At 44.1% G+C, this 280,147-nt stretch overlaps 4 protein-coding genes, 1 non-coding gene and 1 pseudogene across 14 annotated transcripts; 3 read left to right on the top strand and 3 right to left on the bottom strand.

Annotated features, from left to right (window-relative positions):
- Nucleotides 1–50,794: 50,794 nt before the first annotated feature.
- On the bottom strand, nt 50,795–102,586 carry ATE1 (arginyltransferase 1). 5 transcript variants are annotated; one of them, XM_075257534.1, is made up of 13 exons: nt 102,014–102,139; nt 96,904–96,967; nt 95,934–95,996; nt 94,620–94,723; nt 93,093–93,338; nt 90,850–91,064; nt 88,187–88,315; nt 82,927–83,055; nt 64,496–64,528; nt 61,581–61,762; nt 59,941–60,040; nt 52,133–52,253; nt 50,795–51,801 (listed from the first exon to the last, which is right to left on the bottom strand). In XM_075257534.1, the coding sequence occupies exons 1-13, from the start codon at nt 102,117–102,119 to the stop codon at nt 51,623–51,625; spliced, it is 1,671 nt and encodes a 556-aa protein (XP_075113635.1). In that variant the 5' UTR covers nt 102,120–102,139; the 3' UTR covers nt 50,795–51,622. The 5 variants fall into 5 exon arrangements, with proteins under 5 accessions (XP_075113635.1, XP_075113634.1, XP_075113633.1 ...); XM_075257533.1 differs by lacking the exons at nt 82,927–83,055; nt 102,014–102,139 and adding an exon at nt 102,389–102,586; XM_075257532.1 differs by lacking the exons at nt 88,187–88,315; nt 102,014–102,139 and adding an exon at nt 102,389–102,586.
- A 2,615-nt stretch (nt 102,587–105,201) lies between these two features.
- Nucleotides 105,202–116,051, bottom strand: NSMCE4A (NSE4A component of SMC5/6 complex). The gene is made up of 11 exons (XM_075258687.1): nt 115,851–116,051; nt 114,312–114,392; nt 112,981–113,111; nt 112,231–112,382; nt 112,044–112,143; nt 110,784–110,874; nt 109,096–109,190; nt 107,933–107,981; nt 107,584–107,675; nt 106,804–106,875; nt 105,202–105,519 (listed from the first exon to the last, which is right to left on the bottom strand). Exons 1-10 carry the CDS (start codon nt 115,984–115,986, stop codon nt 106,825–106,827), a joined length of 978 nt encoding a protein of 325 aa, XP_075114788.1. The 5' UTR covers nt 115,987–116,051; the 3' UTR covers nt 105,202–105,519; nt 106,804–106,824.
- Nucleotides 116,052–120,565: 4,514 nt separating this feature from the next.
- On the top strand, nt 120,566–222,078 carry TACC2 (transforming acidic coiled-coil containing protein 2). Of its 4 annotated transcripts, none has more exons than XM_075257470.1 (23): nt 120,566–120,647; nt 134,218–134,378; nt 134,720–134,793; nt 137,167–137,235; nt 158,302–158,456; nt 159,880–160,014; nt 163,353–168,149; nt 200,390–200,553; nt 201,531–202,719; nt 204,996–205,056; nt 206,390–206,597; nt 207,703–207,764; nt 209,865–209,974; nt 210,141–210,297; nt 211,964–212,104; nt 212,416–212,496; nt 214,943–215,089; nt 215,467–215,543; nt 217,235–217,278; nt 219,335–219,495; nt 219,606–219,712; nt 221,195–221,315; nt 221,394–222,078. In XM_075257470.1, exons 3-23 carry the CDS (start codon nt 134,755–134,757, stop codon nt 221,457–221,459), a joined length of 8,091 nt encoding a protein of 2,696 aa, XP_075113571.1. In that variant the 5' UTR covers nt 120,566–120,647; nt 134,218–134,378; nt 134,720–134,754; the 3' UTR covers nt 221,460–222,078. The 4 variants fall into 4 exon arrangements, with proteins under 4 accessions (XP_075113571.1, XP_075113569.1, XP_075113572.1 ...); XM_075257468.1 differs by having other exon boundaries at nt 212,416–212,505; XM_075257469.1 differs by having other exon boundaries at nt 120,612–120,816; nt 212,416–212,505.
- LOC142183637 (small nucleolar RNA SNORA17) lies at nt 208,706–208,831 on the top strand. Its single transcript, XR_012711791.1, has one exon. It is a non-coding gene; the product is annotated as a small nucleolar RNA SNORA17 (small nucleolar RNA).
- Nucleotides 222,079–244,977: 22,899 nt separating the features above from the next.
- LOC142183634 (small nucleolar RNA SNORA17) lies at nt 244,978–245,161 on the bottom strand (annotated as a pseudogene).
- A 3,031-nt stretch (nt 245,162–248,192) lies between these two features.
- On the top strand, nt 248,193–279,947 carry PLEKHA1 (pleckstrin homology domain containing A1). 3 transcript variants are annotated; one of them, XM_075257551.1, is made up of 13 exons: nt 248,193–248,333; nt 262,622–262,782; nt 263,019–263,075; nt 263,162–263,207; nt 267,557–267,654; nt 269,064–269,195; nt 270,566–270,700; nt 271,099–271,167; nt 271,274–271,338; nt 271,689–271,752; nt 274,329–274,418; nt 278,091–278,131; nt 278,606–279,947. In XM_075257551.1, exons 2-13 carry the CDS (start codon nt 262,642–262,644, stop codon nt 278,799–278,801), a joined length of 1,134 nt encoding a protein of 377 aa, XP_075113652.1. In that variant the 5' UTR covers nt 248,193–248,333; nt 262,622–262,641; the 3' UTR covers nt 278,802–279,947. The 3 variants fall into 3 exon arrangements, with proteins under 3 accessions (XP_075113652.1, XP_075113653.1, XP_075113651.1); XM_075257552.1 differs by having other exon boundaries at nt 278,054–278,131; nt 278,606–279,931; XM_075257550.1 differs by lacking the exon at nt 278,091–278,131.
- Nucleotides 279,948–280,147: the final 200 nt, after the last annotated feature.

The following is a 280,147-nucleotide window of genomic DNA, read 5'->3' as shown; positions in this document are numbered from 1 at the left end:
TTTTTTTCACACGGACACAAAGTCCTGCATGGGCAGCTTTGTTCAAAATGTTGCATTTTTTCTGCTGCTTTTTTTTTTTTTTTTTTTATACAGCATTTTTAGGCTAAGGCCCCCACGTAGCGAGGCAGCAACTCATCCAGGCTCTTCACAGAAAGGCAAGCAGAGGTTTCCGCTGTGGATTTTCTGCTTTCATTATACCTATAGAGAATCCGACAACATTTCTGTAGGTATAACTGACATGCTGTGATTTCCAAAACCGCAACGGTTTTCCAAATTGCAGTGCGTCCTCTTTGTCTATTTTTCTGCAGTGTGTGGATGGGATTTGCAGGGACTGTAAAACTCTGTGGATTCTGGTTTACGCCACGTGGGGCCCCAGTCTCAAAGTGTGTTTCACTATGTATGGCCTTAGCCTAAAGGGGTTGTTCTGTCTCTAATGCATGTTTCTTCCTTATGACTTATTCACAAGATAGGCCATCAGCATCTGATCTGTGGGAGTCCAACACCCAGACCCCACACAGATCTGCACAGATCTATGTGGGTTCTGGGTGTTTTTACCCATTTCACAGATCCCCCCCCCATATGTTGCAATGTATGAGGGATGCGTGAAAATGGGCGCCCATCATGTGATAAATGGCTGTGATAAAATAGACACTGTTTTCACCTTCGTTTGTGTGAAATCATGCTGAAGAGACATGTAGTGAAACTTAGGAAAGAAAAAAAAAACACTGTTAGGGTCCATTCACACTGAGTTTTTTGGCAAGGATTTTGGCGCTGAATCCGTGTCAGAATCCATATGGAAAAACTGCCTCCACATAGAGTTCTATGGCTTCTTCAGACGGATTCTGCTTGCAAAAAGCAACCCAGTCAATGGGAGGCGGAAAATCCATGACGCAGATTTGGGCGTGGAATTGGTAAAAACCGTGTGGAAAAACCGTTAGCGGTTTTTTCAAGGTCCATACACAGTGCTGGAGGAAAAAAACATTTCCTAATTCCTAAAGCGGATTTTTTTCCCCGCCAAAATCCTCACCAATAAACTCCATGTGAATGGACCTTAAGGCTAAGGCCCCACCGGATGACCTGCAGTTATAAAGTGCTGCGGGAAAAACGGTGCATCGCGGTTCTTCAAGCAGCGTTTTAAACAGAAAGTTTACGCAGTTTTCCTCCGCGGACTTTATTTATTTACCTGGAGTTGTTTATGGAACAAGCACATGGATTTCTCTGCAAGTCCCATTCAGATGAATAGAAATGTCTGAAACAAATCATGCTATCCTAATGGAGGTCAAATGTTGCATCACCCAGCTTTTCCAGAAATAGACACAGGTATGGGACAGTTTATAGCAGAAGACAAATTCAGGACTCACTGCAAACTGTATGGTTGGATTCACACCTGCGTCGGACCCTCTGTAGGAGACTCTGCTGCAGATTGTGATTAAAATTGGCGGTGAGAAAAGTCCTGCAAGGGGGACCTTTCGCTCTGCTGGTTTCAGTAATCATTATAGTCTATGGGCTCCGCGAGTTTCTACAGGTAATTGCTTTTTAAGTGGACAGGGTCTCTGTCTTTCTGTTCTCAAACTACATTTCCCATGATTCATCTGCCTGCCCTCACTCTCTTGTGTACTCCTCCCTTCTCTGCTCTCCCCTACAATGAAATGACAAATTATAAAACACCCCCACATATGAGGTTACGTGCTGCTGTGATGTTTAATTTGCTAGCACACTGCCCCCACCCTGTCAGCAGCAAACACTGAGAGTGAGAGCAGGCGGATGAATGATGTGAAATGTAGTTTGTCCACAGATTCACTACACATAAATAACAGGGATACAAGGAGCAGCAAGTATAAGAAAGCCAAAATGGGGCGCACAAGAGGATTTAGCATTGCTGAGGATGTATTTTCCTTTGTCTAACTAGATAAAATTATTCTAGGACGGGGGTCGGCAACCTTTGGCACTCCAGCCGCTGTGAAACTACAACTCCCATCATGCTCCATTCACTTCCATGGGAGTTCCCAGAACAACAGAGCAAGTATGTATGCTGGGAGTTGTAGTTTGACAACAGCTGGAGTGCCGAAGGTTGCCGACTAGAGATGAGCGAGTACTATTCGAAACTCCCGGCCGCTTCCATTCATTCTTATGGGTGCGTGCTATTCGAAACGGCCATTTCGAATAGTACTCGCTCATCTCTATTGCCGACACCTGCCCTAGAATAATATTATCTAGTTACCCAAAGGAACCTCAGTCTGAACTATTTTAATCTCTGCTCATTCTGGGATTAGAAATCCAGGAACTCAGGAAGTTTTATATGAGTCTTTTGGATCCACAATCTTTCCTGTGTGAACAAGGCTTTATAACCCAGTCTTGTGTAATATACACAGAGTAATAATAAAATGCCATTTACCAGACTTTTGGTGCTTCCAGTGATGTGGAAATTGCTTATTTGGAAGACCTTCGAATTCCCAAGCAATCTGTGTAATAAATGCCATATCTGAAATTTTGCACAAATGATTTTAATATAGTAAAACAGGAACAACACATTTAATGCAATTGGAAATTATGCAACACGTTCTTGTGTAAGATCATTGTCCTTTCTTCTCCAGTTGGATGCACGGAGTAGAAAATAAATAAAAAGCAGTATTGTTCTCGCACAGCTTTACATGTACTTATGTTTAATATTCAGGGACAAATCTAGTAATAAGCAACAGGGCAGCTCCTCGCCTCCAGGTCCCCAATGACCTACTTATTATTACACAAGATTCATATCTAGTCCTCCAACTACTCATCAAGTGTTCATTGTCAGGCCATAAAATTATTCACTGGCCATCCTACAGAACTGCTGATACCTGCAGGCACCAGAGCAATGATCTCACAACTCAGGCTCTGCAATTGATGTGCAACTACAACTCCCAGTGCACCCTGACAGCTCAGGCTTCACAACTGCTGGAGAGTCAGTAGATGGAGATCACAGTCACCAGTGGTCACAGCATGCTGGGAGTTGTAGTTCAATAACAATAGGAAAGCCGAAAGGAGTTGTAGAGTTGGAATGGATGGAGAGCCACGGGTTGGAGATCACTGGTGCAGGTTATCGGACATACTAGGAGTTGTAGTTTGGATAGAAAATCACAAGTTGGAAACCACTACATGTCACGGGATGGCAATGCCACGACTTGCCTGCAGTGTTTTCGAAAAATCACGGTGTTTGCGGAGTCCGTGCCAGAATCAGCGCCAACTTCCTCAATGTGAATGCTGCCTTAAACATATGAACAGTGTTTGTCTTCATGAGACAACTTCTTTAAACTTATCACCTCTTCACAAGATAGGAGCCTGATCATTTGGGGGTTCCATTACTCCCCATTTACCAGATCACGTGGGTCCTGTGTTCTCAGTTTAAATAGAACAACACTCATGCACACTTCCTGACACTCAGTCAAAGTCTATAGGACTAAAGAAGATAGATAAATTCTATGCTTTGCTTTGCCCTTTAATCCCATAGAGATTGAAGCTGCCAGTGAGCACAGTTTTGGGCTGAATGTGAACATTCCCTTAAAGTCTTGTAAATCAGTTTATGCAGCAATATTGGAGCTTGGGATTTAACACTTCCTACCACAATTCCATTCATAAACGTGGAGAAAACGGTGACAACCGGGGGCGTAATTTGAGGGTGTGCAGAGAGTGCAGTCACTCCAGGGCCCAGGAGCCTTAGGGGGGCCCATAAGCACTGGCATCAGTACTGAGATTGCAGCTTCCATCTGGTCCATAAACCAAGGAGGCCCTGGATTACCCGAACCACACTAAGATGGATTAAACTCCTTATCACCCTTAACCATCACTATCAAGAATTCACTGTAAGGATGAGGTAGGGGGCCCCGGACAGAAGATTGCACCGGAGCCCACAAGACTTTAGTTATGTCACTGGTGACAACCCTGTGGAAGTTGTAACGGAGGCCATATTGGTCATCGCCAAGCTTTTCCAGGCATAGATATATCTAAGAATGGACTGAATAGTGTTTTTGGTAATAGACATGAGTGATTTATTTAGTGGTATTGTTGACTACAGGAAATGTAAATGTTCCCTAATTCACATTTGGCTGGATGGTTAGCAAAAATAAAATGACTAGACGCCTGGAATTGTCAGACCGAGAAACAGAAAACCCCTCAAGTTAGAAAGGACATGTCCTTATTACTGGAGAAAACAGAACATCCCGAATTACTGAGGAGCGAAGCAAGTCTCCTAATAGTAAACACAGTCAGGAAGGGAAACTGCGAGGAGACATTGGGGTCGCATTGAATACAAGAGCAATGGAGCCCAGAACAAGATCCCTCACCATTTATTTATCTTGGGATGAAACCAAGGTGGCTGGTAGACATAATATGAACTTTGCTCACCATATAGCGCTATTTGCATGTATAGAGTGACAGTAGACATCATTGTTGTAGCAGTGCTGACTATAAACATATGGAGAGGAGTCATACAAAAGCTCCCTTATTAGAAATCTCAGTTAAAAGCAGGTAAGTAATGTACACTGAAAAGCACAGTATATCAGCGTATAAAGATGGCCCTATACATACACATACATATTGTCCACATTTTGCAAGAGACATGTCTGTATTTTATCAGTATGTCATCTATTTTGCAATCTGCAAAAATAGTTGCATGATCTTATACACTTGTAAGGCCTGGTTCACATCTGCATTCGGTATTCCGTTCGGTAAGTCTGCTTAGGGACCTCCTGAACGGAATACCAAACGCATTAAAAAGCGGTGAGCAATGAAAGCACACGGACCCCATAGACTATAGTGGAGTTCGTATGTTTTCCGCACGGTGAACTGCTTTCTTCTCCGCTTGATTAGTGCAGACTTCGCATGGAAAACACACGGACCCCACATGGGCTGATTTTTTTCTGTATTACATGAGTCTATGTGCGGGGCTGCAAAACTCAGGACAGGTCCTATTCTTGTCCAGTTTTGCGACCATTCTTCCGTGGACCATAATCATTGAATGAATAGGGCCACGGACGCATGGCCGGTGTACGGACGATATATGATGATTCGTGTGCTGCCCGTATAACAGCCGTGCCTAAGGAAGACTAAAGGCAGCCATATACATGATACAGCATTTGGTCAGCAGTTATGCCGCCTGACTCCCCTTTACAAATGAATGCTCGGCTTGTGTACTGTATAGACAGCGACTTATATTTCTGTGAACAAAATTATGGGGCAGCTGAAATGGAACTTGATCCTTATTGCTCTGTGTCACCTGGGGAGTTTCGGAAGGATCCCATACACATTAGATGGTCAGGCAGGGTTGGCCAATATACATCCAATGTGTATGGGCTAGCTAAGATGTGTTTGCTCTGCCTTAGGCTCCATTTTTGAGGGGCCGTCACGTGGCTATTTTCAGAACAATGGCAGCCTATGGGGCTTTTATCTTGTCTGTCTTACTTGCTCCTAGCAACCAATCACAGCACTGCTTTCGTTTTTAAAAACGCAGAATACAAAATGAAAACTGCTGTGATTGGTTGCTAGGGGCAATTAAGACAAATTGAGTCAAATGCCCATAACAACAAAGAGTTACCCCCAAAAATATGCCCCAATGAGTAATCTGTAGCATCTGTGCAATTCATATTTTGGGTAACCGTTCTCCTAAAGCTCGGAGTAAGACTACTGTCTGTGTATTATGGACCTGCCTCACTGATCCATGATAGACCCCATGCGGGAAGTCTTGTTACTGTTACCAATGAACCAATTTTTGCCCTATTTTCTACTTGTATCTGTTCTATCCCAGCATGTAGAATACCGTCACGGAGGATAATAGTACTGTATAAATAAACCGTAACTGTAATGATAATTGCTCAATGACACGTTAGACAGATCTATCTTACTCTGCAAATAAATACTTCATTATAGAACTGTATATACATCCTGTACAATATGACATGGCGCCTTGTGATGTCATTGCTTCCAGTATATCTGTTGTACTGGAGTCTAAAGTCCGCATCTCTGCAATCAATTTCCCCAATTTTTTTACATTGGTATATATAAGGAAATTATTCCAATAGTCTGAAAAGACCCCAGAGTATAATAATTGTTCATGGGTGTCCACAAAGGGGCATAATATTATGTGAAGGGGCCACTATGGGGGATAATACTGTGTGCAGGGGCCACTATGGGGCATAATACTGAGTGCAGGGATTACTATGGGGGATAATACTGAGTGCAGGGACCACTATGGGGCATAATACTGTGTGCAGGGGCCACTATGGAGGATAATACTGAGTGCAGGGACCACTATGGGGCATAATACTGAGTTCAGGGGCCACTATGGGGCATCATACCGTGTGCAGGGGCCAATATGGGGCATAATAGTGCGTGCAGGAAGGAGGGGGTTGTCAGTTGGTCAGTCTCTTCAGCAGGGGGAGGGAAGGAGAAGAGGGACCATGTCAAAAGTTCGCCATGGGGCCCTGCCATTCCTAGCTACGTCACTTGGTGAAGCCCTATAAAACAATGCCTTATAGCCACACAATTATTCCTAGTTTTCTTCACTACACTCAGAGGCTACACCATCCCAGTTCATTTCATACTGTGTAAGATCCAGATCCCATCTGCACTGATAAGATTTACTTACAGTCAGGACATATTGTGAGATGAACATTTAGAAAGTGAAAATGTTGCTGGCCCCAAATCTGACACAGAACATATTGCCAAGAATCATTTTTGTGAAATTTTATTATTGTAAATCCAAAGAAGCTTCACTGGCATGGCAAAATACACTCCAGAGATGCCAAAGCATGCATGGGAAAAGAAAGGGGCTTCATTAGAAATGTGAGTGGGCTAAGGGGTCATTACTCGCTCACTCCAAGGCGCTGCAGCCATGATGTCTAATGGTTACGTGTAAAATAACTGATATATAGAAAGATAGTAACATATTGTATGCGTTATATTATGTTTGTATTGCTACGACCATAGCTCTGGCATACAGAGTAGACCAAAGCAAAGTTCAAATAATGATGGTCTTACCATTATGGTTCCCGATTTTGCCACCCAGGATAGTAAAGATTGCTGTTTGTATCCCCTTCCAGTATCTTCCATGACTACTGGGCCACATTCTCACCTCCTACCTCTATATAGAGGAGTCCAGTGAAGGTTCTCACCATGCACTCCCAAATGGGATGGCACCATGGATGGACCTCTTTTCTCATGGGAGCCACATGGTCTGCCTCTATGGTATGGTATATTATAAGCAAACTTCAGCTCTCAAAAGGTGGCCGTGTGGGTCCTGCCTGGTCTCAGTGGGAAGAAGAGATTGCACCACACTCAGATACCCCACATTCAGACACCCTCCTAGGGAAAACATGGGCATGGGAATTTTGAAATTCCTGCTACATTATCTGTTTGCGCCCAATTGGCATACAACCATATATAAGATAACTTACCATTTCTACCAAAAGTAGAGCTCAGTATGGCCATAGTAAGGCTGAATTCACACTTGCATTGGAGTCTCTGCCACAGAATCTGGCAGAGACCCGGCGAACCCCATTATAGTCTATGGCTCCTACGTGTAACCACTTGCAGACCCAAAGGACAGAAACACCAAACACTAGAGTGAACCCAGCTTAAAGGGATTTTCCAACACTATGAGATTGATGCGCTATCCTCGCAATAAGTCATCAATATCAGATCAGCTATTTGAAGAAGCCGCAGGGTTTGGCCAGCTCCTGTGGCCCTTTGTTGTGGTTATGCTCGGTATTGCAGTTCAGTCACGACCATAATGTTACAGGCCTAAGAAGCAGAGCAGTTGCTGCTCTGCAGGGGTGCCAGGGTTTGGACCTTCCCAAATCTGATATTGACCTAAGGATAGAGTCCAGAAAACCTAGATGACATTGAGCTAATATCCCGAAGGCTGATCATTATGTTACTGGTCTTTGCACAAGTCATATATTTTTATTAAAATGAACATCTATAATGTAATTGTCTTCGAAATATTAATTTACTGGATATCCTGAAGTTTCCACTTTAGTGGGGGGCACAAAATAGCACTTCAACGATATCTTCAAGGAAATTTACCATGGCAGATTATCATGTCCCCCCCTATCTTTATACCCAGCCTCCAAGAGAGCTAAGATCATTGATAAGAAGTGACTAACAAAGGGTGAGATAAGAAAGGGAGACTGGAAATACACATACTGGTTCATGGAGTTAAAGGGCTATGTAAATGCCATGTATTAGCATGCCAATTGTGTCCTCTTGTTGACTGGAGAATGGTTGCCCATGGGTTGGTCTCAGATACTTTCCAAACAAATGTAATTATCTGTGATAATGGGATCAGTTCATTAAGACACATTAGGGGTCCAGGCGGTTACTGAAGTCAATGCAACTTCTAAAGAAGTAATTAGAGTAGAATTAACCAATGTCCTGTACAAACAGGAGGTCAAGTCTATTTTATCTGGAGAACAAATAAATTCCGTGTTACAATGAAGTGACAAATGTATGTTGTGCGTCTAAATCATTTGGTAAGCCTAAATATACCATGAGCATGATATGTACCCTTGAGGCCGAGGCCAAATGTGACAAAGTCGGGTGGACTACGGCGAGCATCCCATAGCAGACCTGACCTGTGGCCTTAGATAGCTTTTGGACAATCACTTCTTTCCCCTAAAGCTATTGCTAAGCTCCCATAAACACGCACACTCCGTTCAGTAAACCATTCATGTCTTTTCCATAGGAGGAGGGGAGAAATTACTTAATGGGGACCTTTTACTACCTCCATCAACTCCAACACTGCATCCTTTAATAGGTGTCGCTCCACTGATTCCAGTGCAATTTCTCTTACCCCGCCATTCCTGAGCAATTGGTGCCGTTGGTATAAACATCCAATATGCTAGTAAGGTTCTTCACTGTCATGTGGGCAGTCTTAGACTAGATAAGACATGCATGGACTACCCACTTCACAGTAGAGAGCCAAGTTGGTATGATACATGGTGGAACTATCAGAAATTGCTTCTCAGGAAGACCTTGGGATAGAGAAAAAATTCCAACTGTGACCAAACCAGTGGAGTGAAAGAGTTTAAGTTGGTTGAGGTGGTGAAAGGTCCTCCTTAAAGTTGTTGTTCCAAAAGTAAGACTTAATACCTATCTACAGCATTGAAGAAAAGTGTCTGATCGCTGGTGGTCCAACCACTAGTACAGACACCGATCACGAGAACAAGTCTCATCTCCATTGGAATGCTGAGTATAGCGCTTGGCTATGTTTGACAGTCCCATATAGCTGAACAAAGTGCAGCACACATGCTTGCCCACCACTCAATTCAAAGAGACCCCCATTCTTGTGTTCAGTATAGATCCCAACTGACCCTAAATAATCAGACACTTATTCCCTATCCTGCGGATAGTTTATATGACTATTTGTGTTAGAAAACCTGTAAATGGTGCAAAGAATCAGGCATGCTAAAACAAAAAATACATTCCCGACACCCACCCTCTGCCTGGGATCTGCTATCGGAATGGAGACGCCTATTATATTTCCATCTGATCTTGCAGAAATCAGTAGGTTCAGTTAACATTTATCTTAACTTAAACTGGCCAGACCAGTTCTCCATTTTTCTCGCCCCAAAATATCTACTGGCAATGTCTGTGAGATCTTAGTGTTGCGTAAATGGGGAATTTTAGGAAAATCTTGGAGCAGTATGATGAATTGTTCATATTTCTCCCAATGTGAAGCGTAAGATGGTCCATGAGATCTGAGAATGAGCAGAAGCTTATCCAGGTCATCCTTGTATAAGCTGTTTATTGAATATACTGTATGTTTTTCCATACCGACCTACCATGTATACAGAGAGATGAGGTTAACCTTCACACTCCCAAAAGACCAATTCACACCCACCCAGGAGATCCAGTAAAACCTGTGCAGCATTATCCTGGATGGGGAAGCTAACATTACCACCACGTTTTTCCAGTCTTTCTCATATTTTGTTGTAGCCAGATGAGAATCATTAACCTGCCTAGTAACTGCCCGTCAGGGTCTCCACCATGGAAAAGTGTCAATGACTCTTAGATTTAGCTATTCATAGTCTCATACTATTTCTTCATGTTTGGGCCGGGTTCACTTTCACTCAATGCAAAGTAGAGTTAGAGTTTCCGATAACCATTGCAGGATATCTGTCTACCACTAAAGGTTCAGCGGAATTTTGACAATGAAGACTGGCAACCTACATATGCCTAAAAATAATGGCTCTCATTGGATTCCAATGGATCTATTGGATAAAGTGGCCTTATGTTGTGACCACATGGCCACTATATCGGAGCTGAGTTCTGTAGAATTTAGGGCTTTTAGTGTAGGTTTACTGTACAGATAGCAGTGGGAAACTTTCTAGCATCTCCAGGGGTGACTACAAAGGACCTCCATACACAAGTCATACATAGTAGTCCAATCATCAGGGATGGTCAGGAGTAACTGTGGTGATCTATGGGTTAAACACCCACCTGTAAGAGCAGGAGGTTGACGGCCATAGGAAACAGGACTCTAGAATAAGGTCCCTATGTGGCCCTACGACCATCTTAGTGGTGACATCTTATGTCTTGACCAATGAATACGACCATGAATGCAGGAACTTTCTATGGCCTGTCACTTGTCAAAAACCCAGTCATGTTTTCCTTATTGTGGACAAGTTATCAGACTGGGACACTACATGTATGAGAACATAACCCGCCACAATAAGGAAGTCATGGCTGAGTTTCTGAAACGTTTCAGACCATAGAAAGTTCCTGCATTCATGGTCATATCCACTGGTAACCGATCAAGACAAAAGATGTCACCAAGATGGTTAGAGGAAATCTTTAAACTTTGCAACATTGGTTTAACCCCTGTCATAGTATTATTCCTTCTCGTAATATGTGTGGCTATTTATGTACCAAATGAAATAAAGTAATGATAATATAATTGGTGATCAGACATCATCTACAATGGCAGCCAGAAGATAAGAGAGGTGAGTTTCTGCATCGCAGATCTATTGTCTTCGTTATATGGGTTTTTCAGGCTAAAAAGATTAATGGACATGCTAAAGATAGGTCATTAATACCAGATCTGTCAGCGTCTGACATCTGCCACGTCCATCGATCAGCAGGTGACACACAGAGAATGGAACAGGAAGCAGACATCGCTGTTCTTAGCGTAGTGGTGGAAAGTAGTCATTGCAGCTGGTCTGGCCACTACTCAGAGAACTAAACTGTTTGCACCTTGTTCCCTTCTCTGTGTATTGGCCGCCCCACCAATATTTAGCCTTTATTTTAAAGGGGTATTAGGGAGTCTGGTCAAATCCCATGGGGGGGGGGGTGTTAATATAAAAGGACACATGCCACTGCAAACAAAACTTTTTCGAATCTCTCTAAGGTCTCAAAAGTTGTTGAATATGAAGCCACCCGTAAGATCCAGGTGTACGAGAAGGCCTCCTACATTTCTTCCCATATTTCTTGGAAATGAATGATTTACTTATGAATGGAGTCTGTTTTTTTTTTTTCCCCCTTAACGTTACTGCAATTAAAGCATTAATTGATTTAACTAATTATAGTCATCGGTAGATTTGGGATTTTATAGAGATCCCCTTTGAAGACACCTACTGCGTGCCAAGAGGTGTTAAGTGGTGGATGAGCTTAATTCCCCCCTCCTGCCAGAGGGCCCAGAAATCGGTTGGATTTCTATTCACCTCGGAGCCCTCTGGCAGTGGAAGGGTGAATGAAACGGAGTGAAAAACAGCTTTTCATTGAGAATTGGTTAGTTATATTGTCTCTGAACGGATGTTCTCAGGGTTTCTGTGGCTCTGGCTCCAGCCTCACAGCACTGACATTTTGTGTGCCAAAGTGTTTTTCTTGATAGAGGGTTTAACGCAAAGCATCTCCCAGGGAGCGCTGAGAGGCTCCGAAACCGTCCCAACCATTCTTTTGTTCCAAGCCTATCCTACCGCCCCGTCCACACACACAAGATTACGCCATCAGCAGCAAGACAATACACAATTAATCCTCTCCCTCTCTCTCTGGGAACGGCAAAGATGTGACATGAAAAACAGGGGTCTTGCCAGGAAGGGACAGCTCAAGTCTGGGTGTGTTGTCTTGTGCTGGTGAGATACTTCTTGGGAGATTAGTGCGCTTGTGAAATCGACCACCCAATTATGGCAGGTCCAGGTGTCTCCTATCACTCTGGTATCACTTGGACAGAGAGGGTCAGTTACAGGTTACCAAATATATTGTGTGTTCCTTAGGGTGCGATCACTTGCGTGTTTTTTTTGTGTTCTACAAAAACAAAAATAACTGCAAATAAAATAAAATACTTAAAAATTCTCTAACCATCTTCTTCATGTCAGTCTTTTGTCTTGCTCAGTTGCCACTGGACACGACCATGAATGCAGGAACTTTCTAAGATCTGGGACGCGGCCATGTTTTCCTTATTGTGGACTGGTTATCATGCAGGGACACGACATGTAGAAGATAACCCGGCCGCAATAAGGAAGCTTTGGCTGGGTTTCTGACAAGTCCCGGACCATATAGAATTCTTGCATTCATGGTCATTTCCATTGGTAACCGATCAAGACAACAGATGTCACTACTAGGGATGAGTGAGTACTGTTCAGATCAGCCGATCCGAACAGCACGCTCCATAGAAATGAATGGATACACCTGGTACTTCCACTTTGATGGCGGCCGGCCGCTTAACCCCCCGCGTGCCGGCTACGTCCATTCATTTCTATGCGAGCGTGCTGTTCAGATCGGCTGATCCGAACAGTACTCGCTCATCTCTAGTCACTACTAAGATCTTGAAAAACTTGAAAAACTGAACATTTTTTATTGATTTATATATTGCATGCACTGAAGCATATGCCAGGTCATAGCTGATATTTCCAGCAGTTTGCCCACCCATGCCATCTTTCATGCTGGACCTTCTTTCATGAAATTGGCGAAGGCAGTGTAAGCCCAAGGCCCCATGTTACAGAAACGCAGCTTTTTTTTGAGCCAAAGCTAAGAATGACTAGAAAAGGAATGGGAAATATATGAAGTACTTATACTTCTACCTTCTGTTCAATCCACTCCTGGCTTTGGCTCATGAAACCGTAGCAAAATTTGCAACAAAAAAAAAGCTGTGTTTCTGCAACATGGGGCCTCAGCCGAAGGGTGGGTTCACCCATAGCAGAAATTTCTGCACCCGTCGCATTCCTCTAAATGAAACTTGCAGTAATCCCTGTGCTCAACACAGAAACTATGGATATTACTAAATCTTACCCATACATTGCTGATAAGGCTGCAGCAGAGAATGACCTGCGGTCCAGATTTTTGCATGCCAATTTTTGCTGCATTTTTTCATTTTGGATTTCAACTTTTGCAAAGCAGAGCTTTACTTTAAGAGTATAAAGTCACAAACCTCCTTATTCCAGAACCATTTCATAGTAGTCCCCTAGTCTTGTGAATTTTTCTCCAAAACCTGTAAAAACTTTAGAAAGTTGAATTAGACTCCTGTTTATGTAATCCTGAAAGAGGCTTCTGAAAATATCAGGGCTCTTACATCATACCCGCTGACATCATTACCTTCACAGTCTGATGCCTCTGACACTAAGACTATGGGATAATTATGAGCTCAGATATCACAGCTGCAGACTACGATCCTATACTGTCCACAATTCCCGTATTTACTTGTACCTGGCTAGACCGCCGCATGTTATTCTCCTACTCTGGATTCTATATTTACAGAAAGAATCATCTAGAAGACTCTGTTATTCCTTCTAGAAATGTACCTATGTTACTCAGCAGGATAGGTCCGTACACACACTTGAAGCACCAACTAAGTATCAATGTATAAATAACACTTAGGCTACGTTCACACATCAGAAAATGAAGAGGAATTCAGCCGCGCTATAGCAGTCCGCTGCCGATTCGGCACAGCTGAATGGGCCTCATCAAAAGGGAGCACCAAGCCACAGAATCCGTGGCAGGATCGAGAATTTTTTTCAGCATCCTGCTGTGATCTCTGCTTCCCATCCAAACTGCGGTAATATCCTATATCTGCAAGTATCCAATCATTGCTGCCAGAATCCGAATTTGTAAGGACACACCCAGTTGTCAAGTCAGGCTACATTCACATGATCGAGGTGCAAAACGTCCATGAAAAACGCCCATTTTTCAAGGACCCCCTTGCACCCAAGGGGCACCCGTTTTCATGAATCCCCCATACATTTGATACTAGGTTCACACTAGCGTTCAGGTTTCCATTCTTCAGATTTGCTTGGGGAAACCCAATCCGCTTAAAAAGCAGACCCCGTAGACTATAGTAGGGTCCACCGGGTTTCCACCTGTTATATAATATGGTATCTAAAATCATTTTTGCCTTGTCAAAGCTTTGGAATTCATAAAGGTATTATAACAAAAATTACATAAATTTGGGATGACGGCAATTGAACCGACGCACAGAATATACGCAACCTAATTCCACCACATTCTAAATTTATTACAGTACAGAACATTAAATGGAAATTACGAAGCGCAATTTGTCCTACAAAAAGTAAGCCCTCATACAGAAAAAAGTACTGAACGGAAAAAGTAAAAAAAAAAAAAAAAAGTCATGGCTTTTGCAGGGGAGACAATATAAACAAGGGTGTAAAAACAAAAACTAGGTGTGGCGGCAAGGGGTTAAATATCCTGGAGCGCATTTTAAATTTGACACCAGAATTGGTGGTAGTGACGTGTGCGACAATGACAAGCTGAACGTTTCCTCCTGATTCACTTAAGACATAAATGAGGTTGGATAATGGAGTATTTAAGGAGAAAATGTAAAAGTTACAATTACAGAAGGGAGCGGCCCCTCCTAAAGTGACACCGGGAAAAACGCTGAAGTGACAGCTTTACATTTTCCACCATGAAAATTTCCAGCTCATGCCTCAATCACAAGACGTAGGTGCGGAGTGACTTTCCAGGGGCGCAAACGGGCGAACGTAATTATGGGTTCTAATTATATGGGATCATATACAGCCCCCTGTACACGGGGGACAACTAGGATGAGGTCTGGACTGGTATATGTTTCGCTACGTGCGCTCCTTACGTCTTCTATTCACTTTCACCGGGTTCCATTTTTTGTCCAAATTCTGTCTCCACCATGTGTGTGGTAGTAAGAGGGGCCCAATTTAAATAAACACCATTTAACCCTTTACATTCCTCGTTCCTTACTTTTGAGTCACTGTTTCCATTACCCTCAATCTTACACATCGTCTTCTCTGTCTCATAATAATCAAGTAGATATTCCTGGAATTTCTTAAAGGAATATTATAATTCTGACAAACTTCATTTTCTTAAAGGGCTGTGTCACCATTTTTTGAAACTAGATATTGAATCTATCACTGTTATTTTCAGATTGTAAATTTTGAACTCTGTTTTCCGTATATGTTTATGGGGCTGCCATCTTGCCTAAGCTTCTCCTCTGCACCATTTACAGCACTTCGTGATATGCTTTACAGCCCGGTCATGGCCATAGGCAGCAACAATCTGGAGAAAACTCATTCAGGTCTATGGGGAGTAGATAAGCTGTGACACAAGGTTGGGTCAGTGGTGTTATCTATGGAGGTGTTATCTTTCATTGTAATCGTGTTTGTGATGTAAATGAGGCGGTTGCTGCAAAAAATTAGCAAGTGCCAGTATACCATTAGACTTAGTGGGCAGAATGGACATAAAATAGAATATAAATAGTGACAAGGAAATTGTAAAAAAAAAAAAAAATATGAAAAATCCCCAAAAATATGCACAACATAAAAACGTGGATTAATAAAAAAAAAATAGGTCTGGCACTGCAATCCCTTTAAAGAGAACTTGTTGGTTCTCCTGGCACTAAGTCCTGGAAGTAGCATTTTTCTCTCTGCATGTTTCGAGCGGAAACCACATGGACCCCATGTCATGGTCTGGGACATGTCAGCCATGATGTCCTTATTGTGGCCGATTTATGCAGCGGGGAGACTATATTCACAAGAAGATTGCCTGACCACAATAAGGACATCATGGCTGACATGTCTCAGACCATGACATAGGGTCCATGTGGTTTCCGCTCGGTTTCTTTCTGCATTCATGGTCTTATCCATTGGCAACCAATCACGGAAAAAGATTGTGAACCCTGTCAGAAACTCTGCAAATTTTTTAATTATTTATATTTGCAAAAATGTTTAAGTTTTTGCCTACAAATATAAATCTGATGCTATTCATGGGAAAACCCTTTAAAGCAACAGTCTATGGCATCAATGGGCACCGTAATGGTTCATACTGGTTATTTTTGGCTTGCGGTGGAGACGACGAATTGTCCACCTGCTGTGGCTCAGTCTCTCGCGATGGCTTGGTTGTCTGGAGACTGACACAGTCTAGACTCAGTAGAAGATCCCATGTCATTTCCTAACTGCAAATTTTTCAATTATAAGATATACTAAGGACTAGTTATAAAGTAAATGTCATCCGTCCATCTGTTTTCTAATTGGAAAAATGGTGCGGGGATGTATCAGTCATCGCGAATGGTCACAGATGTGGTGCACATGAATCCTCGACGCACAGATTTTTGCTGTCGCACATTTCTGACACTGTTATTGATCTAAAACTTAACTCATTACTATTAATAAACATGCTGCATGTGGCGCAGACCCCTAACCACACCCTTCCAGAACATCCTCGTTCGTGTTATAAACCAGGCCAACAATGGTGGGATTTCCATGAAATATTTCTGTGTTCCATCAGTTTGAAGTAAAAGTATCACATTTCAATCCCATAAGACCGTGATGTATATCAGTGACCAACTGGATTTCCATCCTGATGTAAAATTTCTATAGCGATAGCCTCAGATCTAACGATATATATATATATATATATATATATATATATATATATATACACTCACCGGCCACTTTATTAGGTACCCCATGCTAGTAACGGGTTGGACCCCCTTTTGCCTTCAGAACTGCCTCAATTCTTCGTGGCATAGATTCAACAAGGTGCTGGAAGCATTCCTCAGAGATTTTGGTCCATATTGACATGATGGCATCACACAGTTGCCGCAGATTTGTCGGCTGCACATCCATGATGCGAATCTCCCGTTCCACCACATCCCAAAGATGCTCTATTGGATTGAGATCTGGTGACTGTGGAGGCCATTGGAGTACAGTGAACTCATTGTCATGTTCAAGAAACCAGTCTGAGATGATTCCAGCTTTATGACATGGTGCATTATCCTGCTGAAAGTAGCCATCAGATGTTGGGTACATTGTGGTCATAAAGGGATGGACATGGTCAGCAACAATACTCAGGTAGGCTTTGGCGTTGCAACGATGCTCAATTGGTACCAAGGGGCCCAAAGAGTGCCAAGAAAATATTCCCCACATCATGACACCACCACCACCAGCCTGAACCGTTGATACAAGGCAGGATGGATCCATGCTTTCATGTTGTTGACGCCAAATTCTGACCCTACCATCCGAATGTCGCAGCAGAAATCGAGACTCATCAGACCAGGCAACGTTTTTCCAATCTTCAATTGTCCAATTTCGATGAGCATGTGCAAATTGTAGCCTCAGTTTCCTGTTCTTAGCTGAAAGGAGTGGCACCCGGTGTGGTCTTCTGCTGCTGTAGCCCATCTGCCTCAAAGTTCGACGTACTGTGCGTTCAGAGATGCTCTTCTGGCTACCTTGGTTGTAACGGGTGGCTATTTGAGTCACTGTTGCCTTTCTATCAGCTCGAACCAGTCTGGCCATTCTCCTCTGACCTCTGGCATCAACAACGCATTTACGCCCACAGAACTGCCGCTCACTGGATGTTTTTTCTTTTTCGGACCATTCTCAGTAAATCCTAGAGATGGTTGTGCGTGAAAATCCCAGTAGATCAGCAGTTTCTGAAATACTCAGACCAGCCCTTCTGGCACCAACAACCATGCCACGTTCAAAGGCACTCAAATCACCTTTCTTCCCCATACTGATGCTCGGTTTGAACTGCAGGAGATTGTCTTGACCATGTCTACATGCCTAAATGCACTGAGTTGCCGCCATCTGATTGGCTGATTAGAAATTAAGTGTTAACGAGCAGTTGGACAGGTGTACCTAATAAAGTGGCCGGTGAGTGTATATATATATATATATATATATATATAGTAAGAAGGTGACAGGCAGAGTGCTGTAATCACGGTGCATCTCCCCCAGGTTTCTGACATATGTGGTCCAGTGAAGGTCTTGAATAGGTCTTAGCCCAGATGTGGGCCCTGGGTTCGCTACTGGGTCATAAAAGGCTGCAGAGCCTGCACTTCAGGGTAGATCCTGGGAGAGAGAGGAGGTGCCTGGGTCTGTCCTGCAATACTGTGAGATTGCTGAGACCTAACTACATTATCTGTTGGTTGGTGTGCCTTGTAATAAGCCACAGGTATAGTTAGTTTTTGTCCTTTTTAGTTAGTGCTCAGACGAGCAGGTTTTTGTACCTGAAGTGAGGGTTTATTTCTTTTTGCTATTTTTTCAAATAAACCTGTTTGCACCAGATATTGTGTCTCTGTCTCTGACTGGTTGGGTCCGCACCATTGCTGCTACCGAAATACCTTCCCCACAATACGTAAAGCTGCCCATTCACACTTGTTGTCCAGCATACCCTTCCTCCAATTCTACCCCATGTGGACTCCCCAAACTGAATACCAAACACAGATGTGAACCGAGTCTTCCCAGACAGTTAAAGCAAACGATATTAATGCAATTTACCTTCTATCGTAATATGAAATTAAATGTTTTCCTCGTTCAATTGGATCCACATTTACTGAAGCAAAGTCTGTAAGACATTTCTCCCTATAAAGCAACAAATAAGTGAAAACACTTTCCTCCTTACTCTCTGTTCCTTCCATCTCATTATATGGCTCCACACTGTACCATTAATAAACCGCGCAAAATATCATTCCCAAAACTTCACGCCAACAGTTCATGCTGCACTTCATCTATTTCATGTATCTATATTATAAAATGGGATTAGGATTAATTTTCATGCCATTAGTAAATAAGACCATCTGTGGCACCATTTGTTAGGCATTGGAGACTGGATTTGGGATTTGGTATCCTGTTAAGTGCCAAAAGGTTTGCTGTAATAACTACTTTAGTGGCAAATGCAATTTCAGCACCACATATGTGAAGTATTTAGACATGGCATCCATTGTAAGTTTATTAGAGACACCCATCTAGTAGCATAGTGGACCTCCTTTGTCCTTCAGAGCTGTAGCAATCCATTGGGTCATATACAGGTATCGGAGGACCCAGGGTCCCTGCACCATTGCTCCACCTCTATCAACCTGAACTGTTGACAAGAAGGGTTAATAGATTCACACCTCCTGCACCCAATTCGGAGCCTCCCACCAGTATGGTGCCCCAGAAATCTGGATTCATTTGACAAGGCAATGTTTTTCCAATGCCCAGTGATACCATTTTTTTCCAATGAGCTCTTTGCTTCCACTTTCTTTGGATGTTTTTCCTCGATTGCACCATTCTCGGTATTCCTTCAACCCTGCCATGCAAGAACACCCCACACGTACATACCAGTCACAGCCTATGAACACGTATGGCACTGTTTTCAAAAGAAGAAGCCTCTTCCATTTCAATATACAGTACATACACATTGGAGACTGAGAAGGTCCAAAGGACTGTCCAGAGCATAAGAAGATACCAGTTTTCTAGATATCACATGGTAAGTGGGGCACCATTACAGATTTTGCCCCTGCATATGGACACTAGTTCAATGTTTTTTTTATGAGCTGCTAAAATATCCATAGCTAGGGCCTGGAAGAAGTCCACTACTCCCATGGATTATGTGAGGGGCAAATGATCAAGGGTCATGGTCGATGATCGCCAAACCTGCCTCAGATTGTCTAGACAAATTTAATAAAATTTGCAACCCATGGAAGTCCCTCCTCCCCGCTTAACCTGGCTTACATTCCATCTTGACAGGGGGAATGGAGTGGGGGGCAATGTTGAGACCCTTTTCTTTCCTCAAACCCCTTTCCTTCCTTTTTCTTCTTGTCTTCTACAGAACCTAATCTGTTGCGAGGCTGCGGTATTTTCCTACTATAAGACTCTATTCACATGGTTGAACAATTCTCAGCATTCACCTCTATAAGTCCATAAAAACAGACTCCCTAAAAAAGCAGAGTATGTTTTATTTTTTGTTACGGATCATGGACACCACATGGCTGAGACTCTCGGTCACGAGAATAAGCTTTAAGTCTCCCAATATCTTGATATATGACAATGTGTTGCTGACATATGTGCCATTTATGTTCTCTGTACTGGATTCTTCATGTCACCCTCCAGGCTGTTCTCTTGTTACTTTGTAAATGTCTTGTTTTGAGTCTGGAAGTCTAGTACAAACTGTGAAACACAAAATAAAGCAGCCATGCATTTTTAATACCCTTCAACCTATCTACAGTACTATGCAGAAGTTTTAGGCAGGTGTGGATAAAATGCTGCAAAGTAAAAATTCTTCCAAAAATAGAAGTGTTAATAACAATGAAGTGAATAAAGAAAAGGGAAATGTAAATTGGATCAATATTTAGTGTGACCTTTGCCCTTTGCAGGTGGAGTCCTGGAAGTGATGAACCGGCCCCCGCAGAGCCCTGATCTCAACATCATCCAGTTTGTCTGGGATTATATGAAGAGACAGAAGGATTGGAGCAAGCCTAGATCCACAGAATATCTGGGCTTAGTTCCCCAAGATGGCGGGAACAACCTCCCTGCCGAGTTCCTTCAAACACTGTCTGCAAGTACCAAGAAGAACTGATGGAAGGCAAAGGCCAAAGGCCACACCAAATATTGATGGGATTTAGATTTCTCTTTTGCTTATCGACTTCATTTTCTTAATGAACAAAAATAAACTATTGACACTTCTATTACTGAAAGCATTCCAACTTTGCAGAATCCCCACCACCACATCTACCTAAAACTTTTGCACAGTGCTGTAAATTAAGGTATATGCTTGTAGCTATGAATATACGCATGTGCATATGTGTTTATATCTGTATATCTAGTGTGAGAAGGTGACATGCTTTAGATTGTGGTGTCTATCCATTTTCCTAATACTAGCGCAGCTAAAGCTAAACCAAGCTACACCAGAGCAGACAATTCACTGGCAAAATAATACCTTAAGCAATATTTCCCCTTATTTAGTGCTGAAAGCTCAGGATTCAGTGCAGGGACACCACCCGACTAGGACTGATCAGTCTGACACTGCCTTGTTTTGTACCAGGCTGGCAAACGTTCCCTGCGCTTACATAAGAAACATTTCATACATGTCAGTCTATCAGTTTTTTCTCCATAAAAAGTCAGATTTTCAGAGGAGTTTGAGATTCCGAAGTGCGGGACTTGTGCCTGTGAGGTGGGGGCTGGAGATGATATCTTAGAATTGTTCTGCTAATTCTCCCACTGACTGCCACCCGCCACCCTCCGACTCCTTCTTCTCCGCTGCTCCCCACTGGGAGTGTTGCTAACTTTGGCATCTCTCTGAACAAAGTAATGGGAACAACATCTTATAAATACCAGTTTCCTAGAAGTTCAATGACAGATTTCTGCCACCACGATGACAGATGGGGACTGTCGGTATGGCACAGTTTGTTCTCATTTCAACGTGTTTCTAAATATTTGTATAGAACATTACACAAGGGAAGTGCAGTCTTTAGTACATTGCATAGATGATGGAACACATTGCACGTTTGCCCCATTGGCATAGGTTGAAGTCAAGTTCCATGTTTGGGAAAACTTTTGTTAGACAATGTGCACATTTCTGCAGTACAGAGTGTCATGTCAGGACAGAGGAGGATAACATATGGCGAGATAATGCTGCTCTTTAGGAGGTCATACATGTCACCCAACGTGTCTGCCTTACCCGCAGGTGTATAGCTTAACAGGTGGCACACCTGGGCACCCCGGAGAGCAGGTGCCGCAGGTTCCCAGGGCTAGAGATGTTTACAAATTTCTTCTTCACCTTTCCTACCAATATTATGCAATAAAATGACAAAAAAGGGGAAAAGGCAATGACTGTGACACCTTTACTTCTTTCTGCAGATGACAATGGGTACACTCAGCCCTAATAGAGAACGGCCATACAAGATATAATCAGCCCTAATAGAGAACGGCCATACAAGATACAATAAGTTATAATAGGGAACGGCCATACAAGATACAATAAGTTATAATAGAGAACGGCCATACAAGATACAATCAGCCCTAATAGGCAACGGCCAGACAAAACAAATATGCTGCAGATTTTTCACCACAAATCCACCATGACAAAAACTGTTTCAAATCTTGTGTGGTTTTGTGCAGATTTCATGAATTATTGCTGTGGATTCTCCATAGATTTAACAGTGTATTGCCAAGCACAAAATCTGCAGTAACAAGCCACCGCATACATGACATGCAGCAGGTTACCGTAATACTGTACACCGAGGGTCACGTTACAGTGAGGTTATTTTTTGTTTTTTTAAGAAACACAGTCCCTGTGAAGGCCACATTGCAAGGACAGACCGCTCCTCATCTGAACTGATCTCACAGTGCTTTATGATCTTTGGAGTTCCTGCACTACTGTTGGGTGACTGTCCCACACGCAGAGTGTCATTTGAGTATGGATAAGACACAAACTTTAAACAAATGTACACATATATACATATTAAATAGACAGATTTTACCAAAATAATATACTCACATTTTCCAAAAGAGTGAACCATCACAACAGACTGCTTCCAGTCTTCCCCACACGCTCCGATGTGAGAGACGACTCACAAGGAGGGGGAGGGAGGAAGTCCGGGCAGCACAGCAGGTCCTCACAGGAAAGGAGCCATAGCTGCAGCAGGTCAGTGAGAGGATTACAAGCAGCCATTATAGCTGATGCTGAAGCTGCACACGGTGTCCTCTGATATATACTTTCCCTATATATTGGGAGGACATTATGTACAGCTTCAGCATCAGCTAATGGGGGCCCGTGTGTGTTGAGGCAAATGCAGATGCATTGGTCAGGTGCTCGACTGGGGGCCCCTGACCAATGTATCTGCATTAGTACAATGAGGACTTAACAGTCGGGGCTCGTGGCCCACCGGGGGATTCACCGGTTCCCCGGCGGGCCAGTCCGACCCTGATTACAATAGCTTCCTTTATCCGCTATTAACCACAGATCATTTACTTATCAAAATCCCATTACAAATCCTATAATTTTCTTATAATGTGCTGCATTTTATGACTATTACCCATTACCCCTAGACTTTACATAATATGAACTACTAAAAATTGCAATGGAATGCGTCCTACTAATGATGTGATAATGATCAGGAACATATTACATGTCAGTAATAACAGTAGGAAGAATGTCATCTAACAAGATATCATCTGCATGGAAAATGTAGCAATGGTACTCATCGAGATATAATATTCCAGCTATAGCAGAGTCACAGCCTGCAGTATAGTGACACATAGGTTTGTATTACTGCCTCACAGCACTAGGGTCGGGTTCATACATAGTAGTATAGCTTGTATGCTTTACCACTGACTGCTGCAACTCTGCAATGCGGTTGCTGGCCCAGCAGTTTCTACAGGTGAAAAATGTTTGTTTTTTCTTCTTCTTCTAGTGTTTTACCTACAAGCACAGTTGCCAATAACTGCATTGCAAATCCGTGGCATTGTACAGAAATTTTACAGCAGTTTTGCAGCAGAGTAATTTGCTTTGTGGCACATGAGAGTACAGCCTAAAACCCCAAAAATCCATGATGCTAGGAGTCACTGCCTCGTCATGGCTCTACTATATATAGTGTGCAGGTACTGACTTGTTATTTTGGGGGCCCCAAGCAAAATTATGTCTGGGGGACCCCCTAATCTACATTTCTAGGCCACGCCCTCTCTCTTTACCGAAGCCCTCCATTTGCATAATAGAGTGCTACCCTACTAGGTGACTCCAACAGGTAGTGGAATATATTTTATTCACCCATCCCTGCCACTGTCAAGGCTTGACTCTGATTTGACCTTCAGGGGCATCGCCCACTATGTCTGGAGGTCGAACAACATGAGAGTAAAATGTAGTTATTTTTTTTTAAATAATCCAATAGGTAATAGACAATTTTATTTAAAAAAAATTCATAACACCATCCCAACATTTGGAGATCCCCTGATTTCTGGGGCCCCAGTTACATGGGTTGCATTCTGGACAATTCTGCCCTTGTCAGTACAGTAAAGCTGTTGGTAAGGGTGGGTTCACACCTGCACCCGGTCTCCGCTTTAGCCAATCTAACCGGACTTTGCGTCTGGTTAAAAAAAACGGTTTCGCCGGGGAGAGGCAGAAGACGCACACGGGCAGTTACTTTGCAAACCCATACAAGTGAATGGGTTTAAAAACAGACCGCCGGGTTTCCGTCTCCAGTCCAGTTTCTCGGGGCAGAAGACGGAAACCTGCAAAGCGGAGACCGGGTGCAGGTGTGAACCCGCCCTAAACAGGGACTCCTAACATCACAGATCACTATGATGTAAGGAGTCCTGCTCTTCTGTTTGGGTTCGGCGGAGAAATCCAGCAAATGTACAGATTTTCTTGCCTAGGTTTTCCCATGTGCATAATGCCTAAGAGGCCATGCACATAAAAAATATTACATTAATCTGTAGCAGGGCTCCCATCTATGTGACTTTAATACTATTGAGGCCAGTGGCGTAACTAGGAATGGCGGGGCCCCGTGGCGAACTTTTGACATGGGGCCCCCCCTCCCCAAACCGATGCCGAAGACCTCGACTGACCCCCTCCTCCGCACTCTATTATGTCCCTTAGTAAGCCCTGCACACAGTATTATCCCCAATAGTGTCCCCTGCACACACAGTATTAACCCCTATAGTGTCCCCTGCACACACAGTATTAACCCCTATAGTGTCCCCTGCACACACAGTATTAACCCCTATAGTGTCCCCTGCACACACAGTATTAACCCCTATAGTGTCCCCTGCACACACAGTATTATCCCCCATAGTGTCCCCATATGTCCCACTGTGGACACCTATAAACATTTATTATACTCTGGGGTCTGAAAAGACCCCAGAGTATAATAATCGGAGACCCGGGGGATTAAAACCATTAAAAGAACAGAGACAGTTGCTTACCTGTTCCTGTCGGCTGTCCTGTCCGCTCTTCTCCAGCTTTAATGACGTCAGACGTCACATGACCCGGGAAGCTGGCCTGGGTCATGTGACGTCAGAGACGTCAGACACGAATGACGGAGGCCTGGCAGGATCGTGGAGAGGTAAGTAACAGTGTTTTTTATGTTACCTTACCCCTCCCGGTGCGCCGATCATTATACTCGGGAGTCTGCAAAGACCCCCGAGTATAATGATAGCCTCTGTGGGCCCCGCGGTGTCACTTGCCGATCCCGGCCCAGCCAGGATCGGCAAGTGAATAGGGCCCGTAAAGGACTTTTAAAAAAAAACAAAACAAAAAAAACCGCAGCGGTAGCGGCTGTCACCGGGCCCCCTAATGGCCCGGGCCCTGTGGCAGCTGCAACTGCTGCTACCACGGTAGTTACGCCCCTGATTGAGGCCTTTGTGCTTCTTCTCAGACACCAGGTGCCATTATTACCTCTGCGGCCACTATAGCAATATCCTCTTATGGACCTCTGTTGTCCCTGTGGCCATCTTCAATGCTTATTGCCATACTGTGCCGGCTAATAGTAATCCTATAGAGAAATTGTTGATACCTCAAGTGTACATGAACAGAATAGTGATTTATGACCGTAAGTGATGTATCATAATGGTAATATAATTAGTATATCATGTCCAGGAAGGTAGGTGCTGTAGAACAAGTGCCAGTTGGGAGTAAACAGTACGTCTTCAGTTTAGCTTGTGGCAGTCAGTGCAGGGTTTCCTTTCTGCCAGTGTTACGGGACTAAGGGACTATTGTCTTGGCTCCATTGTCCTTTCAGTGGCAGATTGAGGCACTTTATGGCACACGTGAGGCCCCAACACACTCCCCATTGTATGGCTGTTTACTTCTAGCTCCGGAACACTGTCCTGTCCCTTTTACCCAATACCTTGAATGAATCATTCACACTATGTTCTGGGAAGTTACTACACACGCAGAGAATACAAGGTGCATGCCAAGAGGGTTGAATTTCAGAGATATATAAGGAAAATACACCAAACCACAAGTGTAAGGATCCAGAAGAATGACAGGTTTGTCCCCAGATTTAATTAAATATTCAACGTCAATGTCTTCATAGTGAAACCAGAAGGATTACACTCACCGGCCACTTTATTAGGTGCACCATGCTAGTAACGGGTTGGACCCCCTTTTGCCTTCAGACCTGCCTCAATTCTTCGTGGCATAGATTCAACAAGGTGCTGGAAGCATTCCTCAGAGATTTTGGTCCATATTGACATGATGGCATCACACAGTTGCCGCAGATTTGTCGGCTGCACATCCATGATGCGAATCTCCCGTTCCACCACATCCCAAAGATGCTCTATTGGATTGAGATCTGGTGACTGTGGAGGCCATTGGAGTACAGTGAACTCATTGTCATGTTCAAGAAACCAGTCTGAGATGATTCCAGCTTTATGACATGGCGCATTATCCTGCTGAAAGTAGCCATCAGATGTTGGGTACATTGTGGTCATAAAGGGATGGACATGGTCAGCAACAATACTCAGGTAGGCTTTGGCGTTGCAACAATGCTCAATTGGTACCAAGGGGCCCAAAGAGTGCCAAGAAAATATTCCCCACACCATGACACCACCACCACCAGCCTGAACCGTTGATACAAGGCAGGATGGATCCATGATTTCATGTTGTTGACGCCAAATTCTGACCCTACCATCCGAATGTCGCAGCAGAAATCGAGACTCATCAGACCAGGCAACGTTTTTCCAATCTTCAATTGTCCAATTTCGATGAGCTTGTGCAAATTGTAGCCTCAGTTTCCTGTTCTTAGCTGAAAGGAGTGGCACCCGGTGTGGTCTTCTGCTGCTGTAGCCCATCTGCCTCAAAGTTCGACGTACTGTGCGTTCAGAGATGCTCTTCTGGCTACCTTGGTTGTAACGGGTGGCTATTTGAGTCACTGTTGCCTTTCTATCAGCTCGAACCAGTCTGGCCATTCTCCTCTGACCTCTGGCATCAACAACGCATTTACGCCCACAGAACTGCCACTCACTGGATGTTTTTTCTTTTTCGGACCATTCTCAGTAAACCCTAGAGATGGTTCTGCGTGAAAATCCCAGTAGATCAGCAGTTTCTGAAATACTCAGACCAGCCCTTCTGGCACCAACAACCATGCCACGTTCAAAGGCACTCAAATCACCTTTCTTCCCCATACTGATGCTCGGTTTGAACTGCAGGAGATTGTCTTGACCATGACTACATGCCTAAATGCACTGAGTTGCCGCCATGTGATTGGCTGATTAGAAATTAAGTGTTAACGAGCGGTTGGACAGGTGTACCTAATAAAGTGGCCGGTGAGTGTATAAAGTCTACACACGGGGGGGGGGCGTGGCTAGGCATGCACGCGAGCGGACGCCTGTGATCCGAGCTCCGCTTCAGGCTCCGACACTTTGCGGTGCATTACCGGCAAACATGGGCAAAACTCGCTCCCAGAGGCATCGGGAGACTCCTCTTACCTCCGCGCATACGGAGAGCTCCATCCCGGACTTCTTCGCCCCCCGCGGCGAACGGCGTGGGACCCTGGACTCTGCGGCCTGTAGTGCTGGCGGGCCGCCATCTTCTTCCTCCTCCTCCCTCCCTGCGCGCCAAGGCCTGGAACATGGCGGCGGCTCTCTCCTCGCACCGGACCCTCGGCTGTCGGCTCCTGCATGCCTGGATCCCTCGGCTATGACGTCGGGACTCCCTCAGGTACAGCAGCATCATGCCTCTTCATCTAAGGGGAGTGCAGCCCTGGACGTGGCCATTTCCCCAACTGTCTCCCAGCAGGGAGCTGCATCCCTGGCAATGTCTCCATTACCCGCTCAGGGTGAGGTGGCTGCAGGCACCCCTGGGTCTCTACTACATACCCCCCCTCAATTGAGGCAGGTCACCCCCCCACATGCTGGCCCTCTGGACACTGCGGACTGGGGTGCTAGCCCCCCGCACAAAAAATCCTTCCTCCACACCCCACATCCTGCTCAACAGAGCCCTCAGTCACCCTCTGAGGATGCCTCCTCTGATGAAGATTTTTGGCCCCCTGAAACATGTAAGAGGCCCTCCCGCCCTGCTCCTACCACTGCGGCCTTGCGGGCGGATGCCCCCTCTTTTGTCTCACATCCCCCCCCCCTGATGAAGCCGCTCTTACTTTACAGAAACACCCTGAGCTGCAGGCTCTTCTAGCCCTAAGTAGGAGGGACATGGACAGCCTTGCTTCTGACCTTAAGCGCGCTTGGCGCCATGATCTGCGTGTTGTGAAATCTGACATTTCGGACCTGCAGCGGCGGGTACAAGCCCTAGAGGACTTTAAATCTACAGCTGCCTCCTCTATTGATAGTCTGCAACAGGACTCTGATGCTCATTCTTCCCAATTGCGCAACTTAATCTCCCATATGGATGACATTGAAAATCGTAATCGACGCAATAATATCCGTATACGCGGCCTCCCTGAGTCTGTTCAGCCTGCTGACCTGGCTGCCACGCTCACTGGATTATTTAATTCTCTTCTTGGGCGCCCGCTTGACTCTCACATTGAAATGGACCGTGCCCATCGGGCGCTACGCCCTCGCAGCTCTGATGACTCTAAACCCCGAGATGTGATATGCAGGATCCACTTCTATGCTGTCAAGGAGGAGATTATGCAGAAGGTCCGCAACAGCCGCACTGTGCCCTTTGAAGGCCACGATTTGTCTATTTTCCCGGATCTTTCTAGATTTACCCTTCGTCAACGCTCTGCCTTGAAGCCTCTTCTATCCGTCCTACAGGAACGTAAGATACCGTACCGCTGGGGCTTCCCGTTCGCTCTCCAGGTTCGCCATCGGGACCGTATCCTTTCTCTGGCTCACCCGGCTGATCTGCCGACCTTCCTTCGTGTCCTGAATCTTCCGCCTCTACAGTTGCCGGACTGGTCTTCACTTTTGGCTGATCCTAATCACACTGGTCCTCCTCGCTTGCAATGGGACGCGGCTGATCATCGCCCATTGGATCCACCCCGCTCCCAGACCTCTCAGCGCGGACGACGGTCCACTTCAACACGATTGTTGCCTCCGTGACCTATGCTTGCGGTCTTCCTCCTCTCTGACAGGACGCTTTTGCATTTCTGTTCCTTAGTTGTTCTGCAGTTATGTTGCGATTCTGATGTGACTGTTTTTGCCCATGTTCTTGTTTTTTCAGGTCTCTAGTAATGTTATTGCACCGTGTTTATTGTCGTATAGGCTCTGTTGCAAATTTCATGTGTCGGAGCCGGAGTACTTCTGCTCTGGATCGTTCTGTTTTTTCTTTTTCTCTTTTCTTTTTTCTTTTCTGATTCTTGTCTTTCTACCACTCCTTGGCTTGCGTCTTATCTTCTTCGTCCCCACATAGATTGGTCCCTGCCGAGCGGGGCCTGTTGGAGACCTGTGCTCCGGCCCATTTAGTTCCCTTTGAGGGCAACCCCACAGCCCTCTTCCTTTTCTTTTTGTTTATCTCCCTCCCCTCTTGTTTTATTTGTTGTTCTTCTTGACCTTTTCTAGTTGCTTTACTCTGTTGATCTGTCTCCCGTTCTTCCCCCCCTCTTCCCCTTAGGATGGCGGACATCTCTGTGTCGTCCTTTAATGTTAAAGGTCTTAATGTTCCGGAGAAACGCTCGCAAATTCTGTATGATGCCCATAAGCGCAAAGTACAGATTCTGTGCCTCCAGGAGACGCATTTTTTATCTGAACGTGTTCCGGTGATCAAGAATCGGTACTTTCCGCTTTGGTTCCACAGTAGTAGCCAACAAGGTAAGGTCAGGGGTGTAGCTGTCTTCTTTCATAAGAATTTACCAATCAAAGTCTTAGACTCTTTGTCTGATGTAAATGCCAGGTACTTATTTTTGATCTGTGAAATCTCTGGGGTGATGTACACTATTGCTAATATATATGCCCCTAATACTGATCAGGTCTCTTTTCTCTTGTCTACGCTAGCGGCCCTCCAAGATTTCGCTAAGGGTCATTTGATTGTGTGTGGGGACTTTAATCTTGCCCTCAACCCCTTATTGGATACTTCCTCGGGCAGGTCCCAGCTTTCGTACGGAGCTATTAATAGGGTTAGAAGATTTTTGAATTCTATGCTTTTGTGTGACGTCTGGCGCATCTTCCATCCTCTGGACAGGGACTATTCCTTTTTCTCTCCCCCGCATAACTCATATAGTAGGATTGATTATGTTTTCCTCTCTCATGATCTCCTCTCGTTGGTGACTGCTTCCGCAATCGACTTGACTTTCCTCTCTGACCATGCTCCTGTTTCTTGCTCTTTTCGCCCCCCGTCCTCGTGCCCTCGTTCTAATACCTGGAGACTGAACAAATCTCTGCTTCTTGATGTTCAATGCTTAGCTGATCTGAAACTCTCCACCTCTCACTTTCTTCAGGATCACGCGCACGATACCACCTCTCCCCCCATCCAATGGGAGGCCCTGAAGTGTGTGCTTCGTGGGGTCCTGATGAAACACGGGGCTCGCCTGAAGGGGGAGGCAGGTCTTAGACTTCGCTCGCTCTTGTCTGATTTGGCATCCTTGGAGACCCAGCACAAGCGATCTCTTCAGCAGTCGACGTTGGCCGCTCTAACGACCACGCGTCAGGAAATAAAAGCTTTGCTCGAGCACAGGCAGCAGAGATTGCGTCAATTGGGACAGCGTTCTTTTTATGAGTGGGGAAACAAGGCGGGGCGCCTTCTTGCGAGAGCTGTACGTGATCGCCGTGCTGCCTCCCACGTTTTGGCTGTTAAGAAACCGTCGGGCGCCATTACGCATATTACATCTGACATTGCCTCTGCTTTCTTGGACTATTATAGCTCCCTCTATCATCTCCCTCCTCCCGGCTCTTCTCCCTCTTCTTCGCCTTCCACTCCTACTTTAGCGCAATATGTGGCGGCAACTGCTTTGCCGTCCTTGTCACGTGATGACGCGGCTCTGCTTGAGGCCCCGTTTACGGCACAGGAATTGGAGGCGGGTATCTCAGCTCTCCCGGGAGGTAAGAGCCCCGGCCCTGACGGCTACACGGCTCGGTTTTATAAGGCTCTTACAGCTGAGCTGCTCCTGCCCCTTTTGCGCGCTTTCAACTCAGTCTCTTCTGATACGCCCTTCCCCTCCTCCTTTCTCCAAGCGCACATTACCGTTTTACCTAAGGAGGGTAAGGATCATACCCTCTGTTCCAGCTATAGACCCATCTCCCTTCTTAATACCGATGCAAAATTATATGCCAAACTGATAGCCAACCGACTCAGCCCACACATGGGGGATCTTATTCACCCAGATCAAGTAGGTTTTGTCCCCTGTAGGGAGGCTCGTGATAATACCTTGAAGGCCTTCTCCGCCATCCGTCATGCTCAGCGTTCAAGTACGCCTATGTTACTTTTATCCCTGGATGCAGAGAAGGCCTTCGACAGGGTGGACTGGAGATTCTTAGAGGCCACGCTTCTTCAACTAGGACTTGGCCCATCTATGCTCACCCGCATTCGAGCTCTTTATAATTTCCCTGTGGCTCGGGTTAGAGTTAATGGCTCTCTCTCCTCTCCTTTTGTTATCCATAATGGGACGCGTCAGGGCTGCCCCCTTTCCCCTTTATTATATGCCCTGGTCATGGAACATCTTTTGGTGGCGCTTAGGAAGAACCCTGATATTAATGGCCTGAGGGCAGGAGGCTTACACTTAAAGGTTTCCGCATTCGCTGATGATGTCCTCCTCTTTGTCACACAGCCCCTTACGTCTCTTCCTTCTATTCTCAAAGAGATTGAACTTTACAGTTCTTATAGCAATTATAAAATAAATCTCTCTAAAAGCTCTGCGCTTAATGTTTCCTTGCCTGCGGCGGATCTCAGCTCTCTGCGCGCCTCTTTCCCCTTCCAATGGTCTCACAAGTCGATACGATATCTGGGAGTTCAGCTTCCTAGTTTCCTTCCAGACACCTACTCACTGAACTTTCTTCCCCTTCTACGCATGCTGCGAACTGATCTCGATCGTTGGGACGTTAAGGGCCTCTCCTGGTTGGGGCGCATCAACATACTGAAAATGAACGTTCTCCCCCGTCTATTGTATCTCTTTCAAACGGTTCCCTGTATACTTCCGGCGTCTTTTTTCGCGACGGTCAAACAGGCTTTTTGTAAGTTTATTTGGTCTTCTAAACCCCCTCGCATTGCTCGGAGTACTTTATCCCGGTCTAAGAAGAAGGGAGGCCTGGCAGTGCCTGACTGCTCGAAGTATTACCTCGCAGCGGTCGCCTCGCGTATTCTTGATTGGCATCACTCATCTTGCTCCAAGCTCTGGGTTGCCTTGGAGGAGTCTTTGAGCCCTATACCGCTCATGGCGCTCCCTTGGCTCCATAAGAAATATTGGACAGACTGCAAACCATATCTGCTTCCGTTTGTTGCGAGTCAAACTATGGGGGTGTGTCGAATTTATAGTGGTATGCGGTTGCTTTTCCGGAATGATGGCCCTCTGACTCCGGTCTCGGGCAACCCCGACTTTCCAGCTGCGTTTAGCTCTTCTTTTTTGGGTCGCCCCCCTACCCACCCTCTCCTTCGACTCACGCATGTTACTTCTGCCTCCGCTCTCCTTCCCCGCTCAGACTTGTTGGCTTTAGCCTCCAGACCGGACTCAATGGCTGCCCAGTGGCACTGCTCCCAACTGTCCCATTTTTTACTTCTCCTTGAAGCGTTCACAAGATGTTCATAGGCCACTTCTGCCTTTGGAGCGCCTCTGTCTCTCTGCTTCTCGGCTGGAACACACGGTCTCTCTGCTATACAACTCCCTGTTGGAGAGTCCGGAGGATGGCTTACCACCCTTTGTCAGGGGGTGGGAAAGGGAGCTGGGGGTGGCATTCTCGCCGGGTGTGTGGTCGTCAGCCATCGAGATGTGTCATAAATTCTCTATCTCCTGTAAGGCTCAGGAGACCAACTATAAGATCCTCTCTAGGTGGTACAGGGTTCCGACTCTGCTCCACACCATCTTTCCGACCACCTCAGATAGGTGTTGGAGATGTCTCAACGACCGTGGCACGATGGCTCACATCTGGTGGGGGTGTCCCCTTCTTCGCCCTTATTGGGATGGCGTGCGAGGGGTTATTCGTCAAGTGACGGGTGTTGTCTTGGACGATGATCCTGCCCCTCTTCTTCTTTCCCTTTTCCCTCGAAAATTTCGAAAATCCATTCGCAAGTTATTGGGGTTTATGTTGGTAGCTGCTCGTTCAGTCATCCCGAGGCTGTGGAAGTCCCAGTCCCCCCCCCCCACACTCCTTTCCTGGCTAAAGGAGTTCCTCCATATCCGTACCATGGAGGATATGCTGGCGATGCTTCGCCCTGATGACCGTCTTCACCGTCAGACTTGGCTGCTGTGGAACATGTTCTATTACTCCTCAGATTTTCGTTCCCTTTTTCCCTCCTCACCCTTGTGAGCCTACCTACTTTATACATTTTTTTTCCTGTTATCTGCTTTTCTGGTTCTCGTATAGTTTTACCTAGTGCTCTAATATTGAAGATCACTGCTTTTTCTGTTTTGCTATTACAATTTGTTATGGCTTTTGTTACCCTCACTTCTTCAGTTACCTGATTAACTGTATTGCATTGTTCATTGTAACTCTGCTGCGTCAGAGTCCGCCTCCCCCTCTCCCTGTTCCTTTTCCCTGTTCCCCTATATACTTTTCCCTTTTTCCTTCCCATTGTTTCCCCGACTTTTCCCTCCCTTTCCTCCCTCCCCTTCCCTTTTGTTTGACCCTTGGAAAAATCTTTAATAAAAATTTAATGTTGAATAAAGTCTACACACAATGGACATGGAGCATCAAGATGGGGCTCTGATACATACAGGGTGGAGTAGTACCAGGGGGCAAGATGGAGCTTTGTCTGATACATGTAGGGTGGGGGTAAGGGTCCATGTGAGATGACGAGTTGTACCAGGGGTCTGGTGCACGAGGACGGGGCAAAGGCTCCTCTCCAATATAAGGAAACACAAGGACAAGTCACGTCAAGTGTTAAACCAAACACTTACATTAGGTTCACACTAGTGTTGGCCTGTCCGTTGTTCTGGTCCAAAACAGATAGGAAGGCCCTCTACAACAGCAGCCAGATACCATGGGGTGTCCATCCTTTTAAGCTGGAACTCCCGGACATAGAGGTCAGAGCTGCAGAACTTTTTTGTAAAGCGATTTTAGACCGTCTCCAAATTGGGACTCCAATGTAGATGAGAACATAGCCTAAGATAATCGGTGGCCAGACTGAGGGCATTGCTATGCAGGACCACTACCAATGTAATATAGTAGCCATCTGACCAGGTGTATATGAGTAAGCTGTCCACTCTTGGTGGTCTGCTCTCTGCTGTTGCTCCCCATTGACTATGACATCCATATGCCCCATTAGATTATATTGAAAGTGGTTGTCAATGTAGCATTCCTCGCCGAGCCCTACGTCAGTGATCTTACAAGGTGGTGCAATAAACATCCTGCTGTCCATAGTGGATTTCGACTGCCATCATAGTCCTTACAAAGCTAACATACATGGTGTCGCAGTTGTCTGGCACCGCCTATGCCCTACATGATAGAAATAACATGGAAAGACATAACAGACGCGTTATACGAAGGATTTTTCTTGTTGCTGTTTACAAAACTCCCTGAAAAGTTAAAAGGCAGGAAATTTACTGTTACGATGTTCTCCAAAGTGCCAGCGGTCGCAACGTCTATCTGCGGCTCTGTTTTTTCCTGCGGGGAGGGACGGAGAACTTTTTAGTTGGTTTTTAAGTCAGAAATTGTTTCTGTCATTTACAACTATTGTTGGTAAAATTCATCGAGATGAATCCTGAAAATGCATCAATTGTAGGGGCGGAGGAGAACCATAGCCAGATGTAGCAGAGTTATCCCGATCCTCTGCACTCGGGTAATATCTTATCACAGAAGGGAACAAAATCCAATGAAAATATCTTGGGAAAACATTTTTTCAAGGACTTTTCATTGTTTGTTGTTGTCTTCTGTGATAAGATATCTTCTATCTTGCTGCAGCAGATTAACTAAGTGCAGAAGTTAGGGTAAGTCTGCTATATCTGTACATGGCATCTGATATAAATACACAAGTAATATGAAAAAACCCTTTGTATAAAATCAGACATAAAGGTAGTGCTAGACTGGCCCGGCAGAGAACCAGACGGTGGGCCCAGGCTCAGCTCAATAATGACCCAAATTTGAAGAGTACTATGGTATATTTCCTAGGGGTTGTTGGAGAGTGGACCCCAGAACCATTTCATCTGGTGGGCCCAATTGACCGATAATATACAGTGCAGTAGAGACCCTATACATCTCTATAAAGGTGCTATTATGGCTATATATGTAAAACAGAACCCAGATAGAACTGTGTGCGTGAAGCAAATTCATAGTAGAAACCATATTACAGCTGTAGCACCAGGACCCCTGAAATTACCATAGTTCACCATTGAGCACTATAGTGATTTGTGTGGCACAGGCAGTGGCGTAACAAGTGTCTTGTGGGCCCCTGGCTAGTATCTATTGAAAGGGGGCTCGGCAACATGCTGGGGCCCCTTTTCATTTACAGTATGTATAGCAGTCGGTGAACCAGGCTTTTCCCCGACCACTGTCATAGTGGTATTGGGTATTGGGCGCGGGCCCTGTTCTTTGCTGGGCCGGGTCGCACTCCCTGCGACTACGATCATTACACCCCTGGGCCCAGCGCCGCACCTCCCATGAGGCGACCTGAAGCGACCACTTCAGGCGGCGCTATGCCAGGGCCCCGGGGAGGGCGGCATTTTTTCTGACCTAAGCCAGTCCAGGACAAGCTGTCCTGGACTGGCTTAGGGTCACGGTCACTGAGCAGTGGATTCGGAAGGCCGCTGGAGCAGCGCTGCTCCAGCGGCCGCTCCCATGCTCAGGCAGAGAGCAGGTCCTCTCCCTGCCTGCTCTCTACCTGCTAAAGACGCTCGCTCCACTTTGCCCCGCCCCTCCGCTCGGCCCCGCCCCCTTCCACTCGGCCCTGCCCCCTCTGCTCCGGGGGGGAGGGGGCTTTCTGACGTCCGCCACAGGTGGCAGAAACCCATGGTTCACCCCTGCCTGGGTCCAGGTGCTATGGCCATACTATGGACCATACAATGTGAGCCTTAGTTTATTATATAAATGCTGGGGCTTCTAGTTCAAGATCACAGCAAAAATCACATACTGTCTTAAAGGGAAAAAAAACTAAGTAAAATCAGCCTAGCTTAGCAGGTCCACCAGATTTACTAATCCAGTCTAATGATGAGCCAGTGTAAAGTTAGACTAGACAATTTATCAGAGTGACTACACCACCTATAGATGGCACAATTCTGGCACTTATCGGCATGTGTTGTGCAACGCCTTTTTCAACTTAGCCACATGTCTTTCATGCTAGGCCACACCCCCTTGTGTATAATACCACCATGTAGGGGCCTTTAATAGGAGTAGAAACATAACTTTGTGACTACAACCCAATGAGCAATTTGTTATAGATATGCAAATCAGCTTTAAGTGCACCAGGGCGTGGTCTGATGTGTCTCAGGCCCTGCCCCCTGTTTTGCCTCCCTTTAAGAAGGAGCAAAGCATGTATACCAGTTTTTTACTTTTTTTAGTTTGGTAAATTCCCCCTTTACCACCATGTAAAACATGTGACGTGGTTTATGGTGGAGTTACCCTATACAACCAAATCCTTCCATGTAAAGCACCAAAACTGATAAGTCAGAAAAAAAGGCCAAAGGGAAATTTTATGCAAAAAATGCAAGCGAAGGAAGCGGCCAGGACTATACTTAATAATGATACCATAATGTATCTCCAGGTTCTGTCATTTCTTAGAATATACAACCTAATTATACAGCCGAAGGCTTAGAAACATTCAACAGGCCGTCACCTGTAAGTAATTCAATATTTGCTCCACAGCTTCACATTAGATATTCCTCTCCCCACCCCCTCCAGCTAGGACTGAAAGGTGCTCGGCTTCTTCTACACATGACCTCATAAGTGTGGGGGCTGAGAGGGGGATCCTTCCTGTACGGGCACATCCCGATAACACCTCCTTTGTATCTGCCTGTCGGAGGGAAAGCTGCCTATACAAGCACAGGATCTATCTAGAGACAGAAAATCTACAGAAAAGTTTAATTATTACATTTTATCTTTCACCGGCCGGACACGCCCTCACTTCTAGAACTCGAGAGAAAGTCTTTGCTCAGTCTCCGGCGCCCATGTGGTGCCACCTCCAGATGTTCCCAGATTGTAGGTAGCACAATACGTTACAATTAGTAGTAGTATGTACCACGGGACATCAAGGGGTTATGCCATGAACAATATTTAGCCCCTATCCATCGAATAAAGGATAAATTGCTAATTGGTGTGGGGGGGCTGATCCCCAGTTCCCATTCACTTCAATGTAACAGTAAGGGATAGCCAAAGTACAGAAATCAGGGTGCATCTGTGTCCACCATGGGTTCTAAAGCTTTTCTTGCAGCTGCATTCACAATGGGGGTAAAAGACCCCCATTCGAAGGATTGGTGAAGGGTCTCCGTGATGTTTGTGGCATTATATCTATTGACAGTATGGCGCCTAATGGTGGCAAGAAATTACTAACTGAATCAAGTGGTGGCTCTAGCAGTGGTTGACATAATCTGATGATGTACCAGGGGAATAGAACGAAGATGAGTCTGCTCAGAAGGTTAGATTTGGGAATAGACCTGAATACTATCACTGGCACCATTAGTGGAGTACTTTAAGGGCCCCTATAGTCCAATTGGCTAGTCAGGTTAGACACACTATATATGCATTGCCCACCATTGTGCCGCTTCTCTTGTTAATGGTCAACTTTTTTGGTTGACAACTTGTGTCTGGGCACCTTAGATAGCCGTCAAGTGGACACAACTTTGGCCAACTGCATTACTTTCAAGGGTCTCTTCCCCCATACCCATTCTTTGACCATCTTTCAGAGATTCAGGATCCCACCATAAACCTCAGATGGTTGGTGGGTTTGACTGATGTTTATCCTACATGCATGGACACCTTTAGGCACGGATGCACATACATAATACATAAGGGCCTTCAACCCAGACACCACAACTCACCCACAGAACAGAGTAATCTTACAGATCTACAATCCGTCCTCACATTCCACTATTTGGAGAGAAGGGGCTCCATTTCACATCCCAGCATGAGGAAGAGTAGACAAACTGTGGATACATTCACGGACTATGTAGACCTCCCATCTACAAAGCTGTCTTATGGATGAGACGTGTAAAGAAAACACTGCCACCTCCTATTAGTGGTTCTGTGAACACCTCCATGTCACCTACAAGCCTGGAAACATAAACAATCAGATGCTCACCACAGAATGAAGCCTTCGAGAGGAAAGTCGCTCCACTCCATATAGAAACAGACGCTTTCTCCTGATGACATCACCACTATAATTTGCTCCAGGTGTTAGGCTACATATAGTCGGCTACTCAGTGACTGACTAGTGGTTTCCTTGTGCATGCAGAGATAGCTGAGTAGGCTCCGCCCACTGGACTCCTAATCTGAGATTAGACAGAGATGTAAATCAATAAATGCTGAATACTATATGGAATATTTCTAACTAAAATATATATATCAATATGCTCAGCTCCTCCTACTCTGTATTTTAACAAGATGGGTTCCCTTTAAAAGTATTATCTGCTTTTATAAAGGATATAACACATTGTACGGCTATAGCATAACTCAGTGGCCAGCTATATTCTGCAAAGCAACTTTTCAATGTTCTGATGGCGCCACCACTGGTGAAACCAAGCATTACACAGTGCCCACTGAAATCAATGTCCTTACCTAGTGTTGTGTGGACTTGCTGGGTCCTCCAAAGTGAAATACACTCATTTAACTAATTATTTTCCAGTAGGGTCTTCTGCCACCATTATCCACGAGTCCGTCTTGGATATAATGACGCATGATGGCATCTTGACTAATAACTAGAGATGAGCGAACAGTGAAATATTCAAGATTCGATATTCATTTCGAATAGCCCCTCTATATTTGACTACTTGAACGAATATAGAACCCCATTATAGTCTATGGGGAAAAATGCTTCGTTTCTGGGGAAACCACACTTTGACTCAGGAGAGTCACCAAGCCCACTATCACACCTCAGGAAATGATGCCAACACTCTGGAATGCAACTGGGACAGAAGGGGAAGCATGCCTGGGGGCATCTAACATGCCCAAGTATCTGTATTACGCCACTATCTCGTCGGGATCCCTGTCAGCTTGCGATATGCGGGAGCTGACTTTTTCTCGTAGGAATGCATTAAACAGCGTTGATTGGCCGAATGCCATATAGACAACAGCATTCGGCCAATCAACGCTGGTTCTGCTGGAGGAGGTGGAGTCTAAGATCGGTCCACAGCAGTCTCCATTCTGGTCCGATCTCAGATGTAGCAGTGTTGAGCGCACAGCTCTGCTACACCGGAGATGTAGCAGAGCTGGCCGTGCGCTGAGCTCTGCTACACCTCTGCTACACTCAGCTCTGCTACATCTCTGGCTGCAGTAGTGCTCAGTGCACACTCAGCTCTGCTACATCTCTGGATGTAGCAGGGCTCAGCGCATGGCAAGCTCTGCTACATCTCCGGTGTAGCAGAGCTGTGCGCTCAACACTGCTACATCTGAGATCGGACCAGAATGGAGACTGCTGTGGACCGATTTTAGACTCCGCCTCCTCCGGCAGAACCAGCATTGATTGGCCGAATGCTGTACTCTGTATGGCATTCGGCCAATCAACGCTGGTCAATGCATTCCTATGGGAAAAAGTCAGCTTGCGCATATCGCAAGCTGACAAGGATCCCGACAAGATAGAGCCCCAAAGAGCTGGGTGAGTAACATTCCCCCCTAAATAAAGGTAATCCCTAGCTAACCCTGCCTGTAGATCTGTCCCTGTTTCACAGTCACATAGTTCACATTCTTATATGAACCGGATATTAAACCCGCTATTCGTATAAATTGGAGGTCACCTGATTTAGCCGCCAATTACTTTTTCCGATTTTTTTTCAATGCCTCCATTGTCGTTCCTGTCCCTGGTGCAAATAAAGCGCCAGGGAAGGTGGGAGGGGATATAAATTTTTAGTGTGTTTGTCACCTGGTGTTCGACTCGAATCGAACATCTCGAACAGCCTGATATCCAATCGAACATGTACTTGATTGAACGCTGTTCGCTCATCTCTACTAATATAACGTGTTTGGCAGTGATGATCTAGCTCTATTTTCTTATATTATAGGGCTCTGATTTGGTAAAATCTTCAAGAATAAGCAATAACAAGCCCATAATATTATGGATTAATGTGCACATTGTACTGTATCCTTTCCTATCAGAAAGTTGCCCTTTACCATATATAGGGATGAGATAGCCCCTGTTATTTTTTTGGTAAAACACCTGGGAGCTATAATAGAAAGATTTCTAGAACGGTCGAAATGCCAACGCTATAATACGTGTGACTGTTACCACCCATGGCTGACATTTACATTGTAGGTGGAGCTCAGAGCAGAAAATGAACAGAGATTTATGGAGTGTGCAAAGTGCAGACAGGAGCTGGCAGAGGCCGCAGATTTGGTAACGCTGCATCTTCTCTAGCTGGCAACTTATGTGCACAACAGAAAACCTCCATTATGACATTTCTCCTGACATATCTTACAAGTTATCCTAAGCCTCGGTAATGAATAGGTGTGAATAAGAAAGAAAAACAATCCCTGAAACCTTGAAGGGATTGTCCAGAATTTTTTATATCAGGCTGGAGGAGGTAAAAAAATCAAAATAAAAGCCCATACTCACATCTCCGTTTGGTATTCTGTTCGGGGAATCCGCTTGAAGACCCCCAAACGGAATACAGAACACATTCAAAAGCAATTAGCTAAGAAACCACACAGACCCCATAGATTATAATGGGGTCCGTGTGGTTTCCACATGAATCATGTGGATAAACAGGCACTTTTCTCTCCGCATGATTAGTGCAGACACCACACGGACCCCATTATAGTCCCAAGCGGACTCCCCTAACAGAATACCGAACGCAGAAGTGAACCGGGCCTTACCTGTCCCCGATGCTCCGGTGCCTCCCAGTGAGGTTCGGTCTGATTGTTCCAATGTTTTCTTCCGGCAGACGTCCCCACCACACGTGATCTACTACTTGTGACATCCCCGGGTCTTTTCCTTAGGCCGTTGATTGGTCTTAAGAATCACGTAATTGCTTAAAACTTAATTTTGGGACCTAAAAACCGCATGATTGCGAAAGGTGGACATTTGCTTTAACCAGGGGTCTGTTGGGTGACAACTTCTATAGAGAGATGTAATGACAACCATATAGGTGACCCTTGAAGCAGCTATCACTAGGAAATGACTGATAAGGAGCTTACCAACTTATCAGTAAAGGACAACTCAGGGGTTACCTTTTATTTAAGGGACGGAGGTGCCCTTTAATTGAACACATTTAGCATAGGTAACTTCTTCGCAGTAACAAGCTTGTACCTCTCCGGATCACATTGCACATCATTTCACTGCTCTTATTTCTTGACTTCCCAGTGTTTTTACAGCGCTTGTATAAACTCTCGCCTTCCCCTCCCCATTCTCCAGGACTACATACACACAGATAGCTAACCGAAATCAGGATTACAAGGCTCACACATTCCATTTTTCTTGCAGTCTCCACAATCACAACTAACTTCATAGACAATGCTGAATGGCTGTAGTGTCCTCTGCTGCCAATACGCTGAACTGCAGGAGAATGACTGTATTACAAAACAATGTAGTCATGGGGGGGGGGGGGCAATTATAAATGATCACAACGATCGCCGCTCAGGAGATGGATAAAAAATGTATATATAAATCCATCATACATTATATCGCTTGGAGACAAAGTCCCGTTTTAGCTAAAAAGTGCAAGAGAAAAGAATTGCATCACAACTGGGAAGTGTGAACTGGTGCTTATTTATATAGGGCATTTATATAGGGCACACACACATATATATGTGTGTGTGTGTGTGTGTGTGTGTGTGTGTGTGTGTGTGTGTGTGTGTGTGTATTGATCTTGTGATTATACATAGCAGGTGAGTAAAAGTAAGGCTGCAGTGTAAAGCATGGTAAAATCAAAGAGTTTTTTAACACCGGTGGTAGATATAGCTATAAGGAGACATATACGTGCATTCTTTATGTTTCCTATTCCTTTTGAACCAGCTCTTGGCTTTGGCTCAAGAAAACTGCAGCAACATAAAATGCAGCATTTCTACAACATGCGACTTCAGGACATAAACAGCAGCTAAGCATTACCAATTTTACGCTGTGTGAACCTAGCCTAAGTGTTAGTTGCTCTGCGGTGCCACCATAGCCAAAATTAAGCATTACCGAGACCAAAAACAGTGTAGTTGACCACACCAAAATGGCCACTCGGACATGCTCAGTTGGCTGTGCCCAAGGAGGAATTGACAGAGCCGACTGCGCATGTCTGACTGGCCATTTTGGTGTGGTCAACTACACAAGTGTACTGTGCTTGCCACACCAAAATGGCCGCTCGGACATGCGCAGAGTGGGATTGACAGAGTCGATTGCGCATGTCCGACTGGACATTTTGGTGTGGTCAACTCCACATGCGTACTGTGCCTGCCACACCAAAATGGCCGCTCAGACATGCACAGTTGGCTATGCCCGAAGCTGAATTGACAGGGCCGACTGCGCATGTCCAAGTGGCCTTTTTGATGTTGTCAACTACATGAGTGTATTGTGCCTGCCACACCAAAATGACCGCTCAGACATGCGCAAAGCAGGATTGACAGAGCCAATTGCGAATGCCCGAGATTTTACCTTTAACAGCACAGCGCCAGAGGGCAATGCTCGGCTCAGTTTCTGGAAAGAAGGAGGGACGGAGCACAAGGCATGACGCGAGGGTGCTTGGTGCGCTGAGGGGAATGTCCTTGGTGCTCCGTGATGCTCATTTGCATAAGAAAAGAAAGCGGCTTCAGAAGAAACGGCAGGGAGAATACAAGAAGGAAAGGTAGGAGTCTAACGCGTTTCGAGCCCCTTGCTCATAGCATTACACGGCTCGCATCGCAATCCATATTCATCTTTATACCCAATGCTGAGAGATGCTTTCCATGCAATGGTGGTAGTTTAGGGGTTAATTCTACGACAGGGGCCAGGAGGGATTACCTTGAACTACATATCCCACAATTCAGTGCGGCATGCTTGAGGTTAGGCTTTTGGCTTCAGCGGTGATTGGGATCTGTAATAACGCCAGCAAAATCTCCTGAAGGGCACGAAAAGTTCAGAGCAGCAAATAAAAAAAAAAAAGGCCCCAACTCAAAAGGATCAGTGTTTGCCGCTGGCTACTTAATAGTTTCTGTAAAATAAACAGCCCGGTGGGAAAAATAAACCGTCTCCTGACACGAACGGACTGTCACATCGCCTGGGAGGGTAGGCGAGGAACAAGGGGTTCACTTTTCCAAGAGGAGTTGGAAAAAGTCATGTAAATTATGGTTGGGTAAGAAGAGGGAGGGGTGGACAGAATTGGACCCCTGTTGTCCAGACTGAAAAAAAACAACAAAAATTTTAAAAAATTCCTAGACTAGATCAAATTTATATAATCCAAAAATTTTCTGCGTTCAGAAGCAGATGACGCCAAGCAGTAAAAATCTGCCATGAGAACATACGATTATAGACGTAATCTCTCACCTAAACTGTCAAACATTCTCGTATCAAGGGTTCATGGTTGGTGGAATTATTAAAACTTGGCCAGGCCACGGCGGTGACATCAGTCCTGGCAGAGTGACATCATCATGGCACCCAGCCATATTGTATTCCACTGACTCCCAAGTACTAACAAAAACAAAGTCTAAAGCCGAGAAAATGACTGTAACGTGAAATACTAACCCCACAAAACACGTGGGTCGCGAGCAGAACCGCGGTTAGAAAAAAAGCCATGACTTTACCTCGGTCTCTGGCAGAGACGGCACGCATCGATGGCAAGTCAGTAGCATACCACACATTTAGAAATGAGATTTTCAGTCTATATTAATGAGGCAATTATTTCTTTCTGGAAGAAATTGCTCAAAAAAAGAAAAAAACGGCATGTGTCATGTCTGGCATCAAACTCCTAAATCAAATCTGAATTAATGGAAACTTTTTGTAATCCTTGAAGGGAATGTTATTTTTTAGGCCTCGTAGATCAGGCTTGATGTTTTAACAGTGACACTGCCACAGGGAGTAGATGTAGAGCGGACTCGTGAGGTGTCGCAGATGCTTCTGAGGTAAATGTTCTGCACACCGATCAGTCCCTCAGGACATCCGTCATTCTACTGATCAAGTGAGGTCAGAGATAGCCGAACTGGAGCGAATGGCAAACCCAACCCATGACTGGAAACAGACTTAAAAAACATGGGACACGTTTTGATATACCGGTTACTGAATTCTGACATAGTACAGGGTGATTTAAGGGCCCATGAACCAGTGGGCATTTGACTGCATATCATGATAAACTCGGCCCCCAACTTGGTCAAGTGCAAGGCTGGTGCAAATATAATGGCCTGTAGTAGTAACATCAGTGGCAAATATTATTATTTTTATTGTTTATTTATATAGCACAATTCCATGGTGCTGTACATTATTATATATATTCCATGGTGCTGTACACTATTATATATATTCCATGGTGATGTACATTATTATATATATTCCATGGTGCTGTACACTATTATATATATTCCATGGTGATGTACATTATTATATATATTCCATGGTGCTGTACACTATTATATATATTCCATGGTGATGTACATTATTATATTAATTCCAGGGTGCTGTACTTTATTATATTAATTCCATGGTGTTGTACTTAATTATATTACTTTCATGGTGCCGTACATTATGTTAATTCCATGGTGCTGTACATTATATTAATTCCATGGTGTTTTACATTATTATATTAATCCCATGGTGCCGTACATTATTATATTAATCCCATGGTGCTGTACATTATTATATTAATTCCATGGTGCTGTACATTATTATGTTAATTCCATGGTGCCGTACATTATTATATTAATCCCATGGTGCTGTACATTATTATATTAATTCCATGGTGCTGTACATTATTATGTTAATTCCATGGTGCCGTACATTATTATGTTAATCCCATGGTGCTGTACATTATTATATTAATTCTATGGTGCTGTACATTATTATGTTATTTCCATGGTGCTGTACATTATATTAATTCCATGGTGTTTTACATTATTATATTAATCCCATGGTGCTGTACATTATTATATTAATTCCATGGTGCTGTACATTATTATGTTAATTCCATGGTGCCGTACATTATTATGTTAATCCCATGGTGCTGTACATTATTATATTAATTCCATGGTGCTGTACACTATTATATTAATTCCACGGTGTTGTACATTTGAGGGCTTAAATACAGTACACAAAATATACAAATATAATACTACCAGTGACCAACTGGCAAAATCTGATAGAGGTCCCTGCCCACAAGAGCTTACAATCTATGAGGGAAGAGGGATAGAGACAGAAGGTGATGACCACTAGCTGAAAATCAAAGCTAAACAGGACGGTAAAATCAATATAAATAAGGATTCGCCGTAATCATAATGACTCGTCAGACGAAGCTGCCATGCATGTCATTTTCATAATGAGTGCCGTAAAAACGAAATGTAAAAAATTATGATAGAATTGTGTTTATTTTTTTTTGTAAAAAGCTGATAAAAATTGATCAAAACATTATATGTACCCCAAAATGGTGCCAAATAAAAGAACTTGACATACAGAGAATAAGCCCTCACTTAGCTATGTCAACAAAAAATAAAAAAAGTTATAAATTTTGGAAAGCAGGGAAGGAAAATATGAAACAATTTGCAGAGCTTAAATGTACAATGTACCCTGCGTCTATGAAGGGTTAACCCAATTTTGGCTGACGATGGAAAACGGTTACCAACTCTAGCTTCAGAATAAAATGATTATTATAATGACATTACACAATTATTAATATTATATAATTAGCTGTATAGCTTGCTGTCTAGTTACTTTCATAGGAATAGAATAACCGGCTTGACTGTCAGCCATTTGTGAAGGAGTCGGAGTCAGAGGAGGGGTCGGAGGTTTTCCCTACTTACTCCCCAGCCCTGCCTTCACCTCAACACATTGTTAGAATTTGGGGTTAAGAATAAACCATGTCCCTTTATTTATCACGAGGGGCTGACCCCCGACCACAATATCTGAACGACCTGAGACAATGAGTCACTGAAATAATGGAGTCTATATATTTGCGGATATGCTGGCTCGCGTCTGGACAGAACTGGACTATCGCCTAGACATCTGCCGTGACTCTAATGGAAATCACTTCGAGCATTTGCAGTGTATAGATATTTGGAGCTGGATAGATAGTGTATATTTTTGGGTTAATAAGTTTGTGTTATGAATACCAAAGCTATCTTTTTTTTTTTTTTTTTTTTAAGAGGCGTGAGGGTGGAGCGCCACTCCTGGTCCTGTGCGGTAATGACCTGTTGGCTCCTCTTCCTCATGTCACAGACGACCTTGTTCCGATTCTAAAAGAATCTCACATTTTGACCAATAATAAGTCCACCTTGAATAAAATTAGAAACAGGTCAGAACAAACAAACCATTATGCAAATATATCACCGGCGTTGGGTTCCCATGTGGCCCCCCCAACCCCGAAGGCTCTGTTGGCCTGACCATGTGTTTAGAGTCATAACCACTTAGTCAGATGTAAGGAGTTACAAAGAGTGTCTCCTGCTCTGGTGGTCCTGTCCTGTCCTCCATTACAAACAAAACCAATTGATTTCTATGGGCACCGTGTAATGCCTCATTTCCCCTATGGAGGTGCTGCAGGGAGACTTTACACTTACCGTCAGGGGTTAAAGAAATTGTAATAAAACTGTATTTTTGACTATTCACTGTTGTAATGATTACTCCGATAATAGTGTTTTACAGCAGTCATATGGACAACAGGCATTAGTAGTCTGGAGATGTAACTTGCAGTCTATGGTAAAGTAGTGGGCATGCTCTGTGAACTGTGCAGAGGTCACTGTAAACAGGGGAAGGAGGAGAACTATGACCATCACCTATTGTGAGAGGTGTAATATCATGCTATCTATATATAGGTTAGAACTTACATTGTAATCCTGCCTGTAATGCTAAGGAGATGGCTACAGAGAAGTGATCTCTACAGAACAGGAAGCCGACAACTATTTTAAGGCTCAGTGGCTAAATTCCTCCCTATAACCCTAAAATATACCCTAGTAAGATGTCTGTGTGCACACCAGTCCACAGGAACTCACCGAATTGTAGCTAGAACTCATCCTAATAGCTGTAAAGTCCTTGGTATACATTCTGGGTAACTTCCAACTGGGCCAGATAATAGTCCTTGTAATACAAGCAGAAGGAAAGATGGATCAGTTGTCTCCAATTGCGGAAGATCTTAGAGTAACATAATGACCAATTGTGTGCTACTAAACCAATGGAACATTGGATAACCACAAATGCTCCCACTGAGTTTCCCATCTTAGCTTCTTCATTGTCTATTATTCTGAGTTACATCATGCACATAAATAATCCGACCGACTATAAGTTATATGGACAGCAATATGGGGCTAGAGTACAATGAGTAAAATGTAGTAAAGAAAAAGATACGTCAGTAAAATATGATCTATCCAGCACTACTTATATGACATATGCAAAGCCGGATAGACTCGACGTATGTGATTCTAGATTCTCCTCTGAATACAATGCTTACAGTATGGAGGAACATATTGCTGAATGTATGGTGTTCGATGGAGTATGCCGGATTTTTTCCCCTCATATTCCAATGACACGGAGCAGAATAGGACCCATTCTATAATCATCGGAACAAAACATCTGATGCCAGTCAGTCATGAGGCCTCAACCTTTAAGAAAGGCCATCAAGTACAGCACCGAGCGGTATATGGTACAGTATTGTTAGGTGATGGAGTATTACGATAGGTGTCAAGTGGACTCTCACCTGGTGGAGTTGTGAAGAATTCACAACTCCCATTAGCGTCTTAGATCCGTTGCTCATGGGGTTCCTCCCTGGATGAGATGTAGCAGCTGAATCCTAATCACTAGTGGTGTCAATCGAAATGCCAGAGGACCAAAGTAAAGGAACCGGGCTTCACCAAATGGATATCAAACCTCTTTATTAAAGTTCAAGACAACACAACGCGTTTCGGGATTCAATTGCCCTTTCTCAACTTAGCGTTCCAGACAGAAGCTGCGCTATCCACGTTTTGCTTACCGGACTGCAGCGCTCGGCCCACTTGTTTGTCATTGAAGTGGTTGAGAGTACGTAACGGGACATTTTCTTCAAGTATTATCATAGTTCCTCTATTTACAAGGACGCCGGGATTCTTTGCCAAATCCAGATAAACCCTATTGACTTTAAAAGCTGTTCATCCCGGTTCCATAAGGATTTTACTCAGGACTACTGAACGGTAATCTGCTTTGGTATGACGTCATATTTTCCTATATTTCACTCTATTATACGGATCTATTTGCAGCTCAGCTTGGCGCTCTTATTTCAAACTAAACCATCAACACAATAACCATAAAGAAACCACTTAACTTGTGCAAACAGGATCCTATATGGAGAAGGTGACGACGAAACCCAAGCCAACGTGTATTTGTTTATACCCTACAAACTTAATTAAAAATAAAGCTAAATAAATAAGAACTCCGCTCGTGTGTTATCACGCAACGAATCAGGGCTCTGGTGGAATTCCATATGGATGGCGGTAAAATTAGGTAGAAGGCAGTGTTTGTATAGCCAATATCTCTGCGAATGTAAACGGTCCACTGTAATTCGCAAGGCCGGGTCGTGAAAAGTTCTGCGTGCTTCTCATTTCATTGCATTGATTGCCTTGGAACCTTAGCCTTCCTCCTGAACCACAGAGTAAAGGGTGAAATAACAAGAGCAAACGCCAGAGAGGATTAGAGCCTGCACGGAACACAAGGAGTAGAAAGGAGCCCAGAGGTTTCTGATGTAGGCTAAGCCCTCTAATTCTGGGCATATGGGTTTTATTAAGGCTTAGATTAGAGAAATGAACTCATGCAGACTATACAGGGAGGACACAACTTTGGACTCTTCTATCCCGAGAGCACAATAAGGCCACACATACTCTTCACGAAATGTACAATGTGTAGCGCCTCTGTCTGAAAGCACATTAAAGCCGAAAAGATAATTGAGTCCATGCACTGTAGACATGAAAACCAATCCGGTATAGGTTTCACATACCTGCCGCCGAATACAAGGGATGATGGATTTACAAGAACCTCTTACTCTCAGAGACACTCGAAAACATAAATGCCATATAAAAATGCATGGCCGAGGAGAGACAGCGTAGGAAACATAAGACAAGATGTTAACCAATGTGTATACGCAGGCATATGCTGTAGACAGTAAATTATAATGGCAGAGCTATTCGTCTTACTACTCTTAAAGGGAGCTTGTGACCAGAAGCCATCCCTGCACCTAGGATGATTCATTCCCCCCTTCAGAATCGGCACCTCCATGTCTGGGATGATATGTTGGGTTCTGGTGACAGCCGCTCCCTAAAATGGCCATATATGTTAGATTAATATTTGGAGATTCTGGTGGACCAGCCAATAATGGAATGTGCATTGGGGCCTTCATCTCTTACTTGATGATAGATGTCGGGAAGATTTGGGCAGTTGCCATTTCAACACATCCAGGTCTTTTGTTCTTGAGGAGATGAGCAGCCATCAAAAATGTCTGGCAGTAGTTTGCTTCACCCTACGTGACCTATTCTTATATTAGGGAGAATTTATTAAGACAGGCATTCTGTATGTCAGTCTTAATCCACTAAGAACTCAATATTGCAGTCTCGTTTCAGGTGCACACAGTTTGCCTGAATCACAAATGGTAAATCGGTGCCTCTATTACCAAAAAATGCAAATGAGCTCCTTGGAGCAATGAGGGCATTGGCGCTTACCTCAATGGAGCAACAGCAACGCATCATTGCTCCAAAAACCTCATTTGCCTACTACCTAAGCACGATATCCCAACAACAGAGTCACTGATTCACAAGGGGAAACCACCTTAACCTATCCCCATCCGCGGGGCTGGGCTCTGATGACAGACTCCTTTTAGACAAGAGTCTGTCATGTATATGGTGTAGCAAAGGTAGGTGTTGGTTAAAGGGAGTGTAAATGTCCTGCATTTGTAGAACTGTTTGTACTTTTATTGGAAGGAGGACGTGGATGACACGTGGATTGGCATCCGTGTGTCAACCATGGTTTTTAGTGACCCATACATTGAAATGAAATGGATTGAGCCGCAAATACAAAGAGCAGAGGACCTGCTCCATATTTAGATGCTCTTGCTACATCCCGGGCACACCAGCCGTGATGCTACGTCCCAGCCACACCAGCCATGACGCTCTCCATTGGGTTTTCTACAGGGTATAGGTAACCCTACGGACCACGGTTTGCTTCTTACATTCGCATTGGACTATACATTTTAATATAAAACTAAAACTCACCCTGCACTCAAATCCGGAACACAGCCCTACCACAAAATTACCATTAAAGCAGAAAATAAAGGAAGGACCTCATATAATTTTGTAAATTTTTTTTTTATTATTGTGGAATAAAGAAAACCATATCCGATGTCTCTCTAACCACATAACAGAAAAAAATTCAACAGAAGTTAACTCGACAGTAGGTAAACAGACTAAAAAGACATGAAATGTTTAGCCTGCTGATTTGTTATAGACGTCACCAAACCACCAAAGTATATTCTCCGTAAACAGGAATCGGTTACTTGATAGGGCGAATTTTCATGACGAGAGGAAAGTTAAGCTTTTGTGAGCGTTTATAGTGAGTGTAGAAAGTTTTGAGCGTACACAGTGAAGGTCAGGCATGGTGTGCCAGACATGGTTACAGTAAAGAGGCACGTAGGGTGACTAGGGACCTGTTCAAACTTTGTCGTCAGCGGTTAGGAGAACGCCTTTGAAGAAGTCATAGCTTGTGATATGTTAAACTGATCACATATCTGTTTAATGCCTTTCAGGCAGAAGATACTTGGACTATTATGAATCTACTTTTTATACGTGTGGCCACCAAAAATTGTGCCTAGAGACCTTCCACCAAGTTCTACAGAACTATACAAAAACCATACATAAAGTGCAATCTCATATGTCAACACACAATATATTCAGACCTTTCTCAGTGACGTACGTAAAGGGTTTTTATTTTTTACGGGCCAGTAGGCACAAGCGACCATCTTTTTCTTGTTGCCACCACCTGCATAGTAAAACTATCTTTCTTTGGGGACATAATATCATAGGAAACTCACACTTTATCCATCACACCAGTCGATCTTATTAAAAAAATATTGGCATGCAGTCTTCTTCTCCGGAGCTTTATTTTTGAGGGTCCAAACTCAACTACGGTATAGAAGCATGCGTTCTGCGCAGGTCTGACCCACCAAAGCGGCATACTGTTTAACAACGGTCTCATCGCTTGAGCCCTTGCGTCTCTTCTTGTATACGCTATAAGGCATGACGGTGCGTTTGTGTAGGACTCGGACACGGCTCAGCTCTGTCAAATGGTCTTTGTCCCCTGTGAAGAAGAGCAGAGGTGATATTCCACGAGAGAAGGAAAAAACAGAAATAAGTGATGAGAGTTTCCTCAAACATCTGTACAGAACAAAGAGCAGAAATGCAGTAGTGCCAGTTCAATATCTGATGGACAGGATGAGGAATGTATTTCTTCTGCTCAGGAACATCTGCGGCCCAGCTGGAAGAGAATACTGAAGACCTCTATAGAAAAAGAACACTATAGGCTCCTTCTGACCTTGTATGTGTAAAGGCTGTATAAAGGAAAATGGCTGCTGATCAGATAAAAAAAAGCAAAAAAAAGATTAAGAAAACGCAGGCCAAAAAGTGCATACCTTCTTTAGGATTACCATTAAACCGAGAGTATTTGGAGGACTCAAGCAGTGGTAGACATTTCTCGATAGGCACCCAGGAATAGCTCTCCGGACATAGAAGTTGTGATGGCTTATACTTTCCCTACAAAAGAGAAGAAACGAGAACTATAGTACAATAGGTAGATGGATTAAAAGGGAGTCTGTCACCAAAACCCAACATATCACAACAGCCCTGCAGATAGATAGGTTAGGGTCAGTAGATCCCAGTATATCAACCAAGCCGTGCAGATAGATAGGATAGTGTCATCAGAACCCAAAATATCACAACAGCCCTGCAGATAGATAGGTTAGGGTCACTAGAAACAGAATATCAATTCAGCCCTGCAGATAGATAGGTTAGGGTTGCCAGATCCCAGTATATCAACCCAGCTCTGCAGATAGGTTAGTGACACCAGATCCCAGTATATCACCCCAGCCCTGCAAATAGATAGGTTAAGGTCACTAAATCCCAGTATATCAACCCAGCTCTGCAGATAGGTTAAGGTCACTAGAAACAGCATATCAGTTCAGCCCTGCAGATAGTTTAGGGTCAACAGAGTCAACTGGTGTTTTCCCATTGTGAATTGATGCCTCCATTACCAAGAGATCTCCATTTTTGTCAACACAAAGGTGCCCAAGGGTGTTGCCGCTTACCTCTTTTGAACAAAGACAACGCGGCCAACCCAGAGTAACGTCACAGCAACAGAGGCACCGATTCAGAAGGCGATTTGTGAGGACTGTATGATAAAAGCTGAGACTGGGATATAATATTGTCAATCAGACACAGGTCAGGTCAACATTACATGACGCCTATATCCCTTTAAATACTGGCGATTTTCAGAAAGGATTGCCTATATAGAAATGGAAACTGAGGAAATACCTTCTAAGGATCTGCTCGTTGTTTCTGAAAGATTTAATGAAGCTGATAAAACACCTCTGGAAAAAGCAGCTTCGAGTATGGAGACCAATTTCTCCTAAATGTTTCCTGGCACGTGGCGTCTATTTACGGTTTTATTCCATACAAAAAGGGCACAAAAATAGCTTCAATAATTGCAGAGATTTTCTGCTATGGAAAGGAGCTACTGAAACACCAAGGTGATACTATCCCAAAGGAGACCACACACACACTTAGGCTACACTCACACGACTGTGGTCATTGTTGGCTGTGTCAGCACCACTATGGCATCCTTTTATTTTTCCCTACAAACCCTTTGACCTTTAAGGGGAGAGTTGGGTCAGAGGTAATGCAGCCGTATTTTCGTTCCGCCAAAAATTAGAGCGTACTTTAATTTTTCACGAACAGCACTCACTTGTGAACTTCAGTAGTGTGACTAGAGTCTCATTATTTTCAGACGATGGATTTGAGCTTCAGTGTCTAACTCAAATCCAACCCAAGACTAGCTCTACATGGAATGGACTTCAAAAACAGCTTATGTGGCTTTCTCTAAGGGGTACAAATTTTTGGGAGAACTGGCCAACCATCTCGTGTATTAGATGTTTGGAGGAGGTCGGGAAAGAGAAGGGTTGGTCATGTTGAACCTCGACAAGTCTGGTCCTAGTTCACGTGGCGGATGGGTGGCCACCAGGTATCTGGTAGTAGCCCACTCCCTTCTCCTCAATGAGAATAGCATGCTTGACCCAACCGAGTGTCCCGTGTATGGGGCCATTAAGAAGAATAGCTGTTGGATGAGCGAGCATTCAACCAACAACTACTGTAAATGCATGACCCATGAAAATGGAAATTGCCAATACAGAGACTTAAATGTGACACTTCCAAGGCCCCCCATAGATGTAAATGGAGTGCCAGTCAACTAAGCACTTAATTCACATGGAAGATGCAATGGATCCCCATTCTCCTGATCGCTTGGAGTCAGACCTCAGTGATCTGACACTTACCCCCTTAGGGGAGAAGTGCCTGAAAAGGACAAAACCCCTTTAAGATCTGGGACAAGGAACCAGTACAAGAACAAATTGCTTCTCTATAAATCAATATACAATACAATATTTTTCTGCGGTATAGTTATCTCTGTAGGATCAATCACTTCGTCATCTCGGGGCACGTGACCTGCACTAGTGAACTATCATGTACAGGAGAACATATACCGTTTTACCATACGGCTTTGCTTGCTTATATAAACATCCTTTGCAGCCGGGAGACCCTTCCAATAGGGTCCTTATGTGTGGCCAGTTTTCTTTTACAACTTTTAGGAAATCAAAAACAAGCGATATTCGTGGTCAGGAAATGACTATTCATCCTCCAAATTCATAGATCTGTACAGTATACATAAGATAACACTAGTGTCACCTACAAACCCTGGAACAAGAGGGAATCTCTATATATAGATGGTTTGTAAGGACCGGAAAGACCTAATTGCAAATGCGGCCAAGTTCTCGCCTGCTGTATACGCGTCCTGCCAATTATACAGCGTAATCCAGAGGACATTATACCCGTGATCAAAAGACGTATCAGCTTGTACTAAACAGAGGATGGCTAGGAGATATGCCTAATAATGTTTAGAGGATGTCCAAATAAAGAAGATGGATCCCGGATGTTTTACATCAACCGCAAGGACATCCAAATGTTTCCTCTGCTCCAATCTCTTCTTAAAAGAAATATCAGGCGGTACTATACATTGCAGATTGGGGGACGCAATGCCCCATAACAACGTATTGGACTTTATATATTTACCCCAGAGGTGTAACTATAGGGGATGTAGCAGTAACAGTCTCTACCGAGCGCTGGACCCCAAAAGTCCCTCCAAAATATACAACTATTTAAATGGAAGGGGTTATCTGGGTATTTGTATCCTATGGCCTATCCTTAGGACAGGTCATAAATATCTAAATGGCGGAAGGCCAACAGGTGGCCCTTGCACAACAACTATACGGGTCACTTCTGAAGCCTATACTACACACAACACGGGGCTGGAAACAGTTGCCTCTGATTCCGGTATAGTGGCCAGGTGCCGGTACTGCAGCTCAGTGGTAGATGAATTGCATTATCAGCACCTGGACATTATACAGAGCCAATCGCTTCATCGTACAGCTGATCCACGCAGGGACCACAGGTTAAATTCCTGGAAAACCCCTTTAAGGAGGGGACTGGAAAAAAAAAAAGTGTATGCGTTTGCTTAAAGATGAAGACTACGGCGCAAATTTCTCCTTGCTTAAACAAGGCTTAAATGTAATTTCCAGTGTTTCATATGAGTGATAAAACTATAATTCGGCACGGAAGGCAATGCATTAAACAACCGCCTGCTAACGTTCATATAGAATAAAATAAAATCCGCAGATTAGAATGAAAATTGATGGAATTTAAAGTTAGGGATTAACCGTTTCTTTCTTTATTCCAGCTCTTTGCGGACGAGGGTGACGTCTGTTAACAGCCGAGGCGAGCGCCACTTACCGATGATCTATGGCGATCCGTTAATACGGCGTTAAGAGGGGATAAAGTGAAAACATAAAATGCTGAAAAGAATGTGGGCTGGGTAATCTGATATAAAGACAGACTTGAGTTTCAGGCCTCGGCACCTAAATCGACAGAGAAAATGCCTGTCAACTAATTTCTGTTTGGTAAGCAAACAGTCTTTTTAAGTAGTGCCATATAACCCAAATATTGGCACGCACACAGCATGCCCCCGCACAACATCAGAAGCAGGCAGCAGCCCTGACCCCCGCCCCCACCCCCTCCCCTACCCTGCATTCTGGAGACATTTCAAAGGGAATACTGTAAGGGATTTGTTGAAGGGTCTGAAAATATTGTTTGTTTTGTCATATCCCATCTAGGAAAGGGTTGCAATGAGATCAGCTTTTAACAAAGAGGAGATTTAACTCAGCGGAGTCCACGCAGGCTGGTACAGGGAAGGTTAAGCATACGGCCATTCTAGCATTCACATCTGCAATCTGTTGCTGCACAATGACCCCTGTTGAGATTTTATTAAAAGGGTATTAGAGCAGCTTTGCAAGTTTTCGGAGATCCAGTCGCTGCACAAACAAACTTTCCACTAAACGGTCATCAGAAGAATATTAGTGACGGGGACACCTCGGGGGGACCGAGACAAAGGAGGGTTTTTTTTTTTGTTTTGGCTATGAGACGCGTATTAAAAATGTCAACGCCATTTATTGTTATACCTATCGTACGTTCCCAAACTGAAAACATTCTAAAAAGTTTTTCTGCCACATAGGTGCAATGCAGTTTGCAAGCCTCAGCTATTTATTCCGCTTACTTATATAGCGCCAACCTATTCCGCAGCGCTTTACAGACATTGCCAGTCAATGTCCCATATAGGGCTCACAATCTACATTCCTTATTGGTATGTCTTTGGAACAGGGAGGAGACAGGAATACCCAAAGGTAGCCCACACGAACACGGGGAGAACATACAAGCTTCATGCTGTTCAAATGTTGTCCTTGCTCATATGCAAAAATGTCTTGGACAGCTTGTATCAGCCTATCTAAGGATTCGTGCACACCACCGAAATTTCTATAGGTATAGGACCAACATTTCTATTGGCCCATACACACCGCCGTAGTTTTTGCAACTGTCCAGGCCACACTTAAGAGCCACAAAGTATGGAGCAGGTTCTGTACCTGTCCACATTTGTAGTTCAGTCCATTCAATAGAGAACCAGGGATGACACCCGGATACCAATTTAAGTTGGAGGTCCCACGTTGCGGAAATGCAGCTTTCTTTGTGGCAGATTTTGTTGCATTTTTTTTTTTTTTTTTAGCTAAATCCAGGAGTGGATTGAGCAAAAGGTAGAAATAAGAACTTCATATCTTTCTCCCATTCCTCTTGGCTTTGGGTCAAAAAACCGCAACTAAATCTGCAGCAAAAGAAAAAAAAAGTCTAGAACAGCCTAGAACAGATTTAGAATGGGTTAAAAATCTAAAAAAAAAAAAAAAAAAAAAAAAAAGATACTCCTCTTGCAATCTCTTTCTGGGCCCACTGGTCTCTATTGCCTCGTCCAGGGTACAAATACAACAAGGGTTTGTGTATACATCCACCTACTATGAACGTATGATGTCCATGTAAATCAGACAAATCACGACCCGACTTATTTTCAGGTAATGATTAGTCCATGATTGATTTGTAAAAAAAAACTGATCGTCTTATTAACCCCTTCCCTCCTCCAATTTTCTGACTCTGGGTTTGTGAAAAATGGACATGTGTGCCATCTGTGTTTTTCACAAACCCAATGACTTTAATGGAGCTCTGTGGTCCATAAAATGGGACACGAGAGCAGCTCTCCACTCTTTTTCTAGAAAAAAAGAAATGACACTTGCGTGCGCCCATTGAGGTCAATGGGTGTGCATGCAATTTGTGAATAATTCAGACATCACACAGCGATCAGGCTTTTCCTACATACAGAGATGGAACCAAGAAGTAGGGATCAATAAAGGGATTTTTTTTTTGTTTGTTTCCAACCCTTTCTGGGCTCCTTTCACATTTTTTTCCCTGCCAGGAAAAAAAAAAAAAGAAGTTGACTTCCTAGCAAGTTACTATACACAAGTCGCAAAGTCTTCAAGTTATTCCATATAAGGTACGAATGTGGACCAAATTCCATTATTAACCAATTATATAAATAGTAAAAAATAAATACAAAAATAAAGTTTTAATGCCAGGCACACTGGGCAGAGATGAACACATTTATATGTAACCTGCGCTGGTGCCATCACAACTGTGTGAGGTTTCCAACATGGCCAAGACACACATGAAGCCGCGAAAACTAATTCTTGTTTATAGTTCTGGATAGTTGTCAAATTTTCTCCAGGAAAAGGATCATCGTGTGTATATATTAGTGTGTACCTGATATACAGTATGTAGCTCTGCAGAGATCTTATGAACCCTGTGCATCACTCTACGGTGCTCCATATAGCAATGCTTCTAAGGCTATGTTCATATTTGGATTGCAATCACCACTTTGGAGACCCAGTCACAGTGTTCATTGAAAATTGGTGGACGAAAAAGTGCCGCAAGTCCATTCCATGATAGTAAATAGGGTCTGTTGGGCGCTGCTATTTTGGCAGTGCATGCCTCCGTTGTTCTGGTCCTCCGATGGACCACAATAATGGACGCAATGGCGTAGATGTGAACATAACATCAGGGAAACTAATTTGGTAATACAGCATCTGGAAAGCCTTGCCAAAACCTTACTAGAAAATCCAAAAGGTAAAAAAAAACAAAAAACTTCCATGTGAAATTAGAGACCTATAGTAGGAGCCCAGCAAAGCCTATAGGCACCATATAGTCTATTGGCAATGCCATCAATAACATCTCAGAAATGGAGGGACATGTGAGTATATAAGTCATCTAATCCAGTAGGGCTCCATTTACACAAGTGTGTGCTTTCTATTATTTTATATGGCCCCCTACACATGCCTATGTATTATCACGGGTTCATGAACCCAGGGGCAAAACTCAAGGCAAGTCCTATTCCTGTCCGAGTTGCCGGTCAGGCTCACTGTGGAAAATTGCCCAATCCTTTTGTTTTTGGATAGATAGGCCATCACCAGATCAGTCTTCTGACAACAGACAACACACTCAGGTATGTGTATCAACAGATTGTTGTCGGTCGCGGGCTATCTAATGTGTATGACCGGGCTAATAGGTGTACGAGCGGGCTACCTAATATGTGTACGACTGGGCTACCTAATATGTGTACGACCGGGCTACCTAATATGTGTACGACCGGGCTACCTAATAGATGTACGACCGGGCTACCTAATAGGTGTACGACCGGGCTACCTAATAGGTGTACGACCGGGTTATCTAATAGGTGTATGACCGAGGTAACTTCCAGTTTTATAGTTTTCTTACAATCTGAGAACATGGCCCTTGGTCCAGCAAGGACTGTCCACCCCAGGTTTCTATCGCCATCTACACGAGGCTTATATTTGCTTGTCTTCAGAGGCAGACGTAACACACTGAGCGATGGTGGCAGTAAGAGAAGAGGCGTACTAGGGAATGGGAGCCTTGGCTTGGCCGCTAACCAAAGCTCTGTAGGGCATTCAGCGCAAACACTGCACTTGTTAAGAATTTCTGGTATGTAACTATACTTCACCCTCTGTAAAAACAAATCCAAATAAAAAAAATTCAGAGCCCCAGAATGCTTTTATGTTCAGGGATACAAAACAGACATGAAACAGCTCGGGCCGTGCCGTGTTACACATCAGGTGGCCAGACATTCATGACGCGTCTATAGTGACAACACTGTCTGTCCTACCCGAAAAATTATTCCGTTACCAGTTATTATTAGACCTGGTCAGAAATGATGGCAACGACAACAGGAAAGTACAATGGGCTTTGTTACACAAACCGACACAGTATATTTGTATGCGGGGGTCTCATCGCTCAAGCACTACTTCTCCAAAATCAGGCACAGCCACCACTAGGCCGTGCGCCTGCTCTGACATTTCAGGAATCATTTATGCAAGTAAATTGGCGTAAATGATCTTAAGTAGCCTCGCCCATGCCATGGCTCCCTTGTGGGCAAGTGACGAGGGCAGTGCCGAACAGAAAAAAGTTGTGAAATTTTGCAACCTGAACAAGGCATGAAAAAAAGTCACTTTTTTTTTTTTTTTTACCAGAAAACTGGCATACTTGGCATGGTAACTGTAAACGAAAAAAACTATTATCCATAGCAACAAATCACAGCACAGCTTTGACTTCTGAAGAGCGGAACAAGAAATAAAAGCTGCCTTATGATAGGTTGCCATGAGCAATAAAGACAGCTCCCCCTTGTGGACAGTGTCATAAATCTGCCCCGTTATTAACACGCACGGCTCACCTTGTAACTCATCTTCGGACAGGAGTGAATATAAAAGCCCATGTAGTAGTAGGACAAGTCGGACGCCTTTTTTTGCAACTCGCGGGTGAAAGCAATCTCTCTAGTGGGAGGAAATAAAATAAAAACAACAAAAAAATTATGGAGAACTGCAAAATAATGTGATATCTCCTAATGTCATCTCCACAATCAGAAACAACCAATTATGTGACATCCTGAACAAACAATTCCGGAGAAACCCTTCTTAGACTTTTGGGTTGTGCTGTTCCTCTGTTATTCCTCCTGGAAATGTATGAAGAAATGAACAGCTGTAAAAAGGGTTTGATGGTCTCAGCACAATCTGACGTTGCTTGGACAGTGTGTAGGGATATGCCCCCCACTGACAAGGGGAATGTTAACATTCAGGTGTCCGCTTCTTTATACATATCCAGGAGGCGTAACAGGAGGAAAATAAAAAAAGAAGTCCCGTAATGTTTATTTTTTGGAATATACAACTATTTACTTAGACTGACATGTCAGGAGCGCTCACTTCTCCTCTATGGCATTCCATTCCCCTGGATTTTACAACAATTAAAGAGGACCTTTCACCATATCTGGGCACATGCAGTGTTATATACTGCCGGAAAGCTGACAGTGCGCTGAATTCAGCGCACTGTCGGCTTTCCAGATCCGTGCCCGGTGTAAAGCGCTATCGGTCCCGATACCGTAGCGCTTTACAGTCAGAAGGGTGTTTCTGACCATTAGCCAGAGACGTCCTTCTGCCTCGCGGCGCCAATCGCGCTGTGCTGTGGAGCGGGGAGGAACGCCCCCTCCCCTCCTGATAATGCTCGTCTACGGACAAGCTGTGTGAGCAGAGGGAGGGGGTGTTCCTCCCCGCTCCACAGTACAGTGCGATAGGCGCCGCGAGGCAGAAGGACGTTCCTGGCTAATGGTCAGAAACGCCCTTCTGACTGTAAAGCGCTACGGTATCGGGACCGATAGCGCTTTACACCGGGCACGGATCTGGAAAGCCGACAGTGCGCTGAATTCAGCGCACTGTCAGCTTTCCGGCAGTATATAACACTGCCTGTGCCCAGATATGGTGAAAGGTCCTCTTTAATGGGTCACATCTAATTCTTACTAGTTACAAGTCTTCTAACCACTCCTAACAGGGGCCTCTCTAGCAAAACGTATCCCTTAAGCACAAGACAGGGGATACAAGTGTCTTATTTCAGACGTAAATGATGGAGAGCCGTGAATACCCGCGAACACCAGAGGACTCCATAGACTAGAATGGGGTCCATTGGGTGTCCGGTGTTTTTAACATGAAACCAGTGGAGAGGTTTTTTTCTCCACCAATTTTTGGCGGTTTATCCAATAGAGATGTGAACTTAACCAAAGTTTTTCTGTGTGCCTAAGTTTTCTGTGTGACTGGAGCTGTAGTGCACAGGAGTGGCATCCATTCAATTCACTTTAATGGGATTGATGCTAGGGTTTACACTGGCACCGTGATCTCCATTGTTTGGGTTCACTATGGGACCCAAACAACGGAGAGCCGGATGACTTAAAAAGCAGTTACACTCGGAGCCCATTAGACCTCACTGACTATAAATCGGGTCCGTTGGGTGCCTGAAAAAAAAGTCCTCCTCGCTGTTAGTTCTTACCGTAGTGCAGAGTATACACCTAGAGACAGGTAGGAGTAGTCGGGGTCATAGTAGAGGTATACAGACGAGACACAGTACGGAAGGATGTCAATAACTCCCACTGCAATGATCTTCCCATCAAGCCAATACTGCTGGTGGAAGGAGCCATAACCACATGAGATGCCATCTGGCCGAGTCTCCGGCTGTTGAGGAAATTATTTTAATGTTAGTAAAATCGTAACCACATCTTCTAAAAGTGTAAATGTCCAATGTGCTAATGGCTAAAATACTAATACATGAAGTAAGGAAGACCTGGCCCATCTAGTCTGCCCTCATTACCACTTTATCTTCGGGTAGACATGCTTACATTCACTTATTGGGGATTTCTCAACTACATCTGCTGGAAGTTTGTTCCAAGGCTCAACTACTCATTCGATGAGAATATTTCCTCCTCACCAAACAATTTCAGATTGTGTCCGCTTGGCCAGGTCTCAAGAATGCGACACAATATCCCAGATGTGGTCTCACCAGTGGGATGACGATCTCTCTTGTCCTACTGGTTATATCTCTAGCTATACATCCGAGCAACCCTGCTGCATTGATTTCCCTCATAGCTGGTCGCCCATCCCATCCCAAACGCCACTTCCTAAAAACTCCCAAAGAATTGAATGGTAGCATACATGCCACAGGGCCCCTCCCGATGGCTTATGGCGGTATCATCTCGAGGAATGTAAACTGTCATTAAAGTATTCTATGTATTTCAACTAGACACAGCAAGGACAGGCCAGGAAGGTCTCAAATCTGTACAACCCCCTTCCTAAACTTCCAAAGCAAAAATTGCCCGGGGTCCTTATTTCTTTGCCAGCCAGATCGTGTATTCTGTCCGCCAGTCTCTACTGGATTATTGGGATAGTCTTAAGAAGAGAAATCTCCAGAACTAGTCCGATTTAGATCTCTCGGCTGTAAGTCGCTTTGTTGTTTTGACACTTCATAGGGCAGTGGGGAAAAAAAACTAAGTCCATAATAAGCTGGTGGTGGAGAGGGAGGCTGGTGAAGACAGCAGGAGGGAGGCTTCGCCGAAATCTGCAGTTAGACACTGTGATGTGATTTACTGCCACCGATTGTGAAACAGCATGAAATGTACTATGCAGGGAAATGAAAGGGACCAGCACGTGGAGAGGATTAGTACAATTTGCCGTTTCAATACGTATATTAAGCTTTGGGTTGCCATAGGTCTCTTTACAGCTGTACAATGAGATAGAAATCCAAGAGGCAGAGGAATTAAGGACAAGTCACTGGATTTACACATTGATATTTTCAATGTTACGGCGAACAAATAAGCGGCATCTGTAAATGGTCACGAAGATCAGAACTCTGAATCGCCACGAAAAGAGTTGTCTAATTCTAAAAAAAATAAATAAATAGATGAAGTGGCGCCCCTCTCGTTCACAGGCCGTGTCTGGAATTGCAGTTCAGGTAATATTCAATGCAAGGTAACAGACTACGAAGAATAATTTGCAGTCAGGTCATATAGACATGTAGATCTAGAAAGTGACTGTAGGGAATTTTGAGACGGATTGCAAAGTTGTGCATTGACACAATAGAAGGTTGGAAAAAAGGAGGATATTCAATAAATAAATACATGATGGCTATGAGCAAAGCTGCTGGATTTTCTTGCAATTTCCATTAGTGGCATGTTTGATAACTTTACAATGATAAGGCCTGGTTACAAGAGAGCAGACAAGAGCCGCGGCCTCGGTTATTTAATACGCAGCATCTCAGCGCTTGGATATGGTTCATGGAAGCGCTTATGTAAATAACAGACGCAAGGAGGTTGTCCGCATTCATACCTCCACAAAGAGAGCAATGTCCCGGGGTAAAAGGGGAGGAACCTGCAAAATGCAGGACACAAAATAACTACTGGACCCCTAAATAGAAATTTGTAGGCTGGAATATAGAGCAGCCATGTGTGACAAGCCACAGCAGGTCTACAGGAGACATCATTGTGAAGTGGGCCTTCCTGTGGAGGCCATGGACTTGGGATCGCTGAAGCTTGGGTTTCCTGGTATAGACTACTTTCCATTCTTCATTAAAGAGGTTTGGTTTAGAGGGACTCACGAATGTGTGAAACTTCAAACGTTCCAGCAGGAAGTCAACCAATGGCTAAAGTGTCCACAATCAGATGGGAGATGTATGAAGGACAGTAGCTGGAGGACAGCCATGAGGATACGGCAAAAAAAATGCCTAAAATGCATTAAAATATTCATGTCTACACTCGTTCTGTTTGTTTAACCCTGTTAAGCCCATCTTAGATAGCAGGATGGAGGGAGGGAACTTGAGACATCTAGCTAGGGTCAAGATAAGACAGAGGGGAAAGTCCTGCCTGGCATTGATGAAGTGCTAAAAAGTTTTTCCTGTTACCACTAATGAGCTGTAAAGACATATGTGAGCAGAGGACATTGGGCGATATGTTCAGGAACTGCGACAAAGCCAAATCAAGAATGTCGTGTCAGTAAATCAAAAGGCGTTGGGTGTTTATAAGATTGATTTCCTTACATGTTGTTAACACGTTCCGAACATTTCATCAAGAAAGTAGAAATTAAAAGAGGGGAAACAAAAAACCAAAAAACCACATATATATTATGCACAGCCTTGGTTGTGACCTACAATATGCACGAGAACACAAGTGTATATAATAAAGCACATAATCCATAGTTTTGATCAACTTTAGGTACCATGAAGTTCAAGTCTTTTCTATAAGAAAAAAATCGACAGTGTCTATGTGGCAGTATTCACACAGCGCTACACTACCTGAGCCTTACCCACTATTTACTATATATATGATAATCACAGTATTTGCATTGTGGTTAGATCTGACAATGAAAGCCACAAACCCAGGTCAACCAATCACCTTTAAGAAATGGACAAATCCTTACCTCCAATGGAGAATCACAGAGGAACCTCGTGAACTGTCCCGGGAATCGTCATGGAAGGAGAAACATGGAGGGAAAGAGAAAGAATAAAGTCACAAACCAAAAAAAACAACTGTACGGTGCCTACCTGCCGGAGGGTATCTAGTGGAACATTTTACTGCGGTGAACCTGTATACTTATCACCCTATGTATATGTATGTGTGTGACCAAGCCACACAACTGTCCTATCATATGGCTTGTGTATTTATACCCTTTGTATGGGACTGACGGACTGAATGGAGCGGTGAATACCTGACTGCCATCCCATTCACAGGACCTCCGCTCTCATGATTCAGCATCAAATAGCAATATTGGATTATTTGTTTTTTAAATAACCCTGCCTTGTGATGTTCCCATATTACTCTTCTTGGAGATCCGTGAATAAATGGACAACTGAGTTTTACCATTTCCATTGTCAAAGGGGTGTGTCCTTACATTCTGTCAACAATGATTGGACAATGACAGACAGTAGGTTTCCTTTTGACACGGGAAAAGGTTATGTCCATTCATTGTATTCATACATTTCCAAAAGAATAAATGGGGTTGTCCAGGATTTAGGGCAAAATGTCTTACCCATGCCCCACTCTCTATTGTCCAGTCCCCTTTCCCTCTCCTGCTGGGACTTGTTGTGCCAGAAGCGAAGAGGCTGACATGACTGCTGAGAACTACTGGAGGTCTAAGTACGTCTAAGTAGTCAATACTAAGGAACCATTGACCATCCACTTCCATTGGGTCACGTGATCCTCTCCACTTGCCCGGGCATAAGTGGGAAAATGGGTAGACACTAAAATAGAGTGGCTAAAAACAGGAGCTGTCTGGTATGCTTGTAGATTCAGTAGGTGGCGCTACTTCTTGTGACTGTTCATATGAGGCACCTGCGTCAAATCAGGCAAGTTAGGGGTGCCTATAGGAGAGGCATTATTAAACTCTACTTCAACACTTGAATATGCCAAGGCCCCAGGAGTGTTATCTGTGATGATCCAAGACCACAAAGCTAACCCTCCCCGAAGCCAAGGTAAGTGCCACCTATTGGAGCCACGACACACTTGATTTAAACCATGGAGAACGGGATCAAGACTGGACAATGGAGTTCCAGGGATAGGAGAACATGATTTTTTTTTTATTTTTTTTTTTTGACCCATTCCAGCAACCCGACTTTGCCGTACCTCCTGGAACATCACAATGAAAAATTCTAAGACCAGATGCTCCAATATTGTTATTTCACAGGGAATACAAAGTAGTTACCAAAACTACTAAAACCAAGTCGAGAGCGGCCGGTCCTCTAGGAGACGACGACCACTCATTCGGAAGTCGTGCGAGAGACAAATTAAGGAGGGCAAAAAAATAATCTCGCCCATTGTTAACGTTTCATCGCAAAGTCTCAACAGGAAATACATTATTTGTCTCTGTTTTGACACAACCCTCGGAGTAACCCTTTGTGCCAGGTTTTTATCTCATTAGCAATTAGCGCTGTGACTTTTCTCGCTTGCTCCGAGTGCCGAGCGCGGCCTCTCCGGCAGATTAAGAGCAGGAATGTACTCGCAAGGAACCAGAAAGAGATTAGTCATGTTCTGATAGAGAAGGCTCACAAATACAGTCTATATATGGTAAGCCAATGGTTTACTCCAAGTGTCACTTCTCTTAATGCGCTTCTGCTTTGCGTCCGTGTATGTTTATTTCTGGACAGTTCAGATGTAAATTTACCACTCGTGGAGCTGGATTTTTTTTTATCTAAACACTGAGAATTTATGCTCCTGGACATTCACTTAAAAGGTGATGCAGACCCCGGGGGTTCTTTTTTTTTTTTTTTTTTATACAAATACCCTACTATATCGGTCGCTATAAGACAGCTAGATATATAAACCAGCTGAATGAAAATTTTCCATCTTGGTTTTGTATAATGCTTCCCCATCAATCGAATGTACTGTCCTGGATGTAAGTGAGAAGATGTTCCCGTTTCCATGTGTTATGTCCCAAAGCTACCGCCACCATTGGTAAATTTTAGGGTCACCTATAGGGTTGTAGAGTTATACAGCACTATCCATGGACTCTAACACACAAGACCTTCAGAAGACAGGCTCGGAGAATCCTATTATGTTCATGGACTTTATGGATCTAATAAGAAGAATTGCAGCATGTGGGAAGTAAATTAGCAAACCACAATAAAAGACGCATAGCTAGGAACGAGCAGACATATTTCACCACATGCCGAATGAAGGAAATTAACGCTCAGATCTCAGATTATGGAGAGATTTCAAAGAGCTAAAAATTCCACCGCCTAAAATGTACTTGTACAATTGTCCCAGCAGCCGGATTGTGGCAATACGCAGAGAAGCTGTATAAACCATTCATGTAGATCTATATATAAGAGCCATCATGGAAGCAGTCGTAAGCACAGTGATGAAACGTAAAGGGCAACAAGCCACAAGAGATTTTTATAGTACGGGGTATTGCCAGGTCAAACCATCGACTCAATTTTTCCACAGCCTGACTACGACTACAACGCATTCAGAAATGGCTGACAGCCAGTGTCAGACAAGCAGAAAAACTTTTTTGGACTCCGAGTTCATAACTCTGGAATTGATTTTTCATGAAGAAAACCAGTCAGCGGGTATGGGAACACTAAACCACTAGTAAGTCCATGCGCACCAGCAGTGGCCCTAAATATGCCTATGCTACACCCGTCTCTCCAGGGTGCTAACGTGGACATATTAACACTGTGGCACGTGTACAGTACACCTAGCTTTCAACATACAGCGCATGTGCAGGTGCTGGGAACACTACAGAGGAGTATTATGGAAATCCAGGACTCATCTCTCTGTAACTATTAGGCCCAGTTCACAAGTTCCGCTTGGGGACCCCCTGAATGGAAACCTATGCGCATTAACAAATGACTAGCTAAGAAACCACACGGACCCCTCAAACGGAATACCAAACGCAGATGTGAACCGGGCCTTAGGCCAAGACCCCATGTTGTGGAAAGGCTGGGTTTTTTTTTTTCTTGTTGCAAAACAAAAACACCCCAGCATGTACACAACATGAGGCCTTAGCCTTAAAGGTTTTACTTAAAGAACCTCCAGGGCAGGAATACTTGATGTAGACAGATTTGGGACACCAAACCACCAGGGCTTTATATCCCCAAACCTGCTGACAGGTTCCCTTTTATGGATCTAAACCTCAATTCAGCGAATTAACCCTATAATTCCAAGTAAAGTTGGAAGCCTAATAATAGTACTTTCCTTCTAGACAAATTGTGTACGCTTCCACCACAACTTCTAGAAGGTTACTGCAACACTTCAACCTATAAAGCGCTGAAAACTGCTGCATAAGGAATTCCAATGCTCAGATTTTAAGTGACTACTATGACAACAAAAGCCAGAGAGGTAAAAAACGCCATATACTCTGACAGCCATATTAATAGTCTGCCCTGCAGGTGAACTTTCTACAAATGACTGGCGGTTCTCCAGTGATACATAAGGCTTTCATAAAGACTCCTGAGAGGCAAGGAAGCCTGTAGCAGGCTGAACAATAAAAGCAGACAGTAGGGGTACAATCGTACCGGTTCTTCAAAGCTTGGTACAGTCTGCCCTCTTTATAGGGCTGGCACTGGACGGGCGCTGTTTGCTCATTTACAGTTCCAGGAATAGACAACTTTAATCCCGCAGCTGCAGGAGGGCTTGGCATGGCCGGCCAAGGCATATCCTGCTGCCCTAGATTTTCCAGGTCTGTTAAAAAAGCAGAGGGTACAAGCCATTTCACACCAATGCAGGGGACCGGCGTACTGTGATGTCTGTAAATCTTTCAGCACGTCCGTCCGTGAGATGTTCATGGCAGCAGAATCCCTAAGAGGTCTGGATAACCTTACTCACTGCTACTAGTGCAAAGCAAACAAGACCATCACAGCCAAGGCTTCTCCCGAACAAGGGGGTGCTTCATTTATGGAAAATATCATACTTCAGTGTCGGAGCAGACTACACGGAGCAGACACAGGATCATAACATAGATCAGAATCTACATGTGACCTTCCAAGTTATTTACCAAGTGGATTCCCGAAAGAACACGTAGAAGAGTCCATCCTGACTGTAAACGTGACAAAAATAACTAACCAGGCTCTGGGATTATACCGAACCCTGCTGGGGAACCACTAATCCTAAATAAGGGCCCCTTCACAACAGAGCTCATTGATTTTAATGGGAAACGCGCGTATATCGGCATATCCGTGCGCTTCCCATTTAAATCAATGGGCTATGTTTTGAAGCACCGCGCTCAGACACATTTATAAATGAGCGGCGCGCTTACGCCGTGTGAAGCCTAATAGTGGATACGTAGACCAGAGAGCTTTAACTATTTCATGAGAGCGCTTTTTGGGGGGGATTTTTTGGCATATGCGGTTCTGAAGGCCATAAAAAATAAAAAAAAAATTAATTTGTTCAGGTCATTCAAATAGTTTTTGCATTCTTTTCCATGATACATAGCATGTGATTTTTATAGAATTTTTATTTTTGCATTTTTTTAAAAAAAGATTTCATAAAATATAAAAAAGGAGGTGGAAATAAGTTTACATTTTTCCTTTTAATTACCGTAGTTAATTATTAAATTTCTAGTCACAACCTCCAGTCGGCACCTGGCTCGCCACATTGTGCAAATGTGCGCAGAGTAGGACAGGCACGAATCAGATTTCTGACATGAGTTATAATGGAAAGCTACCCCCGTTTCCAACTGGCGTAGATTTCCATCTTGTGCATCGACGTCAAACTGATATATAAAGAGGCCGCAGCTTCTTAATACAGCTTCCGTTCACTGCGTCAGTCAAGACTTTAATTAAGAGCTGTTTCACATCTGCGTTCGGAGAGTCTGCTTGGGAACCCCCTGAATGGAACCTATCCACATAAAAAAGCAGGTTACCTAAGGAAACCTGCGGACCCCATTCTAGCAAATCCCATGCCCACTTCGCTGTAAAAACCGAGGTGTGAACATGCCGCGATTTCCAAAACCGGCCCGGTTTTGGAAGTTGCAGAATGTCAATTATATCTATGGAAAGACATAAATGTAACAAAGTCAGTGGAGGAAAACTCTGCAAACTTTCTGTTTAAAGGGGCTCTATCAGCAAAATTTTGCTGTAAGAGCCCCACATATGTGTGAATATTGAGAAAAATGGCGCCGGAGTGTGCGCAGTAGCTACAGAGGGAGCGCTAATGCACACACGCCGGATTTCAACCAATTGGATTTGAACCGCTGGAAGAAGATGAAGACGAAGCCGGGGAAGAGCCAGGACCGGAGGACGTCGCCGAAAGAAGAGGTAGGCGTGCCAGAAGGTGACGGTGCACGTTCGGGTATGATTTACCTATATGTTTTTATAGTTTTATTTTAAAACGGGACGGGGGTTTAAAATAGGATTAGCGGTGCCTGAATGGCCTTTTTAAAGGCTATTCACGCATATGTGGGGCTCATACAGCAAAATTTTGCTGATAGAGCCCCGCGGTGCAAGAAGAACCATGACGCATTGCTGCCACAATTTTTCCCGCAGCGCTTTTTGGCTGCGGGTCGTCCCGTGGGGCCTTAGCCTAAGTCGCACCCTTTTCCAGTATTCCATCTTCCATGAAGCCACACCCCCTTGTCAGACAAGGTATAAAAACACATAAGCATGGTAACAAAGCATGGATGCTAACTTTAAAAAAAAAAAAAAAAAAAAAAAAAACAACCATAATTCTGGCACATTTAGAAAATCTTCCACACTCCGTTCCTCCTATCACAAGTCCCATATTCCCTGTGTGTAATAAGCGTAGGTAAGGAATGCTCAGCGCCCATATAATATTTCTGCTTTTACCCCTCAATTGACGGGTAGCGACAAGAAACAAGAACAGTTCTCGTGACCTTGACATCTTGAAAGAAACAAGCACAAGCACAATACCTGCTCAGTCTTCATCTTGTTACAGTTATTGTGTCCCGTAGAAGGTAGAACAATCCACTGGCAATAGTCCTTAGAAACACAAGATTATAGGGCTAACAATTGCCAAGCCGGCAGAATAGGCCGTTATACGAGTACTCATTCTCCTTAAGTGGCTGTGAAATCTGGCGATTATAATTAGGAAATCACATGCAACTAGATACGCTGGTTAACCCCTAGTGTCACAGTTCAAGTCTTCCCCCAAGTCATTCCCACTAGGCTGCTAATCCTTCCCCAGCCGGGATAATCTCCGCAGTATAAGGTTCAGAAACACAGTAGGGTAACGGGGATCCCATCTTTGAGCTCACACCAAACCCATTAAAAAAGGGACAAACCCCCAAAAAGTCATGAGGAGACATAAGCGTAAATATCTCCACCACAACGCTGTGACTGGCCCTCAGTGGTTCCAGACGTCTTCAACAGGTCTGAAGAAGACCAGGAGTAGCACTAGAGCCCAGGAGAGGCAAGTATCACTTTTTTTTGTTTTTTTTTTAAATATTTGCTCACTTCCCATAAGCCTGAACAGACTGCAGAGCATATTAGCAGTTCCAGTTCGGAGGTTTTTGATCCAAATGAAACCGCTAGGCAAACCTTGCGAGACGAATCTCGCAAGGTTGACCCAACATCTACTTGAATAGGGGTGTGTTTTAAAGGGATAAGGGCTAAATAACCACCATTGATTGAGGCAAAATGCCCAAAAAGTTAGATCATAATGGCCTAGACTTACTTGAGGGGGTCTACAATGTATTGTGTAGTATCTAAAAAGTGGTCCGAGGAAAAACAACCCTTAAGGATCAGGGGTAGCAACTTACACGACTTATAGGATCTACTGTAAGAGCTTGAAGTCTGACACACACACGTACATACATGTACACACACACGTACATACATGTATACACTCATTTACCTTTTGGAATATTAAGAATTGCTGTCTCTGGACATCTTAAGTGCCTGCTTTTCAGCACCAAACATACATTTACACTTGAGACGAAGCACATCATGACATATAGCGATGTCACCTAAATGTACAAGTGCTTGGTGTAAGTGCCTTCACATCCCACTACACAGGGCTCCTTTCAGAACATCTGTTCCTCCTTAACCCAACACCCATTACTCCTATCTGAAGGGCTCTACAGTCTGCCTTACTAAAGTCTTAAGCTGGAAAAATTAAGATAAGTGATGAATAAGCGTGGGGAAAGTTCTGGCATGGTAAATGTAAGTGCAATTACTAGCCGCAGTTTTTGTACTCCAGACTAAGCTGTTAAGAGTATGATATACATTGTGCAGGGCCCGGCAAGGGTACTGCGTGACACAGGGATTTAAACATCCCCAAATACAGGGTCGCTGTGTCATACAACCCTCCCCCTTAGCTCCTGTGCTTACCATTTAAGAAACATACTCTATGCACAGTAGATTCATTATACAGCAAAAAAAAAAAAATTGACTGTTTTCAGTCCCAAGGATCCCATAATGATCGAAGGCCAAGACTGCAGAAGGAAAGGAAGTCCAGGCACTGCAGACATAATAGGGACACTGAAATTTGCCTGTATAACCGCCATCCATATAAACTAGGCAACACCTACGGATGGCAGTGTCTGCCAAAAACATCACTGACCCTGTAGACAGCCAAGTCTGTTCTCAGGTATTAAACATACCTAAGCTAGACTTAATAAAGTCCTCAACTGGCATAAAAGGACCCTTAATAAGGCTACGTTCACATTCGCCAAGGAGACTCCTTAGCTATGTCTGGCTGAAAAATCGGCAGAGGAAAAAGTGGACTCGTTTTAAAAATGGGTCTCTTGGCCAATGGATTCACCATTGTGTCACGTGGATTCCATGTGTTCCCGCTATTCACAGAAAGTTCCTGTCCCTCTGCCGATTCACAGCTTTCTCTCCATTATTATACATAGGGAGAAGTCTGTCAATCAGTGGTGTGAGGGATAGCCTGCAGCCCATAAATGTATATCATTGAGATGAATCTTGGCTCGCCGTACACCAGATAAACTGTGATTTTTGTGAAAACTACTACTGGGGTTGAGCCGATCTTGAGATTTCAGGATCGTTTTTAAAAACTGATTTTCGATCATTTTCCAGCCGATTCCGATCGTGAAATTTGCTCGATCGCCGATCAGGATCCCGATCGCTCAACCCCAAGGCTGCCTTCACACGGAGTAACGCCGGGCTTGTAAAAATCCTCATTCACAGCCGTACACGCGAGCGCTGCAGAAGGCTCCCGAATATTTCCCATTCACTTCAAAGCCGGCGTTACAAGCGCTCCCATTGAAGTAAATGGGGAGTGTTCGGGAGCCTTCCGCAGCGCTCGCGTGTACAGCTGTGAATGAGGATTTTTACAAGCCCGGCGTTACTCCGTATGAAGGCAGCCTAAATGCAATAAGTCATAGGTAGGGTTGAGCTGATCTTTAGATTTCAGGATCGTTTTTAAAATCCGATTTTCGATCATTTTCCAGCCAATCCCGATCATGAAATCGTCGATCGGGATCTGATTTTTCCCGATCCCTCAACCCTAACTACTACATATTATGAAGCGACCCGCACTATAATAAGAGTCTGCTGATCTATAAGCATATCCCTAGTGATAAATTCCATTTAAAGGGGCAATCACACACAACCCCTTTAATAGAAGAGCTGTGATGAAGGCAGCCAACACGTCTGAGTCTGCTCTTTGACTATGGGCCAGCTATACATCACCGGTAGCGGCCAAGACAAACAGAGAACGTTGTCCTGTAGCCTTAGTATAAAGTCCATAAAAGGTTAAAAAGTGTCACCGAAAAGCACTAAGTCACTTCAGGTTACATGTTAATAAAACTAATGCAATCTGTATTACTAAAATTAGCCCAAGCGAAACCAATACTTTAAAAACCATAAACCAATAAAAAAAATAAAATAAAAAAAATCTTTCCCTCCCGAAACTCTCCTCGAAAGCTGTGAGGGATTTGAGCAGCAGGTTTTTTGGCACATTTATGGAGCGAGGGGCTCAGCATGAGGCTGACACAGCATTTCACAGCTCCCTGGTTCTCTCCACAGCTTTCACTGCCAGATCACTAACCTCATCAGAATGAAGAGCTCGATATGGTTTACAAAGTGCACGAGGAACGTCTTCAGAACAGAAGGAAAGGTCAGGAACCCTTCCCAAGATATTTTCTTGTGAAAAATATTGAGCTCTGTATATGGGAAGTCAGAGGCGGTGAGAAATGCTTCTGTCTTCACGCCCGGGGTCCTCGGCAGTCTCTGCTAGATGTCTGATCACTTGGCTTAAAGGGGTTGTTCAGGATAATGATAACCCCTAAACTAAACTCCCACGCCCCCATCTAACTTCTAATTTACTTCAATTTTAAAAAAATTATAACTATTACCCATATCCCTGGAGCGGTCATGTGACCATCCCAGGGGCACTTTCTGATAACCCGGTGACGTTCAGTTTCACCGCTTCCGAAACAGAACGTCACCATTGCTCTTCCTCCTCCCCTATCCCTAGCAATACTTACCATGCCTTCTTGTATCCGGGGACATCTTCTAGCAGTGGGCGGAATAGCTTAGCTAGGGAGACGGGTGGGAGGGGCTAGTAATGGGCAAAATCTATAGTCAGTGAGAGTGGGAGGGGCTAGGCTTAGTAAGACAGTGAGGGTGGGAGGGGCTAGGCTTAGTAAGACAGTGAGGGTGGGAGGGGCTAGGCTTAGAGAGATGGAGCAAGAGAGGAGGGGGGCGAAGTGAGAGCGAACTAATGTAATAGCTACACAGGAAGCTGCAGAGCAGGAAGCTAACACCACATAAACAAAGGCAGAGGATTCCGCAGCAACCAGAGACTCCCAGAAATCACTCCAAACACTACTAAACGTATATGGGTGACCTTTCTTTAAAAAAAAAAAAAATTCTGATAACAGAGATGTAAAGGTCTGCATTGTGGCTGTATAAAAAAAACCGCAAGACATTTTTGTATGAAGACTTTATGAAGGGTGTCACAATTTTTTACATAATAGGCAATCCCACACAAACCTCCACTGCCTGTGTGTTTTCTGACCCATCATCAGAAAGCCACGGTGATGTGAGCGGGCAAAATAATTGTTCCCATCTGTCCACACTATACTTGTAGGATGGTCATTGTACATTTCAGAAGACTGCTCAGAGAATCCGAATCCGCAATACTAAAGAATGTGAAGACTCAAAGTTCTAGCAGAAATGGTGAAGTGAATTGACGTTTTCCGCTCCCCCTGGTTTCCTCTGTATTGAAGGACCACCTTGTGCAATAACCAATATTGCCATAAAGGGACCTCTATCCTTGTCGGACTGCCAATGCAAATACACTGCCCCACCGCAGCGCTTTAGTGGTTTCTATTTACAGCAGCCAAGGAAAATGGAGGATGCTCACGTTACACGACTTATACAAAAAGTGCCAGCAGCAGCGTATCATTCCTCCGACTTCATAGCACAAAACTTCTTTCTGGTCTATATATTAATCTGGCCTGCTGTCTCGTAAGGAACGCACTTGTAATAAACTGGATGACAAGGGGCTACAGAAGGCTGATGGTCTAGGTGGGTCAGAGGACACAAGAGACATAAAATGCGAAATATTAATACTCAGATCACTTGTAATAATCTACAAATACAGAAATTCAGATTACAAAAGGTATCGAAGCAAAAAAAAAAAAACCCTGAAAGGAGCCTAAAAACATTAGGCAACATTGGCTGAAGGGTCATCCGACAACCCTCTCTTCTCTCACAGTCCCATACATTTACAACATTCGGCCGAGGATGCATACTTTCGGAGAGAAAACTGGTGGTCTAGCTATCTGTGAAAACCAAAGGATTGGGCATGTTGAATTCCAACAGGTCCCACCTTTCTCTCCCTTGATATCTGCTGACTGCTAAAGACTAGAAAAACTGACAGACATTAGATGGCTGCCTAGTCTTGCCGAAATCCTGAGAAACTGTGAAAATGAAAACCGATGGAGAAGTCATACATCCATCCATCCGTCATCCATCTTTCCAAGGCACAGACAAATCTAAGAAAAAGCTAAATTTAACAACTTGGAGGGTATGCACAATTTTGCAATTATATTTTGTATTTGCGAATGTATATAAGACCTGACTGGTGTAAAAGAGGAATTTGAAACAGCACTGCAGCCTTGCAGCGATGGGTTCCTGGGTTCGAATCCTGCCAAGAACATCTGCAGGGGGTTTGTATGTTCTCCCTGTGTTTGCATGGATTTCCTCCCACACTCCAAAAGACATAGTGATAGTGAAAACAAAGGAATCTGCTCCTAGCGTCAGTGACTGGAAAGCAGCTCCCTATAGATTAATACCTGCTTAGGGCATAGTCTAGAAAAGAAAGCCAGTATAACTCCTCCAGAAAGACTTCTTGGTAAAATTGGTAGGTTACCAAGAAGTAACTGTAGATCAGACTACAGAGGTCATTTGTAGTCTGTTACCGTGGAGACATAATGGCAGTTGTAAATGTAGATTTGATCCTATCCTACTAATTGTGAAAGTTTGTGGGTTTGTGTGTTTAGAGGTTTGTTCCTCAATCACTCAAAAACGGCTGCAGGGATTTAGCTGAGATTTGGCACATACATACATTGGGACCTGGAAAGAAACATAGGCTACGTATTTAACCGGTACATGCCCACACCTCGCGACCGCAAGCCCCGAACTGCAAGGCTAACGGAGCTGAGATGATGTCGTCCATTCTGCTTCAGGCCCGCGGGATTAGGTGGGCGGCACTACGAATGTTGGACACGCTGGTGAACATGGCGCATACTCCATGCTCCCGAGTGCCCGGACCGCGCGCCGTCCTTTTCGGGAACCCGCACGTGCATCGCCTGTGCCGCTCTGACTCCATCGGTGGACTGGGGGGGGGGGGGGGGGGTAGCAGGACTGCTGACGTGAGTGAGCGCGCCGGTGGGTAGCGGGGCCGCAGACGAAGTCAAAGTGGGAATGTTGACGGGAGTAAGCGTGCCGGTGGATCGCGGGGGGTATGATTGGGGTTGCCGCGGGAAGTGCTAGTGTAAATATAATTTTTTTTTTTTATACAAGATGGATCGAAGCAATAAATTAAAATGAAAGTGATAAATGACCACTTACAAGGGAAGGACAAGCCAAGTAATTGGCACTTTTTTTTTTATTTTTTAGGGGAAATGCCCTAGTCTATTGCGGACTATGGCGATATACTTTAAAGTTATAGCAATGCCCTGCTGGATAAATGCTATTTTTTTCACGTTCCAAAAGCTTACAAGTCATTCAACAAACATGCAGAATAGGATGGAAGGAACCAAAGAATCAGGACGTGTTTTGACTCTAACCGATGCATACTTCTTCTTCCTATAAAGCCTTGTGCCACTTGGCAGTACACGCTGGAACTGCAGTAAAGTCAGAAAAACCCTCACTCACACCTACTCTGCCATTTTTACTGTTTGAAAAGTTAATAAACTTGTTACCTTATGAAACAAAGGCAGCTTTGCTTGAAATCGAGAGCGCCTACTATTACAGGACCTGACGTTCTTACGGTGCGGCAATGAGATTATAAAGAGGCTCAGAAGGCCGCGTACAGGAATCGCATAAAGTAAACTTTATCTAGAACATTACACAGTGAATATCTGCAAAGCACATTAGGGCAGAAGTCATTAACGCTAGGCAGACCAAAACCCCGAAGAAAAGGCGAACTGTGGTGCCGCCTAACACAGCCTGCAATTAATAAGAATTAGAGAGACAAAACAGAAGCCGCAGCGGTTCATGTCTACGCAAACGATCAATGCTTTTTGTGTACTTTGGATGTTGCTGTGTGCGAATGTGCCAAAGAATCCTCAGCAATACTTAATTGAAGAAAGGCATTTGTAAATTGTAGGTGTGGTGAGGGAAACGGAGCTATACAGAGGCTATATAGGTCAGACATTCAAATGTATAGCAGGCAGGAGTAGGATATAGAAGAAGGGTAAGGAATGGGATTAGACATGATATAAGGTAGCCTTCTATCTTCGTAAATATATACATTTGACAAATTCTCAAGCATTTTTTATATACCTTTGCAATGCAATGCTTTTCTTTTAATCATCCTGAAAATGTCTAAATTAATTGTCAACTGGGTGTTACCATGTTTCTGGTCAATAAGGATGTGCCCCTGCAGAGTCCATGATGTGCCCCTGCAGAGTCCATGATGTGCCCCTGCAGAGTCCATGAAGAGCCCTTGCAGAGTCCATGAAGAGCCCTTGCAGAGTCCATGAAGAGCCCTTGCAGAGTCCATGATGTGCCCCTGCAGAGACCATGAAGAGCCCTTGCAGAGTCCATGATGTGCCCCTGCAGAGTCCAAGGGTACAATTGCACACAAGAATTTTGCAGATTTGATTCCAGGTAGAGATGGAAGCAAAACTCTCAAAATGAAGAGCCCTGTTCGATCTTGATGCAGAGTCCGTTGTGCGAGACCCTCTGCCCATGAGCCCCAGTGAGTGGAAGCCATGGTGGAAGATCAGCTTCCCACCGCAGGTAGGCAGAAGACCAGAAAATCGGGAGGAATCGGAATCAGAAATCCACCTCAATCTCTCTAAATTTTCTGCTATGTGAATGAGCCCTAGTGGGGTCTTCTGCCTCAAATCTGTCTCCGAATACTGTCCCTATGGAGTGTCAGAGCCTCAGATACATGAGGGGTAACAAAGGGTGATCTTTACGCCTATATCAACTACAGAATATGCAGCTCTCCCCCCCCCCCATATGCCAAAATAAAACCCAGCAAACATCCAGTTCAATTATTTCCAGAAAGAACAACAAAGTGATGCATATTTCAAAGAGAAAAATGCTCTAAAATCGCTGTTTCATGGCGAATGCGAGTATTTACTAAAGATGGTGTGTCGGGGAGCTTTTGGACCACCTGTAGACATAATGCAATAAAAGCAATATTAATATCCAGTGAAATACTGTCCCAGCAAAGTAAAGGAGATTCCAACGTTATTCTACACGTTGCATTGAATTTTTTATTTTTTTTAATGTAGATTGTGAGCCCCACATAGAGCTCACAATGTACATTTTCCCCTATCGGTATGTCTTTGGAATATGGGATGGAAATCCATGCAAACACGGGGAGAACATACAAACTCCTTGCTGATGTTTTTTTGCCCTTGGCGGGATTTGAACACCAGGACTCCAGCGTTGCAAGGCTGCAGTGCTAACCACTGAGCCACCATGTAGCCCCCTCTGTTGCATTGAATTTCTGTGCAGATTTTCACTTCTTTCAATGTAGCAGCAAATCCATATATTCCATATGCAGATTTTACTGCCAATTCAGCCCCGGGATTTGCGGTGAAATAATCCACCTTGCATGCTGAGTCTATTAGGCAATAGTATATTTAGCAGTTCCCGAGTATGACGCAGAGCACAGGGGCATCTCTAATCCCCGGCCTCTGGCTCTTCAGGTGTTGCAAAAGTACAATGACAGCCACAAGCATGCTGGGAGTTATAGTTTTATACTAGCTGGAGATCCGGCACGGTCCGGCAGGCCTATAATTATAATAAAACAGTAGACTATATGCCCATGGGTCTAGAGGGCAAATGACGGGGACTGGGAATACTCACAGTAAGGCACGTGATGCAAATAAGAGCTTCTAGGTAAAACAATCATGCAGAACAAAACTAATAAGTGTGAAGTTCAATGACCTGCACCATAAAAAACCCCTCAGATCATGGATTTCTTATCCATAAAATATAACAAGCGGAGGCCACCATTTACACTTGTTTTCTAGCTGCAGCGAGCCTTGGGGTCTTGAGTAAAGGGTTAAATAGGAGTGTAGAGTGGGGAGGGGGGAGAGATGGAAAGAAGGCATTCCATCACTATGCTGGCCTGCTTCCTTGCACATGCTGTTACTGCACAATGTCAAAGCTGTGATTGTCCCTAAGAGCCGGATCGCGCGGGGCCCGGTGTGCTTGCCTCCTGCATTTCCGTTTCATTGGCCGGTGGCTGAGGTTTAGAAAGCACGCAAAGTGTACCCCCCTCTAAAAGGGGTTGGGGGGGGGGGGGTCGGATGGCTGAGCTAATGTAGTACAGGAGAACAGAGGAGCGCTTGTTCACCTTCTCCCAGTGCACTAAATGGAGGCACGGAAAGCAGGCTATATTTAAAGGTCTCGCCTGTCCGCAGATCTAGCATGGCGAACAGGGACCGGACTGTGTCTCAAAATAGCGTAGGGTGAAAAAATGCTCATTTGGTTGCGATAACAGCAGGTTTACAGCATGGCAACGGTTAAAAAAACGTCAGGACAAAATGTCCAGCGCCAGGCTCACCATGACTGACAACTAATACAGATTGGTTGGACTTACTCACCTGCATTATACACAACATTAAAACCTCCGTATAAACCATCCCTTGACCATTAGCCACCAGTCCGCCATACTTCCCAACAAGCCCACCATTCGTGATATCTTACTACCCCCACACGTAGCCCATACAGATAGATGTCAGCCACCTTGACCAGACCCTGACTGATAGGTGACAAGTGCAATATAGGCCTCAGCAATCACATATCGTAACACTGAGGCCAGTGATTGGCTGAGCAAGGACGTGACTGTCGGACAAGTCAACAGAACCAATGGGGATGGACGAAAAGCTAGGGTTTCATCCGGGTAATATATTTATTTATTTTAATCTCGGGCAATCTCTTCTTAAATCCTAGCCACAAAGGTAACCAGAAAGCAGAGACCAGATCCTAGCCATCATTTTTTGGATTCAGTAAAGGAACGGTAGGAGCAGAGCTATGTCTGACAGCAAACCTAAATTAGGACCCACTGACAACCAACTGGTCTGGAGGCTAAAACCTGGCAAAAATGGATTATTGGTGCCCATGAAATACTTGGAGGAGTTGTAACCGGCAGGGGAGGCGTCAATGGTTGCAGAAGCTCCCGCCAATGGGAAGTGGTCAACCGGACAATCCTATAAGTAGGCTGAAGACGCATCACAAGTAAAAATGGCGCTGACTAAGGTGACCGCTTAGATTTTACAAAGGACTAGAAGAGCTGGAATATTATTGGCTGCTATGAATAAATATTACTAGTCTTTGCAGGCACTCTTATGGATTACAGCTGCCAAAATCTCTCACGTACGGCCTTCCAAAGAAAACTTTAAGTAGGCACAAGAGACCCGCAGTTGGCATCCAAAAGAAAAAGATACACAAATAAAAAAAATCCCATCTTAAATCACCAAACTAAAGTGCAGCCAAGAAGAGGATATTGTGGCATTAGCAAAGTGTTCTAGGGTATGAGCTGGGAGATAAATCACATTTTGAAGGTTTTTTTCAGCTAAATTTCGTCAAATTTGATGCGCTAGAGCTTACCCCTACGTGTCCGGCTGAAAGGCTTGCCTTAGCGCTGAGGACCACAACGTAAAGTATTTACAAGCCCCGAACAGAACATTTCGCACACGACTAGATTAAGGGTCATCATCTGCTACGAGGTCAGCTCTTGGCACTTACGGCTGCGAGTGCCCACCGCAAGCACTTTTGGGGAGTTTTCTTGTGTGGACCATAACCACAGAGGTACAGAGACTATCTGTGCCCTGATCCGATGAGAGTAAGAGGTCTAAGTGCTACGCTGGGGAGGGGGACAGTGGTTTACCTACTGGCATATATAAATATACTCAGATTCCTTATTTTAACTTGAGATTTCTTGGAATGTGTCTCTGATTTACAGCAGAATATAAGGAAAGAATTGTAATCGTTCCCGGCATACAAACCAAGCTTTATCTACCTACTGCAAAAATATTATCTGTCTGCATTTTAAAGGGGTTGTAGACAGCATGGAGGTAATATGAAGGATCGGGATTAAGTAGATCCAATCTGTCTAAGGCTGGACTCACATGGCCATAATATGTCCATAATACAACTGCATAGGCCTTGAGTCCTGAAGCCATCTCATCACAGGGCTCTATGATGCAACTACATAGTTGTAAAGGCCTGCAATATCCAAATATACTCCCTACGGAGAGTAAAATATCCTTTACATTACTTGTTTTTAGTGAATTAAAGGGGTAATGGACACGGATGATCCCATACTGATGGGATGATTCGGCCATCTTAAGTAGATGTGAATTTGAGTTGTCTCACCACAGTTGGGATGCAATTTAGGGTTCTAATACGGTCTGTATGACGACATATCAAGAGCAACTACTTTTTGGCTGTATACCTTGTAAATGGCTTCAGTCGGCCGAATCGGCCCATCAGTACGGGGTCATCAGTATCCATTACCCTTGGTGTGTGGACAACCCCTTTAATTCTCTGATAACAGGTAATGTAAAGGATATTTTACTCTTCATAGTGAGTATATATAGGACAGCCCTTTAAAGGGGCTCTATCAGCAAAATCATGCTGATCGAGCCCCACATATGCGTGAATAGCCTTTAAAAAGGCTATTCAGGCACCGTAAAAGTTATACTAAACTACCCCACCCCCCCACCCCCGTTTTATAATAATAATAACCAGTTGGTTGCCCACCATGTTCCTCTTTAGGGTACACTATCCATTCTATCGCAGCTATGAAATCTATCACTTTTTCTAATCTGTTTTTAATTTGTCTATTTTCTGTTCATGAGGGCGGCCATCTTGTCTGACCTTATTCTATGCACTGTTAACAGCAACCAGTGATATGCTTTACAGCACAGTCTTGGCTATAGTCTATGGGAGTTATCTTGGCATGCTCTGTGAATGGAGGGGGAAGTAAGACGTAAGCTGTAACTATTGTAGTCAGTAGTGAATGTAATAATGGGTCAGTGACTCTGTCTTGTTTGTGGTGTAAAGGAGGCGACTGCTGCAATGAAAATCCCCACAGTATTGGAAAGTGTCAGTCTATTATTAGGCTCAGTGGCCAGAGTGAAAATTGCAAGACATAGTACTTTATTAAAATATAGAACGTGACATGAAAAAAATAAAATAAAATCAGAAAATCTTGTGTTTCACATAAAAACTTGGTTAGGTGATGCATACAGCCAAAAAGCAGGTTGTCCTTAGGGTGCACAGAAACACATAGACGCCAAGCTACAGATTAGGTGTAGACCACAGCAGGCTAGTGAGAGTTGTTATCTGTTTCATGGTGTATGTTGTCCATCAAGCCATTCACTGGACTGCGTCATATCTACACCTATGGACCTGTGGGGGCCTCCCTTCTATTTAACAAGCAGAAATGAGTCATGAGCGAGTGCGTAAAACCTGATCTGGACATCTTCAGGCCTTCAAAAAAAGGAGCCATAAAATATTGTGGAAAAGCAGAAGCAAATAGTCTTATACACCTTACAGGAAAGGTCTGACTCATTAGCCATGCTACACGGGAGCAAAAGACGACTGCTACAGCGTGAGGGAAAGGTCAGTCGTGTCTACACAGCTCCATGACGTATCATGGAGAAACTGAAAAGAAATAGGAAAAAAAAAGACACAAAAACATACAATTACAGCACACAGGCAATACCTCTCCGGGGCCGCATTCATATGGAAGGTCCTTGTGCACGCTCATCTGGTACTTGGCATAAAGAGCGGCTGAAGACTCGAAGGAAGCCACAAATTCAGGGTCCTCCATGGAGACCGGAACTAACTTGACCTTCAGGGGTAAGGGAAAGTCAAGCTTAGCTACTGAACAAACACAATCAGTGACAGTTTCTAAAGAGGTCCCGAAATATGGAGTCGTATCTGGTAGCTGGTCACCTGCTACAGTGGGAATAAAATATACATGAATACAGAGGAAAGTGATGGCGGCGTCTCCAGATGGTCCAAGTTTGCTAAGGATCGGTTACCTGTAGTCATTTGTTAGGTTGCAAACACACTAGGCCAAATACATAGGAGGACAAATCTCCATGATGTTACCGTATGCGCTCAGCGTAATACAAGGCCACAAGGGTAAGATAATGCAGGGACACATTTCCCAATAGAGAAGGTGGCCTAAGTACCACTCAAGAAGGAAAATTTGAGATTAGAAAAGGCCATCAATTGATATACGATAATATGCCAACATAGTCAAGGGCAACCCATTTAATGGGACCAAACATATCATTCCAGTCCCGCAGACAGATAGGTTTATGGTATCCTGAATCATACTGCGTTTTCCCCCCTTGTAAATCAATATTTCCGATGTCAAAAAATTACCGTCTTGGTCAAGGGTGGGCAATTAATTTTCCCATGGGGCCGCATAAGAAATTGAAACTATGCTAGAGGGCTGTGCCACGGCAAATTTAGCTCCACCCACTTCTACGTTGACTCCGCCCATTCCCAATCATCTTTCCATGTGCCCCCACAAAGTATAATCCTCCTACAGTCACCCATACATTATATGCCCCCACATTATAATGTTCCCTTCCAACTGCCCCACAGAATTAAGCCCCTCTCCTGGTGCCCCAGTATAAACTGGTGGTAACTGGAGGGGACACGAAACTGGAGCAGCTGGAGGGGGACATTAAACAATGGGGGTAGTTGGAGGGGGGCAATAAATTTACAGCGGGAGCGGGACATGAAACTGGGGGCAACTAGAGGGGGACATTAAAATTGGGAAGCAGACATTAAACCATAGGGGTAGCTGGAGGGTGACATTAAACTGGGGGCAACTAGAGGCAGACAGGTCCCCCTACAGCTACTGCCATGGTTTAATGTCCCCCCAGTCTGTGTCCTCTTCATCTACCCCCAGTTTCATGCCCCCCCCTCCATCTCTCCCCCAGTTTCATGTCCCCCCCCCCCTCCATCTGCCATCTCTGCCCCAGTATAACATTCCCCTTCCATTTTTTCCCCCAAGGTTGCTGAGACATAAACATACAGACACATATAGACAGACACATAGACAGACAGACATAGACAGACAGACACGCATATAGACAGACAGACACGCATATATAGACAGACACGCATATATAGACAGACACGCATATATAGACAGACACGCATATATAGACAGACACGCATATATAGACAGACACGCATATATAGACAGACACGCATATATAGACAGACACGCATATATAGACAGACACAGACACGCATACAGACAGACACAGACACGCATACAGACAGACACCGACACACATACAGACAGACAGACACACATACAGACAGACAGACACACATACAGACAGACAGACACACATACAGACAGACACAGACACACATACAGACACACATACAGACAGGCAGACACACATACAGACAGACAGACACACATACAGACAGACAGACACACATACAGACAGACACACATACAGACAGACACACATACAGACAGACACACATACAGACAGACACACATACAGACAGACACACATACAGACAGACACACACACATATATAGACACACACACATATAGACACACACACACATATAGACAGACAGACACACATACAGACAGACACACATACAGACAGACACACATACAGACAGACACACATACAGACAGACACACATACAGACAGACACACATACAGACAGACACACATACAGACAGACACACATACAGACACACATACAGACAGACACACACACATATAGACACACACACATATAGACACACACACACATAGACACACACACACACATAGACACACACACACACATAGACAGACACACACATATAGACAGACACACACATATAGACAGACACACACATATAGACAGACACACACATATAGACAGACACACACACATATAGACACACACACATATAGACAGACACACACACATATAGACAGACACACACACATATAGACAGACACACACACATATAGACAGACACACACACATATAGACAGACACACACACATATAGACAGACACACACACATATAGACAGACACACACACATATAGACAGACACACACACATATAGACAGACACACACACATATAGACAGACACACACACATATAGACAGACACACACACATATAGACAGACAGACACACATATAGACACACACACATATAGACACACACACATATAGACACACACACATATAGACACACACACATATAGACACACACACATATAGACACACACACTCTCTCTCCCCCCTGCAGCTCACCTTACATCTCTCAGTACTTTATGACACGCTCCACATCTCCATCTTCAGCCGGCACTAAGACACGCCCCTAGACACGCCCCCCCCCCTAGTCAAAGCTGTGCGGGCCGGACTGAATCAGTCAGAGGGCCGGATGTGGCCCGGGGGCCGGACTTTGCCCAGGTCTGGTCTTGGTCAATATACAAATGAGCTCTTTGGAGAAATGAAGGCGTTGTCATTGAGGCAAAGAGATAAGCAACAACACCCTCATTGCTTCAAAGAGTTAATTTGCATTGCATCTGAGACCCCCACAATGGAGGCAGCGATTCAGATGACCCTAACCAATGCTTTCCCTTTGCGAACGGGTGCATTAAAAGGGAAGGCTCATCCGCGATTTTGGCACAGATTTTGCACCCAAGGACTTTTGCCAGAGAGACTTTAAAGGGGTTTGCCCTCAGTCATGAACTCACAGAACTGCTATAGGTAAAGTATAGCTGGCGCTTCGTTCATTGAGATAGTTAGGTACAGTACTCTGGAAGTCCAATAGAAATTAATGGAGCAAGGATAGGATGGGGTGTCAGCATAGATTAGGGGATAAATTGCAAACCCTTTTAAGATGGCAAACGTTGTCCTGCAATTCGCAACCAAGGCTGGAGTCACATCTGTGCTGGAGAGTCCACTGACAAAGATCCTGCACGGAGGACTTTTCGCTCCACCAATTCCAATATAAAAACTGTCAGACACCCGGCGGACCACATTATAGTATATGGGGTCTGCAGGTAATTGTTTTAACTGTCCAGCTCTCTGTTGTTCAGGACCCCCGGTGGGCCTAAACAAGGGAGACCTGTGCACAAATGTGAATTTAGCCTAATGATAGTGAATGAAGTTGTGCTGAAATCCAGCAGGGTTGGATTACTGTTTATTGTCAGGTTGCGGTCCCTTGCAGGTCACAACTCATCCACATTGCAATGCTGCAGTGCAACGTTGTGAATGTGTTACTAGGAACTGAGCAATTGTATGAATCATTTTTATAAGGTGAACATATGTTTAACAAATTTTTGGTGAGGTTTTTAATTTTCCAAATGAATAGAATACAAAAAAAATCTAAAAATCTTGTATGAAAACTGTTAGCCAAGATGCAAATGGCTGTGTTGCAGGTCACATATAGGACACAAACACTATGAGCCCCATAATCTGATACACAACGACATCATATCCACAGCTATTTAAGGGGGGGGGGGGGGGAGCCTAAACATGCAACTTTGGATTCCTATTGTGGAAATACATAGTCGATTTTAATGTGAACATATCCATCAAAGTATACAATGTACCGTAATTACACTACATGGCCACTAGGAAACAGAAGGTGTGTGAAGGGGTCACGGTACATGCACAAGAGCTGTGGCCCCCTTCAAAAACAAAAAAACTGTTCAGCGGTTGTTTAGGGTGTGACACCCCCACTGAAATTTTATCGATGACCTGTTCTGAGGTTTGATCATCGATGAAATGGAACGGGAATGACCCTTTAACCCATCCCAGCACTATGCTGTACATTTGTGGCCTGCAAGGGTCAAGTTATAAGCTGAACTGGCAATATCAGCGGCAATTGTAACATATAGCCAACACTCAAGATTGATGTTAATGCTGATCCAGGACCTTTAACCCTTTAGATGCCACAACCAATAGTATTTACAACATCAAAGAGTTGCCTACAGCTAGTCCCCCACTCATTGGCTCCCTGCACCATGGACGCTTGCCTGAGCCAAACAAGAGGTCAGTGGCTCCCCAGCTATTGCAAAACTACAAGCCTCAGCTTGCCTTCAAAGCTGAAACAAGTCGAGGTTCACTGCTGCAAGTGAACAAGTAGGCGACGGCTATAGGAAACGCAATACTAAGTTATGCTTACCTCCCAGACGGAGCTAAGAGCAAAACTTGGAACGCGAGCGTGGCCGTTTCTGCAATACAGTCTGGCGTGGCGATACAGGAAAGCCTGAGAACGCACAAACATCACACACAAAGTCTCATATACTTCAACTGGCAGCGTCTGAGGACATTGCCCAACACAACTGGCCAAAAAACATACATTCTCCTACACAGCGGACAATACCGCCAAGGCAGCGCCTGAACACCCGAGCAGCACAGAGAGCAAATGTCAAAAATATTATAGGAAAGTCAATATCTCAATTGTGCCCATAAAACTGGAGGGGCCAGAGGTCCCCAGACAAGCAAATCACTGCCACAATGTAACAAGACTGAAAGCATTTGTCCTACTCTAGGTACGCTGCGATTAATATCGCCGGGCTGGCGCCCTGTAAAAAGAAGCAAAGAAGGTCACTGCCCATTTGAGCAGAACATCGAGATCCTGTTTAGATTTCTTTGCTTTTTAACTTGAACATTTGTGATTCTGGCTGGCACACTAGTAACCACAAGCTCCAGGAATAGCAGGCTTGTGGACGCCTAAGAACTGGACCAGAAACCAAATATGGTTTGTGGTGCGATCTCAGGCAGGTCACATTATGTACCTGCGTGGCTGGAGCAAGGGAAGACACAACGCAGTCTCGGCTGTCAAGGTCTTGTGAGGTGACTAAGTGCTGGATAACTCTAGACCCAATACAGAAGTGACAGGGTCAAGGAAAAGTGACCTGGATATGCCTAAACTCTGTGTAAGGTCCCACCGTGTGCATCTGCTCTTCTGACCTGGCTTACAGTCGGCTTGTCAGGTGGGTCCTGGTGAATGGTCGTCTGATAACGCTTATACACTTGGTAAGACTCTTGAAACGTTGCTTTGAACTGGTTGCTTGGAGGACAGGACCTCACAAGTTTTACCTTAAAATGGAGTAAAAAAAACACAGCTGTTACGGCACCTGTAGAATGAGAGAGATGTAGGCCTACCGAGGAGGAGGAGGAGGCACGCCATGCCAGGCTCAACTGTGAAGGTAGACCATGTCTATTCTTATTTTTATACATGCGTTATACTGCTTAAGAAATTATATTTTTCTTTGTGCAACGTTTATACATCAAGATGGCGCCTGTATCCAGTACCGCACCCAGATGCTGACGCACATGATCGTCATGTGGTTTACAAGAAAGACAGTATCATTTCCTGGGAACTCGAAAGCTAAAAGATGTTGAACTTTAAGAGCCAATGACTGATCGCCAGTGTATTCGGATACAAGACGTATATGCTTACAGCCTGCCGTTATCTTATCTTTCTTGCATTCCTGTATAAAAACTGTAACTTCCTCAATAAACCTCAGTTCTGTGTGAACAGGCATCACGCTCGTTGCATGGACTGGGATTAACCCTGACATATGTGTCAGAATTCATTCTAGTCAGCGCGCACATGCATGATTGATTTGGAGCAGGTGACTGACCACTGTAAGTGACCCGTACTCTGGCGGGGATTCTCCCTCAACACAACAACTTGGCTTAAAGAGGGTATCCGGGCCCCAACAGCATTTATTACATTGAAGTACACATGATAGGACATGATGTGCAAGGATCTGATCCCGCACCAAGATGCTGATCCGGCTGTCTATGGGCGCTGAAAGCAGCTCTAGCTCCTATTTAAGAAATAGGTACGAAGCTTCAGCCAAATCCACTGTATAGCAGCGACACTGGAGAACTGCCCATTCGCTAAATAGGAGCCGAGCTGCTTCCAGCCCCATCCTGAGCAGCCAGTAGCTTCCAGTATCTTGAGGCATCTGATCAGTGTGGGGACCACTGATCAGATACTGAGCCCTATGCTCAGTATAGGCCCATATATATATATATACATATACACAGACACACCACTGTTGGGGCTGGGAACCCCCTTTAAACAGGAAAGTGAATATTATAACACAGTGTGATGCGGAAAAAAAACATAACCGTGACATAGTATATTTGTAGAAGTCACCAGTCAGCAGAGGGCCAACCACTGGTCACCTGGGGATTGTTTGGCTGCATCTGTTATGTGCCAGATAATAATCTGTGGCCCAGTGGCAATGCTACATATTCACTGAAACAACAGTGCAGCTATGAGAGCCATGGCTCATGCATTAACTGCTAGTAAACAAACACTGGGTGAATATAGTTTTTTTACTGCAACTTTAATATATTTGATGCTGTTATTATATTATCATTTTTGGAAAAAGTCAGAGAGTCGGTCACCAGAACCCCCTACCCCTCCACAGATAGATCAGGGTCACCGGTTGTATTGGTGCCTCATGATGCCCTCATTTCTTTAAAGCGCTCATTTTCAATATCTCAACAATGGCAGCACCAATACACCAGGGTGCACGTAACATACCCGTGAGGCTGAGCTGATGTGGTAGGTTCTGGCGACAGGCTCCCTTTAATATCACAGCTGAATATAGGGAATAAGAAGCTCTTCCCATTCTCAGCTAGCAGCAATGTCAATCCAGCTTCCATATAAACAGTCAGCAGGGGTTAAAAAAAGTTTTACTTAAAAAAACCCTGCAAACATATAATATAGATAGATAGATAAATATTTATTTATGTAATGACTGATTTCTTCCAGAGACAGCGCCACTCTTGTACATGGGTGTTGTCCAGTATTGCAGTTTAGATACATATTAATGCAAACAGTAACACCTACAGCTGTCTATAAAGAACAGTAAGTATGGAGATGAAGCAGGAAAACGGACAGAACAAAACATAAAATACTTAAAATTTGGCAAATATTTTTTAGCAATACAGAAGAACAATTTACTGCACTCAATATAGTGATAGAACAGAGAAGTAACAACCTATTGCAGGAGGAGAGTTGAAAACAGTCAGTTATATATGCAAGTAAAAATAATAAACGATAATACATTGCCCCCTGGTGGCCAACACCGTATACAAGAAAATGGAATAACATAACTACGCTGCTATATACACCTCTCCGTACTCTCTTAAGACTATAAATGTATTGTCTTTGTTGTAGATTTTTGGTGCACCAAAAAAACTGCAAAAAATATAATACAATGCATGTGAACAGCATTTTACAAATCGTCAAATATACTGCTCCCCCCCCTCCCCCACACAGATATAGAAGTATATGGAGGGTTTTGTAACCTTCCGTATGCCTGGCTGCGAATTTCTTCTGGATTTGTTGCAGGAGTAGCTGATAAAAGCAGCCCACTAAGGCTATGTTCGCACTACCATTATAACGCTGATCCAGAATTATAAGGTAGGTCCTATCCTACACCGTGAAGTCGGATCGGAACCTCCCCCCCTCCCTTCCACATAGAAATGAACGAATCACGGAAATCAGCAGCTAGTCAGCCTGTGCACTCAGTCGTGTGCATGAGGCCGAATACTTTTTGCTGTAAGTAATCTAGAGTTACAAAATAAAGATTCAGATCATTTCTTACCTCAAGTCTATGAGCTACATTTTCACGGACTGGCACGTCAATGAAATCCTCTATAGATTTGACGCCACTTGCTTTGGGCTTTGATGCAGTTGGGGTGACAGTCGCTTGCTCTGTTGTCTGATCGCCCTTTTGAAGTAGCATTTTCTGCAAACGGCGCTCCTTACGGATGTCTTTGGCTTTCCGACAAGGTGGCCTAGTTGTATCAGCACCTTTACCTGATTAGTGAAAGAAACAAGTCACATTACAGTGCCAAAGACCATTAAATGCACTTGAGAAGTGGCCGAAATTCACAAAAAGCTATACATCTTTAATGGGGAGGTGAATACATTACCCCAATGTAGCCTGCCACCATCAAATGTACGATAGAAGATGGCCACCTACTGGTGCATGCTTATTATTGCACCCGAGCTCATGACCAAGTGTGCAGGCTGATTTTTTAATAGAATGCACTCACGTGACATCCAAAGGTTTATTGATCCATTCATTTTTATGGGAGCTCCCTTTAAAGAGGACCTTTTATGGATTTGGGCACAGGCAGTTCTATATACTGCACAGGCAGTTCTATATACTGCACAGGCAGTTCTATATACTGCACAGGCAGTTCTATATACTGCACAGGCACAGGCAGTTCTATATACTGCACAGGCACAGGCAGTTCTATATACTGCACAGGCACAGGCAGTTCTATATACTGCACAGGCACAGGCAGTTCTATATACTGCACAGGCACAGGCAGTTCTATATACTGCACAGGCACAGGCAGTTCTATATACTGCACAGGCACAGGCAGTTCTATATACTGCACAGGCACAGGCAGTTCTATATATTGCACAGGCACAAGCAGTTCTATATACTGCACAGGCAGTTCTATATACTGCACAGGCAGTTCTATATACTGCACAGGCACAGGCAGTTCTATATACTGCACAGGCACAGGCAGTTCTATATACTGCACAGGCACAGGCAGTTCTATATACTGCACAGGCAGTTCTATATACTGCACAGGCACAGGCAGTTCTATATACTGCACAGGCACAGGCAGTTCTATATACTGCACAGGCACAGGCAGTTCTATATATTGCACAGGCACAAGCAGTTCTATATATTGCACAGGCACAAGCAGTTCTATATATTGCACAGACAGTTCTATATACTGCTGGAAAGCCGACAGTGCGCTGAATTCAGCACACTGTCGGCTTTCCCAATCTGTGCCCCAGGTAAAGAGCTATCGGTCCCGGTACCGTAGCTCTTTACAGTCAGAAGGGCGTTCCTGACAAGTCAATCAAGTACGTCCTTCTCCACAGCAGCGCCTATCGCGCTGTACAGTGTGAGCGGGGAGAGGCGTTCCTCTCCGGTCTCACAGTACAGCGCAATAGGCGCTGCTGTGGAGAAGGACGTACCTGACTGACTGTCAGGAACGCCCTTCTGACTGTAAAGAGCTACGGTACCGGCACTGCTAGCTCTTCACCCGGGGCACAGATCGGGAAAGCCGACAATGTGCTGATTTCAGCACACTGTCGGCTTTCCAGGAGTATATAGAACTGCCTGTGCTCAAATCCATGAAAGGTCCTCTTTTTAAGTAATATTGCACCCAAAGGGTTAAAGGGATTACACATTATATTCTATGGGGTCTGCGGGTGCTTATAGTTAATCACTGTTTTGGTGGACTCAGTCATTTGGGTCCCGAGTGTGAACCTAGCCTTACAGAAGACTAAGTAAAGCTAATATAACACCAAAAGATCAGTCATGTTTCCTTCCAAATGTCACTCAATAATAACCAGATTACCTTGCTTAGGTCATTGGTACATACATAGGACATAGATTTTCCAAGAATCCCTTAATTTTCCTAAGCACTCACTGTACATCTAATAAATATGGAGGACTCACGACTTGTTAACATTCATGCTTGGCCAATTATAGAGAGTGTGAGCAGGGCCCAAAGCTAGGATAGCTGTAATGAATCATTGAGCTGACAGTCGACCTCTCCAACTTACTATCTGTATGTATATGGCCAGTGCAGGCCAATTTGATTTACGTCCATTTCACAAAAGCATTATAAGGGATCATTTCCACACCCGTATTTCAACTGCTAATCCCAGCCCCACTGCAGATCTAATGACTTCAGGGATCTTCATTGCTGTCAGATCCAGCTAATAGCCCTGCGACTGGGTGTCCCAACTTCCCCTTGAAGGCAGATGTACATATATTCAGAGCTATACTTTAGATACAGCACATCCACTAACCTGGTTTTGGCATTGAGTGAGCAGTTGTCTTTACTGTAACAGTTTCTATTGGGTCTCCATGTTCTTTGTGTATTTCGACCCCAGTGGTTTTCTCCATCACCTTCCCTCCATGTTGTTTTTCAGGTTCTTCTCCCACAGTGCTCAGAGGTTTCAGCTCATCCTCTGGGATTTCACTCCGGTCTTTGCAGGACACATTGCAGGACACAGGGATGTCTACCTGAGAGTCCATTGGTTCAACTGAAGTTCCTAGGAGAAGGAGAAAAACTTTAGGACTACTGTCTAGTACACGGCCTTATAGGCAAATGGTGCCAATGTTCTGTAATAAAATAGCAGGGAATATACACAAATAATAGGGGAGAATTCCCAATACTAATGCAAGGAACAAGTTATGGATTTCATTGACAGTTTTAGAAGTCTGCACTAATATTTTAGCATTGTAACTGCGGTGATATTTTATTACAACGAATTCTTTACTAGTAGGTGTGTACATGTATCACGTCTGTATGGCTAGGCAAAGCAGATAAAGTTGTTCAACGATCCAGTGTCCAAAGCAAGTCAAAGAAAGATTTGAGCAACTGCACAGGGTCAACCAACCAATGCAACAGAGAACACATGCCACTTACTAAAGGATGATTCGGTCAACTCTGCGGTCTTTTTAATGTATCAGACATGAGCCTCACCCTGATCAACCAGCCCCCATTATCTGGATGGTGGTCTCATCCAAAACATAATGACAGGTGAAGGCACGTGACCATACATGTCACTCAGCCTTCTCCTCTGATGCGGCACTAGTTTGTGTTACTATTATGGAGGTGTATGGTCACCATGTTACTGATGGGAGACAGGGGGTGGCTGAATGGTGTGTGTGTGTGTGGGGGGGGGGAGTAGATATGGTACCGAGTAATGAGCATTCAGTGAGTCACTGTATAGTGTATCCACATGATGTAGCATTACCAAGATACAACAGAAGAAACCTCAGTCTACATCCAGGATAGGACCCAGAAGCTTCTACAGGAGCGGTAATACAAGGGTGTATGGACATGAGCCATTATTCTGCAGAATTTACTGCATTCTCCTGAAATTATCAGTCAGGGTTTTTTTCTATCCATCAGAGGCTTGATCAGCAAGTCCATCAAATGTGACAGAAACAAAAGCACAATAGTAGAACCCGACAGTCCCCCTTATAAATCACTGTAGTCCAACAGGCGCTGAGGGTATTTTTAGTTTTCTTCTCCAATGATGGAACAGAAAGCACAAGTATTAAGTGTACACAGAGCCTTAGGATACATTCGCACTGTCGCTGCCTTCCTGTTGCTCTGAACCACTGAATGTGTCTATTCCCATTAAATGAGAAGAAACACATTCAATAACTACTATTCAGTGGTCACTTGTATTACTAAGTAAACACAAAACTATTATATAATATAAGATAAGCTGCAATTCTGGAAAGGGAAAGCAGTGCTCTTCTCTGAGGTTCGGACACCGTTCTTGGCTTCCTGTTTCTTATGCCTTCTACTGCTCGCTTACCATCATTGGTAGAATGGGACACTACTCCGTCCAGAAGAAACTTTTGCACTTTCTTGAGGACTTTCTTGTGAGACTTGTTGAGTTGGTAATTCACTGCAGATAACCTATGGTCAAAGATACAAAAAACACTGTGAAATACCTGCTCAGGATTCAACAATTTACTAACCAGAAAACCTACTACTTTCTGGATTGTCTGATCATAAAGATGAGGATCCTGAGCAACCACATTCCTCCGTATTGCACAATCACACTGAAGAGGAGCTGGAATGGAGCACAGGTCACCCGTGTCCTACTTCACTATTCAATATCTATGGGTCTGATAGAAACAGCTGAGTATAGCGTCCTAGAGGTAGGTGGAAGTCCTGGCAGCAGGACCCCCCATGATCAGACAGTTATTACCTGTGGATAGGTGATGAACCCCCCTTAAAAGCTTTAGTTTAAGGGGATTCTCCAACATTTCTGGAAAAATGCTCATTGCTAGACTGTTGCACATCCCTAAAGGTGGGATCTGCATCTAGCGTCCAATTTATACCTTGTAGATATGGTATAAATGTCCGAGATGGGAATACCTCTGTAAAGGTGTTTTCTCCCAAAAGATATTTATAACATATCCTTCATAGATGTGAATCCTAGAAGGGAGACCTGCAGCTATTTCTAAATTGAACCCCTACCCCAGTCTCCATGTTTCACTACTTACCTGGGCATAACCTGGCTGAGAAGACTTTCAGACATGGTCGGCTTTACAAAAACAAAGTAGCTCACTGTTCTACCCCCAATCAGTTTTATGGGAGTTTAAGGAAAGAGTGATGCTGTATCTGTAAAACCTGAACATAGCTGAAAATCTTCTCACGACTGGGTATGTAGCAGGGCACGAAGGCTGGAGGACTCATTTTACGTATAGGTGTGGGTCCCAGACATGAGGCCCACATCTACTAGGCATGTGTATACCATGAACATGCCATAAATGTGTTTCATGGCCAAGGCCCTTTTATAAATATATATATATATATATATATATATATATATATATATATATATATATATATATATATATATATAATATATATATAAGAAATCTAAACATAAATTAAATATTCCCATCCCATTGCAGAGCAGGTCTAAAATAATAGTAAAAGGGATTTTATTTTAATTTTTTTTTATAGGCCTGTTGCTCTTTGCCCACTCCAATTAAGAGGCCATGTATCCTAGAAATATCTATTTACACACAAGAGCAGTAGGTCAGTCTTGTGTTGTTTGGGCTGGGCACATTAATGTCTGTGATCTCTAAATGTTCTGACCATGCCGCAGTCTTACCGTATAGTGTATTGCGGGCAGCAGGTCTGGCTCATCAGGGGCTTGTATACATACTTCCCACTCCTGCAAACAAAAGGGAGAAACAATTTTGAAACCAAACTAAAAATAGTGCAAAAATAGGCAAACCGCACCCGTTATCCTGTAAACAGGGACATTGCACACAACGGTAAATGTCAATAGGAAAATCTTTGTTGATGTCAAGTGTCATCCTTGTTTATTGTTCATCGTGTCTACCTTTATATAGCGCCAACATATTCTGCAGTACTTAGAGTACAGGTATAGACAATACTTGACATCACAATCAACAAATAACCTAAACCTGGAAACACAGCCTAAGGGGTATTTCCATATTCAGGGCTTTGATCCAGTTTTTTGAAGCCAAAACCAGGGGTGGATCATAGAAGAGAAGTAACAGGAATCTTATCTCTGCCTTTATGATCCATATCCACACCAGATTTTGGGCTCAAAAACCAAACCTGTGCCACAAGCGCTGCCTACCACAGGACTGATTTATTATAACTTACGCTAGTTTACTGGCACGAGTCAGAAAGGAAATCAATGTCAATGGAGCCATTTATTAGGATGGGCGTGCAATGCAACAGTCTGAATAAACGTACCCCTCTGTATCTATCATTTCTTCCTATAACAGTAACCTAGCATACATTTAAAGACAACACATCTTGCTTTAGTGATTTCCAGGAAACTGGCGTCATCTTTTGATGTTTGTGCGATATTTCCAGTGCGCGGCCTCACAATGGGCATCAGTCACAGATAAATTACCCAGCGCTGGATGAGAAGGGAGAGGCCATGTGTCAGATCCTGAAGATTACCAAGTGCCCAGCACAGGAAGAGGGGCAGCTAGGAAGTACAGACTGCCTGAGACAAAGCGATAGCTACCGAAAACAAGCCAAACAGTACAATTATTAGACACGAGTAAGCAGCAGCAGCCCCAAACATGGCCCCCTCTTACCGTCTCCATCCTCGGTCTATTAGGTCTTGGTAATCTTGAACAGTCAGAGAGTGCGCCCACATGCCTACAAGTAATGGGAAAGGATCATGGTCAGAGAGTAGAGGACAATACCAATAGACGGCAATATATTTATCACAACATAGTGCGACACTTGAGTCCGACACCTGCTACTGCCATCGATCTGCTGATATTAGGGGCCTCAGTATAACAGTACAGCTCTATACACTGTGTAGTGACCATGCTGGGTTCAGGTGAATGCAGTAACTCAGTAGCCTCCATACACTGTGATACTTGCAGCGCTGAGGTCCCTTCCGTCAGCTGATCTTTTTTTCAGTTGGTAGACCTAGAAGTTCAGGCTGGTTCGGACTCTGGGTTACATGATTGAAATCAGCAGCCAGATCCCAAATTTGCCAGCCCTCATAGTAGTGGAAACTACCTGTGAATAAGAGGGAGAAGGTGGAGAGTTCGGGTCGGATACTGGTTCCAACCATGGGTCTCAGGGTCAAATGGGCCCCGAACAACTCCTTGGATAACCAATTTAAATTTGTCACCTCTCCTGAGAAGTCCATTATAATAAACAAACATAATTTGTAAGAACTCCACACTGTGTTGTTCCTCTGTTATTCCTCCTGGAAACTCATAAATAAATTCTACTGAGCATTACCAGTGGGGGGTTTATATTCCCTGTCCCAGTCAGGGCTGTATACAGACACAACCAGTTGATAAGAATGATCACACCAAGTTGCCAATTGTTACAGCTCCGACCCCACCATGTCAGGAGTGGGGACGGATTATTGATCATGGAGACAGATTTGATACTCTGTTAAACATTGGGTACGACCATCTATTTGGACAAGTCTGGGTAAGACTACAGAAGTAGGATAACGAAATCCAGTGTCAAACCGGAGTATCCGCTGGTGGGTCCAGACTGAACCCCAATACATAGTAAGTGTGGCTTTTTTTATCCCCTATACCCTATACTATTGAGACTTCTCTATTCCAGCGGATTATACACCTGCTGAAGCGACTCATTCCAATGCGACCTCCTCTCTTGTTGTTTTTAAATGTTTTTAGGTTTGTGTTTTCCTGATACCATCATGTTTAATAATAAAAACTGTGTAACAATAAACTATTTAGATTTAATACAGATTGTTTTGGTGTTATTCATACATTGATACTTAGTTGGAGCTTTGAGTTTGTGTTTTATCTAGTATTGAGATTGCTTTGGGTTTCAACCACAATAATGGACTAGCAAAAGACACACAAATTTGAAGGACACTACGGACTATTTCCTAGGGGTTGTTAGAGGGCGAGTCCTCAGAATTATTTTATCTGGTCAACCCAGAAGTCCTGTACTATAATCACTGTGGAGCAGAACGGGAGAACTAGAAGCATAGATAACCCTAACGATAGGAGACCGTGTCCCAGCATGGCATCCAGGCCGGTAAATACGGCTCATTCATGGACCGAGTTTCATAGAAGAAAGTTGGTGGTGTGAAAGCGGCCTGACACTACAGAAATATAATCTGTAACCAACACCACACAGATACAATATGAGAGTGCTGATATAACACTGACTACAAGCTGCATACACACTAAAGAGAGTCCTACACAATACATCCCCATAGTCTAGAGCAAGGATCAGCAACCTTTGGCACCTCAACTGGCGGCACTATAATTCCCAGCATGCCCAATTCACTTCTATGGAGAGCCCCAAGAAGACATGCTGGGAGTTGCAGTTCCACACCAGCCAGAATGCCTAAGCTCGCCTACCCCTAATGTGGACTCTCTCTTCCTGTTTCACTGTAGTTTACATCTCCCCCAGAACAGCTGTGTCCGCCTCTATTCCCATTAGACACGTCCTGCCAAATGTCCATGGATACGTTCACATGAGCACGTCGGCTTCATAATTCATAATCCTCTATTTCACATTCAATTAAACTTTGCTGTAATTTGCAAATAAACGGATATAAATAGCCCGCCACCTTCTGAAGATATAATCCACTTACTATATATCTAGCTGTGGAGATGGCCTGAGATTGATGAGGATTTTGCCATAGATTATAATGGCTCAAGAGAGGGAGGCAAAGAGAGCAGTCTATGTGACATAGAGGGCCATGGGAATATCTGTGTGAAGGGGTTTTCAGAGATATGAGGAGTGGTCTATGTAAGAAATACACTCACCGGCCACTTTATTAGGTACACCTGTCCAACTGCTCGTTAACACTTAATTTCTAATCAGCCAATCACATGGCGGCAACTCAGTGCATTTAGGCATGTAGACATGGTCAAGACAATCTCCTGCAGTTCAAACCGAGCATCAGTATGGGGAAGAAAGGTGATTTGAGTGCCTTTGAACGTGGCATGGTTGTTGGTGCCAGAAGGGCTGGTCTGAGTATTTCAGAAACTGCTGATCTACTGGGATTTTCACGCACAACCATCTCTAGGGTTTACAGAGAATGGTCCGAAAAAATAAAAAACATCCAGTGAGCGGCAGTTCTGTGGGCGGAAATGCGTTGTTGATGCCAGAGGTCAGAGGAGAATGGCCAGACTGGTTCGAGCTGATAGAAAGGCAACAGTGACTCAAATAGCCACCCGTTACAACCAAGGTAGCCAGAAGAGCATCTCTGAACGCACAGTACGTCGAACTTTGAGGCAGATGGGCTACAGCAGCAGAAGACCACACCGGGTACCACTCCTTTCAGCTAAGAACAGGAAACTGAGGCTACAATTTGCACAAGCTCATCGAAATTGGACAATTGAAGATTGGAAAAACGTTGCCTGGTCTGATGAGTCTCGATTTCTGCTGCGACATTCGGATGGTAGGGTCAGAATTTGGCGTCAACAACATGAAAGCATGGATCCATCCTGCCTTGTATCAACGGTTCAGGCTGGTGGTGGTGGTGTCATGGTGTGGGGAATATTTTCTTGGCACTCTTTGGGCCCCTTGGTACCAATTGAGCATCGTTGCAACGCCAAAGCCTACCTGAGTATTGTTGCTGACCATGTCCATCCCTTTATGACCACAATGTACCCAACATCTGATGGCTACTTTCAGCAGGATAATGCGCCATGTCATAAAGCTGGAATCATCTCAGACTGGTTTCTTGAACATGACAATGAGTTCACTGTACTCCAATGGCCTCCACAGTCACCAGATCTCAATCCAATAGAGCATCTTTGGGCTGTGGTGGAACGGGAGATTCGCATCATGGATGTGCAGCCGACAAATCTGCGGCAACTGTGTGATGCCATCATGTCAATATGGAGCAAAATCTCTGAGGAATGCTTCCAGCACCTTGTTGAATCTATGCCACGAAGAATTGAGGCAGTTCTGAAGGCAAAAGGGGGTCCAACCCGTTACTAGCATGGTGTACCTAATAAAGTGGCCGGTGAGTGTAGAATGCTCTACCCCGGACAATCACATTAACTCTCAATTTCTACAGCTTCAAGCGCAAACTAAAGACACAGACACTATTCCTAATGTAAACCCTTCCATACCGTAATGAGAATCCCCAAAACAAACCCTCCTCTGTTCCCGCTCCTACATTACCCCACATGATATGATGCCGTTTCAGGCTAAATTTATATGTCCAGGCACCATCTGCACATTAAAGGACACGACTGGTGACGGCTCATACAGTGTAATGACAGTCACCTCTATTACAAAATTGTCTGACCCTTGTATAAGCAATGCCGCCCCTACTACCTCATAGATTGTAAGCTCTTGCGAGCAGGGCCCTCAGTCCCATTGTGTGAAGTGACTATTTCTTTGTAATGTATCTTTTTGTCTGTACTTGAACCCTACAAATTGTACAGCGCTGCGGAATATGTTGGCGCTATATAAATAAAACGTATTATTATTAATATAAGTAGGGCTGCATGGGGTGGGGAGAGTGGTAGTAGTAACAGGAGGGGAGGGATAGGATGCAACCTGCGTGAGAAGAGAAAATCTGTCCATTGAAGTCTGAGCCTTCCTACTACTGGGACAATATTGGTGCCTGGGTCATTGAGTAACCATTGTACACCAGGTATGCAACATTAACCCTTCCTCTGCCCTGGACCACCATGGATGTAGATTATCCTCATCTCTGTCCTAGCCTACCAGGTACAGATAATAACCCTTTCACTGCCTTACACTACAAGGGTTGTATATAATGATTCATTTTCTATCCTTCACCCCTGTGATACTACGATAAGCCCAATAATCGCCCAGTCCAATTACAGTAAGTTACCTGGCACTGTCTTGGTGCACCTCTGTCCTTAAAGGGCTTATACAGCTTCCCAGCTTGTTTATGTACCCTTCAATGGACAGTTAGATAACCCCTTTAATGCCCTAGCTACCCCTGGCTTAGAAGGAGCAGCGCCCCCACTAAGGCTAGGGCTACACGGTGACTTTGGCCGCAACCAAATACTGCCAGGTTACCCTGCGATTCCGTCACTAAAGTTAGTGAATGGAGTCACATTACTACCGCTTATGTGCAGCGACTACAACTTCTAGTTGCAATGAGTTTATGACTAGAGGCCTCAGTGGCACACAAGGGGTTACAACGACTCCATTCACGAATATTAGAGTGACCTGGCGACGTTCTGTCATCACGAGACAGGCACCGTAGCCGAAGTGACCGTGACGCCCTCACACAGCATTGACTAGGGTGCCATTTCTGTATCCATCAATGACCTAGGATATGGATACATTAAACTAAAGGTTGCGACAGGTCAAGAAAGATGCAGTCAAGAAAAATGGGGTACGAAGAACTTTCGCCCCGGTTTATAGGATACATAACGCCACTGAGAAATGCGTTCATGGAGGGCGGTCATCACCCCGTGTCTGTATAACGCCAGCCCTAGTCGCTGACAGGATCAGAGGTGATAACACTCCATTAAAGTCAATGAAAACAGCAGGTATACAAATAAAGTTGCATATTTTGAATGTCACAAAGGCTGTATGAGGTGACCCACTTATACTAGGCCTCATACAGCCCAAGGAGCCCGGATCCCATGAAGATGCCCAGCAGCTGACATCCTATGGGAGCTCAGGGACTTCTGACAGGACACACCTATCTATCATGTCCACACACATAACCAGACGTGACACTCAGCTCCTCACCATGGGACACGTTCCCGGCCTCACTCTTACAATAACCACAGCGGTTTCCATCTTCGCCGCCGAAGTACTCCAGAATACTCAGCGCTCCTCCGCCGGCAGACGCCATCTTCCTCCCTTTTCCAGAGCCCAAACACAGCCGACAGTACGCATGCGCGCTGCCCTCACCATACGAGTGAAAGAAGCCATATTTACTACTGGCAAAAGGGTATTTCCCCTTCCACCATAACATTACGTCATCACTACGACTATAATTCAGAACGCCATGTTGGATAAGGGCAAGGAGCCTTGTTGACGTACGTTTTAAACTTGAAGACAAAAATGATCCAACCTGTGCGAATTGGACCGTAACGTTATGTGTGAGCTGACGGGACTTACCGTGAGATGCTTTGCCTCCTCGTGACCGGCAATACCCGCACGCACTGTCCGCCCGTAGCCCCCTGTACTCTAGTATGGAGTACATTACTGCACCTGTGGCGGACAATCCACAAGTCGGGGGGAACCGGGCTGTACCACTGTCCCTGGAGGGGTGTACAGGAGACAGCGACCACTGCCACCAATCACACTCTACCTGTTACTCCTCCAGGAAGAAATACAAGCATGCTATTGGCTGTCCCGGCTAGCTCCGCCCTTCTATCCCTGCACTGCTTATTTTATTCCATATTTATAGATATAGACTGTGTTATATTATATTACAACTAAAAATTACCATTCAGTCTCTGCACGTGTGTGACAACTTAGCCTCATATCCCCTATAGTGGTCACTGGCAGTCCCCTATACATAAGATAATGATCTACCATTGCATCAAGGAAAATACTGCTCCTTAGAGGGGTTCTCCAGGGAGTCTATCATCACCTACTTCCTATAGGTTTTGCATGCAATGCACCCAGGCTGGTCTCAACCTATAGTATGGTAGAATATTAAAGTCAGCCCCATGATGCAGGTAAATTCCAATGGAGAGGAGGCGGAGGGGGCAAGAGGAATGTGTGTTAAGATCTACTGCTTCTGTGATCACATCTCAGTATGAAAGGACCATCAAAACATCTGCAGATAAAATGGTCAGACATGAACTGCACTAAGATGACATCCATGGCTGTGCTGCAGTAGCCAAACCAAAGTCAAGCTTTGACTTTCGACCATAGCAGCCTTTGATGGTCTTTGCATAATGTGATGTGATCACAAAACACCCATGAACCTTGGTCAGATATCTGTAACAGACGTGCATCAACAATCATTCGCCTTCGGAACTGTGTAGAATCCTAACCTTAAAGGGGTTGTCCATGATTTAGGGCAAACTCAGGGAGGGGCCACAGTTGGTGTTAAAAAAAGAAAAAAAAAAGTTACAGTTACCTATTCCCAGTGCTCTGTTGTGCTTTACCTGTCCCCATACTGGTAGAGAGGAGGCTCACATTTCCGCTAAGACCAAATGACCTCAGATAGGTCTCAGCAGTCATGTGAGTCAAAGCACTTCTGCAGCAGCGACTTCTGGCAAGGGAGAAAAAAGGGACCAGGACAGATCGCCAGGGACTAATAGGTCGTCTTTGTTTTACAACCACTTCAGCCGCCCCTTAGTTTACTCATAAATCATGGATAAAGCCTTTAACCTAACACCAACACATCATCATGGCCACAATCCCCAATATGCAATACAGAGGAGATGACGGCACATCTGTCCTGAAGAGCCATATGACATCTAAAGATTGTGCTTTAGGCTGTGTCCACATTGCTTTGTCTAACACCTTACAGTACAAATTATTCTGTAGAAAGAACAGTCTTCCTCCTGCTAAGACGAGTACGTCTTGTTTGCAAAGAGATACAAGAATCATAGGAATGCACTGAAATAGCCCAAAATGCTTCAGACACCTTGTATGTCACTTGTACAGGAAATGACTGCAACTTCACCAAATAAGGGAGGTGTCACTCAGGTCTGCCAGCAGGAGTCAAGTACCAGGAAGTAACTTTTATTATATTGAACAGCTGGGTGATGGGAAGGGGAATCGCGGCCCTGTTTACAAGATCATTGGCCAGATGAAAAAGCCTTGAGGGTAGTTTCACACAAGGTTGTTTTTGGAAAAACGCCAGGTTTTGTGGAAGTTTTCCATTCAGTTTCTTGACACAAAGCCAGAAGATGATTTAAAAGGGATGATAAATATAGAGGAAGAACTTACATTTCTCCTCCCTGCTGCATTCACTTCTGGCTCAGAGAACTGCATCAGAAGCTGCAGCACTGTCCGACCCAGCGAGGCCCACAGCAAACTTTGGGAAACAATGCTTTACAATAATCATTTCCATTCCTTCGTAATACATCTAAAGACCACTAGGTGGCAGCTCATTGCGGTACCAAAATACAAGGGATGTGAAACATTACACAGTGCACCCGATTTGACTCTTTCCTGTTAATAGAGGGTTAATTCCCTATCAGGCAGTGCAGTAAATAAAAGGGTTAAAACACTTCTGTAACTCTGCTCAACCATTACAACACTCTTTACACACTTGTGGGTGGCCGGTTTATAGATTTCCTAAGAACAGACGCCAGGCCAAGCAGCTGGATCTCATGGAAGAATCGCCAGGGCGGCCAGCTGACATTGGCACAAGATAATCATGACCAATCTAAACAATGTAAGATGTGCAACGCCATCTTTAAAAAGTCTTAAAGGTGAATTGGCAGAAGGTTTCTTATATTCAATTTGCATTTGTGCAATCCTATGGTTGCACGGCCAGACGTTGCAGTGACCTCTTGGCTTATGCTTGACATGCACACCCTTAAAAAGCTGACTGATGCTATGTACATATGAATATCCTTAAGAAAACAGAATGGGGCAACACAGTGGCTCAGTGGTTAGCAATGCAGCCTTGCAATGCTGGAGTCCTGGGTTCGAATCCGGCCAGGAAAAACATCTGCAAGGAGTTTGTATGTTCTACTCGTGTTTGCATGGATGCACCGGCATCCAGTCGCAGCTACTGTTTTTTTTTGGTCCGGAATCTGAGGCGGCCTCTGCGATAAAGTACTCGGTCATGTGCACAGGGACTGAGCCCAGAAAGATATTTGATCAGAGCCAGGACTAGTAGTGAAGTGGTCATAACTTACTGCTGAACTCGGGTACGATGTCCAGTAAGTATACAGGAAAACTAACGACTGACAAGTACACTATAAGGAAAAAATTGACAAAACCAATAGGGCAGCTCAAAAGTACACACATTTATTTACATTCCAAAATATCAGAAAACACATACAATTTCTAGAATTTACAAATATTAAAATGAATTTTTTTTTTTTTTGCAGAGGATGCAAAATAAATAAATTAGTCTAAACCATGAAACATCCATGGTGTTCAGATAGCAGCCATTCCCTTAACCCTATAAAGACTATAGAATATATATGGTATAGTATATTTAAATATATGTACAAACTATATACATAATAAAACTGTATATTACATACATAAATATTGACAGGGGACTTGAAAAAAACGACAATGATATTTCGGCATATCAGACGTTTCTATACCTGAAAATGAAATAAAATACATTCAATTTAGGTCAAATTACTATGCAGAACTGTAAATCATAAAATACAGTAGATATGAACTTGTTTTTTGGGATTTGTTTTTCACAACCTGCCTAATTAAAAGGGTTTTCCACTTCTTTATTTTAACCCATAGGGAGGCCAAACATAAATAAATACTATATACTGACCGGTCCGTTAGGCTGGGGATCTAGCGGAGAGTCTGGTCCCTGGTCTTCCTGACTACAATGGAAATTTCTGTGTAAAGCAGATCCTATAGAGCAGGGGTAGGGAACCTTTGGCTCTCCAGCTGCTGTGAAACTACAACTCCCAGCATGCTCCATTCACTTCCATGGGAGTTCCCAGAACAGCAGAGCCAGTATGCATGCTGGGAGTTGTATTTTTGCAACAGCTGGAGAGCCGTAAGTTCCCTACCCCTGCTATAGAGGGACAGATGATGCTCCATGTACATATTACATCTGCTCATGGGAATGAATAGAGAAACTAACTTTCTGTCTACACATAACATGTCAGGCAGAGAGTCAGAGTTATCAGTCATGTGACACAGCTGAGGACCAGAAGGGAGCAGATAACCCAGAAATACAAACTATTTACATTATATAGTTTTATAATGATTAAAGGGGTTTTCTTCCACAGTTTTCTTTTATGTTGTACCTGGTGGTTCCGGGCTGACCCTTCGTTCACATCTGCGTTTGGTAATCTGTTCGGGGAGTCCGCACAAGGACCCCCCGAACGGAACACCAAATACATTTACAAGCGCTGTGCAGTGAAAGCACATGGACCCCATAGACTATAATGAGGTTCGTGTGCTTGCTGCGCACTGCCCACATGAATCATGCGGACACGAAAGTAGATTGTGAACTACTTTCCTGTCCGCATGTTCTGTGTGGAGATCTGGCGGCAAGCACACGGACCCCATTACCGGGATTTAGTTTATCTGTGTTGTTCCTCTGCTACTCCTCCCAGAAATGTATAAATGCATCAGGTGAATCAGGTGCCATTGGCCTTGACAAAAATGAGTGCCCCCACTGTCCGGCACAGACAGAGCAATGTCAGGCATTGAAGAGGGACATAATTTGTCAATTTTTTTAACAGTGAAATTTGAGGCATCCATTTCCCACACACACAAATTTCTTCTATATATCTAAAGCCAATTGCTGCATTGTAACTACTTTGTAACAAACACTTGCAAACTAAGAAAATAATAATAATGGCATCCTATATCTGCAGGGCATTACTAGCACACCACACTAGAAAAGTACTTACCATAAAGGGAACTTGCCTTGTTCACGGCGGAGGAATCATAGGTTGTGTAATTTCAAATGTGTCAACAATATCCTTGGGAAAGGAAATACAGATTTAATAACACAAAAAATGGAGGTCATTGGGTCAGACAGACATCATCTTGTGTGCAAAAACGTTTGAGCAAGGCAAAGTATGCACAATAGAATTCCACCTGGTATAAAGGTTGTGTTAGCCACACAATACCGACAATATCAGAACATTAAAGGCCTGTCACCAGGGTGATGTATACTAAACCAGCAATACATTTAGGTCAAGCTCACTTGGTTTATAATGCTTTCCCCCCCCCCCATGAGCAATCGCTATCATAGAGGACAGGGGGGAGGGGGGGGGGGGGAGGAGGTCACATCTTCATCACAGGAACACCAAACACGGACAGAGAGGATGGACGAGGAAAAAGAAAGCGAGTGATCTGGATCATTAGGGGAACTGTATTCTGATGCCTCTCCTGTCCTAAACAACTCAGTTTTTTGATGAAATACCCCTTCACAATTTAGAAACAAATTAAAATAAAAATATTCTGATTCAGTGTATTTTCTATAAGAGACACTTGAGAAATAACGTGTGTTCAACAGAAGACATAAAGAAAGGATAAAGATAACCCATATTCCTTTGATATAACATATAAAGTGTTACAGCAAGGCAAAGGATTAGGTGGCTAGTATTTCTCTCTGAGATTAAAGTTAGAGACCCCCCCCATTCTCCCATACACCATTTCAGTACAGGTAAAAATAATGGTCCTACCCTCCAGTCCTGATGGCTTAGACTTATGACACCTTGATATCTAGGTTGGTTGTCTTTGTCAACTTGAGACGCACTCTCTTGATCTACGGGTTCTGGTAAAAGAAAATAGAGAATATTAAATTGGTAAAAAAAATATATCGGCAAAGCTTACAGTGTGCTGAATTCAGCGCACTGTTAGAATTCTAGTAGTATATAAAACCGCCAATGACATACGCTGCAGGGGCAGACACCTTCATTGAAGCAAATTTGACCACTTTAAAAGTCAAAAGGCCAGGCTAAGAACTTCCATGGACATCAAGAAGAAAAAGTGTACTATACTTAGTTTTAGTTGTGTGCATTATTATCTTACCTATTACTGGTAATCGATCTTGATCAAGGTATATTCTTGCAAATCCATCCTTAAAAGAAAAAATAAAAGAAGAGATTTTAGCACTATTTATTGTAATCTTTGGAATATTTTAATCAACATTCAGATAATACAAAAAAAAAAAAAATTACAATAAAAAACCCCATCATTTTAAAGGTAACTGGTCAAATTGAAAATGCCATTCAATCTGCAATCCAATCAAAGTTCATTAGATGACCTTATTCAGTTCCTGACAGCTATCTCTGTATACACACAGCAATACAAGGAAGGCTGTCTACTAATCTACAATGAGCAGATACTTAAATTAATGTAAATTATACAGAATTTTTTTCTTACATAATTACATATCAATCTGCTCAGCCCCTACTGCTCTAAGGCCTGGTTCATATCTGAGTTCGGCATTCCGCTTGGGGAATCCCTGAACAAAATGCATTAAAAAGCGGTTAGCAAAGAAAGCACACAGACCCCATTATAGTCTATGGGGTCCTTCTCTCCGCATGATTCGTGCAGACACCGCACGGAAAACACACGGACCCTATTATAGTCTATGGGATCCGTGTGCTTTCTTTGATAATCACTTTTTAATGCATTTGGTATTCCATTCAGGGGGTTCCCCAAGCAGACTCCCAGAATGGAATACCGAACGCAGATGTGAACGGGGCCTAAAATATACTGCTTGCAGATAGGACTGCATATTAAAGGTGACTGGTTCTCCTTAAAGGGTAGTTCCCATTATAAAAGACACGGTTTCAGAAATGAATAGTACAAGTGAATACACTAAACTCTGTAATATACCTTAAGAAATTTGCTTGCCTCTCCATTTATCAAGCTGTTACTTTTTACATACTGGTCTATGGAAAGGGGAAGGGAGGAGGAAGCTACTGGAAAAGGCACATTAATTAGAGATGAGCGAGTACTGTTGGGATCAGCCGATCCGAACAGCACGCTCGCATAGAAATGAATGGACGTAGCCGGCACGCGGGGGGGTTAAGCGGCCGGCGTCAAAGCGGAAGTACCAGGTGCATCCATTCATTTCTATGGAGCGTGCTGTTCGGATCGGCTGATCCGAACAGTACTCGCTCATCTCTAACATTAATAGCTGTAAATGCTACACCCTGCTACAAAAAAACCCCCAAAAAACTTACCCGAATGATAAAGGAAACGTGAAAGATGTTCTCAACCGTACGGGCAAAAGAATTTGGATCAACTACAAAATCAAAAAAGGATATAGGAGTTTCCGCTATAAAAAAAAAAAAAAAAGTACAGATTAAGACAAGGACTTTAAGAACTTTAATGTAAATTTCAGTGGTTTTTCATAGCTAAACTATTGGATCCAAAAGGAGAAAGTTATTAATCAAAAAGTCTAAACCTTTGTAGAAGTTTTCCTTTTTTTTAGGATCTGGACGTGCTGAATGACAGGACGGGATATTATATAATGGTACCATAAAACCCACCCTGAAAACTGCAATGTTTGCTTATGGAACAAATGTTTTTATTGTTTTGGACATAGGGATTGTTTGTTCTTGCGCAATTATTATATATGTACGCAGACATTTTTTCTCGTAATGCTTCATTCACACTTGCGCCCCTGTTCAGTGTTGGCCATTCTGCCAGGTTTCCCCGCGGACAGGCCGCAGGCGGACAGGTGACTGCCAACCAAATATCTAGGTTTGAAGTTTCTACAACTGCCATGTCACAGCCATACAAGGTCACAACATGACCCTATTAACTAACAATTATTAGAAGCTGTGAGCGCAATCCGCTCTAAGTATCACCGTACTGAAGTCCAAATTAATAAAGTTGTCTTTTCCTTTTTATAAGCCAGGCTCAGAGAGACTCACTCCACAAACAGCTTGTGTGTGTAAAGTGGGTTCTGTCTTAATGGTAACAATACAAGTGGTATATAACACATTGCATAGACAAAACAGGTTGGATTGGCATAACATGATTGGTGGAGAAGTTGTAACAATAGTCCTGATGCATGTCTATTGGATAAGAAACTGGAGAGAGGTCACACCTCCCTGAGGGCTGAGGGGGGTGTGAGTTGTAAAAGACCACATGGACTCAAAATCTAAAATGTAATCTGTGAGCTCATGGTATGGTGATCGCATGGTCTCACAAAGTGGCAGCCTTCAGCACATGTCTCAAATGCAAAATGGAGGTTACACATGCTGACATCCTCCACAAAGCGAAACCGAAATCTTTAAGTCTCTTGCTAGAAATCACTGTGTCGCTCAGGCCAGGGCTGCACAGTAGCTTTTTGCAGTACTAGTAACTAAAATGGTCTTAGTTGCCCACAGCAACCAATCACAGCACAGATTTCATTTTTCAGGAGCAGAATACAAAATAAAAAGCGGTGCTGCGATGGGATGCTATCGGCAACTAAGAGTGTTAAAGATTTAGACCATTTTAACCCATTACCTGCCATATTCCCCAATTGGGGATCGAGCACCCGCCTGCAAGTGCCATCTGTCATTGAGGAATAGAAACAGGACATTCACGTGCTCCAGCCCGTGATAGGAAACCTAAACTGATCATGTGCATGCATTACCTTGTGCACACGAGGTCATTTCCACCGTGCAGTTCCCATATTATTGAAAAACAATTTTCGGCAGTTAATGGGTTAATGAATCTGACCCATTGAAATCAATGTGTTCTAAAAACGGTCATGTGACAGCTGTTGCAAAAACTCCCGTCACATGGCAGTATTTGACGTGCGTGTGAAGAAGGCCGTGTCTTTATTTTCATCAACATTAATACTGTTTATTACTATGTATTACTTTCTTTCTGCACTAAGGAATTAATGGTAGTCTGAAATAATAATAATACTTACGATCCTCTCTGAAATAAGTTTGAAGGAACCCTAAAATCCGCTCTACTTCCTTCTCTGTGGCTTCTTGGTGAGACTCTTCCATTTTTTTCAGCTACAAGAAAAATAAATATATGAATAAGTAAAAAAATAATGATATATATATAATAAAATAAATATATATATATATATATATATATATAAAATAAATATATATATATATATATATATATATAATAAATAATATATATATATATATATATAATAAATAATATATATATATATATATATATATATATATATATAATAAATAATATATATATATATATATATATATATATATATAATAAATAATATATATATATATATATATATATATATATATATATATATATATAATAAATAATATATATATATATATATATATATATATATATATATATATATATATATATATATATATATATATCCCTTACATGATCAGTGACCGATTTCCCTTACCCTGAGTGAGATCTATTATAAGAGTAATATCTGGGAGGCGTTCCTCAGAACCAAGTGATGATACAGAGATGTAAGGCCAGCCGTTCTGACGGTGCAGGGATATCGGTGCCGAGACTAGTGGCACCGATATCTCTGCAATTGGGGTACATGCCAACAGCAAATCTTTTCATATTCTAAGGCTCCCTAGTGGTTGATGAGGCTCAGCTTGGGAGGCAGGAGCAATAGTATGCTTAAGAGGTGTCTGATGTAAATGGAAGCAGAGAAGAAGTTCCCTGGTGTCACTGCTACAGTGTAAGGCTCCCTACACCATATACAAATGCCAGCTCCATACTCCAGAAACTGCAATTCTGCTGTCATTCACTTTAATGGAAACAGAGCTGCTTCTGACAGTCGAATCAGCTGAACAGCGAGGGGTACGAGTCACACCCCACTAAGACTGAAGGCCTATATTGAGTCTTGGGCAACCCCTTTAACACTTTGGATGTGGATGCTATTCCCAAGATGCAGACACCTGGTCCAGCGATATATTTACTTTTTTCTGTGCATCTTTTAAGGGTAAGGACACACATTCATATTTTGCTTAAGCTGTTTCTAAAGCCAAAACCAGGAGTGGATTAGAGGCCTGATGTACACTAACAAATCTTGCAGTCTTCTTTCATGTTTTAGCTAGTCATCCAAGGGGTTGCGATCTGTGTGAACTTGTGCACAGTAATGTAAACTGAAATCCTAATTCAGTAAGTATCCTTTTAACATATATGCAAAAAAAATTAAAATCCTACAAACCTGAGCTGGCATCACCGCCTTCTCCGCCACTTTACTAGTCCTCTTTTGACGGTCCGTCTTTTGACGTACAATTGGAGGTTCTGTCTTAAATGAGCCTAACCTGTTAGGAAATAACCATAAAAGCTTCAGTTTAACCCTTTAGGTAATGTAACGTATTATTAAAAATGTGCTGCAATCCAAAACTCACATGAAACTAAAGGTAGGGGTTCTTTTGAAGTATTTTTCTGCCTCAGTTCCCAGTTTTTTCCAGGCATCTGCGCCCAGATACCCCTTGGCACAACCCTCATCTTCACTGTCGCTATCTGGATTTTCCAGTCGATTTATGCCCATGAATGACAGCTGCGGGAAAAAAGAATATATACCGTATATAATATTGGTGTCGAAAAATATCACGAAACAGACAGAATCCGGGTAACTGGTGTGATCTTGTGCACCTCAGTTATTTCGGTTTGGTTATTACATCATTTGGGAGCCTTTGCCTTGCAGTTTTGTTTGGACTGAACACATCCTAACTAGAGATGAGCGAACACTATTCGGAACAGCCGTTTCGAATAGCACGCTCCCATAGAAATGAATGGATATAGCCGGCACGCAGACATTGCCGGCAGCCGGCCGCTCAACCCCCTGCGTGCCGGCTATATCCATTCATTTCTATGGGAGCATGCTATTCGAAACGGCTGTTTCGAATAGTGTTTGCTCATCTCTAATCCTAACCAAAACTGCTATTATTATACTATGGAGTCAATATATAATTCATTTGTATAATCCAGTTTTTCATAGGTTTTGCCAATATTATAGTGTGTAGGCACCAGTCGCATATAGCTCCTGGGATTTTTCATGACTCCAAGATTAATTGGCACTGGATGGGTTAAGAAGCCATTTCCATCATTTTCTCTATAGACATAAACTGTACATCAAGTGACTACAAAAAACATACCAGGTCCTCAGCAAATGAAGTTGGATCAAAAACCGTCATGTCTGCTTGGAGTTGATTGGCCTTTTCCTTCCCAAGGTTTGTAGCCAAGACGAGCAACTGAGCATCAAGCGCGGCTTCTCTGGGTTTGGAGACTAGGGAATAGAATGAAGAAAAAAAAAAACTTTTATATTTTTGAAGAGATTTTTGCAGCACTTAAAGGAGGTTTTATAATAATGATATATCTATAGGATGGGTCATCAGCATTGGATCCATATGGCGGACCCTGCAGCAATCCGCTGTTCAGACAGGCTCCAGAAGCTTTTGCTGTGGATGGGGGAACAGATACAGTTTGCAAATTTTCAAGTATAGTCTTTATAGTGGTAGCACCAGGGTACTGTACCTATTACTTGAATAGAGGCAGAGCTGCTTCCGCTCTATGTCCACTGCACAATTTCTGGCACCCGGGAAAGCTATCCTTTGGATAGATTATCAGTATGAAACCCACAATAGGGGTTATCAACCCATTCAACGTACATTTTCAATAAAATAACAGCCAGTCACTAGTCAGCAAGATCAATAACTTCCAATTTGGGCTAGGAAGCTACATGGCAATTTTGGTTGCGACTCCCGTGGAACAACCAAAGATTGCCAGATCACCAAGTGACATCTTCCTTAAAGTTGCAATGCGACCGTAAGAGTGGTGGGACTTCAAGACGCAACAATAGCAAGCAGCAAAGTAAAATCAGGCCTGTAGCCCCCTAGAAATCATACGGCAACTCCAATCACTAACATTAGTAAAAGAGTCACAAGACAACTAGCGATGAGCGAACACTGTTCGGATCAGCCGATCCAAACAGCACGCACCCATAGAAATGAATGGAAGCACCTGTGACGCTGACTGTGCCGGCGGCCGGCCAGTGTCACAGGTGCTTCCATTCATTTCTATGGGTGCGTGCTGTTCGGATCGGCTGATCCGAACAGTGTTCGCTCATCTGTAAAGACAACCCAATGATCTATGGTCGAATGACAGGAGTCGTAGCCCCAGCCTCAACAACTTTTGCTTGATGACAGTGGGCAATCTCAGGTTCTGTTCATATAGCAGAGACTTGCATTAAAGTGCAAAAACCTTTAGTTATTTTTTTTTTTTTTGCTTTTGTGCCGGTTTTTGGTGAACATTTTTGTAATATACTTTATTAACCAAACCTCCTTCTAGCAGTTCTACTTTAAATCTGCCATGGATTTTTGAGGAATCTGGGGCAGAGAATCAAATACACATGGGTTGGCTTCACTATAATCTAACGGAGCTGACAGAATCCGTAACGTGTGAACATGGTCAGCTTGTAGTCACTTACCTTCCGCAAAGAGCTGATTGGCTGCCTGAAGAGTATCTGTCAGCTTGTTACTCCTGGAGCTCAGCATGTCTTCTCTATTCTCTGCATGGACAGAATCATCACAAAGGTTAAACATACGTCTTGGTATAAGCCTGGATAGAATACGGAACCAACGGTTATATTATCAATAGAGAAAACTTCATTAGCTGTCCCTCCATGTAAGCAGCGGATCTTCCGATTTAATTATTGTCAGTAGCACATCCTTGTTTGCACTCTATACTGCCGGCAAACAGGGATTTTGATGTCTATGTAAAAGATGCAGTCAGCTAAGGGGATGTTCACAAAGGTGGAGGAAACTAGAGATGAGCGAGTACTGTTCGGATCAGCCGATCCGAACAGCACGCTCCATAGAAATGAGTGGATGCACCTGGTACTTCCGCTTTGACGTCGGCCAGCCGCTTAACCCCCCGCATGCCGGCTACGTCCATTCATTTCTATGCGAGCGTGCTGTTCGGATCGGCTGATCCAAAGAGTACTCGCTCATCTCTAGAGGAAACCTTTTCCGCCTTGTGAACATTCCTCGCGGCTAGCCGATGCAGCATCAGCATTCCGTCGCAGCATCCCGCTTCTGATTAGGCCCAAATGAATCAAGAGCGTGACTTGAGCCACGGACGCCACAGAATCTGCGTCAAGATAGGTCATGTCACTTTTTTTTCCCGCTAGTAGCTAGTGGAAAAAAAAAAAAAAAAGTGAGCGGCTCCCATTGAAGTGAATGGGAGCCATTTTTGCAGGCGGATTCCACGTCAAAATCTGCCTGCGAAAAACTCCCTGTGAACATACCGTAATACACCAACATTTGCTGGTCTGTCAGCTAGTTGAGGACATCTGAGTACGGTATGTCTTTGTTGTTATTACGGTACAGTACATTTATGTGTATGGTGATGGTTATATTTTGTGTTTCTTGTTTCAAGTTCTTTGAGGTTGTTCTGACTGTATACTGGAGTGTATGATAGGGGACAGAATACCTGAGCGGAGACTGAGTGCGAGTGTGAGCTAACGCTGGGTTCAGATCTGCGCTTGCCGCTCTGTACGGGGATTCCAGTCCCCTCGCTGCATGAAAAATACAGAGATAGAAGTGCTGCAGTGCTTTTGGGCGGAAACCACAAGACCCCATTATAGTCTATGGGGTCTACGGGTTTCTTAAGGTAACCACTTTATATACAGATTAGGTTTCCATTGGGGGGGGGGGGGGGTTAGGGGTCACCAAGCAGACCCCCCTAACAGAAACCTGTGCGCAGATGTGAACCAGGCCTTATATTGGTGATAGGTGAGCGCTAGTGGCCACTCGTGCGGACACCGGGATGGATATTCGGAAACATTTGGGTCACAATCACAAGATTTCACATAGAGACATCAGAGACATCTGAACCCCCAAAATTACTGTTCAGTTTCACTTTCAAAATGTAACGGTTGCTACCGGCAACAAAAGCTACACGTGACCATCTCTGCACCCCCCTCTACACACCCCCTGCAGGCTGCCAGCAGGCCCCGCACACTCACGCTGCATGCTCTGCATCAGCTCCCGGTACTGATGTCGGATCTGTCGCCGGTTTCCATCGTCTTGCTCAGCCTCCATCTCCCCAGATATGTCGTGCTCGTCATTCTCCTCGTCGTTAGTGGACCTCCTCCTAGACATCTCGTAGTGTGTCACTGCCCGGACTCTGCAGCTGGCGACTTCCAGGACGGGTCCGGTCCCGTATACAGAGTTCGCGGGTGGAATGATGACGTAGAGGTCACGTGCGCTCTAGAGGTCATGTGACTGGTTACGTCTGCGCGGACACGGCGGGCGGGAAGAAGCTGTGAGGGAGTAGACGGGCGCTGCTGGTTGTGGTGACCCGGAGTGGGGTGTGGAGGGCGGCTATAGGGCAGGTTAGGCTACAGTCACACCACACTCCTATGTATAGGCGACTCCTGGAAACGGCCGTGAAATGTGGACGTTTTTCAGAGCTTCAGTATGAATATAGCCTTACCTCTGCCCATGGCAGACAATGACTTTAACCCCTTATTTCCATTTTTTTTGGCTCCCCACGTTCCAAACCCCAGAACTTATTTATTTTCCACAGAGCCCTATGAGGGCTTAATGTTTGTGGGACAAATTGTTGTTTACGATGGGACCATTTATTATGGGGTAGAACTGGAGAAAAGGTGCGTTTGTGCGACTAAGTTACAGGCTTCCTTGTTACTGGGTTCAATGTCCTCTGTATACTATGTTTCAGTCCAAGGCCGGGGATGCCAAATTTATATTGTTTTATTTACATATTAACCCCTTAAAGGGATCCTATCATTCGGACGACATTTTTTCTAAGTATCACCTCGGAATAGCCTTAAGAAAGGCTATTCTTCTCCTACCTTTCAGCATCTTCTCCATGCCGCCGTTCGCCTACCAGCGCCGCACCTCCCATGAGGCGACCTGAAGCGACCGATTCAGGCGGCGCTATGTCAGGGCCCCAGGGAGGGCGGCATTTTTGATTACCTAAGCCAGTCCAGGACAAGCTGTCCTGGACTGGCTTAGCACCGAGCGGTGGATTAGGGAGGCTGCTGAAGCAGCACTGCTCCAGCAGCCTCCTCTCAGGCAGAGAGCAGGTCCTCTCCCTGCCTGCGAACGCCACCAAGCCTCGCCCTCTTTTTGTCGCCCCACCCCCTTCGTGCTCCACCATGCCCCCTCCTCCGAGGCGGCTTTCTGTAGTTCGCCTCTGGCGGCGAAAGGGCCAGGTTCACCCCTGTCGCCTACAATCCCGGTTTCTCTTGGTATGCAAATTAGCTGTCTCGCAGCACTGGGGGCGGCCCCAATGCTGCGAGAGAACTCTCTCCAGCACCGCCTCCATCTTCGTCAGGAACGGCTTCTTCATTCTCTTCTTCCAGTGGTGTCTTCTTACTTCTAGGCCTCGGGCAGAGCAGACTGCACATGCCCACAAGCCCCAAGAAAGTGGCCGCTTACAATACTATGCAAGTAGCCATTTTCTTGTGGCCTATGGACATGCGCAGTCTGCTCTGCCCAAGCCCGGAGGCCTTAGAAGTTACAAGCCAAAGCTGGAAGAAGAGGCCACTGCTGAAGAAGAGGAGGCGGCGCTGGAGGGAGTTCTCTCACAGCATTGGGGACGCCCCCAGTGCTGCAAGAGAGCTAATTTACATACCAACAAGAACCAGGATTGTAGGCGAACGGTGGCACGAAGAAGACAACGAAAGGTAGGAGAAGAATAGCCTTTCTTAAGACTATTCCGACGTGGTACTTAGAAAAAATGTCGTCTGAGTGATAGGATCCCTTTAACAAAAATCTAAAACTTTGTTAAAAAATTCAGTGTACAGTCATCTTAACTAGTATGCGCCCTAGTGATGGAGATATCGCTGCAGTTAGTGTTGGTTTGCTATCTCGCCACTGTGAGAAAGGTCGGCTATACATCTCAGCATCATCATTGGGCTGTGAGGAACGCCAACCCTGCTGAATTTAGCGCACCGTCAGCTTTCTAGCGGTGTATAATACCGCACATCAGGATATGAAAGGTCATCTTGAACGCTATATTCACACCTACGTTCAGGTTTCTGAGACACTTTCTAATGAAAACCCAATCCACTTAGAAAGTGGCTATCTGCAGACCCTGTAAACTACATAATATATACCCTGTATAATAAGGTCCGCCCCAAAAAATGCAGATTTGTTACAAAAGGTCTATTTGCCCCTTTTTAATACTGGAAATATAATGCAAGAAAACAAAGGCACTAATAATGAATTTCAAGAATGAGAGGCAAAAAAATATTGTCGACAAGACAGAAATCCACAAATAAATAATATTTATTGAAAAATTTGACAGAAATAATAATAAATAAATGCATATAACACATGTTACATATAAGAAAGGGGAACCAAAACAACCTGAAAAATCAATGTGGAAGGTCAATGGAAAGTAATACTGAGAGAGGGCATGAGTAATATGTTGACAACAAAAAAATGCTGTAATTATAAACTAATCAAGAGACAAAGTCTCAATATTTAAAAGACAGCATTGTTACATAAATATAAAGCACATGTCCAAAGCTGAGAAAGAATGTAATGGAGCTAATATGACGGCCTGAAGCTGCACAAATACATATAAGTAAGTAAGAATCAAACTTCTTAGAAGTATGATATCTTTATAAAAAGGTAACAAAATGTATCCGTGACATGCAGAGAAAACATTCTAATAATAAGGTATGAGGAAGAACTCAGACAAATACTGAGTATCAAAAAACAAGACCCTCATAAGAGCACCATGAAAACAATCATAAGACCTTACCACATGTGAACACATCCTGATGCTCGTTTCGCCGATATGGCTTCTATCTGCAGAGCTGAGTTGATATCCTGAGCTCTGGTGACAGTAACCTATCTATCTACAGAGCAGGGTTGATCTGCTGAGCTCTGGTGACACTAACCTATCTATCTGCAGAGTTGGGTTGATATACTGATTTCTGGTGACCCTAACCTATGTATCTGCAGAGCTGGGTTGATATGCTGAGCTCTGGTGACACTAACCTATCTATCTACAGAGCAGGGTTGATATACTGAGCTTTGGTGACCCTAACCTATCTATCTGCAGAGTTGGGTTGATATGCTGAGCTCTGGTGACACTAACCTATCTATCTGCAGATCTGGGTTGATATGCTGAGCTCTGGTGACCCTAACCTATCTATCTGCAGAGCAGGGTTGATATACTGAGCTTTGGTGACCCTAACCTATCTATCTGCAGAGTTGGGTTGATATGCTGAGCATTGGTGACCCTAACCTATGTATCTGCAGAGCTGGGTTGATATACTGAGCTCTGGGGACCCTAACCTATCTATCTGCAGATTTGGGTTGATATGCTGAGCTCTGGTGACCCTAACCTATCTATCTGCAGATTTGGGTTGATATGCTGAGCTCTGGTGACCCTAACCTATCTATCTACAGAGCAGGGTTGATATTCTGAGCTCTGGTGGCCCTAACCTATCTATCTACAAGGCTGGGTTGATATACTGAGCTCTGGTAACTGTAACCTATCAATCTGCAGAATTAGGTTGACATGCTGAGCTCTGGTGACCCTAATCTATCTATCTGCAAGGCTGGGTCGATATACTGAGCTCTGGTGACCCTAACCTATCTATCTGCAGATTTGGGTTGATATGCTGAGCTCTGGTGACCCTAATCTATCTATCTACAGAGCAGGGTTGATATGCTAAGCTCTGGTGGCCCTAACCTATCTATCTACAAGGCTGGGTTGATATACTGAGCTCTGGTAACTGTAACCTATCAATCTGCAGAATTAGGTTGACATGCTGAGCTCTGATGACCCTAATCTATCTATCTGCAAGGCTGGGTCGATATACTGAGCTCTGGTGACCCTAACCTATCTATCTGCAGAGTCGGGTTGATATGCTGCGCTCTGATAACTCTAACCTATCAATCTGCAGAGCTGGGTTGATATGCTGAGTCTGGTGACACTAACCTATCTATCTTCAGAGCATGGTTGATATGCTGAGTCTGGTGACACTAACCTATCTATCTGCAGATTTGAATTGATATACTGAGCTCTGGTGACCCTAATCTATCTATCTGCAGAGTTGAGTTGATATGCTGAGCTCTGGTGTTCCTAACCTATCTATCTGCAGAGTTAGGTTGATATGCCAGGCTCTGGAGATTGACTCCCCTTAAAGGGATTGTCTCAGTCATTTATCATCACTGTAGTAAAGGTGATGAGGGTCTGATAGCTGGGGGTCACACTAATGGATCCCTGACAGATCAAAATAATGCAGCCTGCATGGACAAAGCGGTGGTCTCGCATCGGCTGCCTCTTCTCTCTGACCCTCTGCCACTCTGAGGTGACAATGCTTGGCTGTCTTCTTCAGTACCATAGACACTGAATATCGCAGCAGTTTTCTTTTGATGGGTCTCCCGCTTTCTTAATCCGCTCTGATCACTAAGTACCTGAGTGGAGACGGACTGCAGCACCACCCTGCTAGTATATATCATAGACACAGGATGGAACATTTGTTACCTTTTTTATCCCACCTGTATTATCTGTTTCTTACTTGTTACATTTCCTCTTCCTAATGTTAGGAGTGACTTTACCTTTGGGCCAGTTCTGTCCCTGCCCCCCAACCTTAGCTGTACTGTGTGAGTCCTGCAGGCCCGTAATATAGCTCTAGGATCAGATTCCTCACACTTCACCAGAGTTTCAAATCCCATTTATAGAAGCTTGCTACATGTGACCTGCTCAGGAGAGAGGATCAACATTCAGTGCCAGCAGGGACAGGAGAGGAAGAGAAGGCTTCATAGGAGCCGCAGTAAGTAGAGAGTCGCCTGAATTATACTAGAAACCGCACAAGAGGCAGAGCACAGGCACTTGGGCAGATCTCCGATTCAGTCTGAACTGACTTTGAGACAAGGACAGAGATTATCAGGTGATTTACAGTACAAAGAAGGCTGCTCGGGTCCCTGGGATATATGAGAAGGGTAAGAGATGATGACTTGTATGTATAATCTCTCTGGATCCAACTCTTTTAAAGGAGCAGTAACCTAAATATGTCATGTTAGTTATTTTTTTGCTTTTAAAGTTATATTTAGTTTTATTTAGAGGAACTTTCCAGGCCTAACATGACAGATGACATAGGGCGGCAGAACTACATGGGAAGCTATTGGCGATATGAGAATGTTTATGTTTAGTAAGACTTATTGGAAGTTGGCCATATCTACACCAGTGTGTCACCATCATAGTCGTAGCTGTCAAAAAAGGATCCTTGAAATAACCCTAAAATGACAGGCGTTGTTATCAGAAGTCCTGAATATTTGCAGCTCCTTATATAGCCCAATGATCAGGCGAAATCCTAGTACTGGGCATAAAATGGGGCTTATGTGTCCAGCCTAACATGATTTTCAACTTTGATAGAAAATTGTATATAATGGATATGCAGCTTTTAGCCATAGTGAATACAGTCATGGGGAAACCCTCTGACTGCTCTTCCTGGCACAAGGAGCAAACGTCAATTATGTTGTTGTATATTGCAAATGGAAAGATAGTATATGATGATCAGAATGTGATGTTTTTTGTGATTTTTCCCCTGCTTTTTATCAAGGTAGTGACTCAGGTAATGTGTTAGGACATTGCTGTATTGTATATGCAATTCCTGTATTTTCATATAAAGCTTTAGCAGATGTGTATAAAGTTATCATATGGAATCATAAAATAAAAAAGAAACAACTATTTCAAGTAGATATTCAAAGGTTTTGTTGATGGTCTCAATAATGAACCTCAAAGGGTCGTCCTCTTTGAGATTTGAGCTTATCTGGAGCCCCTCACTTGACATCAAGGCCTAGTTCTTATGAGTGAGTTATACGACTTTTTTTTTTTTAGATCCTACTAATTTGATATGTCCCATGTGTGCAATGAGAGCAAAGGTTATGGTGTAGAGAAAAGTATACGTGTATGTGTTCTGTATAGATTGCAGGATCCCTGCTTTACCATCAATAGCTGTATTCTGCAGTGGATTATGTGCTTCTTATTCTATGACCTGAATCATATTTGTTAGTGAAAAGGCAACATAATCTGTATATAGTAAGAGAGTGCTGACAGAGCAAACTGCTTAGTCTTTATACATAAGGGGCTTCATTTCACACTTGGAGACTTCTACAATGACATGCAAGTTTTTACTGGGGCAGGAAGAAATCTTTTCTAGCAGGAAACATCTATCTGTCTGTCTGTCTGTCTGTCTGTCCAGCCATTTATCTATCTACATAACAAAGTACACCTTCCGTTTTGAGCTTTTTGATGAGTAATTATGGTGTGTAGGTATGATGATGGTGGTGGACATTGACCGTCTTTACTAGTGCTCTGTATTTACAAGGCATGAGATTCAGCTGAAAAGCCTACAGGAGACTTTGGGTTGGTTCACATCTGCTTTTGTATTCCATCCGGGGAGAGTTCGCATGGAGACCCCCCCGAACGGAATACGCAATTACAAGCACTGTGCTGTAAAAACACACGGCCCTCATAGACTATAATGGGGTCCGTGTGATGGCCGCCCGCTGCCCACACGAATCATGCGGACAGGGAACTACTTTCCTGTCCGTACAATCCCTGTGGAGATGTGGCGGCAAGCACTCGGACCCCATTATAGTCTATGGGGTCTGTGTGCTTTTACTGCATCAGCGCTTGCACTTGTGTTTGGTATTCCGTTCGGGGGTGGGGGTTCCCCTGCAGACTCCCCCATATGGAATCCGAACGCTGATGTGAACGAGGGCTTAGGCTGAAGCCCCACGTTGCGGAAACACAGCTTTTTTTGTTGCAGATTTTGCTGCATTTTTTTTTTTTTTTTCAGCCAATACCAAGAATGGCTACAAAAGGAATGGGGAATGTGTAGGAAGTTCTTATACTTCTCACTTCTGCTCAATCCACTCCTGGCTTTGTCTCAAAAAACCGCAGCAAAATATGTAACAAAAAAAGCTGCGTTTCCGCAACGTGGGGCCTTAGCCTTAAAGGGGTTTTCCAATTTCAGACCAATATGGGGAGACAAATGCCATTGTTTCTATCATGAAAAGTCGTTCAATTTTCCAATGTACTTTCTGTATCAATTCCTCATGGTTTCTAGATCTCTGCTTGCTGTTATTCTTTGTTTACTTCCAGTGGATAAAAATCAGTCTATGATCATGTGATATATAATCCATGGTCATGTGATGAACACACAGATGCACAATTCGTCACAGCAAAATAATTAGACACCTGCTTGGTAATGAGCTGTGCACCTATGTGACCATCACATGACCATGGGCCATATATCACATGACCATGCACCTTATATCACATGACCATGGACCATATATCACATGACCATGGGCCATATATCACATGACCATGGACCTTATATCACATGACCATGGACCATATATCACATGACCATGGACCTTATATCGCATGACCATGGACCTTATATCATATGACCTTGGACCTTATATCACATGACCATGGGCCATATATCACATGACCATGAACTCATTTTAACCCACAGGAAGTAAGAAGAATGAATGACAGCAAGCAGAGGTCTAGAAACCTGTGAGAAATTCATACAGAAAGTATATTGGAAAATTATCTGAATTTTCAGTATACAAACAACATTTGTCTCTTAGTATTGGTTTGAGACTGGACAACCCAACAATAGCGACCAGCTATCCACAGCTATATAGTAATGATTTCTCTGGATAGGATTCACATTATACAGTGAGGGATGGCGGTCTCCTTTCCCAGTGTGTAGTAGTCATTATTCTGCTGGTAAGATAACATGTACCTCTCTATGTATCATAACAATATAGACAGGATTTCTAAACAGATGACTCCCCTTAAATATACAGTACTTGTAACGTGATGATTTGTAGCCTGTAAATAGATGACTGCACCATGGAGATCTGCTCCAGATTCTTCACATAAGACAACTGTCTGTGGAGCGCATTATGTAAGCGCTCTATCAGCTCATATTCCAATGACAATCGCCTCCATTGAACAGTAGACAACTATGTGGTGCAGGCAAAGGCAAGTGATACCTGCATAGTAGTGCAATAGACCTTCACGTGCCCTACGGGCTGGGCGCTCCTGGAAGGCACTGCAGACTACGAGTAAATAACCATCTGGAACGTTGGGTAACTAACAATATATCCTTTGTTGTCTGGATTTATTGTATAATTCACATAAAGGGTATACCTGGAAACATCCTAGCGGTTTCTCAGTATGATATGTAAGTTATTATAATAGTTAATGCCGTGAACTTGACATTGAAAACCGAGTTCTTCAAGAATCCAAATTGTGCAAGATTCCTTGATGTGCAGGAACAGGATCTACTTTTCTTGTGACTTCCCCTTTTCCTGTGTTTTTGTTTAGGTTGTTGGTATTGGGGGGCTTCAGTGTGCGTGAGTTGTCCAATGGAAGACCGGATAAGCTAGTACAAGGTATATACCTCTATAACTGGCAGTACAAGAGCACTAGGGAAATTCAGATTTGCAGGACGCTTATAGTCACTGAATATGGATGGTGGTCAACCCAGTAACTGTGATAGTGAGAAGAGACAGGTTGCAGAGAGTCACCCCGTGAAACATCAAGGGGGTCTTCTTCATTGTCCAGCGATGACGCGGAGTTGTAAGGCTGGCTCCTCTGTCAGTGAAGTGTTATCGTACCGAAAATAACGACACCGATATCTCTGCAACCGGGGAAGATACTGTCACAGTGCGCTGAAATCACTGATATATAACATGGACAATGTTAAAGGGATTCTACCATTAAAAAACTTTTTTCTGTGGATAACACGTCGGAATAGCCTTTAGAAAGGCTATTCGTCTCCTACCTTTAGATGGGATCTCCGCCACACCGTTCCTTAGTAATACCGTTTTTTACCGGTATGTAAATTAGTTCTCTGGCAGCGATGGAGGCGGGCCCCAGCACTGAAAATGCAATGAGGGCGTTCTCACCGCTGCCCAAGAACAGGATCCTGCGCCGCCTCTGTCTTCTGCTGGATCCTCCCCTTCTTTCTTCAGCAGCGTCACCTCTGTCGGCTCTTACACGAGTAGAGCCGACTGCGCATGCGCGGCCATAGTTCCGAGGCCACAATTGCGAGCATGCGCAGTCGGCTCTACTAGTGTAAGAGCCGACAGAGGTGACGCTGCTGAAGAAAGAAGGGGAGGATCCAGCAGAAGACAGAGGCGGCGCAGGATCCTGTTCTCGGGCAGCGGTGGGGACGCCCTCATCGCATTTTCAGTGCTGGGGCCCGCCCCCATCGCTGCTAGAGAACTAATTTACATACCGATAAAAAACGGTATTACTAAGGAACGGCGTGGCGGAGATCCCATCTAAAGGTAAGAGACGAATAGCCTTTCTAAAGGCTATTCCGACGTGTTATCCACAGAAAAAAGTTTTTTAATGGTAGAATCCCTTTAAAGGACATGGAAGGTTCTCTTCAATATACAAAGATATTCTAGGTTGATACATGTAGAACCACTATAAAGATCTATAGGATTTGCGTACAGTAATCTCTGCCTGCCATTAGCAGCAGTATTGGCGCACAATAAAGCCTGACATCATCGCACCGGTCAGGACTTTGTGTCTGAAGTGCCTATTGTTTTTCAGTTTTGGCACTCATATTTGGCTCTCTGTCCATGTGGTCGGGTGAGGATTAGCTGTGGTGATCGTGTTACTCCTCTGTCGCTTAACTGGACGCTGATATATTTAGCTTAGAAAGACTCACATATTGTATTTAGCAGGACCTTAAACAATTACCTGGAAACCACAAACTATAAACTCTGGAGCGTTGGGCACTCGCTTTATTTCTGGTGCCAGTGTATGGAAGGTTTACTTTCTAATGAGATAGAATTGCCTGTTGTCCTCAGTTTCTAACCTAGTCCTGGATAGGATTTCCATGCAGATAAAATGTATATAGCAATACATATACAGCAATACCTGCAACCAGAGCGTGCATCATGAATCATGGGGTGGACACCCCCGAATTCACTGTGTGGGGAACTGGTCCACCATTATCTCCACTTGATTCCTCTGGCTAGCTTTCCAGGGCTCATTGGATTTCCACTCCCAAATGTGCAAGGCTACATGCACGCAACTGTAGTGGCTATTAAAGCGGCACATAATGGTCCGCAGTTCACAAAAAACACACCAACACCTGTATGTCAGCCACAATCACAGATCTGCAAAAAGACTTATATGATCCGCTAAGTTTATATTTGTGAGTCTGTCCACCAATACAGATAAGTGGTCCAGAAAAGTGACTGAATGTTGAAAAGGTATCCTAAGGCCATTGTAACTTGAGGGACCTCAGTACCGTGTCTGCGTTTATCATGAACTGCTGTGCTTTAAGGTAAGACGTGAGTAAAGTAATGGGACTTTTAGTATGGTGAGCTATGGTGCACTGATGGTTAGACACCTGTTCAGTAGCAAAGTGCATATTGATGTTATTCTACAAGCCATCAACTTGAGACACTCCTTAAGATAATCCACAGTAAATTGTAGCCTTCACACTAATAGTGCTTCTGAGCAATTTGTGAGTCAGACATTACACAAGTGACAAGATGATCCTGCGTGTAAGATGTCTTATGTCAGTCAGTGTTGCGTATGAGCAATAGTATTTACCAGCGCTATAGTTGCCTCCTTCCAATTTATTCTACTTTTGCATATTTGTCACATTTGTCCTCAAACTATTTTTAATATAAAACACAGAAAAGCACTAAGGCTGGGTTCACATCTGTGTTGGAGTCCCTGTTGGAGACTCTGTCAAAAATCTTTGAAAAAAAAAGTCCTGCACGAGGAACTGTCAGAACAATAGAAACCTGACAGACCCCATCCGCCTTCCATTGTTTGGGCCTCCTGATGGACCTGAGCAACGGTGAGCCAATGATATTGTAAACCTAGCGTAAGGGTGCTGCTAAACTGTGTGCCAATTGGATAAAGTATAATTAACTGATGGGTAGTGGTCTGAACGATCCAAAGAATGGGGAGAACCAGAGACAGCCAAGTGCTATACATCAGTAGGGACTTAAAGGGATTCTACCATTGAAATGAATTTTTTTGGCGATGACACGTCGGAATAGCCTTTCTACTTTACCTTTAGACGTGGTCTCCGCTGCGCCGTTCCTTAGAAATACCGTTTTTTACCGGTATGCACATTAGTTCTCTTGCAGCAATGGGGGAGGGCCCCAGCGCTGAAAATGCGATGGGGCGTCCCCACTGCTGCTTGAAAACCGGCTCCAGCGACGCCTCTATCTTCGGCTGGATCCTCCCCTTCCTTTGCGTCACCTCCGACGCCTGCGCAGTTGCCTCTGCCAGTGAGAGTCATGCAAGTGCACTGGCTCTCTATTCACAAGGAAGAGGCATGGGGCCTTTTGTTCCCCCATACTCCTCAAACGCTGTAGGTGCCAGTGGTCAAACCCACAAGGATCTGACGCTTATCCCCAACCTGTAGATAGTGGATAAATGTCCTTAAGGGCACAATCTCTTTAAAGAAGCAGTGCAATAAGTCCTTGATCACATTGTTTGGTCTTTAGCTTATAGTACTTCATTGATATACTGTGTAGCAGGTTTTAGAAAGAAGTCTTTCTAGGAAAATTCCAATGAACTGCTTCTAGTACATGTAGTGTACACCCTTAACTAGGTATTCTGTTGACAAGTATATAATCCTATAACTAGGATAGAGGATAATTTTCTGATCGGTGGTGATCTGACCACTGGGACCCCAACCAATCATGAGAGCTGGGGTGTTTTGCTCAGCTGACAGTACAAAGCTATGTTAGAGTACAGTCAGGGTGGAGTTCCTCACAGCCCAGCAATGAGGCAAGGCTGTAAGCTCCGCCCTTCTGACAGTGGGGAGATATCGGTGACGAAATTAATGGCACCCATATCTCCAGCACCCGGGTACATACTGGGAAAGCTGACAGTGTCTGAAATTCAGGGCACTGCCAGCTTTCTGGCAGTATATAATACCCCACATTGATGAGGACAAGAAAGGTCCTCTTTAAACTGAATCTTCACTTAGTATTATCAAATTTTTTGTCCAAACTACTGGTTAATTCTTAATATTAATATGTCTTTATAGAAGTTTTTGATACAGTGCTCCAAATTCTCTGCTGACTTGAAGATAACATGCCGCCATTAGTCACCACTAGAGGGAACCTGGGAGCTTAGTGCATACTTTTCTATTATATAATGAAATGTGAACAGGATGCATAAGCTCCTAAACCCTCTGCCCCAGGTAACGTTACCTTATAAATCGCTGCCTATCCTGAAGATCTGGATTTCTGTAGAAATAAATAAGCACAGAATTTGTAAACTATTTTGGTAAAAAAGAAGATAAGTCTTGTTTTACTCTGTAAGAGGGGAAGATTTGCCTTTCTTCTGACCAGAATTTTCTTGCATTCTCTTGAAATTGATGTTGCGCTTTGTAAACGTAAACCACCCCCGCATTCTCAAATGGTACAGGCCAAAACTACAAAATTATAGTTGACATCAGTCATATGTCATGCCATATGTATTGGGCAGTATTAAGATCTATCGGGCATGTTAGATTTTAAAGGTTTACTCCAGGACTGTGATAGTGATGACCTATCCTTAGTGAGGGTCTGACATCTGGCACCCTTGCTATTAAAGGGGTATTCCCACCTCACATACTCAGCAGTCTTCACTCTTGTAAAATCTTCTTTCTTCCTGGTTTCTTGCATCATTTGGTGGGCGGGGTTTCACAGGCAACCTGCCGTTTAGCTCCGCCCCCATATTCACGTGTAGCTCCGCCCACCCACATTGGACTATGAAGTACAGGCAGCAGCAACTCCATTCTGTGTTACATACAGAGACTGCCTGTCTCTGCCATAATGAACACAATTGAGTTAGCTAGCCTGATAACTGGGAGAACAGAAGAAATGAAAGCAGCTCCTCTCCTCTATCTGAGTGCAGGACCTAGGTCACATGGTGTAGACACAGGATTAGCTAGATACACAGGCTGGCTCCCTGCACTTAGCCCCTCCTCCCTCCCCCCTGAGAGCAGCAGATACATCATTTGACTCAGGAGCAGCTAGGTCAGGGCTGTGGTCACAAAAAATTGAATAAAGTAAGATAGTGGACAAACAAAGCAGTTTTGCTGAAGCAGTGTATTCAGGAAAAGTCTTACAACCACATTAACCAGCAGTATAGATAGGATCCTTGTGATGGGACAAGCTGTTATTTCAGGCGAGCACCGCTTCCTCTTCACAGATCTGTCACATCATGTTTATCTGTCACATGAATGGGACTGAGTTGCAATACCAAGTATGGCCACTATACAATGTATTGGACTGAGCTTGGTAAGCATTAAAGCTTAAGACAGCTGATTGTGAGGGTGCTGGGTTGTCAGACCCCCCAATCTGATGTTGATCACTATCCTAAGAATAGATTGCAAGTCCTGGAAAATCCCTTTAACCTACCCGATCATTTGGTGTCTGGTAGGATCTTTACTCTTCCCTTTGTGAAGTGGTCAGGAAGAATATCTGCCAAGCAAGTATTTGGCCCCCAGCTACTGAAGGTGTACGGGCAGCTACTGAAGGTGTACGGGCAGCTTCAGGGTTCACATTGGATTCCTGTTAAATTGGAATGTACATGAATGTGGATGTTACCATGTCAGCAAATTCCTGACTTAAAATGAAAATTCCTAGGAAGTAAATTTAACATCATTGACATTTCTATTCTTATATTGTGTCACCTTTCCCATAACACTCCCCCTTCTTCTGTGTTGCTATTAGAGGTAGATTTGGGTTGTCCTCATATTTTCACCCTTGTTCCAACTCTCTTAGGGACATGAGACATTTCGCCATGTGACATTTCTGACGTAGGTATAGAAGCAGCTGGAATCTCACTTACTGGAACTTGGTTGGTAGATACAGGGATACAACTTACACCCTGACTCATACTGGCTATGAAGTGACTGATGATGTGAGTGCTATCATCCAACATGGACTATAGATGTTGATATTTAACCTAGCTATTAAAGGAGATGTTCAGGATTATAATTTTCAATTTATGAAGCAGGGGAGGGTTAGAAAAAAAAAATGCATTTATTCTACCTGCACCCCCTCCATTACTGCTCAGAGTTGGCAGTGTCTCAGACCAGCGCAGAAATGAAGGGGTGGATGCAGATAAATATAAAGGCATGCAATAAAATGTATAATCCCTGACAATCCCCTTAAAAGAGGTCAAGAGGAAAGTTTTCCATACACATTAATATTGTCAGCTCCTGGTGATTATGGTGTGACCAACTGACTGTATAATAAGTATTGTTGTGTCCCAACCTTCCCTGATGGCAGTTGGGTTTCAACACTATTATCCCACTATTTTCAGGGAAAAAAGGTCTCTTCCAGAGCATTTAGAAAGCAGATCACTTCCTCTTCCTCATTCAGAAGACACACATGACTGATTGAAACAAGCATGGATGTGTTTGAGGGAGTTGTGGAATAGTTGTTCAGCTGACAAATATCTGACATCGGTGGTGTTGCTGTTGCTACCCATGTTGTTTTATTGTTAGTACAGTAGTAATACTTGCACAAGTGTTTCCTCCTCCCCCTCCTTTTGCCTGTCTCCTGCCCTTTTTTTTCCTACTATTTTAATTAGAATTAATTATAAAAGTGGTTGCCAACAATTCTGATATGATGTGTATGTTTTATTTTGTTAGTTTTTTGCAACAACAACAAAAAAAATTTAAAGAAAAATAGCAAAACACTTAAGGGGTGACCTGGTCAGTGAGTACTTGACTAGATCTACGTCAATCAGCTTTTCTTTTCTTTTCTTTTTTTTTTTTGCTGTTTGTTAGAGATGAGCGAACGGCATTCGATCAAATTGGTATTCGATCAAATATCAGGCTGCTCGAGATATTCGATTCCAATCGAATACCACGCAGCAAAGGCACTAAAATTCTTATCCCCTCCCACCTTCCCTGGCGCTTTTTTTACACCAATAACTGTGCAGGGGAGGTGGGACAGGAACTACGACAACAGAGGCATGGAAAAAAAATTGGAAAAAGTAATTGGCGGCTAATTCAGGTGACCTCCAATTTATACGAATGGTGGATTTCAGATTCGGTTCATATGAGGCTGTGAACTATGTGACTGTGAGACAGGGATAGATGTACTGGCAGGGTTAGCTAGGGATTACCTTTATTTAGGTAGGAATGTTACTCAAACAGATCTTTGGGGCTCTATCTCGTGGCAGCCCATTATATGCTAGTCGGGATCCCTGTCAGCTTGTGTTATGCGGGAGCTGACTTTTTCTCATAGTAATGCATTGACCAGCGTTGATTGGCCGAATGTCATACAGTGTACAGCATTCGGCCAATCAATGCTGGTTCTGCCGGAGGAGGCGGAGTCTAAGATCGGTCCACAGTCTCCATTGTGGTCCGATCTCAGGTATAGCAGAGTTGACCTGAGATGCAGCAGAGCTGGCCGTGCGCTGAACCAGCGTTGATTGGCCAGATGCTGTCCTCTGTATGGCATTTGGCCAATCAACGCTGGTCAATGCATTCCTATGGGAAAAAGTCGGCTCCCGCATTATTAGTGGCATAATACAGGGACTTGGGCATGTTAGATGCCCCCAGACATACTTCCCCTGCTGTCCCAGTTGCATTCCAGGGTGTTGGCATCATTTCCTGGGGTGTCATAGTGGACTTGGTGACTCTCTTGAGTCGAAGAGTGGGATCCCCTGAAACGAAGCATTTTTCCCTATAGACTATAATGGGGTTTGATAGTCGTTCGAATAGTCAAATATTGAGGGGCTATTCGAAACCAATATCGAATATTTCACTGTTCGCTCATCTCTACTGTTTGTATGTATATTGGGTAACCAAAAAAAATTAACAAAGACAGATTTTCAGATTAGAACAGGCGAATCACTGTTTATTAGATAACAAAAAAAACAACAACCCATAACTAACAAGTTGAGATTTTTCAGATTAGTACAGGCTGTGTCAGTGTTTATTGGATAACCAAAAAACCCAAACCTTAACAAATGGAGATTTTTCAGTTTAGCACAGACTGCATTGTTGTTTATTGATGCAAAAAGAAAAAAAAACCTTAACAAATGTGAATTTTTCAGATTAGCAGGCTGTGTTACACTGTTTATTGGGTAGGCAAAAAACCCCTTATGAAACAGAGATTTAGCAAATTAGCACAGGCGGAATGAGTGTTTGTATTACACAAAAAGATAATCTCTTGCCCCCCAAAAAGTCGTAAGAAAAGATATTTCACTTACAGGATATCCACTGAAGATGGCAGCCTCCGACTGTACTGTTGGTGGTTGTTGACATTCCCTTTGTAGTTTTAGAAAGAAAAAACATTGGGGGAATTTACTCTGTCTGCCAGTCTTAACTAAGTCTGTGGCTGGCGTGAAATGCGCCTAAATTATTTAGAGGCTCCAGCCTGTCAATAATTCAGCCACATATTCCTTTGCTCCAGGGTTGGCACCTATGCCAGTTAGGATTTGGCGTAGATTTCAGGTATAGTTCAGTTATAGTAAATTTGCCATTCCAAGTAGTCCCCACCCTGGCCCACATTGGTCTCTGCCCTGTTCCTCCCACTTTCATAAAAACGGAGAGAGGGGAGCACATAAGGGCTCGTTCACATCTGCGCCCGTACTCCGTTCTGCAGGTTTCCGTTTCCTGTACAAAACGGGCAGGAGACGGAAATCTGATGGCATGTTTCAAGCCTATTCATTTGAATGGGCTTGAAAAGTCTCCAGCTGTGTCCGCCGGTGAGCATTTTATGCGCTCCGTGGCGAAACCGTTTTTTTAAACCGGACACAGAGTCAGACATGCAGTACTCTGTGTCCGGTTTAAATAGGACCTTTCATGGTTTGGGGCACAGGTAGTTCTATATACTGCTGGAAAGCCAACAGTGCGTTGAGTTCAGCGCACTATCAGCTTTCCCGATCTGTGCCCCAGTCAGAAAGGCGTTCCTGACAGTCAGTCAGGTACGTCCTTCTTCCCAGCAGTGCCTATCGCGCTGTACAGTGTGAGCGGGGAGGAACGCCCCCTCCCTCTGCTCACAGTGCTCGTCCATAGACGGGTATTATCAGGAGAGGGAGGGGGCGTTCCTCCCCGCTCACACTGTACAGCGCGATAGGCGCTGCTGTGGAGAAGGACGGTCCTGACAGATTGTCAGGAACGCCCTTCTGACTGTAAAGAGCTATGGTACTGGGACTGATAGCGCTTTACCTGGGGCACAGATCGGGAAAGCCGACAGTGTGCTGAATTCAGCGTACTATCAGCTTTCCAGCAGTATATAGAACTGCCTGTGCCCAAATTGGTGAAAGGTCCTCTTTAAGAGGTCCGCCAGAATTTCGCCCTGTTTTCACCGATTTCATACTGAAACCAGTCAAGAGAAAAGTGCTTTTTGCAGGATTTTTTCTCTCTACTGAATTTAGGCAGATTCAGCGGCGGAGTATCCCACAGAGAATCCATCTTGTCAAGAATTCTGTTTTTCTGTTACATTATAGGAAGAGATCTATTATATGACGGAAGCAAACCGATCCTGATGACGCCGTTGGTTATATTCAAGATAAGTGTTTGCTGTCAGTGAATGAGGACACTTATTTTTTACATTCAGGGGCTGCAAATCTGCACATACTAAGGCTGGGTAACATCTGTGTCAGAGTCTCATGCTGGACGAAAAAGACGACTGAAAAAAGAATGGACACCTGATGGATCCCATGATAGTCAATAGGGTCCGCCATGCTCCGTGTCCGCTGTTTTAGTGGTCCGTTTGTCCATTGTTCTGGTTCTCCGACAGACTAGAACAATGAACATCCCTATGCTAGTGTTAACCTGGTGCAGGGGTAGGCAACCTTCAGCACACCAGCTGTTGGAAAACTACAACTCCCAGCATGCTGTTCTTGGAACCTGGCAGTGAGTGGAGCATGTTGGGAGTTGTAGTTCCACAGCAGCTGGAGGGCCGAAGGTTGCTGACCCCTGACCTAGGATAATTCTGCATCAGCTGAGACCGTATTTCAGCAGAGAGCAGGACTAGATATATACAGGATTGCAGCCTCTAAATGCAAATAAGAGTGTTCTCATTCACTAATCTCTTATTAGAAAGTTCTATAACTTTTTATTGTCATATACAAGGTGATTAAGCTTTATTTACATACATCTAGAAAAGCCCTTTAAGTGCCTTCTAAAGTGAAATCTGAACACAGTCCTGGCTCTGCAGCTGTATAGGTGACAGATGATCCTGGATTAATTGAGTCGCTTACTTCCTAGATTTCGTGCTAGGGGCGGGTGCTGGTAGTGTGTGTTTAGCAGGTTTGGTGTTATGACGGGCGGCTCCCAGATAATCGTTTTATTTTACCTATTTGTGCAGGAGGAAGAAAAAAACAACATTAATTCTGCATGTGCAGTCAAGAAGCGTATGCCATAGGACGGAGCTGAAGACACAGAACACGGGACGTGGATTCTCAAGTCAGTGAAGACTTTAACAATCTTACTACAAGAGACTGCAAACTGGACTATATGACAACTACTGTAAGTGTATGGGGATTCAGGTTTGGGATGGGGTGCACGGTGAAATACTGGCTTCAGGGACTTTGTCTAATTCTACCTATTAGCTGCTTTCTTATAACAACAGCACCACAGCTGTCTATAGGTTGCGTATGGTATTACAGCTTGACTATTCCCTATAGTGGAGCTGAGCTGCAATACCAGACACAACCCGTATATAGGTGGGGTGCTGTTTCTAGAAGAAAGTAGCTATAGTTTCCTATTACTGGACAATCCTTGTAATATGTGCTAGGTAGCTAACGTACAGAATACTGCTCCCCAATATTTGTGTTTCTGATGACAGCATTTATGTTGCTCCTTTTCAGATTCCGGAGTGGGATATTAAACCAGAGAGTACAGTATGGGGAATGACAACAGCCACAATAAAGAAGACCCTCAGGTGAGTGATCCTCAACAATGGCCTTTATCTTATAGTATACCTGCAGTGATCACCAGCCACATTGCATTGTAGGGAACATTATCCTGAGCACAACCATTTCTGGAGATAGTCCAATACATACAAGATTTCCTTGGAAAAGCAATTCTTCTAAATATACAAGTGAAAACCTGAACCCTGGAATGCTGCCTTGTATTTCAGCTTCTAAATACTGATTTTTTTTCAAGGAGATGGTGTATCTACTGGACTATCTAACAGTATGACAGTGCTCAGCATAACGTACCCTACTATATAGTGTGGCTGGTTTGATATAGAATTTTCTTTTGACAGACTTAAATAAGGCTGAAGCCCCACGTTGCAAAAACGCAGATTTTTCGTTGCAAATTTTGATGCACTTTTTTTGAGAGTAGAATCGACAGAAGGGAGAAGTATCAGTGCTTCCTATATGGCTTTGGCTCAAAAAATGCAGCAAAATCTGCAACAAAAAAATCTGCATTTCTGCAACCTAAGACTTATTAGTATATGCCCCTCACAAGTTTCTAATCTGAATTAGTATCTATCGTCTGTATAGTGTGTAAATTTCAATATTGACCAGAGTAGGGATGTGACTTAAATTACTGCGACCCTTTACTTCCTCCCTGCCGATTCAGAAAAAGGTAAGTAGAAGAGAGAAAGAGAATGGGCTACATAAAATGCAGGGAATAACAAGCAGTCTGTGTGTTTGTAGAAGAACCTTGCCCATAGTACTGTACTAAGAGCTGAGTGAGAAGAGTGACAGGTGTGAGATACATATGTGTAGAAACAAAGACCAGTCACCTGTTTGCAGCTATAGACTGTATATGTAACATGGCAGATGTTGCTGCTGTATAGAAAAGGGTTGTAGACACCCATTTTCTATTTAGTTTTTTAAAAAAAAAAAAGTATACCAACTTATACCAGCCTGATGGATGCCAGTCTTATGTCATCTGTTGGGTTGAATTGAGCCCTATAGATATTTAGAGTATGCACCAGGAACTTCCATATGTCAAACATGGGGCAAAAACAAAATATGAACATAGCCTAATACATGGTGTGGCCTGGCTGCAGCGATCACATGTGAATTACTGCAAATTGCTGGGCTGCATCTGTATTTGCAAGTTATAACACGGCAACTACAGGTGTAGCCCGGGAATTAATGTACAGGTATCTCTAAGAAGTCACATGGAAATAGCTAAACACGAAAAGTCCTGGTCTGGTGGGGAATGCTGATGGGCAAAAATATATGAGCACACCTTTTAGTTATTCATTCATGAAAGGGGTTTTTCATACTATGATATTGATGATCTGTCCTCAGAACAAGTCAGCAGCATCAGTTTGGTGGGGTCTGACACCCTACACCCCCCGATGATCAGCAGTTTGACAAGGCTGCAGTGTTGGGATGAGTGTCAGTGCATGTCAGACCGAGGGCCATTGTATAGCGGCTGTGCTTGGTATTGCAGCTCAGTCCTATTCACTTGAATGGGACTGAACCAACAAAGGCCATGTGACCAATTAGTGTGACCTCACATGGCCTGAGCAGAGGATGGGGTATTAACCATTCGTCACAACCACTTAGAAAAGCTGGTTGTTTGGGTGCCGGAGATCGGACACCTACTGATCTGATATTGAAGACCCGTCATCCTATCATTCATATACAGTAGATTATATATATATATATATATATATATATATATATATATATATATACAGTATATATAATGTGTGTGTGTGTGTGTATATATATATATATATATATATATATATATATATATATATATATATATATATATGTACAATGTGTGTGTGTATATATCTATACTGTATGTGAAATTGTGTATAAATAATAATACATTTATAAGAATAAATATTTCCCTTTACATACTCCGCAGCACTTTACAAATCATTGGGTTCATGTACAGACAAAATGAGACATTACAGAGTAAAGAATCAATTTACACAACAGGAATGACAGCCCTGTTCCCAAGAGCTTACAATCTACCAAACTCTACAGGCATCATATATTATTATTATTATCGTACATTTCCTTTAAATGAATATTGCAGGTTTTTAGTTGCTACGCGGCTTCTGTTACATCCTTAGAAAACTTTCCTTACAAAGTGTCAGTAGTTTTCCATATGTCTGTGTGTAATGTAATAGTCTGCAGCTGACCTCTCAATAATAACGAATAATGCATCTGTAGTCTAGCGCCCTCAGGTGGCAGACAGATGAATTACACTGACTTTTTTTATATGGCCAAATTTGATGTGAAGGGGATGTTATTACAGACAGTACTGAGGCAGTTGGATGTTTTTAGAAGGGGCATTAAATGAATATAACTAACACAATATGTCTTTACAGAATGAACGCACAGCTAGTCCAAGTAATAGAAGCACGCCACCGCCGCCGCCTTCTGAGGAAGTCCACGAGGTAAGTGTCATACCTAATTATTTTGTAAGCCTCAAACTATATTTACATTCAGCAGATTTATTGCATCTGAGTCTGTGCTTGCCGCCATATCAGTTGCAAAAATTTCTGCCAGTTGTGAACATGCCTTTAAATGCACCTGGTCTTAACTTGCTATGATCACTTATTATTTAACTGGTCTCAACCAAAACCATAATCAGAAATACATGGGACCCATATGAGAAAATGGTCAAAGTCCCTGAAGTTCCTATTGGTGTCCACCAACCTCCCTCTTGCACCCTATCACTTATATTTTGTGGGTACCTGTGGATGGTTACTGTATAATTTCTCATGCACAGTGACCACTTGTGTAAAATGAAGAAGAAGAATGTGCAACCTCTTAGACCTATTCAATATACGAAGGCTCAGGCCTGGTTCATATCTGTGTTCGGTATTCCGTTCTGGGAGTCCGCTTGGGGACCCCCGAGTGGAATACCGAATGCATTGAGTGCGGTGAGCTTATGAAAGCACATAGATTATAATGGGGTCCATGTGTTTTCTGCGTGGTGTCTGCACAGAACCCGTGGAGAAAAAAATACTTCCTCTCCGCATGGCTCGTGCGGACACCACGCAGAAAACACACGGCCCTCCATTAGTCTATAGGGCCTGTGTGCTTTCATTGGTCACCGCTTGTCAGTGTGTTCAGTATTCCATTCGTGGGGTCCCCAAGCGAGCTCCGAACGAAGATGTTTTAAAAAGGCACAAGTCATAAATACAGCGTGCAATGTATCTCCATTTAGGCCACAAAAAGGCGCAATTTATGTGAAAAAAAGAGGCAAATAGCTTAATAAATGTGCCCCAATGTCATTATTTTCTGCAGCGCCACAATACTAACCACTATATTAGCTTATTTACTAGTAAATATTTTTGCATGTTCTAATTGTAGAAACATTGAATTTATTATATAGTTTTATTAAAATAGTAACCTATAGATACACACATAATAGTAATAGTAAAAACCAAGGACCAGATTTTCAGGTTATACAACAGATCATAGAAACAGGGTTGGAACTGCGTGTGAATATAGCCGAAACGAAATGTTTTTACTTTATATAGATATTTATGATCCATTATTACATTCCTTCTTTTGGCTCCATGTTCCATAAAACGCTGCATTTTACATTCCCTGCAGAGTGGATGGGATTATAGCTAATCCCGTCCACACATTGCAGAAAATAATTCACAGCGGAAATGGTGCGATTTAAAAAAAAAATTGCGTTCCTGTAAATCGCAGCATGTCATTTATAACTATGGAAATGCTGGCATTTTCCATACTGGTATAAGAGGAAAACTCTGCGGACTTTTTATGACAAATGTTGCAGAAAAAAGGATCATGTTTTTGGTAGTGATTTGCTGTGTGTGGCCTTAGCCCAGTGGTGAACCTAGCCTTTCTGCCGCCTGAGGCCTTCGCCTCACCTCGCCTCATTAGAGGTGCAGCCCTGCAATACGGAAAATCTTTTGGTTCTAATAGAAATCCATAGGATGGATATAGAGTGTCTGAGCAAGAGTTGACACTAGGATCACATCTGCGCTGGGCTCTCCATCTCCGGGTCCGTTGGGGGAGCCAAATGATGGCGAGCCGGACCACTGAAACAGGGAGTACATGTGGTGTCCACAATTTTCATAGGGAAAGCATCGGAGAGAAAAGTCTTCTGTGCAAGACTTTTCTCTCCAATGATTTTTGGCAGTTTCTGCAGCGGAGTTTCTGTGAACTTAGCCATAGACAGCTGTCTGGTGAACACGTAATTGGTTGATCCCCTTATAGACTGGCACACTTGGCTCTAGGGGGAGGGGAATAAACTGTTGACAGACATCTATAGCAGTGACTTATCTCGATGATGTTGTTACCCAACTGATCTATTGTTCTGTCATCGGGGATCTTCAGAAAACGCTACACACATTAGATGGATGTACGAGCTATATATAGCCACCTTTAGTGCTTACAGATTACTATATAGGTATATGCCAGCATATACCACATTGCTATATCTGACATATAGGAAATTTCCAGCCCTTTCTGAACTCTTCTCACAGCTGATGATGCCGCCATAGCGTCCACACCTTCTATCATTCTGTATGTACAAAGCAGAAGTGAACACAAAGTATCATCATAATGTCGCTATTTGCACTTGATGTGTATTACATTAGTGACAGCATCTTTGCTCATGTTGGCTCTGTCGGACGATCCTGTTCTGTGCTATTTGTTTCCAACACAATTCGTGGATTCTGGAACATCCCTGACCTTTGACTGCTGTGAATACCAGGGTCCTGTCTGGGTGCTCTCTGCCTGACCCGTCACTGCCCATGTTTGGACAGACTCACAGTTGTTTTTTTGCAATTTGACTCCTTCGTCTCTAGGAATGACCTTAGTCCAATGCACAGAATTCATTGTGGAGTTGTGTTATCAGAAAGTAACTAATGTAGCACCGTGCGGGTTCCTATCATCCACGTCACATTGAGGTACTGTATGTTTCATGGCTCTTCCACGTTGTCATCACTTCAGTGCTTTGCATTTTTTATGTTACATTGCAAATATATTTAACTCTTTGTGACCTATTTGGGAATTTTTCATACTTTTGTTTTCATACTTTTGTGAAATAGATGTGCATTGGATGTTCGGTGCTCCTATTCTTGGAAGGACGGGCGGTCTAGCCTTCAGTAGGACTGTAGACACACAGTTTTGACTTAGGCTCCCTGGCTGACCCCCATTCTCAGGTTCCTTGGCTGGCCCTCCCTTGCTTAGGGATCCCACTTGTTATGATGGGGATTAGAAGTACATGTTGTGAGGGACATGTGCCAGAACTGCAGCTGAGCTGGAGACATGAGGAACGTCTTTCATACTTGTTGGCTTCAGATTTATTCTGTAAATGCATGGCGAATGGAATTGTTCATTTATAATTTTATATTGTTGTCATATGTATTATGATGTAGCAGGGTTAACCCAAACTTCAGAAATTGGTTAAACTGCTGCAGCGTGATATCTTATCACAGAAGATAACAAAAAAACTATGAAAAGTCATTGGAAATTAAAGAAAATATACAATGCGTCAGCTGTTTAAGAAATTGCAGACATGGCTGCCTCCTTACAGAAACAACCCCACACTTGTCCATTGCCTCTGCCTGCTATAATAGCAGAGACTGGAGTTGAACTGCAATACCATGCATAGCCTGTGGATAGGTGTGGCATTGTTTTTGCAAAAAGGCAGTCATGTTTTTCTAACCCCTTTAGGCCTCATGTTGCAGAAAAGCAGCTTTTTTTTGTTGCAGATGTCGCTGCATTTGTTTGAGCGAAACCCAGGAGTGGCTACAGAAGGAATGGGAAATATATAGGAATCTCTTATACGTCTTCCTGGCCATAATTCAAAAACCGCAGCAAAATCTGCAACAAAAAAAATCAGATTTTCCACAAAGTGGGGCCTCAGCTTTAAGTGTTTAAGAGTTTCATACGTCAACCATGGACTGTCCGTGGGCCGTATTTACCAGCTTGTACACTATGCTTGGAGAATACTCCTTGTATTATATCTATCTATGGTGCTAGGAATCCCTGCCACCTTGTCAAATACTGTTCTCTGCTATAACAACTACAGGGCATTATATCACTAGGAGGCAGGGACTCCGAGCATCATAGATAACTGTAATTTTAGGAGACTGTCTCCCGGTCTATGTTCAGGCCAGTAAACACATCTCACACAGAAACTGAGTTTCACAGATAAAACCCGTTTGTGTCAATGTAAGTTAACCCTATCAGTTTTGGATAAGAGAAGGTGCCAGTAAATAAGAATATTTAATAAGAATACTAATAGTTGTGTCCGGTCTAGGCAATTCTTTGTGAGCTAAGCAACCTGGACTGAAAATTGGGATACATTCATCCGAGAGAGCCCTACCCTCGGCAAGTGCACACTTGAGGGTAATCTGAATTCATGGATCCCTCATAGATATCCATGACTCTGCCCCCATTGACTCTGCCTGAGAAATAACTAACTCTTTTTCTTCTTGGATCGTTCACACGGATCATTAAAACAAAATGGTTGTGAATAGATCCTTTAAAGTCTATGGGGCTGTATGCTTTAATACAACACACAACACTAGCACACAACTGATGTACCCTGTTATGTGACTGAGCCCTAAGGCTTCATGCATACACGCTGACTACGTCCTATAGAGAAGTCTTTGGGAAAAGCAGCCATATCCGGAGCCTGCTATAGAAAACCGAGAACATTGTGGTAGAACTATTATACCGCCCTCCCTGCACTTACATACATAGAGAATAATGACATTTTTTACTTGTTGATTGTTTTATAAGGTTTTAAGCTACTTAGGAAGGTGGAAGGTGTCTTATAAAATGTCTGTGCCAGGGCGGGGAGGAGACATTGCTGCTTGCGCATGGAGAGCTGTCTGGAAAGGATTATCATTGGCATAGCTACTGGAAAATATTAGTACACAGCAGAAGTTATTTGATCCCTCTCGGTCAGCTGAAGAATGAAGGGTTTTGCTTTTTTTTGCTCAGGGTTTCTAACAACTGCACAGTGACTATGGGATGTGACAGGCAGATTTCAGTAGTTCTGGAGATGTATGTATTTTAGTATTACCAAGTGTTTGTAAATAGACTGCTATGTGATACTTATTGTTTATGTCGCTGTTTGATACAATGGTCCAGATTTACTAATACTGCTCATTTACACTATAGGATTCAACGGCCATGTGCTCGCATATCAGCTAGTTCTCCTCTCTCCTATGACTTCATGATAAATACTTTTCGTAGCATAACCCCTTTAGACAAAGGCCCCATGTTGGGGAAATGCAGCTTTATTTTATTTGCGTTTTTTTTTTTAGCCCAAGCCAGGAGTGGATTGAGCAGAAGGTAAACGTATAAGAGCTTCCTATATACTTCCCATCCAATATAAGGTCCTATTCCTGTCCTATTTTGTGGCCCTTGCTTCCATGGCTCTTATTCATTTAAAGCAGGGGTGCCCAATACGTTGATCGCGAAGGACGCATGGGTCGATCACGGGATGCAGCCAGGGATCCCCGGTGTCTGCTTGTTCACAGCGCAGGCTGAGAATCATCTCTGGACACTGGCAGGCCAGGGCCTTGCACTCGTTCGCAGTCAGGGCTGCAGCGGCCCTGCCTGCAAGTGTCCGGAGATGACTCTCAGCCTGCGCTGTGAACAAGCACTCCGGACACTTGCAGGCCGGGCAGCAGCAGCTCCGGGGGATGACGCGCTCCCTGCTCTTAGGGATGAAGGGAGCCGAGGTGCTGCTTGTTCACAGCGCAGGCTGAGAGTCATCTCCGGACACTTGTAGGCGGGGCCGCCGCAGCCTTGACTGCAAACGAGTGCAAGGCCCCGGTCTGCCAGTGTACAGAGATGATTCTCAGCCTGCGCTGTGAACAAACAGACACCGGAGAGCTGTCTCCTGCTCTCACGCTCTGCCCCGTCCACAGGCTTCGCCCACAGGCCCCGCTCACAATAAGTGGGTAGTAGATCTTATCCTTTGGTCAGTTTATAAAGTAGCTCACATGCTGAAAAAGTGTGAGCACCCCTGATTTAAAGGGATTCAATCATTAAAATGACATTTTTTCTCGATAACATGTAGGAATAGCCTTAAGAAAGGCTATTCTTTCTCCTACATTTAGATGTCTTCTTCGCGCCGCCGTTCGGTAGAAATCCCGGTTTTCTTCGGTATGTAAATGAGTTCTCTCGCAGTACTGAGGGCGGTCCTCAGCGCTCAAACATGCACAGTCGGCTCTACCAAGAAAATGGCCGCTTACACAGGAAAATTGCCACGGGCATGCACAGTCGGCTCTGCCCGAGGCCCGACAGCATATCCGGCTGCGCATGCCTAGAAGTTTGAAGCCAGCACCAGAAGAAGACGCAGGAGTGGCTGTTCCAGGCGAAGACAGAGGCGTCGCTGGAGAGTTCTCTCGCAGCATTGGGGACGCCCCCAGTGCTGCCAGAGATCTCATTTACATATCGACAAAAACTGGGATTTCTACAAGTTAAAGAAGAAAAGTGGGCGAAGAATAGCCTTTCTTAAGGCTATTCCTACGTGTTATTGAGAAAAAATGTCATTTTAATGATTCAATCCCTTTAATGAAAGGAGACGCAGAAGCATGGCCCATGCACAGGCAGCAAACGGTGGACATCCCTGTGTGCCAACCGTGCCTTTAATTCATGGCCAGCATCACACTGATGTGTGCAACCGGCCTAAGGCTGAGGCCCCATGTTGCGGAAAAAGTTTTTTTGTGGTATATTTTGCTGCAAACTGAGCAGGAGGTAGAAGTATACACACTTACTATATTGTAGCCTCTCTTGGCTTTGGCTCAAAATAACACAGCAAAAAAAAGCTGCGTTTCCACAGAGTCTAAATAGTCATCTTTAGGTTGCAAATATATTCACCGGACAGCTGTATTGAACATATTATACAGTATAAGCATATACAAGAGCACATCAGACTGTACGTACTGGGCTATCAAACATTTCATTCTGATTCAACATCTCTTCTATGCCATGATGGGCTTTTGCAAGTACTAATGGGCCTCCTGCAGTGGGTACAGCTGGTTAATTCCTCTCTTGAGAACCATAAGTAGACCTTTTCTAGTTGAGGTTGCCCACAGAAATGTGGCATTAACTGGCAAAAACAAATGGGCTGTTGTATTCCCTGTAGATGGCTAATTGATGCTTAGCAGTCTGCAATGTCTCCCTGCAATGCTCACTGAAGCCATGATCTGTGGATAATAAGTGCGTGCAGCGGGCCTATGGGAACCGCGGGCCATAACCTGATGTCAACTTTCTAATTAATCTCTATATCAGTAACAATATATCATCCACATCGTGAAGTAGTGGAGGGGAACGGGCAGATACATTACTTCCAGGGGCTTAGCTATAGAGGTATAAAGGGGGCAGCTGTACCCGGGCTCGGGTGTCTGAGAAGGCAGAAATAAGAACACACCAGTATTAGGATTGGCTCAAAGTGGGGCGGGGGCATTGCAGGTTTTGCTATATTGTTTACACTCTTGTATTACTAATGTGAATATTTTTATATTTGGCGGGGAGCTTTATAAATATAATGTGTAGTTCTCTGGGTTACTGATATTGTTGACCTATCATTAGGATAGGTAATCAATCCCAGATTGGCCGAGGATCCCACACCCATAAACCTCCTCGATTAGCATTTCGCGAACTAACTCAGCAAGCATAACCGGAGCGCAGCTCCATTCTCTGTGTAGTGGGCCAGATCGGGTTACTGCAGTTGAACTCCCATTTACTTTGAATAGCGCCCACCTTTGATCTAATATTGATATCTAGGGATAGGTTATCAATATCTGTAACCCAAACACCCCTTTAAATATAACAAACACAAAGCGACCCCCATACATTCTTGATGGTTGGCCAGTCATGTAGACATCTGCAGTTTTGGCCGACATCTTATGTATATGGCTGTAGCTGCCCTGCGGAGCATTGTCATTCTCTGGACAGTGACATGGAATGTGTTGGTGCTATATAAACAACATATAGTAATGTAATTGTCTATTATTAAGTATCATCATTTATTATACTAAACACAATGGTCAAGTGAAATACAGACATTCTTGTGGAATTTCTGCCTTACACTGAAATGATTTTTTCCCTGCCGTATGTTTTGACCGACTGGAAAATCTTGTGGTCTCTTTAATAATCAGGAAAAGACAGCAAATTTCCATAGTCCTGTTGTGGGTTTCAAGGCATGTCAAACCACTCTTACCAGAAGACACTGGTTCTTACATCAAACAAGATATCTGGACGTCTTATTAGGCGGGGGATTAGAAACCACAAATCCTCCTTGTTCAGACAGTAGTAGATGTAAAGAATTAGGAGAACCACACAGCTTGACCAACATCCTATCGAAGCATGCACATCAATATTAATGGGGCTGTGGTAACAAGTAGAGATGAGCGAACACTAAAATGTTCGAGGTTCGAAATTCGATTCGAACAGCCGCTCAATGTTCGTGTGTTCGAACGGGTTTCGAACCCCATTATAGTCTATGGGGAACAGATACTCGTTAAGGGGGAAACCCAAATCCGTGTCTGGAGGGTCACCAAGTCCACTATGACACCCCAGGAAATGATGCCAACACCTCTGGAATGACACTGGGACAGCAGGGGAAGCATGTCTGGGGGCATCTAACACACCAAAGACCCTCTATTACCCCAACATCACAGCCTAACAACTACACACTTTACACACTCAATACCACCTCTCTGACAGTAGGAAAACACCTTGAAACATGTGTATTTGGCACTTGCAGTGAGGAGAGCTTGTCACCAGCAGTGAATTTGGCCCTTGTAGTAAGTTGAGGTTGGCACCAACATTTGTTTTGAAAATCAGGGTGGATTGAGCCTCTAACCAGCAGAGTTTGGGCAAATTCATGGTGGAGGGAGCCTCTAAACACCCCAGTTTGGGCAAATTCATGGTGGAGGGAGCCTCTAAAAACCCCAGTTTGGACCAATTCATGGTGGAGGGAGCCTCTAACCAGCCCAGTGTGGGCAAATTCATGGTGGAGGGAGCCTCTAAAAAACCCAGTTTGGACCAATTCATGGTGGAGGGAGCCTCTAACCAGCCCAGTTTGGGCAAATTCATGGTGGAGGGAGCCTCTAAAAAACCCAGTTTGGACCAATTCATGGTGGAGGGAGCCTCTAACCAGCCCAGTTTGGGCAAATTCATGGTGGAGGGAGCCTCTAAAAAACCCAGTTTGGACCAATTCATGGTGGAGGGAGCCTCTAACCAGCCCAGTTTGGGCAAATTCATGGTGGAGGGAGCCTCTAAACAGCCCAGTTTGGGCAAATTCATGGTGGAGGGAGCCTCTAAACAGCCCAGTTTGGGCAAATTCATGGTGGAGGGAGCCTCTAACCAGCCCAGTTTGGACCAATTAATGGTGGAGGGAGCCTCTAACCAGCCCAGTTTGGGCAAATTCATGGTGGAGGGAGCCTCTAAACAGCCCAGTTTGGACCAATTCATGGTGGAGGGAGCCTCTAAAAAACCCAGTTTGGACCAATTCATGGTGGAGGGAGCCTCTAAACAGCCCAGTTTGGGCAAATTCATGGTGGAGGGAGCCTCTAACCAGCCCAGTTTGGACCAATTCATGGTGGAGGGAGCCTCTAACCAGCCCAGTTTGGGCAAATTCATGGTGGAGGGAGCCTCTAAACAGCCCAGTTTGGACCAATTCATGGTGGAGGGAGCCTCTAAAAAACCCAGTTTGGACCAATTCATGGTGGAGGGAGCCTCTAAACAGCCCAGTTTGGGCAAATTCATGGTGGAGGGAGCCTCTAACCAGCCCAGTTTGGACCAATTCATGGTGGAGGGAGCCTCTAAACAGCCAAGTTTTGGGAAATTCATGGTGGAGGGAGCCTCTAACCAGCCCAGTTTGGACCAATTCATGGTGGAGGGAGCCTCTAAACAGCCCAGTTTGGGCAAATTCATGGTGGAGGGAGCCTCTAAAAAACCCAGTTTGGACCAATTCATGGTGGAGGGAGCCTCTAACCAGCCCAGTTTGGACCAATTAATGGTGGAGGGAGCCTCTAAACAGCCAAGTTTGGACCAATTCATGGTGGAGGGAGCCTCTAAAAACCCCAGTTTGGACCAATTCATGGTGGAGGGAGCCTCTAACCAGCCCAGTTTGGGCAAATTCATGGTGGAGGGAGCCTCTAACCAGCCCAGTTTGGACCAATTAATGGTGGAGGGAGCCTCTAAACAGCCAAGTTTGGACCAATTCATGGTGGAGGGAGCCTCTAAAAACCCCAGTTTGGACCAATTCATGGTGGAGGGAGCCTCTAAAAAACCCAGTTTGGACCGATTCATGGTGGAGGGAGCCTCTAACCAGCCCAGTTTGGACCAATTAATGGTGGAGGGAGCCTCTAAACAGCCAAGTTTGGACCAATTCATGGTGGAGGGAGCCTCTAAAAACCCCAGTTTGGACCAATTCATGGTGGAGGGAGCCTCTAACCAGCCCAGTTTGGGCAAATTCATGGTGGAGGGAGCCTCTAAACAGCCCAGTTTGGACCAATTCATGGTGGAGGGAGCCTCTAACCAGCCCAGTTTGGGCAAATTCATGGTGGAGGGAGCCTCTAAAAAACCCAGTTTGGACCAATTCATGGTGGAGGGAGCCTCTAACCAGCCCAGTTTGGGCAAATTCATGGTGGAGGGAGCCTCTAAACAGCCCAGTTTGGGCAAATTCATGGTGGAGGGAGCCTCTAAACAGCCCAGTTTGGGCAAATTCATGGTGGAGGGAGCCTCTAACCAGCCCAGTTTGGACCAATTAATGGTGGAGGGAGCCTCTAACCAGCCCAGTTTGGGCAAATTCATGGTGGAGGGAGCCTCTAAACAGCCCAGTTTGGACCAATTAATGGTGGAGGGAGCCTCTAAACAGCCAAGTTTGGACCAATTAATGGTGGAGGGAGCCGCTAAACAGCCCAGTTTGGACCAATTCATGGTGGAGGGAGCCTCTAAAAACCCCAGTTTGGACCAATTCATGGTGGAGGGAGCCTCTAAACAGCCCAGTTTGGGCAAATTCATGGTGGAGGGAGCCTCTAACCAGCAGAGTTGGTGGAAATCAGGGTGGAGGGAGCCTCTAACCAGCAGAGTTGGGGGAAATCAGGGTGGAGGGAGCCTAGTATTAGCAGAATTGTGCAACGCTTATGGTGGATGAGTATGAGGATGCGGAGGAATTGGAGAGGTTGAGTACAGACATGGAGTTTCATGTTGGGGTGCTTTACACAGGTGGGCACAAAAATGACGGCTCTACCCAATGGTGGTTCATTTTTATCAAAGTGAGCCGGTCGGCACTCTCAGCTGACAGACGGGTGCGCTTGTCAGTGATGATGCCACCGGCTGCACTGAACACCCTCTCAGATAGGACGCTGGCGGCAGGACAGGACAGCACCTCCAAGGCATATAGGGCAAGTTCAAGCCACAAGTCCAACTTCGACACCCAATACGTGTAGGGCGCAGAGGGGTCGGAGAGGACAGGGCTGTGGTCGGAAAGGTATTCCCGCAACATGCGCCTATACTTCTCACGCCTGGTGACACTAGGACCCTCCGTGGCGGCACTTTGGCGAGGGGGTGCCATCAAGGTGTCCCAGACCTTAGACAGTGTGCCCCTCGTTTGTGTGGACCGGTGAGAACTTGGTTGCCTACTGGAGGAACTGCCCTCCCTGCCGCCAACGTCACATGCTGGAAACATCTCCATCATATTCTGCACCAATTGCCTGTGGCAAGCATTGATGCGATTGGCCCTCCCCTCTACCGGAATAAAAGACGAGATGTTGTTTTTATACCGGGGGTCAAGGATAGCAAAGATCCAGTACTGGTTGTCCTCCATGATTTTGACAATACGCTTGTCGGTTGTAAAGCACCCCAACATGAACTCAGCCATGTCTGCCACAGTGTTAGTTGGCATGACTCCTCTGGCCCCACCGGAAAGTTCAATCTCCATTTCCTCCTCATCCTCCATGTCTACCCATCCGCGCTGCAACAATGGGACGATTCGAAGTTGCCCGGAAGCCTCCTGTATCACCATCACATCATCGGACAACTCTTCTTCCTCCTCCTCCTCCTCCTCCTCCTCCTCCATTAAACGCAGTGAAGCGGACAGATGTGTGGACCTACTCTCCAGCTGTGACGGATCGGATGCTATCCCTAACTCCTCTGTGTGATCTGAGTTATCCCTGATGTCAATCAGGGATTCTCTCAGAACACACAAGAGCGGGATTGTAAGGCTCACCATCGCATCCTCAGAGCTCACCCTCCTTGTGGACTCCTCAAAGACCCGTAGGATGTCACAAAGGTCTCTCATCCATGGCCACTCATGGATGTGAAACTGAGGCAGCTGACTTTGTGGCACCCTAGGGTTTTGTAGCTGGTATTCCATCAAAGGTCTCTGCTGCTCAACCACTCTATTCAACATCTGAAACGTTGAGTTCCAGCGTGTGGGGACGTCGCACAAAAGCCGGTGTTGTGGCACATGCAGGCGTTGCTGGAGAGATTTTAAGCTAGCAGCGGCTACTGTCGACTTGCGAAAGTGGGCGCACATGCGCCGCACTTTCACCAGTAGCTCTGGAACATTGGGGTAGCTCTTTAGGAAACGTTGCACCACTAGGTTGAAGACGTGGGCCAGGCATGGAACATGTTGGAGTCCGGCAAGCTCCAGAGCTGCTACCAGGTTCCGGCCGTTATCACAAACGACCATGCCTGGGCCCAGGTGCAGCGGCTCAAACCATATTGCCGTCTCATCGAGGAGGGCATCCCTCACCTCGGAGGCAGTGTGCTGTCTGTCCCCCAAGCTGATCAGCTTCAGCACAGCCGGCTGACGTCTACCAACGCCAGTGCTGCAACGTTTCCAACTCGTAGCTGGGGTCAATCTAACAGCGGAGGAGGAGGCGGTGGCAGAGGAGGAGGAGGCGGTGGCGGAGGAGGAGGCGGTAGAGGAGGAGGAGGAGGGGGGTGTTCTTCTCGTGTCCCTGCCAGGAATGTTAGGCGGGGAGACGAGGTACACCGGGCCAGTTTGGGAAGCAGTCCCAGCCTCAACTACATTCACCCAGTGTGCCGTCAGTGAAATGTAGCGTCCCTGTCCGCATGCACTTGTCCACGCGTCGGTGGTCAAGTGGACCTTTGTGCAAAGCGCGGAACTAAGGGCCCGCCTGATGTTGAGTGACACGTGCTGGTGCAAGGCGGGACGGCACACCGGGAGAAGTAGTGACGGCTAGGGACGGCATAGCGAGGTGCCGCAGTTGCCATCAGGTCCAGGAAGGCGGGAGTTTCAACAAGCCGGAACGCCAACATCTCCTGGGCCAGCAGTTTAGCGATGTTGGCGTTCAAGGCTTGCGCGTGTGGGTGGTTAGCAGTGTATTTCTGCCGCCGCTCCAATGTCTGAGAGATGGTGGGTTGTTGTAAAGAAACGCCTGATGGTGCCTTTGATGGTGCAGGAGAAGGAGATAAGACAGGACCAGGGGAGGATGAGGTAGAAGTCAACAAAGTGGCGGAGGCAGATGAAGTGGTGTCCTGGCTCGTCCTCTGGAGTGCATCGCCAGCACAGTCAGCAGTGGCAGAGGCAGAGGCAGTGGCAGAGGCAGTGGCAGTGGCGTGAACGGCAGGCGGCCTTTGTCCTGCCGTTGCTGCCTGCCACTGATTCCAGTGCTTGGATTCCAAATGACGGCGCATTGAAGTGGTGGACAGGTTGCTCTTCTCAGAGCCCCTAATCAATTTCGAGAGGCAAATTGTGCAGACAACACTATATCTGTCCTCGGCGCATTCCTTGAAAAAACTCCACACCTTCGAGAAACGTGCCCTCGAGGTGGGAGTTTTTCGGGGCTGGGTACGAACTGGAACATCTTGGGAGATTCCGGGTGTGGCCTGGCTTCGCCTAAGCTGCTGACCTCTGCCTCTGCCTCTAGCTACCCTTTTTGGTGCTGCACCTGCCTCAACATCCACACTACTTTCCCCGCTTGACATCCCCCCTGTCCAGGTCGGGTCAGTGTCCTCATCATCCACCACTTCCTCTTCCAACTCCTGTCTCATCTCCTCCTCCCGCACAATGCGCCGGTCAACTGGATGCCCTGACGGCAACTGCGTCACATCATCGTCGATGAGGGTGGGTTGCTGGTCATCCACCACCAAATCGAACGGAGATGGAGGAGACTCTAGTGTTTGAGCATCTGGACACAGATGCTCCTCTGTTAGGTTCGTGGAATCGTGACGTGGAGAGGCAGGTTGAGGGACAATGAAAGGAGCGGAGAACAGCTCTGGGGAGCAGGGACAGTTTGGGTTATTGTTCTGTAAAGCTTCGGAATTTTGGGAGGAAGGAAGACAAGACTGTTGGGTAATAGGAGGAGAGGAGGCAGAGTCTGACTGGCTGCTGGACAATGTGCTGTAAGCGTTCTCTGACAGCCATTGCAAGACCTGTTCCTGGTTCTCGGGCCTACTAAGGTTTGTACCCTGCAGTTTAGTTAATGTGGCAAGCAACCCTGGCACTGTGGAGTGGCGCAATGCTTGCTGCCCCACAGGAGTAGGCACGGGACGCCCTGTGGCTTCACTGCTACCTTGCTCCCCAGAACCATTCCCCCGACCTCGCCCACGGCCTCGTCCACGTCCCTTTCCGGGAGCCTTGCGCATTTTGAATTCCTAGTTAGAAATTGGCACTGTATACCAGTAGTAAAAATTGTGGGTGCACGTAACCCCAATATATTCTTTGAATTCCCAGTCAGACACTGGCACTATATGGCAGTAGCAAGAAATGAGGGTATTTGTATTCCCAATATATTCTTTGAATTCCCAGTCAGACAATGGCACTGTATACCAGTAGTAAAAATTGTGGGTGCACGTAACCACAATATATTCTTTGAATTACCAGTCAGAAACTGGCACTATATGGCAGTAGCAAGAAATGAGGGTATTTGTATTCCCAATATATTCTTTGAATTCCCAGTCAGACAATGGCACTGTATACCAGTAGTAAAAATTGTGGGTGCACGTAACCCCAATATATTCTTTGAATTACCAGTCAGAAACTGGCACTATATGGCAGTAGCAAGAAATGAGGGTATTTATAACCCCAATATATTCTTTGAATTCCCAGTCAGACAATGGCACTGTATACCAGTAGTAAAAATTGTGGGTGTATATAGCCCCAATTCTATTGCTAGGGGACTTGCAGGGTATTTCTGGGGTGAAGGTGGGGGGGCACACCGTTGGAACGGGTATCGGGGTATATATCGGGTATACGGGAATACACTGACAGTGTATTCCATTCAGGATCCTGGGAAAGCTGGGTTGCGGCGATTGAGCCCGTCAGTGCCACGTTACACTGACAAGCTTCTCCCTGGAATTTAGCTCTTATAAGAGCTGTTGGTTGTCTTCTCCTTCCTATCCTAGCCTGTCCCTGCCTACCCAGAATCTAAGCCCTAGCTAGCTGGACGGAAACCTCCGTCCTCGGTGAATTGCAAGCTCAGAATGACGCGAACCTGGGCGGCGCTGTTCTTTTAAATTAGAGGTCACATGTTTTCGGCAGCCAATGGGTTTTGCCTACTTTTCTCAACGTCACCGGTGTCGTAGTTCCTGTCCCACCTACCCTGCGCTGTTATTGGAGCAAAAAAGGCGCCAGGGAAGGTGGGAGGGGAATCGAGTAATGGCGCACTTTACCACGCGGTGTTCGATTCGATTTGAACATGCCAAACAGCCTAATATCCGATCGAACATGAGTTCGATAGAACACTGTTCGCTCATCTCTAGTAACAAGACGTTTCCAACACATCATAATATTTCACGAAGCAACTAAGTGATGCAAAAGAGAAAGGCACAAAAGCTAGCAATTGTAAGGTTGCTCCATTGTGCGGCTTGTTACATGAGTGAGCTGTATACTGTCACAAGCTGTGTGTGGTCATCACATAACCAGGATAGGTTTTATACTCCTGTATGTAGAACACTCCAGAAAACTGGTGCAGCACGAGTGACAAATTCTGAGTCAAATTCCATGTTGATAGAAAAATTTCAGTGGGATTTCTCAATCCGAATCCAAATGAAGAACAAGCAGGACACGTATTTTTTTGCTAGCTAAAAAAAATCAGCTACTGCTGCCCATTGAAATGAATGGAAGGCAGATTCCGCCTCAAATTCAGTATCAAATTCCTACATGAGAACACCCCCTAATAGTGATTTGTAGATGGCGAACCCCAATAGTTTCAAGTTCTGGTCGAGCCTGAAAGATTTGGAAATCTTCCTGGTCGATCCAAACAATTTTTTTTTTTTTTTTATGTAGATTGTGAGCCCCATATAGGGATCCCAATGTACTTTTTTTTTTTCCTATCAGTATGTCTTTGTAGAATGGGAGGAAATCCACGCAAACACGGGGAGAACATGTGCAGATGTTGTTCCTGGCCGGATTCAAACCCAGGATTCCAGCGCTGCAAGGCTGCAGTGCTAACCACTGAGCCACCGTGTTGCCCCATGATCCAAACAAATTTGCTCACCTCTGTTTGAAGTTCATACATGTATCAAACAAACAATTATAGGAGAGCAGGTTGTGTCCTTCCTGTCAAGTGTGTTCATTATGCGGTGAAGATGGAAGTGTATCTTGGTGTTGGAACAATTACGCATGCAATGGCTCTAGTCCTGTGGGAGGAAGGATTATCATAGTGGGATTCAAGCTACGGTCTTTGAGTTGGGGCTGACAGCTGCTACACTTCATCCAGAGCGTTAGCAACAGATAGTTAAGTGTACAGTCTGTTTAGTCATAAATATTCATATTGCCGAGGCAACTTTAAAGGCTATGTCCATCTTTGCAACCCATTTTCTTTTTTTTTCTCCAATACATCTGTAACAAAAAATTGCAGCAATTCACTTTAAAATCATGTGTGCTTTTGGATTTGTTTCTTGACTGTACAATGTGAGAAGGTGCCAGGCAGAACACTGGAGTTCTGGTATATCTCCCCCTGGTTTATGACATATGCGGGTCTTGCATAGGTCTCAGCCCAGATGTGGGTCCCAGGCTTGTTACTGGGCCATAAAAGGCTGCAGAGCCTTCACTTCAGGGCAGATCCTGGGAGCAAGAGATGGCGCCTGGGTCTGTCCTGAAGATACTGAGAGTCTGGTGAGACCATACTGTGCTATTTTGTTTGTTCTTGAGGTTGGTAGTAAGCCACATGTATAGTTAGCGTTATACTGTTAGTGCTCCGACGAGCAGGGTTTTGTTTGACATTTTGCCCGAAGTTAAGGCTGCATGTTATTTTGCTTATTTTGTGCCTGATGTGAAAGTTTATTTATTTTGCTGTTTTTACAAATAAACCTGTTTGCACAAGATATTGTGTCCCTGCCTCTTACTGGTTGGGTCCACACCATTGCTGCTACCATGGTGCCTTCGCCAAAGAAGTAAAAAACCATCCAAGTAAGCATGCTCTACTTTTAGTGTGAGTAACTGCCTATCATCGCAGTCACTCTAGTGCAGGGGTCGGCAACCCCTGGCATGCCTGACAAGAGTGGCACTCCTGGCATATTTCACTGGCATGCCAGCAGCACAGGAACTGCAAGAATTCCATGAAGTTGGAGTGTCCCCTCAGAGCTCTGCTAAAGCTGAGGTATAAGGACACTCCCCTTCTCTCTCTGCCCTCCAATGAAAGAGGTGAAGGAAACCCAGGGGGTGGAGCTTAATCGCTGTGGTCTCTGCTATAGTGATAGCTCCTGCCATCTGCATCCTGCCAAGGCTCCTGAGGAGAGGAGATCTGCTAGCAAAGTGAAAGTGAAAAAAAACACAACAGATATATGCTGGCGTTACTATTCTTATTATTGTCAGACATTTGGGGTTATTAGTTTAGCGTTAGTAACTCCATGTGCCTCACATTAATAGTAATTAACCCCATCAAGTCCCTCACATTAACCCCTGTGTGCCCCACATAAGGGTTACTAATATGTCAGATATATGGAGGTAATAGTAAAAGACCTTAATAATGATGATGCTTAATTTTTACCTCCAAGTCTCATATATCAGTAACTCTTACACAGGGGTTAATGTGAGGGACATGATGGGGTTAATTGCTATTAATATGAGGCACATGGAGTTGCTAAACTGTAATGCACATGACCGTACTTTTATCCAGAATTGTGGATAAAACTATGGACCCGTACATTTCAATGGGCCCATACACATAGATCCTGTTTAATACAGAGCAGGTCCTATATTTGTCCTATATCTGTCCTATACCTGTCATATACCTGTCCGCATTTGCAGCCCTGTCAATTTATTTGTAATCTATAGGTCAGTGAAAATCATATCCGTGCCATTTGTGTCCAGGAGGCCTAAAGCTGAAGCCCCACATTACGGAAACAGCGTTTTTGTTGCAAATTTTGCTGCAGGTTTTTGAGCCAAAGTCAAGAATGGCTACAAAAGAAATGGGAAATATTTAGGAAGCTTCTTATATGTCTCCCTTGTTCTCAATACACTTGAGCTCAGAAAAACACAGCAAATTATGCAATAAAAATACCTGCATTTCCACAACGTGGTGCCTCAGCCTTAGCTAAGGTCCCATGTTGCGGAAATACAGCTTTTTTTTGTTGCAGATTTTGTTACGGTTTTATGAGCCAAAGTCAAGAGTGAATTGATCAGAAGAGAGAAGTATAATAACTTCTTGTATATTCCCTTTCCTTTTGTAGCCATTCATGACTTTGGATCAAAAAAACGCAGCAAAATCTGCAACAAAAAAACTGCGTTTCCACAACGTGGGGCCTTAGACTTAGGGTGTTTCTTTTTGGGTAGTGACACCATGTACCCAGGTGCTCCTAAAGCCAAACCCAGTTCCTGGGCACCAGCAATGTCATTTTGGTGTAAGTGTGACACCTATTAACTCCTGGATGTGGTTTAGCTGTTACCGCACCACCAGGAATTAAATGTGGCTAAAATGAATCCACATTTCACTTACAGATAAGCACAGGTACTGGCGACCGGAGATGTAGCATCCAGGTACATAGTGTGTCACCCATCTACAGCTGTTACTAATTGTAGGTTACATATGTATTTACATTGCTTCTAATGGAACAATACAGGTGTTTCAAGGCAAATAACAATAAACGCATGTGACTCGGAGCACAGTATGACAGCACCCCTATGTTACGGTTTGTTTTATATGACCAGCGCCGCACATCCCATGAGGCGACTGCTTCAGGCGGCGCTATGTCGGGGCCCCGGGGGAGGGCGGCATTTTTGCTGACCTAAGCCAGTCCAGGACAAGCTGTCCTGGACTGGCTTAGCGTCACTGTCACCGAGCGGTGGATTGGGGCGGCCCTGTGGACGCAGCGCTGCCCCTCATGCTCAGGCAGAGAGCAGGTCCTTTCCCTGCCTGCTAACGACGCTCGCTCGGCCCCGCCCCCTCTGCTCGGCCCTGCCCCCTCCGCTCAGCCCGCAGGCAGCAGAAACCCTAGGTTCACCCCTGTATATGACTTTAGTGTAGGTGCCATCAGCCTAAAAATGATTGCACGGCACTCGAGTACCTCTTCTTTGATTTTTTAAATTTAAACAAAAAAGGTTGCCTACCCCTGCTCTAGTGTTTGGGAACTCCATACCCCATTTTGTTTAAAATATGCATAGAGAATAGACCTGAAACCTGTGGACCCCATAGACTATAATGGCAACTGCTGTGCTTCCGCAGGTAACCACTTTTTAAGCGGATAAGGTTTCCATTTTTCGGGTCCCCAATGGACCCAAAAAATGGAAACCTGAACACTAGTGTCAACCTAGCGTTAGTTGGCAAAAAAGTACAGAAATGGTATCACTTATCCTCAGAAGAACATTGCCTGGTAGTGTAAATCCAGATTTTTGCCACACATATTGGCGGGAGGGTCCCTTGGTCCTCTGAATGATATTGGATCAATTACGGAAGTTCTATCAGCCAAAGAAGGTCCAGTGTGCTGTGACAGGGGTATACAATGGCCATTCAGTGTATATATATTTCTGCATTTCCCCAAATGTAATAAACTTATAAGCAGTAACAGATTAAGGTCATAGGTACTGAAGTAGCAATATTCAGGAAAGAGAAGAATAGAGTTTTCGCGTGTGCTTACAGATTGTTACATAGAGACGTCTTCTGGGATACAAGAGCGTGGGAAGGACAAACAATCCCACAATACTGCCTTTATCCCTGCTATCCACTCCATACATGAAGAGACATCTTTGCTTCCAGTAACTTTTGCTCTTGCGCTCCTCTTCTGTACTCTCGCTCGCCCGTTGACAGTGACATGAATCTTGTTTGCCTTATTAGGATAATCCAGTATTAGTTTATACAAGAACCTCACAGAGATCCCGCTGTCCTCAACATTGCTCAGATATTTTGTTATCAAGCCAAAAAGCAATCCTGACATTCAAGTGTTTAGTATATATAGTGAACAACTATTGTTCTTCCTCAAGATAAGCAGTGCCAATGTCTGTTAGCTGCTTATCTTGGTGTGGAGATAACCCTACATGCTTAGCTACCAGCTAAATAGGTATTCTTCTACTGCTCTGTGTATGGCCAACATTAATGGTGTGCTGGCTGTTGCTGCGGTGGACGTGGTCTATGTACCACATTGATAGCCATTCATACATAGAGTGACTGGAAGGGGTTTCCACCTGTATCAGTCATTCTATCACTGTTAAAGCCTGTATCTCTCATCATGTGACGGATGAGAGCAACGGAATGGTACAGTGACCCCAAACCTAAAGAGGACCTTTCACCGATTTGGGCACAGGCAGTTCTATATACTGCTGGAAAGCTAACAGTCTGCTGAATTCAGCACACTGTCGGCTTTCCGGATCTGTGCCTTGGGTAAAGAGCTATCGGTCCCGGTACCATAGCTCTTAACAGTCAGAAGGGCTTTCCTGACAGTCAGTCAGGTACGTCCTTCTCCACAGCAGCACCTATCGCGCTGTACAGTGTGAGCGGGTAGGAACGCCTCCCTCCCCTCCTGATAATACTCGTCAATGGACGAGCACTGTGAGCAGAGGGAGGGGGCGTTCCTCCCCGCTCATACTGTACAGCGCGATAGGCGCTGCTGTGGAGAAGGACGTACCTGACTGACTGTCAGGAAAGCCCTTCTGACTGTTAAGAGCTATGGTACCGGGACTGATAGCTCTTTAACTGGGGCACAGGTCGGGAAAGCCAACAGTACACTGAATTCAGCGCACTGTCAGCTTTCCAGCAGTATATAGAACTGCCTGTGTCCAAATCGGTGAAAGGTCCTCTTTAACCAGACACTTAGCTGCAGAGATACTAGAGCATATATAATATACAGGAGATCTAAATTGGGAACCTCCTGAAATGAGCAAATTTACCAATCAGCTATCAGGGAAGGCTGCCTGACTACTCTTGTGAATGGCAGCCGTCTAAATTCTTACGGACAGGCAATTCATACTCTTTGTTGTTCTTGGAACATACTGTTCTTTGACTTTTGAAGATATTGCTTTCTTTTGAGTAAATGACAAGTACATGATATAAAGGTGGATTTTACATTAACCTCTTAATTTTGTGCTCTTAAAGGAATTTCTTCCATCTCTAGAAGCCATTCCTGGGCTTTATCCCCAGTGGGATCCTAAGAGTTACCAAGAGGGACAACAGGTGGAAGAAGAGCAAGAAGAAGAGTCTTTTCCATCATTATTTTCGGAAAGCGCGAGTACATCTGCAACAAATCTAAAGTAAGAACTGAAAGAGTGGTTTTATTACAGAAGCCCTAGGTACCATATAGAATGCCTTATTATGTCTTAAAGTCTAAGACCACCATAGAACACCACTGTGCAACATATATATATATATATATATATGCATAGCTATTATACACTGTAGACATACATAGAAAGCTGAGTAGCTTTGTAAATACATTTATGCATTTATCTTGTATTGACCCTGAGTTACAGTCTCTATTATACAACAGAGCTGCATTCACAATTACACTAAGGATCACTGTTAAGACATTGTCTATGTGGCCCCCTGGTTTTCACCCTTTAATGTATACTTTGCTGTGGTGAGACAACCAGGTCAAAAGAATGGTCATCTTCTTGAGAAAGCTCAAGATAAGGCATGTCTGGGATTATGGTGCCGTGTACCAAGGGATCAGGCAAAAGCAGACCAAGGTCAGGGCTAGCAGCGCAGGTTCAATGTTCAAGAACAGACTAGGTCAATACCAAGCGAAGCAGGAGGTCAGGAGAATGGAGACAGTAGACAATGACATGGAACAAGCTAATGTCAAACACGGTAGAAATAGTCAGCATGTAGTTACATCTTTGCAGGGACCTAATTGCTCAGGCAGGGCATGGCAGGTGAACCAGATTTTTATACCTGCCGACTGACAGAGATAAGCTGGGAAAGATGTCCCAGTACCAGGAAGGGAACATGGGTCACTCTACAGACAGACCCAGCAACAGCAGCATCAAGAAGTGCATGTGTGCAGTGTTGTGAAGGCAATGGACAGCATGCGGAGAAGGTAACTTGTCAGCCATACTTGCTGAGAGAAGTAGTACACCCCACTGACATTACAATAGCAAATGCAACTCTGTCCCATACAGACTGTAACTCTGAAACAATATAAGTAATGCAAAGTATTTAGAAAGTTAAAAAAAACACATATGACGGTGACAAGTTCCCTTTAAGAAAGGGGTTTTACAAGTCAGATGTGAGGATCCCGGAGATCCTGGCAGACTCTGAAGAGGAAATTCCTCCTTACCAGTCAAGTAGCGTTATTATCGCCTAGCGACGACTCCCTCTCACTTTTGCAGATCTTGTCGTTGAAACCGATTTATACAACGGCATTATCAATGGTGATCTATGATCAATGGAATCAAACACATTGTCCTAAAAACCTGGCAATATAAATGTGCCTGAGATGGACAGTATAACATTAACACATTATATTTCCTTTAACACTTGGATCAGCTCACTCATTCTTTCCATATGAGTTGATGTTCTTACAAGTTGGAGGTCATGACTCTCTGTAGTTTGTCAACTTGTCAAGCACATGGAAACTTATGGGGGTAATGCTTAGAAACTTGGAAAAAAACAACGATTTGCTCATACTGTTATTTCAGCATGGATACCTATTTCCCTCTGCTTATATTTTCCCAGGAGCGGTGACGGTACATCGCAGAGTAGTGTTTGGGAGGAAGGACAGCTGCTTCCTGCCCTTCCGCAGACTGGTCTTTATATAGAGGGTCTGGAATATAAAGAATCTGGGCGGAGCTCCCGGCCTGGCACCATCAGGTATCATTATTATGTGCACAACTCCAGAGTCTTGTGTTTTGTATCTAACAGCTGTCAGCTTGGCGTGAACTATATAAAGGAAAAAATGCAATTATTCATTATGGGAAAATAGCCTGAGCTTGTCCTGTGCCTGTTGCATGCTGGGTATGCTTACAATGAATCTTTCACTGGGGGTTAAATAAGCTGTCCTGGTCTTGTACGGACCTGCTACATTCTTGCTGACCTTAATCTAGGAGAAGTATTAACAATGAACAAGAAAAAGATACTTCATAGAACAAGGATGTAGAAATTAATCCGTAGTATAAACAGAGCGGAGCTAAATAAACCCGCGCATTGATGCTATTCATTCTTCCTTTTACTTTGGCCTACAATGGAAATGAACATGATAACTGTTTACAGTTCTTATAAACCATGTTACCAGATTTGCTTCCATAGTAAATATAAAATTCTGTAGGGTTTAGGGGATTATGGGGGTTTTCTGGGACACTGATCTCTAGGATAAGTTGTCCATATGTGGTGGAGCCATTGCTGGGACCCCCTGCTATGAGCAAATTGAAAAATAGTGGTGCTCATTGGAACTGTGTAACCATTTTTACTGTAGCTCTGCTACTACAGCTCAACCTTTTTAAAGGGATTCTACCATTAAAACTTTTTTTTTGTGGAGAAGACGTCGGAATAGCCTTTAGAAAGGCTATTCGTCTCTTACCTTTATACGTGATCTCCGCTGTGCCGTTCCTTAGAGATACAGCTTTTTACCGGTATGCAAATGAGTTCTCTCGCAGCGATGGAGGCGGGCCCAGTGCTCAAACACCGATGGGGGCATCCCCACCGCTACCAGAGAAGCGTCTCCAGCACCGCCTCCTTCTGCGTCCGCAGCGTCATCTTCAATGTCTTCTTCCGGCGCAGGCTCGTAACTTCTAGGCCTCGGGCCTTGAGCAGAGCAGAATGCGCAGGCACACAAGCCACGGGAAAATGGCCGCTAACAATACTGTGCAAGCAGCCATTTTCCCGTGGCCTGTACGCCTGCGCAGTCTGCTCTGCCCAAGGCCCTTGGCCTAGAAGTTACAAGCCTGCGCCGGAAGAAGACATTGAAGATGACGCTGTGGACGTAGAAGGAGGTACTGGTGATGTTTCTCTGGCAGCGGTGGGGACGCCCCCATCGCTGTTTGAGCGCTGGGGCCCGCCCCCATTGCTGCGAGAGAACTCATTTGCATACCGGTAAAAAACGGTATTTCTAAGGAACGGCGCAGCAGAGATCACATCTAAAGGTAAGAGATGAATAGCCTTTCTAAAGACTATTCCGATGTCTTATCCACAAAAAAAGGTTTTAATGGTAGAATCCCTTTAAGGCTGAGATCCCACGTTGCGGAAACACAGCTTCTTTTGTTGCAGATTTTGCTGCAGTCTTTTGAGCCAAAGCCAAGAGTGGATTAAGTAGAAGGGAGAAGTATAAGAACTTCTTATATATTTCCCATTCCTTTTATAGTCATTCTTTGGCTTTGGCTCAAAAACACAGCAAAATCTGCAACAAAAAAGCTGCGTTTCTGCAATGTTTCGGTAAGTGCTTTGGTCTCTTAACTAAATACTAAGCACATCGTCATAGATTGTACAGTGGCTGCACTTAGAATTGCAGTTTAGCCCCATTTGCTTGAATGGGGCTGAGCTTTAGATGTCATTGGGACAGAGAAGAGGCCGCGGCACTCTTAGGTCATGGCCTCTTCCAACAGCTGATTGTGAAGGTCTCAGGTGTCGGACCCCCATTGATCTGATATTGATGACCTAATAAAGATAGACCATTGGTATTTTAGTTCAGGGTTCAGTATGACTGAGCTACAATACCACAAAGACAGTGCTATACCAAGGACTGCTGTGTACGGGGGTTCTCCTTTGTTTTGGTTATCAGTGGGGGTACTTGGAGTGACACTACCACCTATCATGACGTATCCTAAGAATAATGTAATATCCCAGAAAATCCCTCAAAGCAGAACATAAAATAAAACAAAAATAAAATTGGGTTAGGGACTATATAGCAAATCAACCAACCCCTTGTAAAATGTCCTATTTGGGTAAGGGTAAGTTCACACAGGGTTTTTTGCTCCGGAACCTGAGGCTGCCTGCTGAGTATTTGGGTGGCTGTGACTGGATGTCGGTGCAGTGCTCCGCTCCGGATTAGGCCCAAATGAATGGGCCTAGTAAGAAGGGACTGTCTTCAGGCGGATGTCGCGAGGTGAATCCGACTGAAAGAATGAGAGTCTCGGAGGCGGAACAAACGGCTCCTGGAAAAAAGAAGTGACCGGCTCCCATTGATTCCAATGGGAGCCGTCTTTTTGATCAGGATTTTGAGGCGGATACGGCCTCAAATGGGGCAAATTGCAACACAATTTTGGATCAAAAAATAGTCTAAAGAGAGCCAACCAAGAGGCGGTGTAAAGATAGACAGAAGCATCTAAGTCTAGCAAGATGTGCCAAATGTATCATACAGCATGAGACACTATGATAACTTTGGTGTATCTTCAGACTGCCTGGTCTAGGTAGTTTAAACATTATCTAGAATTAGTAAATCTACCCCTAAGTTTTTGTCTAGGCACATATAATTACCCTACATCGTATTAGCAACGGCTATGTTTCATTTTGCAACACATGTTGTCTTAACCTTGTGAGCTTGATAAGGATTCTTCATTCTTTGCATGCTGTAGTCGACTTGTGGTGTTCTTGGGAATATCCTTTTCTGTAATTGCACTTGCCTTGATTCCATCTGTTTGGCTTGAAACCAACAATGTTGGGCTATTATCCTATCTGCCAGTGTCCTCTTTCTGGGCACACAGAGCTCATTCATGTCTTTCGGGTAGCTAGATGGCATTTCAGACACACCATTCCTTCTGGGTAAATTACGGCATTGTGTTGTCTTGAGCTCAGTCAGATAATTTAATTCAGTAACTGCAAGGGAATCTGTTGCCAGAATCAGGAATATCAACACAGACCCCAGATAGATAGGTGAGGGTCACCTGAATCACACAATGTTTTCCTCCATTGCTGAGATTTCACCATTTTGACATATCGACAAAAATGGTGATCTAGTTGCAACTGAAGGAGTGAAAACACAATTTGATTTGGGTGACCCTAGCCAATCTTTCTGTTGGGCAGGGTTGATACGTTGAGTTCTAGTGACAGACCACCATTGAGCATGTATTGCATGGATTTGCATCTTCAGCTGGCTATACTTTTGCTTGGTGTTTGGTTTTCGACCTCTACCTGCATCCGCCTCCTTTCCTACAATCTGCTTTTCCTTATTATTTGGAGGACTGAATGATCTGAACCATTTACCTTGTTAACTGCAGCAACCTTACCAGTGAAGAAGAGTCAAGAGATGAAGAATTTTATGCAGCAGAAGATACAGGACTGATAGGGATACTCAGAGAATGGGGAGAGCAAGTATTGCCAGAGAAAATCTCTGAGATTGCAGAAGGAGAGAAAACTATCCTACAGCAGATGCCTCAAGCTGACCTATCTTCTGAAGAAACACCAGTGAGTAGCAAGGAGCTTGATTTGCGAGTGCAAGAAAAGTTGTTGGCAAGTGAAGATTTATTGGGAATGCCAGATACAGATCTAAAAGGTGGTATATCATCAATAGCTAAGAGCAGCAGTGCCGTCATTGACAATCCAAGTCTTCTTCCTCTGACTTCCACACCACAGCTGATTCCAGCATCCATGGAATTATTGTCAAGGAATGCAGTTGGAATGTTCCAGGAACCAGACGACACATGCAGCCAAGCAAAGAAAGATTGTATGGACAGTAAAACCAACCAGAGAGAACCGGAAGGATCACAGAATAGTAAAACATTAACTACAGATGGTCTAAATAGCCAGACATGGGGGCAGAGCCATGTAATCCCGCCTTTTACAACAGATGGGAGCTCAGACGATACAGATAAACTCACCACACCATATAGCCTTGAAAAGGAGAGCTGTCTCCATAGCGGAGAATCCCCTACAGTGGAGAACGTTGAGCACAATCTGGTGGTGTCAGAGCTCAATACTTTTTGTGATAATCTTCTTACATCATTACTTAACCAACAGTCTATTCTTGAGGTGACAGGACCACAAAGTCTTCAGACACAGATGGGTAAGATAACAGCTTATCACAGTTCTCCGCTCAACCTATCCAATAAATTTGAGGTGGAAACCAAGCAAGGCCTTGATGCCTCAGGAGATGTAAAAGAGACAACTTTAGCAGAAAGCCTTCAGCCTGATACAGCAAACCTTAAAAGTAGTGAAGACTATGGCTTGCAAAAAATGTCCACCACAGATGAAGGAGATTTTACTACTAAAGATGTGATAAACCATAAAGTAGAGACAAAGGGATTGAAAACTAGCACAGAAAATGACATTTCTACCAATTCTTTGACCCCTATGGGTATTCCGATTCCAGTAACATCTGAAAATACCATAAGTTTGCCTATTTACACGACTGAGGGTCTAAATGAAGACATAAATCAGGTTACCTTAGGTGTTGTGGATACACCACTGGTATCTACAAGACCTGCTGGTACATTACATGCGCCTACTTCAAGTGATTTAGGTCAAATAGTCAACCAGACTGAAACAAGTGAAGATATTAAATTCCAAAGCTCTGTGAACAACTTACTTTTAGAAGATGTGTCCACTTTTTGCCTAAATACTGCAGAACTACACCTGGCAGCACCAAGTCCTGATGTAATGGAAGACACTACAATTGTCCCCAAATCTAGTAAAGACCAGTCGCTCACATCACCATCCATTGGAGAGGGTGGACAATCTCCTATAAACCCAACGGAACTGACATCTCAGAAAAACATCCACTTTAGTCCACTGGGACTCACTGGGAATGACTTTACAACATTACATCCTAGTATAGACATGGAGACATTGACCACAGAAGAGAAGAATGATACTGATCATGGTGTCAATGATCTGAAGAGTAGCACTCCGGACGAAATTGTAACTGATGGACTACACGCAAATGCTCGTAATGAAAAGGTTTTCAAGCCTGATATGCCAAAGAATCATTTATCTATTTCAGCATGTCCTGATGTTACAGGACACTCCCCGGACACACAGGTTTTGCTAGATACACCGGCAGAATCTGTAAAATCAATGTCGAAAGAGGTTAATTTTCTCCCTCTACAGGAGCCTTTGGTATCTTTCCATAGTCACGAGAATGAGAGAGACGGTAGGAATTTATCAAGTCCGAAGGAAGAAAGTTCCCCAACTGAAAAGTCTGAGACGCGTTCAGTTCAAACCAATGCGAAGACCAGCCAAAACCAAAGTGGAAATGACATGTGTTTAAGTGCTACACATCAAAGACAAAGTCCTGATATTAATGCAAAGCTACAATCATCCATCCTGTCTGATGTGGAAAACCTGAACCACAGGCCAGATTGTACCATGGGGGAGTCATCCAAGGTTCAGCTGAAGCAAAATGTGTCTGTGATAACTCCAGAAGAGTCTAAAATAGTAGACATCAGCCCAAACCTGGAAAGCAGGTCTACAAAGCAGAAGGAGGTTCCCTTGAGTCAGCAAAAAATCGCGTCCTTAGAGAACACACCCTACGTTGACAATGCTGTGTGCCCTGGCAAAGCCCTGGAGGAGAAAGTACAAGATGAATCTAAAGCAGCGATATCAGATTCTCCAGTCGTGAGTGATGAAATGGACACCTCCATCTCTATAACTTGTGGAAACATTGGCACCATGGATGCTACAGATGCTTTGGGGCTTCAGAAGGACAAGATTTTACTGAACAGTCAACCAGATGAAGTCATAACTCCAAGGGAGGAGCAGTCTCTGAGTTCGACAACAGAAGGTCAGTGTTTTAAGCTTTCTTCCGAGGACAATTCTAATGAAGAAGTTTCTACTATCCAAGGTCAACTTGAGGTTTCTCCAGATGCTTCTACACAACTTCACATACTAGATGATAAATCAACCCAACTTCAAACAGTAAGTGACAACTTCAGCTCTATGGACATACCAAAGGATTGCTCTACAAAGATACCGATTATTGAAATAGATGTTGGCAATGTGGGTAATCTTACAGTAGACACAGTAGACTCTTGTCAAGATCTTCATACGACAGAGAAGGAAACTAATTTATCAAGTGTCGACCTTCCCTCTGAACATTCACAAATATCCACATCCTCAGCACCGGATGAGAACTTTCCATCTGAACATGACATTTTAGATGTTCCTCTTCACTCTAGTGATAGTAGACAAGATGGGAGCACTTTACTAGAAGGTGAGATCCAGGTATGTGATGATTTTGCAGTCAAGACTAAAACTTCTGATATTAAAGAAAGTATATCTAGTAAAGATGTATCTCCTCTGACTTCAGAAATTGATAAGGAGCATCAGGCTTTGTCTACTCAAAGTACTGACATGAAACCTCTTACTGACACCACAGAGGAGTCTGTTTTTGCTGACCTTAAGAAGTGTCTGGAAGAAATTGAGAATGCAGAACAGATGAATGTATGCTCCTCTACATTAATAGAGGAATCACAACCTCCCAAACAGGCTTATGTTCCTAGCATAATGGTAAGAGAACCTGATTCCAAGTCTTACCTTCTGTCTGGAATGGAGCCAACAGCAAAATCACAAGAGGATGCCAAAGAACAAGATGAGAAAAAATCTGAAGGTAACTCAGAAGAATCCATGCAAGTGACCACATCGTGCCCATCAGTTCCTAACAACACTTCACAAAGCATTGAAGCAAATGGATCTGGAGTCTTGTTAGGTGAGAGAGATTATTTAGATTCAGAGCCTTTCATTTCCAATCTCGATAACATGGAATGTACCCATGTACATAATGTTAGCACAGAAAAATCAGAGGAAGCCTTTAATATTTTGCCTCATAATACCCACAAGGAAGTACACCCTCAAGAGAAACATCCTGAAATGGCTTTTGAAGGAATGCATAACCTCAGTCCCAAGGGAGGAGAAGTAAAGACTCACAGTTCTCAGGAGCACTCAAACAATGCAATCGAGACAATTGTAGGCAGCGAAATTGTAATAGAGAAGAATGTAGCCGATATAATTAATACAGATCCAATCCAGACCCAAATTGGTTGCATGCAGACTTCAGGATCTGCTCCTGAGCAACATGCCTCTGCCAAGGAAGAGACTGAACTTCCTTCACCAGGACCAAGTCACATTGTTTTAGGAATGACAACTCCTGAACCTCAACTTGTCAAACCTTCTGAAGGAGCCGAAACACCCAAAGTCACTTCTGGAGCTTGTGATGGACAAAAAGTTCCTCCTGCATCCTTACAACTTCTTCCTAAAGAGAACTCTGAAGATTCAACGATGAAAACACCAATGATCGATAATGAGTTGATTTCTGATCATCCAAACCTTGTACCTGAAGAAAGGGAAATCAAATTATCTGAAGATGTCATGGTGAAGTCTGACTTACGTGCCGTAGAAAAAGATGTTGTACCTGAAGTGACAGAAGTTTTGGTGTCTGATCCACAAATTGAGAAAGAAACAGATATTCTTTTTGATACGTTAGGTTTCTCAGTGAAAGAAACAGCAATCCTATCTGATGAACCACATTTGCCTTCAGAGAAGGCGAACACTGTATCTACAGCTGTAAGCCCTCCTTCTGATGACTTGGCAACTTTACTGCAAACTGCAAATTATCGGGAGACAAGTATTATACAAGATACAGGTCACACAGAACTGATCAATACAAAATGTGATCCTTGCCCTACGGAACAGAAGATGGAAGAACCTGACCAAATGGTATTATCCACAAACCAAGAAAAAACATCCTTCGTCTCTGAGCCACCAGGGCTTGACCTCACGGAAGACAAGGAACATTCTGCTTCTACTTCAGCAATTGGAACTGATCTACAAGGTTCTGACCACGGTTCTTCAAGTCTTCAAGAAAAGTCACCTTCAACTTTAACTGAATCAGGACCTCCTCCTCCAGTTAGAAGCCCAACTTTTCCAACATCAGACTCTTATAGCTTTACCCAGAAACTGCGTAGTGTCCTCCATTCTGATAGGCCAATCGCGAAAAAGACTGTGAAGCCTACACCACCGCCTGAGCCACTGGTGCTCCCCACAAGTCCAACGATGCCTACAGCAGGGGCGACCAATGAAAGGTACGTTTCTTAAGTACATTTTTCAAATATAGTTGTGGTAGTAATGTATATATTGTGGATATTGCATTTATTAGGCTGATGAAAGTTGGTGGATTAACAAATCAGGTGTAGCTTTGTACCTATTGCAAAATGTTGGAAAGTACAGTTTGGAAATTTTGCAATAGTAGTAGATTACTCATAACTTTTCTACCCCTACAAAATAATTGAGGTCACATTGCTATTGTGATCTTACCATCAGAATTATTCTGTTACTTACTACACCAGAAGCTTGGCTTAATTGTACCTATCTGGCTTGACTCGAAGACTGTAGGTGCTCACCGTGAAATCAGTGAGACTATTACTTACAAGATATTCTAAGTTTTAGATATTGTACTTTAAAGGATGGGGAGAGTATTGGAAATGTTTATGGGGTCAGGACCATAGAGGTTGCATGAGCAGGAAAGAGTGTTTTAATGCCCCAAGTGCAATGATCACAGGTTTCCCCTTCTGCATCCCATATAATGTTGCTGGAGCCCCCTGGAGGGAAGAAGGGGAAGCAGAGGCGGCTGTGAGCAGGAGGTACGAACGGGCCTGCAAACCACAGCAAATACTGCTATTATTATATTCTGGGGTCTTTTCAGACTCCAGAGTATAATGATCAGAGACCCAGGGAAGGTGACAAACATAAAAAGACTGTGTTACTCACCTCTCCTGCGCTCCAGCTTGACTCCCTACAATCTTTGGACCTCTTTAGTGACGTCACACGGCCCAGGCCGGCCTCGTTATGTGTCGCTGGCGTGGCCCATGTGATGTCTGTGCCAACCCTGAAGAGGGCTAAAAAGTAGCAGAGAGTGCACCGGAGCCCAGGAGAAGTAACACTGGTTTTTATGTTTGTCACCTTCCCTGGTCCTCCAATCATTATATTCTGGAGTCTGAAAAGACCCATTATATTCTGGATAATACTGTGTGGAGGGGCCACTGTGGGGCATAATACTGTGTGCAAGACCACTGTGGGACATAATATTGTGTGCCAGACCACTGTGGGACAGTCTATGTGAGAAGAGGTAGCATGCTAATAGTGCATATGACCACATGTATGGAATGCAGCTTTAGCAGACTGGTTTAGGATTTTAGCACTTCTTCATCAAATCCTGAATGTGTGAACAAATCTAAAAATAATAAGTAATAAAGGTCTGACACCTCACATGAGGACAACTCAAGGTAAAATCTCTTCCGGGCTCATGTACACAGCAATTTTTTCAGCAATGCAAAAAATGGACTACAAGCCTGCTATACCTACCAAGCCTACAAGCTGCAGCATGAGCCTGCAATACGCACACCCATATACTGGACTACGAACCTGCAATACGCACACCCATATACTGGACTACGAACCTGCAATACGCACACCCATATACTGGACTACAAGCCTTCAATACGCACACCCATATACTGGACTACAAGCCTGTAATACGCACACCCATATACTGGACTACGAACCTGCAATACGCATACCCACATATTGGACTACGAACCTGCAATATACACACCCATATACTGGACTACGAGCCTGCAATACGCACACCCATATACTGGACTACAAGCCTGTAATACGCACACCCATATACTGGACTATGAACCTGCAATACGCACACCCATATACTGGACTACGAGCCTTCAATACGCACACCCATATACTGGACTACGAACCTGCAATACGCACACCCATATACTGGACTACGAGCCTGCAATGCGCACACCCATATACTGGACTACAAGCCTGCAATACGCACACCCACATACTGGACTATGAATCTGCAATTCACACACCCATATACTGGACTACGAGCCTGCAATACACACACCCGTATACTGGACTATGAGCCTGCAATACGCACACCCATATACTGGACTACGAACCTGCAATACGCACACCCATATACTGGACTACAAGCCTTCAATACGCACACCCATATACTGGACTACAAGCCTGTAATACGCACACCCATATACTGGACTACGAACCTGCAATACGCATACCCACATATTGGACTACGAACCTGCAATATACACACCCATATACTGGACTACGAGCCTGCAATACGCACACCCATATACTGGACTACAAGCCTGTAATACGCACACCCATATACTGGACTATGAACCTGCAATACGCACACCCATATACTGGACTACGAGCCTTCAATACGCACACCCATATACTGGACTACGAACCTGCAATACGCACACCCATATACTGGACTACGAGCCTGCAATGCGCACACCCATATACTGGACTACAAGCCTGCAATACGCACACCCACATACTGGACTATGAATCTGCAATTCACACACCCATATACTGGACTACGAGCCTGCAATACACACACCCGTATACTGGACTATGAGCCTGCAATACGCACACCCATATACTGGACTACGAGCCTGCAATACACACACCCGTATACTGGACTATGAGCCTGCAATACGCACACCCATATACTGGACTATGAGCCTGTAATACGCACACCCATATACTGGACTATGAGTCTACAATATGTACACCCACAATATTCACTATGAGCCTGCATTACACACACCTACATATTGGACTACGAGTCTGAAATATACACACCCACATACTGGACTACAAACTTTCAATAACTACACCCACAATCTGGACTACGAGCCTGCAATATGTACACACAGATACTTGACTATGAGCCTACAATACGCACACCCACATACTGCACTATGAGCCTACAATGCGCACACCCACATACTGGACTACGAGCCTGCTATACGTACACCCACATACTGCACTGCACTACAATATGCACACCCACATACGAACACATTCACACTTGCGTTGTTTTAATCCATTCTTCTGTTCTGTTGTTGGACTAAACGCATTCCCAGGGATCCCTTTGACAATAATAGGTCCATGAGTATCCCTTGATCCCTTCATTGTAACAATGTCAAGTAAGGCTAGGTTCACATCTGCACCGGAGTCTGCCTTGGAGACTCTACCGCAGACTTTTCCCTCTGCCAGTTACAATACAAAAGCAGTAAAAACCCGACGGACACCCAATCCACTGTAGTCTATGGGGTCTATAGGTGTCTGCGGGTAATCACTGTTTTAGCGGTTCGGATCGCCATTGTTTGGGAACCCGGTAGACCCCAATAACATAGAGCCCAGCGCAGGTGTGACCCTAACCTAAAAGGAGTTGGGCTTGTGAGCCTTTTCATCCACAATTTTACTATCTAGGCCGGATGCATCGGATAGAGCCTCAAATGCGGATGTGAATGTACACTAGTGTTAGTCGACAACTACCGATCAATAATCCTATTGTAATGAGTGTCACACTAGTCGCTTGAGGCAAGAACTTCATGTACTTTTACTGACTGGCGTCTGGTAAAATATCAACGCTTTAGTCTGTAACCTCCGAATTGCTGACAGTCCTCTAGTCCCTGATACAACCAGGTTATCGGGTGGCACCTACTTCATTGTGCTAGACGTTACAGTGCGTCCTCGGCATACTTTAGCTTCCTTGGCAACTTTTCTATGTTGACAAGCCATTACCGTGTACAGTCTCAGATTGCACTCAGGAGGTGGAGAGTATGAGTTCGGTGCAGGCGAGAGAAGGATTACAAGTATTATAACAGACTTCTGCTGGAAAATGTTCATTATTTTCCAATATTGCAAGGTAAGATGGGAAATGCATCTCCAGTCATAAGGTTTCGAGAAAACTTTGCCATATGTTTACACATTTCTCCTGCTCTTGAGTTTGTCCTAAGAATAGGACACATTAGGCACACCTCTTGAACTTGACAGGTTTTGGCCGTGTGTCTGGGTCCTACGATTTCCAAATCCGTTCCCTTGCCTGTGACACGCAGACTAAGGGCAGAGAGTACTACTTCCCCCCTCCCTCCATCTTTCCTCCAACGGATTGGAAGGTTGTCTATTCCTGCCCTTAGGGGTGGGAATGTTTTAGCAGTGCCCGGGCACGCTGCTTCAGTGTGTGTCACAGATTCCTCTGGCCCTGTGCAGGACCCCATGTCTGTCTGGGAGCTTTCACAGTGCCCTTCCCTAAGGAGGGGAGAAGGAGGCAGAGCCCCTCCCAGACACTGCATCATTCCATTCCCTGGCCTTTTGTTGTGTCTCAACTTTCACTAAGGAGAAGCAAAGTTTGCTGCCTCCTATCATTCCATTCCTTAGGACTGACAGACACAGGCATGGTATAACCCGGGTAATTCCTCAGCTGCTTGTTCCTTGGGATTTAGGACATAACAGGGAACGCCTTGGATCATTGAAGCTGAAGCAGATTTCTGGGCACGGGATCTCGGTGAGTAGGGATATATTTTGAGAAACGTTGAGCACCGTGCCAGGAACACCGGTGTATTATACACATAAGCTGGCTAAGCGGCTCATAGTGCAAGCTATACACTGTTACTCCTACTTACCCTACGCTTATAGACTACCTGTTCTACTAACCCTGCTGTCCAATATACATTGAAATGTATAATAAATTAGATTGTTAACTCATGTATTACCGAGAAAATAAACTGAGTTTAGCTAAAATCTTACGGAATTCAACAATTCGACACGGAAGCTACGAGTCATTGACTTCTAGGGGTGACGTACAGTTTGGCAATGGTGTTAAATGTTGTAATGGAACTTTTATGATGTAATGAATTATTGCAGAGAGTGGGTTGGATGTTATTGCTATAGTGATGTCATACGGGTCATTGACGATGATACTCAGTGATGAAATGAGTAATATGGCAAAGATTGCACTGGAATACTGAGATATAACTGTATGTTAGAAGTCGTATGGTAAATATTGTAGGAGAATGAGATATGACTGTATGCTAGAAGTAATATAGTAAATATTGCACTGGAATATTGAAATATGACTTAACATTCAGAGTAATAAGTCAAAGGTTGAACATATTGCAGTGATTTTTAGGATTGAGGGGCAAGGCCATGTTGCACCTGTTTGTGAGTATACAGCGGGCACAGAGCAGCAGTACTTATATACTAGCAAAGCTTATTTCCTATTAAAACCAGAAAGTTCAAGTGTAACCACAGTTGGCCCCAGAATTCCCCCATGGCCCCAAAGGAGAAGGAAGCTGAGCTATAGGATACTGTTTGTGGGTTCCTCACTGTTTTTTCACTGGATTGTAATGGCTATGGATATATGGATATGTTGTGAGAACTGGCGGTATATGGGGTAAAGTGGTGTTCATGGGGTCAGGCTGTGTGACATGGCTGATAACTGGGAGCAATAGATTGTATGCAAGGGTGACAGCATTCATGAAGAACATATATCTAATTATTTGCTTTGCTACTATCAGACTTATTTTAAGACATCTGTGGGTATCAGTTTAACAATTTTCTTAACATTATATAACAATATTATTAATGTTCATCTATTATTATTATTATTCATATATCAATATTATTACTTCAATCGCTGGCTTTCCACAGAGACTTGGACAATGTCTCTTCCTTTTTTAAGGGACAAATTCAGGGCAAAGTCCTAGACTTCGTATATCACTCATATCACAGTATCCAGGTGTGACCTGTAGATAGTACAAGACAAAAGCAGGTGAATGTTAACCCTTAAGTCATAACTTTCCCCCTAAATCTAGAACATTGTTTGCATTTTTATTATTATGATAATTAATGTATATGCGATATATATATATCTGTGAACTGCTGGGCACCGTAATGGGCACGGTAATGGCCGCCACTTGTTGCTATGTACCAGTTTTTCAACATGCAGAAGACCTACTTAACTCCTAAACGTCACCTTCCCACAAGAGAACAACCCCAGGACTCCTATTTCCATGTCTTTTATTATACAGGACAATCTCTTTAAACTTTCCCTATTGTTTATCATGTGGTCATCGCCTCTGGCTTGCTATATAAGACAACATGCACACTATAAATTTGGAGGTACAGAATGTCCTGACTTGCTTGACAACTACAGTCCCTGCGCTGCTAGAGAAGCCAAAGTCATTGTTGAACGGAACTATCTGTCTACTGACAGGATGCTGCGAGCTCCTACTACTGTCATCCTACCGATTCCCGCTCCTTATAGGGAGCGCTTAACTCTTAACATGCCCTTCTTGTGCCTAGCAAGGAAATGACTTTTACAAGTGACCATTCAAGAGACTAACCCATAGAACTGGAAAGATACAGACACATAGATGCGTAGGAATTACACTGTCGCGTCCCCGGAGTATCACAATATTACATTTCCCTTCACCTATTACATTACTATATGCTGTTTATTCAGCTATTTTGTGCCATTATTTGCAACCTAAGCTTCTAGAAGTGCATTGTATATAAGCAGCCAAATGGCCTCAATGACTATAAAGGGTTGTTGAGTTTCCATCATTGTGTCTGTCGGATAAAATGGCGCAGCATTCTACTCTACTGTGATCAGCTTTTTTGACAGGACCAGCAACAAAGACTCCTAATGGAGTCTCCAACACAGATGTGCCCATAGTTTATCACTATAAGGCTGAAAAAGACAGTCCAAAAAGCTGAGACTCATCTTACAGGGCCAATCCAGCGGAGGCCATTGCTAGTTCCTTCCCTACATCAGTTTGGCAGAACAAAGCCTTGAATTAATGATCTCTCTTCAGCATCTTAGTACCTGTAACATTGTCTAATTGTTAGGGATGTGCGGACAGCAGTTCCCCAGTGCGTAGATGAACCCTGGGGAGAAGGGGGCACAAGAGAAAGTGAGCCCTAAGCTGAAGCCCCCCACTGTCCCTTCCTCGTGCCTGGCCTTATCCTACGCAATAGACGGCAACTTGGAGACGATCCCTACCTATATAGGTGGCACACAAAACGCAGACAAGACAATAACAACAAAGGGAGGTCAGCTAGCCAGGGGTCAGTAACAGTCGAGCAATGCAGTGCCAAATCGTAATCCAAAAGAATAGTCAATAGGAAAAGCCAGAGGTCAAGAATCAGAATATAAGTAATAACAGCAAGAGAAAAAGCCAGCACGCACAAGGCAATAGCAAGCACCAGTGTGAATGTGAACCAAGACTAAATAGGGAGGAAGAACCCGCCCTGGACCTGACAGGAAGGCAGGCTGTCAATCACAGAGCAAGAATAAGTATAACTAATAGAGGAGCAGAGAGAAATGAAGGAGATGGGTGTGGTGGGAAATCAATTAACAAGGTGAAGGAATAAGACAGTGTTCAGACAATGCAAAACAAACCCAAAAGAAGAAATCACAGCCGAACATGCGACTGGATGATGACGCCAAAGCCCGGACGGGCAAAGATGTTACACTAATGCTAGGTTCACACTAGCGTTCATCTCTCCGTCCTTTGGGTCCGCATGAGCCCTTTCCACTTAGGTGAGGTTCACATCTGCGTTGGAGTTTCGGTAGGAGACTCAGCTGAAGATTCTGTCTAAAATTGCGGAGAGAAAAGTCCTACATGAAGAACTTTTCTGTCCACCAGTTTCAGTGTAAAACCTGCAGACGGTCACCCGTCAGACCCTGTTATAGCCTATGAGGTCCGTGGGTAACCGCTTTTTAGCGGACTGGCTCTTTGTCTTTTGGATCCACTTGTGGACCCAAGGGACAGAGTGATGAACGCTAGTATGAAAAAGCAGATATCAATGGATCTCATAGATTATGATAGAGTCTGACGGGTGTCCATCGGGCTTCTGCCAGTTCTATACTGAAACCAGCAGAAAGCAAAGTTCTCCATGCAGGACTACCCTTTGCAAATTTTAGGCGGAGTCTGCGATGAAATCTCCTAAGGAAACTCCAACGCAAATGTGAACCTAGCATTAGGCTATATATACACGTTCTCAATTATGACTGGGCTCACGGCTCCTAATAAATGAGGGGCATCCTCTGCAGGGCCATGCACCTGCTCTGAACTCTTCGCCAGCTTATAGCCATGGCTCCATCACACCCTCACTACGACTCCTTTTAGTGAAAGTGGCACTAGATGCAACAAAAATTGCGAGATTTGTTACTTTTTTCTGCCAGAAAACTGGTGAGGTATATACCGTATATATAAAAAATCTGCTTAACGTGTTTTAAAAAAGGCTGTTACGGTTTTTGATGTTCGTGTGTCTAAGTCCAACCATCAAAAAATCCTGCAGCAGAGATTTGCCCATCTCGCTGCTCTTACAGTAAAGAATCCCTGTCCGACAGATGGTGAAAGTGTCTTTCCTCTTAGTATAATGGATGTCTTTTTGTTATTGTCACTTGCACAGGTTAGAAATGTAATGGGTAGTCACATAGTGCCGCAAAATATATGCAGGGCATCAAGTCTATGAAATCTGACTGTGGGTGTGCACTCCTATATGTGCAATGGTTGCAGACATGTAATGGTCACATACAATGACACTGAATGTCCACTCTTTTCTCATGACCTTCTGCATTACATTTATGCAGTGTGTGGTCCTAGGAGAGGGATTTTAGAAGAACATTGCTGACAGCCATTGATATTGGCAAGGATGACTAACCAAGAGTGGCACAAAGTGCTTGAGTACAATTAGCGCCTTGCGGGATACTCCAGAGGGAAGCAATGGGTTGAATTCCCTAATAATGACATCACAGTAGTCCCCTTGCGCCTGCTTTCTACACGGGACGGCTAGACACAACAGCTGGTACCTCACTCAGCCATGACATCTACACCTAAATGTATCTCCGTCTTCTGACTCATTGTCATCTACAGAGGACATTTACCATTATGCCCATTAGTCTCAGAACATAGATCATCTGCAAAAACCGAGTGGCACATGGAACCATCATGACCAGTCACCCCAGAACCGTGCGTTAAGAAGGTCATATATGCTCCAAGGCATTGAAGTTTAACTTTTTCCATGACCATGAGACTGCATTGTCAGCTGGAGGGGAACTTCCAGGGTAGCAGCCGCAGCATTTGCTATAGTGCCTGACAGCTGACGGCCAGCCATTTCCACTGTCATTCCTCAAAGACAACAGGACCCTGCTGCATAAGGGTTTATGAGGGCCGGAGGAGGACCCCGCTGCCTATAAATGGCTCTGGTAAGGCTTCCGGTTGTGTTTGCTGAGTATCTGAAAGAAGGTGATGTCACTATACCTCCCTACTGACATCACTAGTCAGCCACGGTGTAAGATATTACCAGTGTGCACAATACTGTTATCTTTTCAAGGTGCTAATGTAATACAATAGTACTAATGGAGTGTGGAATATAGTATGTCAGTCTGGGGTCACTAGAGCCCCTCCAATGAAATTATTGCTAGGGGCCTATTATACAACTATGTGTACTTACCTCTCCAGAAGACCACCCCTTATCCAAACTAGATTTTGTGTGACTTATTTTCAGTTTCACCACATACTATGCATGCTGGCCATCTTCTGTGATAAGACCACCCCCCAGAAGACCACTTTTTTTATGCAATTTTGGGTGGTTGCCTCAAAAGGATTTAACTGCATTAACCCCTGTTCACAAATTTCTTAAACTGCACCAACCAAGGCTCTTGCCATGGACTACACTGCTTCCTCTGTGTGGCAGGGTTATGTGCTCACGCAGCAGCAACAGGAGCTGTGACTGGTGCCCATGCTACAGTGTCAAGAAGGTAGGTCTGGAGGACGGAGGATACTGGTCATCCTGGTCAGGTCAATAATGACCACGGCTTCTATGGGATTTGCACTATATCAATACATTTACTACTATACATCCCATTCTCACATAGTGCAGGGGTGGAAATCTGGTCTTTCAGCCTTTTCCAACTCTTGATCACATGGCCAATGGTCAGTCTCATAACCCAGGGTTGGAGCGTCACCCGAGGAGTCAGAGAGAGAATATTTCCTGTACCCCACAGCAAGATGGGTGACTGGGATGTATATTAGTAACATTACTGAAATTCTGCAGTAAATCCACTCCAAGTTATTATTCCCCACATAACCCTTTAAGATAGTCCTAGATATTAAATGAATGTAAGACGTTGGTGGAAAGAAGCCTTGGAGGGACATGAACATTCCTGATACTTTGTGCTGACAGGAGACAAGTCTCCGCCATAAGTGTCTGACAGCAGCTTACTCCACTATTCCCCATTCAGAACACATGCATGCTCCTCTGAGCTGAGCATACATGTATATAGAGCCATTGGGGAGAATAGCTGTCAAGTATATGGCCAGTTATACAGTTAACGGTTTCCCTGCTGATTTCCACCTCACCTAATGGCTCTGCAAAGTCACCCATAGAGCTGTACACATAAGCTAGAACAATACCGGGACCTGTTCATGTATTTACACGGCTTTAGTGAGTCATCATTTGTAATGCAGGAAGTTATATATAGTGATAGTGAAATCTTACGGTTGCTAATACAAATACAGCTCCACCTTACCGTATATGGTCCACCATAGCTGTAAGGATAAGGCTTCCTACAGGGAGGATAGGCTAGAGAAATCTCAGGCTCATACATGTTATAGATGTAATGTAAGGTGTTTTGTGGCGCTATAATAGGATGAACCCTTTATCGTACCTCCGTATTTCTAAAAAAAAGTGTTTTTTTCCATTGGATTCCACATAATGGCTTTAGCAGAGCAGATCAGGACTGGACGGGGAAGTGGAATTTTCTGTTTATGTGTTGCCAAAATTATAGTGTGTGTGTATAACACACAATACAGAACAATTCCGTCACCATGGGATTTATTCCAATAGTCATTATGTAAGGGTAGGTAAGAACATTAAAGGAACATCGACATGGAAATATTCTCTGCATGGACTCATAGAGATACGCTTACATAACAATGCCCCAAAGCTCTACTCTATCAATGTAGGACATGGACGGATAGGACCTCCGGTATCTGCTTATGGACTTCACATTATCCAGCCATCACCAATAGAAATCCAGCAATGTTCATGTTCACACCATGCTTTGTAGTGCACAACTGCTGTACATGTCCATGCATATGGGGGGGCGGGCATGTCAAAGGTTTACTACGGGGCCCCGTCATTCCTAGTTATGCCACCGTGCATGTGTATGGGGGATTTGGAAGAAATGAGCAAGCTTTCAGTGCACCGCTACCTAAAGTGCACGGCCAGGTTTATTAGTACTAGCCATCATGATGTAAGTGCACCCCGTGATGAGTGATCTTGGGATCTTCGCCTACACTCAGATCCCTTGCTGAGAGTATATCTCACCACTCTTAGCGCCATGCATTGTTTATATGCCCTATATGGAATTGTGTTTTATCACATTTTCAACGCTTACTTGCAAACGCTGAAGACTCTTCCAAACCACTTGGAAAGAAATGCTGATATTTGTTACTACCTGTCATCGCCTCCTACATTAATAACTGTTGTAGTGACATGTAGCACGAGCCTTACACCTACATATCCTCCTGTCAGTTGTATACCAGGAGGCTCCTATAGATCGCAGCCAAGGATCCCCACAGCTTACTGAGGATAGTCATATCACACTTTTCACTAAATTGTATATCAGGCTGAGGCCCCGCACAGCGAGACGGAGCACAAACCTTCTGCGGAGAAGGGTGTGGTGGAAACATATTGCGTTTTTTGCAGAAAGTCTGCAGAGTTTTCCTCTATACCTATATGGAAAATGCCAGCATTTCCGTAGGTAGCATTGACATGCTGCGATTTACAAAAACGGTGCTGTGTGGCATCCATTTATCCTCTAACCCAATTGCAATAAACTTATCATGTATCAGCACATGATTATTTCACTTGGTTTCAAAAGTGGTCTAAGCAATTGGCCTATACAGTCATGTGCCACAGATATATAGTCCCCTTTGTTATGGAAATGCAAGGGTTAATTCATTCTTGCACAAGACTTGCAACAACTAGCCTATTGTCTGGATCCACCTTTGCAGACTCCTCTGTGATTAGGTACAGAGTGGATGTGTAATATATGGCTTTAATGGGGCGGTGTGTATGGTATGATGTTTACCTGACAATCTGCCATATATTAGCCGTGAAGTTCATTCGTCTAGGCATTTATCCAGTATCTATGTGGATGGGCCCCCAGTCCTACTAGGCCCCTGTGCAGCTGCACCAATGCCATTGTACCCAAAGATACAAAGGAAACCTTCCCCCCTGAAAAGACTCCAACACATGTGTGAACATGGTGTAACTCCCACTATAGCTTCTATGGAGCCCATGACACTGCTGCAGGAACCCTGCTGTGTGCTGCTGCAGGAACCCTGCTGTGTGCTGCTGCTGGAACCCTGCTGTGTGCTGCTGCTGGAACCCTGCTGTGTGCTGCTGCAGGAACCCTGCTGTGTGCTGCTGCTGGAACCCTGCTGTGTGCTGCTGCAGGAACCCTGCTGTGTGCTGCTGCTGGAACCCTGCTGTGTGCTGCTGCAGGAACCCTGCTGTGTGCTGCTGCAGGAACCCTGCTGTGTGCTGCTGCTGGAACCCTGCTGTGTGCTGCTGCAGGAACCCTGCTGTGTGCTGCTGCTGGAACCCTGCTGTGTGCTGCTGCAGGAACTCTGCGTGTGCTGCTGCAGGAACCCTGCTGTGTGCTGCTGCAGGAACCCTGCTGTGTGCTGCTGCTGGAACCCTGCTGTGTGCTGCTGCAGGAAACCTGCTGTGTGCTGCTGCTAGAACCCTGCTGTGTGCTGCTGCTGGAACCCTGCTGTGCGCTGCTGTGCTTAACCCTGCTGTGTGCTGCTGCAGGAACCCTGCTGTGTGCTGCTGCTGGAACCCTGCTGTGTGCTGCTGCAGGAACTCTGCGTGTGCTGCTGCAGGAACCCTGCTGTGTGCTGCTGCAGGAACCCGGCTGTGTGCTGCTGCAGGAACCCTGCTGTGTGCTGCTTCAGGAACCCTGCTGTGTGCTGCTGCAGGAAACCTGCTGTGTGCTGCTGCTGGAACCCTGCTGTGTGCTGCTGCTGGAACCCTGCTGTGTGCTGCTGCTGGAACCCTGCTGTGTGCTGCTGCTGGAACCCTGCTGTGTGCTGCTGCAGGAACCCTGCTGTGTGCTGCTGCGGGACTGCGACCCCTACCCTGTCTGAAAGATCCATTGACTGTATTCTGCAAAATCTAGATTAAGCTGCTGTATCTTCTGTAATCTCTAAGAATAGCCATGAAAACCTGCTGAGCCTTAAGTAAAGTGCGCAATGATAGTGTGACCTTTGTGTGTAGGCACAATTATTCTGCACGACTTTAGAGCAACGAAGGCGTTGCCATTGTTCCAAAAAGGTAAGCAGTGACACTTTTATTGCCAAAAACTTACATCTTGACAATAAACGCACCGACCCCTTGTGTTTCAATAGTTAACAGACTGGAGAGCTGTGAGGTCCATGCTCTGTATGTGGATTGTGTTGCTTCCAGCTTGGATGTGTCATCAGCACACAATAGCAGCACAGTGTCCATGCACATAAAAGCACCGCAGCTGCCTGGGTTACACTGAACACTGCCTGCTCTGTTGTAAAGGTCACCAAGGATTGAGAGTAGTCACACTGTGACCTTCAAGGTATCTCATGCACGCTAAACCTTAGCACCTCAAGGTGTATAAAAGGGGCACAAAAACTGTATTATTGCAAATTTAAGCAGCTTGATACAGTTTGTCTCCTATTTGTACTGTACAGCTGTGACAGGTGCTTCTTAAAGGGGCTGTCCAGGATATACAGTTTTTGGCAAGGAGGCTGGAGAAGTTGAAAAAACAAAAAAACATACTCACCTGTCCCTGATGCTCCGGTGTCTCCCAATGGAGTCCGGTTTGTTTTAGCGGAAGTCCTCATCGTATGTGTCCGCTGAGATCACATGGAACGTCACAAGTGATGTATGCAAGTGAATCTGTGGTCACGCGAAGCAAGGACTCCCGTCAGAAGAAGCACCATGGACAGGTGGAAGGGACACCGGAGCATCCAGGACAGGTGAGTAGTTTGTTTTGATTTCTCACCTTCCCCAGCCTCCATGTCAAATCTGTTTATCCTGGACAACTACTTTAAAGGTGATGTTTATTTTGTTATTTGCTCACACCTGGCTCCCCCTAGAGGCAAACCAGATATGATGTCACCTTTGTCCACTGCAGATGGAAAACTATGTTTGTTTATTGCCACAGTTAAAGGGGTTATCCAGGGGTACAAAACATGGCTGCTCTCTTACAGAAAGAGTTCCACTTCCTCTTCTCAGGAAGTGACATCACATTTGTTAGTCACATGACCATAATAGAACATACCTAGGGCTGAACAAACAGGTTCTTGTTACAAATCTTCCAAAAATTACGGGTTTGACAAAATACTAATTTTTTAGTGTTTGCCACACATGAACTGTTATACTTTTGGGAATCTTCAGACCCCAGAGTATAATAAGTGGAGGCTCAGAGGGGGTGAGTAAACATAGCAAACTGTGTTACTCACCTCTCCTGGGCTCCATCCTCTTTGGACTTCTTCATTCTGGTGTTTCTTATGTTTACTCATCTTTCCTGGGTCTCCTCTCTTCGGACCCCAGAACATAGTAATGGCAATTCCGGTTTGGACGTATTCAGTCCAAATAAAACTGCCGGATGAATATTTGCAAGAGGAATCTCGCAAGGTTCACCCAACACATACTCACCTCCTGTAGACTCCTGTGTTCTGCCACAGTAATCTGCTGTATCATTGGAGAAAATTTATTGCAGGGTCGGATTATAATGGGAGCAAATGTGCAGTTACTTGCCCCTGGGCAGCCTCAGGCCCCAGTCAACCACATTTCACCATTAATATAATTCGCAGTCTTGGTTTTCTGCTCCTTCTTGCTGCAAGCAATTATTGGTTTTCATTGCAGCAAGTAGAAACTGTGGAGAACCTGGGAAACATTGCAACCAGAGTGGCAGATGTGATTGGCAGTCATTCTTGTTCATGAATAGAATGCCAGAACAGCAGTAAAGACTGACACACAGGTTAAGTTGTAGCAGAAAGCTAACAATAATAATGTGATTTACTTGAAATTCAAGGTCAGAGGACTATGTACTCTGATAATATAGTGGTCACATCATTTTCTATGGCAAACTTGTCCCTGGTGTCACTGTATAATAGACAATGTACTGATTTCTTACAAGGGACTGTGTGAAAAGAGGAGAATCATGGGAAGCTGAATGTCATATTCATAAATATAGTGTATTTTTTGTGATCTTGATGAGAACTTTTGGTTGCTGGTTTGCTCTCATTTTTCCTATGCTGCTTTCAATAAATCTAAATTATATGCCCCCTCCTCCATTCAGAAATACAATTATCATCAGACCATGTGCCACCTTTTAAAATGGTTAGGGGCATGCGATGACCCCATTATAGTGCCCATTATAGTCATTTTCTGGACAGATGGCTGTGTAATATGAGTATGATATGATGTCCCATCTGTGCCATCCCACCCTCATGTGTCACCCCCTCCTCTTGACCACCAGTCTAAGCTTAGAGCCCTTGCATTCATTGCTCCAGGCATACCAGCGGCAGGTTGCTGGCGGGTGCAATGTCACCAGATAAAATGGATTTTGACAGCTGGATTAAATTTAGGCATCCGGATGCAGCATAACTGGAAGAGAAAGGATTCCTGCTCCTCGGGGAGTCAGTGCTATGAGACGATGAGATATTACTGCCTAATTATTTGCACATTTAACTAAATAGACCCAAAAACATCTGGCAGAACATGAACATTACTGGATCCCTCACTAGTGTATGTGTTATTGTGTTATATGCTTATAGCAATGCCCAGTGCAATCTTATTTTTGATACCAGAGTAGCAAAGGCAACAGAGTTGCAAGACATTGGATAGATGGGACTAAGATTACCAGGTTTGGGCCCTGTACCCCTCTAGCATAAGGTCATGCTGGGGTTTATGGGTGATGGTTGCCCTTTAAAGAGGACCTATCACCAGGTGTTAATATCCCAAAGACATACACTATATGATAGGCGCTGCCACCCTGAGCACTATGGTGTTTTTTATCCAAGTTAGTTCAGCCATTCCAGAGATATTAGCCCTTTTAGTGTTGATTAAGGTCTACTAGCCAAGTGGGCGGTAACATTGTTGTTTCCAAGGGGGTGGGTCTCTGTGCTGTATATCATGCAATGTTATCACCCACCTGACTAGTATACCCTAATTTGCCTCAACACTTAAAGAGCTTATATCTTTGGAATGGCTAAACAGGTTTGGATACGCTACAATACAGATGATATATGTCAGGGGTGCTCACACTTTTTCAGCGTGTGAGCTACTTTATTAGCTGACCAAGGCAAAAGATCTACAACCCACCTTGTGGGCGGGGCTGGGGCGGGCCTTGGGCATGGGGTGGGGTGTGTCTGTGGGTGGGGCAGACATGTGGGCAGGGTCAGGCAGAGCGTGAGAGCAGGAGACAGCGGCGTTCTGTGGCCGCCCAGGGATCCCCGCTGTCTGCTTGTTCACAGCGCAGGCTGAGAGTTATCTCTGGACACTGTCAGGCTGGGGCTGCAGCAGCCTCGCCTTCCAGTGTCTGGAGATGACTCTCAGCCTGCGCTGTGAACAAGCCCCCTCCATCCCTAAGAGCGGGGAGCGCATCATCCCCCGGAGCTACTGCTGGCCTGCCTGGAAGTGTCCGGAGTGCTTGTTCACAGCGCAGGCTGAGAGTCGACTCTCAGCCTGCACTGTGAACAAGCAGACACCGGAGATCCCTGCATCCTGTGATCGACCCATACGTCCCTTACGATCGACCAGTAGATCGCGATCGACGTATTGGGCACCCCTGATATATGTCATTGCGCTTTTCAGACTTCTGATAGGTCCTTTTTAAGATATATATTCCTTGTGTGCAGCCTTGCTGTAAACATGAGCCCTAGGGTGCTACCTTTATACATACCACTATACTTGAGTTTGGCGCCACCACATGTTTTATTGTAGTCCAGGGATTTTTTATAGAATTCCATTCACACAATGCTGTGTGCAACTACAGTGTTTCCAGATCAAGTTTGGTGGTCTTTTGACATCTGAGCATACCCTAAAAAGTCACGTGTTTGTGCCAAATCCCAATAGTTCTAGGCCACTGACTTAAATGAGAAAACTGTAAGCAAGCAGCAGGGGAGGGTTAGAAGATAAAAATCCACTCATACTTACCTTCACATTTTATTCGTTCCCGCTCTGGACCGGCCGTCACCTCTGCCGCTTTGTGTGTATACGGAGCGGCTGCATCGGTGATATCACCTCACTGGGGCTGCTGCAGTCAATCACTGTTGTCAGCAGTATATAGCTGAGAGTGATTCTTGGCTGGAGCGGTCCATTGATGTGACGTCATCACTGCAGATACAGACAAACGGAAAAAGCGTCAGAAGTGACGGCTGGGCCAAGGCACGAATGCAGGGGAGTATATAGGTAAGTATTAATACAGTTAATATTTTCTATCCCTCCTATTATGTGTATTAACATGTATAAACCCAGGCAACCTCTTCAAAAAGAAGCTATTTCCACAATACTTGTACTTAGATGTGTGAGCGTGCCCAGTAGCGTCATTGCTGATATGTCCTTAATCCCTATATAACTTCAATGTGGGGTCACAACCAATCATAACTTCCCTTAAACAACATATACAGTCTCAGTGAATCCTATTACCATCTAGTATTACATGTACACTGGGGAATTCCATTCTGGACTGCAATGTTGCAGATTTTCATGTTTTACCTAAATAATACCAAACATATCAATTTACTGTAAGTCTCCACTTTCCATAAGATATGTTTTCCTGTAAAGTCCCCATGACTTCTATGTGACTAGCGCTGAGGGACATATGGCCCCGGGTCTGGAGCTTGGGGAATTAGAGATACTAATATCTCAGCGGGAGGGAGAAAGTGATATTGAGCCCTATTTACCAGGAAAGGGAAGAAGCCTCCATATTGTTCTCGGTTTTGTTTGTGCTGTTAATACTTTCATCAGACAAGATCAGATGTCATTGTAAACGTCATCTATAGCGGCCTGGAGATGGTATGTAGTTCTTAGTATGTGCACTGTATGTGAAAGAGACCAATGCAGATCTGCAGAGTCAGGACAGACAGTAGTAGTTGTCTAAAATATCAAGTTTCGGCAACTATTGGGTGAGATTGTAAGGAGAACCATATCTAGTTATACGTATCTAGGCTGCTATCTGCATATTGTTATGCCTTAGGCTCTGTTCACATCTATATTGTGGCTTCTGTTTAGAACATAAATCAATATTTGACTTATGGGATTCATTGGCATCTGCATATCGTACTGCTGGAAAAATCAATGCAATTATTTCCATCAGATGTGGTGGAGACAGGGGTGTACCTAGGATTTGGGTCAGAGCACTAGAACGTCAGGAGGGCAGCAGAGGGGTGGACCATAAATGGAGCCACACTCATCATTCAGGAGAATGGTGGCCAGCTGGAGTCAGCAAGGGGGTGGTTGTAACCGTCAGACCACCCCATTATGTACACCTCTGGTTGGAACCTCCAATGCAGATGTAAATACGTTGGGATGAGTCCTGGAAGACCCTGTCGACTTTATCTAGGTCTGTCATATATCCCTTATTTCCAGTGGTTGGACCCCTGGCGATAACAAGAACAGGGGGTCCCTTAATGCCATGGTGGTTATACCCTCAATCACATCTATTGACTTGAAGGAACAATATAGTCCATCAATCCCAGAGAAGTGAGGAGAGCAGTGACACCATTCGAAGACCTTTGACTATGTATGGAGAAGTTGGAGCACCATCCATGAATGGTCATCTAAGTATTGAGAGCTCCTGAACCCCAATGCAAAATCTGTAATGTGGACCCCACTCCTTCGGTGCTATCTATAACAATGATGTCTTCCTACATTGTAGAGGCTACAGTAGAGTTTTATTTCTGCAGCCCCTATAGTTAGGCCCATGTAGCAAAGCCACTCTTGTGGCCACCACTACGCACACCCATCTATAAGACGTCTATGACGTTACATTTTTTGGACCAAACCCTTCAGATATTGATGCTCTTGTACAACGTAATGATGACTGCAAAATCATAAATGTGGGTGTGCATGGCCCCTGTGTTTATCTGGTAGTCTTGATGTTGCGGCGGGTTATCCTGATATGTCAGGTGTAGTATACAATCACTATCAGGTTTCAGGGCTACGGAGCTTTTATTGGTGCTGAAGGAAAACATGTGATTTGTGTCTAAGAGCTTATTTGTGGGCATCAAATCTCTTATCCAATTCGAAAGCGAATGCTACAAAGTTCAGGCATGGAAGAGTTAAAGAGAAGCCATTACTCCCCCTCCTCTTCTGTTCCTTTCGCCTGCGTTGCTGATGCTGCTTTTGCTTTGCCCATCTCCAGTCCTGTATTTCAGATGCAGATTGACCGCTCATCCTGCTCCCTATATGGGAGATATTTTTCCATAAAAATCATATGTCTGTAGGGGATTTGGATTGACAATATTCCTTTTCACTGAGGAGCGTAACAATCCCGCTGTCTCCCCTCCCCCTATTCTTGCTTGCTTTTTCATTGTGCTGTCTGAGCAGACAAGCATCATCACCCGGTGTGCTACAGCCATTTGCATTCAGTCAGTGAATGTGCTGAGAGCTTGCCAGATTGACTGGACTTATCACGGTGACCGAGGTGAGGAGGGACGGACGACGCCAATGGATCCTGTCCTGCGAAGAGGATGACTATGACCGTTCGCATTGTGTGAGCAAACGTGCCATTCCTGCTTTTTCGTGTGGCATCAACATTGCGCTGCATGACACTGGATGGTGGATGGCAAAGGACTGACTGACGTTGATCTCTGCTGTCATTCCCGGGGCTGGATTTCAGGACTGGCAGCGGGTCTCTGCTTTGCTCCTCACTGCAGGGTCCTGTCTTGCTCTGGGCCAGGCGCTGCTGTTTGGGCAGTGCAGGAGGCTGGGAGCCGACCTGCAGCCTGCTGAGGATGGGAGGGACTGAGTCAGCACTGCAGCAGGGACAGGCCACAAGCCTGGCAAGTGAACCCTCCGAAAATATGTGAGTAGCTCTGCATTTCCTGAAATGGGGGTATTCCCTTGTGCCAGTCTTGTGCGGATCAGGATTCATATCCTACATGTGCATCCGACCTTACACCTCCTGAGTATGACATGACCCATAAATGCATTTTCATTCATTTGTGCATTCATTCATAAATCCCTGTTGCTTTGCATCCTTAAGCGTTGACATATCTGATCTTTAACAGAGCGGTGTTAATCCTCTTGGACTGAGACACCTTGTCCATTTCACCGTTAGCCCCCTGAATCTATAGTGAACTCACATCTCTATGGAAAACTAAAACGTACAAATAATAGAAACGTATTACAGATCAAAATGCAAATTCATGACAAGACCTTACGTGACAGCCGCTGTTCTGTATCATATTAATGGATATGTATTGGGTCAGATATTGTAGGGGGTGCTAATTCTTTTGGACTTAGACACCTTGTTGACTATTAGCCCCTTTTTGTATTGAATGGACATGTCTAGGAAAAAGTGTAAATTGCGCAAAAATGTAAAAATAATAGGAATGCATTAAAAATCATAATGGAAATTCAGGACAAGTCTGCTAATAGGTATCATATTATAGGATACATGATGGGTCCCCATATGTGGACAGATTCTTACAACCAATAATCACTTGCACAAGATTTCTCAAGAAACCTGTTTATTCCATCATCCTAGACATATACAAGGATATCCGTGATTGTGTCATACATTATAACTATTGCGCTCAGATCTAAGCACCTGTGCACGTATTTGTCCAAGGTGTCCGCAGCTGTATTATGTCAATCTCTTCCTTTCATAGAATTCATTTCCCCCAAAAATTCCCAGTCGTTCCCCCCGACGCTGACTGGCAACTGTCACCGTTTTTAATCCAGTGAATCTTAACCCAGTTACTTGTTTACGTCCATTGTCGAAATGATTTCTCGTCTCTGAAAACACCTATTCTGTTTTTGCGCAAGACTGCATGGAAAATGTCTCTAATAAGCGTCAGCAGCTGCCCGGGGTGGCGCGGTGCCAGAGAAGCTTTGCCGTGTCCTCATTTGTTTCCCTGCCTTCATTATGTGCCAGTACATCTCATTGCTACTCCGCAGCCCCCGCTGCTATTCTACCTCTCAATCCTTTCAACCAACATTAGCCTTTAGGAGACGCCACGCAGCGCTCCTGTCATGTTCAGGAATGTGTGTCACCCCTGCCTGGTAATGGCAGAGAATGGCAGCATACGCGTCCCGGCGTTTGGGGTGGGTAACAGGTTCAACCTCTCCAGAGGATGAGCTATTTTTTTTCCAGCGTCTGCCATTATATAGACAATTTATATCGGAGGTGGGAGACAAAAGACAACAAAAATACACGGACAAGGTAGTAAAACATGGCTCCCATACAGGCAGCAGTGTTTACCACAATGGCGTTACACCCATAGAAAAATCTGAAAAAATATTCATCATTTTAAATGAATTATTTTATTGAATTATCTGAATTTACGCATCTCTTTATCGTCGGAAAGACACCAGCAGGGTATTTTACCCCAGGCTTGGTACACTTTCATCTTTACATATGTGACATGATCCTTTAGGTTTACTTGGTACCATGAAGGCAGACATTTTGTAACGTGAAGCGAGATTCTTCTGAATGGCTTTTATATCAACGGTATATTTTTTCCATAAAAGTTGCATATGGCGTAAAAAATCCCAAATAGTTGCATACCAAATCCCTCGGTACTCTCATGACAATGATGATCTGATCTCTGTGATTTTTGCTTACTATGATGTATTCGATAGATGACTGTGACATCGATTTTTGGGCTACATCACTGAGAAATTGTAAGGGTACGTGCACCCGATCAGGATGACGTGCAAATTGTCTGCACAGATTTTAATGCAAAAAATCCATACAGGTAGCATTAAAGTCAATGAGAAATTGTACTTGTCATGCACATAACATGCAAATTTTGTATTAAAATCCACCGCAGTTGGTGCAAATTTACATGCGTGTACATGCAGATTTCGGTGTGGATTTTCTGCATGTACCCTAAATTCGGAGATGGGACATTACAAAATCATCACGTCTATAGTGGATGGAATTTTCTTATGTGCTTGATCCTGTCTCGATCTTTGGTGTCTCCAAGTTTTCCCGGTACTTGACTCCATGAAGTGGGTCCCCATTTCTAATGTCTAAAGCGGCAAGGGGAGACCAGCAGGGGTTATAATGGCCCCTCTCTAGAGTGTTTTTTTTTTTTTTAAAGGGAATCTATCACCTCCCCCAAGCATATTCACCAGCGACCACCAGGTTACAGTGCTAAACAATTCACCTGTCTTATGTATGTCACTTTTGTAGGTTTGTAGAAAAAACACTTTGAAGTCTCATGCAAATGAGCCACTGGGGGCGGGGCCTCAGCTCCATGAAGAACTGCTTTTGGCACTCAGAGCCCCTATTACTCCCTGTCTGCACCACCTTGTGCAGTCATTAATTTTCCCATGGTTATAACATCAACCATCCTAGTTGAGCATCAGTACAACTGCTCCCAGGGCTAAAGGCCCGCCCCCAGTGCACCAGCTGAAGGCCCGCCCCCAGTGCACCAGCTGACTAAGTTGCATAAGATTTCAATGTTATTTTTCTCCAAATCTACATTAGTGACATACATAGCAAAGGTACAATATTTATCACTACAATTTGCTCAGTGATATGGTGGTGACAATTAAATATGTTAAGAACTCTCTAAGGGAGCCTTCACACGATGTAACGCTGCACTCATTCTGATTGTAAAAACACTTTCAGAATGAGCGCGTAAAAAGCAGCTCCCATTGACTTGAATGGGAGCCGGCATACGTGCGCTCCCCATTGAAATCAATAGGAGGCTTTTTTCCCTATTGCTTTCAATGTATTACGTGCACATATGCCGGCTCCCATTCAAGTTAATGGGAGCTGCTTTTTACATGCACATTCTGAACGTGTTTTTACGATCAGAATGAGCGCAGCGTTACATCGTGTGAAGGCTCCCTAAGGCCTCAAGCACCCGACCGTACTTTCTATCCACAATTGCAGATAAAAGTACAGACCCATACGTGTCATTCGGACCATACACACAACCGTAGCTTTTGCAACTGTATGTCCAGGCGAAATTGAAGAGCCACAAAAGATGGAGCAGGTTCTACAATGTATGGGTCACCATGGATGATACATGGATACCATGTCATCCATGCTGTTTTTTACTGAACTGTACCCTGCGCACGGTCTTCCAGGACTGTATATTATTTATTATATCATAGTTATTCATATCTACTTCCCGCAAAACTTTTAGATTTCATTAGAAAAGCATTAGACAATGGAGAACATGTTAACGTCAGACAATTGTTCCCCGGGGCGAGAGATATTTACAGGGATGAGAGCTCTGCTTATCTGGCTCATATTGGAGATCTGTAACTCTGCAATTATGGGTTATATAAGTAGAGGCTCATTTCATATACACGTGGATGCGCAGCTTGTAAGTGCGTGGCCAGATACACGTGTTCAGTGTTGGCGATGTACATAGAAGAAGAAAGTTCATCAACAAGAATAAAGTTTTTGCTTCTAATTAAAAAAAAATACTTTTGTATGTGGGAAAAACTTCAAAACTGGCAAAGAGGATTCTGCAATATACATGGGCTGCATACTAGGAACAGAAACTACCCATCAGATTTAGAAATGGTATATACAGTCCTATGAAAAAGTTTGGGCACCCCTATTAATCTTAATCATTTTTAGTTCTAAATATTTTGGTGTTTGCAACAGCCATTTCAGTTTGATATATCTAATAACTGATGGACACAGTAATATTTCAGGATTGAAATGAGGTTTATTGTACTAACAGAAAATGCGCAATATGCATTAAACCAAAATTTGACTGGTGCAAAAATATGGGCACCTCAACAGAAAAGTGACATTAATATTTAGTACATCCTCCTTTTGCAAAGATAACAGCCTCTAGTTGCTTCCTGTAGCTTTTAATTAGTTCCTGGATCCTGGATGAAGGTATTTTGGACCATTTCTTTCTACAAAACAATTCAAGTTCAGTTAAGTTAGATGGTCACCGAACATGGACAGCCCGCTCTCAAATGATCTGAAAACAAAGATTGTTCAACATAGTTGTTCAGGGGAAGGATACAAAACGTTGTCTCAGAGATTTAACCTGTCAGTTTCCACTGTGAGGAACATAGTAAGGAAATGGAAGACCACAGGGACAGTTCTTGTTAAGCCCAGAAGTGGCAGGCCAAGAAAAATATCAGAAAGGCAGAGAAGGAGAATGGTGAGAACAGTCAAGGACAATCCATAGACCACCTCCAAAGAGCTGCAGCATCATCTTGCTGCAGATGGTGTCACTGTGCATCAGTCAGCAATACAGCGCACTTTGCACAAGGAGAAGCTGTATGGGAGAGTGATGAGAAAGAAGCCGTTTCTGCACGTACGCCACAAATAGAGTTGCCTGAGGTATGCAAAAGCACATTTGGAGAAGCCAACTTCATTTTGGAAACAAAGATTGAGTTGTTTGGTTATAAAAAAAGGCGTTATGCATGGCGTCCAAAAAGAAACAGCATTCCAAGAAAAACACTTGCTACCCACTGTAAAATTTGGTGGAGGTTCCATCATGCTTTGGGGCTGTGTGGCCAATGCCGGCATCGGGAATCTTGTTAAAGTTGAGGGTCGCATGGATTCCACTCAGTATCAGCAGATTCTTGAGAATAATGTTCAAGAATCAGTGACGAAGTTGAAGTTACGCCGGGGATGGATATTTCAGCAAGACAATGATCCAAAACACCGCTCCAAATCAACTCAGGCATTCATGCAGAGGAACAATGACAATGTTCTGGAATGGCCATCCCAGTCCCCAGACCTGAATATCATTGAACATCTGTGGGATGATTTGAAGCGGGCTGTCCATGCTCGGCGACCATCTAACTTAACTGAACTTGAATTGTTTGTCCAAAATACCTTTATCCAGGATCCAGGAACTGATTAAAAGCTACAGGAAGCGACTAGAGGCTGTTATCTTTGTAAAAGGAGGATCTACTAAATATTAATGTCACTTTTCTGTTGAGGTGCCCATACTTTTGCACCGGTCAAATTTTGGTTTAATGCATATTGCGCATTTTCTGTTAGTACAATAAACCTCATTTCAATCCTGAAATATTACTGTGTCCATCAGTTATTAGATATATCAAACTGAAATGGCTGCTGCAAATACCAAAATATTTAGAACTAAAAATGATTAAGATTAATAGGGGTGCCCAAACTTTTTCATAGGACTGTATTAGATATATGGTAGCTCCCAGTACTCACTATGTACTGCAGAGCCTGGTATATACTGGAGGTCCTGGTATATTTTTCACCTGTTTGCTGTAACCCCAAATTCTCACTTATTAAACTGGGGTCAGACCTACCTGGAATAGGTCACATTAATCCAGGGGCCCCATGGCAGACACACAGTTATAGTACATACGGTAACTTGTACAAGTGCCATGGCACTTGGTGTTATAGCCCACCTCTTAAATACAACTGAACCAACAAGGACATCCCAGTCAAGATGTTCATTGCAACCTGGCTTGAGGACATTAGGAGAATGTGATGTCAAAGGTAACCTAATTCTTAACAAATTTTTAATGTCAAATCTGTGATGGGTCTGACACCCAACACCGTCACTGATCAGCTGTTCTTGATAGCTGACACATAGAGAATGGAGCAGGAAGCAGACAGCTTTGTTCTCTGTGTACGGACTAAACAGAGTCAGTGAAGCTTAGCTCCCATTCAAATGAATAGAGCTGATCTGCAGTACCTGGTCTGGCCACTACACAGAGAACAGAGCTGTCTGCTTCCTGCTCCGTTCTCTGTGTATCTGCTGCTGAGAAAACAGCTGATCGCTGTGGTTTTCGGATGTTGAACCCTCACCAATCTGTGTGGATGTATGCTTTGGTTCGGTCATTAATATTTTGTAGCCTGGAACTTCCCGTTGTCTCCTATGTACACCACTGGGTATAAGTAATCTATAGTCCTCCATAAACAGGAGATGGGTAGATGTTAGGAATAACCCCCTCATTGCTGCTGTATTTTTTCTCATCCAGACAGTAAGCAGTTTCTTATATGATATTTTATTAGGGACAAGACTTTGGTCACTGTCTATGTTGTGCTGGCGTTGCTTGTAGTCTGTCTCTTTGGTTCATACTGTCTCTTGCTCTCTCGAACCTCCCCCACCTTCTGCCTGTTTGCTCTTGCTTTGATATCGCAGCTGCCTATTCAGCCATGCCTTTTATCATTTTCATACCCGACAAGGGTCTGCTTTATCTCTTCGGGCGTGTAATTGGACTCTGCTTAATTTAATTCTAAATGCATATTAATAATAATATTAGAATATATTTGTGTTATTATCCATGATGACCTCCTGTATGTCTGTGCTTATCTAACAGGTTTCTGTGTTCCCATCTAACAGGTCTCTTTTTCCTGTCTTCCGCTGCTTCGCCTGTGTGTATGTCCAAACTTCCTTATATTATATGCATCTTTAGGGTTATTTCTTAACTGTACTAGAAATATTCTCCCCCCCACCCAATGAAAAACACCTATAGATCTTGGTGTCCACTTGGTGCAGTAGTATCGGATCAATGGGGGTCCAACACCTTGATCCCACACCAATCAGGTATTTCGGTTGCTGAAAATTGTACATAAGGTATATGGCTGGAAATGACTGTGTTCCTATTGAAGTAGACAGGAGCAGATGTGCAGTTCCCCACCACTACCACTACAGTGTATAGAACTGGAAGCTGTATACAGTGCATGGAGACTTATACTGTAGTGGTGCCGCTGCAGCTCTACTCCTATTCACTTCAATATAGAGCAGAGCTGCTTCCATCCGTATACCTTGTATACTGAATCTGCTGATCAGTGCAGAGTCTGGGAGTTGGACTCTCACAGATCTGATACTGATGACATATCCATTTCTCTTTATTATTAGAAAACCCCTAAGGTGTTTCCATCCAGGATATTGATGACCTGTCCTTCTGACATCCTCCAGTCCCGCAACTATACAGTGAATAGATGTGACAGCCAGCTCCTTACAGTGTATGGAGACTTGGTCGGGAAAACGTTTGTAGCTTTAAAGGGATTTTCCCATCTCAGTGTTTCAACAGTTTGCCTGATATCTCTTTTTCTCACTTCCTATATTTCACCCCCCCCCCCCATCTTGCTGAACGGGACTCTATGAAGTATCACAATACTTATGCAGATCAGATAATATGCGTGTATAGAACGGACTCAGTGTTATCTGTGTTTTTACATAGAGAGATAACAGACTGGACTTTATCTGCAAACTGCAATTAGCTGACCTGATTGTCCTACCAGAAGAGCAGTGAGTGACGTCTCTTGTCCTATAGGTCTGTGGTTATAGAACCGCTGTGTAAACAATTGGAGGAATAAGTTCACAGAGTAGGCAAACAAAGCAGCATTTCTAAAGCAATATATTTAGGAAAAGTCTTCAGTTTGCAAAAGCTACCAGTATAGATAGGATCCTTGAGATGGGACAACCCCTTTAATGGTTCTGGAACTGTATCTCAGAATAGTTGCCAAAGCAAGCAATACTGAACATGTAGATCAGTTCTGACAGCTCCATTTATCTCATGCACTCTATGGATCAAGCCGAAACCAAACAACAGTTGTCAACAGAATCCATAGACGTCAATGTAACGTATATGGACAAGTATAGGCTGGTGAATATGACGCCACCATTAGGTTACTTTCCAACCACTGCTGTTATACATCTTTCCAGATATCTTCATGGCTTCTTATACTTGCACAGTAAAGTGTCATGTCTGTTTTGCTGTTTCTAGAAGTGTTATGTGGTGTAAACACAAACAGATGGAATTATACTTGTCTGTACTTTCCCTAAATGTAATACAGATTTTCTACAAACACATGGAAAAGACAATTGTGTGAACAGGCACAAAAGCAAACTTTCCAAAACATGAAGTATGGACTTAATTTATAATGTACCAAAACAAGAAAAATAACTCCAAAGTGTAAAAAATAAGAATAATAAAACCCTGTTTCTTAGTTACGCAGGAAAAACTGGATGGCCATCATTACTAGGTCTATGGGGGTTGCCAAAAGGTTTTTGATCTGCCTCTACCTTATAGGAGGACACCAGGATGGTCAATGACAGGTCATAGTTGGGGATTCCTCCTTCTATTAGATGGAGTAGAAGGTTGCCGTGCTGCACCTTACGGATGTACATACTGCAGGGATACCCTATAAACTTCAATGGGACAGCCCTGCAGTACCTACACCCTCCACTACAGTGTGTAGGGCAAGTAATGGTCATGGTATATAAACATTATCAAGAGCCATGCTTTCTTGGTACAGCTGATCTGCGGGGGTCCACACATGTCATATTGGTGGCCTATCCTAAGAATAGTTAAATTTTTTCATGGGTCCGTGCAGGCACACAGTTATGTGAATATACGTTTACTACTACTAATAGTGCCAGAAAAATACAAGTTACAGCTTACCAGATAGTATAGATGGGTGTCCTTAGGTCTTATCTATAGGATACATATTCTGTAAGCGATGACAGTGCACTACTGTGTAGTGTTATCTCTGCTACATTTACAATGAATGAAACACTGACAAATTCATATATATATATATATATATATATATACCCCCACTCATCTTTATACCTGTATTGTTTATTTCTAGCAAAATAGTCCAACTTCTACTTGTGTCTCGAAGACAGATAAGCATAGAAAAAAAACAGCCAAATTGGTAAATCCAAACTTTGACTTCCCTTTTCCTTGTGTTCTTAGAGGGTTTGTTTAGGGCATGGTTGGACACAAAGCAGAAACCCTTGTGTAAGAAGAGTACAGCATATGGGTCATTGCTCTGCCCCGGAGATCAAGATGCTATTCATAGAGGAAATCCCTGACTGATGTGCCAGTGTTCTGGTGAATAGCAATCCATCACGGGAATCACTTACATGCTACTGTAGAAAGACCTGCTGGCAGCTGCCCCCTCCCTGCAGGGCTCATATGTAGCAGTACAAGTGTGTTTTATGTTATCAGATAGGAACCAATTCGAGTACTTTATAATAATAATAATACTAATAATTAAAAGAAGAATGTGTATATATAGTACCAACATGCTTACAAGTCAGAGGGTGCATGTACACAAGAATTCATGACTTTCATTGACAATTCAGGCAGCAAAATAAGACGGCCTCGATCACGTGAGCTTGCAATCTATGAGGATATAGGGTAGCACAAATGGAAAACATATAAAGCAGTATCTGTGTATGTACTGGTTATAAATGTATGTACTCAGATATAAAGTGCATTAGGGTACGCCAGGTGGAGATACTATTACATGAAAGGGACAGGTTCTGAGGGATAAGTTAGAATAGGGGTAAAAAGAAAGGAGCCAGATTGGGGAATGTGATAGGCCGCAGAAAAAAGATGTTGCTTTAGGACACTTAAAGGAGCTATTCAGTTTCTAATACTAATGGCCAATCCTTAGGATAGATTATCAGTATTAGATTTGCGAGGGTCTGGCACCCAGGAACCCCAAATATCTGTTTGGGCACAGTGTGGTCCCAGAAACCATGCTAATATATACAATATGTAGCAGTGGGTTTAGGTTCTCAGCACTGTACCATTGACTTGAATATCAGGAGCCACACTGTTCCTGGTTATCAGAACTTTATAGATCTAATATTGGCCCGTTTTAAGGATAAACCATCAATATTACACTCTGGATAACACCTTTTAAAGCTGTGGGTGTTGGGATTTAATCTGTTTGTCCGATGAAACACATTCCAGAGAACTGCTGCATCTTGAGAAAAGTCTTGGAGAGAGAAGCAGTTGGTCCATAGGATGGAGTATGTTAATCTTAGATCAGAGGCCAAAATTACAGCACAGGTAGGGTAACAGTAAAAGCTATAGCTAAAGTAGGGCACGGCATGAGTTGCTAGAGGACCCCAGGACAATATTGACACAAGGATAGGATGGATGTCTGATAAAGATGCAGCAGAGCTGTGTAGAGGAAGGCAGCCATGACACCCCCTCCCTGGCTTGTATTGCACAATCCAGTGTCACATTATATCCTCCCCCGCTCCTTAGTTATGTGCTCACACCTTCTCACTTGCAGGCTCTTGTTTGTGCACCTGAGGATAATTCCTGTTATATGACTATTATGTCTGCTGACTCTTGTCGGGTCACCGCCGGGGTATGGTCATATAATTGGCCTTCCGTGCTGCTCTTTCTTTATTGCTGAGGCTTCTTACTTAGTATCTTCTTAGCTTCTTACCCGCTGGAGATTAATCTCCACTAACACATGAACATCCGCTTAACTTCACATTACAGCCAAGGAAACCTGGACTATAGACACATTCCGGATTGGGGACCTCACGCCCTCTATTCACGTAGTCATGTTGTCTCACCCTGTAAACTGTTTATTCGGTGCTGATGTCATCAGGTTTCCATCTATGTAAGCACATGGTAACCGTAAACAGCATAGCCATGCCTCAATGATGTCACCAAATACTATTGTGCATATACCATAGTCTGAATTTAGTCCAAGTAAATAATGGGCATGCTTTATGATGAAGTCAGTGTTGGCAGCTAATACTAGAAGGTAAGGGAGCGATAAGCCGCAGTAACGTTGCCGGCATGATGGGACATGTAGTCCAAATCACCGCTCTCATCCACATTGGTGGTATTATATTTAATCCAAACTAACTTCATGGCTGCACCTAAAATTCGGCAGCAACCTCTTATTCGTGACTACAATACATGGAGCTCCACTTTAAGGTAACGTATATGTTTGTTCACACCATTCTTAGTGTCCGTTCCATCAAAAAATTGATGGCCTGAAACTTGGTAGACCCATTATAGGGTAAGCGGGATTCATACGGCTACATTCACATGACCATTGTGAAATGATACGTTTTTATTATGAACGTTACGTTCCCATTTTCACATGTGAATAGCCCCAACAGCCTTGGGTTCCATTACAGAATAGATATTCCTTATCCACGTGGCTCCCGAAAGCTATGATACCCGTGTGAACAAAGCTTTAGTAAGTTTTGACTCTGCAGCCTATTTCTTTCCATATTGTTTTTGTGTACTGCCCTTGTAACCTTCTCCTGCAGTTGGATTACAATTCCCACGATGGATAGAAACATCTGAAACCGCTTTGGATTAGTCTATGACATACTGATGTCTTATTAGAAAATCTGCAAGCCTTGACATTTGTTTTTTCGTCTTTCTATACATGTGCTCTCTTGTTACACCCCTTGATGTTATTATTTAAGTTCTGGAATTTATTTGATGTATCAAAGTCAATATCAACCATGTGAAGCTTTTAGTTCAAGTAAGGTTGTCTGAATATCTACTCGATCCTATAATATCACCTATAAGCAATTTCTCTAATGTTTGTCTAGAAAAACAGATCAGTCTATTGATCTTATCCATCATATACACAATGTAATAAAAAATGATGTATGTAACTGGTGCTGGATTATCCTGAAACCTGTTGTGTATGTGGCCATATGGCGATTTCATATATAGATGTATTATTAATTCCGTAGATATTGATGATTTATCCTTAGGATTGGTCACCAATATCTGATCCATGGACATCCAATACCCAGGACATCCATAGGTCAGCTGCTCTATCTGTCATACTCCCATGTTTCTGATATTTATGGCCTATCCTATAGATCATCAATATTACAGCCCTGGAAAACCCCTTTAAATATGCATCAATATCATCCTTATAGTAAACTCAATTGCCCCAGTATTAGTTCACAGGTTTACCTGTCGACCAAATGTGGCCGTTCTCTGCCAGTTGCTGGGAGTAGCACTATAAAGGGAAAACGTAGAAGGGGCATAGACATAAACCGGCACTTTGTCTTCCATTCTTAGGTTCCCTGGTGGGTCCCAGCCCAGTCATTGGACCCCTACCAATCATTAATGGGGCTTTGAAGCAGAATAAAAAATACGTAAAACATTGGGCTGTAAGGATATGTTCACACACAGGAATATGGTGCTGAATTTGAGACAGATTCTGCCTTTCCTGCTTGTGTTGGACACCAGGGAGTGGTGGTGGATCGTGAAGAGGTATTATGTTATGTTAGTGCCATTTTTAGCAGTACTGAATCATTAGGACTTTTCTGGGAACAGAATATTGCATCAGACCATTATCCTCAGATACTTCGGAACGTTTTCTGTATTTTCTTCTCAGGCTGGTGTAGTCCACAATATAATGATAATGTTAATAATATATAATAATATTCTCTTTTATTCCATATAGGAGCTCCGATTCTGAAGAAGCTTTTGAGACCCCAGAATCAACAACCCCTGTAAAGTCCGTACCCCCCTTTCCTATTCCTGTCCTCCCAGAGGTTCAAGAGCAGCAACCACAGCAACGTCAAGAAGAAGAGACACCTTCCCTTCCAACCAAGCCGGAAGAACCAGGTAAACTTGAGACCAGATCCTGAAAGTAAACTAATATACTCTTCTTAATAATGATGTTAAAAATCTTCCACGTTGCAGAAACGCAGCTTTTTTTGTTGCAGTTTTTTTGAGCCAAAGCTTGGAATGGACTGAGCAGAAGCTAATAGTATAAGAGCTTCCTATATATTTGACGTTCCTTTTGTAGTCATTCTTGGCTTTGGCTCAAAAAACCGCAACAAAATTTGCTACACAAAAAGCTGCGTTTCTGCAACGTGGTGCCTCAGTCTTCAGGGATTTACACGTTAGGATAGGTCATCAGTATTTGGTTGGTAGTAGTCCTACACCTGCAGCCGCATCTGCTTCACATACTTGTGAAGTCACATTCATTTGTGACATGGCCTATTGCAGCTCAGTCCTATTCAAGGGAATGGAGCTGAGCTGCACTACTAAGCACATCCACTATGTACAGTACTGTACTTGTTATTCAGTGAAGAGCCTGTAGTACTGACCTGTACATGCCGGGTGACAGACCCCCACTGATTAGATATAGGTGGGTCAATATACCTTTAAGGTTTTATAAGGGAGTTAAATATAAAGGGGAGTTCACACGATGTAATGTGCCGCGTGATCTGGCACGTATACAGCGTGTGAGAGTTTGCGCGCCGTATACGCTCCCATTGATTTCAATGGGAGTTCGGATCGTATACGCCGCGTTATTTTGCGGCTGTGATTTTGCGTGTGCGTGTTACATCGTGTGAACTCCCCTGAAGGGTATTTTACCCTGCCTCCCCCTGAAGATTTAATAGAAAGTTACAAAGACCTTTAGGCCCTCATTATATCAACAGAGGTGGCAAAAGTATTCCCTATACTACTCCTGTGGGTGACCGCTGCCACTGTGCCTGATGGACTTAGAAGACTTACAATAATATTTCAGTTCCATAGGTCACATCTCAGGTTATGAAATTAAAATAATCAGTTCTCCGCCTTTTCCTTTTCAGCATCGGTTCCCAATTCTGAACGCACAGAAGCCCCTGATGAGACTGCGCCCGAGAACTTTACCGATTCTCCTTTTCGTCAGCCGTCTAGATCATTTTCTGTGGTATTTGATGAAGACAAACCCATAGCAAGTAGTGGAGCATACAACTTAGATTTAGCTGCTATTGAGTTTTCAGAAGTAGCATCTCCTTCTTCGGAAGCCTCCTCCAAGACTCGACGGAAATCCACAGACTCCGTTCCTCCCAGCCGCAATACTCTGTCCAGGTCTCTTAGTTTGCAAGCCGCAGACTTCCAACTTGATGATTTGCCTACCAGTCAAGGCGGCTCTGATAGTGCTTGTAGTACTTTGCGGAGGACAAAGAAGGCACGGCCAGCATCCCTGAAGAAGAAGGCTGGAAGTGTTAAGAAACAAGTAGACACTGTTAACACTAATGACTTGAAAGACCCCGCTCAAGCAATATCTGGAGAGTCACAGGAGGTAGAGGTGGATAAGAATTTGCCGGAGCAACTTGTTCCTTCTCCTCTTCCTCCTCCTCCTGAAACAGAAGTCAACTTACCAGTAGTTGGGAAAGAGGAAACTTCACCCCCACCAGAGTTGCCCCAGACTGATTCCCAGTTTGGTGTTGCCGAAAGTTCTCCTCCTGTTGAGATCTACCAAACGCAAGCAACAGGAAGGTTGTCCCCACCTATACCTACCCACCAAAAAATCGAAGTGGCCCCAAGTGGCCCTGAATTACCAGAAAACCCTGTGGTGATCGGGCAATCAGTGAGGCTGGAGTTCGATTATTCTGAGGAGGCACGGGAGGGTCAGCCTCCCACAAGGAAAGGCAAGAAACCCGTGGGCAAGATGCCACTGCGGAAACCAAAGCCCAAGAAGACTGTTGAAAAGCCTGACGCTCCTCCAGGATCCTCTAGTCCTATTCCAAACGATCCTGAAGACATTCCCATTGCCAAAGGATCTTACACCTACAATATGGATCAATGGGATGATCCAAATTTTAACCCCTTCTCTTCCAGCGGAAAAATACAAGACGTGCCCCCAACCACCCAAGAACCTCCCCCCGAACCAACTAAACCCATTGTTGAAAGATCAGAGTCCCCTGCTAAAGCACCAGCTTCTTTTGAAATAAGCGCTGAACAGAATGGGGAAAGCAATAAGCCGGCCAAGAAGAAGAAGACGCCGCTCAAAACGTAAGTGACAAAGTGTATTGCTAATGGAAAGAGTGGGCACAAAAGTAGGCATTTCTTCCAAGTAGCTAAAGAGACCTATGCCCTAAAGGTGGACTACTGCCTTCGTATGAATGGGTTCAACCGGTGCTGCATACAGTTTTCTTCAAGTACTATGAATGCGGTGTACGCAGTAGTATATTGTATTGTACAATCCATTAGGGATGCTGTGACCTATATAGAGGCATATGTCCTCTAGCCGTGTGCTTTTATGTGATCACCCAGAACTGGGGCATCTGCTCAATGGTAATTGTGGTTGTCCATTATTACTAGGCCTCCAGTTCAGTAGTCACATGGTCTTTTCCAATAATTCTCTTATTGTGAGTGAATCGGTCAGCTGGTGGATATGGGTAGTGTATATACAATACCGTGTCCTGTCCTACTAAGGGACAACTCACAAAGAGTAGTGCTGGGCCCTCAATTTAATGGTACATTTTGTAGGCCGCAAAATCACAGACGCAAAATAACGCGGCGTATACGATCCTAACTCCCATTGAAATCAATGGGAGCGTATACGGCGCGCAAACTCTCACACGCCGTATATGTGCCACATCACGTGGCACGTTACTCCGTGTGAACGCACCCTAACCCATCATAAAAAACACACATACACAGAGAACATACAGCATACACATTGTGCAGGGGGGCTGAGACCATCACCAATTGGGAATAATGATCGCCATGTTATCTAGATTATTGTAATCCACAACAGCAACTGTCCGACCATTATTAGGATTATTTGCCAGAATGAAAACTGCAGAATTTTAGGACTTTTTTTCATATATTGCAATTATTATTTAAAAAAAAAATAAGCAAAAATTAGAAATATGTTTAACAATAAACCGTGGTTTAAAAAGTCAGGGTGGACATTCCCTTTAAGAGTTTAACTGTTTACATTCCCATCCACAAACCAATAGAAAGTTCCTAGCAAATGAGTTACTATATAGCCCTTTACATGTTTATCTCTGTATATACAGTATATATGTATATGTCATTGAGTTAAATCTTATTGTTTAGGTTGGAGGGTTGTTTAGTGTTCTCTTAAGAAGTTCCTTCCTGGTGTATGTTAGTGTATGTGTGTACATAACTCTTGTGGCGCCGCGGACGGCATAGTTCAGTACACAGCCTCCTGTCTGTCTGTCTCTTTGTCTCTATGTCTATAGGATGGTTGAAGATGTCGTGTCTGTCTGTTCTCTCTTGTAAGTAACTCTAGTCATTTCTATATTCTTTACTTGGCTCCTTTGCCCAGCATGAATTTATCATTCGCTTTATTACCCCCATTGTCTTCCCCGTCCCTCCTGGCTTGTCGTATTGTGTCTCATCTACCACAAAGCCCCCGCTGTACACAATATCATGCTTGTGAATATGTATTTGTGTGCGGTCTACGTGTAGTTACGGGCAATGTAGTGCGAGACATGCCTCACTCTCTGTAGGATATCTTGGGAAAAAATTATTCAATTTTTGCACCATGGGAAATGCATTGGCGTTGGCAAATTATTTCCTTAGACTTTGCTGCTTTTCTATTATTTATGACTGGAGATATGAGACAAGACCACAGTGAATTCATCTGGAGGTGGCTCAGTGGTAACGTCTTATTAAAACTGAGTTATATCTGATTCTGAGAATCTAACAACCAATATGGCCGCCATATCAATTCTGGTAAAGCTTTCTCAAGGGGTATTTTTAGGCCGACAACCAAACAGCTGATTGTGGTAAGAAAAGTTGGCGTTGGCTAAACATCTCTCCATGTGTTACATCCATTCACACAATTGGCTGTATGCTTAGGATATGGTGGCCCGAAGGGCGAAAAAGGGGGTCTCATACAGGTGATTGACCCTTCTATGATATACAGGTCTGTACCTGAGATGTATCCTAGAAACACTGTGGGCGCCATAATGGGGACCAGTTTTCCCAGAAACAGATATATACAGTCAAACACCTCTTTGAGAAGACCACCACTTCTCCAGTCCTGATATCATGACAGATTATACCAAAATTTAGTCAAAAAACAAAAATTGTGGCAACACTTTCTATTATTAAAAAAATATCCCCAACAAATATTACTTCTAGGGGAGAATATGGTGCTCTATGAAGAAACGTGTGGTGCAGTCCATGGTGCCATACATACATGCCCACGTGATGTATGAGCCTTCATATGTATTTGCAATTTCATTTCTTTGCTGTAGTTTTGTGTCTTTATACTTTGGGTTGATTTTGTTTTATCACTTTTTGTGTTTCAGGGACACATTTAGGGTGAAGAAATCTCCAAAGCGTTCTCCAGTCACTGAAAATGGCTCAGAGGTATGAAGTCCTATATAGTATAATATTAAATGCTAATTAGAGATGGGCTAACCAACCTGTACCAAGCCGGGTTTGATCCGAAAATTCCAAATTGTTTGGATTCTTACAAATCCGAACAACTGGAGACTTGTCTCAGGCGAATTAAAATGGCCACTACAATATACTCTGGGGTCTCTTTAGATCCCAGAGTATAACAGGTAGAGGCCCAACTCACCTCCCCTTAGCTCTTTTGGGCCTTCTTGATGTGTCCAGGGATAACTTGGCAACATCAAGGGCCAGGGGTCACCTCTGAGGCCTGTGATTGGGCGTCAATGGTCACATGGGCATGCCTAGAATCATGGCGTCATGACGCTCGGCTTGCCGATGTTATCACTGAGGCCTGTGATTGTGGCTCATGATGTAGCAAAATCTGCTACATAAAATGCTGCATTAATGTGTTCTACACTATGTTTAACGCTGAGGCCTCACGTTGCGGAAACACAGCTTTTTTGTTGTTGCAGATTTTGCTGCGTTTTTTGAGCCAAAGACAAGAATGGCTACCAAAGGGATATATATAGGAATCTCTTATACTCCTTCCTTTTGCTCAATCCACTCTTGGCTTTGGCTCAAAAAACCACAGCAAAATCTGCAACAAAAAAAGCTGCATTTCCATAATGTGGGGCCTTAAGCTTAGATAAGATGTGGCTAGTAGCAAACATATTTGACCCAAAACAAATCTTGAACCCACTCGAACCCGAAATGAAAGGAATCTTGAAAGATTCCCCCATCTCTCAAAATAATTCTGGACAGTACCCATTCACACTTTCTTATGGTAAAGTCACTTGAAAATATATTCTGTTTATGATAGTGTGTCATTTAGTTAGTACTGCACATAATTTAGGTGCCCGGTTATTACTCGGAGTGTGAATTTGCTATGTTTTAGGGTTAGCTCACACGGGGCAAGAAGGGGCGGATTTTGACACAGAATCCACCTCAAAATCCGCCCCCTCCCATTAGAGGTCTATGTAGATCGCTAGTGTTCTTTTTTTCGATAGCGGTTTGTTCCCGCTCACGAAAAAAAGAAGTGAGTGCCCTATCTTTAGGCGGACAGCGCGGCACATCCACGTCATGACAATCCCTCCGGACTAGGCCCATTCATTTGGGCCTACTCCGGAGCAGGAAGCCACGACAGCCGCGGCTATCCGTGGCAGGCGCATTTTGAACCTGATTCTGATGTGGCTTCCTGCGTCAAGATCAGGACCATAATACGCGGTCACTTACCTGTGTGATCTAGGCCTTAGTGTTTGTGAATATATATGATAGTGAATAAATTCTAGTGATATCTTATTTTCAGGAGCTCAAAATACTTTGCAAGTCGGACACCCCTCCCGTAATAGCTTCAGAAGAACACGCTACGGATGAGGAAAAGCTGGCTTCTTCAGTCAGTAGTCAGAAATGGACTTGCATGGCAGTGGACCTAGAACAAGAGAAGCAAGACTACCCCCAACCGTCTGACCTGACCAGCTTTGTCAATGAGAACCAGTTCCACAGTTCTTCTAATGGTATGTCTCAGAGGATTCCCTGTTCTTAGTATTCCCCATATCACGTGTGTGTCAGATCCCTCACATCACTAAAAGCCTGGCCTGTAATAACTTATTTATAGCTATGTCTACCCTTGAGCGTGTCCTGCTGTAATATGTAATATTGATCAGCTACAAGCAATGATCCTCATATCCTGTGTCCTGGATGGAGATCTGTCTCTTTCTATGGAAGCATTCTTAGGCTGAGGATACACTTTGCAGAAAAGCTGCTTTTTTGTTGTTGAATGTTCTATTGGTTTTTAAGTCAAAGCCAAGAGTGGCTTCAAAATGAATGGGAGATACCAAAGGTAGCACTTCTGCTTCATGCACATGACTGTGGATCAAAGTACAGTCACATTCATTCCTATGGGCACAGACAGTCGTGGTTTTTGTGGCTGTAGTGAAGGGCCACAAAATATAGAGCATGTCCTATACCTGTCTGTATTTGCAGCTCGGTCAACTTGTTTAAACGTATGGGTCAGTGAAAATCACGGATGACACAATCTATGCGTCTTATATTCCTTTTTTACTGACCCATACACTGTTCCCCATCACGTGCACAGATCATTAAAAATCCACTTCTGGCTTTGGCTTCAAAAACCACAGCAAAATTTGCAAAAAAAAAAAGCATCTTTTCCACAACGTGAGGCCTTAGTCTTAAACCGGCGCCCCACATACCTGCAAAGTGGATACGATTCTGTCCTTAAAGCGTTTTCTCATCACAACTTTTTTTTTTGATGACATAGCCATATGAGGACTTGTTTTTTGTGGGCTTTGTTGATTTGTCGTGGCAGTAAGTTCCAGAGTATTGGGGGTGCATGGGAGAGGTATTGGAGGTGGTTGTGTGAAGAGTAGATAAGAGCAGAGCAAAGTAGGAGATCCTGAGAAAATTGGAGATTACGTGAAGGTAGCGGGAGATTAGGTCAGAGATAAATGGAGGGGACAGGATGGGGACGGCCTGCATTTTAAACTCTGTTTTCATACCTTCGTCCTTTTCAGTATGTCCTCTCCTACTACAGCACATGGAAAGCACTTTTTATAGCTTGCTGCTGTTGTAGAAATATTCTTTATTTTATATCTATTTCAGATCTAGATTATGGAAGCTCATACAGTATAGAATACATGGAGAAGACTGGAAAATGCTCTCCGGTAAGCTGTATTCCTGTGGTACGTGGGTTATCTCAGCCATTGTTAGCCTCAGGAGATTTATAGCTCCATTTTCCCTACATCAAAAGAAACTGGAAATTACAAGTCGACGGAAAAAGGGATCAGACCCCCCCCCAATACCGCTGACCACTATGATTAAAGTCAGTTGCTGAAAATCCATTAACATATGTGAGCCAAGGGTCCTTTCACACAGTCAGATTTTCTGCCTGTAATCGGCGATATATCATGGCAATTGGTATGGGTTACTGCAGTTTATTTGTGGCCGATTATTGTACTACTGCGGACCAGCAACCAAATTTCCTGCCATGAGCTTTCCCATGAATGTTTGGTCACATGATCATCTACCAAAGTAAAAAGGCTTCATGTCACCAGTATTACAAAACTGTTCAGGGGTCTATTATCTCCTCCCTACCACTCTTCAATAAAGGGTTTAGTCCAAGTTTTAAGTTTTCCCCTATACACAAGATGTGGGCTAACATGCTGATCAGTGGGGACCCTTCACTAGTATCTCCACCAATCACAAGAATTGGGGTCCTGTTCGCTTATCCAAAAAGAGCGGCATACCGAGCATGCGCACTGCTACCCCATTCAGTGACATTGATAACTGAGTGATAACAAGTGATGGTGCATGCAGTCAGGGCCGCCGATAGGCCAGTACTACTGCTACTGGCGTCAGGGGCCCGGCCAAATTTTAAAATGGGGGGGGCCCGGGCCCACTGGCGCCGGCAGCAGTCATTGTATGTCCTGTTTCAACTCAGATCTACGTCCAGAGGACGCAGATCTGAGTTGAGCACATACGCGGCTGAAGGAAGGAGCTGACACGGGACAGCTCCACGCTTCGCCGCTGGGTGTCTCTCTCGCTGACACATATGCGGCTGAAGCGAGGAGCTGACCTGTGTCAGCTCCTCACTTCGCCGCTGCCGCCTCTCTAGGTGACACATATGCGGCTGAGCCGGAACCCGGCTCAGCCGCATATGTGTCAGCGAGAGAGGCGGCAGCGGCAAAGTGAGGAGCTGACACAGGTCAGCTCCTCGCTTCAGCCGCATATGTGTCAGCGAGAGAGACACCCAGCGGCGAAGCGTGGAGCTGACCCGTGTCAGCTCCTTCCTTCAGCCGCATGTGTCAGCGAGAGAGACGCGCAGAGAGCGGCGAGGGAGCGGAGGAGAAGGTAAGTCAACGGAGTCAACACAAAAGTGGGCGGGGCTAAATTTGCTGCGGCGCGCTAAGCGCGCCACACATTTTGTCCCTCTTTTAGTTCTTCAAAAGTTGGGAGGTATGGAGATGGGGGGACATGAATCTGGGGGCAGAAATGTGGGGACATGAATCTGGGGGCAGAGATGGAGGGGACATGAATCTGGGGGCAGAGATGGAGGGGACATGAATCTGGGGGCAGATGAAGGGTGTATATGAAGCTAGGGGAGAGACGGAGGGGGACATATAATTTACGGGTGACTGTAGGAGGATTATACAGTGTGCGGGCAAATGGAAAATTAATGAGTAGGCGGAGTCAACATAACAGTGGGTGGGGCTAAATTTCCCGCGGCGCGCAAAGCAAAAATGGCAGGGGAGGGGGGGGGGGGGGGCCCAGACTCTTAGGCTGTATGGGGCCCCAAAATTCCTGATGGCGGCCCTGCATGCAGTCAGTGCTGACGTGGTCCGCATGTATAGGACAATGGTAGCACCCTGGTGGCCCAGGATTGTTATTACAAGTATTTACTAAAACAGACATGTATGACGGGTCCTCTTTAATGCTCTATATAGAAAAAGCCAGATGTATCTACCCCTCTCATACCACTATATGAGAAACAAGCTTGAACAATATGTCCTTGTAGAGATTAGACATAAAACAGGAAGTAACCAACCTGCTCGTCTACACGGTAAACCTGTCATCTCGCTCTATAAATTACAGCTCTTTGAAGTCCTTCTATATTGTTGACCTTACTGTATGTTGACTCCTGTATAATTATGAAATAATAGTCAAGCCGGCGGAGTGGTTTGAGGAGGATTCATATATTGGGTGTGGACAGTCGTCTACGATTTACCAAGCTTGTCTCGGTCTCACCTTGCTATTGATCTCTCTAGATCCATGACATTCCCCAGACGCAGTCCATGTACCTCATGTTTGAGGCATCCCAGGATAGCCCAGGAAAAACACCAGCCAAGTTTTCAGACCCTTGCTCTCCAGGAACAGAGTAAGTATGGCAAGAATGCCGAGAGCCATATAGCAGTTTCTGGAGGGCTGATATTTGTCTTGCAAATGAGTGGCCAAATATTCTGCTCCAAGGGACGGGTTTAGCTAAAAGTGGGATCAGTCATGCAGTACTGTTCATTTACATCTGGTCTATGGTTCCTTCTTAGCTCCAACTTTGAAGAAATGGATCCTAACCTGTGCTCAGGGCAGCTGCCCATCTCCAGATCTCCACCTATTATGCAAGACAACATACGCCAAACTGTGGAGAGATCGCTACAGAGGGAAGACGAGCCAGAAGTGCTTGGAAGTGGCAAAATGGAGCTGGTAAGAATCAATCTAATCCTGGAACATTGCCAAGGAACTTATAAGTAGCTCTATGGAAATGGTGGCCTTTGGAGACAAGAAGCCTGTCTCAGGTTTGCTCAGTTGTCCACTTCAGCTTCTTGTGTAGTATGCTGAACGTTTCCTCAGCTCATCTACCCTACAAGTAATAGAAGGTGGCAGGCAAACCAGTTCCTTGCCCTCTGGGTTTGAGTGCAGAGACAGGAGGAGCCTTGTTTTTAGGTTAAGTATTACATTCTGTTCTGTCTATATACGCCCAAGCAAATATCATGGAGGATATTAACGTTTTGCTTGATCCACTTGATGAAAACAAGACATCAACTCTTGGTTTTCTACTTGTTTCTTCTTGAATGTGTCTCAGGTAAGCCTTGCAGAAAGTCCAGGACATTTCATGACCACTTCGCTTGTCTTTGATGTGTACATGATGAAAATTCTCGAGGGCTTGTGGTTACATACTCAACGCAGTGAGGTTACAGAGCGTGCTCAGTAATTGTTGTTTAGCTTTGTACTCACTTATAAGCAACTAGAAGAAATCATGTTTTCCCCTGAAAAAAGGAGAAAATAAAATTACGTTAGCTTGACTGTGTACAGAACATACCCATGGGCCTATTGTAGACGTATAAGAACCAAGAACATACAATACTGAGCCAAAGGGTTAGGAAGGTGTTGCAAAAGTAAGAATGCTTTGTGTTTTATTATTGTCAAGAAACAAAAGTAGGTGAATAAACAAAATCCCATTAGTATTTAGTGTGGCCTTTGCCCTTTGGAGGAGGAGTCTTGGAAGTGATGATACGGCCCCCACAGAGCTTTGATGTGAACATCGCCCAGTCTGTCTGGGATGACATGAAGAGAGAGAAGGATTGGAGCGAGCCTACATCCACAGACGACCTGTGCTTAGTTCTCCAAGATGGAGGGAATAAACTCCCTCTAAAAACTGTCTGCAAGTGTATTTAGAAGAACTGATGGAAGGCAAAGGGCAAACGTCACACCAAATATTGATGGGATTTAGATTTCACTTTTCTTAACTCGCTAAATTAATATCAGAAATAATAATAACCGTTAAAATTGATCAAACCCAAGACCTAACCCTAAAATGAATTAGACTCAAGAGGCCCTGACGGTAGGCCCTGGTCCACCATACACTATTTCAACCCCGTGCAACGTCACTTGAAGCATAAAACACCTGGGGAGCGAGGAACATTGAGTCGCACAAGCAGCCATACTCACAGCTCTCTGATCCTCCTGTACTAAAGGGGAGCACGTAACTGTGTATAATGTACAAATACATGGCTCTGTGTTGTGAGCACCACTGCACATATGTGTAACCCAAAGCAACAATGCCTGGAGCAAAAAGGGGCTGGAGAGCAAGCAGAGGAGTTTAGTAGGCAGCCATGCTCACCACTTGATGGTCCATGGTACTAAGGGTACCCCTGCCACCATCCAGCATCGCCACACTTTATCCTGCTCTGTACCTATGCCTATGATTTTATACAGTGCAACACAGAGGTTTTATCTCTCTTTGATTCCATATGAATTTCGGAAGTATTCTCTCCTCTAAGCATTTCTTACAGGCACCATATGGCAGCACATGAAGTCCTTACAGTTACTATGAACTAATGTGCTTACATTTTGTATCATTTGATGGCAGGGCTCCCCGGAGGACGACTATGTGGCATCCGAGGCCTTAATATCACGGATTTCCCACCACACCGCACTCTGTGACCAACTTAGTTACCTAGAACCAGATTTAGCGGAGAAGAACCCACAAGCCTTTGCACAGAAACTACAGGTTGGTTTGCCAAAATCGTAATCCATAGTTCTCATACCAGCTGCGTCTGCCCTATACTTCCCATGATGTTGAGCGCTGCAGTTGCCGTTAGAACATCATGGTATATGTAGTGCAGACGTAAATCCCTATTGTTTTGCATAGTCTCTTGTCTTTCTCGTCTGCTATCCTTTTTAACCCCTTCTCCCTCACGTGTCGCTTTTTTCCCCTCTGCCCCCCATGTTTGGTTTACGCCACTATATTGTTCTTGTTTATTTCCAGTAAAAGATGAATATTAAATGCATTTCTCTCTGGCTTGTCGTTTCCCGGAGTAGGAGGAGTTAGAGTTTGCAGCCATGCGAATTGAGGCTTTGACGTTAGCCAGGCATATGTCCCAGTCCTCCCAGGGTACTGAGGTATCTGGGGTGCGTGTGCAGTGAATCCGACTCTGCATCCGTCTGCTAGTGTGTGTCCACTGATCTACCACACTTCTGTCTCTGCCCAGCCACATGCCACAACACTATTAACTGGTCCCTTTAAGGCTAAGGTTATCTGGTGACTATTGTCACACAACATGACAGTGTCGCATTGCCATATGAAACCAATTATTGTTCACAGGGTCTCTTTGCAACCTGTGACCATTTGCCCAAAAATTCAATCCTGCTAGAGTTTTGGTTGCAGATAACACACAACTTTATCACCAGAGACTTTGGTGGAAGTTACAGGCTATTGCGACTTGACAGCCAGATCACAGCTCTGAAAAAGTAGTAAGACAAGTGTTTGCGGTTGCACAACCTATCTGCGACTTACTTCACTGCCTAAGGCAGACGTCACATCTGTGTTATGAATTGCGTCCTTCACATACAGTACAGCACTCGGGCCCAATAGGCTCATTTTAATTTATAATAGGTTTCTTCGGATTTTGTCATACTGCTACATGCAAATATGATGGATTCTGAGAGGGAGGACCTCCAACATTCATGTGCAGGTTTTGTAGAAACTCAGCAGGAAGTGTTCAATATCTCTGCAGCTCCTCCGCAGGAATAATGAAGAATTACACAACTCTCCTTTGATACCAATGATCTTGCTTTACATATGCTGAGTTCTCCAGACCAAGGGACACTCTGCAGTAGTTCCCTGACATATTAATGTTTAGATCAGTGATGTTTGGTTTTCCAAGCCAACATAATGGAGTCTTCATCCTCTATTTTCTGTACCCCTCACTATTGAGTGTAGAATACCCATATAGTTCATGAATAGCGCCACCTGATGTTTCTTTTGAATATCTTTTCTGTGGCCATCTCAGTAAATGTGCAGAGGCGGATAGACATACCCAGTCTTGCTTTTCTCTCTGCTTCTTCAGGTAGCTGGTGTGCCATCTGCTTACGAAGCAGCGACTTCTTCTCTACCTGTCAGAGGAGATGCTGAGCAAGTGCATTTGCAGTAATGCTGCTTCATCCTTTGCTCAGTGTCTCCTGTGACAAGTAGAGAAGACACTGGATTAAAAGCAATCAATATTCTTAGTAGAGCCCCTTTAAATCTCTATTTAGTAATGTTCATTCATCAATTCACACTATAAGTTTTCCCACGCCCCAGGTAAAATAGTGCAGAGACAAAAAGTAGGTCAGGGGCAATTGAAGGAGATTGTACCAGGACCCATGGAGCCGTTGGAGCTATTATGGAGCCATATGCAGTCTGTGTGTCACCATGTGAGGGCGGGTTCACATCTGCACCCCGGTCTCCGCTTTCAGGTTTCCGTCTAATGCCCAAGAAACTGGACAGGAGACAGAAACCGGCAGTCAGTTTTCAGAGATATACCTCCATTAAAGCCATGCCCTGCAAATAATACCGTACTGTAGCTTCTGACACTAATGCACAGCCAAACCATACTGTACTTGGTAAAAGCACCATGAAATGTTCCCGTGCACCACTGCCTGACCTGTGTTAGTTATGTTATGTGCATGAACATTGCAGTCTGGTGCATGTGACTTTACATTATGCTTCAGATAGACTCACTAACAGTACAACCATGAGCCTTAGATAGCAGTAAGACTGGTCTCTCCTTACCGCTCTTACTATAAGTGTGGCATATACACTCCACTAGATCCCAGAGCCTCTTCAAACTGGTGATCAGTGGGGGTACTGTGTCAGACCCCACTGATGGGGTATTGACTTATCCTTTAGTACCGACCACTTTGGTACCCCACAGTATACAGAGCCAGCAGCAGACAGCGCCACACATTGTACAGTGGCCTCGCTGTGCCACTGCAGCTCAGCCCCCTATTCATGCATTTCAGGGATGTACTCAGTTATTTCTGCTGCCATCACTGCAGGACAGAGGGCAGTATATCCAATGCCTGTTTGTGGTTCACCTCTGCTACAAATATGCATTGGTCTTGACATAGATCAGAGAGATCTAAAGCAGTGGTCTCCATCTTGTGAAACTACAACTCCCAGCATGCCTAATGCCGAGAGTTATAACCTTGTGTGTGCTGTGATTTTTCTCTATTTTACCTATAAAATCCTAGCAGGAAGCATTGAGGAGGTAGATGACTGTATGACCGCCCGTCCTGCCCCAGAGCTGTACCTGGTTGTTCATTAACCAGTCACAGGGGGCAGTGTGACCTTTGGCTAAATCAGCTTTTGCAGAAATACATTATCTACCTGCAGAAATACAAGTTTACCGTTTACTGTAGACCAGTTTGCCGGAATCTCCTGTAACAATAAAAGGTGATAGATTTTTTTCTGCTGTGCCTTTGCTGCTGTCTAAACAGGGTTTGTGATTTTTTGCACGTAATGATGGGGTGTGCACCGAAATAACTCTGCAAATGGATTGTAACTACCTGTTCTTATCATCTACAGTCTGACGTGCTGGACTCGGCTGATATTGGCCTTTCCCATAAATCACTATTCTCCCGTTCCATGGCTATGGAGACAGCTGCAAGTGGCCTCTTACATACTTATAAGCAACCTGATCTTGACGCAGCACTTCAGCTTGCAAGGGAAGAGGTAGATGTTATTATACTTTCTTATCAGATCTCTTTCACTAGTTACCTTTCACACGATTACTACAATAATAATACATAAGATTATTAATGCATTTCATTTATATAGTACCAAAAATTGTGAAAGATGTGTAAAAATCATTGAATTAGGATATAGAAATCACATTTTAAGTTTAAGTTGTAATGGCTGTCTTCCACCACTAGGTGTCGCAACTGCAGCACTGTAATATATCTGCAGCGCTCTATAGCTAGCAGGCATTTAAAGGGGATGATTGTAATATTAGGGACATTTTACTTTATGCTTCATGTTAGCTGTAATTTGATATTCACGTAAAGATCAATGTACAAAACTTTATTAAAAGTTTTCTTTTTATCGATTAGATTGCTGACAAAGAGCGAGAGGCCATGGAGTGGAAGAAGAAATATGAAGAGAGCCGCTGTGAGGTGGTAGAGATGAGGTACAGTGGTTTGGAGATACGAGTTGCTTTTTAGGATACCTTCATATAGACCAGGGGTGAACATTATAGTGTCTGCAGTCTCTCAAGCCCACCAGAAATGATTTCAAGAGCCCATGAGGTCTAAGGGTGCATTCACACAATGTATTTTGGCTCGTAATCTGGCACGTAGACGCCGCGTGAGCTTTTGCGGGCCGTATACGCTCCCATTGATTTCAATGGGAGCCGGGATCGTATACGCGGCGCTATAGGGGCATAGCTATAGGGAGTAAAGAGGTAGCAATTGCTACCAAAACCTGGACCCTAAGTGATGCCCCAACGGTCTGCCACATCAAGTATACTACTAATATAATTGGCATGAGGTAGGTAGGGGCCCCAATGCAAAATCTGTAATTTAGGCCTAAACGCACCATCTGAACACACCCTTATAGGTTATTTGTGAATCAATCAATGGGTTTGTCTTTTGCAGGACATAGTAAGTCCCAGGATCAACATCCTATCTCAAAAATTTCTAGCTCCCATAACCTATGATATTTTTACTTTCAAGTCCAGGCCTATCTTGAACTGGTATAAGTTATCAGACATCACCACATCACCACAGTCTCACCGCCCTTACTGTAAAGAATCCCTGTCTATGGCTGTGGGAAAACCTTTAATCCTGTAGGCGTGGAGGATGCCCCTTGTCTTAAGAGATAAGATAATCCTTTAATTGTCCCACTATGGGGAAATGCAGAGTTAAATTCATAGTTACAGTCCTTGGTGTAAAGAGATCATAGGAAAGATCTCTATACTGTCTATTCATATATTTGTACATTGTCATTAGGTCCCCCTAAGACGTCTTTTCTCCAAACTGAACACCCCCTGTTTGACCTGCATTAGGGCTCCATTATTATGTCAAACATTGGGACCACCTGACGGTACCCTGGTGGGTGATTGTGACCGTAGTGCCCATCCTTATATGGTCTGAAGGATACAATAACATCTTGATATAACGTACTGTATATTCCACAATAGCTATGCTCCTGCACCCCATGACCCCAGCATGTTTCGGGGACGTTGCATGTGAATTTTTATACTGTGATCCTTACAATGCTCAGGTAGACAACTAGTGACATAAGTCTAGGATCTAGGTTTTAGTATTAATGGGTCTGTGAGTCTGAGCTGACTTGGGCAGAGCTGCCGATCTTCTTGTAGGATTCTGTAATCCTGCTTTTTATACCTTAGACGGCCTTACAAATCCTAAGCCCTAAACCTGTCTCCATATGGCAGTGGGATCAGAAAAACCATCTATTCTCTCCATTGTAAACAGGCTTTTTCATGAGAGTACATATATATATATATATATATATATATATATATATATATATATATATATATATATATATATATATATATACTGGGGTCTGGGGTCTTCCTATCTATTAATGATATAGCCTATGGCTATGGTTGGTGGGGCTTCAGAAAAGGAAAGGACCCAAGCTATACATGTGGCAGATTTGTTGCACAACAGTACCCTGTATCTGAAAGGAGCCTGCAGTAATCCATGCGGTTCCTGCCCATACAACTCCATTCCGATGAATGGGACTGATTTTCAGTCCCAGAATTTTCTGCAACAAATCTACTGCATGTGAATATAGCTGTATTGTTTTATAACATGTGCTGCTTTTTGACATTTTTCTACTTTCGTTTTATAGGAAAATTGTTGCTGAATATGAGCAGACGATTGCACAGATGATCGGTATGTGCCCTATGGGGAAATATGTTAACAGTAAAGCAATGCTTAAAGTGTTGCTTTAGGGTATTGATTTAGCAGCTAAAAATCTTGACGACCTATCCTAAGGATATATCACTAATATCAGATCGGTGGGGCTCTGACACCTGGCACTCACGCTGATCAGCTGTTCTCAGCAGCTGATACACAGAGAATGGAGCAGGAAGCAGATAGCTCCAGTCTGTGTGTAGTGGCCAGACCTGGTACTGCAGATCAATTCCCATTCACTAGAATAGGAGCTAATCTGCAGTGACTCAGTTCAGCCACTATACAGAGAACAGAGTTATCTGATTTCTTCTCCATTCTCTGTGTATCAGCTATTGAAAACAGCTATTTGGTTGGGGTGCCAGGAATCACAGCCCCACCAATATGATAATAGTGACCCACCCTTAGAATAGATCATCAGTGTTTATATCTTGTAAAACCCCTTGAAATTATTAATTTACCTTTCCCAACAATATTATTGATGAAAACACCTTGGTGCACATATAGATGAAAATGTAGCTAAAGGATTGATTTAAAGGAGGGAGGCTAAAAAGAGAATTACACATTGCCCATTGAAACTAATTATGTAATACAACCATGCTAGGTCTTGCAGAACAATTTAACTGGTTTTGGATCTTATTAATAGATTGAGGCTTTCTTTTAGCTCAGAACTGTCCACTAGGTTATTTGACAACCCCCTTCAAGTTATATTATGCCATCCGCTGTGAAGTATAATCTATAATAAGCTGTAAGTGTGAACTGTCCATCTTTAGTGCAGGGCTGGTGGTTTCAGTAAGTTCACTAAATTCTTGGCATGTGCAGAGTGTCAACCCATAGGGACTCCACATATCCTATTATTATAGGGCCCCCAGCTTTGAAATGTTACATATTTTAATGCTGTTCTTGTAAATGGCAAAGGGACTGCTTTGCTTCCTAAGACACAGGGCCAACATTCATGCGCATCCTCTGCAATCCTTATGGAGCAGGAAGCAGACAGCTCCGTTCTCTTTGTAGTGGCCAGACCAGGTACTGCAGATCAACTGCCATTCACTTGAATGGAAGCTAATCTGCAGTGACTCAGTTCGACCACTATACAGAGAACAGAGCTGTCCAATTTCTTCTCCGTTCTCTGTTGATTCTGGTTTGTCATTTTCTATATTCAGTTCTGTCCCGTTCTCATCCCACCCCTTCACCTTTCTCTATATCCTCAGCTCTGGTTCTAACACCCCTCTAAGTAATCTGATTTGCTTTGCATTATTTTATTTTTACCTCCTGCTTTCTGCTTTTATTTGCTTGCAAACATAAGGCAGTCCAGGTAAGAAATGAATGTGCCCTGTATGTCATGTATTTGTGAATCAATAACAAAATGTGTCACTCAGGTGTACAGCAGTGTACATATAGAGACAGTGTTGGTCAGTCATACATTATAACCCTGTAAGGTAGCAGTCAGAACACCGTTTGGCCACAGTCATAGCCGGTCGGAGAGGACACTTCAGGTCATCAGGAGTTGTGTGAAAAAATTGTGATTTTTTTAATTTATTTTTTGGAAATGCCTAGTCCGCCAGTATGGTGTGCAAAGCATAATAAATCTCTCCTAGTATGTTGGAAGCCAAAACAACGGTCTAGGAAGGTCTTGTGAGATATTCATAACTTATGGATATCTCACAAGATGGTGGCAGTGGGGACCTATAGAATATTAGGCAGGGGATTTAGGTTATATCGGAACAATAGTAAAACTCTTCTGGCAGCGACTTATCTCTACAACAATAAAAGGAGCGGGCAATTGAAATCCAGCTAATGGGGAAGACCCCATACGCATTATATAGTTGGCTGAACCTGGTGAAATTGGTGGGTTTGGCTGTGGATGGGGTTTAGAATATCCCGTAACGGGAGTCACGTGTCTGTAGTTGTATTAGTTGTTTAGTTACTGCACTTTGTCTAGACTTTTGTCTATATTGTTACCACAGTACAGGAAGCAATAAAGCTAAATTTAATACAAGCACAATGACGGTCATGTTTTTCTTTTTTTGGGGGACAGAGGATGAGCAGAGAGAGAAGTCTGTTTCCCATCACACCGTGCAGCAGCTGATCTTGGAGAAGGAACAAGCTCTTGCCGACCTCAATTCCGTTGAGAAATCCCTGGCTGATCTCTTCCGAAGATATGAGAAAATGAAGGATGTCTTGGAAGGCTTTAGAAAGGTGAGTGATCTTTAAGGAGCTACAGAGCCACATAGATCTGGCCCCGGATCTTCTGCAGCTTTACCATAATGAAGGATATACTGATGTCTAAATAACCTGTCCGTCTACAGAATGAGGAAGTGCTGAAGAAATGTGCTCAAGAATATCTGGCGCGTGTCAAGAAGGAAGAACAACGGTACCATGCTCTGAAGATCCATGCTGAGGAGAAGCTGGACAGGTAATGGATGATGATATTCTGATGGTTGATCGAGCATTTGCAAACAAGATTAAGGCTATGGCCCCACATAGGAAGCCGCAGCCAAAAAGGCGCTTTCGTGACTTGAAACAACTTTCTGCTTCTATTACACCTATACAGAAAATGAAAGCATTTCCGTACATAGAATTTTCATCCTGTGATTTACAAAAACGCATCAGTTCCGCTGCGGATATTTTTCTGCAATATGTGGATGGGATTAGCCAGAATCCTATCCACTTTGCAGGGACTGTATAACACCGCGGTTTATGCCACTGCATCCAAATCACAGCATTTTCTCAACATAAGTATAAAGTAACCTGCTATCCGACTTCTAGTGATGGAGGCAGGCAGCACATTCTTCTTTAAAGGGATGGAAAATTATGATTTTGGGCATCTTCATCTCAGCCTGCCTTGTTCTCTGCTCAGACTACTTTTGCAAAAAGCAAGAAAGGCACATGCAGCAAAGATGCGCCAAAATAACATCCATCTACATCAGAAAAGGGGCATACATGGGTTGATGAATTTCCATGACTGTGCTATGTCTAGTGCAGGGGTTGAGGGGTCATGTGCAACACAGCAATTTAAAGGATTTTTCCAGCTAAGGTCAGATTGATGGGTTTATCTCATTCACATGCTTCAGCCTCTTTATTTCATATTGAGCACAATACATTATATAGTGATGTTTCAAATCCGTCGCATTCATTCCAGCTGCCATCTCATATACCGGTATGTGACGTCATAGGGCGGGTTCACATCTGTACCCAGTCTCCGCTTTGTGGGTTTCCATCTTCTGGCCTGAGAAGCTGGACAGGAGACGAAAACCCAGCAGTCAGTGTCGCCAGTGAGCGTCTTCTGGCCTCCTTGGTGAAACCGTTTTTTTTTTTTTAACCAGACACAAAGTCCTGCAAAAACTGTTTCGCCGTGGAGAGGCACAGGACACTCACGGGCACTCACGGGTGGACACTTTGCAAACTCATTCAAATGAATGGGTTTGAAAACTGACTGCCGATTTCCGTCTCCTGTCCAGTTTCTCGGGCAGAAGACTGAAACCTGCAAAGTGGAGACTGGGCACAGATGTGAACCCGCCCATTGTCCCGTGAAGTAAAAGCTGCGGTTGCTTCAAACAGATGATCAGTGAGGTGCCAGGTGTCTCTCCCCTGCCAATCTGACATTGATAACCTATCCTAAAGATAGTGATCGATAATTGATCCCCTGAAAATCTGTTGAAGTCTAAAGCCCCACATTGCAGAGACGCATCTTTTTTGTTGCAGATTTTGCTGCAGTTTTTTTGCGCTAAAGTCGGGAGAGAACTGAGCAGGAGGGAAAAGTATAAGCACATCCTATATATTCCCCATTCCTTTTGTAGCCATTCTTGGCTTTGGCTCAAAAAAAAAAAAAAAAAACCTGACGCAAATTAAAACCTAACAATATATCATCAATATTGTATATGGTGTTGTCTTATAGGGCCAATTCGGAGATTGCCCAGGTACGTGGCAAATCCCAGCAGGAACAAGCAGCTTACCAAGCCAGCCTGAGGAAGGAACAACTCAGAGTAGACGCCTTGGAGAGAACATTGGAACAAAAGGTTAGTGCAGATATCTATGGATGGCGTCTTATCCTTGTCTCCTCTACTCGTTCTTATTCACTCTCTTTCCTTTTGCAGAATAAAGAGATAGAAGAACTCACCAAGATCTGCGATGAACTGATAGCTAAGATGGGGAAGAGTTAACCTGCTTCTTTTCCTACAAGATGCTTACTTTCCTTGCAGAGTGCAAGTGGGATGATGCGGAAAAGGGAGAGCCAGTCTTTTAGTTTGTACCTGAGATGTGGAGAGGAGGCAGCAGCGGTACAGGGAGGCACAGGAATTGTATGACGCAAGTTTCCCTCCCGCATGTCCTTCCTGTATCAGGGAGGCGAAAAACTGGCCCTGAATCCTCATGCGTATTGTCAAGTTTTATATGGCTTTCCTTTGAATCAAAACACAGAGCTTTGAGCTCACACTATGGTCCTGCCGGGCAAGACTACATGTTTCATACAGAATTTTGGGGGCGACCTCCTTACTGGACTTTATTTAAAATGGTTGTAAGAAAATAGCAAGCAAAGAGTCCTGAAGCTCATAACCGCATGAACAGTGTGCTGTAAATAAATCTGTATGCTGCAAACACTGGAGAACCGATCTTATCCTTGCTACCTTGTTACAATGTCTTTGTGGTTCTGGTTTTTTTGCTTTATATTACAGGAGAATGAGTTGTCTATTTAACAGTTGCACTGATGGCGACAGCTTCAGTATTTGCCCGAGGTGCATACATTGTGTGCCACTGGCAATTAAAGGGTTTACCCAAACTATATGTGGTGCATGTTGTCATGTGTTATTACTCCAGTGGCAGTGCCATGTATGTGGGTGTTATTAGTTTTGCGACTATATGTTTCGTCAGTCCTCCTCCCCAAGGGGGCTCACATTGTTGCTCACCAATTATGTACACAGTCTGGCCCAATTTTGTAGGACACCAATTAATCTAAGCAAGATATTGGTTGGTGCAGGCTATGAACAGGGATACGTTTGCATGCTACGTACAGTATAGATGACCTGCCCATTGAGAGATTAATGGTCCGATGCTTTTCATGTAGTGCAAGCTTCTGGTTCAGAGGTGTAACTTGAAGCTTCTGGGCCCCAATGCAAAATTTATAATGGGGTCCCTACCTACATTGTCCAATTAGAATAGGGGTACAGTCTATGTGGCAGAGGGCCCATCCTGGTAGTGTCTGCTACCACTGCCCCCCTGTAGCTACACCCCTGTGTCTGTTTCAGGCAGCACTGTTCAGCAGACTCTACTATATATTGCTAGCTGTACAGACAGACTACAGCAGTTTTCCCCCCTTGTCCTATCAGTGACAGGAGTGCTGTACACGAGGAATGGAAAACTGCTCCGAGGGTAAGTTCACACAGGGTTTTTTGGTCAGGATTTTGAGGCTGTATCTGCCTCAAAACCCTGACCAAAAAGACGGCTCCCATTGAAATCAATGGGAGCCAGTCAGTCAGTTTGTTCCGGCTCCTGGAAAAAAAGAAGCCACATGCTCATTCAGGTGGATTCGCCTTGTGACATCCGCGTGAAGACACAAATAGCGGCAAGTGGTTGACGTCAGCGTTCTCCAACCCACCAAGTAGAGTGTCTTTTGTTGAACCTTTGAGGCTGTAACTTGTGTTAGATCCTACAGGAAATTGGGGGTACATATTGTATTACCTGGTTAGAAATAGAGTAGGTCCCTATAAAAGGAAATAAATGGGCAGGTGAAAATTTGCAACGTAAAAGACAGCAAACCACATGGTCATTGCTATGTAGAAGATCAGAATGGAGAGTGGTTCTAAAATGCTAAGCAGGATCTTTTTACATTTCCAATTTTCGTGCATTTCGTGGTAATAGAGCGATGACCATGTCTATGAAAGAAAGAGAACTCAAGACTTGCAAGAAGTAATTCTCATTTTCGAGGACCAGGGACATCATTGGTAGGCCCAGTGAGTTCAGTGGGTGCCATGTAATGCTTCATTTCTGAGAAGATGGTTGCCTCACTGTTTCTTTCTTTCCTTATAGGGGTTGTCCTCCTACTGTATATGTCCTTAAGGTTAAACTCAACTTCCAAACCCCATTTCTTCCTGGACCTTTTATTGCCTCCAGAGATGATTTGTGACATGGTCATGTGTTGTCACCACTGAAGACACTACAGCAGCCATAATGTCACTCCTGGAGGCCAGGACAGACCCCAGGAAGCAGCAAGGATCAGGGAGAGTTATTTTCATCATTCTAGAGTTTTTGCCAAAGTAGTTTTAGAGGGTTGGACAACCTCCTTAATGTTTTCCTACGCAAATGACTTATGGCAGTCCCCCACAACTGACCTAAGGGGTTAATCATCTTTAGCACTCAGGAGGACAACCTGAACCTGGGATAGGAGGCTTAGGATGGTAAGATGGCCGTCTGTCGGAGAGATAATGTGGATGACAGGAGCTTTTAATTGGAATGAGTTGTTTCTGCCAGTATGTGCGGCCCCCTTCATCTGGAGATTTACAAAAGACGATAATCCTTGGAGGAGCAGAGGCCTTCTTCACTAGTCTGTAGGCAGGGCAGGCACGGGGACAGTTACCATGTGGCTGGTGCACACCCTTCTGCTCCTCTCTGTTCTCAGGATACAGGAAGGTAAGTGGTGACTTTGATCTTGTCTTGTAAATGTCTTCAGCAGGAAGTTCAAGTTACATAGACATTATAAAGCCTTTGTCTGCCGCCTACACTCATCTTACCGTCTATGCGCCAGCCATACTGGTCCCTCAAGTTACAATGGCCTCAGGATACAACATTTTCAGCATTTTCTGGACCATTGTATCTTAAAGCCAGACTCAACATACAATGCTTGGCTGCAGGATCCGGTCATTTCACTGGTAAAACCCCTGTATTAGTGAAGTGTATGCACTGACTGGCTGACTAGTAGCGCCTCCCTACAGTGTACTGCAGTATTACATGTCCTGTACTTCTCTTTTACCTGACCAGGATGAGTTGCTCCTTTGGACACCAGTTGAGAGTGGCTCCAAGAACCTGATAAAGCTCCTATCACCGTCATAGAAGGGGATTTACAACTTCCAGAACAGCTCTCTGACTTTTATATGTTATATCTATATTAGTTATCTGATGATTTTACTTTTATCTCCATTTTTATATATATTTCTGGTCTTTAGTACCAGTTATTAGTTTTCCAAAGAATTCTGGTCTCAAGTTACAATAGTTTCCATTTACAATAGTCATATCCCAAAACCAACTAATATTGTAACTTGAGGAACCGTTGTACCTACATATAATAGGGTCCACGTTGTACAAGAAAATAACTATATCTTATAAATATAAGACAACACATTGCCCTCACTACTTGTCAAGACACTGACCAATTGATCCACTCATAAAATGCAATATACAGTATATCATGTCTGGTAGTTATGTATCACGTCTGATAGCTATATATCACGTCTGGTAGTTGTATATCACGTCTGGTAGTTATATATCACGTCTAATAGCTATATATCACGTCTGATAGCTATATATCACGTCTAATAGCTATAGATCACGTCTGGTAGTTGTATATCACGTCTGGTAGTTATATATCAGGTCTGGTAGTTGTATATCACGTCTGGTAGTTATATATCAGGTCTGGTAGTTATATATCACGTCTGGTAGTTATATATCACGTCTGGTAGTTGTATATCACGTCTGGTAGTTATATATCACGTCTGGTAGTTGTATATCACGTCTGGTAGTTATATATCATGTCTGGTAGTTATATATCAGGTCTGGTAGTTGTATATCACGTCTGGTAGTTATATATCATGTCTGGTAGTTATATATCAGGTCTGGTAGTTATATATCACGTCTGGTAGTTATATATCAGGTCTGGTAGCTATATATCAGGTCTAGTAGTTATATATAGGTCTGGTAGTTATATATCACGTCTGGTAGTTGTATATCACGTCTGGTAGTTATATATCATGTCTGGTAGTTATATATCAGGTCTGGTAGTTATATATCACGTCTGGTAGTTATATATCAGGTCTGGTAGCTATATATCAGGTCTAGTAGTTATATATAGGTCTGGTAGTTATATATCAGGTCTGGTAGCTATATATCACGTCTGGTAGTTATATATCAGGTCTGGTAGCTATATATCACATCTGGTAGTTATATATCACATCTAGTAGTTATATAGCAGGTCTGGTAGTTATGTATCACATATGGTAGTTATATATCACGTCTGGTAGTTATATAGCAGGTCTGGTAGTTATATATCAGGTCTGGTAGTTATATATCACATATGGTAGTTATATATCACGTCTGGTAGTTATATATCATGTCTGGTAGTTATATATCAGGTCTGCTAGTTATATATCAGGTCTGGTAGTTATATATCAGGTCTAGTAGTAATATATCAGGTCTAGTAGTAATATATCAGGTCTAATAGTTATATATCAGGTCTGGTAGTAATATATCAGGTCTAATAGTTATATATCAGGTCTGGTAGTTATATATCAGGTCTAGTAGTAATATATCAGGTTTGGTAGTTATGTATCGCATCTGGTAGTTATATATTGTGTCTGGTAGTTATATATCAGGTCTGGTAGTCATATATCACGTCTGGTAGTTATATATCAGGTCTGGTAGTTGTATATCACGTCTGGTAGTTATATATCAGGTCTGGTAGTCATATATCACGTCTGGTAGTTCTATATCACGTCTAGTAGTCACATATAAGGTTTGGTAGTTATATATCAGGTCTGGTAGTTGTATATCAGGTCTGGTAGTTATATATCAGGTCTGGTAGTTATATATCAGGTCTGGTAGTTATATATCAGGTCTGGTAGTTATATATCAGGTCTGGTAGTTATATATCAGGTCTGGTAGTTGTATATCAGGTCTGTTAGTCACATATAAGGTCTGGTAGTTATATATCACGTCTGGTAGTTCTATATCTATATCTTATATATAGTCATATACAAGGTTTGGTAGTTATACATATATCATGTCTGTTAGTTATATATAAGTCTGGTAGTTATATATCAGGTCTGGTAGTCATATATAAGGTTTGGTAGTTATATATCAGGTATGGTGGTTATATAGCAGGTCTAGTAGTCATATATAAGGTCTGGTAGTTATATATCAGGTCTGGTAGTTAAATATCAGTTCTGATAGTTATATATCAGGTCTGGTAGTAATACAGTCCTATGAAAAAGTTTGGGCACCCCTATTAATCTTAATCATTTTTAGTTCTAAATATTTTGGTATTTGCAACAGCCATTTCAGTTTTATATATCTAATAACTGATGGACACAGTAATATTTCAGGATTGAAATGCGCAATATGCATTAAACCAAAATTTGACCGGTGCAAAAGTATGGGCACCTCAACAGAAAAGTGACATTAATATTTAGTAGATCCTCCTTTTGCAAAGATAACAGCCTCTAGTCGCTTCCTGTAGCTTTTAATCAGTTCCTGGATCCTGGATAAAGGTATTTTGGACAAACAATTCAAGTTCAGTTAAGTTAGATGGTCGCCGAGCATGGACAGCCCGCTTCAAATCATCCCACAGATGTTCAATGATATTCAGGTCTGGGGACTGGGATGGCCATTCCAGAACATTGTAATTGTTCCTCTGCATGAATGCCTGAGGATTTGGAGCGGTGTTTTGGATCATTGTCTTGCTGAAATATCCATCCCCGGCGTAACTTCAACTTCGTCACTGATTCTTGAACATTATTCTCAAGAATCTGCTGATACTGAGTGGAATCCATGCGACCCTCAACTTTAACAAGATTCCCGGTGCCGGCATTGGCCACACAGCCCCAAAGCATGATGGAACCTCCACCAAATTTTACAGTGGGTAGCATGTGTTTTTCTTGGAATGCTGTTTCTTTTTGGACGCCATGCATAACGCCTTTTTTTTATAACCAAACAACTCAATTTTTGTTTCCAAAATGAAGCTGCCTTGTCCAAATGTGCTTTTTCATACCTCAGGCAACTCTATTTGTGGCGTACGTGCAGAAACGGCTTCTTTCTCATCACTCTCCCATACAGCTTCTATTTGTGCAAAGTGCGCTGTATAGTTGACCGATGCACAGTGACACCATCTGCAGCAAGATGATGCTGCAGCTCTTTGGAGGTGGTCTATGGATTGTCCTTGACTGTTCTCACCATTCTTCTTCTCTGCCTTTCTGATATTTTTCTTGGCCTGCCACTTCTGGGCTTAACAAGAACTGTCCCTGTGGTCTTCCATTTCCTTACTATGTTCCTCACAGTGGAAACTGACAGGTTAAATCTCTGAGACAACTTTTTGTATCCTTCCCTTGAACAACTATGTTGAACAATCTTTGTTTTCAGATCATTTGAGAGCGGGCTGTCCATGTTCGGCGACCATCAAACTTAACTGAACTTGAATTGTTTTGTAGAAAGAAATGGTCCAAAATACCTTCATCCAGGGTCCAGGAACTGAGTAAAAGCTACAGGAAGCAACTAGAGGCTGTTATCTTTGCAAAAGGAGGATGTACTAAATATTAATGTCACTTTTCTGTTGAGGTGCCCATATTTTTGCACCGGTCAAATTTTGGTTTAATGCATATTGCGCATTTTCTGTTAGTACAATAAACCTCATTTCAATCCTGAAATATTACTGTGTCCATCAGTTATTAGATATATCAAACTGAAATGGCTGTTGCAAACACCAAAATATTTAGAACTAAAAATGATTAAGATTAATAGGGGTGCCCAAACTTTTTCATAGGACTGTATATCAGGTCTATTAGTCATATATAAGGTCTGGTAGTTATATATCAGGTATGGTGGTTATATAGCAGGCCTATTAGTCATATATATGGTTTGGTAGTTATATATCAGGTCTAGTAGTCATATATAAGGTTTGGTAATTATATACCGTGTCTGCCAGTTCTCTGCTCCTAAGGATTACCTGTCGCTTCTGTCATTAGTTCCCCTACTTATTTACAGACTCTGGTCCTCATCCATGACATCATGTTGGTTCATCTACTGTATTACTAGGTTGACTTTTCTAAAAGGCATTTACTAAATATGTTGCAGTTATTTGTCTTGTTACAGTAGTCTTTATTAGGAAGTTTTTCCACTACAATATAAACAGTTTACAACGTTCATTGAGAGACTCTAGTGGTTTGTGTTTTTGACTCATAGATTCAAGCAAAATACACTTTAATTGTATATATATATATATACACACATATATACACATGGACAGAGGTGGCACATGTGGTCCCTGGCATGCACTGTAATAACAGGTTGCATATATAATAATCTTTAGGCGCAGTTTAACACCACTTGCAAACTGGCTCCATGTTGGCACTCTGAGCACTGTTTGGGCTCAATACGGCCACATAATGGCAAATTATTATGCTCACTGGATAAATTTTGGTATAACATGGAATTATTTGAATACTGTGGGACCATGCTGACAAAATATATTACCCCCATAGCAAAATTTAACACTGTGGGGGTTCTATATTGTACCCTTTGAGCACAGCTTGGCACCATGAGCGGCACAAATTGTTTAATGTGGGTGTTATGTGCTTCCTCTTTTTAGCTTTATGTGGGTACTGTATGACACCATCTAGGAAAATAATATTACTCATAGCCCTAACAAAACATATCTGGCAAGTTTTAGCCCAAATTAGATGTGCCAATGATGAGCCAAATGTATGGCAGTATCTAGTAATGGCCACAATGGTATGTCTGTGCCTCCATAGGGAGCCTGTATAATGTGTATAGCATGGTGTTGTATTGTTTGGACAGGAGTGGATTTAGTAGAAGGGAGAAGTACAAGTGTCCCCTTTATATTTCCCATTCCTTATGTAGCCACTCTTGGCTTTGGCTCAGAGAAAAATCAACAAAATCTGCAACAAAAACTGCCGGACCTGTGCTGGTGGTTCTAGCCCTTGTGTTTCAGACTTCATGACTTGTCACGTTACAATGCCCGTCACTGAAGAGTTATAATGGTACACACGTCATTGACTTAAACATACTTTCCCATATATAACATGCTTCCTCTTTTAGGCAGCGGATTACAGTGTTTCTCCTGCGTAGGATCCAATGATGAGGACTGTAATAAACAAGGTTCTCAACAGTGCCCTAAAGACTCAGATGCCTGTGCCATAATCCGCGGCCAGTCTAGTAAGTATGCAGGGAATGGTGGCTGTAAATAGTATTGTAATTTACAGATAGATAGATACCAAGGAAAGAAAGATAGATGGATAGATAGATAGATAGATAGATAGATAGATAGAATTATTGATAGATAGATAGATAGATAGATAGATAGATAGATAGATAGATAGATAGATAGGAGATAGATAGATAGATAGATAGATAGATAGATAGATAGATAGATAGATAGGAGATAGATAGATAGATAGATAGATAGATAGGAGATAGATAGATAGATAGATAGATAGATAGATAGGAGATAGATAGATAGATAGATAGATAGATAGATAGATAGATAGATAGATAGATAGAATTATTGATAGATAGATAGATAGATAGATAGGAGATAGATAGATAGATAGATAGATAGATAGGAGATAGATAGATAGATAGATAGATAGATAGATAGGAGATAGATAGATAGATAGATAGATAGATAGATAGATAGATAGGAGATAGATAGATAGATAGATAGATAGATAGATAGGAGATAGATAGATAGATAGATAGATAGATAGAATTATTGATAGATAGAATTATTGATAGATAGATAGATAGATAGATAGATAGATAGATAGATAGATAGATAGGAGATAGATAGATAGATAGATAGATAGATAGATAGGAGATAGATAGATAGATAGATAGATAGATAGATAGATAGGAGATAGATAGATAGATAGATAGATAGGAGATAGATAGATAGATAGATAGATAGATAGATAGATAGGAGATAGATAGATAGATAGATAGATAGATAGGAGATAGATAGATAGATAGATAGATAGATAGATAGGAGATAGATAGATAGATAGATAGATAGGAGATAGATAGATAGATAGATAGATAGATAGATAGATAGATAGATAGAATTATTGATAGATAGAATTATTGATAGATAGATAGATAGATAGAATTATTGATAGATAGATAGATAGATAGATAGATAGATAGATAGATAGATAGATAGGAGATAGATAGATAGATAGATAGATAGGAGATAGATAGATAGATAGATAGATAGATAGATAGATAGATAGGAGATAGATAGATAGATAGATAGATAGATAGGAGATAGATAGATAGATAGATAGATAGATAGGAGATAGATAGATAGATAGATAGATAGGAGATAGATAGATAGATAGATAGGAGATAGATAGATAGATAGATAGATAGATAGGAGATAGATAGATAGATAGATAGATAGATAGGAGATAGATAGATAGATAGATAGATAGATAGATAGATAGATAGGAGATAGATAGATAGATAGATAGATAGATAGGAGATAGATAGAATTATTGATTAATAGATAGATAGATATGAGATAGATAGATAGATAGATGATATTAAATGATATATAGATGCACTTTCTGTAGCTCTCATGGCTAATACTAGTCGTCATTTGGCAGCCTCTAATCCCCCACATCCTAATCTTATTACAGTCATTCACTTTGATCTGTCTCGTCTTCTTCTCCAGGCGGAGTGATGAAGTCTTGCTCCTTCAAGTCCTTCTGTGATCGTGCTTTACGTGAAGGATCAAAAGCCTCTGGTGTTAATGTCCGATGCTGTTTCTCCAACAACTGCAACAGTCAAGGATCGAGCAGCCATCTGAGTGCCAGCTACATTCACATTTTGGTGGCTCTTACCTTGGGCGTCTGCCTCCTGATCAGCAGCTGAGTGGTTTCATGCTCGTGGTGTCCAGTCTTGGGACTGTTATCAAAGTTTTAGTCACTCGGTTACTATATGAAGGACATATTTCACCTGAAGAACACACATGTACATAGTCCACCTAATGGGGAGCATAGCTCAGAGAATCGGCTGTAGCCTTTGTGCTTAATAATTCTGGTGCAGAATTCAGTGGGTTTTGATATGGATGGCCTATTTTTGGTGGGGGTGTGATACCTGTCACCCCCACCGATTAGCTATTCCCAGCAGCCAATATAATATAATATACTGTAAGTATCACAAAAGAAGAGCCAAGACATAGGGAGATGACAAAAATGAGCAAACTAATCAGCACTTTCAGCGATTTTATGTCCGTTCCTATTACATATGTGCAGATGAATTTATATTACTAAAGAGTAAAGATATTTCATCTTTATTAAAATACAGAATTTGATCAAGAGAATTACAATGTATGGTCTGATCAATCCTTGAGGTTGTATGAACAATAAATCTATGGAATAGGCGGCAAATTGTCTCTGGGCCTCACACAGTGATACAGATAACGTAACAATGCAAAAGTGGGCAGAACAGGCCACCGCTTAGGGCGGCATTGTGGTCAGGCTGTCACCAGGCCAGTATATGACCGGCCCAGCCTGCAGTGTCATATTTTCCATAAGCAGAGAGTGTTCACAGTCAGGTTATTATGTCCTATGTAGACTGGATATAGAAGCACTAGGTCAAGTGTGGAACCGGTGCCAGCAGGAGAGCACAATTTATAGTGGAGAAGGAGGATATGGATTTACAGCAAGGCATTGCCTGGGTTAGGCCGAGACCTGATATATTGGTATACACAGCTAAAGACTGCTGAGAAAGAACGATTGTGGACCCTTTGTTTTCCAATGGCTTAAAGGGGTGGTCCAGGATAAAGTTATTTATTAATTCTAGGTACATTTGATATTTATATCTTCTTCCCCCATGCTAGTAATAAAGGTCTAGAACACCACAATACAAATGTTTCATATTTATAGGCCTCTTACCCTCGTAAAAGCTCTTCGCGTTTCCCCATTGCATGACTACTGTTCTTTGTGATCCATAATAAAATATAACAATGCATTGACTATTTCCCTGCAAAATGCAAAAGACATAAAAGTAAAACCAAAGTTTTATGCCTTTAACAGTTTATAGCAACGTGAAAGGGAAGCGATCCCAACCAGCGTGTTTAGCTGTGTCCATCTGTTCTTCTGTCCTCACATGCACACGACTTACAAGATGTTTTCACTACACTTCAGATTTTAAGACTCATCAGATGTTTCTCCAAGTTTATATTGGCCATCGAATACCATATAAAGCCCTGAAGAGGCAAGCGACTTCCTCTCCAGTCCGCATCTTCTATGGAGTCATTGAGTCACATCTGTAGTTTCAGCACTGTGGGAGGGTCGTGAGTCATTCCAGATGTATTGTAAGTGTAAGCATGTGTTCTGTCCCCTACATTGTCCTTTTCCATCACAACAAAGCAAGGACAGATGACAACTGTAAGACTGCTGGGCTACACTGGGTATGGAATTGGATCTAGTGTGTTGGTCCATGTAGTCGCCATTCATGGCTGCATAGCCTAGATGTAATACAAATGACTGCTATGAAGACATACATACAGAATTTCAAAGGGCAGAAAGAGCCCCAACCATGTCCGCTTTGACTCCTGCCATTCCCATTGTTTTCTTATGTGTACTCAGACAGAGTAACAGGGGGGTAACTTGAGTGGGTGCAGTCGCATTGGGGCCCACGAGCCTTAGGTGGCTCATAAGCACTGGCATCCGTATTGAGATTTCCGCTTCCATCTGGCCCATAAGCCAAGGAGACCCACAGATCACCCTTATCACACTAAGGTGGATAAAACTCCTTAGCACCCGTAACCATCACTATCAAGAATTCACTGTAGGGTTGCGGTAGTGGGCCCCGGACAAAAGATTTCAGCGGGGCCCATCCTGCTATCCTCAGTTTAATATCCACCTCCAATTGCTACCAGTTTAATGTCCTCCTCCAGCTGATCACTTTTTTTTTTTTTTTTTTGGTGGGGGAGACTGCATACCCTTGTAACTACGTTAGGGCAGGTACATTAGCCCCAGTTGCAGTAGGTATACAGCCTCCTGCACATGACAACAGAGCTGATCTCTGTCCTTTATGACAGGGGTCCCCAACTGCCGGTCCGCGGACCAGTATCGGCCCGCGGGGCATGTTGCACCAATCCGCATACCGGCGGCGAGGAGTCAGCAGCTGAGTGCCCGGTGTTGAGCCAGGACCCGCCAGCCGGCTCCACAACACTGACGCTTGGTTGTTGCTCATCAGGAAATGGTGAGCAAAGTGCAGGGTTGAGCCAGGACCCGCTGTATGTCCGGGATTCTAGTACTATGCAGGGTTTTCTGCAATGACAGCGACCAACATGAGATTACGGAATAGACTGAACATAAAGAACACACTTCGTATGTGACTGTCTCCCATCACTCCCAGATGGGACCATCTCGTTGCAGGGAAACAAACTCAGTGCTCCCACTGATTCTGCCTTATGGTAACTCGAGTCACATTAAATATAACAAAAATTATATACCATAGTTTGCACTTTCACTTGTGTTTTCATATGTACATGATTCTAATCTACACCCCCATGCTTAACCCCATTGTGTTTGTGCCATTGTGTATATAGTTTGTGTATATTCTTATGTTTTGTACATGTTTCCCCTTTAATTGTAGTTATTTTGCAGCTTCCCTTATGTTTAATGTTCCCTAGTGGAGCCTTCCACTGTGGTCTGGCTACCCCTCTAGTTTACAGGACTTGGTACATTCCTGGCCATTGGGAAGGGGGCAGACTGAAAGTAGTGCAAGGCCGCAGCCCTGAGGTAACAAACCTGTAGAGTGTTATACTATATACTGTACTATATACTATACTATATACTATATGCTATACTATACTGCACTATACTATATACTATATACTATACTGTACTATATACTATACATCAGCCCAGCATCCAGCTCCAGGCCTGGGACAGGGAAGAATTGCTGTCAGCGCCATAGAGGGGAAAAAAAGCCATTGTGGAGTATTTTATGGCTTACAGCAGCCACCAGGCAGGGACCCTTATCTCCAGGCACCTTCCTATAATTCAGCCCTATAGCCATAGTGGGAGAGACTGTATATTATTGGTGTGGAGAACCATATACCGCCATATATTAGTGTCCCTCATCCCAAGACTGGGACTAGTCACCACACCATAACTACAACCCCCATCAGGACGCCATTATCAGGTACCTCACAGGCCCCCCATTAGTTTCCAGCCTGGGGTTGGGCTGGAGGATTGGTGGAGTGTCTATGGCCTACCTGAGACATCACTGCCACAACTACTACTACTCCCATTCCCTCCATTGGGTTGCAGCAACTGTTTTTTAGGGGTTTTTTGCGTCACGAATAGAATCATCACCTCTGTGTCCTTCCATTATCACAGTGGGAAAAGATCACCCCTACAGCACCAAGTGGTGAGTAAAAACCTCCATTAACTTGTGTGAGAGACTATTACCTCATCCTAGTAAGTGTGCTCTAGTTGCTGCAAAAGCAGCCCCAATGATTTTGCATACTACTAAATTGCCAAAGTTTGAGTTGCCTATCTGCTGCTTGTGGAGTAAACTGGGGACTCTGTATATGTGCCATTGAACTGTATAGTCGGCAGCCATTTTGTGGATTATTGCCTATGTTCTGTGGATTATTGCATCTGTTTGCCAAGTTTATTTGCTACATTGCAAGTTCAGAGCCTGACAGCCATTACCGGAGCGTGTGTTTATTGCTGCGACATGTCTGTGCACCAGGGGTTAATGCTAGTAGGAGAATTGCTGTTGCATCATACAAGCAACACTCAGGCAAAAAAACGCCAAATCTGCCTAGCAACAGACAAGCTCCTCCCAGACGATATATACTGCAGCCACCTACATCAGTGGGACAGCCATCCTCAGCAGAGAACAGCCACATGTGGAACCTCATGGTCGCTGCCATCTTCGGTGAGATCATAATATACTGTAGATCCACATCCACTATATTGTCACTGCTGTAACTAAAATCTGAGATACATTGTTATTGCCAGTGGGCTTTGCTTTGTTTCTAAAGACTGCTTGATCGATGCCCCCAACCATGTTGGACAATGCAGGTCCCCTCAACAGTGTCTTGGCTCAGGAGGTGGGCTGGGAGAGTTGGCTTACTTTTGACATGACCACCACAGCCACTACTCCTGTCCTCCGGTTCTCTCCATTTGTGGTGCTATTCCCCATGGGTGTCATGATCTTAAGGCCGGGTTCACACAGGGTATTTTGGAATGGAATTTGATGCAGAGGCCGCTTCAGATTCCGGTCCACAAAACAAGTAGCCGCGACTGGATGCCGGTGCAGTGTACGGACATCCAGTCACGGCACTCTTCTCCGGATTAGGCCCAAATAAATGGACCTAGTCGGGAGAAGGGAGTGTTTTCAGGCAGATGTCGCAAGACAAATCCGCCTGAAGAATGAGCATCTCGCTTCTTTTTTTCCAGGAGGTTGTATGGTTGTAAACTGATAAATTACAAGAATGTAGATTTTAATTTGAATCCATCTTCCTTGTCATTGCCTTTGTGAACACTAGAGGTCAGTAGTGCAGTACTGTCACACTACATGTGAATGGCCATGTGTCTATGATCAGCAGCTCCTGCCATAAATCAGGCTAGGTTCACATCTGCCCAAAAATAGGTGGCCGGTTAAATGACGGACCCCAAATGGACCACATTATAATCAAAAGGATTCATCGGACTCCATATGTAACCACTTTGTTTGCAGTCTGTCTGTCCATTGTTCTGGTTCTCCTACTGGTTGGCTCCAGTCTACCACAATGGGATACGTTCTTACAGAAGAGGGTATAAAATGACGGACTGTCCTCTATGGCATTTATATGTCCTAATAGGACAGAGTTAAAACTCCATGGAAAGAATATTGTAAAATACATGTACCTTCAAGGGTAATTCAAGAATGTGTAAGGTACAAAACTTTCCAAAACAAGACTCCTGGGCAAATCTGTTTACACAGCAATGAATGTGCCGGCGGCTGAGAAGTCAATCAAGAGAGAAAAAAATGTTTCCTTCTTCCTGTCCATTGAGTAGAAATCTGCTGTATCAGAGCACACGATTCTGTATTACCTGTGACAACCCATGATACGTGTTTTAGTTTCATCTAAGTTAATCATTCTTAGAGACGTCTTATAAGATTATTGTGCGTCGTGCTGTGAGTCATGGTGCAGTCGATACGTACAGATGTAGCAGAGTTCACCCGAACTTCTGCCATTGGGTATACTGCTGCAGCGTCATGTCTTATCACACAAGACAATAAAAACTTATCAAAAGTTATTGAAAAAACAATATTGGTTTTTGTTGTGTTCTATTATATGATATCAAGCTGCAGCAGTATAACCAAAGGCAGAAGATCAGGTTAGCCCTGCTACATCTGTATAATATAATGAGATTTCACCAGGATGTCTCATGCAATGTCCAGCGACCCTGGAATAAGCCTGTTTATTATTCCAATGTAGATCGGTGCAGCGCTGGAGTCCTGGGTTCGAAACTGACCAAAGACAACATCTGCAAGGAGTTTGTATGTTCTCCCCGTGTTTGCGTGGGTTTCCTCTAGTTTCCTCCCACACACCAAAGACATACTGATGTACATTGTGAGCCCCATATGGGACAATGAGCGACAATGTCTGTAAAGTGCTGCGGAATATGATGGCGCTATATAAATAAAATTGTAAAACTTTGAAAGGTATATAAAAACAGCGCACACCACCGACTCTGCCGCGGTTAGAAGTGGGCACATTGCTCGCAAAGGTTTCCCCGACCGTGACCCCCGATCATAGCGATCAACTGTATCTGTAGGGAAACCAGAGAGAGAGTGTTCCTATATCCTGCAGCGCCATCCTAGGGGAAATGAAGCATTACATTGTGCTTATTATAATTCATCTGATGTTTGTGTAGGAAAGGATAAGTCCTCCAAAGCGAGAGATGGTCATTGTAATTGCCCGGATCCCGTACATGGACCCCCCTCAATCCCTACTAATGTAGATGAGAATGAAGTTTGTAAACGGTTTCCATTTTGACATTTCTCATATTCCTTTTATCATTCTGAAAGTCACACTTTATGCCAGCTCTTACTAAATTTGCTCCCCGTCATCTTTTCCTGGCTGGGGCTGGATTACGCGTAATACGCATTTGGTTTAGATTTACTTGTCACTGTATTCATGTCTGCTGAATAAGGTTCACACGGGCTATGAGGGTAATACGGGCAGTGATGTGGTCTAAATAGAATTAGGGGCTTGAGCTGCACCTTATAAGAGGGGGACATGACGTTTATCCTCGGGGCCACATCCGGCCCCAGATCCTGTGTTGGCCCCAACAATCTGGGCAGAGACATTCTTAACTGTATCTAATGGCTGTGGAGTAACAGGGAATAGTGACCACAAGATACAAATATGTTTAAAGGAATTCTCCAAGATAAAAAATACAGGTAACCTACCCTAAGAATAAGTCATCAATAACAGATCGGGGGGGATCTGACACCCAGCACTACCATAAATCAGTTGTTCTCAGCAGCTGATTCACAGAAAATGGAGCAGGAGGCAGACAGCTCCGTTCTCTGTGTAGTGGCCAGATCAGGTACTGCAGATCAGCTTCCATCAGCTGCAGTGATTCTATAACCCAAACTGCTTTGATACTGAAGAAAGTACAGATTTTTTAAAGGAAAAATATCTTTGTACCATGTTAGCCAGTGGATATGAAATCTAAAAAATTGAGAGTCTTCAGTAGTTGATACCTTTTTTAATGGATAACTTAAATGATGACAGATTGCAAGCTTTCGGGACTGCCAGGTCCCTTCATCAGCAGGGGCGGATCCAGGGCCGGGCAAGCTGGGCCCCGCGGAGCGGCCGGGACCTAACAAAATGGTCCCAGTCGGCATGTCCCGATTCCAACTGAGCTCAGCGTTAAAGCAGAGCTGACAGCTCCTGCTTTAAACGCCTATGTATTCGGCTCATCGGCAGTAGGACGCCGATGCGCTGAATACATAGGCGTTTAAAGCAGGAGCTGTCACAGCTCAGCTCCTGCTTTAATGCTGAGCTCCAGCATTTGTAGCCGCGATGTGATGACGTCATCACATTGCGGCTACAATATGTGTATGAGGGAGAGAGCTGCGGGGGAACGAGGAATGGTGTGTGTGTGTGAGAACGGCATGATACTGGGGCAGATGGAGGGGGAGAGAACAGCATGACACTGGGGCAGATGGAGGGGGGAGAACGGCATGACACTGGGGCAGATGGAGGGGGGGAGAACAGCATGACACTGGGGCAGATGGAGGGGGGGAGAACAGCATGACACTGGGGCAGATGGAGGGGGGAGAACGGCATGACACTGGGGCAGATGGAGGGGGGGAGAACAGCATGACACTGGGGCAGATGGAGGGGGGGAGAACAGCATGACACTGGGGCAGATGAAGGGGGGAGAACGGCATGACACTGGGGCAGATGAAGGGGGGAGAATGGCATGACACTGGGGCAGATGAAGGGGGGGAGAACGGCATGACACTGGGGCAGATGGAGGGGGGAGAACGGCATGACACTGGGGCAGATGGAGGGGGGAGAACGGCATGACACTGGGGCAGATGGAGGGGGGAGAACGGCATGACACTGGGGCAGATGGAGGGGGGAGAACGGCATGACACTGGGGCAGATGGAGGGGGGAGAACGGCATGACACTGGGGCAGATGGAGGGGGGAGAACGGCATGACACTGGGGCAGATGTAGGGGGAGAACGGCATGGCACTGTGACAGATAGAGTGGGAGAGAACAGCATGACACTGGGGCAGATGAAGGGGGGGAGAACGGCATGACACTAAAGCAGATGAAGGGGGAGAACGGCATGACACTAAAGCAGATGAAGGGGGAGAACGGCATGACACTAAAGCAGATGAAGGGGGGAAATGAAACTGTGGGCAGATAAAGGGGGAGAATGGCATGAAACTGGGGACAGATAGAGGGGGGGACATGAAACTAGGGGTAGATGAAGGGTGTATATGAAAATGGGGGAGAGATGGAGGGGGGGACATATAATTTACGGGTGACTGTAGGAGGATTATACTGTGTGGAATCACATGAAAATTGAATGAGAATGGGTGGAGTCAACATAAAAGTGGGCGGGCCCTAATGTGCTGCGGCGCGCTGCGCGCGCCGCACGTTTTGTTCCCTCTTTCTAGTCTTCAACAGTTGGGAAGTACAGGTTAGAAGTGCAAGACCCCCCAGTAAGTAGGGCCCCGCCAAAGTCAATTGCCCAGGGCCCCGCAAACCCTGGATCCGCCACTGTTCATCAGGCATGGTATAACACAATGTCTGAAGGCAAGCAGATTTATATGTGTCTTGTGAATCTTACACGTCCGGTTTCGCACATGATCAGACCAGTTCTCCATGACTATTTACATGGAAACATCCACTACATGATTGTGTCTACTTTATACAGTGAATGTGCTTGATCTTGACAGGTAACATTATATCTGACAGGTTTCCACACTGTTTATGCAACAGTTTTATATAGTCCTTATATACCCAGATCATTTCTAATCTTTAGAGGTGTCTTAAGAATATTGCTATCATCTTAAGTAATGTGTCCCAATACAGCTTCTAGACAGGGAAGTAGCTAATAGAGGTGCAGAGTTAGTCGTCCTTCTGGCCTTGGTGCCTGGGATGGTGCAAATGCCTTCTGCCACAAAGAATACCCAAACCATCCATGGCACATGGCAGGAGAGAGCCCTGTTATAGATTTTGCATTGGCAAAGAATTTGTTGTCCGGGTTTAGAAAAATATGTCTGCTTTCTACAAGAGAAAGTATCACACCTGGCCATGGCTCGTGTTAGGTATTGCACCTTAAGGGTGCATTCACACTGAGTAAACGCTAGCTTATTTTGTAGTGTAAAATTACACTTGTAAATTTTGCTATCCCATTGACTTCAATGACATTTTACAGGTGTATTTTTACAGGCGTATTTTTTACAGGCGTATTTTTTACAGGCGTATTTTTACACTTGTAAAAAAATATCATTGAAGTCAATGGGATAGCAAAATTTACAAGTGTAATTTTACACTACAAAATAAGCTAGCGTTTACTCAGTGTGAATGCACCCTTAGGCTGCATTCACACAGAGTAACGCCAGGCGTCATTTGTGTGTAATTTGTGTGTCTTTTACGGCCGTCATAAAACGTTTACATAGAGTTCTATAGGAAAAGACGGCCGTCATTTACGGCCGTCATTTACGGCCGTCATTACAATGACGGCCGTAAATGACGGCCGTAAATGACGGCCGTCTTTTCCTATAGAACTCTATGTAAACGTTTTATGACGGCCGTAAAAGACACACAAATTACACACAAATGACGCCTGGCGTTACTCTGTGTGAATGCAGCCTAACATTTTGCATAGGATGGCACTCAACTGCAATACCACGCACAACCAGTGGGAAGCTGTGGCGCAGTGTTGGGAACAAAGCAGCCATGCTTTTCTAATGCTGCGCAATCTGAAATCTAACCTGGCCCTGCCAGTCAATGAAGGACGGATAGAGGAGGATATAGGAGACCAGTGTGGGGTGTAGCAGTTTGGAGTAACGGAGATGCCCTCGGTGCTCCATGTTGCTCATTTGCATATTATGAAATAGCTGAATATCTCTGCAACAGAGACACGAATCTTCATGGGAAAAAAATCATTACATTCTGGTGCTGGTTTCATAGACTTCACCCTGGTTACACTGGCTCGTGTCAGATGTATCTAGACATTTGCCGATGAAAGTCTTAACAAATCACAATGTTTGGTCTTCTATTTTAATCCTCTTTATTAGCTGTAACCGCCTTCGTTTTTATGTCATTTGTGAATAAAGTCATATCACTTTGAATTGCGTAACAATCGGGAGTGCCATGAATTTCTTCCTTCCCTCTGGTGACAGACTCCCTATATAGTAATGAGAGCTGCTGTAACCCGGGGCGGTCACTACACAGAACATAGCGCTGTGTTTCCGACTGTTCTCTGTATTATTCCTGGCTGTGGTGGCTACTGGGAACAGCTGACTGGTGGTGCTGCTGGGTGTTGAACCCCCACCGATCTGATATGCATGACCTATCTTACGCGTAGGCCATCAATATGTCTCAGTCTATTGTGTGGGTTGTCATGTTCTCATGTCAGCGGGGTGACTGGTAACAAGCGGTATGATAGAACTTCCTGTATTCTGGAACAGGAAGTCTGTTTTGCATAGGAAAAATGTCTGTTAAATGAATACATATATACAGTATATTCAGCCTCCTGCTCTCATAACAGAGCAAATTATCAACACCCCCCAACTGTAAGCTGAGAATTTACTTATGATAAACCATGCCTCTAACCCCACTAATGCCCCAATACAGTAAGGGCCCGTGCACACGGAGTAAACGCGCACTCATTTTTGCATAATACACGTGTAAAGAATACACGTGTAAAAATCAGACTCCCATTGACTTCAATGACATTTTTTACACGTGTATTATGCAAAAATGAGCGCGCATTTACTCCGTGTGCACAGGCCCTAAGAGTGTCTTCCTTTGTGTAACACATAGTGATGAAGCCTCCAAAGTGCCTCCAAATAGTATAATGACCCCTTAGTGCCTCCACATAGTATAATGACCCCTTAATGCCTCCATATAGTATAATGACCCCTTAGTGCCTCCACATAGTATAATGACCCCTTAATGCCTCCATATAGTATAATGACCCCTTAGTGTCTCTACACAGTATAATGACCCCTTAGTGCCTCCACATAGTATAATGACCCCTTAGTGTCTCTACACAGTATAATGACCCCTTAGTGCCTCTACATAGTATAATGACCCCTTAGTTCCTCTACATAGTATAATGACCCCTTAGTGCCTCCATATAGTATAATGTCCCCTTAGTGTCTCTACACAGTATAATGACCCCTTAGTTCCTCTACATAGTATAATGACCCCTTAGTGCCTCCATATAGTATAATGACCCCTTAGTGTCTCTACACAGTATAATGACCCCTTAGTGCCTCCACATAGTATAATGACCCCTTAGTGTCTCTACACAGTATAATGACCCCTTAGTTCCTCCACATAGTATAATGACCCCTTAGTGTCTCTACACATTATAATGCCCCCTTTTGGCTTCCACACCGTATAATGTTTCTCTAGGGGCCCCCACACCATATAATGGCCCCTTGTGGCCCCCACACAGTATAATTTACCCTTGTGACCGCCACACATCATCATAGTATTCAATCTAATCTGCATCCTCATACTGCCCACCACCCAGGACGGCCTCCAGAATCTGAGACTGTCCAGCTGAATCTGGGACATAAGCATCAAAGTCTAATCAGAAAACCTATTATTTCCAGAAGCCTAAGAGAGGTGACAGGTTTTATCCGCATAAGGGCAGCGTCGCCATACATATTAGATGAATGTTGGTTGGGCCAGCCAAATATGGCAGTAGTTCCATCTAATGTGTATGATGTGTCCTGAGTGTCCCCTGACGGCAGATGAATATTGAATTGCACATTGCTGATCCTTTGTTCTCTAAGGAGATAAGCCTGGCAGAGAATTTTATTTAACCAATTAGCCTCTGCCCGCGACGTCGTCTGTGTGTGGCTTCGATGTTCCGCCTATATTCAGCAAATTGCTATCGTCAGTGGTTTACCTACTCCGGCGTTTCAGCAGTTCTCAAGCTGTCCTGCTGCTGAACTTGTTCTTCGTGCCTGTGATTGTTCTGGCATCTCAGCATTTCGCTGGAGCACTATATAATGAGCGTGTTGTTGGTGTCGATGATCCGCATGCGTCGGCGTTGCATTTGTCAAGCTGGCTGCCACTGAACTCGTTCCTCACACCATGCCCGTGATTGTTCCGATATCTCAGCAGCTTGCTGGGACGCCATATAATGAACTTGTTGTTGGCGTTGATGATCCGCCTACTCCTGTGTTTCGGCAGCTCTCAAGCTGGCCTGCCGCTGAACTTGTTCCTTGCACCAGCATCTAAGCAGCTCGCTGGGATGCCATATAATGAGCATGTTGTTGGTGTTGATGATCCGTCTGCTCTGGCGTTTCGGCTGCTCTAGGAGTTGCTTGATTCCTAGCTTGCTTAATCCTCCTGTGCTACACAATGGACTCAGTGTTTGCTTGGGTTTCCTTCCAGACTCCAAAGACATAGTGATAGGGAATTTAGATTGTGAGTCCTATATGTGCCACCCCAGGACAGTGAGGCCCACAATGTCATAATGGTTATGTGACATCACAAAAATCACTGAGGTTGATCACGTGACCCCATTGGGAACAGGATAAAGGGGGCCATTTTGGTAATGACAATATATTACAGATTTTTTTTCAGCTTTCACAAATATTTAATTGGTCTAGAAATTAGAAAATGTCTGGGTCTTGGACAATCCCTTTAAGCTAACCGTTGAACAATGAGCCACTGCTTCTATCAAGCTAGCCCCAGTCCTCCCCCCCCCACCCCAACACAGGAACAACCCTAAGGGTCCATTCACATGGAGGAATTTGGCGCTTAATTTTCTGCACATAAGAAAGTGAGGCATTTTTTTCTGTTTTTTTTTTTTTTTGTGCAACACCTTTTTTCAGCGCGGAAATTCAGCACCATTTTCCTCCTGTGAATGAACCCTATAACAACAGCTTAGACTAAGTGAAATTATGAGTGTGGTGTGAACAGCGGCTGAATCCTTCCCTTGGCTATCTACTTAACTATTTATACATACCAGGGTGGTGCACAGCCCACAAATTAATAATAATATAATAATACATTTTATTTATATAGCGCCAACATATTCCACAGTGCTGTACAATTTGTAGGGTTCAAATACAGACAGAAAGATACATTACAAAGAAAAGTCATTTCACACAATGGGACTGAGGGCCCTGCTCGCAAGATCTTACAATCTATGAGGTAGAGGGGGTGACACAAGAGGTAGCAGGGGCGGCATTGCTTATACAGGGGGTCAGATAATTCTGTAATAGAGGTGACTGTTATTACACAAACTTAAAAAAACTTTATGAGCCGTCACCAGTCGTGTCCTTTAACATGTGGATGGAGCTTGGACCTATAAAGTTATCCTGAGATGGCATCATATCATGTGGGGAAATGTGGGAGTGGGGACAGAGGAGGGTTAAGGGTTTACGTTAGACATTGTGATAGGCCTGTCTGAAAAGATGCGTCTTTAGTTTGCGTTTGAAACTGTGAAATTGGGAGTTAATCTGATTGTCCGGGGTAGAGCATTCCAGAGAAGTGATGCAGCTCGGGAGAAGTCTTGTATACGAGCGTGGGAGGTTCTGATAATAGAGGATGTCAGTGTTAGGTCATTGAGTGAGCGGAGAGCACGGGTTGGGCGGTAGACAGAGATGATGGAGGAAATGTATGGGGGTGCGGAATTATGGAGAGCCTTGTGGATGAGAGTGATAACTTTATATTTTATTCTATAATGAATAGGCAGCCAATGTAACGACTGGCACAGACCCGAGGCATCACTGTAGCGTCTAGCCTGATAGATGAGCCTGGACGCTGCATTCAGAATAGATTGTAGAGGGGTGAGTTTAGTGAGGGGAAGACCGATTAGTAAGGAGTTACAGTCAGGGCCGCCGATAGGCCAGTACTACTGCTACTGGCGTCAGGGGCCCGGCCAAATTTAAAAATGGGGGGGGGGGGCCGGGCAGATCTGAGTTGAACACATACGCGGCTGAAGCGAGGAGCTGACACAGGTCAGCTCCTCGCTTCGCCACTGCACGCCTCTCCCGCTGACACATATGCGGCAGAAGCCAGGAGCTGACCTGTGTCAGCTCCTCGCTTCGCCGCCTCTCTGGGTGACACATATGCGGCTGAGCCGGAACCCGGCTCAGCCGCATATGTGTCAGCGAGAGAGGCGGCAGCGGCGAAGCGAGGAGCTGACACAGGTCATCTCCTCGTTTCAGCCGCATATGTGTCAGCGGCAGCGAGAGAGGCAGCAGCGGCAAAGCGAGGAGCTGACACAGGTCAGCTCCTCGCTTCAGCCGCATATGTGTCAGCTGCAGCGAGAGAGGCGGCAGCGGCGAAGCGAGGAGCTGACACAGGTCAGCTCGCTTCAGCCGCTGAAGCGAGGAGCTGACCTGTGTCAGCTCCTCACTTCGCCGCTGCCGCCGGCTACCCAGCAGTGTAGACGCGATGTGATGACGTCACATCGCGTCTACAACTGTGCGCCAGTAAGAGAGAGAGGCGCGCAGAGAGCAGCGGGGGAACGAAGGAGAAGGTAAGTGTAATGTGGAACGTGAAACTGGGGGCAGATGAAGGAGAGGACGGCATGACACTGGGGGCAGAGATGGAGGGACAAGAATCTGGGGGCAGAGATGGAGGGGACATGAATCTGGGGGCAGAGATGTGAGGACATGAATCTGGAGGCAGAGATGTGAGGACATGAATCTGGGGGCAGAAATGGAGGGGACATGGATCTGTGGGCAGAAATGGAGGGGACATGGATCTGGGGGCAGAGATGGAGGGGACATGAATCTGGGGGCAGAGATGGGGGGACATGAATCTGGGGGCAGAGATGGAGGGGACATTAATCTGGGGGCAGAGATGGGGGGACATGAATCTGGGGGCAGAGATGTGAGGACATGAATCTGGGGGCAGAGATGGAGGGGACATGAATCTGGGGGCAGAGATGGAGGGGACATGAATCTGGGGGCAGAGATGGAGGGGACATGAATCTCGGGGCAGATGAAGGGTGTATATGAAGCTGGGGGAGAGACGGAGGGGGGACATATAATTTACGGGTGAATGTAGGAGGATTATACAGTGTGCGGGCATTTTGTCCCTCTTTTGGGTCTTCAAAAGTTGGGAGGCATAGGTACAGGGAGCAATGGAAAGATGTTAGAAGGTGGATGGGGGGGATTGTTGGGACATCGGGTGTGCGGCACTGCGGAGAGGGAACTGGGGCAATAATATATAATATATAAGTTTTTAGCTGGAGAATAATAATGATGTAGGCCGCTATGCTACTAGCATAGCAGCCTGTTTGGGGGTGGGACTTTCACTTTAAAGGAGTGTTCACATTGCGTTTTTGGCCTCCCTTGCTGGGATACGTTGGTAACCAGTCACAATCAGCTACCCACTTATCCCTGCATGGAGAACTGCAAGCCCCCCCTTTTTTTTAATGGCCAGTTCTTCGTGCAGGGATAAGTTGACAGCTGATTCTGACTGGTTACCAACGTATCCCGGCAAGGGAGGCCAAAAACGCAATGTGAATAAGCCCTGAGGATTTATTAAGAGGGCTCTTATAGATGGTGTGGGCTCTCTATAGGCGCTGTCACACGGAGCAGATTTTACCTGCAAATAGAATCTGATTAAGCCTCGTAATGCTGCTAAATAAAGGGAAATGTAATACAGAATTGGTATGTCGCAAAATAGGATAGTTTTAAAATGGCGGGGGGGGGGGGGGGGCAGACACTTAGGCTGTATGGGTCCCCAAAATTCCTGATGGCGGCCCTGGTTACAGTAGTCAAGGCGAGAATGAATCAGAGAGACAATAAGTGTCTTTAGTGTATCTCTGGTAAGGAAAGGACGTATTCTGGAGATGTCTTTGAGGTGGAGGTGTCATGAACGTGCGAGTGATTCAATATGAGGGGTGAAGGAAAGGTCTGCGTCAAACATGACCCTGAGGCAGCGGACATACTGCCTAGGAGTTATAGTAAGGCCTGAGACTGCAATGGATATATCAGGGACAGATCTATTAGATGGTGGAAACAGTAGTAGTTCAGTCTTGGAGAGATTTAGTTTCAGATAGAGTGAGGACATGATATTAGAGACAGCAGAGAGACAGTGTATTAAAGGGGTATTCCCACGTCGCATACTCACCAGTCTTCATTGTTGTAAAATCTTCTGTCTTCCTGCTTTGTTGCTTCATTGGTGGGCTGGGTTACATATGCAAAGCCAGCGGCGAGATGCTGCTGGCCCTGTGTGCACGCTCATAGACCAGTCTAGCCTTCACAATGCGAATACAGACCCGGCATCCACCTCTCTCTATTACAGCGGATGCTGGGTCTGTATTCGCATTGTGAAGGCTAGACTGGTCTCACTATCTATGAGCGTGCACGCATCTCGCCGCTGGCTTTGCATATGTGAATACAGACCCGGCATCCGCTGTAATAGAGAGGCGGATGCCGGGGACGATTAGACGCTGGCACAGATGCCTGCAACATCGCTATGCTCCTGCCCTGCATGAAGCCAGCAGCAGCAGGAGCGATGCTGTTATTCCGCTCCTCCCCCCTAAACTACCCCCCCCCCCCCCAAGGCTCGCTCCCCTGCACTTAGCCCCTCCTCCCCCTGAGAGCAGCAGATACATCTCTTGACTTATGACCAGATAAGTCAAGGGATGTGTAAAAAAAAAATGAATAAAGTAAGATAATGGACAAACAAAGCAGTTTTGCTGAAGCAGTGTATTTAGGAAAAGTCTTACATTCACATTAACAAGCAGTATAGATAGGATCCTTGTGATGGGACAACCCCTTTAAGGTGTATATCCATAGTACTGGCACTTGCTGCAAACTGATGACTGGTGGGGGTGTCGGTTGTCAGACCACCACCGATCTTATAGCTGTTCCAATATAGGACAGGAAAATGCTTAAAAAAAAAAATCCTGCAGGTAATAAAATGCTTAAAATTCCCGGCATTGGTTGTGTCAGTAGTGTAATATAAAGGCACCTGTGTTATATTATCAGCTCTGACACAGCTCACACGTAACTTTCTATAAATGCGCTGTATCTGGAGAGGTGTGAGGTCTGCCGGTGACGTCATCCACAGCTTTGTACTGGAGGCGGCGCACAGGGAAGGGGGCGGGTACGCGTCAGTGACGTCACGCATTCTTTGCCCTCTGATTGGCCCGTTGACTGTCAGCGGCGGCCATCTTTGAAGTGTCAGTGCGAGGCTTGGAAGGTGCAGGGAGGGAGCGGCTGAGAAGTGATGTCCGGAGTGCACTAGTGTAGTAGTGAGTGTGAGAAGTGAGTGTGAGCGCCGCCGCCTCCCGGGACACACACCGAGCGCACAGCTATGAGACGGCTCCGTACAGGTGAGACACCGCACACACACTGGGTCTTCCGTGTGGAGCCCCCTCTGCAGTCAGTGGGGGAGACCGCGGATATAACTGATAGAGAAGTGTCTGCAGTCAGGGAATGCTGGGAGTTGTAGTCCAGGCTGCAGGTGACTGGTCGGGAGAGGTGCTGGGGATTCTGCTCTGGGCTTCTTTGGCTATTGAGTTGCTGCTAGCACAGCTAAGGCGCTGTTCACATGTGTCTGGTTTTTATTTTTGTTTAGGGAACCTAAAACCAAATCTGAGCACATTAGGGGATATAGTGAGGGCTGGATGGCGGCTTTGGCCACACCGTTCACTTACATTAGTCACAGGTGACATGGCGGTCTCCGGTCATGCGTGGGAGTCGCAGTTTAGCGCTGGCCTACAGACCCCATGGCTATAAGCAGGTCCATTGGGTTCCCGACAAGGTGGCCGTCCTTTAACTTCTGCAAATCCTAATGTTGCCTCCAACACGTGTATTAGTATAGCCTTAAAGGAAGGGGGGGGCCCTGACCAGGGGCCCTGATCAGGAGGGTCCCAGGTTATCCTATGTGACTGGAGCACTGGTCACACATATGGCTTCTGCTCTGTTCACTCCTATAGCAGTGATGTAGAAGTTGCTTTTTGTTGGCTGTCCTTTGAATGGAGCTGCAGCGCACTGACCACCCTGAAGGGGGTGACTCAAGATTCCGTTCTTGACACCCCCACTGATCTGGTAGTCATCCGCTTTCCAATCTTGTTCATGCTGGAATCCCTGTATAGTGAACGTTGCGTTTCAGTTCTGCACCTCTGCTTGCTGTCACTGAAATGTATTCTAAATTGATCAAACGGGGGGGGAGGGGTCATGGCCTGTTTACGGGTCTGACAGAACTGAACTCCTCCTCATGAGACTGTCACCCACATCACAACACATATATACACCTGGGTGCTTTAGGATGACACAATTTTTAATTTTTTTTAACCATACATTAAATTTAAATGGATATTTCCATCTCAAGCCTTCCACGGGATGGGCCATCAAGGAAAGAAAATAAATGTGATTATAATATATGTATTATCTGTGATCATTCTTGGGGTTGGCCCCCAATATCATACCAATGGGAGTCTTACTCAAACCCCTGTTTGATGGGACTGCGGTGAGTGGTCCGGGGGCAGCAGCCTCTTGCTAGTCAAGTAAACGGAACCTAGCTGTTGTGCCCCACAACATCACAGCTTGGTCTCATTCATTTGGAAGAGAAGGACCTTGTGCCTGAAGAACGTAACATCAGGGGGTGTTCACACTACCATTGGTGACCGTTAATAGTGTCCATAGCTATTGTCCACTACAAGGTTATAGCCTCAGACACTAGCTGAACCGTCAGGAATTTGTTAAAACTTCCATTAATTTCAATGGGATCTTGTGTCTGTTTACATTCGTCAGAAGTCTTTTTTTTTTTTTTTTCCAGCAGACAAAAAAAATCTGTTATGCAGGACTTTGTGTCCGTTAGAAAAAATGGATGTTTGACAGACGGCAGCAAGTGTCCATAATTTTATAACTATGAAGCCTAATAACGGACAATAATTGAGAGCCATCAGTTACTGTCCGGTATTTTGTGTCCATTGTTTATTGCACATGCTCAGAAAGCAGAAACAAAACAAAAAAAACAGATACTAAGGACGGGTTCACACCTGCTCCCGGTCTCTGCTTTGCAGATTTCCGTCTTCTGCACAAGAAACTGGACAGGAGATGGAAACCGGCAGTCAGTTTTCAAACCCATTCATTTGAACGGGTTTGCAAAGTGTGCGCCCATGAGCGTCTTCTGCCTGTCAGCGGCAAAACTTTTTTTTTTAACCGGACACAAAGTCGGACATGCAGGACTTTGTGTCTAGTTAAAAAAAACAAACCGATTTGGCCGTAGAGACGCAAAAAACGCTCAGAGGTCGACACTTTGCACACCCATTCGGGTGAATGGGTTTGAAAACTGACTGCCAGTTTCCATCTCCTGTCCAGTTTCTCGGGCAGAAGACGGTAACCCACGAAGCGGAGACCGGGTGCAGGTGTGACCCGCCCTAACTGATGCTAGTGTTTTTTTTTTTTTTTTTAAACTTAACACCTTCTCAACAGAATCCAGCGGTAGTGTGAACCCTGCCTAACTGAGAAGAGGCTGCAGTCTCTATGATGCACTGACCACTGGGGACTGCAGCATGTCTGACCCACAATATGATATTGATGACCCATCCTGAGGAAGATCCCTTGTACTTCAGATGGATGAGAGTGTGGCTGAGTCTGTAAACGGAATCACAGGTCTTTATTAGCACTGGCAGCACCTTTATTCTGAGGTAGGGGCATTCAGAGCCCCCTTCATTTAGGAAGTGGTTGCATTTATAGGTATATGACCATTCTCTGCTGTGAAGGGAGCGTAGTGTACATGAGTAACCACTGCTCCACATGCTGTACTTAGCTATGTCCATCTTGCGCCTTGTCAGTATGTGAGGCCTTAGGGTGGGTGGTCTGTTTTGCACCCTATTATATCTATGAGCTAGACAGTTGCTGCTGGACGAGCGTCTCCTTCTATAGGTGGCTTAGAACCTATAGGTGAGCCTGTGGTTGGAGTGGTGGAACTAGGGACTTGTGGAAACCCCATTCTTGTGATTGATGTGTGTCCCAGTGGTCCAACCCTGAGCGATCAGACACTTATTCCCTATCCTGTGTTTGCGGGAATTTAACTTTTTAAAGGGGTTGTCCAAGAATTAGGCAAAATGAAGAGGAGGCCAGGGAAGGTATAAAGTCTGTCTCTGGTGTCCATTGCTGGTCTCTGTCTATGCAACGCTGGGCCTAGATCAGATGAAGTCTTGTGTCACATGTGGCCTCAGTGGTGGCCGGAAAGGACCCAGTGATGTCACTCACATGTCACCAGGTCCTCTCCTGCTGCCTGTGATAGGCCTCAGCGGCTATATGTGGTACAGGACGTCTGCCAGCAAAGGCACTATGTTTGTCCAAATGGACAGCCGCAAATTTTATGTTACACCTTCCCCAGTCTCCTCCCTGATTTGCCTTATTCATGGACAATCCCTTTAATTGAGAGCCAGTGACCACAACAGATCTGCACATGGGAACTGGCTGTGATCTCTGCACAGCATCTGGAAAACCCCTCTAAGCTTTACTGTGAGAAAGAATGTCTTGTATGTGAGGCGGTAATAAAGACGGCTCGAAACATTAAGATTTCCATGCAGATAAAGAAGAAAGATGTGAACACACAGGTTGATGAGCGGAAACATACATGTGACCGCACAGGTTCCCTGCCAGATTTGTAGCGCCTGTGTGATCCCACGGGCTGTACATATCCAAGGCATTACTATGTCAGAAATGTTGTTTGCTGTTTGTTTAGTCCTTGTTAGCGGAGGCAGAAAAATCATGAATGGGCATGTACTAAGATATGTGAAGCCTGCCATGAGCTGGTGCGCTCGCATGTCGTAGAACAGGTTTACACCCACTTACTACAAGCTGCACGCTGAGTGATGTAGTGTCAGGGCCAGACTACAGACCTTTAGTCATTTTCTTCAGTCACCTTCTTATAATAATGCCAGTTTTTGGAAACCTTAGTAAAAATATTGTTTTTGGTGCTTTGTACAATTTGCTCCATGTACGGATATCCCTAATGTGGTGGTCACATTGTCATCTTGGCTTTTGGTAGCTTCTACTTGTAACCATGTACATATAAGGCCTGGTTCACATCCGTGTTCGGGTTTCCATTCAGGGAGTCTGGCAGGGGATCCCCTGAACGGAAACCTATACGCATTAAAAAGTGGTTACCTAAGAAAGCACACGGACCCCATAGACTATAATGAGGTCTGTGTGGTTTCCACACGAAACATGCGGAGAGAAGTGTTGCTTGCAGTACTTTTCTCTCCGCATGTTTTGCGTGAGAACCACACGGACCTCATTATAGTCTCTGGGGTCCGTGTGGCTTCTTAGGTTACCATTTTGTTTAATGCATATAGGTTCCCGTTCGGGGAGTCCTCAAGCTTACTACCCAAACACTGATATGAACCGGAACTTAGACTAGTGTCACCAAATTCTGTCAACTTCGGCAGGAACGGATGACAATGTAATGTGTATTGGGAAGTCGTAACTCTCACCCTATGGTTGATATTGGGGGAAAAAGAAGGGTCATGCATGTTGACTTGCAACATGCCCGATCTTGTGATTTCAAGGCAGATGAACCATCACTAGAGAAGTTTGGTGGCGCCCCATACCCATCTCCTCATTGAAAACACATGCATGCTCGTTCACATTAGTGCAAGGTGGGAAGAATAGCTATTGTCTGAATGAGTGTCAAGCTGTGCCACAACCAGTATCGCCACCAGCGATCCAACTTTTCCAGGCTTCTGAATGACGATCGTGCTCAGTTATGTAAGGGCAGGATGTGTAGGTTATCCATTAGCCCAAATACAGAAGAGAAGGCGCTCCCCGTTATTGTAATTCCAGAAACTTATAAAGAAATTTGGAACTTTATGCAGGAAGTAAAATTAATTAGAAACTTCTGATTCCCACCATTACATCTGAGAGCCGAGCGTATATCCTGCAGCTTTCACATGGAGATAATATAGAAATGACCAGATGTGTCCCATTACTTGTCCCCCTAAAACCCTGCAGACAATAGTCTGCTACTGTGAGGAAAATTAAAGGGGCTATTTATTTATTTACATTTATTGTGGTTTTTAGCTAAGAAGCCTCATAAAATAAGATTAGCCATTTCTTCCCTTCTAACTTCATGGAAGTTGCCCAGTACTGGCATTATAAATATGCAAAGTACAGTGCAAAGCGCCAGGTGTGGGCATGAACGTACATGTGTCCCATTGTGGTGAGACAGGTGTCTGCGTCTTTATAGGGCTGGCTTCTCTGTCAAGGTTCAGCTCGCTTTTGATCCTGGTTTTTAGTATGTAAAATATCTTACATCAAGGAAAGACTCACAGGGTATTGTTCATGCGTGCTCTGTGTAGCTCTGCTGCGGGTTGGGTGATGTACTTTATAATGATATGGCCACATGGGACAACTCTGCAGCTTATGTTTCTGTCAGGGACCACCCACAATAGAAGGGGTGCTTTATGTGGCAGTATTCCTCTGGAATTGCACTGGTCATCCCTCTGCTTTTAACCAAGGTGAGTACAGGACTGTCAAACTGTGTTGTGTGGATAAGCACTAAGTCCTGTGTGGACCAAACCATAAAGTCCTGCTCTTTATGGTCCAGGGGTTTAGTGTCTTATATCGCCCTGTTATAAAGCCATCCGTTCCTGCAATGAAAATAATAAAAGCTTTGTAGTTACCCTGCCGCTGTTCTGCACTAAAGCCAAAGAAATGCACTTCGGCTTCAGGGCACATGCCCCATATCTCTGGCACTTGCACACACTGTAAATCCGTGGTGTATGTCCTTGTTTTCACTGATACGATAAGAATCCTTTAATAGTCCCACCATGGGGAAATTCAGTGTGTTACAGCACCGTGGATACAGTAATATATTACAAGAAAGAACACGAACCAGCTCTTAGCAGATAGAAAAGATACCAGGAGTCATGGCAACTAAGAAGAAAAAGAAAGACTCAGGATCATTTAGTTCTGTGTGTGGAGTGATCTTCGTTTAGCCTGCTCAGGGGCCGGGAGCACCAGAGATGAGTTCGATGAGACTCCTTGAACTCCTCTGTAGGTAAGTATAAATTCCCAAGCAATCCATGCTGTTAGTTTTGGTACTTGATATGCTGTTTAGGCTCTGTACTGTCAGGGGTGGTGTCAGGCAGGAGCAGGAAAAGCGGCAGAGCTCCAATCAGAAGTGGACAATGTCAGAGCTCAGAATACATGTCTCTACCGGAACATAGAATACATGTCAGACATTGGTCCATTTCATTTGATGAAATCGATGGACATTAATGCCACTCCATAGCATGCAGGCTTTTATACTGTGCGCTGATGGCCCCTCTCTTCTTTTCCATTTTGCATCAATGTATTTTAAATTAACTTTGAAGCAGACAAGATGGCGGCTTTTTATAGATTGTGTTGATATGTTCTTCTTTGCATGATACCGCTTTAACTTGCATTTGTGGATTGCATGGTGAACTGAGTTCACAGACCATGGGAGAGATTTATCTATGTCAGTCTTGTGACATAGAGGTATGATATTGTGAAGCAGATTTGGCGCAAGGCCCTTATTTGTGTAAGACGTGAACCACAACCCCCATTCTGGTCCTCACTTGCCACATTCTGCAAATGTGATGGGGACGGGGCAGTTTTCTTCACCAGGAGTGTGTGATCGATTTTATGAAGAGGCCGGAGGGTCTGTAGATCATGAGCATCCAATATTGACAGTGGGCCTTGTTCCTTGGGCACATGGGTTTATCCAGAGTCTTTTGAGTGCCTTCCTGAGATATAAGCACAGCTATTCTGATACAGGGCTTTTGCAGAAACTTCAATACCAGTAATGCCCTTTACCAGTAATACCTCTCTCCATGAATGTGTACCAGAACTGAATGATAGACAAAGATGGTCTACAATGTAGAGCGGGACCAGTGATTTGTCTGCCATCCAGCGCTGGCGGTAATAAATGAACTATTGTCTCCCATCGCCAGTACTGTACTCTGGATGAAGATTTGAGCTTTGCTGTCTCTTTCAGACCAGATTTTTAATGTTATGAATATTCATAGGGCTTTTCAAGACCGCCTTTGTTCCCAATGGAACTGCTGCAGAATGAAGGGAAGTGACTATGTGCCTGTTTTCCATAAACCCATCCAGTTCCTAGCTGCGCCCACACTTTCTCCAGCATGGACTGCCGGTCTTAAGCCCTTGTCTCCAAGGGGTAATGTAACCGTGCTAGAGGAAGGACTGAGAGTAAGGGGGGGGCTTTGTGCATCCTGCAATTGTTTCCCTGAACCAGAACAATGACCCTAATGTTAGTTGCACATTCAGCTGCAGAAAGAAATGTATTGATCGTCGGCTCTTGTCCTGCTTGTGGCCCTTTACATGCACACACTTGAATAAAGCGCTGCCCCCTCGCCCACCGTATGTTTGTTGGTCCTTTGTCTTGGATGCAGACTGAGACGTGTTGTTCTGTCCGGTATACAATACATATCAGTACAATGAGGGAAGTTAACATTAGAGAGAAGAGAAGTGTGGACTCTTATAAAATATAGCAAAGGGAACTCAGCCCGTCATCTTCTTTTTCCTTTATTTCCTGCATTTAACACTTATGACTTCCAAATCTATGACTGATGCCTAAGGGAGCATTCATGTTGTGCACCAAAAATACAGTAAGTGTATGTAGAAAGGGTTTCCTTATGTTCTGGACCCCCAATGATCATGAAAATTTGACTTCCCTGAGTCTCTGTGTGAATGGTGTTGTACTTACATATCCAGTGCTTCATTCATCTATATGAGACTGGCGAAGATAACTGAGCCCAGTGCTCCATCACTCCCATAGACATGAATGGAGGGGCGGTTGTGTATGTGCTACCCGCCACTTACACAAGGAACACGTGTCCCTTTAGTCTCCATCCCCTTGTATGTCGGAATAACCTTTGTAAGGCCCCCAAAAACAAGTTACATTTTAATCCCGCAACATTTTTCATTGAGTTTTTACTGCATTTACATAGGGAAAACCGCTTGTAATTTTGCAGCAAAAAATGCATGGCAGAAACGCAGCGATAATGGCCATAATGCACATTTTGTAACTGACTATATGCAGTGAGAAAAAATACTCATATTTTAGGGTGTGATGCAAAACTTTCTAGTATTTCTTGCTTTAAAGGTTGCCCAGGATATTTTAGTATTGTGGGGGAAATCCATACTCTTCTTTCCCCAGTGCTCGGGTGTCCCAGGTCACTGTCCGGTCGGAAATCCCCAGCACGTGTCCATCGAGGCCAATGTCACAGGTGACGTCTCATTGTTTTCAATTGGAGACCAACACTGTTTAAAAAATCTCCTGTAGATTTTGTGGTGGTTTCTGCTGCACAATCCACAGTTTGAGTATCGGGCTGAGTTAACCCCGTTGTGTCTGGGGCTCATCAGTGAGCAAGGCCGTGGGGGTACACAGGGCTGGAATTGGCGAGCAGTCTGAAGCAGAAGATTTTCTCAAATTCTTCATGGTCCCTTGTGTGAACCTGCCCTTTTCTTGTAATCTGCTTGTAAATCTACATGTTAATACATCCTGAACAAAGCCTGTGGGCATATTCACACCGGGCAGTAGTGCTGCATTTCGATGTGGTGGATATTTAATGAAAGGCTGAAAACTTACAACATTGCTCATGGGGTTGTCAAAAAGTACAATAGAAACTCTTCCAGCTCACCCATGGGTTAAAACCTCAGGATTAGTTCTGAACTGTGTTCTCTCCATAACTATCTTCCCATGAGCAATAGACTGGGAGCAAGACATTTAATTGACTATGCCGACTTCTAAGATTCAGTGTAGTCATCTGCTGGCTGCGGCTCTTGTCAGGCAAGGACAACTTACCGGTCACAACGCAACTGCATTCACTATCATTGGGTACAAAGTAGTTGAGACCTTATGTTGGACAAGTACAAGTCACCATATAGTGCGAGTATAAAGCGCATATATATATATATATATCTCGTACTAATATTATAAATGTGAAAGTTTGGATGTTTGTGTGTTTGTTCCTCGATCACACAAAAACGGCTGAACGGATTTGAATGAAATTTGGCACATAGATAGATTGTAACCTCAATTAAAATATATGCTACTTTTTATCCCTTTAAATGACATGGCTTCACGACTGTTATGAATTTATGTTCATATACTATATTACACTGCTCTTATCTCAGCTTCTGAGAAAGCCAGGGCTGTTATGTCTCTGTGTAAAAACACGCTAACCCTCAGTGTACATGCATTTGCATAGTATCTGATCTGCTACAGGCACTTCTGACACACTGACATGGCCAAACACCTTTTAATGAAATTGGCAGTTTGGCAATTTTAAACATGCCTGGAAAAAGAAAATCTAATTTGTCGCAAACGACGAGAGCTATGAAGGAAGCCAGAAGTCACAGACTTCTCCTCAAGTGGAGCTGAGGGAGATCATCGATGCCAACAACATGCTCATTATATGGCGTCCCAGCGAGCTGCTGAGATTCTGGAACAATTACAGGCACGTTGCGAAGAACAACTTCAGTGCCAGGCCAGCTTGAGAGCTGCTGAAACGCCGGAGTAGCCAGATCATCAATGCCAACAACACACTCATTATATGGCGTCCCAATGAGCTGCTGAGATGCCGGAACAATCACGGCCACAGCGCGAGGAACGAGTTCAGTGGCAGGCCAGATTGAGAGTTGCCGAAATGCCTGAGATGCCCCAACAATCACAGCCATGCTGCGAGGAACAAGTTCAGCAGCAGGACCGCTTAAGAACTGCCAAAACGCTGGAGCAGGCAAACCATCGACGCCAGCAATTTGCTGAATTTAGGCGGATCATCCACTCCAACAAGTCACGAGCAGAAGCTAGTGTGTGTATATGTGTATGTATGTGTGTGTATATATATATATATATATATATATATATATATATTCACACACTGTGCACATGGAAGGAAGGTGCACTTATTAAGCTACTTGCATCTTTCTAGGTATTAATTGCACCAATATTTTTATTTTACTTTTTTGTCGGGGAGTGGTAGTGTGGCCAAAATACGTTTCTTCTCTCGTCATATTTCTAACTTGAAAAAATGAGCATCACGTCCAGCATCGCACAGCCCCATGTACGTGATGCCTTATAGGGAGCAGAATTTGCAGTTTTCTCTGCGCAGTTCCCAGGAGTTGTAACAGGTCTGTGAATTTAAGCTAGTTTTACCCTCTACTGTGTATGTGCAGATATAGTGTCAGTCCTCATGTACACATATAGGTGCCCCTGACTATTCCGCGCGTGTGCTGCATCTTATTGACATATCAGAAACTTGGATGTGAATAAACATGTTTTGCTTCCCAATACAGCAATCTGTGTGTGTAGAAATACCAGACAGCCTTGTTTTCCCAGGTTTGCAGCTAAGGCCATGGAATTAATAACATTTACTAGGTACTGTGCTCTATTAGTTTTTGGCGCTGCATAGAGGTTACAGAATGGCTCGCTGCTGGCAGTGCTACTTCTCATGTAATGTACGGAGGGCATCCAGCGTATCGGTTAATATAGGAGCGTGTACAGAGCTTGCCTTACTAGCCATCCTCTAAGGCAACGGATTGAAACTTCCATTCACATGCAGTAAGAGAAAACCCAGATGAGCCTGCCCATTTTAGTGCACAACTCTCTTATTTAGAGCAAGTGGTCAGGCATCTGATACTCTCCATTCATTTCACTGGCATAGCAGAATGCACCACCATTGCTACTTAGGCCTCGTTCACATCTGCGTTGGTAATCTATTCAGGGGAGTCTGCATGGAGACTGCCCCCCGAACGGACTACCGAACGCATTGGCAAGCCATATGCAGTGAAAGCACATGAACCCCATAGATTATAATGAGGTCCATGTGCTTTCTGCACAAGTCATGCGGACAGGAAAGTAGATCGTGAGCCACTTTTCTTTCCGCATGTTCCGTGCAGAGATTGTGCCAATGCGTTCGGTAGTCCGTTCGGGGGGTGGGGGAGTCGCCATGTGGACTCTCTCGGATGGATTACCGACACAGGTGTGAATGAAGCCTAAGACATTACAGAAATTGTGCTGTTATGGACACTTTTTCCCTATCCACCTAACAGGAGATAAGTGTCCGGTCACAATGGACCCGATCACCAGGTCCCCTAGTGATTTGGACGACAGGGAACCAAAATTTCTTTAAAACCTGCTTGTGAATGTTTTAGAGCATTATGGTGTGACCTCAGCCTTAGCCAGTCTATAGCTGGTGTATGGAAGTGTCTGGTGTTTGTAGCCAGATGGGCCAAATTTATCACACACCGTTCACCACTCTGCTTTGGCTATGTAAGGGTCTACATTTTTTTTTTTCCCCTGTAACCAGCATGGATCAATGATGTTACCAAACTTGGCCCAGTGATCATGACTATATCTGCTCCTTTGTCGACTGATACCTTACGTGTTCATGCTGGCAATGGTCAATGTTATTGTGTATGATCATCGGCCACTCACCTTACTGAGTTCTGCCTCAAGTATAGGACTTATCTAGATTGTAGTGACCGGTGTGAAGGGTTTCCTATTATTCTATAGGCAGTAGTGATAAAATGTCCTTGAATTGCCGTCTTATGTCAAGTTTTTGACAGCAGAGTGTAACCATGCCTTAGGCTTACCATACATATGACATACTGTTGAGATGGCTGATATCTTAGCAGTAGTGCCACCTTTTTCCCTTTATTTGTTGTATACATATGACATACCAGTCACCAGTCATTCTAAAATCTAATGTAACGCTAAATGACTCCTCAATGTTCTCAGCGCATGCGCAATACATGTGACATTGACCAGGCATCACCGCAGTACTCCACATGTACTGAGGACGTGAGCGTGACAGATCTCTGGGCCAGGTGGGATTAGACATACACTGGCCGGCCCTTTATATCACCGGACGGAGGGACAGGACAGAGAGGTGGGAGGCTACGACAACACCCTCATTGCTCCAAAGAGCTCATTGTCATATTAATAAAACCGGCCATATCTCTGCAACAGAGGCGCCAATTCACAGGGGGGAACTCTGTATCTATATGCAGAGCTAAGATTTGGTGAAAGACTACCTCTAATATAAGAGGACATCTTATATTACATATGGAGGTGCAGTACATACCCCATGCAGTGTTATGTCCTATTACGCCTGTATTCATCCTATTGATACGGACAGTGTTGAACTAAGATAAATACATTGCGATCTTATCGGATTTATTTCTGTTTTTGTAGATCCTGGCAGAGCAGATTCAAAAAAAAATAAATATATATATATATATATATATTGGCCCATTCTTATTCCCAGAAAGCTTTCTACCCTCCATGTAACCCACACCTTAGTTGGTTCCTTATTTGACTTGCCGCCTCCCTCTGTATTGAGCTCTGTGTTGACCCAGCCACACGTCGTGTACGAGAGAAGTGGTATGGTCCAAGAAGTGAGGACGTGTCTGTAGTACAGGAAGTGGGAGTGGTGGGACTCGGGGAAAATGGGCGATTGTTCTCTTCTCATAATACTGAATCTATATTCCTAGTGGTGTCCAGCAGGTGTTAAGGGTTGTGGCTCAGGCAGTGGGATGTATAACCCAGGCAGATGTAAGCCAGGCTTTGTGGTGGTCGAAATCTATCTGATCTAAAAAAAACTTCTCAATTTTTGCTCTTGTCATGGTCTCGGACTACAGCTCTTCAGCGGAAGATTCCTAATTGCTTATGTGACATAAGCCATTCAATGACATAGACATTGAATGTCGTTTAATCCACCAGTTTCGGTCACATCAGTTGACTTTCTAATGTGTGAGAGGGGCACAACTTCCCCCTAATGACTGATGTCCGGGGGAGGGAAGGCTCACACTGATTTCGTCATGTCCTCTAATGTGGTACACCCTTGGACGGTTCCTTCCGTTCTTGCAGCCTGATTTATTGAGAGGCCGCACTAGTCGGGCGTTTTATTAAGACTGACGTATGAAAGGCCTGTCGTCATAAATCTGCCCCAATGTGTTTTTGCGTGGAAGCTGCGAATAAGAACTTATACCGTATACGCTTATATATTTCTAGCTGTGTTTAGGAGGCCCTTAACCTATCAACTGCTGGATTTTCTTGGATGCCAGCCATAATTTGTAGTCCATCGACCCTGTGTGTAGACCCTTACTCCAGCCATAAACATGACATAGGTGTTAGTCTTGGCTATTTTTGTCATCTCCTCCATACACGTGAATACTTCCGCTATATGCCTCTGATAACTGGAAAAAAACAAGGTATGAACAAAGACTAAAAGACTCCGAACAACTTTCTAAGAGCGCTGGCAGGTCTGTATACGTCTTGGAAGCTTATCGGCTCTGCAAATATTTGGGCCGGGTGTGATAGGCGTGTTTGCTTAGGCCCAATACTTCCTGTCCAGACTTCAGCTGAAGGGTATAGGCGGACTACTGGTCACTACATATGGAAATTGTCTCGTTAACCCATTAGGGTTTCTTCAATTTGTCTTATCTAAATGTGCATGTTTAATTTAGGGACAGGGTCTGGATGTAACCAGGGTCATAGAAGTGTCGGTGAGTCCCACAAAAAGTAACCAATACCTATGGACAGTCTGAGAGCTGGTTACTGCCTGCACATGTGGTCAGATGGAGCCTGCATAATCTTCTATGGTTGCACTTTACCTACTTTTTTGGAATTTTTTTTCCTCCACTAGTGTTGTGCTTTTTTTTGTTTATTGCCCGTCTCCAAACAGAGAGGCTGCGCTAGTGTGAACCTGGCGTCACTCTATAGACCGCTATGTGTCTTAGGCCTCCATGAATGTGTAGCTGGAGGTTCCCTATGTCAGACAGTTGCCTCCTTTTCGGCCGTACACTATACTCTTGTAGTCCAATACTATATTAAGTTGTATTTTGACCTTTAACCCTGTCAGAGCCTGTTTTCAGTTTTCTAGGAGCCATAAACCAGGCTATAAAGGCTAATCCTACCTTAGGTTTTATTGGTTTCATTTTTACTGTATTTACTTCTTGCTCCTTTCGTTCTGTGGGTCTGTATGAGCACGGTATACGCACTTCTCCTTATAGATTGTAAGCTCTTATGAGGGGAAGACCCGGCTCACATACAACAAGCCTCCCTATAGGACTGTTTGCTGGAGGGAACCTTATTCCAGTTTTTAGATGGCCTACGTTTCCCACATTTACGCCAGGTTTTGTAGCAGAACTATAAAGACATAATACATCTGCCCATTGTGTTATTGGGAACATCAGTAATAAATGAATAGCCCACCTGGAGGATCTGACCCATCCCTATATTACATGAGCGGCCCTTCATTTTGTGTCCCTTTCACTCGTATTGTTTGTTCATGCTGGTCATTGCTTTTAGTTTACTTTCTCGATGTGTTGCCTCTGACTAAGCCACTGAGTAATAGATATGTCCTATATCCTGCAGAATGACTGGTAACCCCACAAGTATAATGTACAACCAACCACTATGTTAGGAAGGCTGAGCATGAGCTGGCGTCTTCTTGATACTTTGCAATGGTCCTGGGATATTCCGGTGTTTTCCGTCTAGGATTCCCTAGAATTTAGGGGGTCTTGACAGCTGGTAGAAGGCAGGGCCATGGAGTCAGCCAATGTATTACACACTATAGTGACCATTACTGTGCTTCATTTTCCACAGGGTAATGTTCCAACCCAGACATGCCTTACGTGGACCGTCAGAATCGCATTTGTGGCTTCCTGGACATCGAGGAACATGAGAACAGCGGCAAATTTCTCCGGAGATATTTCATCTTGGACACCAGCCAGAATAGCCTGCTATGGTACATGGACAACCCCCAGGTGAGCCGTGGCTTCGTAGTACTATATTAGTCACAGACCGCTGGACTATCTGGTTTGTTGTCACGTGACGGCACATGCCTTCTAATGTGGTGAGACTATGACCATGGGGGCGACGTGTCATGGCCTTTAGTCAGTAGGTCAATATTTTTCAGCTTTCAGATATATGCTAACAAGATTGTGGTTTTCGGTGAAGGATTTCCTGTTTTCTGAAGCTTTTTATATCCATTTATTTTCAGAACCTCCCTGCAGGTTCCCCTTCTGTGGGGTGTCTTAAGCTCACCTACATTTCTAAGGTAAGACTTTCTGGATGTTCTTAAAGGAAATAAATATGTCAACCCTTTATTTTCTTGTAGTCTTATCCAATCCTCTCTATACACAGGTCAGCGATGCCACCAAACTTCGACCAAAGGCAGAATTTTGCTTCGGTAAGTTACCCGTCTTAATTCACTTATCATGGATGACTGGTTTGGTACAGAGTCACTTAATACAAGACCATTTAAAGGGGACCTTTCATGTTAAAGGTCCTCTTTAAAGGGGTTGTGTCATCGTCAGATCGCTGGGACCCCAAGCCAAGTGTATGTGTGAATGGGATGCTGAGGGTCAGAGTCCTGGTTGGCTGAATGTTTGGTGTATGGCTTCTTTGGAGATCGCATTTGTTCCTGTAGGGCACGGGTACTCAACTACTTTTAGTAAAGATCCATGGACCTGGATCTGCAATCGGGTGAAGATCCAAGATAAACGTGTCCAGTAAGTACATACATTAGGACACTCCTCTAACCTTTCGTGGTCCCTCCAATGGCACATTTGACCCTACCCAGTCCTCTTATGAACTCGCACAATAACAGAGCCATCCTTTATCTGGATATTACAAGTACATTTCCCAGTCCTAAAAACTACTTTGCAATGCTAAATACGCGTGCGTCTGATTCAGCTCATTTTCTGTATTGGTTTCCTGGATAAGGGCCGATGGTTGGAAAATCTGAGCCTGCCGTTCCTGGTGAGTTGGGCCTATTTTTGGAGCGGCCGTGTCCTTTAGAACAAGTCGCTCAGCAGAAAGCTTTCTTTTCTTTGCTGTATAATGTGCATTGATCGGGCTGTGGAGGAGCGGCATCCTGACTGCTGTATTCTGGAGATGCGGAGTGCTGTCCAGCAGACCCTCCTGAGATGGGCTATTTTAAGGTCTAGCTTCCTGTATAGATGTGCCTCATTCTCCGCTCTTCCTGACTGGCTTCCTTGCTATCTCACTCCTTCTTCAGCGCTGAAACTTTACTGTCCGTCACCAAAATAGTCTGAGTCAAGTGCAGTTCATGTGAAATGTGTCCAGTTTGCTCTCCGGAGATTTACTCTGTGCCTCTTAATCTTTCATATGTTACCTCTATACCATACATACAAAGCACATGCTATACCGCAGGTGTGGGCAACCTACAGCACTCCAGCTATTGTAAAACTACAACGCCCCGCATGCTTACTTGCTCTGCTCTTCTTGGGACTCCCATGGAAGTGAATGGAGCATGATGGGAGTTGTAGTTTCACAGAAGTTTTAGCCAGGTGTAGAAAATATACTGCAAGTATAATCAGTGAATAAAATAAAGTGAATGCAGAACAGAATTACAAAATCTAAATCCCATCAATATTTGGTGTGACCTTTGCCCTTTGCCTTCCATTAGTTCTTGGTACTTACAGGCAGTTTTGGAAGGAACTCGGCAGGGAGGTTGTTCCCGCCATCTTGGAGAACTAAGCCCAGATCTTCTGTGGATGTAGGCTTGCTCCAATCCTTCTCTCGCTTCATGTAATCCCAGACAGACTGGATGCTTCTTGAGATCAGGGCTCTGTAGGGGCCGTATCATCACTTCCAGGACTCCTCCTCCAAAGGGCAAAGGTCACACCAAATATTAATGGGATTTGCATTTCTTTTGTTCATTAACATAGTTTGTTTTTGTCAATTAACAAAACCATTAACACTTCTATTTCTGAGAGCATTGTTACTTGGCGGTTTTTTTTTGTTTTGTTTTTTGTTTTTTTTCACATCTGCCTAAAACTTTTGTACATTGCTGTAATTTTGCGAGAGAGGTTCCAGTATAACTCAATATTTATTGAACTCTATCTTATTTGGGGTTAGGTGTCCAGCAGGCGGCCCTACTCTGATTGACCATTTACCCATGAGTGTTTATAGCTGTCACTTATTAGGTAGGACCGCCCACTGGACTCCTAAGCCCAGAATGAGCAGAAATTAGATCGGACATTTCCCACACAATGTGTTTGGCTCCCCCTATGCCATAACATGCTATCTGCAGATTGACCTGTGTGGACTATATGAAGTTAGCATTGAAACAACTTTAGTGGTGGCGAAGATGGACATAACCTTTAAGGGGTTGGTAATGACAGTATTAAATAAATTGTCACAGCATAATGTCAAGTTTATGGATGAATCCCTCCCTACGTGAGGTCCCGGTCCCTCCGTACGCGAGACGCCGATCCCGGTCCCTCCGTACGCGAGACGCCGATCCCGGTCCCTCCGTACGCGAGACGCCGATCCCGGTCCCTCCGTACGCGAGACGCCGATCCCGGTCCCTCCGTACGCGAGACGCCGATCCCGGTCCCTCCGTACGCGAGACGCCGATCCCGGTCCCTCCGTACGCGAGACGCCGATCCCGGTCCCTCCGTACGCGAGACGCCGATCCCGGTCCCTCCGTACGCGAGACGCCGATCCCGGTCCCTCCGTACGCGAGACGCCGATCCCGGTCCCTCCGTACGCGAGACGCCGATCCCGGTCCCTCCGTACGCGAGACGCCGATCCCGGTCCCTCCGTACGCGAGACGCCGATCCCGGTCCCTCCGTACGCGAGACGCCGATCCCGGTCCCTACCTACATGAACTATTTGCATCTGGAGACCTTGTGAATGTTTTCTTGTACTAGATCTCCACTGAAATGAACATTGAAGAACGTGAGCTTCACAGGAAATTGTGCTTTTGCATTTCTGAAGTTTCTTGCACAAGTAGAGAGGAAGGCAGAGGAGGACACGGGGAGGCTTTTATATTTAGCAGGGCCTCTCATCTCTAGATGAGATCTGACTCATACACATTTTGCAGCTTTTCTGTAATTGCCTCTTAATTTAGGCAGAAACCTATTATTTCCTCCCACTTTCGGTCAGTCCATTGTTTCTCATGTTTATTCCTCAACTACCTCTCGTCCTTGGAAGACTGGGCTGGTGGGTGACACTACACCAGAGAGGACCTATCAACCCTCCTGGCAATGGACGTGAATGCTGGATTCTCTCCAGGCTTTAGGCTGAAGGTTGTGCTGATGTATAAATGGAGAACCTACACCTTGCTTTAGGTCCCGCTTATGATAAGGATATGCTAAACATGTGATCCTATAGAATTGACCGCTCTGCCAGATCTGCACATGGTTGCTAGTTTAAGTTGGTGCCAAGTAGTTACTTAGATACAGGGTTTGTTGGGTTTCTTTCCTTTATCGGTTTCAGTTTGTAAAGGACAAAGTTCTCAGGACTTCTTCCTTCACCGATTTTCAGGCGGACATTGCGACAGAGTCTTCAGCATCGCCTATACATATAATTTAACTTCAGAATTTACAGTCATGTGTATTTCTGTCTGGTATCATGGTGTCTCTGTGCTGTCTCCTAGACAAATAGACATGTCCCTCGAGGACAGATCCCAACATGTCCCCGAATTCCTCTATATTTTTTCCTCCCTTCCTCCATTCCTTACATTCCTTCCTGTTAAATATTTATCAATAACATTTATCACTAGGAGAACGGTTTACAGCGTCTGCCATAACCAGAGGATCTCAGGATGTCCGTGGGTCTGCATTATATTTAGCATGTGTTTTTCTTATTAGAATATATTGTGTATCATAGAGGATGGAAGAGATTCACCAAGCTAATGTGTGCCAGAATTGTGTCGTAAAAAGCTCACCTACCTGCCATGTATCACATTTATTAAAGGGATTTTCCAGGAGTTAAGTACTGATATCTATCCTTAGACTAGGTCATTAATATCAGATCGGTGGGGGTCCGACACCTGGCACCCCCACCAGTCAGCTGTTTGAAGCCACAGTATTCAAGTGAGCTCCGGTTTAGAGGCCATAAAGAATCTGCTCCCAGAAAAAAGAACTGACTGGCTCCCATTGATTTCAGTGGGAGCCGTCTTTTTGGTCAGGATGTTGAGGTGGATACGGCCTCAAAATCCTGACCAAAATACCCCATGTAAACTTACCCTTATAGTCAGCGGGGTCCCTCAGGCTCAGCTGCTGTCCGCTATTTTAGCGATCTGTTTTTCCGTTTGGTCGCTAGTGTTTAGTCCAGGGTACATTTTCATTGTCTGAATCTTAGGCTGCGTTAATAAGTCTTTGCCGCTTCCGATTACTTCAGTATGATCAGTAAGGATTAATGCCCTCAGATCGAAATGGTAATGAGATGGCGCTTGTCCTTGTACTGCAGGCCGGTAAAGATTTGGCAGAGTTGGCGTCTGAATAGTCAGTGATGTGATGTAAGAAGGCACCTTCCAGTAATGTATAGTAGGAGGGAATATTGTTTTAATTTATAGACTCTCCCCCCCCCCCCCCCCCTTCTTAATGACTAGAATCCATCCTCCCCCACCCTTATTACCTATTACCTGCAGACATCGCTGTCCTCACTACACATTCTATCCTCCTTACTATATCAGCAGTTGTCCGGAGGACCAGAGTCCATAGGCGCCCTATGCCCGCCTCCTTGTCCGCTCAGCACTCACGTTATGTGTCTGTTTTCTTGCAGTAATAAATGCTGGAATGAGAAAATACTTCCTCCAAGCCAACGATCAGCAAGACCTAGTAGAATGGGTGAACGTCCTCAACAAAGCTACCAAAATTACAGTAAGCATTCCTGATGGTTTAATTTTTGGGGCTCACCACCCATGAACCATTACTATACTCTGGGGGAGTCTTCAAAGTCCTAGAGGAGGTCCAGGGGAGGTGATTAAACATAATAAACAGTGGTACTCACTTCTCCTGGGCTCCGGCGCTGGTTGTCTGGTCACTGAGATATCATGAATGACATTAGAGACTGCTAAGACCTGAGAATAGGCCTCAGTCGTCTGGTTGGTGCCTTGGCGCAAATTGACGGCAGTCTAACCCACATGATGTAACATCGCCATCATTCATGATCTCTCTGTGACCAAAAGAGGCTGGAAGATCAGCACCGGAGCCCATCAGAGGCTGAAGAGACCCCAGAGTGTAATAATGGTTCCCGGGTGGCGATCCAGTGACGGCACGTTCTCTTTATAAGATGCACTGACTTGATAGTGGTGTATAGAAGCGGAAACCCAGTCTATGGTGAAGGGCTGCGTTCTCCTCATAAATACAGCAGCCTCTTATTAGTGGCCCCATTATTATTGGGGTAGGTGACATATCCTATTAGTGTAGCCCCATCATTCTCAGGATATGTGACATTCCCTATTGGTGTGGCCCTATCCTTCTTGGGATCGGTGACATGTCCTATTGGTGTCACATCACTGTATAAGATGAGAATGAGATTTCCCCTTTAACCCAATGGAACAATATTACTCAGCAGCTGGTCTTTGTTGAACAGTATATATTTTTGTTGTTACCCGTGTATACACCATTTTGCTCACATGAGTATAGTAGTATAGGAATTGACAAATTGCCATAAACCTGTAATAAATAATGAAATAATAATAATAATAATGAAAGGTTTTACTCTCCTTCCTGCTGCGTTTCTTTTCTTCCACTTTGGGTTGTGTATTCTTTAGGCTTGTGTGTCCCATCGTAGTATTGTTCAGGGCTGCTGCAGGACATTACATCACTTTGGGCACATAACTTCTAAGAAACCTAATTCTCCCCATTGTCATTGCATTACTACAGAGTATTTCTCTCTGTATATTAGTGCATGTCATGGACGGATGATGTAGACCTCAAAAAGAAATCTAGTGCCCGATGTTATACTGGAAATGACCCGTAGAAGGCTTTCTGCAGTCCTCGGCTGTGGCTTCCGTTTCAATGTAGAGGATGGTGTTTGTATTGAACTCCCATCTCGAGACACCCAGTGATGCCTATTAAAAGCGCAGAGACGTGGGTGGGTTGGTTTCCTGCCAGAAACCATCATCCCTCTCAAGTAAATGTGATTGGCTGCAAAAGAAAGACTTTCTTGTGAGATCTGGGCTGAATTGTAGAGACTTGCCATAACCTAGTCATTATGATTACAAAGCCCCAGAACCATGTCGTGTTATGTATATCATATGTTCTCCTCTGTGACCCCTCTATAGGTACCAAAACCTAGTGACCAACTGTGTCCTGCGGACAGTGCACATAACCAGCTGGAATATTCAGGCAGCAAGAAGCAGATCTCGTACAGGACTGAAATAGTGGGGGGTGTCCCCATTATTACCCCAACACAGGTACTTGCCAGTTATTTGCTAAAGCGGATCTGTGGGTCCTCCATGGATTGGTAAATAGGGCCTGAACCCCATGACCATGTGCGAGTTCAGTGTGCTATCTAGGTTTTTTTCCAAATAGCACACCCACCCATTCATTTCTCTCGGCCCATGCACATGACCAAGTATTATGCTGATCGGTGTGCAGGCCGAAAAATTCAGGAGAGGTCCTATTCCTGTTCACTTCTGTATCCCCCATTCCCTGGATGAATATGGCTGGTGGGTGACGCACAGATGATATTCTCCAGCACCAGGTATCATAAGTGGGGGGGGGGGGGGTTTGTTTGTTTTTTGGGTTTTTTTTGTAAACTATATATATTTGTAAGCCTAATATCTGCCCACCTCCTGGGCGCTCTCGGGCTCTGCACAACATTGTCAGCACTCCAAGGGCTAAAAATCTTCTGCTTTATTGATCTAAACCGCAAATAAAATGGGCTGTGTCTGGCATTGTAGTTCACAGTGGCTCAGTAGTTAAGGGTGAATTCACACTGAGTAAACGCTAGCTTATTCTGAACGTAAAACACGTTCAGAATAAGCGGCGTCTAAAGCAGCTCCATTCATTTCTATGGGAGCGGGGATACGAGCGCTCCCCATAGAAATGAATGGGCTGCTTCTTTCACTCCGTGCAGTCCCATTGAAGTGAATGGGGAGTGCCGGCGTATACGGCAAGCTCTGCTCATGCCGGAGCGTACACGCCGGCACTCCCCATTCACTTCAATGGGACTGCACGGAGTGAAAGAAGCAGCCCATTCATTTCTATGGGGAGCGCTCGTATCCCCGCTCCCATAGAAATGAATGGAGCTGCTTTAGACGCCGCTTATTCTGAACGTGTTTTACGTTCAGAATAAGCTAGCGTTTACTCAGTGTGAATGCACCCTAACACTGTAGTTTTGCAGCGCTGGAGTCCTGGGTTCAAATCCTGCCAAGGACAATATCTCTAATCAGTTTATATGTTCTCCCCATGTTGGTGTGCATTTCCTCCCGGTACTCCAGTTTCCTCCTACACTCCAAAGACATACTGATAGGGAATGTAGATTGTGAGCCCTATATGGGACAGTGACCGACAATAGCGGAATATGATGGCGCTAAATAATAATAAACGGTCTGCCATATTACAGACATTGTCGGTCACAGTCTTCATGGGAGAAGCTGCCGCAGAAGTTTGTCACTGCCGTCTAATAATCGTCTATGAACCCAAATCTATATCCATTGCAAGCCCTTGTCCTGAACTATCCAAATGACTTTGTCCCTCATGTCTACCATTCTACAGATGACTGTATTGATCATTTTTGCAAAGTGGTCACAATTTTTGTTGTTGTTGTTCTCCTATGTAGCAAGACATAAGTGAAAGTGCCAACACCGGTGATAGAGGGAACCTGAAACGTACCCAGAGCCAGCTCTCCTCTCCTTACCGGCTCTCAGAAGGTGGCATTATAAAAGCTGGCTACTGTGTCAAGCAAGGAGCTGTGGTAAGATGTAAAGCACTGAATGTGACACGCCGTCTACTGCAGTGGTGTTAGCTGGTGTCTAGGTCACTGATCCGATTGTACTGTTGCGTTTAAGCAAAGTGGATTTCAATGATTGCGGGGCCAGGGACACTTGGCCTGACATTCATTATAGACCTCACTAGTGTTCTGGTTTCTTCTAACTGGCTCAGATTTCCATTCTGGCACTGGGACGTATGGGTGATTTATGGAGAAGTCAGCCAAGACCTTTTATTAAGACTGGCATACAATGCATGGGGGCAGTCTTCATAAATCTGCCCCCATGATTTTCCAAGATCAGAGTGGCCCCTATTGCTATGCCATGAGGATGATGTAGAATATAATAAAATAACTGGCCTTCCCCTTTCTTCTCTCCCGTATAGATGAAGACCTGGAAAAGAAGATTCTTCATTCTAGACGAGAACACAATAGGATATTTTAAGTCGGACATGGTAGGGATATCGCGTGTTCTCTCTCTTCTGCCCCAGGGATTGAATTTATTTTTCCCAGTTTAACATTTTCCACAATTTTACTCCATGCGTCTTCTTCATCTTATAGGATAGAGATCCTCTCCGTATGATACAGCTGAGAGAGGTGCAGAAGGTGCAGGAATGCAAACAAAGGTGAGATGAAGCCTTGTAGTCTCTTCTACCTTTACTACGGCCTGGAAGCAATAGGACAATGTCATGGTATAGCACAAGATCTATAGTGCCCTCAATGCAAATCCAGAATTACATTTCACACTTATTAAATTTAAAGGGGACTTTCTAAAGTGCATGCTTGGCAGTCACACTATCCTAAGAGTGGAATGGGAACCCGCATCCACACGATAGGTAAAAACACTAAAATATAGGTCTTCCTATGACTATTCTATAAATGGCTGTGGTAAGAATATCCCCATCTTATCACATCATTGCATCTGACTGACTAAGCTCTGTAACATTTGGGATAACCAGTTTTCCTCTCTCCGCAGTGACATAATGATGAGGGACAACTTGTTTGAAATAGTTACGACTTCTCGCACATTTTACGTACAGGTAAGATGTCAAAAATTTACTGTATCAGAGAATGACTGTAGTCAATGTTGGGTTTCACTGGGTGAAGGAGTGTGTAATGGATCAGTCTACGGCTCCCTGCAGATGTACAAAAAGATGCAGACGAATGGCCATCCATCTACTTTGAGATCCATGTTAAAGGAAAAGATGGTTCAGTCTCTGTCCATATTTTGGACGGGCACAAAAATATGGTGCATTGATCTCTGATCTCTATGTAAGTGGATGGCTGTCCATCTCAATCCGTTTTAATGGATACAATGTGAATGGAGCCTTACACTGATATAGCCAGAGAATAACTTCTTCTTGTTCATCCACATTGTCAGTCCAATATCTCTGATGGGGGTTGGTGGACAGACATAGCTTTGCACACTTCACTTCTGTAAGTAATAGAAACAAATGCAATTTAACTTCTTTTTTTTTTTTACTTAACATTTTTCAATAATAAACTAGCAAAATAATGCTGAATATTGCAGCCAAGCCATGAGCACAGTAACAGATGAGTCAGGTCCGTGCTTGTACAGTAGGCTTCCTATAGGGACTGGGTGTCACTGAATTGGTCCCCATTGCTTTAGTAGAGATCAGCTTGTGATAGTGGAGCCGCTGCTTAAAAATAAATAAATAAATTAGTCATTTACAAGCAGTTAGTACATGGGGGAGCAGTGTGGTGTCTGTGCCATTAGGGAGATGAATGGATTTAGGGGATAGAGAAATCATAGTGGTCATGGCACAATGAATAGGAAGAAATACTGTTTTCCATGCCGATTTAGACACCAAAGAAACATTTCTGAATCCGCATGAAAAACAAAATCCTCAAATATTCCTCCAATTCTGAATTCCCCTCTGCAGATGGATCCATCTAAACTTTTTTTGTCTGGAGATCTCCGTTAAACAAAAAATAAATGGAGTTCTGACGGCCTCGGTTATAGTCAGTGGCGTCCCCCAGATTCTGTTAGACTCTGCTACTTTTGCAGTCCGTTTTTCTGGTCCTCCAAGCAACCAGGACAACGGACACCCACCGCACGTGTGACCTAAATTCGAGTGCACTGCCTCTCCACACTGTGCCTGGGACTGATCAGCTTGGCCTCCACTTTCTGCTCAGGGTCCCACAGCTAAGCTACTAATATTTTGTCTGTGTGAACATGCCCTTACTGTGTGTGACAATTCTTCTGTGCCTTTTCTTTGACAAGCAGAGAAGTCGGGAATCCCTGCATAATATGCTAACCCACAGTTTCACAGCAGCTGGAGGCCCAAATTTGTTGATCCCTGTACTGGTGTGAAGAGACTCAACCATAGGGGGCACTCTAGCTACACAGCATTGAGTAAACCTCAGTACGGGAACATCTCCCCTTTGTTAGTGACATGTGAACTCTGATTATATGAACATTGCAGACTCTTCATTCTTGCTTTGCTGCCGACCATCACCTGCTAAACAAGTCTGGCGACTGATCAGATCTTAGTTTGCTGCTCGGTTGCATGCAAGTTATCTATAGTTTGGTCAGGTGTCTGACATTTCACTTTTTTTTTCGGTTACAATCGTGTAGGGAGGTGTTAGGTTAATAAACGTAGATTACAAAAGTAGTGATTTTCCACGTGTCCAAATCTACACCTTGGATGGGAGTTGTCAGGTAGATGCCTAATCTTATGCTAACTGAAAAAAATCTGAAATGAATAATTAGATGCAGCATAAACTAACTTTTAGAAGTGACACAATCCCGAACACAGTGAGAATTGGGATCCAGCTCCCCATAGAGGGGCAAGGGAAAGAATAGAGGAAAAATGATGGATTTCACAGGAAGAAGCCAAAATTGATCAATAAAGTCTATTACATAATGTATGAACGATACAAAAACTGCCCGAAAATCAGACGACATCTGTAAGTTTAGCTAATCTTTAAATCTGCTCTTTTCGGAATAATATCGCAATAGATTTATAATGCATTTTTACAGGAGCGGTTCCCACAATTCCCTGTCCCCATTTCATCTGTATAAGACACTCACCAGGTTTTTTAGGACCACTCTTTACAAGGGTTTATGTAGGTTTTCCCACCACTGCGGCCGAATTTGTACCAAAAGGCAAAAACAGACACAGGGTTGTGATTTTTATGCTGGGTTTGCATCCCGTTATAATCTGTGTTTCCACGGGTTACTGCTTTTTAAGTGGATTGGGTTTCTGTTTTTCGGGTCCCCAAATGGACCTGAAGATCAGAAACCCGAGTGCAGATGTGATACTAGTGTGAGATTACCATAGACTGACCAATATGGAGAATGAATTTGTAGAGGACTCCACCTCCATTGTCAGGGGACCCGAGCAACATAGAGGCGGACCCCATTGACTATAATGGGAGTTGTTGTTTTTAAACTGAAACCGATTGTGGAAATAATCTCCAGTGCAGACTTAGTCTTCCCTCAATTTTCAGCGAACACTGTGACAAGTCTGACATGGAGACTTCAGCACAGATGTGAACATCGCCTGAGATACAATGTTACACATGCGTTTTAGAAATCAAATGTTTCATTGAATGTTTCACCTTTTCTTTTGTCTCTTTTCTATTACAACAGGCGGACAGTCCTGAAGAAATGCACAGCTGGATCCGAGCTATATCTGGTGCCATTGTAGCACAGCGAGGGCCTGCCAGATCTGCAGCCTCTGTAGGTTCCACCCTTAAGTAGTACATGTGGCTACAACAAGTCACGCCATGGTATTGTGACCCTATAGCAGACAGCAGAGCACACAGTCACCTATGGCCACGTGGTGTAGCTTCCTGTGCGCCCTCCTTTCTGCTATATTTCTGCCCCTACTGAATTGTCCTTTGTAGATGAATGCTCAGCACAGTTCTCACCATCTTGAGAAAATTCTATGGCCGATCTTCCCCGTGGGTGTGAAAAATTATAATCTGGTAGTTCAGTTTGTGGTTGACCAGATGGTACCCTACAGATGCCCACATGCTGTGTCACTGACTTCATAATGGTTTTCTGGGGAGGAAAGTTCAGTAGTTGGGGGTTGGGCTGCTCAGGGCGCCATTATTCATTAGTTTACAAGAATTTCTGGCACAGTGTGCGGTCATCCTTTGGAACAATGCAACGTTTTCAGAAACCAACAGTTGTCTGAATTTTCGGCTTCTAAGTCATGAACTTTGGGTTGAGGATTCTTATGTGGGTATTTTTGTCCGTGGTGTTGGCCATGTGTGGTTGTGTTCAGCACTTTATTATAGCGGTAGCATTTATAGTTTGTTTTTCAGTTTGTATAAATGTGCCTGTCGTGCCGCTATCACCTACAAGGGTGGGATTCTGCAGTGATAAGACAATGCCTTAGGGGTCTGTAAAACCTCAGTGTTTCTCTATGAGAAAATAAATGCACAACCTTGTGGTTAGTTCATAAATTCAACAATGTCAGATTTAGGATTACTTTACTAACTACATAGTACTTGTGAATGTAAAAAGAATTTTGTAATATGTCTGAATAAACAAAAATACTGAATTCTCCATTTATTAGGCTGGGCCCCCACATGGCGTTTTTACTGTCACAGCAAAGTGGATATGGGATTGTAGTGAATCCCATCCTCACTTTGTGGTAAAATACATGCAGCGGAGACACTGACGGTTCCAAAACAGTTTAGAAAATCTCAGCATGTCAATTATATCTGCAGAAAAAAAACTGCAGTTTCACTATAGGTATAATTGTAACAGAAAGTCCACAGAGGAAACCTCTGTAAACTTTGCGTGAAGCGCGGTGGGGTTCTACATGGGGCCTTAGTTACTTCTGCCCCTCCTCTCTCCATAGACTTCTACGTTTGAGGTCTACTGGAATGAGGCAAAGAAAAAAAAGAGGCTTCCTCCTCCCAGTTCCATAGACTTCTGTTGTGAGGCTGGATAGATGCCATTAGAGATTAAAAAGAGGAGGAAAACATCTCAAGAAGTGGAGAAGAGAGAATTTAATATCTTATAATACAAAATTTTCTGATCACCACCTTTTATTTTCATTTATTAAAAGTTTTATAATTAAAGGTACACTAAGTTTCAAGATTTTTTTTTCAGCTTCTTTAAACAGGAGGGGGTCATCAGTTATGTGATCTATGAGAGTCCAACACCCAGACCTTGTACAGATCTGCTCTAGCCCATAGGTGGCAGAATACACTAGTAGCTGCGCTGCCCATCTATTTAGAGAATCTGGAACCTGAATATGGGTCCATGTAGGGTCCAGACATCTGACCCAGGCAGTTTACATACTAATGACCTATCCTGTGTCAGTAGAGATGAGCGAATATACTCTATCGAATACCTTGGCCGCATAGCTTCCGGCGGCAGTAAAAATTCAAAGCCCTGGAAGTGTTTTTGCACCAGGAGCTATGCGGCCGAGGTATTCGATCAAGTATATTCGCTCATCTCTAGTAGTCAGTATGAAATTTCAATTTGGGGCTGGAAAACCCTTTAACCATTGACTGCTTACACTAAAGTCACTATGTAAAGGACAATGCTTGCCAAATTACAGCAAGTGCCAAATGTTTGCAATACAAAATGCTCATGATGCTGCGAGTACAGGACAGAGTAGCTTGGAAACTTCTAGAATCATAAATCTGCATGCTGCTGTAAATTCAGTTCACATGAGCCGTAGTCCACACTGACACTGTTACCTGGCTGAGTTGAAGGGGTGTGAATTAGCCCTAAGATATGTTGTAGAGGTCACTGTTTTACTGCATTTTAAATGGAATTGGTCAGCACAAAATTGAGTATTACTTATTCAGGACTTCTGCCCTATTCTGGTAAAAATCATCCTTTTATCCCTATGCAATGAGCAGAAAAGGGCTTTAGGAGGCGCAGTTTTCCATTAATGGGCTTTACTATCTTCTGCTCAGCTCTGCCGACTCACTGTACTGTACATGTCTTATGAGACACGCTGCACCCAGAAGTGGAGACGGCTGGCTTCAGATGGAGGTGTCACCATCATCACACGTGCACAGAACTGGGCAGCAGCAGATAGTAAAGCCCATTGATAAATAGTAATGCTCCTAATGCCTTTGCTGCTCATGTGCGTACGGATAAAAGGATAATTCCTGAATAAGAAATACATCATTGTAAATTGTGCTGACCGCCCCCCAAGGTAATGTGATTAGTTTATAAAGAAACTAAAGAATGCCAAGAAAGCAAAGAATGCCAAGGTGCCCGTCATTTCTTACACAATTAGGAAATGGATTTGCATTTTGATCTCTAGGGTGCCAAGACCGCAACTTCTAGTTGCAACACATATTGAGACACATCCAATCTTTTTCTCAAGTGTAAGTCATGGTTGTGGTACCCTCAGTTATTATACAACTCCATTCACTAAAGTTAGTGAAAGAGTTGCAGCCAAAGTTGCCGTGTAACCCCCCAATGTAAAGGGCTTGTTGGTTGATTGGACAACAGGTTTTCAAAATGGTCATAAAGAAGTTCAGCTGCTCCATGGGAACAGACTAGGAGAGAACCCTGTATAATCGGATCCTTCAGTCTTACCCTTCTATATGAGCATTGGGACAGATGGAAGAGAGTGACTGCAGCATCAGACTACAGAGTGAGTTTGTAGTCTGTTACCATGGAGACACAGGTCTGTATAGTAGATGCAACCACTAAATACATTCTAAGGGCTCGTTCACATCTGCGCCCGGTCTCCGTTCTGCAGGTTTCAGTTTCCTGCACAAAACAGAGGCAGGAGACGGAAACCTGCAGGACTCTCTCACCCATTCATTTGAAAGCTGTCCGGCCGTGAGCGCCGATGAGCGTTTTTTGCTCTCCGCCGTGAAACCGTTTTTTTTTTTTTTTAAATCGGATACAGAGTCGGACATGCAGTACTGTGTGTCTGGTTTAAAAAAAACTGTTCCGAGGCGGAGAGCATAAAACGCTCACCGGCGCTCACGGCCGGACCTGGTCTGACAGCATGCAGAAGACTGAAACCTCAGAACGGACTCCGGGCGCTAGTGTGAACCCAGCGTAATTTGAGCTCTATGGCCTATCTGCCTCATTCTCCATGTATTGGGACAGGCAGCTGCGGACAGACCTTTAAGCCCATTCAGAACTTTGTCACTTCCGTTTCTTGGCAGTGTCTTGCAATAAACTTTCTTAAAAGAAGTTTCTGTTTTTGCCCGGGACGATCCCACCTCCATAAACCTGTCATGGTTAATCCTGTTCTTATTTTCAGAAAGTAGCAATCGCCTTTAGTAAGTCTCATCATCTTGTAGTTTGTGTGTTTCTGTCTTTTTAGTTCTTTCATCTCTTCTTCCTTTTCCTTTCTTCCTTATTCTACTCTCTTTAAGGTGTTTTTAATTCCCTCCCTGCCCTGTCTCCCCGCAGATCCGACAGGTCAGACGGCTTTCAAATCCCTGTATTCCGAGGTACATGGGCAGCAGAGCATGCCCACACTACTAATGCTGCCTCTTACCATGTAACCCACCCCCCATTTACATAACTTCCATCCACTAAACTCATGCGGCCCATGGTGTACTCTGTGCACATCGCCATACTGCACTGTATTGTTATATTTGCATGCTACGTGTGGAGACAGTTACTGAGCATGCCTCACCCCAGGAAGATATCCACATGAATAGTCCGCTTTGTCTTATTCTCATAACCTTAACAACTGCCTTTTTGCAGTTTTGGCTCGGCGAGCCCTGACGTGGTAATGAAGGGTTTGCCGAACAGCTCAGCGTCTTGCACTCCATCGTGTCTTGGAAAGTTTTTTCCTTCTGCAGGTGTTGCAGCCTAGGAGGGAGTAATCTGGTCATACCGATACACTTTACTGGCTGTATTACTTACTAACATGTACTGTACCTGTGACCGTCTCATCACCTCCCATATTTTGTTTGCAGGAGAGCCCCACCACATACTCCGAGCTCAACTCCTCTTTTCGTTCCTTCGGTCTCCCTCACACGACCGCCCGAGCTCAGCACTCTGACCCCGGGCCTCCTTATCGGAACAGGAATGACTCTAGCGCCCTTACCAAGAACCAGCCAGGACACCCCAAGATCCCGTCTGTCTCTGCAGGAAACCAGGCTAGCAAAATGACTCATTCTTTGCCCAGCACCATATCCATCAATCTATACGAACCAGGGATCGTTGACATAGATGATGCCAGCTTGCCCGTCACTGATGTCTGAGGCCAATTCAAGGATGTGTAGAGTGAAACCCCGGAAAAAGTCCAGCTTTACCGTTTAGTTTTCATGTCTTATAATGCACAACCTCCTCGTCCTCCTGACCTGCCATTTACTTTCCAATCAGTGGTAAGGAATTTTTGTTGATTTTATTCCACCAGGTCTGCAGGACCAATGCAGTAAGATGTCAAAACACATTCCTAAGATAAGTCAAGAACTTTCTTCTACTGCAGCCAAAGCCAGAGAGGATTGACTTTTGCCCGTTTTCTGGAACTGTGTGACACGGTCACTAAATGAGAGCATGCCACACTCGGCATGGAGTGCCTTTTTTTGCCCTTATAGCGGTTTTACTTGCAAAGTAATATTAGGTCTTGTGCCTCGACTGGCACGGACACCTTAGTGAGACGTACAATTGGTGTTTTAACTGATTTTAAGAATCTACTAACACAGTATTTTCATGTCTGAACCTTTGCTGCACTGCAATAAATGCCTATCTGCAAGCAAAGAAAGCTGGACCACTGTGAGTTCACTTGATCCTGACCTCCTGCCACCATTCCTTGTCCCCGCCATATATTGCACATTTTACTTTTAGTGCCACTTTTGGGGGAAGCGCTTGTGGAATAGCATTGGAATGGATTTTACCCCTTTTATTACCTTTTTTCATAGAGCGGTTTGTGACTTTCCAGCTCGCCATGCCTGTAGTTCTAGGTATTATGGCTTATTCTGTGTAATTCCTGGAGACCATTTTGTTCCCGCACTGTTTTTCCTTTTTTATGTCTCCACGTCTCAAGTGCCTGCTGATTCCTTGTGTTGAATCTCATGTGGTGTAAGACTTGTTTTGTGATACTGCTGATACTAACACGTCTGCTGTACCCATGTGCTTCCATCTGTAACTCTGCAAATATGACAAATCCCAAAGTTCTTGCAATCTTTTTTTTTTCCAGAAATAAATATTTGTGGGTGGTGGGTTCTAATTTATAAAGAAAAAAAAATTATCAGCAGGGTGCAAGAAATGCGCCGTATGACTGTCACTTGAAATAAATATATCCGTTTTCATTAATGTAGTGTTTCTTTATACAGCGATATGAATGCCATTTAAAGGGGACCTTTCACCTCTTTGCATCCATCAATAGGTGCCCCTATACGGATTCTGGTGCACTTGCAATATTTTCACTAGCCCCCACCGTTCCTGAGCAATCTGTGCTTTTATTTGCAATGCTGTGATGTGTTAAAATGTCTGTATCCTCTCAAGACTCCTCC

This window comes from Leptodactylus fuscus, chromosome 10 (assembly GCF_031893055.1).
Source record: "Leptodactylus fuscus isolate aLepFus1 chromosome 10, aLepFus1.hap2, whole genome shotgun sequence".
Taxonomy (NCBI): Eukaryota; Metazoa; Chordata; class Amphibia; order Anura; family Leptodactylidae; genus Leptodactylus; species Leptodactylus fuscus.
The sequence above is the reverse complement of the archived record's forward strand: the minus strand, read 5'-3'. Positions and strand labels throughout refer to the sequence as shown.

What these genes read in the sequence shown, in the direction of transcription:
- ATE1 (XM_075257534.1), bottom strand. Translation starts at nt 102,119, where the DNA reads ATGGCGTCTGCCGGCGGAGGAGCGCTGAGTATTCTGGAGTACTTCGGC. An exon ending in GTCCCATTCTACCAATGATG is followed by an intron (nt 93,339 to 94,619) that starts GTAAGCGAGCAG and finishes TCCTTCTCCTAG; the next exon opens with GAACTTCAGTTGAACCAATG. An exon ending in GGTGTATACTCTGCACTACG is followed by an intron (nt 60,041 to 61,580) that starts GTAAGAACTAAC and finishes TCCTCCCACTAG; the next exon opens with AGAGATTGCTTTCACCCGCG.
- NSMCE4A (XM_075258687.1), bottom strand. Translation starts at nt 115,986, where the DNA reads ATGTCTAGGAGGAGGTCCACTAACGACGAGGAGAATGACGAGCACGAC. An exon ending in GCTGATGCAGAGCATGCAGC is followed by an intron (nt 114,393 to 115,850) that starts GTGAGTGTGCGG and finishes CTGTCCATGCAG; the next exon opens with AGAATAGAGAAGACATGCTG. An exon ending in AACTTATTTCAGAGAGGATC is followed by an intron (nt 109,191 to 110,783) that starts GTAAGTATTATT and finishes TTTTTTTTATAG; the next exon opens with CGGAAACTCCTATATCCTTT.
- TACC2 (XM_075257468.1), top strand. Translation starts at nt 134,755, where the DNA reads ATGGGGAATGACAACAGCCACAATAAAGAAGACCCTCAG. An exon ending in GAAGTGGCAAAATGGAGCTG is followed by an intron (nt 210,298 to 211,963) that starts GTAAGAATCAAT and finishes ATTTGATGGCAG; the next exon opens with GGCTCCCCGGAGGACGACTA. An exon ending in TTCAGCTTGCAAGGGAAGAG is followed by an intron (nt 215,090 to 215,466) that starts GTAGATGTTATT and finishes TTTATCGATTAG; the next exon opens with ATTGCTGACAAAGAGCGAGA.
- PLEKHA1 (XM_075257552.1), top strand. Translation starts at nt 262,642, where the DNA reads ATGCCTTACGTGGACCGTCAGAATCGCATTTGTGGCTTCCTGGACATC. An exon ending in AAAGGCAGAATTTTGCTTCG is followed by an intron (nt 263,208 to 267,556) that starts GTAAGTTACCCG and finishes GTTTTCTTGCAG; the next exon opens with TAATAAATGCTGGAATGAGA. An exon ending in GTGTCAAGCAAGGAGCTGTG is followed by an intron (nt 270,701 to 271,098) that starts GTAAGATGTAAA and finishes TCTCCCGTATAG; the next exon opens with ATGAAGACCTGGAAAAGAAG.